At 51.0% G+C, this 208,926-nt stretch overlaps 11 protein-coding genes, 1 long non-coding RNA gene and 2 pseudogenes across 28 annotated transcripts; 9 read left to right on the plus strand and 5 right to left on the minus strand.

Annotated features, from left to right (window-relative positions):
* The first annotated feature begins 819 nt into the window (after nt 1-819).
* On the plus strand, nt 820-12,024 carry TAFAZZIN (tafazzin, phospholipid-lysophospholipid transacylase). Of its 5 annotated transcripts, none has more exons than XM_066356637.1 (10): nt 820-1,308; nt 1,374-1,520; nt 3,045-3,090; nt 3,341-3,426; nt 9,804-9,884; nt 9,983-10,024; nt 10,278-10,340; nt 10,518-10,570; nt 11,000-11,077; nt 11,655-12,024. In XM_066356637.1, the coding sequence occupies exons 1-10, from the start codon at nt 1,200-1,202 to the stop codon at nt 11,664-11,666; spliced, it is 717 nt and encodes a 238-aa protein (XP_066212734.1). In that variant the 5' UTR covers nt 820-1,199; the 3' UTR covers nt 11,667-12,024. The 5 variants fall into 5 exon arrangements, with proteins under 5 accessions (XP_066212734.1, XP_066212731.1, XP_066212732.1 ...); XM_066356634.1 differs by lacking the exon at nt 11,655-12,024 and adding an exon at nt 11,216-11,323; XM_066356635.1 differs by lacking the exon at nt 11,655-12,024 and adding an exon at nt 11,216-11,323 and having other exon boundaries at nt 1,392-1,520.
* Nucleotides 12,025-14,840: 2,816 nt separating this feature from the next.
* Nucleotides 14,841-25,054, plus strand: ATP6AP1 (ATPase H+ transporting accessory protein 1). The gene is made up of 10 exons (XM_066356903.1): nt 14,841-15,050; nt 15,291-15,417; nt 19,770-19,844; nt 20,122-20,315; nt 20,843-20,883; nt 21,687-21,772; nt 22,191-22,429; nt 23,589-23,636; nt 23,723-23,954; nt 24,192-25,054. The coding sequence occupies exons 1-10, from the start codon at nt 14,878-14,880 to the stop codon at nt 24,399-24,401; spliced, it is 1,425 nt and encodes a 474-aa protein (XP_066213000.1). The 5' UTR covers nt 14,841-14,877; the 3' UTR covers nt 24,402-25,054.
* Nucleotides 25,055-25,475: 421 nt separating this feature from the next.
* On the plus strand, nt 25,476-31,702 carry GDI1 (GDP dissociation inhibitor 1). Its single transcript, XM_066356863.1, has 11 exons — nt 25,476-25,761; nt 26,947-27,054; nt 27,198-27,297; nt 27,441-27,575; nt 28,020-28,218; nt 28,491-28,622; nt 29,308-29,407; nt 29,845-30,016; nt 30,312-30,456; nt 30,570-30,624; nt 30,714-31,702. The coding sequence occupies exons 1-11, from the start codon at nt 25,717-25,719 to the stop codon at nt 30,864-30,866; spliced, it is 1,344 nt and encodes a 447-aa protein (XP_066212960.1). The 5' UTR covers nt 25,476-25,716; the 3' UTR covers nt 30,867-31,702.
* A 706-nt stretch (nt 31,703-32,408) lies between these two features.
* FAM50A (family with sequence similarity 50 member A) lies at nt 32,409-40,557 on the plus strand. The gene is made up of 13 exons (XM_066357094.1): nt 32,409-32,649; nt 33,798-33,882; nt 33,985-34,084; nt 34,348-34,493; nt 38,322-38,398; nt 38,521-38,587; nt 38,721-38,782; nt 39,068-39,144; nt 39,521-39,575; nt 39,790-39,838; nt 39,921-39,991; nt 40,086-40,196; nt 40,370-40,557. Exons 1-13 carry the CDS (start codon nt 32,539-32,541, stop codon nt 40,376-40,378), a joined length of 1,020 nt encoding a protein of 339 aa, XP_066213191.1. The 5' UTR covers nt 32,409-32,538; the 3' UTR covers nt 40,379-40,557.
* Nucleotides 40,558-57,055: 16,498 nt separating this feature from the next.
* Nucleotides 57,056-73,192, plus strand: PLXNA3 (plexin A3). 2 transcript variants are annotated; one of them, XM_066356219.1, is made up of 33 exons: nt 57,056-57,392; nt 59,227-59,850; nt 60,200-60,739; nt 61,402-61,584; nt 62,670-62,798; nt 62,869-62,969; nt 63,280-63,403; nt 63,490-63,646; nt 63,732-63,831; nt 64,013-64,127; nt 64,292-64,492; nt 64,607-64,703; nt 64,853-65,043; nt 65,122-65,267; nt 65,337-65,457; nt 65,559-65,695; nt 65,810-65,980; nt 66,244-66,337; nt 66,421-66,660; nt 66,735-66,878; nt 66,957-67,191; nt 67,282-67,424; nt 67,507-67,763; nt 67,859-67,925; nt 68,015-68,161; nt 68,249-68,408; nt 68,549-68,652; nt 68,877-68,973; nt 69,177-69,367; nt 69,520-69,689; nt 70,548-70,760; nt 70,984-71,134; nt 72,169-73,192. In XM_066356219.1, exons 2-33 carry the CDS (start codon nt 59,254-59,256, stop codon nt 72,262-72,264), a joined length of 5,619 nt encoding a protein of 1,872 aa, XP_066212316.1. In that variant the 5' UTR covers nt 57,056-57,392; nt 59,227-59,253; the 3' UTR covers nt 72,265-73,192. The 2 variants fall into 2 exon arrangements, with proteins under 2 accessions (XP_066212316.1, XP_066212317.1); XM_066356220.1 differs by having other exon boundaries at nt 59,462-59,850.
* Nucleotides 73,193-87,644: 14,452 nt separating this feature from the next.
* On the minus strand, nt 87,645-88,996 carry LAGE3 (L antigen family member 3). Its single transcript, XM_066356481.1, has 3 exons — nt 88,585-88,996; nt 88,157-88,285; nt 87,645-87,921 (listed from the first exon to the last, which is right to left on the minus strand). The coding sequence occupies exons 1-3, from the start codon at nt 88,830-88,832 to the stop codon at nt 87,807-87,809; spliced, it is 492 nt and encodes a 163-aa protein (XP_066212578.1). The 5' UTR covers nt 88,833-88,996; the 3' UTR covers nt 87,645-87,806.
* A 9,231-nt stretch (nt 88,997-98,227) lies between these two features.
* UBL4A (ubiquitin like 4A) lies at nt 98,228-101,020 on the minus strand. 3 transcript variants are annotated; one of them, XM_066356275.1, is made up of 4 exons: nt 100,860-101,020; nt 100,573-100,678; nt 100,142-100,365; nt 98,228-99,276 (listed from the first exon to the last, which is right to left on the minus strand). In XM_066356275.1, the coding sequence occupies exons 1-4, from the start codon at nt 100,905-100,907 to the stop codon at nt 99,151-99,153; spliced, it is 504 nt and encodes a 167-aa protein (XP_066212372.1). In that variant the 5' UTR covers nt 100,908-101,020; the 3' UTR covers nt 98,228-99,150. The 3 variants fall into 3 exon arrangements, with proteins under 3 accessions (XP_066212372.1, XP_066212373.1, XP_066212374.1); XM_066356276.1 differs by having other exon boundaries at nt 100,151-100,365; nt 100,860-101,019; XM_066356277.1 differs by having other exon boundaries at nt 98,228-100,044; nt 100,151-100,365; nt 100,860-101,017.
* Nucleotides 101,021-101,121: 101 nt separating this feature from the next.
* Nucleotides 101,122-105,486, minus strand: SLC10A3 (solute carrier family 10 member 3). 2 transcript variants are annotated; one of them, XM_066356274.1, is made up of 3 exons: nt 105,411-105,473; nt 104,705-104,738; nt 101,122-103,431 (listed from the first exon to the last, which is right to left on the minus strand). In XM_066356274.1, the coding sequence occupies exon 3, from the start codon at nt 103,291-103,293 to the stop codon at nt 101,866-101,868; it is 1,428 nt and encodes a 475-aa protein (XP_066212371.1). In that variant the 5' UTR covers nt 103,294-103,431; nt 104,705-104,738; nt 105,411-105,473; the 3' UTR covers nt 101,122-101,865. The 2 variants fall into 2 exon arrangements, with proteins under 2 accessions (XP_066212371.1, XP_066212369.1); XM_066356272.1 differs by lacking the exon at nt 104,705-104,738 and having other exon boundaries at nt 101,123-103,431; nt 105,411-105,486.
* Nucleotides 105,487-110,534: 5,048 nt separating this feature from the next.
* On the minus strand, nt 110,535-121,043 carry FAM3A (FAM3 metabolism regulating signaling molecule A). 3 transcript variants are annotated; one of them, XM_066356694.1, is made up of 10 exons: nt 120,672-121,043; nt 120,502-120,574; nt 118,085-118,198; nt 117,084-117,107; nt 114,091-114,214; nt 113,917-113,975; nt 113,365-113,415; nt 112,983-113,067; nt 112,781-112,907; nt 110,535-111,377 (listed from the first exon to the last, which is right to left on the minus strand). In XM_066356694.1, the coding sequence occupies exons 2-10, from the start codon at nt 120,512-120,514 to the stop codon at nt 111,282-111,284; spliced, it is 693 nt and encodes a 230-aa protein (XP_066212791.1). In that variant the 5' UTR covers nt 120,515-120,574; nt 120,672-121,043; the 3' UTR covers nt 110,535-111,281. The 3 variants fall into 3 exon arrangements, with proteins under 3 accessions (XP_066212791.1, XP_066212787.1, XP_066212790.1); XM_066356690.1 differs by having other exon boundaries at nt 120,688-120,823; XM_066356693.1 differs by lacking the exons at nt 120,502-120,574; nt 120,672-121,043 and adding an exon at nt 115,028-115,142 and having other exon boundaries at nt 118,085-118,179.
* Nucleotides 121,044-126,289: 5,246 nt separating this feature from the next.
* Nucleotides 126,290-143,098, minus strand: G6PD (glucose-6-phosphate dehydrogenase). 2 transcript variants are annotated; one of them, XM_066356496.1, is made up of 13 exons: nt 142,906-143,098; nt 141,882-142,009; nt 130,951-130,988; nt 130,753-130,861; nt 129,787-130,004; nt 129,139-129,297; nt 128,882-129,007; nt 128,419-128,512; nt 127,935-128,121; nt 127,423-127,658; nt 127,273-127,349; nt 127,074-127,166; nt 126,290-126,984 (listed from the first exon to the last, which is right to left on the minus strand). In XM_066356496.1, exons 2-13 carry the CDS (start codon nt 141,999-142,001, stop codon nt 126,894-126,896), a joined length of 1,548 nt encoding a protein of 515 aa, XP_066212593.1. In that variant the 5' UTR covers nt 142,002-142,009; nt 142,906-143,098; the 3' UTR covers nt 126,290-126,893. The 2 variants fall into 2 exon arrangements, with proteins under 2 accessions (XP_066212593.1, XP_066212592.1); XM_066356495.1 differs by lacking the exon at nt 142,906-143,098 and adding an exon at nt 142,612-142,816.
* Nucleotides 143,099-143,415: 317 nt separating this feature from the next.
* IKBKG (inhibitor of nuclear factor kappa B kinase regulatory subunit gamma) lies at nt 143,416-161,329 on the plus strand. Of its 6 annotated transcripts, none has more exons than XM_066356503.1 (11): nt 143,416-143,596; nt 144,503-144,638; nt 148,136-148,337; nt 153,354-153,565; nt 154,767-154,885; nt 157,463-157,615; nt 158,547-158,643; nt 159,657-159,800; nt 160,069-160,211; nt 160,421-160,482; nt 160,721-161,329. In XM_066356503.1, the coding sequence occupies exons 3-11, from the start codon at nt 148,151-148,153 to the stop codon at nt 160,858-160,860; spliced, it is 1,257 nt and encodes a 418-aa protein (XP_066212600.1). In that variant the 5' UTR covers nt 143,416-143,596; nt 144,503-144,638; nt 148,136-148,150; the 3' UTR covers nt 160,861-161,329. The 6 variants fall into 6 exon arrangements, with proteins under 6 accessions (XP_066212600.1, XP_066212594.1, XP_066212599.1 ...); XM_066356500.1 differs by lacking the exon at nt 143,416-143,596 and adding an exon at nt 143,611-144,089; XM_066356499.1 differs by lacking the exon at nt 143,416-143,596 and adding an exon at nt 143,611-144,089 and having other exon boundaries at nt 144,503-144,608.
* An 11,185-nt stretch (nt 161,330-172,514) lies between these two features.
* LOC136385818 (dual specificity mitogen-activated protein kinase kinase 7-like) lies at nt 172,515-173,921 on the plus strand (annotated as a pseudogene).
* An 11,709-nt stretch (nt 173,922-185,630) lies between these two features.
* On the plus strand, nt 185,631-191,680 carry LOC136385693 (uncharacterized). The gene is made up of 3 exons (XR_010747859.1): nt 185,631-186,086; nt 187,336-187,411; nt 191,467-191,680. It is a non-coding gene; the product is annotated as an uncharacterized lncRNA (long non-coding RNA).
* A 1,749-nt stretch (nt 191,681-193,429) lies between these two features.
* Nucleotides 193,430-204,912, plus strand: LOC136386291 (urotensin-2 receptor-like; annotated as a pseudogene).
* Nucleotides 204,913-208,926: the final 4,014 nt, after the last annotated feature.

Consider the following 208,926-nt stretch of genomic DNA (forward strand, 5'->3'; position numbering starts at 1 on the left):
CTCCTGAGTACTGTGGAGACCCAAAGTCAGCGACAGATGGCGCAGGAACGGGCCACCGTGGGGGAAGGCAAGGGCGAACTGAGAAACTGCTGTCGAGAGAGATTGGAGAAGTGGCAGCTTAGTACTGCGTGGGCTCCAGCGCTGTCGCTGTTGGGACAACTGGGGTACTCGGGTGGGTCCTCACTGGATGGTTGTAGAGCGGTCATCAGGACGATGCCCCGTTGCCAGGATTGGGGGTGGTGATGAGCAGGTTTGAAAAAAATATTTAAATCAATAAAATTATGATTTAAGATAAAAAATAGACTTTGAGGGATACAGGGCTTTCTTCTAGGGGTGATGAACATGTTTTGGAACTAGAGGTGGTGGTTGGCAACATTGTAAATGTATTAAGTGATATACTATATTACTATGTATATTGTTACATATATATATTGTATCACATATTATATATACACATAGTACAATTCTGTAACATTGTACTCACATAATATTACATAATATATAGAATATAACCTGTATGTAACATACATAAAATATATTATTTAAAATGCTATAAAATACTATTCAATGGTTAATTCTATGTTACTTGAATTTTACCTGAATAAAAATAAAGGGGAAAAGAAGTCAAGTGAAAGTACTACGCCAGCCGCGATTCTGAGTGGTGTCAGGTAGTCCTACTGTGCAACCCATGTTACCTACGGAGATTTTTCTGGGGAGGAATTGAAACAAAAGAGACGTGGAACTGGCTGGCAGCCTCGAACTGAGGCTGCGCTGGGGCCAGGCGGGGTTAGGGTTAGGACTGCCCCCGCGGCCGTCAAGCGGCCGGAGCGCGTTTTGCGACAGGCGACAGAGAAGCGTGGGGCTTTTGCCGGCTCGCTTTTTCGCGGGTGGGTGCGTGGGGCAGGCGGCTGTCCCCGCTAGTTCCTCTTGTTCTTCACCGCGGTTCCCGGCTCCTGATCACAGTGGCGGCTCGTCCGTGGCGAGAGCGGGGCCGGGCCAGGCTCTGGCCTGCCCCGCGAGGTGACCTTGGTCGAGTCCCCGGTCGCATCGAGTCGCGGCGCGTGTCTGTGGCGCGAGCCTATTAAGGATCGGGCTCTGGAACGGTTGATGACACAGACTTAGAGCGGCCCCACAGACTGCCCTGTGGCAGCGGAGCGGCCGGGCCGCGGGAGCGGTGGAGAGCGGTGGAGAGCGGGGAGATGCCCCTACATGTGAAATGGCCGTTCCCCGCGGTGCCGCGGTTCACCTGGACCCTGGCCAGCAGCGTCGTGATGGGCCTGGTGGGCACCTACAGCTGCTTCTGGACCAGTGAGTGGGCTTGGCTGGGGGGGACCCCTGGGCCCCAGGGGAGAAGGAGGCCAAGACCCCCACAGTCTTTCTCTCCCTCCCAGAGTACATGAACCACCTCACCGTCTACAACAAGGAGGTGCTGTATGAGCTCATCGAGAACCGAGGCCCGGCCACTCCCCTCATCACTGTCTCCAATCACCAGTCCTGCATGGATGACCCTCATCTCTGGGGTACTGGACCAGTGTGCTGGGCACAGGGAGGCAGGGAGAGGGCGGGAAAGAGTCAAACAAAAGCAGAACAAACTTCTCACTGGGCTCTTCACATAGCCCTGATGTTACAGTTTCTTTGGCGTCCAGCCCTAGCAGCGAAAGTTTGATTTGTGACCCCTTCCTCATCCCCTCAGAGAAGGTGATTTGGAGAGACCTCAGAAACTTGGAGGGAATGAGGAAGTGAGGCAACGGCTGCAAGGCCAGGTCTGACAGTTACTCTGTCTGTTGCAACAGGCCTGTGGAACATTTCATTCTCTAAGTTTTTGAAGGTCCCACAGAGTCTTGGAGTCTTAGGAACAAATCAAAGATCTGTCAAGGAAACTGGGCTAGGGGCTGGGAGACCTATGTGCTGGCTCCAGCTTTGCCCCAGGCTGGGTGTGTACCCTTCAGCCTTATTTGGGAGCCTGGTTCTCCTTCTACAAATTCCTGCTCTACTGACTTCACAGGGAGCTGCTTGGCTCCAATAACCCAAATGGCTGGGCAGAGGGATGTCCAGAGCTTTCACTGCTGAACGCAGGATGTTAAGACTATCCTAGAGCCTGACCAGGCGGTGGCGCAGTGGATAGAGCATCGGACTGGGAGGCAGAGGACCCAGGTTCGAGACCCTGAGGTCACCAGCTTGAGCGCGGGCTCATCTGGTTTGAGCAAAGCTCACCAGCTTGGACCCAAGATCGCTGGCTCAAGTAAGGTGTTACTTGGTCTGCTGAAGGCCCACAGTCAAGGCACATATGAGAAAGCAATCAATGAATAACTAAAGTGCCACAACGAAAAACTGATCATTGATGTTTCTCATCTCTCTGCGTTCCTATCTGTCTGTCCCTATCTATCCCTCTCTCTGACTCTTTGCCTCTGTAAAAAAAAAAAAAAAAAAAGACTATCCTAGTGTTCGTGGGAAACCACCTGGTCAAATTGAAGCATTTCAGAGCTTACCCTGGCTGCTGGGCAGAGAATGGTGCCGTGGGCAGATCCCAGGAGGCCGGAAGGAGGCTTTGGAGCATTCCAGAAGCCTGGACTAGGGTGGTAGCCGTGAGACTGGAGAAAAAATTATAGAAGAATATGCAGCATCAAAATATTTTGGGGAGCCTGACCTGTGGTGGCAAAGTGGATAAAACATTGACCTGGAACTCTGAGGTCGCTGTCTCAAAACCCTGGGCTTGCCTGGTCAAGGTACATACAGGAGTTGATGCTTCCTGCTCCTTCCCTCTCTCTCTCTCTAAAAATAAGTAAATAAAGTCTTTAAAAAAATTTGGGGGGAGCTGGCAAACCAGACATGGTGACTAATAAGATATGAGGAGTGAGAGAGAGTGAGGAGCCAGCAAGAACTTGAGGGTCCAGACCAAGGGTCTGGAAGGTGCCACTTGGAGCCATAGGGAAATGGTAGTGCTGCTGCCCTTATTCTCCATTCCTTGAAATGCGGTGACAGAAAAAGGTATTCCCTAGGAGTAAGGTAATTTGGGACATGTAGCCTTTCTTCTTCTTTTCTAGGGATCCTGAAACTCCGCCACATCTGGAACCTGAAGTTGATGCGTTGGTGAGGAGGAATGGGCCCCTCCCAGTTGGCCCGGCAATCCTCACCTGTCTCTGCCCAGATTTGCCCTCCTCCTGCCCTGCCCAGGAGGTGGCGTCCAGCAGTCCAGGCAGGGCATGGGGTGGGGCCCTTGCAGGTCGTCTTGTGCCTCTGTTCCACATTGCTGGTGATGATGTCAGGCATCATAGTGGGGGGAATGGTTGGGAAACAGGTCCAGGGATGTCAGGGATGACTGTGTCTGTCCCCACTCCAGGACTCCTGCAGCTGCAGACATCTGTTTCACCAAGGAGCTACACTCTTACTTTTTCAGTTTGGGCAAATGCGTGCCTGTATGCCGAGGTGAGCTGCTCCACCTCACCTGGTGGGCCAGTGGGGGGCAGGGAGGCTCTTCTGCAGAATTCTCTGGGCTCTTGTGGGGCAGGGAGTCTGGTGGCCAGTGCCACTGGCTTGGCAACCCTGGGAGTAGAGGGACCCAGGTGGGTCAGGCAGCCTGGAGCAAGGAGAGCCAGGGAGTACTGCCCTATGAACATGAGGCTCGGTTCCATTGGGGCATGAGTGATGGTTTCTTGGCGAGTGCTCAATTCTTTGTGACTGCCCAAGAATTGGATGAACCTGGAGCTGACATTAGAATTCAAGGAGGCATTACCCACAGCTCCTTTTCTCAAGGACATTGCTAAGAGACTCACTGGTGGCAATGTGGTGTCCTGGGTCTGTGATAGCAGTGGCATGTGCTAGGAGGCTTGAGAGAACAAACATCGTGTGGAGTGAGGTGTGTGTAACATTGAATGACTACTCAGCACCTTCCAAGAGCCTCAGGAGTTAGGGGCCATTTTGGTTCTGATTCTCCATATGAAGGGACTCGGAGGGAATAAGCCGCTGGCCCAAGGTCACTGGGTGGGGGTGACAAAGCCAGGTTTCAAGTCCAGGTTGCTCTTTCCTCTGGGAAAGTAGAATTTTTCCAGGCAGAGTATGAAAGGAAAAGCTTTCTAGACATGGGAAGCATGTGCCAGGCACTGGAGAGGTAATTGATAAAGGTAGAAAATGCAGGTTGTAGGTAGAATATAAAGGCTCTAGAATAATCATGTTAAGAATTTTGGCCTGACCAGGCAATGGCACAGTGGATAGAGCATTGTACTGGAATGCAGAGGACCCAGGTTCAAAACCTGAGGTCGCCGGCTTGAGTGCAGGGTCGCTAGCTTGAATGTGGCATTATAGATATAACCCCATGGTCACTGGCTTAAGCCCAAGGTCTCTGGTTTGAGCAAGGAAGCAAGGGATCACTTGCTCTGCTGTAACCCCCGGTCAAGACACATATGAGAAAGCAATCAATGAACAACTGAGTTGCCACAATGAAGAATTGATGCTTCTCATCTCTCTCCCTGTCTACTTATTCCTGTCTCTCTCTCTGACTCTCCGTCGCTGTAAAAAAAAAAAAGAATTTTGGACTCTGGCCTTAGCAGGCGGTGGCACAGTGGATAGAGCATTGACCTGGGACACTGAGAACCCAGGTTTGAAACCCCGAGGTTGCTGGCTTGAGGGTGGGCTTATCCGGCTTGAGCACGGGTTGCCAGCTTGAGTGTGAGATCATAGACGTGACCTCAAGGTCCTGGCTTGAATCCTAAGGTCGCTGGCTTAAGCAAGGGGTCACTGGTTTGGCTGGAGCCCCCCCCCCCCCCCCCCGCCAAGCAACCAATGAACAATTAGAGTGACGCAATCATGAGTTGATACTTATCATCTTTCTCCCTTCTTGTCTGTCTTGCTCACTAAAAAAAATATTGGACTCTGTTCTCTCATCAGTGTAGTGATGTGTTTCTGTTTTTGGTTCAGAGAGATAGCACACTCACTAGTCACAGAGTTGCTGGTGGATGGGAGCAGGGCTGGGTGGAGGCAGCAAGCCTGGCTAGGGGCTGTCACTTGTAGCTGGTCCTCTGGAAGTCACTGGAGAGCCTGAGAAAGGGACTGCTTTGGGATATGCTATGGAGTTAGAGTTGACAGAACTTGTTGATAGATTGGATGTGGGAGAGGGCTAGGAAGAGAACTCAAAGATGACACTAGGTGACATCTGGTGATACTGAGCCACTTGGAGGATGGGATGAGGGGGTTGGAAGGGGAGGGGAGTCCCATTTTGCATATGTTTCATCTGAGGAGCCTGTCACTCAAGGAAGGGAGCAGTTCCAGAGGAAGGGGGTATACAGTTCTGGAACTCAGAAGAATGGTTGGGAATAAAGGTTCTGGGGACTCAACTACAACCAGGTGAGATTGCAGAGGGGAAGAGCAGGGCCCAGGACAGCACCTCAGAGCACAAAAGGACAGCTGTGTCACCAAGGAAACAGGAACCAAAGCCTCAGGAGCTTCTGGGGGCTGGAGGGGGGGAGGAGATAGGAGGCAGCAGGTGTGGCTACTCCTGCCAGAGGTTGGTCATGAGGAAGAAGTAACCAAATGGCCTGACCAGGCGGTGGCACAGTGGATAGAACGTTGGACTGGGATGCGGAGGACCCAGGTTTGAGACCCCGAGGTTGCTAGCTTGAGTGCGGGCTCACCGGCTTGGACCTAAGGTCACTGGCTTGAGCAAGGGGTTACTCGGTCTGCTAAAGGCCCATGGTCAAGGCACATATGAGAAAGCAGTCAATGAACAACTAAGGGAGGGGTCCCCAAACTACGGCCCGCGGGCCGCATGCGGCCCCCTGAGGTCGTTTATCCGGCCCCCCGCTGCACTTCCGGAAGGGGCACCTCTTTCATTGGTGGTCAGTGAGAGGTGCTCCTGGAGTACTACTGTATGTGGCGGCACCGCAAAGCGTGGCGGCACTCACATACAATACTACTTCCAGTGACCTGGGACGTATACAACGTGGCTCTGGAAGCGTGTCGGCTAGCAGTGACAAATATGGAACCGGACATTGACCATCTCATTAGCCAAAAGCAGGCCCATAGTTCCCATTGAAATACTGGTCAGTTTGTTGATTTAAATTTACTTGTTCTTTATTTTAAATATTGTATTTGTTCCCGTTTTTGTTTTTTTACTTTAAAATAAGATATGCGCAGTGTGCATAGGGATTTGTTCATAGTTTTTTTTTTTTATAGTCCAGCCCTCCAACAGTCTGAGGGACAGTGAACTGGCCCCCTGTGTAAAAATTTGGGGACCCCTGAACTAAGGTGTTGCAATGAAAAACTGATGATTGATGCTTCTCATCTCTCCGTTCCCATCTGTCTGTCCCTGTCTATCCCTCTCTCTGACTCTCTCTCTCTCTGTTAAAAAAAAAAAAGAAGTAACCAAATGGTGTTAGTGGTGTCAAGGGGGAGTTTTAAAATTTCTAGTTGGTCAAAGTAAAACATGGTAAAATCCAATAAAGTAACCTCAAATAAATCAAAAACTGCAGCACCCACGCCTCCAAATCCTCAGACTACTCCCAAGAGACAGCTGCCTAGAGAGACAGGAACGTGGAGCTGCTCCTGTATGCCCTGTGTGGGGAATCAAACCGGCAACCTCTGGCTCCAGGTGATTGCTTCAGCCAACCAAGCTATTCAGCTAGGTCTTAATTTTTTTTTTAAGAGACAGTAAGGGAGAGAGGGATAGGGGGAAGGGAAGCATTTATTTGTTCCACTCAGTCCTTTATTCACTGGTTGCTCCCCGTGTGTGCCCTGACCAGGGATGAAACCTGCAACCTTGGTCTTTCCAGACGACGCTCATAACCGACTGAGCTAACCAGCCAGGGCCACGCTTTCTCTTCTTGCTGCTTTCGGAGGCTGCTTCATTTCTCTACAGCACAAACAGAGGCTGCAGTGTCATGGCTGGTGATAGTGGAGTTGTTTATTACACCCTGTTCTGAGAGATGGGGCTCTGCTCTTGTACCCCCATCCCTGAGTCTCAGTTCCTCCCTTTTGCAACCTCAGACAGAGACATCCTGTGTCCACTTCTTGTTTCATTCTGTTTCACCTGCGTCTAAGGCAGGGGTCTCAAATTCGCGGCCCATGGGCCGCATGCGGCCCGCCGAACAATTTTGTGCGGCCCGCAGACTAATCCACGAAGTTCAAAATATTTTGGATAAAATTAAGTAAGCCTAGGGGCCTACTTGTATTTTTCATTTCTCTAGCATCCTAGCGAGATATTAGCTTAGTTAACAGCAGTTGTGATGCGAACTACAGTTTCTGGTCGTTTTGTGACACTGAGTAAACTGCATGTACGATTGTGCTTGTTGTACTGATTTTTTTTTTTGTTTTCAACTGCAGTGAGAAAAGTGTTGCGTAACAGTTGCCTTTTGTAGACCTAGTGCGGCCCGCGGAACGGCTGTGATCTTGCTCTGCGGCCCACATGCTGAGTTGAGTTTGAGACCCCTGGTCTAAGGTTTATTTCACAATAAATTGTTTGAGAAAGAGAGAAAGGTGGGGAGGAGCATGAAGCATCAATTTGCAACAGTGAGAAAGCAAAAATCTTTTTTTTTTTTTTTTTTTTTTTTTAGAGAAAGATAAGTATCAATTGTTCATTGTGGCAACTTAGTTGTTCATTGATTGCTTTCTCATATGTGCCTTGATGGGAAGGGAGGTGCCAGCCAAACCCGTGACCTTGCTCAAGCCAGCAACCTCAGGGTTTCGAACCTGGTCCTCAGTATCCCAGGTTGATGCTTTATCCACTGTGCCACTGCCTGATGAGGCTAGAAAGCAAAATCTTAATCCTAAACACCTTTGGTGAGAAAAAGTGGGCAGAGACATACATGCCTTTAATCAAATGCATTTGATGGACAGCAAAGATCTAATGTATTGAAACAAAGCAAGTCTCTGGCACACTTGGCTTCTGCTTTCCCAAAAAATTCCCTGCCCCCAAGCATAAGTTTTGCGAGGTAACATGAAATATTGGGGTGATTTTGTACAAGCTCTGCAAGTGAGTAGAAACAGCATTTGCAAAAGCTAGACGTTATGGCTCCAGAAGCATAGCGTTGTTTCAAAACTTTGACTTCAAGCTGGATGGCTTGTTTGCACCAGTGGGTTTTAGTAGAGAAGGAGCCGATACCTCTTAAGCCCACCTCTGCCAGATAACGCAATCCCAAGGAGGGAAACTGCCCTTCTCCCCATGCTCCCCAACTCTAGTCCCTGAGGAGCTGCTGGGCCAGGTGCCCATTTGAATTAGATAGAGACTCCTGGAGCCTTAACTAGCACCTTCCAAAGACCCAGCCTTGCAGAGAACAGGTTAAAAGTCCATTTTCTCAGTGCATTGGTCTGAGATAGTCCCAGTGTGGGTCTCTCCCTCTGTGATGTAGCTCTCACCTACTCCTTACTTGCTAAAATGATTGTTTACCCCACACCTCAGCTTCCCCCTTCTCTATCCTCTATCCTCTATCCACTGTATGGATAAGGCCAATGAGATTCTTACTGTGTGTGGTCATGAATTGTCTCCCCGTGGCTCCAAATTTAAAAGCTAGCATGGGCCCTGACTGGTTGGCTCAGCGGTAGAGTGTCGGCCTGGCGTGCGGGGGACCCGGGTTCGATTCCCGGCCAGGGCACATAGGAGAAGCGCCCATTTGCTTCTACACCGCCCCCCCTCTTCCTCTCTGTCTTTCTCTTCCCCTCCCACAGCCAAGGCTCCATTGGAGCAAAGATGGCCCAGGCGCTGGGGATGGCTCCTTGGCCTCTGCCCCAGGCACTAGAGTGGCTCTGGTTGCGGCAGAGGGATGCCCCGGAGGGGCAGAGCATCGCCCCCAGGTGGGCAGAGCGTAGCCCCTGGTGGGCATTCCGGGTGGATCCCGGTCGGGCGCATGCGGGAGTCTGTCTGACTGTCTCTCCCCGTTTCCAGCTTCAGAAAAATACAAAAAAAAAAAAAAAAAAAAGCTAGCATGGAGCATGGAGCGTCCATGTCTGTGTTGTTGTTGACCTCTGGGCCACCTGGGTTCAGTGTCATGGTCACAGGACATCTCCAAGGCAAGTGTTGCTAGCATTGGAGGCAGCTCAACTCCGCTGGTTTCAGTCTTGCAAGTTTGAGGTTTTCCTGACTCACAGCACCATGTTACATCAAACGGAGAGTCTAATTTTCGTGGGGAGCCCTGTAAGGAAGGAGGGAAGGATGGAGGAGGCTGAGGGTGCAGGCAGGGCTGGGAGGCCTGAGAGGAGGAGTGGGTGGCTGCAGGAACTGGCCTGGCCGACACCCCAAGCAATGGTTGCTGTCCAGAATCTGGGGCCCAAATGAGGCTGGAAGTGTTAAGTAGATTTGGTTTGCCCCGGCCAGGAGCAGCAGATGATGGCTCACCCCAGGGTGGCTTATCACAGGGAGAAAGAAGTCTCCAAGAGCCTGGCTCGGGAGGGAGGGAGGAGAAGGCCGGCATGGGTTGGGGGTTTGCCAGGAGCTGTGCTGCAGATATATGGCCTGTGGCTGAATGGCTCGGTGGATGAGGCTCTGGTGGGACCAACAGGCAAAAGGGAGGTTGGAGGTCAGTGAGGAATTGTCAAATGCAGAATTTCAGTACCGGACAGTTTGAGATGACCGTACTGGTTTGCACACGGCAGGCACTTAGAAGTTTAGAGGGTATTACTGCACAAAGGACGTCAAGGGCCACGAAGTGGTGCAGCCAGGGCTGAGCAGGCTCAGAAGAGACAGTCTTTGGAGGTTATCTGTGTGGATGGTGCAGTGAGGAAGAGGAAGGTCCTGCATTGCTGCTTCATTCTGAGGGAAAGGCGAGGAGGGGCCCCAGGAGAATGGAGAGTGATGGGAAGAGGCCTTTTCTTGGCAGGAGACGGTGTTTACCAGAAGGGAATGGACTTTATTCTGGAGAAGCTCAACCACGGGGACTGGGTGCACATCTTCCCAGAAGGTCAGTGGGGCTGGCAGGGTCATAATGCCCCCAGGAATATGGGCAAGACCTCATCCCCTCCAAAGCCTCACTCACGTCTGTCTCCCTCACCAACCCAGGAAAAGTGAACATGAGTTCCGAGTTCCTGCGTTTCAAGTGGGGTAAGGACAGCTGGCCTCTCTGGCTCTGTTGGCCCCTGGGACATGGGGAATGGAAGGGACAGGTGCCGGAACAAGTGCTGGCCCAGAGGAGCTAGGTTTTAATTTTATCGATTTTAGAGAGAGAGGGAGAAAGAAACATTGATTTGTTCCACTTAGGGGAGCGGGTTTTAACTGGGGGAGGGCAGGGTGGGTCCTGCTGGAGGCTACCACTGAAGCTTTGCTTGCCCAACATTTTTGCCTCTCCGCGGGGCAGGAATTGGGCGCCTGATCGCCGAGTGTCGTCTCAACCCCATCATCCTGCCACTGTGGCATGTTGGTGAGCCTCCCTCTCGGGGCAAGCCTGCGGTCTGGGGATGGAGGCAGGGAGAGGCGCTTCCTTAGTATTTGAGGCAGTTTCCATTGGGTGGCAGGGAGGGTGCCTGGGGTAAGGGGCCCAGGGCTGCCCTTCTCCACCCCATGCCTGCTTCTCAGCCTTCTGTTCGCTGTGCTGCAGGAATGAACGATGTCCTTCCTAACAACCCACCATACTTGCCCCGCTTTGGACAGGTATGTAGGGGCTGCTGACCTTCATCTTCCTGCCTGCCTGCCTGCCTGCCTGCCATCTGCCTTTGTCGCCCACTCAGCATTACTGAGGCCAGATTCAGGAGGATCTGTGCTTGAGGCTGTAGCAGGGGGACCGTGTGGAACAGGAGAGGGCCTTTCTGGCACCAAGCACCGTAGAAGGAGAGCAAAGGAAACCAGGCCATGGCAGGGGTGGTCCTTGGGGTTAGGACAGGACAGGACATCTAGAGCATAGACCATAGGACTGGCATGGCCCTTGGATGCCACGGAGTCTCTTTCTCAGGAGGGAGAGTGGCCAGAAGGAGCACATAGCAGGTTAGGGGCAGGACTCGAGTTCTGGCTCCCCAGGGCAGTGGGGCTGGGGCTCTGGACACTCCCTCTGTTCCTGTCACCTGGTGGCTGGTTTCCCCGCAGAAAATCACCGTGCTAATAGGGAAGCCTTTCAGTGTGCTGCCTGTGCTCGAGCGGCTCCGGGCAGAGAAAAAGTCCACTGTGAGTTTCCCCAGGCGGCCCCCTGCCCTCTTTCGGCTTTCTTCCGCCCTTCCCAGCGCCCTTGGCCTCCCAGGGCCCCTCAGGCCCCTTGGAAAAGCTCCTTGGGGGCTAGAGGTCAGCCCCAGGCCTTCCCCTCAGGTGGAGATGCGCAAAGCCCTGACTGACTTCATTCAAGAGGAATTTCAGCGCCTGAAGACCCAGGCGGAGCAGCTCCACAACCACCTGCAACCTGGGAGATAGGTCCTGCCCTGCCCAGGGAGATAGGTCCTGCCCTGCCCAGACCGTGCCCTGGCTGTCTCGGGCCTGGGAAAGAGGCAGCTGTGGGACCCAGTCTCTACCTGCCAGGCTCCCAGTGCTGCCCTTGGGTTCTCGCCCCTGCACAGAGCTGGGGCTGGGAAATGGACTGATGCTTTGAGCTCAGATAAGGTGCCCTCTCCTAGCTGGGGAGTGTTCCAGCTCCTCTGTGCTTCTCCGGTTGGAGGAAGGATCACAGCTGCTCCTCCCACTTGGCCACAAAGGAAGGAAGAAATTTAGACAGTAGCTTCCTTCCTTTTTGCCTTCATGTGTTCTCTCCAAGGCTGGTGTCTGAAGAGGGGGTAGCTGAAGCTGGGTGGGTGACTAGGCTGGGGCTGGTGAAGGGGCCCGAAAGTCCATTGGCTTGGAGCTGCTCACCACCTCACCGGAGATGGCCTTCAGTCACTGCTTCCTTCTGCACAGCTTCCCGCAGGCCTGGGAGCCTGGGCAGGGCCTGGGCCCAAGCTGCAGGCAGAAGAGCGGCCCTTTGCCAGAAGTGGGGCCCTCAGCAAGGGCCTGAGACCTGGCCACTTGTCCCATGCTGGGACCCACCAAATTCTCCATCCCTTCTGTGCCCCTAGCATCACTCGAGTCCCCCGGGGCTGGGCTTCCATGTTTTGTAAACAATAAAGCATCTGTGTTGTGCTGTTTTACCTCTGGCCTCTCTGTAAGGGGGAGATGGGAGGTAACCTGCTGGACAGGAGAGCTGGACCCTAAGAGCTCTGGGGGCCTGACCTGTGGTGGCGCAGTGGATAAAGCGTCGACCTGGAAATGCTGAGGTCGCCGGTTCGAAACCCTGGGCTTGCCTGGTCAAGGCACATATGGGAGTTGATGCTTCCAGCTCCTCCCCACCTTCTCTCTCTCTCTCCTCTCTCTCTCCCTCTCTGTCTCCCTCTCTTCCTTTCTCTCTCCTCTCTAAAATGAATAAATAAAAAAAAAAAATAAAAAAAAAAAAAAAGAGCTCTGGGTTCATCCAGAGCATTTGAACAGATGGTTATCAAGCTCTCATTGCACCAGTCATCGACTTCAGTCATTGTTGTAATGTAACCTGTGAGTTCCACAAACACACCAAGTCCAGGTGAATTTTTGAGGAGTTTATTAATTAGCCGGCTAGCTACATGGGCACAATCCCAAATCTTGTAGGCAATCATACAGTTCTGAGCCTGCTTTTATACACAATCAAGTATTGGTTGGGGTGGGTAAGGAGGGGTTTGTGATCCCTTTGTCCAGAGGTGTAAGTGACTCTCATGACTAGGATGGGAGGGTGAGTCAGAGTGTAGGGATTCTTAATTAGGGTACAGAAACATTCTTTCCTAAAGGCTTTTAAGAAAAGAGAAGAAAAGGGATTCTCAGATAAGTTCCATCTTCCTTGCTCTGTAGTTAAATTATGACTTATCTGACCCAGCTGCCCTTGCAAGCCAGGAAGCTCCTGCATTCTTCTCTTTCCTTTCTCCACAGAAAGGAGGGGGTAAGAGGCCTGACTTTTCCTCTTTAAAATGGCGTTATTAATGCTAAGTTTTACAGTTCCTTGGCACCTTATCACACTGTAATCCCCATAACAACCTTGTGAAAGGAATATCATTTTGAAAAGGAGGCAGAGCAAGGCTAATGGACTTGCTTCAAAACCCAAAGCTAGCAAAGTAGGGAGAAGGAAGTAGAAGTTAAGTCCTCCCGGGCCTGCTTCCCAGGAGGGAGAAGGTCTCTGAAGGGCCCAGCAAACCTCCACGAGCACCAGGTGTTATGAGAGGTGGGAAGGGAAACACCTAGATTGAGCTTGGGACCCTGGGTGGAAAAAGTAAAGTGGATCCAGGGCAGTGGTGCTCCTGGCAGAAGTGAAAAAGCAAATCCTTAAGAGAAAAGGAAGCTCAGTTTAGGCCTCCCAGTTCATCTAAGATGATGATTAACCAAAAAGCCCTCACAAAGATCACCAGACATAAGGAAATGGAGCCCTGTACTTATGTCAGCAGAAACAAGAAAAGGTTGAAACCCTTGAGGACTTCTGAAATGGACAGCCAGAATATAGAAAGTACTATAATAATCTGGAGAGAAAGAACCACTATAAAGATGGGATCAGTGTTGGGCCAACAAGTTTGTAGCAAGTGTTTTTTTAGGTTTGCTCACTTGTACTGGGGCAGCGCCATGTGTGTATAGTCTATGGAAGGCTGCGGGTGCTTGCCCTCAGGGTGGCAGATTGCAAACCGCAGATTGTTTGCTGAAGAAGAGGGATTTCCACCTGGCCTGTTTTGCTAGAGAGTGCTGAGGGGCGAGGGAACCCTGCTGAGGCGGGGCAGGGGGGTCTGTGAGTCGAGTGAGCCCGAAGTGTTGAGGGGCTTGGGAGACTTGAGTGAGAGGGAAACGGTCTTCCCTGCCTGTTTGCTTTTCCGCCCTTACGAGACTTTAATAAACGGAACGGCTCTCCATTTTCTGGCTCCACGGTTCCTTTACCATCTGCTCAAATCCAATGTGAACCTGCACCTGCATGGCCACAGTGGTGGCCACTGGCCTTACAGCCAGCAAGAAGAGAAGATTCAAAGATGAACAGAACTGCAACTGTCTGTAATTATTCCAAAATAAAAAGTTTTTTGGGTTTTTTTGTTTGTTTTTTTTTTTTTTTGTATTTTTCCGAAGCCAGAAACGGGGAGGCAGTCAGACAGACTCCCGCATGCGCCCGACCGGGATCCACCTGGCACGCCCACCAGGGGGCGATGCTCTGCCCATCTGGGGCATTGCTCTGCTGCAATCAGAGCCATTCATTTTACAGCTTCTTTCTCTTTGACACATCTGAATTGCCGGCATCACCCCTCTTGCACAATTCAAGAATAGCCAGATAAAAGAGATATATAAAGCAAAGTATTCGGAAAGGACATAGCGCTTCCGTGCCTTCTCCAGGCACTCCACTATACCCAGTCTCAACTACCACTCCTGTAATCTTAAAACAGAAAGATTAAAACATGGGCGAAGGCCTGACCTGTGGTGGCGCGATGGATAAAGCATTGACTTGGAATGCTGAGGTCGTGGGTTCAAAACCCCGGGCTTGCCCGGTCAAGGCACATACAACAAGCAATCAATGAACAACTAAGGTGAAGCAACTATGACTTGATACTTCTTGTTCTCTCCCCTCCTCTCTCCGTAAAATCAATAAATAAAATTAAAAACAAAACAAAAAAAACATGGGCGAAGCCATGGCTGTAGGGACCTGTGGAGCGGAGCCCACCCTGGCCCCACACACGCCCTGCTATTCCTGCCCCTCTGTTGGTGCCAGCTACCTCTGCAAGGTGTCGGTAAGAGCTGGCTGAACTCGACGGGGTTCCCCATTTCTACAAGGAGCATGCGCACCTGGAGACACGTATAGCCAATCAGTGAAAGGAGAAGTCATGAGTGGCATGCGTTTCGTTCAATCTTCTGAGGCCCTGGCTCTAGGTCTGCACTCTGGCCAATGGTGGCGCGGGACGGATCTCGGGCGGGGCAACGGTCACCTGATCTGAGGCAGCAGTGTGGACGGCGCAATGGACTGTGAAGCTGTGATGGCGGCGATGGTAGCGGGTCGAATGCAGGCGAGGATGAGGCGAGCCCCGGCGATCTGGCAAGTGCAGTGGCTGCCACTGTTGCTGATGGCATTGGCGGTGGCGGCGGCGGCGGCAGAGCAGCAGGTTCCGCTGGTGCTGTGGTCGAGTGACCGGTGAGCGAGGTGGTGGGCTGGGGCGGGCTGCGCTGTGCGCTGTGGCAGCTAGGTTGCCCTCGCTCAAGTCCTGGTCTGTCCTCAGCAAGAAGCTGCGAGGGGACTGTCCCTTGGTCAGCGCCCCGTAGCTAGTCGGCCGGGTCAGAGCTTCGGGACCCAAGCATCAACCTGGGCGCCTGTGAGCTTCGGATCTCAAACCACGCGCCCCCGCTTGACAGCACCTCTTCTGTCCACTGGCAGGGACTTGTGGGCTCCTGCGGCCGACATCCATGAGGGCCACATCACCAGCGACATGCAGCTCTCTACTTACTTAGACCCCGCCCTGGAGCTGGGCCCCCGCAATGTGCTGCTGTTCCTGCAGGACAAGGTGCGCCTGCCCCAACCCTCTTTTCCCCGGTCATCTGGAGGCAGACAGGCCCCCTTCCCCCCGTGACAGTAAGGACCATTCCCCAAGGGAAGCTTCAGTAATCTTGTCCCAACTGCAGGGAGGTGTGGCTCCTCTTTTGGAAAACCCTGTAGGAAAAGGTTCAGTGGGAATAGTGAGGGCTCAGAAATGGCACCAACTTGATCAGTGGAATCAAGTGGCCGTAGGCTGGATGCTTATAGAGAGTACCCTGAACTTATCTGACCTACTCTACATGGTGGGGATTTTTGTTTACAGATTAGAAGACAGATGCCCAAGGAGAGGAAGTGACTGGTTCAAGGTCACACAGCTAATGGGTGGCAGAGTTGTGATTCTAATTGTAATAATCATAATAGAGATTAAAAAAATGATCACTTATTGAGTGCTTCATATGTACTGTGCTAAGCTGATGTCATTATCTTAGTTTTACTGCCAAGGAAACCAAGGCTTGTAAGAGGTACAATGATTGGCTGGTTTATACACACCACAGTTGGTATCATCCCGAGTCTGTCAGACCCCCCCACCCTCAATGGCCAGTTTGTGCTCATAACCAGCACAGTTTTCCCTCCCATGCAGGTTTCTCTGCCCCCAAACCAGACATTTAGACCATAAGAAGATTCTGGGTTGGTATAGGTTTGGTGTTTGAGAAGTTATAGAGCAGCGGTTCTCAACCTGTGGGTCGCGACCCCGGCGGGGGTCAAACGACCAAAGCACAGGGGTCGCCTAAAGCCATCGGAAAATACATATTTATTATACAATACATTTTAAAATAAAATATGTATTTCCGATGGCTTTAGGCGACCCCTGTGTTTTGGTCATTCGACCCCCGCCGGGGTCGCGACCCACAGGTTGAGAACCGCTGTTATAGAGTCTCTGCTTGTCCCTTCTTTGTTTGTGGCCTATATGGCTCATTCTTCTTGTGATCTTGCTCCGTAACTCTGTGGGCTGGTTGTGGCGGTCATGCTCTCCTGTAGTGCTTCCAGGAGGTGGTAAATAATGTAGTCAGACTGGAACTCAATTCTAGTTCTACTACCTACCAGCCATTGGCTGTGTGAAATAATCTGCGGATGCCAGTTTCTATATCTGCAAAATGAAGATACCACTCATCAGAGGACTGTGAGGAGCAATTCTCTCTCTTTTTTTTTTTTTTTAGTTCAATGAGGGAGCCGGTGATAGACTCCCGCTTGCACCTGGACCAGGATCCACCTGGCAAGCTCACTGGGGGACGATACTCTGCCCATCTGGGGTGTTGCTCCGTTACTCAGCAACTGAGCTCTTCTTAGTGCCTGAAGTGGAGGCCGTGGAGCCATCTTCAGTGCCCAGGGCCAACTTGCTCCAGTTGAGCCATGGCTGCAGGAGGGGAAGAGAGAGAGAGAGAGAGAGAAGCGAGAGGGGGAGGGATGGAGAAGCAGATGAGCGTTTCTCCTATGCCCTGACCGGAAATCAAACCCCGGACATCCACATGCCAGGCCAGTGTTCTACCACAGAGCCAACTGGCCAGGGCCGGGAGGAACAATTCTTAACATCCGCATAAAACATCTAGCTGGATCCCTGTCTTACAGCATTCATCCATTTACCATTTATGAACTGCCTACTACGTACCAGTTATTAAGCGTTGGGGACATAGCAGTGAGCAGAATAACCCCAGCCCCTACCCTGAGGAAGCTGACATTCATGTGAGGATGATAAGTAAGTGTTGAGTTCTTATATGATAAAATGTTAGTAGTAGTGCTTAGAGAAGAAAGAAGCAAGGGGACAGAATGACTGGCAACCCTATTTAAGATAAAGGTGATCAGGCAAGGGCTCACTGAGGAGATATCTGAGCAGAGACCTAAATGGAGGGAGGAACAGAGCCATGTGGCTGTGGGGGGAAAGGGTTTTCCTGGCAGAGGAAACAGCAGGTGCAAAGAAAGGCCCTGGGCAAGGAGTGCTCTTAGTGAGGCCACAGAAGAGCTGGTGTTACTGGAATATAGTGAGTGAGAGAAAAGGATAGGAGATGGTTAGTCAGGTAGCTAGGAGATGAGGAGGAAAAAAGTTAGTTGCAATTCTAAATGTGGAATAAAGCCTTGGATTATTTTATTCAGAGTGCCATGAGGAGGTCGTGGTGGTTCCTGGGCTTTCAGGAGAGCCCAGGCGTCCAAACAAGGTCAGGATTCCTGTCCAGGAGAAAGAAACTGGGCAAGTGTGTATACTAAACAGAATGAGATCAGCGAAGCTAATTAAGATCACCTCTGGGGCCTGACCTGTGGTGGCGCAGTGGATAAAGTGTCGACCTGGAATTGCTGAGGTCGCCGGTTCGAAAACCTGGGCTTGCCGGTCAAGGCACATATGGGAGTTGATGCTTCCTGCTCCTCCCCCCTTCTCTCTCTCTGTCTCTCTCTCTCTTCTCTCTCTCTCTCCTTTCTAAAATGAATAAATAAAATTAAAAAAATTAAAAAAAAAAGATCACCTCTGGGCATAACTGGGGAAAAGCCAGAGGAAGCTGGGAGTTGGAGTGGAGAGGCAGGAGTTGAAGAGCATCTCTAGGTTGCAGAGGAAAGGGGGTGGGCATTGCGGTTACTGTGGTATGGAGAGCTCAGAAGACTAGTGCTTTCTCCAGCATGTTCCGAGATCTTTACTTGTTTCTCCTCTTCCACCAAAACAAGGTGGGGAAGGGGATCTCTCACCCTCTTTTTTTTTTTTTTTTTTTAGAGACAGAGAGTCGGAGAGAGGGATAGATAGGGATAGACAGACAGGAACGAGGAACGGAGAGAGATGAGAAGCATCAATCATCAATTTTCCGTTGTGACACCTTAGTTGTTCATTGACTGCTTTCTCACATGTGTCTTGACCGGGGAGGGTGTGGCTCGAGCCAGTGACCTTGGGTCCAAGCTGGTGAGCTCAGCTCAAACCAGATGAGCCTGCGCTCAAGCTGCGACCTCGGGGTCTTGAACCTGGGTCCTCAGCATCCCAGTCCGACGCTCTTTCTACTGTGCCACCACCTGGTCAGGCTCACCCTCTTTTTAAAAAGGTCCCATCAGCCCTGGCCAGATAGCTGTTGGTTAAAGCATCACCTTCCCTCTCTCCCTTCTCTCCATCTCTTCCCCTTCTGCACCCAAGGGTCCACTGGAGCAAGTTGTCCCAGGGGCTGAGGATGGCACTATGGCCTCGCCTCAGGTGCTAAAACAGCTCTGGTTGCAGCAGAGCAGTGGCCCCAGATGGGCAGATCACCACCCCATAGTGGGCTTGCCGGATGGATCCCAGTTGGGTACATGTGGAAGTCTGTCTCCCTGTCTCCCCACTTCTCACTTAAGAAAAACACACAGACAAAAAAAGTCTCATCCAGTCTGATGGGTGATGGTGCAGTAGACCTGGGACGCTGAGGTCCCAGGTTCAAAATCTTGAGGTCGCTGGTTTGAGTGTAGGGTCACTGGCTTCAGCACAGGATCATGAACATATTTCCATGGTCTCTGGCTTGAACCCAAAGGTTGCTGGCTTGAAACCCAAGGTCACTGGCTCAGCTTGAGGCCCCTGGTCAAGGCACGTATGAGAAGCAATCAGTGAAAAACTAAAAAGAGATGCAGCCTGACCTGTGGTGGCGCAGTGGATGAAGCGTTGACCTGGAACGCTGAGGTCGCCAGTTCAAAACCCTGGGCTTGCCTGGTCAAGGCGCATATGGGAGGGAGTTGATGCTTCCTGCTCCTCCCCCTCTTCTCTCTCTTTCTCTCTACTCTCTCTCTCTCTCTAAAAATGAATAAATAAAATCTAAAAAATAGATTTAAAAAAAAAAAAGGAGATGCAACCATGAGTTGATGCTTTTAGTTTCTCCTTTCCCTTCCTGTTTGTCTCTCTTTCTCTCTCAAAAAAAATAAAAGTTCCCATTCATACTGGACATAGGTGGCTCTAGCTATTGCAACTGCTATGCAGGCTCTCCTTTTTTCTGACTTCCCTTGTGGGGGGGCAGGCAGTAAACGCTTCTAACTGGCCTCCAGCCCCTCCCCCTAGCTTCCTCCTTCCCTACCCAGTTTCTGTTGTCTGTAGACAGGCAGCTGACTCTTACTCCTCAGGCTACCCTAAGTCAGCTGCCCACAGATTTCCTCCCCCATGACTGTCTTCCATGTCTTCTCAGCCTCACCCTTGCTGGGAAGGTGCTGAAGAAAACAGAACCTTCCATCCCTACCCCCACCCAAAACTTGCCCTTGGTGGTTCTTTCGATCAGACCAAGCCTGACTCGAAATGAGATTTTACTGGCCCTGCAAATGCACAGGGAAGGGGTCTACCCCCTCCCCTGGCCCTGGCCCCGCCTTCTGAGGCCATCTTCCCTGCTTTCCTACTAGCTGAGCATTGAGGACTTCACAGCATACGGTGGTGTGTTTGGAAACAAGCAGGACAGCACCTTTTCTAACCTGGAGGTAAGAGTCCTCTCAGCTGTGGGCAGTGGGGGTTGTCCTGCACCCCTTCCCTAGCACAATAAGAACTGTCCCCTTAAGGAACCAGAGGTGCTAGCTTTGGGGGTAGATAGGCCTGAGAGCCAGGGGCCAGGGGTGTGGGGCATTTTCTTTCTGGCCCTGAATGAGATTCCTGTGTGGGTTTGGCTTGCCAGAGCAGGGCTGCCTGCGAGCTTTGGGGGTCTGGCTCAGGCCCTCTGGTCCCCTGCTGACTCATCCCTCACCTCTCCTCTGCCCCCAGAATGCCCTGGAGCTGGCCCCATCCTCTCTTGTGCTTCCTGCTGTTGACTGGTATGCGGTCAGCACTCTGACCACTTACCTGCAGGAGAAGCTTGGGGCCAGCCCCTTGCACGTGGACCTGGCCACTCTTCAGGAGCTAAAGCTCAATGCTAGCCTCCCAGCGTTGCTGCTCATCCGCTTGCCTTACACAGCCAGGTATGGCCCAGCCTCCAGCTGCAAGGCTCTGGACTCTGGTGACACAACCCATTCAATGACAACAGCCCTGTTCAGAACCTTGAAGCCCTTCCAGAAGGTACCCTGTAGGGCCAGAAGAGGCCAGAAGGGCCTTCAGCCGGGCTGTCACTCAGGAGTGGGTGCCCTGCACTAAACTAGTCCTGTTAGGACTCCAGGGACGAGGCGAACATGGGCTCTGGTGGTAGGGAGCCAACTTGGCTAGCCAGGACCTGTTCACGCAGCAGGGAGCAGGAACATGAGTGGGCCTGTGAAATGGTGGGGGGAGGGGCAAGGGACTCCAGGTGGGGGGAGGGGGCAAAGATGTGAAGAGAGCATGATGAGCCTGGCCTCCAGAGGCCCTAGCTAGAGTGTGCTGGGTGAGTGGGGCTAACGGGGAAGGATGGTGGCATTGAGTGGAGGACATACTGGAGGGGCAGAGGAGATGTGGCTGGAGACAGTACAGAGCTGTTTGGATTGTGGTGGCTCTGACACTCTTGTCTTTTTCATAGCTCGGGTCTGATGGCCCCGAGGGAAGTCCTCACAGGCAATGGTGAGTCGGGTCAGGGAGAGTGTACATTTTTCATCCATATTCAGCCCTCAGCTACAGAGAGCTGGCCTATAGCTCCTCAGCTCCCCTGGAGCAACTGGAAGCTGGTCAGGGAAAAATGCTGGACCCTGGGCCTCAGCCCTCTTCAGTTAGGCCCTGCCTGGCAGAACTTTCGGGATGTGTAAGGGTCCTCCCTGCGGGAGCCTGTGGAGCCAGTTTCCACTCAGGCAACATGAATCCTATAGTTTGGGTTTAATATACATACCAGCAACATTTCAAAAAACAATTTTGAAGATATGTCTTTTTTGCTATAAAGGACAGTCAGTTATTCCCCTTGGAAAGGTCATTAGAAATCTTATATGAGTAGATTTGAAGTTTCTTATATCTTTGTCTTTTCTCATTCCCTTTAGTTAGGCCTTGGCATTAGGGAGTTGACAACTGAGGTCAGAGGTGGCCCAGGGGAGGCTGGGAATGAGCAGGATGAGAAGCAGTTGCTATTAGGGATCCTCAGTGGAAACTGAAAACACTAGTGAAGGTTAATGGGAGCCGAGTCTTAAAGGTCTCAGTGTCCGAGCACAGAGGACATGCCAGTTGCCAGGGGTGGGGAGAACTTCACAGCGAAGATATCTGGTGGTTGCCACCTCAATGAGGCGATCTCCCTGGGCTCCATCAAGAGAGGCACTGATGTGGGATGTGGAAGGGCACGGCCTTGCCTGTGCTGGCGTCTGCTGTGTGAAGGTCAGACTGGCAGTGGAAACATTGCTCTAAGCATCTACCTGTAACCTGGTTCTCCCATTACCCCCCAGATAAGGTCATTGGGCAGGTGCTGAGCACACTCAAGTCTGAAGATGTCCCGTATACAGCGGCCCTCACAGCAGTTCGCCCTTCCAGGGTATGTGCCCTGCCACAGGGGCTCTGGGAGGTGTGGGCAGAGGCCGGGTGGTGAGTTGGCCCGGAGCGGGTGTGGCTCAAGTGGCCTCAGTGGGGGGTCAGCTTCTCCCCTGGGCCAGTGTCAGAGGGTACGAATAGAAACTGTGAAGTCCTGCTTACTCCTTGTAGGTGCAGCTTTCCATCTTGCCCTATCAGTCTTACGGGCTGGCATGCTCGGCTAATAAGTCCAAGTGTTCTCAAATTGGAGGGACTGGGAATATCACAAAGGCTTAGGGGCCAGCTGGAGAGAGCTTCCTGGGGGAAGGGTCTCCGGGTATGATGGGTGGGACTACAGATGGTGGGAAAAGACAGGGCAGGCCACTTGATTTGGGGCATACCCTCGGGGCCACTGAGAAAAGGTTTGTGGGCTGTTTCTGCAGGTGGCCCGTGATGTAGCCATGGTGGCTGGGGGGCTAGGTCGCCAACTGCTGCAAAAACAGCCAGTGTCAGCTGAGATCCACCCCCCTGTGAGTTATAATGACACCACCCCCCGGATCCTGTTCTGGGCCCAGAACTTCTCAGTGGCATATAAGGGTCATTGGGAAGACCTGACCCCCATCACCTTTGGGGTCCAGGATCTCAACCTGACCGGCTCCTTCTGGAATGACTCCATTGCCAGGTAAGGGCAAAATACCTATAACTTCAAGTGGGTGTATGTGTTGGGGACATGTGTCCACCATGGGAACCCTGTGGTGTCATGGGGTAGGGCTGTTGGAGAACCCTTGGAGTGGAGGTTGCTCAGAGTTCTGCTTACCCAGGCCTGTAGTCCTTGACTACCTTGGTTTTTTGTTTGTTTGAATTTCTTTTTTTTTTTTTTTTTTTTTTTTCATTTTTCTGAAGCTGGAAACAGCGAGAGACAGTCAGACAGACTCCCACATGCGCCCGACTGGGATCCACCCGGCACGCCCACCATGGGGCGACGCTCTGCCCACCAGGGGGCGATGCTCTGCCCATCCTGGGCGTCACCATGTTGCGACCAGAGCCACTCTAGCACCTGAGGCAGAGGCCACAGAGCCATCCCCAGCGCCCGGGCCATCTTTGCTCCAATGGAGCCTTGGCTGCGGGAGGGGAAGAGAGAGACAGAGAGGAAAGCGCGGCGGAGGGTTGGAGAAGCAAATGGGTGCTTCTCCTGTGTGCCCTGGCCGGGAATCGAACCCTGAATTTCTTTTTATTTACTGATTTTTGAAAGAGAGAATCATTAATTTGTTGTTCCACTTATTTATGCATTCATTGGTTGCCTCTTGTATGTGCCCTGACCGGAGATTGAACCTGCAACCTTGACAAATCAAGACAACACTCTAACCAACTGAGCTACTAGGCCAGGGCGAGACCTTGGTTGTTGATACTTCTCAGTCACCAGGGAACCTGGTGCCTCCCCCTTGCACGTCCTCAAGGCCACTACACTATGGCTCATTCCAGGCCAGACCAAGTCCTGGGGCTCCCATACCTTCCTTATGTGGTTGGAGAGACCGACCTCACTCTGAAAAACCAACCCGGGAACCGTGATGACCCCAAGAGGGAGCTGAAAGAAGGAGGGGCACTAGGTTCAGGGGAGCCAGAGCAAGGAGCCCTCAGCTGGAGGTGGAGGACCTGGTGCTGGTTCCTGACCTAGAATGTGACAGGGTCTCAGTTTTCCATCTGTCAAGTTGGGGCATTGCCTCTTCAGGTGGCTGCAAGGACCCACACAGCTTAGGTAGGAGCAGACTTGAGCAACTTGATTTAAGATGCTCATGGCCCTTTCAGAGCTTGACAACTTGCCTCTCACTCTGGTCCTGCAGGCTGGCACTGACCTATGAACAACTCTTTGGTACCACGGTGACATTCAGGTGAGTCTGAGGGGTGGTTGAGGTGTGGGTGGACTGGTGTGGCTCTGGTTTCCTCATCTACCTGACACCCCTTTGGCTTCCTCCAGGTTCACTCTGGTGAATCGCTTCTACCCAGTGTCGGCCCGACACTGGTTTACCATGGAGCGCCTCGAAATCCACAGCAATGGCTCTATAGTCTACTTCAATGTCTCCCAGATCACGGGGCCCAGCATCTATTCCTTCCACTGCCAGTATGTCAGCAGCCTTAAAGCGGAGGGCAGTCTCCTTGTGCCTGGCACACAGCCCTCTCTCTGGCAGATGTCTCTTCAGGATTTCCAGGTAGGGAGCAGGGAGGAGCCCAGGCTAGGTGATGTAGCAGGGTCCTGGTAGAGAAGGGAGGGAGCAGAGGCCTGAAGTCTTAGTACCCTTTGGGCTTGGGCTCAGGAATGTATTCGAGATTTCCTGTCCCTGCTGTGCTCCCATCTCAAGAGATTTGGACAACCCACTAATTCAGAAACCTCAGCCCTTACTGGTCCTATCTCTTTGTGGGGCCTCATGGTCCTTTCTGTCCCCCAGATCCAGGCCTTCAACGTGACAGGTGAGCAGTTCTCCTACGCCAGCGACTGTGCGGGCTTCTTCTCCCCGGGCATCTGGATGGGGCTACTCACTTCCTTGTTCATGCTTTTCATCTTCACCTACGGCCTGCACATGATCCTGAGCCTCAAGACCATGGACCGCTTTGACTACCACAAGGGCCCTTCTATCACTTTGACCCAGATTGTGTGACCCTGTGCCCACTAGGGATTGAGGGTGTGATGATGTCCAGTTTGTCACAATTCTTATTGAGGCATGCTGGACTATCGAACTTTCCCACCATAGCATGAACCCCCAGCTCCCCGCAGCCTGTCTTGTTCCTGTTCAACCCCCTGAGAGGCTTCCCTGGGGATGCCCACCCCCCATCTCTATCAATAGGTATACATATTCTGCATAGATAGACAAATCTCCCAGGCTTGGCGATTGTGAGGGTAGGGGACATGAATTCTAGAGTCCCCTCCTCCTCCTCCTTTCTCGTTATTTATTTTCATATCTACACCTTCGACCCTCACTGTTTATAGTGCTTTTGTGTAGCCAGTGCTCGCTCGCTGCCTCGGCTTTATGGGGCTCCCTGTAGCAGCCAGGAGCTGTGGAGAGTCGCTGAGTTGGGGGTGGGTGGAAGTACTATTTAACTGTCCCGCTTGCGTGGTGGTGTTTTTGGTAATGTTCTAACAAGCAGTACACTGCGGTTTATTTCTGTGGCCTGAGAAGGAAGGGACCTCCATGCCAGGTGGTGGGTGTGCTCACTGGGTTTCTGGCAGTTCCTGCTAGGAGTACCTAGCAGGAGCCTGTGGAGCTCGGTGGGTTTACTTCCTAATAAAATAAAGACAGGTCGCCATGCTTCAGCCTCTTGTCATTCATTTCTGGTCATGAGGGATGCGCTTGGCTGATGGCTTCCAGAGAGGAACCCAGGTGTAGCTGTACCAAGTCAGGCTAAGCGGGAGGCGGGAAGGCCTGTAGGGGTCCTGCAGACTGCGTCAGGGAGGCCGCGAGAGCGGGAGGGTCTTGAGCAAGCCTAACCCCTAAGAGGCTATGTGGGGAGGGGGCTGCAATGCGCAGGCAGGAAGGACCAAGGCGGCCAGCCCCTGGGGATGTCAGCCGTCACAATGGCAGCCCTCACGTCCCTTCGGGGCCCCCCTAGGTTGCAGCAGGGGCATGCGCCTGGTCCGAAGGGCGGGGCGGGCGCGGCAGCTCCCGCGCACGGATCCCTTTCGCAGCACCGGCCACCAGCCTGCCCCGCCCTCCCCGCCCCGCCCCGCCCGCTCCCCTCGGCTCTCTGCGAGCGGGACCGCGCTGGTGCTGAGGCCGGGGCCCTGGCAGCCCTCCCGGGAGGCGAGCTGGGAAGGCGGTGGTTCCGGCCGTGCGCAGCGGGGAGGGGACGGGACTCTTTGACGCGGCGGAGGGGTCGGGCGGCGACCGATGCGCCGCCATCTTTGGTCCAGTGCGGCGACGGCGGCTGTGGTGAAGGAAGAGGAGGAGCCGACGGCGCTGGCACCGAGGCCTGACCATGGATGAGGAATACGATGTGATCGTGCTGGGCACCGGCCTCACCGTAAGTGCGGCCTCGGGCGCCCGGAATCCGCATCGCCCCCTCCTTCCCACAGTGCTGCCGCCCCCGGCCCCATCCTGTCACTGCCAGCCGCGGTGCTGCCGGCCCTGGCGCTCGGGCATCCAGGAAAAGCAGCCCCTTGCTCACCCCCTCACGATGTCGCCTCTACCCACCGCCGTGGCCCCCTCTCCAAGAGAGGGCCCCCTATTTTTCCGCCTGCCAGACTGCCCAGGCCCCGACCGCCGGCCCCTTCCGTCCTCCGCAGCCCAGCCTGCAGCCCCACTCGGCCCAATATCCCCCAGTGCCCCTATACCGCTCTCACCATCGCCTGTACCCCCGGCCCGCCCAGCATCCCCTCTCATCTTTTGCTAATCCTGATGAAGATGGAATACAAGAACCTCGGGTCAGGGACCCTCGCCGGGGTGGACCCTCATCCTGCTGCCTCGGCTTTTTATGGGGCCCGGGGACGCAGGGAATGTTCCAGAAGGAGCAGCCGTGGGGGCAGTAACCACATTCCCGCTACCCCGCCCTGGTTTCCCTTGGAGACCGCGGGCTGGCTAGTGTCTGCAGCCTTTGTCCTTGGGTTAGTGATAGTGAATGGTAACTGTCTTCCCCGCTGCCCTCGGACCCGTTGGACAGCTCCTCTGACTCTTCTCCCTCAGCCGTGGCGCAGAAGCCCCTCCCTGGGCGGGGAGACTCGGGTCAGGGACAGTTTGGAGGACCCCGCAGCTCAGGGTGGGGCCTGTGGTTCCTGGACCATGATAAGCCTTTCTTCATTTCCTCGGGCCCTTCACTGTCCAGCTGGGTCTCCTCCGTGGCTCATTGTGTCTTATGTCTTTACATGTGGCTCTACGTAGATAGATGATGTTTTCTGGCATAGTGGTAGTTGCTGTATAGACAGACTGTGTGTCTGCTGGATACTCTCCGATGTTTCCATTATTTCTTTTCTTTATTTCTTTGCTTCGCAAGGTTATAAAGGACACTGTGTCAGATGAAGCCATTGTCCCCCAATTTTACGTGAGGTAGCCAGCGGGGGCAGGGGGGGATGAAAGGAGCTGTCCACTGGCGCAGAGTCCTTCCAGCTTTGCTCTCCTCTCTGCTTTGGGGTGGGGAACAGAGAGTTCTAGTAAGGGCCGCTAGTGGGAATGTGGCCAGGTGGGAGTGCAGCAGATGTTACCCCTTCCCCAGGAATGCATCCTGTCTGGGATCATGTCCGTGAACGGGAAGAAGGTGCTGCACATGGACCGGAACCCCTACTATGGGGGTGAGAGCTCCTCCATCACACCCCTGGAGGAGGTGAGGCCACCTGAGCCCAGGTCCATCCTTGGTAAACTCTTGCTTAGGGTGCTGAAGCAGCTCCTTGGGTTCTTTGGGCAGGGGGGCAGGGGAGGGAGGGGTGGGCTTACAGGTACCTCTCTCTCTCTCCTTCCTGCTTGTAGCTGTATAAGCGTTTTCAGTTGCTGGAGGGGCCACCTGAGTCGATGGGCCGGGGCCGAGACTGGAATGTTGACCTGATCCCCAAATTCCTCATGGCCAATGGTGAGGGAGACGAAGGAGGTCTTGTAGGGGATGATTGGGACAACCAGAGAAGGGTCGGGCTCCATAACAGAGGCAGAGAGAGCAGCTAGAGCTTCTGGAGGGAGCAATGCTAATACTGTTGCCATTCGCTCACCACCGTGCAGGGCAGCTGGTAAAGATGCTCCTGTATACAGAGGTGACTCGCTACTTGGACTTCAAGGTGGTGGAGGGCAGCTTTGTCTACAAGGGGGGCAAGATCTACAAAGTGCCATCAACCGAGACTGAAGCCTTGGCTTCTAGTGAGTGCGGGTCCCCTGAGCCAGCGAATCACAGGGATGGGGGCAGCTATTCAGAGGAGGGTGCCCCTTGCCCAGGGTCACATTCTCCACGCAGGACCAGAAGCCCTTGCTCTGCCTTTCTTCTACCACCCTGGACTGTGCCTTACACTGGTTGCCTGGAGGGAAGTCCACGTGCAGAGGGGATGTGGAAGGGGGACTCCTTGAAAGACTTCAGCCTTTGACGGGCTCCACCTGACCAAAACATACCCCAGTGTCAGAGCTGGGGGGGGTGTCGGTGCCTTAGATGGGAAACTGAGGCTGAGAAGGGCAGAGAGATTAAGGTCACGTGGTGGTTAGCAAGAGAACTCAGATGGGAGCTAGGGAACCTGCTTTCTTGGCCTGCCTTATGGGAAGGAGAGGTTCACGTTCTGTGGTGCAAAAGCTTTCCTCACATCGCCTCTGCAGATCTGATGGGCATGTTTGAGAAACGGCGCTTCCGCAAGTTCCTAGTGTTTGTGGCAAACTTTGATGAGAATGACCCCAAGACCTTTGAGGGCGTCGATCCCCAGAGCACCAGCATGCGTGAAGTCTACCGGAAGTTTGACCTGGGCCAGGACGTCATTGACTTCACTGGCCACGCCCTGGCACTCTACCGCACTGATGAGTGAGGGGAAGCTGGCATGCACACCTCACACTGCACCTCACCTGGCCTGCACCCTTCCCTCCCTACTTCTGACTGCTGCTCTTTCAGCCCACCGTGCACATCTCTTGTACTTAGCCACACGCTCACCTGTCACTGTTTCCATTCCTTACCTATATTTAACCCATAGGCTTCCCCAGGCCATAGAGGGTGAGGGAATGCTGGCCTGGTGCCTGGGTGGGGGTGAGCTGGGGGTTCTGCTGTTGAAGCCTCTTCTCCTGACACTGTCCCCCCAGCTACTTGGACCAACCCTGTCTTGAGACCATCAACCGCATCAAGTTGTACAGCGAGTCCCTGGCCCGGTATGGCAAGAGCCCGTATTTATACCCACTCTATGGCCTTGGTGAGCTGCCTCAGGGCTTTGCAAGGTGAGTTCGTGGCTTCTTTCATTTGGCAGTACTGAGTAGGACCAAGGCTAAGAATGAGAATGGCCCCCTTGAGCATTTTCATAGCATTTTATACTTTGCCATTGTGGTCTTCATTTACTTTGCTTCTTCCTTGAGTAACGGGGGTGCTGCAGTAGTGTGTTGAAGTGCAGAGTTGAAGAATAAGGCCGCCCTGGCCAGATGTCTCAGTTGGTTAGAGCTTCGTCCCAAAGCACAGAGGTTGTCAGTTCAGTCCCTGGTCAGGGCACACACAGGAACAGATCAATGTTGTTGTCTCACTTTCTCTCTCCTCCTTTCTCTTTCTCTAAAATCAACTTTAAAAAAAAGAGTCAGGTCACCATAGATGGGGCTTGCTCAGCTCCTCACCTGAGCCAGGCACTGCTAGGATCGGGCCAGGGTCCTTGGAACCCTGAGTCAGGACTTCTCCAGAGCCCTTCATTTTTGTTCCCCAGACCATTCTCGTGCGAAGCTGTGCCCTCTGGCCACCCTTATACTAGTCCTTTGCCAGATATTCTGGGTGACAAATCTGGGACAAACTATTGGGTCTCCTGAGCTCTGCCTGCCTGGGGCACCCTTCTCTGTACCCCAGTGCTGTTAGGGGAAGGGTACAGTGGGACTAACCGTTTCTCCTGGGTGGGGTACTTCACCATCACTCTCTCCACCACAGATTGAGTGCCATCTATGGGGGGACATATATGCTGAACAAGCCTGTGGATGAGATCATCATGGAGAATGGCAAGGTGGTGGGTGTGAAGTCTGAGGGAGAGGTAAGCCTTCCCCACAGTGCAGTCATGATGGTTTGCGTGGAGTTTGTTCTCCTTAGAGGCTCTTTTCCCAGTGTCCCTGGCTCTGCTGGGTTTGCTACTACTCAGCTCTAAGGGCCTCGGGCTGGGAACTGGGGCTCTGAAGAAGTCTACTTAGCCATTCCTGTTGGCCAGAGGTGTCTCTCAAAGTCCATGTGCTGTGTCAGTGATCAAGGGAGTGTGCCTGATGACAGTGTCTCCGCAAAGGGGTTACCTAACCCTGTGCATTGGGGCATACCTCCCTGAGATGCAGGACGAAGCTGTATGTTACAAGAGGGGTAGTGGTGGCAGCTCAGAGGAGTACCCCTGCTTGCCAGAGCTGCCAGCCCTAGCTGTGGGCCTATCTTCATGACTATGTAGCGGAGTGTTAGATAGGGGCAAGGCCTTTTGGTACTTCACAGGTGGCCCGATGCAAGCAGCTGATCTGTGATCCCAGCTACATTCCAGACCGTGTGCGGAAGGCTGGCCAGGTTATCCGCATAATCTGTATCCTTAGCCACCCCATCAAGAATACCAACGATGCCAACTCCTGCCAAATCATCATTCCCCAGAACCAGGTCAACAGAAAGTCAGGTGGGCCAAGCTCCATGTGACTTCCTTTAGACTGTTGTCTTTTGGGTAACTTTGCCTCTCCTGATAAGCTTTGGGGCTCTCTGCCTGATCCCCCATGGGAGAATAGGGACCCGCATCACAGTCCCCATGACTTGAGGATCTAGGGGTTGGGTGACTTGGACACTTTCCCGTCATGAGGGTGGTAGCTTGGATGCTGCCTGCTGTGTGAAGCTGGGAGGGGCAGGCAGGTTCAAATTGAGCCCACTCCTGGGGTCCCTTTATGTGCCCACATTAATGGAGCGCTTCCTGCGGGCAGACATCTACGTGTGCATGATCTCCTACGCACACAATGTGGCTGCTCAGGGCAAGTACATCGCCATTGCCAGCACCACGGTGGAGACCGCAGAGCCTGAAAAAGAGGTCGAGCCGGCCCTGGAGCTACTGGAGCCCATTGACCAGAAGTGAGGGGCTTGGGGGAGAAAGGGAGTCAAGGAGCTGGGGGACTGGGGGTTGAGGACCAGGGAGGGCAAGGCTGATTGTGAGGCCTGACCCCTTGCCTCCATTTGCCCCTCAGGTTTGTGGCCATCAGTGACTTGTATGAGCCCATCGATGATGGTTCTGAGAGCCAGGTAAACAGCCTGTCCCGGCCCCGGCTCCTGACTACCTGCTCAGGGCCTCAGCCCAACTCACCATGGGCCCCGGCTCTGGCTGTTTTCAGGTGTTCTGTTCCTGCTCCTATGATGCCACCACACACTTTGAGACAACCTGCAATGACATCAAAGACATCTACAAGCGCATGGCAGGCTCCGCTTTTGACTTTGAGAACATGAAGCGCAAACAGAATGATGTCTTTGGAGAAGCTGACCAGTGATTGCTGACCAGCCCTGGATGCCCTCTCCCCTGTTCTCTAGGGCTAGGGAGAGGGGTGTGGCTGGGCACCCCTGTTTCCAGCATCCTCTGCTTCTACCACCACATTCCTGTCACCCACCTCATTGATTCACTGACCAAATCCTTAATCTTAGTGATGGTTTGGGAGGCGGTGGGGGGTGGTTAGTTGGATAGCATCCTCTTTCTTGGCCCTTCCTTATCCTGGGAAAAGAGGGTTCCTCCCCTGTGTGATTCTTCCCCCTATCCCTAATTCTTCTGCTCTGTTTGGGAAGACTGTGGAGGAAAAGCTGACTTCTGCCCCCACCGCTCTTACTCCCACTGTTGTGGCCTTTGGAGATGCCCCCTGCCTCCCCCACCTACTCGTGCGTTGAGAGAAGGGACCCTCCCAGCATCAAGTTTCATCCTTTATCCCTCCTGCCCCTCTTAATTTATTCTAATTTATTAACTTCTCCCCGCCCAGTCTGAGCAGGAGTGCTGGCCCCTCCCTTGCAGTCTTCTGGTGAGGCTGGGGCTGTGGAGCAGCTCCCCTGGCCACCTGGGCAGCCTGGGAGGGGGAAGGGCTTGGGTGTGGCCTCATTGGAGGTTTGTCTTGCAGTTTTTGTTTCTTTGTGTTTGTGTCCTTTGAAACTGGCTGAGAGAAATGTGAGCAAAGCAGAAGGAGGTGGGAAAATGGATCCAGACCCCCAGTGTGCCCTCCCCCATGCCTTTCCCTTAGTGGTGGGAAACCCTTATCTTGCAAAGTGAATGTGTGCCCTTCCCCAACCTCTAGTGTATTCCACAGAAAACAAAACCTCCCAATAAAACTGTGTGGAAACCTGAGCCCAGATCTTAAGCTTTATTAACCAAAAGCTGGGCATCGTGTGGGGCCTCGGCTTCCTAGGATGTCATGCTGTCCCTATGAGTTTGGGACTCTGGCTTAGCTGGGCTCCTGATGGCTATAAAAAAGTCACTTTCTTTATGAGGGAATTAAAGGGCCGAAAGGGCCTGTACAGAAGCAACAGGTTATATCACCCTGCCCAAGGCCACCCAGCAAGTTAGTGCTGGCACCAAGACTGCAACCCTTGAGGGTCAATGTGAAAAACTGGGAGAGGGGTCTGGCCTGGGGGTTGAAGAGGAGGGAGCAGAGTCCTTGCCTCCAGGTTAAGGAAGAGGAAGCAGAGGGCACCCACGCCCAGCCTCATGGGAAACGGGGGACTGGGGCCCAGTCTTGGGTAAAGGTCAAACTGGTGGAAGCAGGGGAAATAGGCTGTCTCAGGCAGGGCAGCAACAAGGTGGAGTCTGGCTTTGGGTCGGGTCAACATCAGGGAAATGGAGGGCTCAGGGGCTCAGCCTTGGGATCAACAGGAAGATGTAGGACTAAGGTACCCAGCCTACGGCCTGGGAAAGGGTAGGAGGGGTGTGATCGGCAGCAGGAAGCGGAGGGTACTGGAGGCCGGCCTCCGGTGGTTCGCAGGGCGGGGCGGGCGGCGGTCACGTGCCGGGGCAGTTGGCGCGGGGCGGGGCCCCCGCGCGCTCCCTGTCGGACGTCACGGCGCGCGCGCGCGGCCGGGCGGGCGTCTGCTGACTGCACTGAGGCCGGACGTCGCGGTCACCACAGCCGCTGACCGACAGGCTGCTGTCTCTGCTGCCGCTGTTCTGCCGCTGCCACTGCCACCATGGCTCAGTACAAGGGCGCCGCGAGCGAAGCGGGCCGCGCCATGCACCTGATGAAGAAGCGGGAGAAGCAGCGCGAGCAGATGGAGCAGATGAAACAGAGGATCGCCGAGGTGCGGGCTGGGCCGGGGCGCCTCAGATCATGCGCGCTGCCCACTGCCCGGGCCTCCTGGGGCCCCGCGCGACCCCGGGAGGCGGGCGTAGAGCTTGGCTCTGAGCCGGAGCGGGGCTCTTGCTGGCTGACCTCCAGCAAGGGGCAGAAGTGAGCCGGCGACTGTCTGCTCATCTGTAAAATGGGCCCAGAAGGCTGAGCCGAACTAGCTTGTGACAAGCTCCACCTGGAGGAAGCAACAGTCAGTGGTTCCATTGTTCACATCAGAGATCCCCTTGGGTGGGAGCACAGAGCATCCTGGCTCTGGTCCCTGAGACCAGAGAGTGAGGTCTCTGCCCTGAGCCAATGGATACCAGGAGGGGTAGGCCCCACAGGCCCCAGCCAGCCCACCGGTTTCTGAGACTCTTTCCAGAGCCTTTTGCGCAGCAACAAAAGTAGGCATGAGGACCAGGGGTGCTAGTGGTTCACAAAAGGCTTCAGTGAGTGGGAGGTCGGGAAGGAAGGTGCCCTCCCTTGGGCTTTGCAAGAGACTCTTCCTTTGGAAGAGCGTGGGCTCAGGACAGGAGGGGCGAACAGACACCCACCTTAGGTCCTGTGGAAGCCGGGCTCAAGGAAGTGGCCCCATGCTGAGGCCTGCTGAGGCCTCAGTTTATTGCCCACTGTCCCAGTTCTGACTCCCTGGAGGCCACTGGCTAGGGAGACCTATGTGGGATGGAGCTAAGCTGGAGTGAGGAGGCCTCATGGGAAGCTGTTGGTGACATCCAGAGCCCAGAGGGAGCAACAACATTGCTCAGTGAGGGACTAGGCCCTTGACTACTATTGACTCTCCTGTCACCTCGTCCTTGTCTTGGGTTACAAGCCAAGAGCTTTAGCTGAAAAGCTGGATATGAAAAACTCCAAAGGCAGGTAGAGACTGTGGCTCCAGGCTAAGGGAGCTCTGGTCCCCAGCGGGAGGCAGCTCAAAGGTCACAAGGAAACAACCTCATTCAGTGCCCCAGCACTGAAAGAGCCCCTCACAGCCCTGTGGGACTTTCTACCAACCTAGGAAAGGGGACGCGTCTTTCCGAAGGTCATGTAGACCAGGAGCAGATCTGGGACTAGAACGCAGGCCCAGGTCCCCACTTCCACCCTACTCTTCCTCTCCTACAGGAGAACATAATGAAATCCAACATTGACAAGAAGTTTTCTGCACACTATGATGCTGTGGAGGCGGAGCTCAAGTCCAGCACCGTAGGTAAGCAAAGCCACACATGTCACCCTCTCTTGAATCCAGAGGCCTGTTGCTTTGCTGACTCTGGGTGACCAATCCTTACCCCCATGTTTCCTGGCCTCACAGGACTTGTAACCCTGAATGACATGAAGGCCAAGCAGGAGGCATTGGTGAAGGAACGGGAGAAGCAGCTGGCCAAGAAGGAGCAGTCGAAGGAGCTTCAGCTGTGTGTCCTCTCCTCCCTACCTGTGATCCCCTTCTGAGATGTAGCTAGTGCTTGGGGTTGAGTCAAGCTGTTTCTGTATCTTGAATGGGGGACCCTTGTGCCATAATAAAAACCCTTCCCATGAGCTCAAAGTAACCCAGGACAGTAGGACTTCTCAGGGTCTGCACCACGTGGGCGCCACAGTGAGCACGTAGGGGGCTCTGGGTCAAAGAAGGGTCTTGGAGTGAGGATGTGGTGCATGACGGCTATCCATGCCTTGGCAGGAAGCTGGAGAAGCTGAGAGAGAAGGAGCGCAAGAAGGAGGCCAAGCGGAAGATCTCCAGCCTGTCCTTCACCCTGGAGGAAGAAGAGGAGGTGGGCGAGGAGGAGGAGGAAGAGGCCATGTATGAGGAGGAGTTGGAAAGGGAAGGTGAGGGCAGTCTTGGGGCACGAGGGAGGGGCCTTGCCTGCAGTGCTCTGTCCTGGGTTTCTGGTTCTAGAGTGAAGAAGCATATCCACCACCCAGCCTTGATTGCACGCAGCGTTTGTGATTCCCAACCTCACATGTCAGGGCAGGAGAGAAAGAGCCCAGTCTGCACTGTAGATAAAACTGAGTTGGGGCTGGGGCTCGCTTTCAGTGGCGGAGTGAGTCAGAGCCATTGTGCGGCCCCTGTACAGGGGCATAGGGTCTTCAGTGCAAGAGGCTGTCAGAGCAAGGTGTTGTAGGTACCACGAAGGATGGACCCAGGAGGAGAGAGGGTGGTCTAGATCAGAACTTTCCATGATGGCAGAAATATATGTGTCTATGCTGCCGGGTGGCCACTGAGCATGTGGTTCATGTGACTGGGGCACCAGATCAATCATTAAATTTTGTTTGATGAATTTCAGTGTAGAAATCACCCTGGTCATATAGCTCAGTTGGTTGGAGCATTGTCCCAAAGCACAAAGGTTGCTGATTCGATGTCCAACCAGGGCACATACAGGAGCAGATCGATGTTCCTCTCTCTCTCCCTCCCCCCCCCAAATAAATACAATAAACATTTTTTTTAAATTTCAGTGTAGCCTGACCAGGCGGTGGTGCAGTGGATAAAGCGTCGGACTGGGATGTAGAGGACCCAGGTTTGAAACCCCAAGGTCACCGGCTTGAATGTGGGCTCATCTGGTTTGAGCTGAGCTCACTAGCTTGAGCCCAAGGTCGCTGGCTTGAGCAAGGGGTTACTTGGTCTGCTGTAGCCCCACGGTCAAGGCACATATGAGAAAGCAATCAATGAACAACTAAGGTGCTGCAACGAAGAATTGATGCTTCTCATCTCTCTCCCGTCCTGTCTGTCTGCCCCTACCTCTTCCTCTCTCTGTCTCTGTCTCTGTCATACACAAAAAATTTCAGTATAAATTGACACAGCCACAGAAATTCAGTGGCTACAATTGGGCAGTGCAGGTCTCACCTGAGGGAACAAGGAGTTATAGGGACAACTTGGGAAGGGTGGGGAGTAAGGATGAAGCCGGCATGGGGCCCTATATGCCTTGCTCCTGCTCCAGGCTAGGCTGGGGCCAGGGCAGAGGGACAAAAGCAGGGCACTGTCCCTCTCACGGGAATCAGTGGGTCAGCATGCAACCTGCCAGGGCTCAGGGCCAGCCCAGGACCAACCCAGGGCTCAGGGAAAGTGTCCCATTGGGAATAGTTGAGTTGAGCCAATGAGGGGAATTTTATTAGCGGCCAGAGAAATGGGGGAAGGGAATGTGTAGAGTCGAGAAATGAGTGAGCCCAGAAGTGGAGCAGCAAGAGGGATACATTTGAGGGCTTGGGAGGGTAATGGCAGGTTTGGCCTGGTTTAGAAAATATGATGGCCAAGGAGTGGTGCAAGATGGCACTACTCAATGTGGTGACAGGCTGGGTATGGCAGGGTTTTTTGGGGGGAGGAGCATGGGTTTGTTGTTCCACTTAGTTGTGCATTCATCGTTTGCTTCTTGTATGTACCCTGACCGAGGATCGAACCCTCAACCTTGGTGCATCAGAACAATGCTCTAATCAACTGAGTACCCAGCCAGGGTGGATGTGACATCTTTAATGGAAGTGGCTGATGTGGACAGGAGTAAGCTTGTGGGCCTCCTGGCATTGCAGATGTTCCAGGAGCCACAGGAAAGCATATGAAAAGAAACAAGTGAAGTTAATTTTAGTATTAGTTGGTAATAGTAAGTACTTAGTGATATTTGGTATCTAATATATTACCATCAGCACATCATCTATGTGGTAGGGGTTACTGTTTTAGCCAGCAGTCTGGGGGAAGGCTGTCAACCTCTGTGTGTTACTGAGGTCTCATTGGGAATTCCCTCCCAGAAGTTTCGTTGCGGGGATCCAGTGATGAGCTATCAGTATGGGATTTGTTAAAAACTCTGGGGGATTCTAATGTACAGCCGGCTCTGGGAACCCTGGCTTGGAGCATCTGGCCGGGATGCAGCTTTGTCTACAGGCCTGTGGTTCTCAAGGGTGCTCCAGGACCCCTGGGGGTCTCTGAAAACTTTTTGAGGGGTCTGCAACGTCAAAAACATTTTTATAATTATGCAACGATATTCATGGCCTTTTGCACTGTGGTTCTTTCATGAGTGTGCAGTGGAGTTTTCCAGAAGCAATGCGATGTGATGACATTATTCCTCTGACAGGTGACAGTGCTTGCTCTTCTGTTCTAGAGTCTTCAGTGTTGCTCAGGCTCAGTTTCTAATCCGGTAAATATCGATGGCTGCACACCCCATAGATGAGCTCTCTGGGGTCCTCGGTAACTGTGTTCAGGAGTGCTGAGACCAGCAAGTTGAAGAACCACTATTCTAGGCCCTGGCCGGTTGGCTCAGTGGTAGAGCGTCGGCCTGGCGTGCAGGAGTCCCGGGTTCGATTCCCGGCCAGGGCACACAGGAGAAGCGCCCATCTGCTTCTCCACCCCTCCCCCTCTCCTTCCTCTCTGTCTCTCTCTTCCCCTCCTGCAGCCAAGGCTCCATTGGAGCAAAGTTGGCCCGGGTGCTGAGGATGGCTTTATGGCCTCTGCCTCAGGCACTAGAATGGCTCTGGTTGCAACAGAGCAACACCCCAGATGGGCAGAGCATCGCCCCCTGGTGGGCATGCTGGGTGGATTCCGGTCGGGTGCATGCGGGAGTCTGTCTGACTCCCTCCCCGTTTCCAGCTTCGGAAAAAATACAAAAAGAAAAAAAGAAAAAAAAAGAGAGAGAACCACTATTCTAGTTCATCCATATCCTAATTGGGGAAACTGAGTCCCAGAGTCCAGGATATTGGCAAGGCTGGCCTTTCCTTCTTCCTATTGGCTCTGGTCTTAGTAGCCATGGGACTTTGGGCTTTAGTTCCCTAAATGGGAAAATGGAGTGTCATGCCCTTTTGGGGCTCTTGTGAGGATTAAACAAGACATCAGCTATGTGACTGTGGTGAGCACAGCTCCTAGCACAGAGGGGTTTTCCCTCAAGCGCTCTCCCCTTTGCAGATGCCTTACCCATCCAATGCGAAGGGGCCTTTGCTGTCTCAGACACTGGCACTGTGCCGAGGTACTCTAGGTCACAGCTAACAGGACAAGAATGCAGTGCCTGGTCATCCAGCTGCTGGCAGTAGATATCAAGGTGAAGGCTTCTTTTTTTTTTCTTGAAGCTGGAAATGGGGAGAGACAGTCAGACAGAGTCAGACAGACTCCCGCATGCGCCCGACCGGGATCCACCCGGCACGCCCACCAGGGGGCGACGCTCTGCCCACCAGGGGGCGATGCTCTGCCCCTCCGGGGCATCGCTCTGTTGCGACCAGAGCCACTCTAGCGCCTGGGGCAGAGGCCAAGGAGCCATCCCCAGCGCCCGGGCCATCTTTGCTCCAATGGAGCCTTGGCTGCGGGAGGGGAAGAGAGAGACAGAGAGGAAGGAGAGGGGGAGGGGTGGAGAAGCAGATGGGCGCTTCTCCTGTGTGCCCTGGCTGGGAATCGAACCCAGGACTTCTGCACGCCAGGCTGATGCTCTACCACTGAGCCAACCGGCCAGGGCCAAGGTGAAGGCTTCTTTGCAAGGGTGCCTTTTAGGTCTCCATAGGTACTGTGAAGAGGACCGTGCAGGCCGTTGTGGCTGGGAGCAGAGGGCAGTGTGTCCCAGCCAGCATGGTCTAGGAAGCAAAGCCTCCAAGGAGGTGGCGTTTGAGCTGAGGCCTAAGAGACAAAGGTCCAGGGTGCCATGGAAACAGGCCCATCACACAGCTGACTCCTGTTTCCTTTGGCTCCAGAGATTCCTGTGAAGAAGAGAAAATTGGGGAAGAACCCAGATGTGGACACAAGCTTTTTGCCTGACCGTGACCGTGAGGTAAAGGCAGCCTGACTCCAGCTCTGACCCTGACCTTGGCAGAGGCTTTTGCTCAGGAGTGAGGCCCTGCCTGCCCTCGGAGCAGCCTCGGACCTCCCTCTCATATCCCTTTCCTTTCCCAGGAGGAGGAGAATCGGCTCCGGGAGGAGCTGCGGCAGGAATGGGAAGCCAAGCAGGAGAAGATCAAGAGTGAGTGCTCCCCAAATGGGACCCTCTTGGCTGGCCTACGGAGCAGTGAGACCCGGGGCTGGGTGAGCCCCAGGGAGCTGCGGCAGCTGGGCACCCGTGATTCTGAAGTCGAAATGGCAATTCTGCTTTGTAGGCGAGGAGATTGAGATCACCTTCAGTTACTGGGATGGCTCTGGGCACCGGCGGACAGTCAAGGTCGGCAGTGTGGGGCGTGCACCCCACTCCCTGTGCTCCTCAGATTCAGTGAGAAGGAGCTTTAGTCCTGACTTTAGAAGCCCGCAGGCCCCTCATGGGGGTGGGCCCTGGGGGTCTTGGGGGGAACAGGGAAGAGGACCTGGCCACCTGTGACAGTAATGAGGGGTCCAGGTCCCTGGCAGGGGCCTCCAGGCCACTGTCTTCTTGAGAACCTTCCTCCAGGCTTCCATCTTACTCTGCCAACTCTTTGGTGTCCTGGGTGCTGGCTCGGGCCCACTCATGCAGATGAAAAAAGGAAACACTATGCAGCAGTTCCTGCAGAAGGCCCTTGAGATCCTGCGCAAAGACTTCAGTGAGCTCAGGTAGGGTGTGTGCACATGTGTCTCTGTGTGAGCCTGTGTGAGCCTGTGCAGCCTGCAGTCCCAGCCCTGGTACCACAACCCCCAAGTGGTAGCTGCTGCTTGCGGCACCTGTCCCTGGGTAGGAAGGTGGCGTGCTGGCACTGTGTGCCTGAGGAGAGGGTCAGGATGTTTTCCCAGCCCTCTCACCACACGCAGTTCAGATGGAAGCATTAGTTTTAGCTCGTTAGCCCAGAAGTGGAGGACAGTGGACGCTGTCCTGGGCTCACCAAACCTAGCAGCCTGCCTCAGGGCAGGTACGGTGGCCTCCCAGCCCCAGCCCTGGCCTCCTCGGCTGGCTGCTTTCTCATCCATCCACACCCTCCTGCCTTTCTCTCAGGTCAGCTGGGGTGGAACAGCTCATGTACATCAAGGAGGACCTAATCATACCCCATGTGAGTCCCCTCTCTTCCCACAGCCCTGGGCAGGGTGGCGGTGGGAGGGCTGCTGGGCGTTGGCGTGCCTGGGGGCTTTGTGGGACAGGCTCTGCTTAGGGCCTCGGTTCGGGCTGGGGGCTCAGGTAGTGCTGCCCGCATCCAGTCTGCGGGCAGGCAGGCAGGCAGGAGAGGCAGAGATGGGTCATCAGCCACGGCTTTCCTACCTTCCTAGCACCACAGCTTCTATGATTTCATCGTCACCAAGGCGCGAGGGAAGAGTGGTGAGTGTGCCCTGCCCAGCAGCTTGTCCCCAGCCTGTCAGGGCAGCAGCCTGAGGGCGGGCGGGCTGCTTCTTTCTTGCAGGGCCACTCTTTAATTTCGATGTTCACGATGACGTGCGGCTGCTCAGTGATGCCACCGTGGAGAAGGACGAGGTACGGTGGGGCCGTGGGGCCGAGGGAAGGAGGAGGGGAGCGCTCGGGCCCCCTGCTGGCAGAGCCAGAGGCCTGGCCCTTCTCCCTTCCTCAGTCGCACGCGGGCAAAGTGGTGTTAAGGAGCTGGTATGAGAAGAACAAGCACATCTTCCCTGCCAGCCGCTGGGAGCCCTACGACCCAGAGAAGAAGTGGGACAAGTACACGGTAAGGAGACCCCTCTGCGGCCCCATCGCTGGGCTGGTCAGCTGGAGTGGGAGGGAGGGAGGAGCTGGCCGGGCTGGGGGCGGGGTTGCACTGTTCTGCTAGAGGACTGCAAGCCATGGGCCACCCCGCCCCGCCACTGGTTTCCCTTCTCTGCCCCTTTGTCCTCACACCAGATCCGGTGAATGCAGAGGACGAACAAGCTCGCTCCCCTCGTTCCCTTCAGCCTCCCCATCGCCCAGGTCTCCGGGGTTCCAGACACCCGGCTACCCCCTCTGTGACGTCACTGATCACCTGCCGCCCCTGATGTTGTCACTTACTGCTTTTTTGTTTCATGATAAAGAAATGCAACATGTCAGAGTCAGAGCACTTGTAGTGTGTGTTATTTAAAAAACATTTTTTGAGATAAAATTCACATAACATAAAGTTCACCATTTGGGCTGTTTGTAAGTGTACATTGTCAGTGTTGTGCAGCCCTCTCCTCTGTCTAGTTCCAGGGTATTCCCGGCACCCCAAATGGAGACCCTGTACCTGTTAGCAGTCTCTCTCCCAGCCCCTGGTACCCTCTAGTCTACTTCCTGTCTGTGTGGATTTGCCTATTTTGCAAGTTGCACATAAATGGAATCATACAATTCTTGTGGTCTTTGTGTCTGGTGAGAAAGTGTATGTTTGGTATGGGTGGGAATGTGAGTGTGGATGGAGAAGGGGAGTGTTTGCAACCCACAGGGGCTGGGCGGGCCCAGCTGGCCCTGCAGTGTCAGCCCGCAGGGCACCTACGTGGCATTGTGGTTCTTTACTGTGAGTGGGAGGGGAGCTCCACTCCAGGCCTCCCTCCCAGGCCCTTGGGCTCTTCTTGTGCCTCCAAGCTGCTTGTCCTCTAGGGCGCAGGGCTATCCTGTGGCTCCCAGCCACCCTGTATTGGTACCATACTGTGCAAACCCAGCCTTGCCTTCCTTGCTCTGGGCCCTTCCCAGAATCTTCCTTAGTCCCGACAGGAGAAGGCTGTTGCGAGTGCCCTTCTCAGACTGCCTTGGAGCTGGTCGCTTTCACAGCCTCAAGGGGGGAATCTGGTTTAGGGGTGGGTTCTCCCTGTTCTTGGGTATGCTGAGGCACGCAGACCTGGCTCCGGGAGGCTGAGGAAGGCAAGCTGAACACTCCTTCTCCCACCCTGAGGCCTGAGGCCAAGCCGAGGGGACAGGGGACAGCCTCTGGCTAGTAGGGAGCTCCCTAGCTCTGGGTCTGGCCTCCCCTCCCTGGCAAATGTGTGGGTTCTGGGCGCAGAGGCTCCTGTGCCCTCCTCCGCACGCAGGACCCTGTGTCCTGTTCAGTCATGGCCTGGGGGGGCCTGGCTGGCAGCAAGAGCTCTCACCTGTGCTTCGGGGCCCTGGCTCTGAGATGTGTCCATCTGGGATCACTTGGAGGAGGGAGGAGGGTAGAGTAGGCTAGACACCTCAGGCACAGCAGGGAGGGGGGTGGCCAGGCCTGACCCTAGGTCATGAACAAGTCTGGGGAAACTCAATGGGACCTTTTGTTTGGGTCCTGGAACCCTAGAGAGGGGATTGTTTGGCCTTCTGCACCAACCTTCCGCCTGTATTCTTTGAGGAGCCATCAGAAGCACGGGCTTCCCAGAGAAATGAGCCCCTCTCAGCCAGCGCACACAATGGCAGATGGTTTTCAGGGCAGCCTTCAGCCTTGCACCTGGAAAACAAGCTCCTTGAGGCCCAATTTGGGGTTCTGGCAGGGAAGTACCTGGTGTCTGGAAGGCTGCCTTAGTCCCTGGCAGGTTGCACTGGGGCAGCAGGGAGCCCTTTGAGATCGGGATCCAGGGATAAGGGCAGTGATGGGGTTCAAATATAGTAATATAACAATGATTCTCTGCCCTAATGACCGTTTAAGTATAAAAAAATGATATACCGAAAGGTGCTTTATTATTTCAAGCATTTAATACTTAAATAAGAACAATAAAAGAGGTACACAAAACTAGATTATGTTATGAGTTTTAAAATATTATTAAAAATATTAAGTAATACCTGACAAAAAACAATAAAACTTATTTAAGATATTTCCATGTTGCTTCTTGATTGGTGTCCACACTTGCAATTTTTTCACCTATGGACAGAATGAACATCACTACAGGTGTTTAGAATACGCTGTTGCACAGATGAACGTAAAAAAAAGAGCAAGGAATGTAAATTTGTGATTTCCACATTGGGCGGCTGCCCAGGCGCCCACCTTAGAGAGAACCCTGATTACAAGTGCCATTTTAACAACTGGTTCACCAAAGTCAACAAAAAATTAGGTATCGGTTCTGCAGAACCGGTGCAAACCGGCTAAATCCCACCACTGGGTAGGGAGATTGGCAGAGAAGAAGACCCACTTCCTTGTAGCCAGTGAAGAGATGGAAAAGGCTATCCCATGGTGGGGGCCCCAGGGCGGAACCCCTTGTCTTAAGAAAGGCCTGCCGCCTGACCAGGTGGTGGCGCAGTGGATAGAGCGTTGGACTGGGATGCGGAGGACCCAGGTTCGAGACCCAGAGGTCACCAGCTTGACCACAGGCTCATCTGGTTTGAGCAAAAGCTCACCAGCTTGGACCCAAGGTCGCTGGCTCCAGCAAGGGGTTACTCGGTCTGCTGAAGGCCCATGGTCAAGGCACATATGAGAAAGCAATCAATGAACAGCTAAGGTGTCGCAATGCGCAACGAAAAACTAATGATTGATGCTTCTCATCTCTCCGTTCCTGTCTGTCTGTCCCTGTCTACCCCTCTCTCTGACTCTCTTTCTGTCTCTGTAAAAAAAAAAAAAAAAAAAAAAAAGGAAAAAAAAAAAGAAAGGACTGCAGGAGGCTGAGCTGGAAGAGCATTGGCAGAGCAAACTGCTTACAGCTGTCCCCTGAGTTGTCGCAGGGGCAAGTGCTGGCTAGTCCCGGGGCTCGCGCCTTGAGACCTTGGGTTGACATGAATGTGGAGCTCAGCGGTGAGGCTGGGCGTCTGCAGAGAGAAGTTGGGGAGCTCCTATCTGATGTTCTGAAAATACATGAGGTCACTGAAGTCAGTAAGCAGTCAACAATATTTCTGGGGACCAATGTGCCAAAGCCAGAGGTGGGCTAGATCCCAAAGACACAGTGGAGACCCAGTGGAGACACAGTGGAGCCAGGTTTACCTTACTTGCCCGGGATTCATTCATTTTGTGTGTGTATGTGCGTGAGGTAGTGTGAGTGAGTGTGTGTGACTATAAGTAACAAATAGGGAAACAAAAAATGAACAAGCAAGATGAAGAGGACTTACTGGCGTAGTGACATTGAAGCTGATAAGAATGGCAAGTCAGCCATCCCAAAACTGGGAAGGGGAGATCCACATGTAGACGCGAGGTGAGCAGGAGCTAGAATAGAGGGAAGGAAGGAGGAGAAGGAGAGTGGGGAGGAATGGTCACAGAGCTTGCTGAGTGGGAAGGGAGGATGCTGATCTTTTCTTGTTTACCTTGAACTGTTCTGCAAAGCCCAGACATTCACCTGGTTCACACATCAGCACAAAAGGGCAGACATGGTGATGCCTCACCTCTGCCTAACTCTCCTCAATGCCCCCAACAAAGAAGCACTTGCGCTTGTCATTTAATATATCCCAATAGTCTGTCTATATCTGTGTTTGCAGAGCCTCCTTATTCTCTTTTGTAAAGCAGTGTAATTAATTTTGCAGATATTGGCAAATTCTTTTCCCCAGGGCCTGACCCACTTTGTAGCCCCACCGGCAGGTGAGAGAGTCTTGGCCCCCCTGACTTTCACCCACAGGGCACTGTTACTTCCCACGAGGGGACATATGCAACCTGGGATAGAACATGTGGTCTCTTAGCGTGGGTTTTTAAAAATTTTTTTCCACTAAGCAAAAATTCACATAGCAAAAATAACCATTAACTATTTTTAAAATTGCACATTTTGGTGGCCTTTCGTATATTCACAATGTTGTGCAACCATCCCATCCACCTAATTCCAGAACATTTTCATCACTTCAAAGGGAAACCTCATGCCCATTAAGCACTGTCTCCTCGTTCTCCTTCCTCCCGGCCCTGGCAACCACCAGTCTACTTTCTACTTGCATGGATTTGCCTATTCCACACATAAATGGAATCATGCAATGAAAGATCTACATAGACCGAAAGACATTCTATAATCATGAGGCAGAAGACCCAATACTGTCAGGATGACTGTATTAAGTTTCTTTGCTATAACAATATTCTATTCTATAACAAAAACTCAGTAGCTTAAAATAATACTCATTTATTACCTGAAAGTTTGTACAGGTCAGAAGTCTGGGCATGATGGAACTAGATTCTCTACTCAGGGTCTCACAGGCTGTAATCATGGAAGAAGCTCAGGGTCCTCTCCCAAACTCATGTGGTTCTGGGTAGAATTCAGTTCCTTATGACTATAGGACGGAGGTGCCTGTTCTTTCATTGGCTGTTGGTCAGGGAATGCTTTCAGCTCCCAGAGGCTACCTAAGGTTTCTTGCCACCTGGCCCCCTCCATAGCTCCTCTCATGTTTTTTTTTTTTTTTTTTTTTTTTGTATTTTTCTGAAGCTGGAAACAGGGAGAGACAGTCAGACAGACTCCCGCATGCGCCCGACCGGGATCCACCCGGCACGCCCACCAGGGGCGATGCTCTGCCCCCCCCCCCGGGGCATCGCTCTGCTGTGACCAGAGCCACTCTAGCGCCTGGGGCAGAGGCCAAGAAGCCATCCCCAGTGCCCGGGCCATCTTTGCTCCAATGGAGCCTTGGCTGCGGGAGGGGAACAGAGAGACAGAGAGGAAGGGAGGGGGGGGGTGGAGAAGCAAATGGGTGCTTCTCCTATGTGCCCTGGCTGGGAATCGAACCCGGGACCCCCGAACGCCAGGCCGACGCTCTACCGCTGAGCCAACCGGCCAGGGCCCCCTCTCATGCTTTGAATCCCTCCCTTTATGAGGTTTCCTGGTCTTGATTAAGGGCTCACCTGACTAGGTCAGACACACCCAGATCATCTCCCTTTTGATGAACTCAGTCAGCTGATTAGTACCCTAACCATGGGAGTGATGTCCCATCATGTGCGGAGGCTCTGCTCTGCCTCCACGGGAAGGGATTGTATAGGTTTGTATGCTAGGAGGCAGGAATCTTGGGGTCATCTTAGAATTCTGTGCCCAAATGACAACTCTTCCCGAAGTGATTGTTGACTTCTGGGCAAGCCTAGCGTGCTTTTCAGTAGAAATTGACACGCTGACCCTCAAATTATATAGAAATGCAAAGGACCTAGAGTATCCAAAACAATTTTTTTTTTTTTACTAATTTTTTTTTTTTTTGTATTTCTCTGAAGCTGGAAAAGGGGAGAGACAGTCAGACAGACTCCCGCATGTGCACGCCCACCAGGGGCGACGCTCTTCCCACCGGGGGCGATGCTCTGCCCCTCCGGGGCGTCACTCTGTTGCGACCAGAGCCACTCTAGCGCCTGGGGCAGAGGCCAAGGAGCCATCCCCAGCGCCCGGGCCATCTTTGCTCCAATGGAGCCTCGCTGCGGGAGGGGAAGAGAGAGACAGAGAGGAAGGAGAGGGGGAGGGGTGGAGAAGCAAATGGGTGCTTCTGCTATGTGCCCTGGCCGGGAATCGAACCTGGGTCACCTGCACGCCAGGCCGACGCTCTACCGCTGAGCCAACCGGCCAGGGCCTCCAAAACAATTTTGAAAAAGAACAGAATTGGGCCCTGGGTGGATAGCTCAGTTGGTTAGAGTATGGTCCTGATATACCAAGGTTGCAGGTTCGACTGCCGGTGAAGGCACACACAGGAATCAACTAATACATGCGTGAATGGGTGGAACAACAAACTGATCTCTTTCTCTCCCCACCCCCTTTCTCTCTCTCTCTAAAATCAATCAATCAATAAAAAAAGAACAGAGTGAAAGGGATTACATTAGCTGATTTGAAAACTTATTAGGAAACCACAGTAATCAAGCAGTGTTGTATAGGTGCAAGGATAGGCATAGAGGTGGATGGCACAGAATTAGGATTCCAGAAATAAATTTTCACATTTATGATGTTTAAGAAATGGAGCTGGAGCCCAGGCTGCTTGGCTCAGTGGTAGAGCATCAGCCAGGGTTCAATTCCCGGCCAGAACACACAGGAGAAGTGCCTATCTGCTTCTTCACCCCTCCCCCTCTCCTTTCTCTCTGTCTCTCTCTTCCTCTCCCACAGCCAAGGCTCCACTGAAGCAAAGTTGGCCCAGGCGCTGGGGATAGCTCCATGGCCTCTGCCTCAGGTGCTAGAATAGCTCCGGTTGCAACGAAGCAATGCTCCAGATGGGCAGAGCATCGCCCCCTACTGGGCATGCCGGGTAGATCCTAATCGGGTGCATATAGGTGTCTGTCTCTCTGCCTCCCCGCTTCTCACTAGCAGAAAAATACAAAAAATAAAAAGAAAGAAGGAAATGGTGCTGGAGCCCTGGCCAGTGGTGCAGTGGATAGAGCTTCCTCCTGGAGAGCCAGGGTCACTGGTTCTATCCTGGGGTTGTGGGCTCAATCCTAAGGTTGCTGGTCCAAGCCCTGGTCAGGGAACATATAGAAGCAATCAAGGGTGTACAAATAAGTGGAACAATGAGTTGATCCTTCTCTCTCTCTCTCTCTCTCTCTCTCTCTATCCCCTTTTCTCTCTCTCCCTCTCTGAGAAAGAAAGAAAGAAAGAAAGAAAGAAAGAAAGAAAGAAAGAAAGAAAGAAAGAAAGAAAGAAAGAAGAAAGAGAAAGAAAGAAAGAAATTGAAAAGAAAGAAAGAAAGAAAGAGGCCCTGGCCGGTTGGCTCAGTGGTAGAGCATCGGCCTGGCGTGCAGGAGTCCCGGGTTCGATTCCCAGCCAGGGCACACAGGAGAAGCACCCATCTGCTTCTCCACCCCTCCCCCTCTCCTTCCTCTCTGTCTCTCTCTTCCCCTCCCGCAGCCAAGGCTCCATTGGAGCAAAGATGGCCTGGGCGTTGGGGATGGCTCCTTGGCCTCTGCCCCAGGCGCTAGAGTGGCTCTGGTCGCGGCAGAGCGACGCCCTGGAGGGGCAGAGCATCGCCCCCTGGTGGGCAGAGCGTCGCCCCCTGGTGGGCGTGCCGGGTGGATCCCGGTCGGGCGCATGCGGGAGTCTGACTGTCTCTCCCCGTTTCCAGCTTCAGAAAAATACAAAAAAAAAAAAATACATATTGGTAGTTATAGAATAATCAAAGGGATATAAAGTACAGCATAGGTTAGTCACCACCACAACCAACAAAATATATTTTTTTAAAGTACAGCATAGGAAATATAGTCAATAACATTGTAATACCTATATATGGTGCCAGGTGGGTACTGAAAATATTGGGGGGAACACTTTGTAAACTATCTGATTGTCTAACCACTGTGCTGTACACCTGAAACTAATACAATATAATATTGAATGTAAGCTGTAATTGACGATAAATAATTTTTTGAGTGACAGAGTTAGAGACAGAGAGAGGGACAGATAGGGACAGACAGACAGGAAGGGAGAGAAATGAGAAGCATCACTTCTTTATTGCAGCTCCTTAGTTGTTCATTGATTGCTTTCTCATATGTGCCTTGACCGTGGGGCTACAGCAGACCAAGTGACCCCTTGCTCAAGCCAGCGACCTTGGGCTCAAGCTGGTGAGCCTTGATCAAACCAGATGAGCCGGCCCTGGCCGGTTGGCTCAGCGGTAGAGCGTCGGCCTGGCGTGCGGGGGACCCGGGTTCGATTCCCGGCCAGGGCACATAGGAGAAGCGCCCATTTGCTTCTTCACCCCCAACCCCCTCCTTCCTCTCTGTCTCTCTCTTCCCCTCCCGCAGCCGAGGCTCCATTGGAGCAAAGATGGCCCGGGGCCTCTGCCCCAGGCGCTAGAGTGGCTCTGGTCGCCACAGAGCGACGCCCCGGAGGGGCAGAGCTTCGCCCCTGGTGGGCGTGCCGGGTGGATCCCGGTCGGGCGCATGCGGGAGTCTGTCTGACGGTCTCTCCCCGTTTCCAGCTTCAGAAAAAAAAATACAAAAAAAAAACCCAAAAAAAACCAGATGAGCCCCCGCTCAAGCTGGTGACCTGAGGGGATTCGAACCTGAGTCCTCTGTGTCCCAGGCCAATCCACTGTGTCACCACCTGGTCAGGCAATAAATAAATTTTTTAAAAAGAAAGTGAATGCAAAATCTTCAAATTAAAAAAAAAGTTTTACTTAAATGATTACTCTATATATTGTGCTACATATCATAGCTCCATTAAAAACAAAGAAGATATTACTGAGATGGGTGGACAGCTCAGTTGGTTAGAGTCTCATCCCAAAGTTCGGGTTGTCGGTTCAATCCCTGGTCAGGGCACGTACCAGGAACAGATCAATTTTCCTATCTGTCTCTCTCTCCCTTTCTTTCTCATGGAAATCAATAAACTAAAATAATTTTAAAAATTTAAAAAGATGCTATAATGAAAATGCAAAGACAAGCCACTGACTTGGAGAAAAGATAAATGTTTTATGATGAAGGGTTTGTATCCAGAATGTTATACATAGAAACTCTTACAAGTTAATAAAAATGAGACAAACATTCTGATTTTAAAAAATGGGCAAAAAATTTGAATAGACATGTCGAAAGACTATATAGGAATGGCAATAGCTGTGAAAAGGTGTGCACATCATGATGATGACAGCAAGCAGACCGGCAAGCACCTGGAGCCGGTTGGAGGGGCATTGGCCGCGAGGCAACCTCAGAGCAGCATCAGAGCTGATGGGTATGGCATGTATCTTTTTTTTTTTTTTTTTGTATTTTTCTGAAGTTGGAAATGGGGAGGCAGTCAGACAGACTGCTGCATGCGCCCGACCGGGATCCACCCGGCAGGCCCACCAGGGGCGACGCTCTGCCCACCAGGGGGCGATGCTCTGTTTCAACCAGAGCCATTCCAGCACCTGAGGCAGAGGCCACAGAGCCATCCTCAGCACCCGGGCCAACTTTGCTCCAATGGAGCCTCGGCTGAGGGAGGGGAAGAGAGAGACAGAGAGGAAGGAGAGGGGGAGGGGTGGAGAAGCAGATGGGCGCTTCTCCTATGTGCCCTGGCCGGGAATCAAACGCGGGACTCCTGCACGCCAGGCTGACGATCTACCACTGAGCCAACCGGCCAGGGCCTATGGCATGTATCTTGATCAGAGGGTGGTTACAGAGAAGTATACATTTGTCAAAACTCATTGAACTGTACATTAAAAATGGGGCTATTTTATTGCCTGCAAAGTATACATCAAGAAAGTTCATTTTAAAAGGAAAAAAGGGGTCCTGGCCTTCAGAAAATACAAAAAAATAAATAAAAATTAAAAAAAATAAAAGGAAAAAAGTCCTGCCTGAACTGTGGTGGCACAGTGGATAAAGTGTGGACCTGGAATGCTAAGGTTGCCAGTTCAAATACTGGGCTTGCCCAGTCAAGGCACATATGGAAAGCAACTAAGTACAGGTTAATGCTTTCCGTTTCTCCCTCCCTCCCCCAATCTGAAAATCAATCAATCAAAAAAATTAAAAGGAAAAAAGGCCTGACCAGGCAGTGGTGCAGTGGATAGAGCATCAGCCTGGGATGCTGAGGATCCAGGTTCGAAACCACAAGGCCGCCAGCTTGAGCGCGGGATCATAGACATGATACAAAGGTCTCTGGCTTGAGCCCAAGGTTGCTGGCTTGAGCAAAGGGTCACTGGCTCGGCTGCAGCCCCTTGGTCATGGCACGTATGAGAAGCAATCAATGAACAACTAAGGTGCTGCAACTATGAGTTGACGCTCATCATTTCTCTCCCTTCCTGTCTGTCTGTCTGTCTCTTTCTATAAAAAGAAAAAAGAAAAAGAAGGGCACTAATGAACTTGCTTACCGAAAGGTGGAAGGGAACCAGGTGGTAGGGATATGGAGGGATTGATGCTCCCCTGGGAGTATCTTCTATAGTTTGTTTGTGTGTGTGTGTTTAGCGAGAGAGAAGGAGAGACAGACAGACAGGAAGGGAGAGAGATGAGAAGCATCAATTCTTCGTTGTGGCACCTTAGTTGCTCATTGATTGCTTTCTCATATGTTCCTTGATTGAGGGGCTGCAGCCAAGCCAGTGACCCCTTGCTTAAGCCAGTGACCTTGGGGCTCAAGCTAGAGACCGTGGATTCATGTCTATGATCCCACTCTTAAGCTAGTGACCCCATGCTCAAGCTGGTGAGCCTGTCTGTCCCCAAGTCAACGACCTCAGGGTTTTGAACCTGGGTCCTCAGCATCCCAGGTCAATGCTCTATCCACTGTGCCACCTCCTCATTAGGCATCTTCTTATGTAGTTTTGACTTCTGAAAATATGTTACTATTTGATATACTTTAAAAAATGTCAACAAGCCTGACCAGGCAGTGGCACAGTGGATAGAGCATTGGACTGGGATGCGGAGGACCCAGGTTCGAGACCCCGAAGTCACCAACTTGAGCACAGACTCATCTGGTTTGAGCAAAAGCTCACCAGCTTGGACCCAAGGTTGCTGGCTCGAGCAAGGGATCACTTGGTCTGCTGATGGCCTGTGGTCAAGGCACATATGAGAAAGCAATCAATGAACAACTAAGGTGTCGCAACAAAAAACTGATGATTGATGCTTCTCATCTCTCCGTTCCTGTCTGTCTGTCCCTGTCTATCCCTTTCTCTGACTCTCTCTCTGTCTCTGTAAAAAAAAAAAAATCAATACCCACAAGTCCATACTGATAATAAGTACATAGAAAAACAGAGGAGCTTCTCCTGACAGTAGAATGCCAGCACATAAATATAGGAGGGATTATGGCGGGAGAAAAATTGCTATTTTGCAGCCATCAGAGTAGTCACTGTTTCAGGCAAGAATTATCAATGGGCCTGACCTGTGGTGGCTCAGTGGATAAAGTGTCGACCTGGAATGCTGAGGTCGCCAGTTCGAAACCCTGGGCTTGCCTGGTCAAGGCACATATGGGAGTTGATGCTTCCAGCTCCTCCTCCCCTTCTCTCTCTCTGTCTCTCTCTCTGTCTCTCTCTCTCTCTCCCTCTCCTCTCTAAAAAAACTGAAAAAAAAAGAATTATCAATGATTGGGTAGTATTTTGATGAGTAATAGAATATTTACCTAGTTTTAATGTATCTTTTTTTTAAAAAAAAATTTATTTTTAGAGAGAGAGGAAGGGGGAAAGGGAAAGAGATAGAAACATTGATTTGTTGTTCCATTTATTTATGTATTCATTGGTAGATTTTTTTTTACAGGGACAGAGAGAGAGAGAGAGAGGGATAGACAGGGACAGACAGACAGGAAGGGAAAGAGATGAGAAGCATCAATGATCAGTTTTTCGTTGCCGTTGCGACATTTTAATTGTTCATTGATTGCCCTCTCATATGTGCCTTGACTGTGGGCCTTCAGCAGACCGAGTAACCCCTTGCTCTAGCCAGCGACCTTGGGTCCAAGCTGGTGAGCTTTTTACTCAAGCCAGATGAGCCCGTGCTCAAGCTGGCGACCTCGGGGTCTCGAACCTGGGTCCTCCACGTCCCAGTCCGACGCTCTATCCACTGCACCACCACCTGGTCAGGCCATTGGTAGATTCTTGCATGTGCCCGGACTGGGGATCGAACCCTCAACCTTGGCATATCGGGATGACACTCTAGCCAACTGAGCTACCGAACCAGGGTAAATGTATCTTCTTAAAAACTACATTTTAGTTACAAAGAGAAAAATAGTAATTGTGCACTTGAGAATCTGGTATTCAAGACCTTAGCCAAGTTCTCAAAGTGAACATCTCAGTGAAGGAACAAAGAGACAATGTAGACCTACTGATAAGCACTGAAAGGGCCCAGCGGCACAGCCGGAGGCTGTGGTTGTGTACCCTCTCAGTACCTCACGGCTTGAATCTCATCATGAGAAAAAAATCAAACTCAAACATTTTACCTGGCCTGGACTTTTCAAAATGGCCAAGAAAGGCAGAGCAATGTTCCAGATTAAAGGGGACCATAGAGATGTGACAACTGAGTTCCACGTGGGATCCTAGACTGGATCCTAGATTAGAAAAAACAAAGCTATGAAAGACATTATGGGAACAACTGGCGAAATTTGAATAAAACCTTAGGTTGAATAATATTGTATCAACGTTAACGTTTTGATACTATGGTTGTGTAAGAGGCTATAGTAATTATACTGTACTTATGAAATACAGAGTAAAGTATTGAGAAGTAAAGGGGTAAGGTGTATGTAATTTACTTTGAAATAGTTCAGAAAGATATAGTTTTACATATAACAAATTTAGAATATATTATATATGTATATATGCACACAGGTCTGTGTGTGTGTGTGTGTGTGTGTGTGTGTGTGTGTGTGTTTGGAGGGTGGAGAGAATGAGAAAGCAAATTGGGCAAAGTATAAAGTATAGGCAAACCTTGGAAATATTGTGAGTTTGGTTCCAAACCACTGCAATAAAGCAAGTATCCCAATAAAGTGAGTTGTAATCATTTTGCTGCTGAAAGGTCTTGCCTTCAAACGGTAAAAAAACACAACACCTGTGAGGTGCAGAAAAACGAGCTATGCCTGGATTGGTAAATCAGGGTTAAAGGTACATGGGAGCTCTCTCTACTATTCTTCCAGCTTTCCTGTAAATCTGAATAATTTCAAATTATAAAATTAAAAAGAAAGCAACCACTCCTATCCAACATTTTCTTGGAGGTTCTAGCCAGGGAAATTAAGCAATAAAATGAAATAAAAATCATCCAGATTGGAAAGGAAGAAGTAAACCTATCTCTAACTGACAAAATCTTGTACTCAAAATCCTAATAAATCCACTAAAAACTATTAGAGCTAATAACTGAGTTCAACAAGGTTCCAGGATAAAAGATCATTACTCAAAATCAGTAATCAATTGTATTTCTGTACCCTAGCAATGAAAAATCCAAAATGAAGTTAAGAAAGCAATTCCATTGACAAATAGCATCAAAAAGAATAAAATGCTTAAGAATAAATTTAACAAGTACAAGACTTATACACTGGAAACTATAAAATATCATTGAAAGAAATTAAAGAAGACCTAAATAAATAGAAAGACATCTGTTTAGTCACGGTTCTCCAGGGAAACAGAACTGTGCTTGGATGCGCACGCGCGCACACACACACAATTTATTTTGAGGAATTAGCTCATGCGATTGTGGGAGTTGGCAAGTTGGCAAGTCGAAAATTTGTAGGGCAGGCCAGCAGGCTGGAGACTCAGGCAGGATTTTCTTTGTTTTTCCTTTTTATTTAAATTCTTTTTTTTGATTTATTCATTTTAGAGATGGGAGAGAGAAACAGAGAGAGAGAAGGGGTAGGAGCAGGAAGCATCAACTGTCATATATGCCTTGGCAAGCCCGGGGTTTCGAAAAGGTGATCTCAGTGTTCCAGGTTGATGCTTTATCCACTGTGCCACCACAGGTCAGGCTTCCTTTTTTTTTTTAAGCAAGTGAGCGAGACAGAGAAAGCGAGAGAGACAGAGACAGAGAGAGGGACAGACAGGGACAGACAGACAGGAAGGGAGAGAGATGAGAAGCATCAATTCTTCGTTGTGGCACCTTAGTTCATTGCTTGTTTTCTCATATGTGCCTTGATGGGGGAGTATGGGGGGGGGGAGCTCCAGCTGAGCCAGTGACCTTGGGCTCAAGCTGGTGAGTCAATTAATTTTAAGAGAGAAAACTGTAGCCTGACCAGGTGGTGATGCAGTGGATAGAGCATCGGCCTGGGATGCAGAGGACCCAGGTTTGAAACCCCAAAGTTGCTGGCTTGAGCATGGGCTCACCCAGCTTAAGCACAGGGTTGCCAGCTTGAGTGTGGGATCATAGACATGACCCCATGGTTGCTGGCTAGAGCCCAAGGATCGCTGGGTTGAGCCCAAGGTTGCTGGCTCAACTGGGCAAGGCACATGAGAAAGCAATCAATGAACAACTAGGGTGCTGCAACGAAGTATTGATGCTTCTCATCTCTCTCCCTGTCTGTCTCTATCTGTCACTTTCTGTTTCTCTCTCTGTCTCTCTTTTAGTGAGACAGAGAGAGAGAGAGAGAGAGAGAGAGAGAGAGAGAAACCTATAAAACTCTTAGAATAAAACATAGAGGCAAATCTTTGTGATCTTGGATTTAACAATGCTTTATTAGGTATGACGACTGAAGCACAAGTAACAATAGATAGATAAATAAATAAATTAGACATCATCAAAACTTAAAGGAGAACACACAGAATGAGAGAAAATATTTGGAAATCATATATACACACACACACACACACATATTAAGGGATTTCTATACAGAAATCAACAACAAAAAGTCTGATTAAATGATGGGCAAAGAACTTGAATAGACATTTCAGATTTCTTTGAATATAAAAGAAGACATGCAAATGGCTAATAAGCTCATAAAAAGATGCTCGGCAACATTAGTCATCAGGGGAATGCAAATCAAAACTACAAGATACCGTTTGAAACGCACTAGGATGGCTAGAAACAAAAAGATAACAAGTGTTGGTAAAAATGTGGAGAAATTTGAACCCTCATACACTGTTGGTGAGAATGTGAAATGGTGCAGCTTTTTCTTTTTTTAGCAAAGGGGGCAGAGAGAGGGATAGACAGGGGCAGGAAGGGAGAGAGATGAGAAGCATCAATTCTTCGTTGCAGCACTTCAGTTATTCATTGATTGCTTTCTTTCTTTTTTTTTTTTTTTTTTTTTTTTTTTTTACAGAGACATAAAGTCAGAGAGAGGGATAGATAGGGACAGACAGACAGGAATGAAGAGAGATGAGAAACATCAATCATCAGTTTTTCATTAAGACACTTTGCTTTCTCATATGTGCCTTGACCAGGGGGCTCCAGCTGAGCCAGTGACCCCTTGCTCAAGCCAGTCACCTTGGGCTCAAGCCAGCAAGCCAGCAACCGTGGGCTTCAAGCCAGCGACCATGGGGTCATGTTAATGATCCCATGATCAAACCAGCGACCCTGCACTCAAGCTGCTGAGCCTGTGTTCAAGCCAGATGAGCCTGTGCTCAAGCCAGCGACTTTGGTGTTTTGAAACTGGATCCTCTGCATCCCAGGTCGATGCTCTGTCCACTGGGTCACCACCTGGTCAGGCAGTGCAACTACTTTTGAAAGCAGTTTGGCCCTTTCCCTCGAAAATGTGAAGAATGGAATTATCATGTTACCACTCCTAGGTGGATGGGAAATGAAAATGTGTTCACATAAAAACTTGAACACTGCCTGACCTGTGGTTCTGAGGTCTCAGGTTTGAAACCCTGGGCTTGCCGGGTCAAGGCACATATGAGTTGATGCTTCCCACTCCTCCCACCGCCCTTTCTCTCTCTCTTTCTCTCTCCTTTCTCAAAATCAACAAATAAAATCTTAAACACACACACACACATAAAACCTTGAACACTAATGTTCTACCAGCATTATTCACAGTAGCCAAAAGATGAATCCAAATGTCCACTGGTTGATGAATGGATAAATAAATGTGGTATGTCCAGCCTGACCTGTGGTGGCGCAGTGGATAAAGCGTCAACCTAGAAATGCTGAGGTCGCCGGTTCAAAACCCTGGGCTTGCCTGGTCAAGGCACATATGGGAGTTGATGCTTCCAGCTCCTCCCCCCTGTCTCTCTCTCTCTGTCTCTCTGTCTCTCCTCTCTAAAATGAATAAATTTAAAAAAAATTAAAAAAAAAGAACAAAAATTTATTAAATAAATAAATAAATAAATGTGGTATGTCCATGCAATGGAATATTATTAGGCCCTAAACAATAAATGAAGTGTTGATACATGCTAGAACATGGATGAACCTTGAAAACATTATGGTAAGAAAAAAGCCAGACACAAAAGACACATGCATATCATACGAATCAATGTATATGAGAGGTCCAGATCAGGCAGATCCGAGTCAGAAAGTAGATTAGTTGTTGCTGGGGGCTGGATGGAGTCTAGGGAGTGACTGCGAATGTCTGTGGTGGTTTCCTTTGGGGAGCGATGAAAATGTTCTAGAATTTGATTGTGGAGGTGGTTGCACAAGTTTGTGAATATACTGTTATTGATGCTACACTTTATTTATTTTGTGTGAGAGAGACAGAGAGAGAGAGAGAGAGAGAGAGAGACAGGGACAGACAGGAAGGGAGAGAGATGAGAACCATTCACTCACAGTTGGGGCACTTTAGTTGTTCATTGATTACTTTCTTATAAGTGCCTTGATGCGGGGAGGGGCTCCAGTTGAGCCAGTGACCCCTTGCTCAAGCCAGCGACCATGGGGTCATAACCCCGTGCTCAAGCCTGATGAGCCTGCGCTCAAGCCGGGGCTCCCAGGGTTTCCAACCTGGGTCCTCAGCGTCCCAGGTTGATGCTCTAAACTACTGTACCACCACCGGTCAGGCTGAATGTTACACTTTAAAAGTATGACATATGATAGGTGAATATATCTCTAATCTGTTTAAAAAAAAAAAAGCCAAGGAATGAAATCCCCCGATTCCTTCCTTGGTCTCTAGCTGGGGAACGGACCAAGTGTAAATGGTGACACCTGGGTATTTGCATATTATTCGTCGCGGGCTCTCCAGTTTATGGACCGTCAAGGGAAGCGTGTCTTAATCAAGGACCTCGAGTTCTTGGCTGGTGTGCACCTGATGGGCAAGGAAGGTCGCGCACCAGCAGCAGGTGCCCTGGTGCGCCTTGGAGCGCCCGGGCGGGGCGGGGCCGGCGCGCGCCTGAGCCAGCTCTGCGCGCGCCCCAGGACCGAGGGGTGTGTGCTGTGGGCGCGCGCGGGTCCCAGGGTTGCCCCAGGCAGTGGGTGGGGAGAAGGGGGTAGAGGCGCGCGCTACGGACGCGGCCATTGCGCGAGGGGGAGGTGGTTAGGTCGTTGGGCGGGGATCCTGGTAGCTCACGGGACCCGGGATGCGAGCTGGGCCTGCCCCCACCCCCGATCCCAGAGAGGAGCGGCATCGGCTTATGTGCGCAGCCGCCCGGGCCTCCCTGGGCGCCCCCGCCCTGCGCGGTGGTACGGTCCGGATTTAAAAGGCCCTGGCGGCCGTGGGCCTGCCCAGTGTGTGGGCGGCGGCGGTGGCGGGGTGCGGGGCGCGGGGCGCAGGGCATAGGGCGTGGGACGCGGGGCGCGGCAGCGGGGCCGGTGTGGGGCTCGGGGGGCACGTCCACGTGGCTGGGGGGCGGCCGTCGGGAGCCAGCGGCGGGTGAGGGACAGGTAGGTGGCTTCCATTCCCCGTCGCCCGTGGGGAGCCAGGCTACTTGGCGGCTCAGGGCTCTGGCAGGCCGAGAGATCTGTTGGCCTTGAGAGTCTTGGGCACTGCCTCTCCTGCTCCTTGGGCGCTGGCCTAACTAGTCGCCGTGCCCTGCGTCGGCAGGTTCGGCCACTTCGAGCCCATCCCCCCTGCCCAGTGGGGACCCTTTGTGGAGGAGGAGCGGCCTCTCCAAGGACTGCTGTGGTGTCTTCATCCACAAGGGTCTCCATGGGTCGGCCGAGGGGGCAGGGCGAACCTGGAGAGCAGCACGGTGGTGGGGGGCATTGGGGACCTGGCTGCGGCACTGCGAGGGTCTGTCCTCATCCTCGGACACTCTGCTAGGTGGTTGTAGCAGACGGGTGGGTGTGCCTGTGATGCCCCAAGCTCCCACTTACAGGTGGAGGTTGGAATGGGGGCTTGGGATGCAAATCCTGCCTCCAGGTTTCCCTCCGAACCTGTCCCAGTCCCCATTCTTAGGCGGCCCTGAGGGGGTGGAGTAGATGAGAGTGGGATGTGGTCTCTCTTCTCTATCACCTTCCTTTCTTCTCTGGCTGTTGTGCATTCGGAGTCCAGGATATGGACCTGACAAAAGATCCCTGAAGAGGTGATCAACCTGTGGTGAAACTTTGCAGTTTCAAGCTGGGCCTGCTCCTTGTTCTGGCAAATGCAATTTTTCCTTTCTCTCTTCTGTACCTTTGTGGTTTGGTTCCTGCACCTCCCACCCCAAAGCTGGGTACTTATGTCTCTCTTGGGGCTTGGGCACTGAGAAGGTAGCACTAAGCCCTGCCCTATTGGCTGCCATGACACTGCTCTGCTATCTTTGCCACCTGGGTTTGGCAGGATAGCTGGGTGTGGCCTGGGGGTGAAGACCCAGCCAATCTGGGCACTGACCTAACAGTCCCCACTTCATTTCCCCGAAGTCTCTCTGTATTTGGGGAGTATGCTCCCCTTCCATAGGGCTCCTTGGGTCCCCTGGCACCTCCCCTTCTCCACTTAACCTCTGGATCTGGAGGGAGAGCTGCACAGGACTGCCTGGGCCATCTGTCTGGCTGTGCCGGAGCAGAGCCTGACTTATGTCTGTGTGTGGTGCCTGGCTGGGGGTTGGGGGGGCAGGCGCGACTTGGCTTTGTGTTGCAGCTGGTAGGCCAGACAGCAGGCTCCTGGACAGCCAGCTGAGGGAGGCCCTCAGGGTGAGAAGGCAGCTGGGCCAGGAGTGGAAATGTGGTGGTGGTGCTGGGGCCAGTCTCAGGCCTTGATGCCCCAGACCTCTGTCCCAGGGCTCCTGGTAGCATTGCCACTCTGGGGTGGTGTTCCCCTCATCCCTGGCTTGTGATTGTTCTCTCCCAGCCTTTCCCCTTCCCCCAGCTTGGGCGTGGGGCATCTTTGTGGCTTGGGGTTTGCCTATGGTGGCTCATGTGTGGCTAGCTGCCCTCAGCTCTGGGATCTGGTGTTTGGGTCTCATTCCAGGAGGGCCTCCCGCCCTGCCTTTCCCAGCATCTGGCTCTGCTGCTCCCTTGGGTGTGGCCCAATTGAGGCAAGCCTCCTGGCTCCTATCCAGGGGGGGGAGGTTGGGGGAGGTGGGGGATGATTGATGGCCCCCAAGCCGGCCTGCGCTTATTGCTCACTCATGTGCCTTGGTGGAGGCCCTTTGGGCTCTGACTCTGGCGTGGTAGTGAGTAAATGAGTGGCTTCCACTCACTGTGGCATGGAGCTTAGCCTGCTGGGGGTCCTGGGGCAGAAGGGCGCCTGGCAGCCTGGGCCAGGGGCCTCTGACTTGCACTCGCCATCTTTCCTCAGGCTCGTCCCGGGGTACAGCCGCCAGCCATGCCCACTGCCTGCCTTTTCCAGCTATTCCTCCTTGCTATGGGAGGGGCCTTGGGTGACAACAGGCCCTTTACTGCCTTCTCAGTAACAGACACCACACTCACCCACCTGGCTGTGCACCGGGTGACTGGGGAGGTATTTGTGGGTGCAGTGAACCGAGTCTTCAAGCTGGCCCCCAACCTGACCGAGCTACGGGCCCACGTCACAGGGCCTGTTGAGGACAATGCTCGCTGCTACCCACCCCCCAGTATGCGTGTGTGCACCCACCGCCTGGCACCTGTGGACAACGTGAACAAGTTGCTTCTCATAGACTATGCTGCCCGCCGGTTGGTGGCCTGCGGCAGCATCTGGCAAGGCATCTGCCAGTTTCTGCGCTTGGATGACCTCTTCAAGCTGGGCGAGCCCCACCACCGAAAGGAGCACTACCTCTCAGGGGCCCAGGAGCCTGACTCCATGGCCGGTGTCATCGTGGAGCAGGGGCAGGGGCCCAGCAAGCTGTTTGTGGGTACCGCTGTCGATGGCAAGTCTGAGTACTTCCCCACTCTGAGCTCCCGCAAGCTCATCAGTGATGAGGACAGTGCCGACATGTTTAGTCTGGTAGGTGAGCCTGCCTGTCTCTTCACCCTCCTTCCCTTGCCCCTCTCCCCACCCCCATTAAGAGCCAGCACCTGTTTCCCTCTGCCTTCATGTTGTTCTGGCTCCACCTCTGAAAGAGCCCTAGTCGTAGAGGGGACAAGCTTCTGAAGACAGGGCGATAGGCTGAGGCACAGGAAGGGGCTGCTCATCCTGCCTTCTGGTCTGAGCTTCTGTGACTGTGTGGGGTGGGGCGGGGGAGGTCATAAAGGAAGCCCTGCGGTCCCCATGTTGTGGGGGCTGAGGGACCGGAATTTGGGAGGTTGATGACAGCCATGTCTTGTCCCATGCTCTTTCTCGACCTGCTCTCCAGGTGTACCAGGATGAGTTTGTCTCCTCGCAGATCAAGATTCCCTCAGACACCCTGTCCTTGTACCCCGCCTTTGACATCTACTATATCTATGGCTTTGTGAGTGCCTCCTTCGTGTACTTCCTGACGCTGCAGCTGGACACCCAGCAGACGCTGCTGGACACAGCGGGCGAGAAATTCTTCACGTCCAAGATCGTGCGAATGTGCGCGGGGGACTCAGAGTTCTACTCATACGTGGAGTTTCCCATCGGCTGCTCCTGGCGTGGCGTGGAGTACCGCTTGGTGCAGAGCGCCCACCTGGCCAAGCCCGGCCTGCTGCTGGCTCAGGCCCTTGGCGTGCCGGCTGATGAGGACGTCCTCTTCACCATCTTCTCTCAGGGCCAGAAGAACCGGGCCAGCCCACCCCGGCAGACGGTCCTCTGTCTCTTTACCCTTAGCACCATCAATGCCCATATCCGGCGCCGCATCCAGTCCTGCTATCGAGGGGAAGGCACACTGGCCCTGCCCTGGCTGCTCAACAAGGAGCTGCCTTGCATCAACACCGTGAGCACAGTGGGCTCTAGCCGGGGAACATCTGCTTCTCCCTCCCTCGTGCTTTCCCTGCATCTGCTGCTTCTCGTTCTCCTCTGGCCTGCCTTCTCACCGTCTCTCTTGGCAGGCACTGTTTGCTTGGGGACCACCCCTCCCTTTTCCTGCCCCTCCACCCTTCCCCAGCCTGCTGCTTCTTGCTCCATCTCATGCTTCTCCGTCGCTGAGTCAGCAGCAGTCTCCCAGCCTGTCCCATCTTGCAGGCCTAGGCATCACTCCTTTCCTGCTCCTCCTCTCCCTCTTACATCTCCTTCCTCAGCCCCCGATTTTCTGTGGGCTCCAGGGTAAATAGCTGGTTTTAGCTGGTGGGGAACAAGTTCTAGATCAGGCGTCCCCAAACTACGGCCCGCGGGCCGCATGCGGCCCCCTGAGGCCATTTATCCGGCCTCCCACCGCACTTCCAGAAGGGGCACCTCTTTCATTGGTGGTCAGTGAGAGGAGCACTGTATGTGGCGGCCCTCCAACGGTCTGAGGGACAGTGAACTGGCCCTCTGTGTAAAAAGTTTGGGGACCCCTGTAATCTAGATCCTGCTTCCTTCCTGAACGTGGGGTCTCATGGCCTCTGTCCAGCTGCTTCCCCCAAGCTTTGATTCTCACACGCAATCCTGTTTCACCAGCCCATGCAGATAAATGGAAACTTCTGTGGGCTGGTGTTGAACCAGCCACTGGGTGGCCTGCATGTGATCGAGGGGATGCCCTTGCTGGCTGACAACACCGACGGCATGGCCAGTGTGGCCGCCTATACCTACCACCAGCACTCCGTGGTCTTCATCGGCACTCGCAGTGGCAGTCTGAAGAAGGTAGGCCCCAGCCCCCTTGGTATGTGGAAATTGGGACCGAGTCTTGAGATATGGGATGAGGGGCGGGGCCAAGAATGTGCAGACAAACCCTGAGGGACCCTGGACAGTACGCAGCCCATAGGGGAAGAGGGACTTCCCAGGCTGGGCCCCAGGAGCCTGGCTGTGCTCCATGGGCAGCCCCTGCAGTCACCCACCCATGCTAGCAACACTCCTCACTTTGGCCTAAATGGCCGGCTTTCTGTGGCTATGGGGACAGAGACCAGACTTATCTTGGGGCCTCCCTGTCAGGACAACAGGTGGCCGCGGCTCAGCGGTCATTGCTGGATAATAGTTGAATGAATATGAATATAACCCCTTTTGCCTTCCTTGTCCGCTCAATGTAGCAGGGCCACAACTGCTTCTGTTCTGGGACTTTGGGTGGCATGAAATGGGGAGATGGGCCCCTGGGAGCTCTGGCGTGTTCTAAAGGGACAGAAGTCAGGACAGCCTCCATGTTCGCATCCTGCCAGCCTGGCAATTGTAGAGCTATCCCCTGGGAGATGGGGGTGGGGGTGGCTGGGGGAAAGCTTGTGAAGGGAGCCACAGAGGTCTTGGCCGGGTGTGCTTCCCTCCTGGGCCCTTTTTGCCATTTTAACAGCTTTATTGAGTTATAATTCCCATCCCGTACACTTCCCCCACTTAAAGCATACATTCTGGTGGTTTTAGTGAGTTTGCGGAGTTACGCAACCCTCACCACTGTGTCATCCCAGGACATTGACATCGCTCTGAAAACCTTTCCCTTTGGATATCACCCCACTTTCCATCCCCAGGCGGCAATAATCTGTGTCTCTATCTCCTGGGAATGTTTTCTGGGTGGCTGAGTCACCCCTGAGGGCCTCCAGGAGGTGCCATTGAGCCGTCCTTCTCCTGCCCATGAGGATTGTGGGGGCAGGGAAAGGTCGAGTGCTGAGCCCCACCGGGCCATGGCTTCAGCTCAGCTATAACCTGGAGAGTTCCTGGCTGTAGACGCGGACACCTAGGTGATTGGCGTGCTGCTGTGGCTTCGAAGTGGTTTGTCATCCCTCTTCCCTGGTCTTGTGGCCCAGGTACGAGTGGATGGCTCCCAGGATGCCCACCTGTATGAGACAGTGCCTGTGGTGGACGGCAGTCCCATACTCCGAGACCTGCTCTTTAGCCCTGACCACCGGCACATCTACCTCCTGAGTGAGAAGCAGGTGGGCCCGAGGCGGGTGGCGGTGGGGGGCTGTGTGGGGGCTGGGCGGGTGCTGACGAGGTTGTTCCCAGGTGAGCCAGCTCCCAGTGGAGACTTGCGAGCAGTACGTGAGCTGCGCGGCTTGCCTGGGCTCTAGGGACCCTCACTGTGGTTGGTGTGTACTGCAGCACAGGTGAGGGAGGCAGTGTGGGGTTGCGCGGTGATGACGGGCTCAGGCTCTATTTCTGAGAGGAGCCGCCCACGCATGTTTTTGACTGGGTAGAGTAGTACCCTGCCCTCGCCCTCGTGGCCTTCCCCCCCTCCCCTTCCACTTTCACCAGCTAATGAGCAGAACATCCACCCCAGCTGATGTCACTTGGACCCCGTTGGCTGAGGCACTGTGGGCTGGGTCGGCTGTCCCCTTCCTCCCCAGGTCCCCACTGAGCCCTGGACAGGGCCCTCCCAGGGCAGGTTTGGGATGGGCTCTGGCTGACCCCACACAGATGCTGTCGAGAAGGGGCCTGTCCAGGTGCCTCAGCCCCACATCGCTTTGCTGACGAGCTGAGCAAGTGTGTCCAGGTGCGGGTCCGGCCCAACAACGTGTCAGTGACATCGCCTGGGGTGCAGGTAAGTGGTGTGGTGAGTGGAGGTATGTAGGCCAGTGCATGCGTGTGTTGAGGGGTATACCCTGCTGAGTCCTCTGCCTTCTCCAGCTGACTGTGGCCATGCGCAATGTGCCAGACCTCAGTGCAGGCGTGAGTTGTGCCTTCGAAGAGGTGACGGAGAATGAGGCCATCCTGCTGCCCTCTGGGGAGTTGCGCTGCCCCTCACCCTCTCTCCAGGAGCTCCGGGCTCTCACCAGAGGGCATGGTCAGTGGCCGGGGCTGCTGGGGCTGCTGGGGATAGGGCCGCTCTGTCTGTGGCTGGCTCGTAACCACCCTTGGGCTTGCTGCAGGCGCCACTCGCACTGTGCTGCTGCAGCTGCTCTCCAAGGAGACCGGTGTGAGGTTTGCTGGGGCCGACTTTGTCTTTTACAACTGCAGTGTCCTCCAGTCGTGAGTACTGGCCCTTCCTGACCTCTGTCCCCATGTTACCTCATCCTTTGCTGCATTGTGCAGGCCTCGGATGGGCTCCGGCGCCTTCGTTCTTCAGTTCCCCGTGTGTCCCATAGGAGGGGTTGGTGCGGGGCAGGCCTGGTTTTCTCTTGTTTCTGAAGCTGTCCCCCCCACCCCTCAGGTGCATGTCCTGCGTTGGCAGCCCTTACCCCTGCCACTGGTGTAAGTACCGCCACATGTGTACCAGCCACCCCCATGAGTGCTCCTTCCAGGAGGGCAGGGTCCACAGCCCTGAGGTGAGGCGGGTTCCGTGCGCGTAAAGGCTGGTCTCTGTGGGCTGGCCTCTGGATTTTCTGCCTTTGATCTCATTGGTTTCCTTGAGCCTCCTCAATGTGGGGCTGGCCCAGCTGGCCCAGGATGACAGCAGTTGGTGTGTGGCTGACAAGTGTTTTCCTCCCAGGGCTGCCCTGAGATCCTGCCTAGTGGAGACCTCCTGATTCCGGTTGGAGTCATGCAGCCCCTGACCCTGCGGGCCAAGAACCTGCCACAGCCCCAGTCGGGCCAGAAGAACTATGAGTGTGTGGTCCGGGTCCAGGGGCGGCAACAGCGGGTGCCTGCCGTGCGTTTCAACAGCAGCAGCGTACAGTGCCAGAACGCCTCGGTGAGGCTCCCCTGACCCACGTCCTCCGGGCCTGTGCCCAGCTCACTGGCCTGGAAGCCTCCGGTGGCTGTGGCAGAGGACCGTCTGAGGGGTCATGTGGTCCCTCTCCCCCAGTACTCCTATGAAGGTGATGAGTATGGTGACATCGAGCTGGACTTCTCTGTGGTCTGGGATGGCGATTTTCCCATCGACAAGCCTGCCACCTTCCGAGGTGAGGGGCAAGATGGGGCCGAGGAACTTGCCTCCTGGGGCAGAGTTGGCACAAGCTGGGGTCATGTCCAACAGGGGAACCCTCTGTCAGGGCCCTCGGTGGTCCTGGCTCCCCACAGCTGCCCCCAACAGTACCCTCTGTGCCCACAGCTCTCCTGTATAAGTGCTGGGCACAGCGACCCAGCTGTGGCCTTTGCCTCAAGGCTGACCCCCGCTTCAACTGTGGCTGGTGCATCTCGGAGCATAGGTGCCAGCTGCGGGCCCACTGTCCGGCCCCCAAGACCAACTGGATGCACCCGAGCCAGAAGGGCACCCGTTGCAGCCACCCCCGCATTGCCCAGGTTAGCCTCCCATACCTTCCACCTACCAGGCACCTAGGAGTCTGGGCTCACTCTCTCACCTCTTGTCTTGCTCTGCAGATCCATCCACGCATGGGGCCCAAGGAGGGAGGCACCCGAGTCACCATCGTGGGTGAGAACTTGGGCCTCACCTACCGAGAGGTGGGCCTTCGGGTGGCTGGGGTGCGCTGCAACTCCATCCCTGCTGAGTACATCAGTGCCGAGAGGTGAGTGTGGGCTTTGTGGGCACCCAGGCTGGTGCACCAAGTCTGGCCCTGACCTTCTCTGATCCCTAGGATCGTGTGTGAGATGGAGGAGTCGCTGGTGCCCAGCCCACCGCCGGGGCCTGTGGAGCTCTGTGTAGGGGACTGTTCTGCTGATTTCCGCACGCAGTCAGAGCAGCTCTACAGCTTTGTGGTGTGTGAGCTGCCTACCCCCTCCCATGCCCACCCGCTCTGAGAGGTGCACCCCTATACTGGGCTGCCGCCTCCCTCTTCTGAGGGCTGCTTCTCCCACAGACCCCAGCGTTTGACCATGTGAGTCCCAGTCGGGGCCCAGCTTCTGGGGGCACGAGGCTCACCATCTCTGGAAGCTCTCTAGATGCTGGCAGCAGGGTCACAGTGATCATGAGAGATGGCGAGTGCCAGTTAGTGAGGTAGGTAGGGCCTAGCCAGTCTTGGGATGGGCATTTAGGTAGGGATTGCAGGGGTGGGGCTGGGCCAGTGAGGCTTTTGGGCCACCTGCTGAAAGCATCCACTTGTTGATGTAGGAGAGATGCTGAAGCGATCGTGTGTATCTCACCCGTTTCCACCCTGGGCCCAAGTCAGGCCCCCATCACCCTGGCCATTGACCGTGCCAACATCTCCAGCCCCAGAGTTCTCTACACCTACACCCAGGACCCCACTGTCACTCGCCTTGAGCCCACCTGGAGTATCATCAAGTAAGTCCCTAGGGAGAATTGGTCCCCAACCTCCTGGGACCTTACCTGGTGACTGGGCCCTGGGGCATCAAATTATACTTGCTCTAAACCTGAGCCATTATTGCCAGAGGGGACAGGGTCCTCCTGACCACAGAGCACCTGGCACCTGTCCAGGGACCTGAGGCGTGGGTGGCCCCAGGCTCCCACTGCAGCCTTGATAGCTCTCCAGGGCTGGGCTGGATATACTGGGGGACAGAGCCTGAGGTCCCTCCCACTGTCCCCAGCGGAAGCACTGCCATCACTGTAAGTGGGACCCACCTGCTGACAGTCCAAGAGCCCCGGGTACGGGCCAAGTATCGAGGCATCGAGACCACCAATGTGAGTGCCAGCCCCCCTCGCCTTGCCCCTGACCTTGCTGTGCATGATCTCATGTGCTGGGCTGCCCGCCCTTGTCCACACAGACGTGCCAGGTTATCAACGATACTGCTATGCTGTGTAAGGCTCCTGGTATCTTCCTGGGGCGGCCCCAGCCGCGGGCCCAGGGCGAGCACCCGGATGAGTTTGGCTTCCTGCTGGACCACGTTCAGACAGCCCGCTCCCTCAACCGGTCATCCTTCACCTACTACCCCGACCCGAGCTTTGAGCCGCTTGGGCCCTCTGGCGTCCTGGATGTGAAACCTGGCTCCCACGTAGTGTTGAAGGTGCCCATGGGGTGCAGGGGCTGGGAGGGGCAAGGAGGTGGGGAGCCCTGGCTGACTGTACCCTCCACACACAGGGAAAGAATCTGATCCCTGCAGCAGCTGGCAGCTCCCGCCTCAACTACACTGTGCTGATCGGGGGCCAGCCATGTGCACTCACCGTCTCGGACACGCAACTCCTGTGTGACTCTCCCAGCCAGACCGGCCGGCAGCCTGTCATGGTGGGTGGGAGTGGGGAGGCCAACGAGGGAGTGTGGGGTTGGCTGTGGGGGTCAGCTCATGGTGAGCCTATCCCGTAGGTGCTGGTGGGCGGCCTGGAGTTCTGGCTGGGAACCCTACACATCACGGCTGAGCGGGCACTGACCCTGCCAGCCATGGTGGGGCTGGCGGCAGGGGCTGGGTTCTTGCTGCTGGCCATCACCGCTGTGCTGGTCGCCTACAAGCGCAAGACTCAGGATGCAGACCGCACACTCAAGCGACTCCAGCTCCAAATGGACAATTTGGAGTCCCGCGTGGCTCTGGAATGCAAGGAAGGTGCCTGGGGTGGGGGTGCAGTGCAGGGTGAGTGGGCTGGGGTGCCTCCCTCTCCTTGTTCTGCTCACTCTTCCTCCCTGCCCCTCCCAGCCTTTGCTGAGCTGCAGACAGACATCAACGAGCTGACGAACCATATGGACGTGGTGCAGATTCCTTTCCTAGACTACCGGACCTATGCTGTGCGTGTGCTCTTCCCAGGCATCGAGGCCCACCCTGTGCTCAAGGAGCTGGATGTGAGCCCCTTGCCTTGCTTGCCTATTCCCGGTCATCCCCAGGACCACTGCCCTACCCTCTGACACTCCCTATCCCTCACAGACCCCCCCTAATGTCGAGAAGGCTCTGCGCCTCTTTGGGCAGCTGCTACATAGCCGTGCCTTCGTGCTCACCTTCATTCACACGCTCGAGGCCCAGAGCAGCTTCTCCATGCGGGACCGTGGCACCGTGGCTTCGCTCACCATGGTGGCTCTGCAGAGCCGCCTCGATTATGCCACGGGGTTACTCAAGCAACTGTTGGCAGACCTCATAGAGAAAAACCTGGAGAGCAAGAACCACCCAAAGCTGTTACTGCGCAGGTACTGTCCTAACCCCAGCTCTACCCTCTGCCAGCCTGGGCCCTGAATGGTTCTACCCTTGCCAGGCCAGGGCCCCAGTAGCCTTTTTGCCCTAGGACGGAGTCAGTGGCTGAAAAGATGCTTACCAACTGGTTCACGTTCCTGCTACATAAATTCCTGAAGGTGAGCGTGGCAGGTGGCCCTCAGGGAAGGGGATGTGGGGAAGTAGCTCTCAGGCAGGCAGCAAGCCATGTGCCCGGTTTCGGCTGCAGGAGTGTGCTGGAGAGCCGCTTTTTCTGCTCTACTGCGCCATCAAGCAGCAGATGGAGAAGGGCCCCATCGATGCCATCACGGGCGAGGCCCGCTACTCCCTGAGTGAGGATAAGCTCATTCGGCAGCAGATTGACTACAAGACACTGGTGAATGGGGGAGTCTGATGGGCAGGGATTTGGACATGGTGGGGAAGCCTAGCCTAGGACCCACCCTATGGTTCTCCTCGCTCGCAGACCCTGTACTGTGTGTGCCCGGAGAGTGAGGGCAGTGCTCAGGTCCCAGTGAAGGTTCTCAACTGTGACAGCATCACCCAGGCCAAAGACAAGCTGCTGGATGCTATGTACAAGGGCATCCCGTATTCCCAGCGTCCCAAAGCTGAGGACATGGACCTAGGTGAGGCCTCCATTCTCTCTTCCTGGCCACGTTACCTTGGCTGGCTCTCACGCTCCCCACCTGGATTCTGTCCTCTGAGTGGAATGGGCCCAGGGTCTCGGTTTCTGAGTAGGACCTCAAGGGCTGTCTGTGGCCCACAGAGTGGCGCCAGGGCCGCATGGCCCGCATCATTCTCCAGGATGAGGATGTCACCACCAAGATCGAGTGTGATTGGAAGAGGGTCAACTCACTGGCCCACTACCAGGTGAGGAGCTGGGGGGGGCTCACTCAGCCCCAGGGCCACCTGCTCTAATGACACAAGAGCAGGGGCCCCGGTCCCTTCCTTCTTTGACCCCTCTGCTCACAGGCCCTCTTCAGAGAGCCTCGGGAGCTATTCTGCATGCACACTGCAGGGTCTGGGTTGGTGGTGGCTCGGGCCTCTAGTCTTGGCCTCTGGCACTGCCCCCTCTCTGTCTCTGGGGTCTCCAGGTGACAGATGGTTCCTTGGTGGCACTGATGCCCAAACAAGTGTCCGCCTATAACATGGCCAACTCCTTCACCTTCACCCGCTCCCTCAGCCGCTACGGTAGGTGTCCTCAGTATGATGGCCTCTGCTGGCTGTGTGCCCTTTGCAGTTGTGACAGCCATCATAGGGAGCCCCTGGGGGCCAGCAAGAGCAGACAGGCCCCCCTCAGCCTGCTGGGCTCCTAGGACAGAGTGGGGCAAGAGCCCTAGCAATGGCTGGTGTGGCCCCACTGGCCTAAGGGGCAAACTGGTCCTCTGCCCCAGAGAGCTTGCTCCGCACGGCCAGCAGCCCTGATAGCCTCCGCTCTCGGGCACCCATGATCACACCCGACCAGGAGACAGGCACCAAGCTGTGGCACCTGGTGAAGAACCATGACCACGCCGACCACCGCGAGGGAGACCGTGGCAGCAAGATGGTCTCAGAGATCTACCTGACACGGCTGTTGGCCACCAAGGTGTGGGCCTGCCCCATGCCATCCTGTCTGAGGGGTGCTGGCCCTGCAGGGAAGCCCTGCTCATTGCCAGGCCTCTGTCCTCTGTCTGCCCCGCTGTGGGAATATCCTGACCTGGCTCCCTCACAGCTTATATTTTTGCTGGGCCCCCACAGGGCACGCTGCAGAAGTTTGTGGATGATCTCTTTGAGACTGTGTTCAGCACGGCGCACCGGGGCTCCGCCCTGCCCTTGGCTATCAAGTACATGTTCGACTTCCTAGACGAGCAGGCTGACCAGCACCAGATCAGTGACCCTGACGTACGCCACACCTGGAAGAGCAACTGGTACTGCCTTGTGCCTGGATGCTGCTTGTCTCTCTAGGGATGGGTGGTCAGAAGAGGCTGGTGGCTTTACCAAGATTCAGGGATCACAGAGTCAGGGCAACTGATGGGAGCTGGAGGGGTCATTCAGGCAGGAGATGACTAGCGTCCATGGTGCTGCCAAGCAAAAAGGGCACGTGAGAACAATTTGGTGTTGGGCTCTATAGGGCATTTAGCTGGTTGGTAGTGGGGCCACTGCCCAGAGGTGGCCCTTAGTCCTCAGGGTCGTGCACAGGGCAGAGATGCTGGAAGCTTGGCCCAGGTGGTAGCTCTTTCCTCTTATATTTCTGACAGAATTTTTTTTTTTTCTGAAGCTGGAAACGGGGAGAGACAGTCAGACAGACTCCTGCATGCGCCCGACCGGGATCCACCCGGCACGCCCACCAGGGGTGACGCTCTGCCCACCAGGGGCGATGCTCTGCCGCAACCAGAGCCACTCTAGCGCCTGGGGCAGAGGCCAAGGAGCCATCCCCAGCGCCCGGGCCATCTTTGCTCCAATGGAGCCTTGGCTGCGGGAGGGGAAGAGAGAGACAGAGAGGAAGGAGGGGCGGTGGAGAAGCAAATGGGCGCTTCTCCTGTGTGCCCTGGCCGGGAATCGAACCCGGGTCCCCCGCCCGCCAGACCGACGCTCTACCGCTGAGCCAACCGGCCAGGGCCTATTTCTGACAGAAATTTAAAGAAAAGGACTTGAACCCTAAATGTCTCTCTCCTGCTTTTCTGGGCAAGACGTGGGCTGGCCAGACAGGAACCATGGAGGGGAACAGTGATGGAGGGTGCTCGTGGGGAGACTAGGGAGCCGCGGGTGTGTGTCCCTCTGTCCAGCCTGCCCCTGCGCTTCTGGGTGAATGTGATCAAGAATCCGCAGTTTGTGTTCGACATCCACAAGAGCAGCATCACGGACGCCTGCTTGTCAGTGGTAGCCCAGACCTTCATGGACTCCTGCTCCACGTCTGAGCACCGCCTGGGCAAGGACTCACCCTCCAATAAGCTGCTCTATGCCAAGGACATCCCGAACTACAAGAGTTGGGTGGAGAGGTGGGCCCTACCCTCTGGCCCCATGTTGGGGGGAGGAGGGCCAGGGGAAGCTTGCCATGTGTCTAGGGCCCTCACCTGTGGGCTGAGGGAGGCAGGAGTTGCCTGGCTCTGGGCTGGATTTTCTGAGGTGGGCTAACCACAGGAAAAATAGCCAGAGGCAGCCAAGGCAGGGACTTTGGCTTTTGTGCCACCTGCCCATGTGACCTACTCAGGGTCCCAACAGGTACTACCGGGACATTGCAAAGATGGCATCCATCAGTGACCAGGACATGGATGCGTACCTGGTGGAGCAGTCCCGCCTCCATGCCAGCGACTTCAGTGTCCTAAGTGCACTCAGTGAACTCTACTTCTATGTCACCAAGTACCACCAGGAGGTGTGTGTTTCTCCCACTGTGACAAAGGCAGGGGGCTTGGTGGGAGGCAAGGAGAACCACAAGAAAGTAGAGCGGACAGAGGGGATAGGGAGCCCATCTTTTAGATTGCTCATGATCACTCCCCCAGGCAGGCTGTTAGACCTGCACAGGTGACACTCTCCTCAGTGCTGGGATTTGAGGGAGCTAGAAGAGAAGCCACTGGTTAGAATGCAAAGTTCTGGTTGGGCAAAATTTGAGGACCAGGAGCATGGAGAGGGACAGGCTGAGGGAGGTGGGGCCGGAAGGTTGGCATGGACAGCCCTTTGTAGGGCCTGTGGGATTTGTGACTAGAGGTGGCAGTAGGCAAGGGACATAGAAGTGTGAACTTTAGAATGTATTCTCAGCTGGAGATATAAATTTGTGAGCCAGGACATGGCCTGAGAGCCCTGGGACTGAGTGGGTTCAGCAAGGGCAGCGAGAGGGGCTCTCGAGAGAGAGAGAGGTGGCCCAAGCACTGAGCCCTGGGGCCCTGGACACTCAGAGGTGGCAGAGAAGAAGGGGAGCAGGCAGTGGGGACAGGCGAGGGCATATCCAGCAGGTGGGATGGACCCCCAAAGTACAGAGCTGATCCTGGAATATATCTGAGGAACCCCACCATGGGGGTCAGGAGGAGGGAGTGATCACTGTCAGGTGCTGCTGATGGTCAAGGGAGAGGGGACCCAAGAATGCTGACTAGGTTTGGTGACAAGATCATGGAGAGCTGACCAAAGGTTTTGGGGGGAGGATTTAGGAGAAGATGGGAAGGGAGAAAGTGGGACAGCAAGTCCAGACCACTCTTAGGAGGGTTGTGCTCTGGCTGAGGAGAAGTTCTGCAGATGGAGGAGGGTTTGGTGTTGAGAAGATGGAGGGTATGTTGAGAGGGGAGAGGCTGAAGCTCTTCCCAGGTGCCTAGGGCCCCAGAGGAAGAGCTTAAGGCCTCTAGGGGAGGAGGAGGCTTTGCCCAGGAGGAGTGGGCCCCTCCTTCTGAGCCCAGTTCTGGGGCCTTCTTCCCCCAGGTGCTCACTGCTCTGGATAGAGACATCTCTTGTCGGAAGCATAAACTGCGCCAGAAGCTGGAACAGATCATCAGCCTCATGTCCAGCAACAGCTAAGGGTGGCAGAACCGGTGAGGAGGGGCTTCTCAGGCCTGGGCCGTCGTCCTGTTGAGGGGTGGGGGCTCATGCATGGGTTTCAGAACTGAGCCCAGCATTGGGTGGCACAGGCGAAGTCACCGGGCCAATATGCCCCTGGCACACCTGGGCCCCTTCATTAGTGCCTTGCTTTGGGCCCTGCAGGCGGGGAGGGGGTGACAGGACCAAGCCCTCCACCCCAGCAGCAGCAATACCCCCAGTCTCCTGCCCTTATGCCCAAGTGTGATAGCCCCTGCCCTCCTTGCTATTTATACCCCCAATTACCTATTTATTTAATTTATCTCCACCTCCTCGTCTCTATTTGTAAATACCCCTGAGATGTTGTCAACCTCATTTACCTCTCCTTGCGTTGTGCTGACTCCCTTGTGACACTGTTAGCCCTGGCCTAGCTTCTGGCACCTCTCCCTCGCCATAGCTGGCCCCCCCCTATTCCAAGAAGGGGGCCTCAGCACCAGCAGCACTTGGGGTGGAGTGATGCAGCCGAAGCTGCCCTCAGACTGTGGGTGTGCCAAGGGGTCCCCTGCAGTTGGGCCACAGTGTCCCCTTCCAAACTCGGGAGTTGGACTGTACATTCTCACAGGGCCCTGTTCTCTGCAAGCGCCTGGAGAACTGTAACTAGATGTATTCCAGGGCCTGACCTGGGCCTGGGGGCTCCGGAACTCTTTCTCTTGTACCTACTGCCAAACTTCCTCAGTGTTGTCTGCACTTGCCTTGGCCCCCTCATCCTCAGCTGCCCTGCCCTGCGCTGGCCATGAGGGGCCAGGGCGGCGGTGCCTTACTCCTTTGTTCTGCCTCTTCTGAGGAATCCAGCCCCATCTCACAGTCCCAGAAACCCAATTCTCTCCTCTTTTGTTGCATGAGTTTTCCTTTGTTCATGTAATTTTTTTCCTAATTAAATGTTGGGAAAATGGAGTCAACGTGTGGCTTTTCCCTTGGGACAGGTGGGTGGTCAGTGAACACAGGAAGCAAGTAGAGAAACTCTTGGACTCCAGGTGAGCTGGGCTCCCTTTATGGGAGGAAGGGTAACACATTGCAGGGTTCCTGCGGATTTAAGGAGGTTCAGGGTCATGTCTAATTTATCAGCATGGCTCTACCTTCCAGAATCTGCTCCCTTCACCCCACCTCTGCTGCCCCCAGCCTGGTCCAAGGGCCCTTGTCTCTTGCCTGGATACCTGTCTATCCCAGCTGCCCTGCCTGCCCTCAGCCTATTTTCAGTGTGGTAGGCACTAGGATCCTATTAAGAGATAAGGTGGATCTTGTCCTGCTCAGTTCAGATCCCGCGAGTGGCTTTATTACACCCAAACTCCTCAATATCTGACAACTCATTACTGTTCCAGTTGTATCTCCTTCATGATACACCTGCCTATCTAGCTCTTAGCCACACACACACACACACACACCTGTTATAGTAATACAGGTGGGGAGAGAGGGGGATGCAACTTTAAACAGAAGGGCCAGGAATGATATTTGAATGTGCCAAGTGGATTCTTCTGGTGGGAGAGAGTTCCAAATAGGAAAAAAAAACAGTGCAAAGGCCCTGAGGCAGGAGTGGGCCTCATGTGTTTCAGAAAGGGGAGGAGGCAAACAATGTGGCTGGATCAGTGAGCAAGGTAGAGAGGGGAGTGGAGGAGATCAGAGAGGAAAGGGGCAAGAACACAGTGGGCTTTTGTAGGCCTCTGTAAGGGCTTTGGCTGCGCCTCTGAGTGAAAGGGGAGCCCAGAGTACGTTTGGAACAGAGGCATTCCGTGACCTGACCTAGGTGTTAAAGCTGCCAGCAGTTTCAGCAGTCCATCCATGGGGGCCAAGATGGTAGACTTTGGTAGTGGTTAAATGACCGTATGTTTTTTGTCAAAAGTCCTAGACCAGAACACCTAAAAATGAGGAAGTTTATAGTATGGGAATTAGACCTCACTAAACCTGATTTCAAACACAAGCAAACAGAAAGATGGTAAAAGGGTAAAGAGAAAGCTGCATGATCCAGACTCAAGCCCAGACAAAGGGAAGTTGCAGGATGAGAGCTGTGAAGGCAGGTGGCCTGGAGAGAACCAGATAGGAAGAGGAAATAACAGGAAAATGGTTATGAAAACCACCATTGTGGCCTTAGAGCCAGCCAGCATGAAGGATTAACTCCACCTACAAAAGGACCAACAGCATTCAAGACTCACGTACAACAGGTAGGTAAATATAACCCTCAAGAAACACTCCTAAGCAAGGAGCTCAGGTGGCCTGGAAGATAGTACCACTGAGCCCACTTTCCTCAAAGACATCACAACAATTCGGGAATCAGAGTACAGCTACTTAATCCGTAGACAAAACAGGCAAAGAAATATGACCCAAGTGAATCAACAAGAGAAATCCCCAGAAAAAGAATTAAATGAGCCTGACCAGGCAGTGGTGCAGTGGATAGACCATTGGACTGGTACACGGAGGACCCAGGTTCGAAACCCTGAGGTCTCTAGCTTGAGTGTGGGCTCATCTGGTTTGAGCAAGGCTCACCAGCTTGAGCCCAAGGTCGCTGGCATGAGCAAGGGGTCACTTGGTCTGCTGTAGCTCCCCGGTTAAAGCACATACGAGAAAGCAATCAATGAACAACTAAGGTACTGCAACAAAGAACTGATTCTTCTCATCTCCCATCCTGTCTGTCCCTATCTGTCCCTCTATCTCTCTGTCTCTGTCACAGACACACAAAAAGAATTAAACAAAATGGAAGCAACCAAAATAACATGCAGAATTTAAAATAATGGTTATTAGAATGCTCAAGGATCTTAGAGTAAGAATGGATGATCTCAGAACTTAAACAAAGGGATAGCACTAAAGAGGACATTGAGGCCCTGGCCAGTTGACTCAGTAGATGGAGCATTGGCCTGGCAATTGGATGTCCCAAGTTCAATTCCTGGTCAGGGCACACGAGAAGCAACTATCTGCTTTCCCCCTTCTCTCCCTCTTCCCCATCTCCTTCGTTCTCTCCTACAGCCAGTTGCTCACTTGGCTTGAGCACGGGCCCTGGGTAAGTCGGTTTGTCTGAGCATCAGCCTCAGGTGCTGAGGATAGTTCAGTTGATTTGAGCATTGGCCACAGGTGGGGTCACTGGATGGGTCCCAGTCATGGCACATGTGGCAGTCTGTCTTGACTATCTCCCCTCTTCTCACTTAAAAACAAACAAAAAATCAGGACATTGAACCTGACCAGGCGGTGGCACAGTGGATAGAGCATTGGACTTGGATGCAGATGACCCAGGTTTGAAACTCCTAGGTTGCCAGCTTGAGCACGGGCTCACCAGATTGAGTATGGGGCAGGCGTCCCCAAACTATGGCCCGCGGGCCGCATGCGTCCACCCTGAGGCCATTTATCTGGCCCCCCCCCGCACTTCTGGAAGGGGCACTTCTTTCATTGGTGGTCAGTGAGAGGAGCACTGTATGTGGCAGCCCTCCAACGGTCTGAAGGACAGTGAACTGGCCCCCTGTGTAAAAAGTTTGGGGACCCATGGTGTGGGGTCACTAGCTTAAGCATGGGATCATAGACATGACCCCATGCTCGCTGGCTTGAGCCCAAAGGTTGCTGGCTTGAAACTCAAGGTTGCTGGCTTGAGCCCAAGGTCACTGGCTTTAGCAAGGGGTCACTCACTTTGCTGTAGCCTCCTGGTCAAGGCACATGAGAAAGCAATCAATGAGCAGTGAAGGTGCCACAACAAAGAATTGATGCTTCTCATCTCCCTTCCTGTCTGTTCCTATCTGTCCCTCTCTCTGACTCTCTCTCTGTGAAAAATAGAAATAAAAAAGGATATTGAAACAAACAAAATAAACAGAAGTGAAGTCTGAAATGAAGACTACACAACGAATCAACAGCAAGTTGGATGAAGCAGAGGATCGAATCAGCAATTTAGAGGACAAGAAATATGTAAGCACAGAAGCAGAGCAGCAAAAAGAAGAGGCTCAAAAAGGCTAAGGTCTCTAAGAGACCTGGGACAACAAGTGAAACAACATCTGCACCATATAGGTTCCTGAAGGAGAAGAATAAGGGATAGAGAACTTGTTTGAATAAATCATAGCTGAAAACTTCCCTAACCTAATGAATGAAAGGGTCACGTAAGTTCAAGAAGCTCAGAGAGTCCCATTAAAGATGTACCTATAGCCTGACCAGGCGGTGGTGCAGTGGATAGACCATCGGACTGGGGCATGGAGGACCCAGGTTCAAAACCCTGAGGTCTCTAGCTTGAGTGTGGGCTCATCTGGTTTGAGCAAAGCTCACCAGCTTGGACCCAAGGTCACTGGTGTGAGCAAGGGGTTACTCAAGTCTGCTGAAGGCCAACAGTCAAGGCACATATGAGAGGTCCCACAACTAGTAGTTGATGCTTCTCATCTCTCTCCATTCCTGTTTGTCTGTCTCTGTCTGTCAGACTGTCTTCTCTATCTCACTAAAAATAAATAAATAAATAAGTAGATTCATACCCAAGTTTGAAACACACTTAAATGTTTTCTAATAAATTAATGTCTCATGTTCATTTTAAAATTTAAATAAAATTAACATTCAGGTTCTCAGTTGCACTAGTTACATTTCAAGTACTTCATAGCCATATGTATTGGTGACTCAGGTAAATTACGTATTTTTTTTGGTTTGGGAGAATGTAAGAAAAATCTGACTATCTCTGCACCTTAAGGACCTGGCTACTAACTTGATGTCACAAAATTAAAAGAAAAGTAACAACTTAAAAAAAAAGAAAGAAGAAACAGCTGCCTTAAATGACACATTAGATCAATTGGATTTAATTGGTATCTTCAGAATATTGTACCCCAAAGCAGCAGAATATACATTCGTTTCAAGTACACATGGTATGTGGTACATTTCCTAGGATAGACCACATATTAGGACATAAAACAAGTCTCAATGAATTTAAGAAGAATGAAATCATATCAAGCATCTTCTCTGACCACAATGGCATGAAACTAGAAATCAACTGTAATAGGAAAACTGAAAAATATTCAAACACTTGGAGGCTAAATAGCATGTTATTAAACAAGTGGGTTAACAATGCGATCAAGGAAGAAATAAAAAACTTCCTTGAAACAAATGAAAATGAACATACAACAACCTCAAATCTATGGTACACTGTGAAAGCAGTCGTGAGAGGGAAGTTCATGGCATTACAGGTATACCTCAAGAAGCAAGAAAAACTTAAACAATCTAACCCTGCTCCTAAAAGAACTAGAAAAAGAACAGCCTGACCAGGTGGTGGCACAGTGGATAGAGCATCAGACTGGAATGTGGAAGATCCAGGTTCAAAACCCCGAGGTCGCCAGCTTAAGTATGGGCTCATCTGATTTGAGCACAGCTCACCAGCTTGAGCCCAAGGTCGCTGGCTCAAGCAAGGGGTTATTTGGTCTGCTGAAGAAGGCCCACAGTCAAGGCACATATGAGAAAGCAATCAACGAACAATTAAGGTGTTGCAACGCGCAACAAAAAACTAATGATTGATGCTTCTCATCTCTCCGTTCCTGTCTGTCCCTGTCTATCCCTCTCTCTGACTTTCTCTCTCTGTCTCTGTGTAAAAAAAAAGAAAAAGAAAAAGAACAAACAAAGCCCAGAGGAAGTAGAAAGAAGAAAATAATAAAGATTAGAGAGGAAATAAATGACATAGAAGCCAAGAAAGAAAAAAAGATACAAAAGATCAGTGAAACCAAGAACTGGTTCTTTGAAAAGGTAAACAAGATTGATGAACCTTTAACCAGAGTCATCAAGAAAAAAAGAAGGCCTGACCAGGCAGTGGCGCAGTGGATAGAGTGTTGGACTGGGATGTGGAGGACCCAGGTTCAAGACCCCGAGCTCGCCAGCTTGAGAGTGGGCTTATCTGGCTTGAGCAAAAAGCTCACCAGCTTGGACTCAATGTCGCTGGCTCGAGCAAGGGGTTACTCGGTCTGCTGAAGGCCCGTGGTCAAGGCACATATGAGAAATCAATCAATGAACAACTAAGGTGTCGCAACAAAAAACTGATGATTGATGCTTTTCATCTCTCTCCGTTCCTGTCTGTCTGTCCCTATCTATCCCTCTCTCTGACTCTCTCTCTCTGTCCCTGTGAGAGAGAGAGGACCCAAATAAATAAAATAAGAAAGGAAAGAGGAGAAATGACAACCGACATCACAGAAATACAAAGGATTGGAAGAAATACTATAAAGAACTATGTGCCAAAAAATTGGACAACCTGGGCAAAATGGATAAATTTCTAGAAACATACAATCTTCCAAAATTGAATCTGGAAGAATCAGAAAACCTGAGTAGACTGATTACAACAAATGAAATAGAAAGTTATCAAAAAACTCACAGCAAATGAAAGTCCTGGACAGAATGACTTCACAGGTGAGTTTTACCAAATATTCAAAGAAAAACTAACACCTATCCTTCTCAAGCTATTCCAAAAAATTCAAGAGGAGGGAAAATTTCCAAGCTCATTTTACGAGGCATGCATTATCCTAACTCCAAAACCAGGTAAAGACAATACAAAAAAAGAAAACTATAGGACAATATTCCTGATGGACATAGATGCTAAAATTCTCAATAAAATATTCACAAACCACATCCAGCAATATATTAAAAAGATCATACAACAAGATCAAGTGGTATTATGAGGAGGCAAGGCTGGTACAATATTTTTAAATCAATAAATGTGATTCATCACATAAACAAAATTAAAGATAAAAATCACATGATCATATCAATAGATGCAGAAGAAGCATTTATTGATCCTTTTATTTACCAGCACCCATTTATGATAAAAACTCTCAGCAAAGTGGGAATTGAGGGAACATACCTCAACATAATAAAGGCCATATATGACAAACCAACATCATACTCAATAGGCAAAAGCTAAAAGCAATCCCCTTAAACTCAGAAACAAGATGGGGTGTCCCTTTTCACCATTCTTATTTAACATAGCCTGCAGGTCCTAGTCACAGCAATTAGACAAGAAAAAGAAATAAAAGGCATCCAGCTTGACCAGGTGATTGTGTAGTGGGTAGAGCCTCAACCTGGGACACTGAGGACCAGGATCCAGTTTCAAATCCCCAAGGTCATTGGCTTGAAAACAGGCTTGTCTGGCTTGAGCACAGGCATACCTGCTTGAGAGTGGGGTCACCAGCTTGAGTGTGGGATTATAGACATGACCCCATGTTCATTGCCATGAGCCCAAAGGTTGCTGGCTTGAGAAAGGGGTCACTGGCTTGGTTGAAGCCCCCAACTCCATCAAGGTACATATGAGAAAACAATCAATGAACAACTCAAGTGCCGCAACTACAAATTGATGCTTTTCACCTCTCTTCTTTCCTGTCTCTCTCTCTCTCTCTTAAAAATAAATAAATTATGTTTTAAAAGAAGAAAAAAGGCATCCAAATTGGGAAGGAAGAAATAAAACTGTCATTATTGCTGATGACATGATTCTGTACATAGCAAACCCTAAAATCTCAGGCAAAATCTACTAGACCTGATAAATGAATTCAGCAAAATGGGTGTACATAAAATTAATATTCAGAAATCAGTGGCATTTTTTTTATTTTATTTATTAATTTTAAGAGAGGAGAGAGAGAGGGAGAGAGAGAAAGGGGGAGGAGCTGGAAGCATCAACTCCCATATGTGCCTTGACCAGGCAAGCCCGGGGTTTCGAACCGGCGACCTCAGCATTTCCAGGTCGATGCTTTATCCACTGCGCCACCACAGGTCAGGCTCAGTGGCATTTTTATACAACAACAATGAACAGTCAGAAAGAGAAAGTAGGGAAACAATCCCATTACTATTGCAACAACAACAGAAATATAAAGTACCTTGTAATACATTTAACCAAAGAGGTAAAAGACTTGTAGTCAGAAAATTATAAGACACACTGAAAAAAGAAATTGAGAAAGATACAAACAAGTGGAAGCATATACCATGTTCATGGATAGGAATAATTAATATTATTAAAATGTCAATACTGTCCAAAGCAAGTTATAGATTCAATGCAATTCCTATTAAATTACCAATGGCATACTTCACAGATCTAGAACTAAGATTCCAAAAATTTATATGGAACCAAAATGAACCCAAATAGCCTCAGCAATCTTGAAAATGAAGAACAAAGTGAGAGGTATTACATTACCTGATATCAAGCTATCTACAAAACCATTATGACCAAAACAGCCTGGCACTGGCATAAGAACAGGCATATAGATCAATGGAACAGAACTGAGAACCCAGAAATAAACCCACACTTTTATGGTCAATTAATATTTGGCAAGGGAGGCAAGAGTATACAATGGAGTAAAGACAACAATCTCTTTAATAAATGGTGTTGGGAAAACTGGATAGGTACGCGTAAAAAAATGAAACTAGACTACCATCTTACACCATTCACAAAAATAAACTCAAAAGGGATAAGTGACTTAAATGTAAGTCATGAAACCATAAAAATGCTAGAAGACAGTTTGGGCCTCGGGAGAAAAAAAAAATACTAGAAGAAAACATAAGTAGTTTTCAGACATATCTAGGAGCAATATTTTTGCCAATATGTTTCCTTGGGCAAATGACATAAAAGACAAAATAAATAAATGGGACTAGGCCCTGGCCGGTTGGCTCAGCGGTAGAGCGTCGGCCTAGCGTGCGGAGGACCCGGGTTCGATTCCCAGCCAGGGCACACAGGAGAAGCGCCCATTTGCTTCTCCACCCCTCCACCGTGCTTTCCTCTCTGTCTCTCTTTTCCCCTCCCGCAGCCAGGGCTCCATTGGAGCAAAGTTGGCCTGGGTGCTGAGGATGGCTCCTTGGCCTCTGCCTCAGGCGCTAGAGTGGCTCTGGTCGCAACATGGCGATGCCCAGGATGGGCAGAGCGTCGCCCCATGGTGGGCATGCCGGGTGGATCCCGGTCGGGCGCATGCGGGAGTCTGTCTGACTGTCTCTCCCCGTTTCCAGCTTCAGAAAAAAAATGGAAAAAAAAAAAGAAAATAAATAAATGGGACTATATCAAACTAAAAGATTTTGCACAGCAAAAGACATCATTCACCATTACCAAAGTTAAAAGATAACCCATTCAATGGGAGAACATATTCATCAATACATCTGCTAAGGGCTTATTAACCGAAATTTATAAAAAATTTATAAAACTCATCACCAGGAAGACAAACAATCCAATTAAAAAAAATGGCTTAGTTGCCTGACCTGTGGTGGCTCAGTGGATAAAGCGTCAACCTGGAAACACTGAGGTTGCCGGTTCAAAACCCTGGGCTTGCCTGGTCAAAGCACATATGGGAGTTGATGCTTCCTGCTCCTCCCCCTTCACTCTCTCTGTCTCCTCTCTATAATGAAGAAATAAAAAAAAAAAAAATCTTAAAAAAAATGGCTTAGTTGATTGGAGTGTCATCCTGATATGCCATGGTTAGGGTTTGATCCCCAATCAGGGCACATACAAGGATTAAAGCCTGACCTGTGGTGGTGCAGGGGATAAAGCATCAACCCGGAATGCTGAGGTTGCTGGTTGGAAACCCCAGTCTTGCACAGTCAAGGGACTTACGAGAAGCAACTACTATGAGTTGATTCTTCCCGCTTACCCCCCCCCATTTCTCTTTTTTTAAAATCAATAAATAAAATCTTTGAAAATAAAAAAGGATCAACCAATGAATGCATAAAAAGTGGAACAAATCGATGTTTCTCTCTCAAATCAATAAATAAAAAAGGGTTCCTTTTTTATTTTTTAAAGACTTTATTTATTCAATTTTCGAGAGGAGAGAGAGAGAGAGAGAGAAGGAGGAGGAGCAGGAAGCATCAACTCCTATATATGCTTTGACCAGGCAAGCCCAGGGTCTTGAACTGGAGACCTCAGTGTTTGAGATCGATGCTTTATCCTACTGCGCCACCACAGGTCAGGCTCCTTTTTTATTTTTTAAATTTTTATTATTGATATTAGACCGAGAGGAAGGGGGTAGAGAGAGACAGAGACAGAAAGAGAAAGAGTGTGTGAGACAAGAACATCGATCCATTTCTGCGTGTGCTCTGACCAGGGATGGAACCAGCAACCTCTGCGCCTCCGGATAATGCTCCAACCAACCCAGCTGTCAGGGCAGTGCAGGCTTTGTTTATTCTCTTAATAACCATTGTGAAATTACAGAAACTAAGCCACTGAAAAACTTAACTGGTAATTTTTAATCTTGGGGGGAAAAAGAAACCCCCAACATTGAACAGAACCGTTTAAGGAGAAAGAGAAAGAAAGCAGAGTAGATAATGGTGTAAAATAGCTAAATTCTGTTATATCTATCAATAATAAAGGTATTAAGAATGATTTCTGCCTGACCTGGTGGTGGTGCAGTGGATAGAGCGTCGGACCGGGATGCGGAAGGACCCAGGTTCGAGACCCCGAGGTTGCCAGCTTGAGTGCGGGCTCATCTGGTTTGAGCAAAGCTCACCAGCTTGGACCCAAGGTCGCTGGCTCGAGTAAGGGGTTGCTCGGTCTGCTGAAGGCCCGCGGTCAAGGCACATATGAGAAAGCAATCAATGAACAACTAAGATGTTGCAACACACAATGAAAAACTAATGATTGATGCTTCTCATCTCTCTCCGTTCCTGTCTGTCTGTCCCTGTCTATCCCTCTCTCTGACTCACTCTCTGTCTCTGTAAAAAAAAAAAAAATAAATAAAATTAAAAAAAAAAGAATGATTTCTAAGCGTCGACCTGGAACACTGAGGTTACCGATTCAAAACCCTGGGCTTGCCCAGTCAAGGCACATATGGGAGTCGATGCTTCCTGCTCCTTCCTCCTTCTCTCTCTGTTTCTGTCTCTGTCTCTCTCTCTTCTCTAAAATGAATAAATAAAAATAATTTAAAAAATAAAAAATAAGTTAAAAAAAAAAAAAAGAATGATATCCGCCCTGGCTGGGTGGCTCAGTTAGTTAGAGCATTCTCCCAAAGCACAGAGGTTGTGGGTTTGATCCCCAATCAGGGTACATACAGGAATAGATTAGTATTCTCATCTCTCTCCATTTCTCTTTCACTAAAATCAATTTTAAAAAATCTCTTTAAGGTTGACACTGTCCATTGTGCCACCACCTGGTCAGGCAAGAATGATTTCTTAAAAATAAGTAAGTAAGTAAGTAAATAAATAAATAAGTAAATAAATAAATAATATAGAGCCCACCGGTTGTGACGCAGTGGATAGAGTGTTGACCTGGGATGCTGAAGACCCAGGTCCAAAACTCCAAGGCTGCCGACTTGAGCGCAGGCTTGACAGCTTGAGCATGGAGTTGCTGGCTTGAGCATGGGATCATTAACATGATTCCAAGGTCGCTGGCTTGAGCCCAAGGATGCTAGCTTGAGTAAGGGGTCGCTAGTTCAGCTTAAGTACCCCTGGTCAAGGCATGTTTGAGAAGCAATCAGTGAACAACTAAGGTGCAGCAAATATGAGTTGATGCTTCTCATCTCTCTCTTTTCCTGTCTCTTTCTCTCTCAAAAGAAAAGAAAAGAAAAGAAAAGAAAGAAATAGAAAAGAAGGCAGAAAGAGACCCTCCCTATAGGCACTACAGCTGCTGCATGCTGCCAGGTGAGAGTCTTCATCGTCATCATCATGACCACCACCATCTACCCCCACTGTCAGCATCTCTCTTCCTCCAGCTCACAATGTCAGACTTCACGTTCTACAAAGGCAGGCTTTGTTCACACATATGGATTAACAGAGACTGCATTAACCTGTCACTTACTAGAAAGAACCCCCCAAACCAGACGAAATATATGAAACACAGGCTGTGAAGAAAACCAGCATCAAATTAATAAAGGTCAGCGATCTCTGGGAGATGAGAAACAAGAGGTCTGCCCTGCTGACTGCCAGGAGGGCGTCTCCTGGCACAGTCCAATGAGCACCCCGAGTTTAGGAGATGGAGCTGAAATTCTCAGCACCTAGAGCTTGTGGGGTAGAGGACTGGAGGGCAGGAAGTGGCACAGGGCAAGAACCCTGTGTATCCTCAAAAGGTCCTGCTGAAGTATTCCACAGACCAGCACAGGCATGTGAAGAAAATATGTGAGGCCGCGGGAAGAACCACCTGAGGGATGAAAGGTAATGATGCGGCCCTGGCCGGTTGGCTCAGTGGTAGAGCGTCGGCCTGGCGTGGGCCTGGCGTGCAGAAGTCCTGGGTTCGATTCCTGGCCAGGGCACACAGGAGAAGCGCCCATCTGCTTCTCCACCCCTCCCCCTCTCCTTCCTCTCTGTCTCTCTCTTCCCCTCCCGCAGCGAGGCTCCATTGGAGCAAAGATGGCCCGGGCGCTGGGGATGGCTCCTTGGCCTCTGCCCCAGGCGCTAGAGTGGCTCTGGTCGCAACAGAGTGACGCCCCGGAGGGGCAGAGCATCGCCCCCTGGTGGGCAGAGCGTCGCCCCCTGGTGGGCGTGCCGGGTGGATCCCGGTCCGGCGCATGCAGAAGTCTGCCTGACTGTCTCTTCCCGTTTCCAGCTTCAGAAAAATAAATTTAAAAAAAAAAAAAGAAAGAAAGGTAATGATGCCCAGTGCTCAAGCAGGACAGGGACTAGTGACTGTCCCCATGAAATCGTGTGGTAAACCTCACAATTGGGGAGATATTGGACAAGGTGCTCAGAAGGCTCTTGCCTCAGTAAAGTGGAAAAAAAATGACTACTACACAGAAAGGGCCCACGCAGCAAATCTTCAGAGCCAGACTCTAAAGGATCCAACTGTTTCCAAGTCACTGAATAGCATCCAGAACAAAGCTCAAAATATATGTCTAGGAATAACTACAAAGAAATCCAGCACCCAAGGGGAAGTCATAATGTCTGACATCCAACCTAAAATTACCAGGCATGCAGGGAGGTAGGAGAGGGTAAAAGGGGGATAATGGGTGATGGAAGGAGGGAGACTTGGGGTGGAGAACACACAATACAAATGATGTATTACAGAACTGTACACCCGAAACCCATATAATTGTATTAATCAATGTCACTCCAATAAATTCAGTTTAAAAAACTTCAAAATAGTAAAAGTACCAAGCATGCAGAGAAGCAGGAAAATACAACTCCGTGAGAAAAGATATTAACCAAATAGAAGTAAAATCTTCTTTTTTTTTTTAGTGTGAGAGAGAGACAGAGGCAGAGAGAGGGACCAACAGGAGAGGAGAGAGATGAGAAGCATCAATTCTTTGTTGCAGCACTTTTAGTTGTTCATTGATTGCTTTCTCATATGTGCCTTGACAGGGAGACTACAGCAGAGCCAGAGACCCTTTGCTCAAGCCAATGACCTTGGGTTCAAGCCAGCAACTTTGGGCTTTAACCAGTGACCTTTGGGCTCAAGCCAGTGACCTTGGGCTTCAGGCCAGTTACCATGGGGTCATGTCTATGATTCCACACTCAAGCCAGCAATCCTGTGCTCAATTTGGTGAGCCCGTTTTCAAGACAGTGACTTTGGGGTTTTGAACCAGGTTCTCAGCAACCCAGGCCGATGCTCTATCCACTGTACCACTGCCTCGTCAGGCAAAAAACAAAACAAAAACAAAACATCCTTTTTTTTCCTTTTTAAAATATTTTATTTATTGATTTTACAGAGGTGGGAGGGATGGGACAAGGAGTAGCTGCTTCATTCTAGCTGTTCACTGGTTGCTTGTCATATGTGCCTTGACCAGGCAAGCCCAAGGTTTTGAATTGGAGACCTCAGCATTCCAGGATGACACTCTCACCACTGTGCCACCACAGACCAGGCATAAAACCTCCTTTATTCTAAGAAAACATGATCAGCTTGGACAGTCTGATGGCATCTATAAAAGAGCTGCTATAATATACAGCTGATATATATAATTTACAGGGAGTTCATGCTTTCCACTGAAAGACTTAAACCAATTGTCCCAGCACTTTTCTTCACTGACCTGAGACAAGGCCAGTCAGCCTACAAAGCTCTGATTTTAGTCTTTTCGGATTGTTTGTTCTCATGCAAACTCAATTTTTCAAAAAATTTTTTGATGCTTGACCTGTGGTGGCACAGCAGATAGAGCATTGATCTGGAACTCTGAGGTTACTGATTAAAAACACCAGGCTTTCCTGGTCAAGGCACATATGAGAAGCAACTATGCATTGATGCTTCTTACTCCTCCCTCCCGCCTTTCTCTTTCTCCTCTCTAAAATCAATAAATAAAATCTTAATTTTTAAAATTTTTTAATTTTTTGTCAAGGAGACCTAACAGTGACAAGGATATGAGAAACCAGCATTCTAGTGGAGGTTACATTTTCCGTAGTGCAGTTTTGTACTATAGAATGAGAGCTTTATAAAGTAAATCATAAATATTTAACTCAATAGGTATACCTCTTGGAACCTATCTTAAGTAAAGAGTTATTCATGCAAAAATTTATATACAAGAATTCCATTAGCCCTGGTCAGTTGGCTCAGTGGTAGAGTGTCACCCAGTATGTGGATGTCTCGGGTTCAATTCCTGGTCAGGGCACACAGAAGTGCCCATCTGCTTCTCCACCCCCTCCTCCTGTTTCTCTCTCTCTCTTCCTCCTCCTTCAGCCATGGCTTGATTGGACCGAGTTGGCCCTGTGTGCTGAGAATGGCTCCATGGCCTCTGCCTCAGGTGCTAAGAAGAGCTCGGTTGCTGAGCAATGGAGCAACACCCCAGATGTGCAGAGCATTGCCTCCTAGTGGGCTTACTGGGTGAATCCTGGTCCAGGTGCATGCGGGGATCTGTCTCACTGCCTGCCTTCCTCTCACTGAATAATAAATAAAAAAATTAAAATAATTCCATTGAATCATTACCTATAACAGGACAAAAATTGAAAATAATTTAATCAATAATTACATTGTAATATATGTTATACCTCTATTCAATAATGCTTTTGAAAAATTTTTAGAATGTTAGATGAAAAATATTAGTAAAGATGCTAACCTTGCAAAATATACATTGTATCTTTATTTTACATTAAGTATATAACTACAGCTATAAAACTAAGGAAAGCCCTGACCAGGTAGCTCAATTGGTTAGAGCATCATCCAGATACACCAAAGTTGCAGGTTTGATCCCACATACAAGAATCGACCAATGAATGTCTAAACAAGTGGAACAACAATTGATGTTTCTCTCTCTCTCTCTCTCTCTCTCTCTCTCTCTCTCTCTCTCTCCCTTCCTTCTTCTGTAAAAATAAATCAATACAAATTTAAAAAGAAACTAAGGAAAGATTCTAAAATGTTCACAGTAGTTAATACTGCATGACAGGACCCATCTTCCATTTCCTAAATTGTCTTCAGATACCTTGTAGTGCTTGAATATACAGTTCCCAGACTTCTCCTCCGACCCTGGGACAAAGGCAAGATTATTAGGAGCTGCTGTAGGTGAAAAGAAACTCAGACATGGAATAGTAACTCAGTTTTATTTGCTGCTGTGACAAACAGGTAAAAAACCAGGGCCCCAGAATAAAGTGGTAACTGCTGCAGGAATCATTGCCCTAGGAAGGATCCATTGCTGAGGACCAGATACAAGATTGGGCCTCAGCCCCCTTTTCCTAGCCCGGGTTTAGCGGGAAAGAGGTGGCCCAAAGCGCTGCATGGTCTTCATCACTAGGGAAAGGTGGTCAAGAAAGTTGATGATGGAAATTCGGAGGAGGCGAGAATCTTCAGCTCTCCAGCAGCTAAAAGTGAAGGGGAAAAAGAAAATGAAGTTAGAGGTGGTGGTTCCTTTCTTCTTTGCTGTCCCTCAGGCATTACACTGAACCCTTTGCTGTCTTCATTACAACACCCCCTCAGACAGCACCAAGTCCCTTCCCTGGATCCAACTCTTCCTTGCGTGTCTCCGCAGCTCCAGTAAAGCACCCTTCGGTGGAGACTGGCCCAGCCACCTGGGGCACACCCTCTTCTAGAGCTTACACCGCTAGGACGCTGCCGCTCACTGTGAGCGCCTTCTGAACCGCATCTCGGTGGGGTTCCGCATCTGGGGCCAGGGATCCACGCGCGATGTCCGCCTCCAAGGGGGATGGGAAAGGCACACGGAGGTCACTGGTGGAGATTCAGTTAAGGCACCATCCACACTGACTTTGTGTCGCAGGTCCTCTCTCAGGCCACCTGGTCGCACCCCCTCCAGACCACTCTAACCATAACTCTCACCAGCCTTCCCATTGCCCCCCTACTCTAATTTCTTCTTCCTGTCCAGACTGACCCTAGCCCGTACATACCCAAGCTGCGCCTGTTTCCCTCGGCACCCTTTTCAGCCCCGACCTGTCTGTCTCTCTGCACACAACGCAACCCTCCCAAAAGAGCTCGCAATGTATTCCCTGCTGTCCCCTCGGGTGGGATACAATATACGTAGTCGATTTCCTGGCCTTCTGGCCGTGAGTGCGGTGTCTCCACCCCGCCCTGAGGCATGCTGTGATCGCGCAGCACACAGAGCTCCGCTGGCTTCAATGGCCACCCGGCCCGATCCGCGCGAGGTGCCGGAACCATCCTGGCCGCCCTGGCAGTCGGCTCCGGTGAGGCCTACATCGGCTACCTGCATGGCCGCAGTGCTCCGCCTTCGACCCCACCCCCGGAGCGCGGATCCAACCATCTGCTTTCCCCGCGGGTGGCTCAGAAACTGCGGTTCCTTCCAGAAGCCCCACCCCTTCGCGCTGAATCCGCCCCGCAGGCCTGCGCTAGCAGGACCTATTGAGGGCGCCCCGTGCGTGGTCGAGTCCCACCCAGCTGGCCCTGCCACCCCATGGCAGCACTCCCTCACGAATATCCTCCCCTTAGCGCGCAGTTAAACTGGGGATTCCCAGAACTCCAGCAGAGACACACTCCGCCCCATCGCCGCCAGTTCGGTTGGGCGGGAGATTGGTTCTCTTCCAGCCAGCCCTGCCAAAGTCGGGAGACACCTCATTGGCTGCCCAGCCTATGAACGCTTTCTCATTAAACTCCGCCCCTTAGAGCGAAATGTGATGCCAGTGCTCCTGCGGAACCCGCCTCCCTTACTCCCAACCTCGTATGGGGCCACAGTACACAGGGGCTAATTTCCCGCCCTGTCCTTTCCCTGAGCCCAATGTCCCCAAGAAATGTGCCTCAATGTCCTTGCTGTGATTTGCGGAGGGAGATGGGGTCGGACGGCCCACAAGGTCTACAGCTCTGTACCCTGCCCCCATCGCCGATGTAGGTGGAGAAACTAAAGGAGGCTTTAAATGGGGCGACGAGTCAATCATATTTGCCTTTTAGAAAGGCCACTAAAGTAGACAATGTGAAGGCCAAGCCTGCCTGCAGGGAGACCCGCACAGAGGCAAGGAAGGAAAATAATAGGGACCTGAGATAAAGTAGGGACAGTGGGAATAGGGCTATGTCATATTGAAAAATAAGAATACAAAACTAAAATCAGGCCTGACCAGGCGGTGGCGCAGTGGATAGAGCTTCGGACTGGGATGCCGAGGACCCAGGTTCAAGACCCTGTGGTCGCCAGCTTGAGCGCGGGCTCATCTGGCTTGAGCAAAAAAAAAAAAAAAAGCTCACCAGCTTGGACCCAAGGTCGCTGACTCGAGCAAGGGGTTACTCGGTCTGCTGAAGGCCCGCGGTCAAGGCACATATGAGAAAGCAATCAATGAACAACTAAGATGTCTTAACGAAAAACTGATGATTGATGCTTCTCATCTCTCTCCGTTCCTGTTTACCTGTCCCTATCTATCCCTCTCTCTCTCTGTCCCTGTAAAAAATTAAAAAAAAACACCAAAAAACAAAAACTAAAATCAGTTAAAACCCAACTTAATAAATTATTATATGAATACATTGAAATCCTAAAACAATAAACTAAAAAGTAAATACACTGTACTCGTTATCTCTGTGCGATGGCATTGTCGGGGATAACTTCCTTTTCATGTCTTCCTGAAGGTTTTTAAAAAAATTTTATTTAGAATATTAAATTTAGAGGGGTGACATTGATCAATAAAAGTACATAGGTTTCAGGTAAATATTTCTGTTGATTGTTGTGTGCCCATCACCCAAAGTCAAATAATTTTCCCTCACAGTATATTTGTCCTTCTTTACTCCCTTCCCCGCTCCCCCACACCCCCTCCCCCTGGTGACCACTCTACTTTTATCTATGTCCATAAGTCTCAGTTTTGCAGGACTTTTTTTTTTTTTAATTTATTGATTTTAAAGAGAAGAGAGAGAGAGAAGTGAGGGAGGAGCAGGAAGCATCAACTCATCATTGCTCCTCGTATGTGCCTTGACCGGGCAAGCCCAGGGTTTTGAATTGGCGACCTCAGCGTTCCAGGTCAACGCTTTATTCACTGCGCCACCACAGGTCAGGCTTACAGGACGTTTTGACAGAGGCATTATATGACATTTTTAATCAAAACTAAAATTTTAAAGTGACATAAAATTTCTGACAGTGATTGTCATGTTTTCTATTTTCCTCCTTACAATCATAAGGAAGGACATAAAGCTGAACTGTATCACTAAATCCTGTTGGATATCCCCCTAAAACAGAGCCCAATCAGCCCACTTCTCTCCATCTTTTTTTTTTTAATTTTTATTTATTTATTTATTCATTTTTAGAGAGGAGAGAGATAGACAGAGAGAGAGAAGGGGGGAGGAGCTGGAAGCATCAACTCCCATATGTGCCCTGACCAGGCAAGCTCAGGGTTTTGAACCGGCGATCTCAGCATTTCCAGGTCGACGCTTTATCCACTGCGCCACCACAGGTCAGGCCCTCTCCATCTTTATTGCTAGTCTCCAGTGGTAGCTACCGTCTCTCCCTGAATTTCTTCCACAACTTCCTACCTGGTTTTTCCTAAACTTGCTTCTCTAGAGCCTGTTCTCTAGACAGCTGAATCAGGTGTTAATAAATCAGATCACATCACATCTCTGCTTCAAATCTTAATACAAATAAAGGGAAAAAACAGAAAAAATGTGAAAACTATCTCCCATTGCTTTTGAAATCAAATCCAAACTCTTTGCTGTTATTTATTTTTTTCTTTTTCCGGTGAGAGAGAAAGAGGGATAGACAGGAATGGAGAGAGATGAGAAGCATCAACTCTTTGTTGCGGCATCTTAGCTGCTCATTGACTGCTCTTCCATATGTGCCTTGACCGGGGGCTCCAGCAGAGCTAGTGACTTCTCACTCAAGCCAGCAACCTTGAACTAAAGTCAGCAACCCTGGGCCTCAAGCCAGTGACCCCATGCTCACGCTGGATGAGCCTACACTAAAGAGGGCAACCTTGGGCCTCGAACCTGGGTCCTCAGCATCCCAGGCTGATGATGCTCCATCCACTATGCCACTGCCCGGTCAGGCACTCTGCTGTATTTTATAAATGCCCTGGGTGACCTGGCTCCCAACTCCACCACCCTCTACCCACTCCTGCCTGCTCACCTTTATCTACAGCCTCTGGGGCCACTTCTCTGCTCCTGACCTGCCCCCAGCCGTTTGCAATTATTATTATTATTATTATTATTATTATTATTATTATTATTTTGGAAGACTGTCTGCAAACTTTCCTATGGCTGGATCCTTCTGGTCATCAGGATCTTGACTACAATGTCACCTCTGAGAGAGCTTCTGGATCAACAGTCTAACATACTACCCCCAGGCATGCTTCATCATATTGTCTCATTTTAATTTGCTGTATAGCATTTCTTTTTTCTTTAATTTATTTTTTACAGAGACAGAGAGTGAGTCAGAGAGAGGGTTAGACAGAGACAGACAGACAGGAATGGAGAGAGATGAGAAGCATCAATCAGCCTGACCAGGTGGTGGCGCAGTGGATAGAGCGTCGGACTAGGATGCGGAAGGACCCAAGTTCGAGACCCTGAGGTCGCCAGCTTGAGCGCGGGCTCATTTGGCTTGAGCAAAGAGCTCACCAGCTTGGACCCAAGGTCGCTGGCTCCAGCAGGGGGTTACTCGGTCTGCTGAAGGCCCACGGTCAAGGCACATGTGAGAAAGCAATCAATGAACAACTAAGAAGCTGCAACACGCAACGAGAAACTGATGATTGATGCTTCTCATCTCTCTCCGTTCCTGTCTATCTCTGCCTCTGTAAAAAAAAAAAAAAAAGAAGCATCAATCATTAGTTTTTCATTGCGCGTTGCAACACCTTAGTTGTTCATTGATTGCTTTCTCATATGTGCCTTGACCGCAGGCCTTCAGCAGACCGAGTAACCCCTTGCTGGAGCCAGCGACCTTAGGTTTAAGCTGGTGAGCTTTTGCTCAAACCAGATGAGCCCACACTCAAGCTGGCGACCTCGGGGTCTGGAACCTGGGTCCTCTGCATCCCAATCCGATGCTCTATCCACTGCGCCACCGCCTGGTCAGGCTGCTGTATAGCATTTCTAAGAATCCAAAATTATAATCTTGTTTTGCTCACTTATATATTGTTGATATATCATCTCTGGTACCCTTTTCTTGTTCAGTGCAGTTGATACAGTAGGTTGTTTGTTCCTTGTTGAATGAGTCAAAGAATTGTGTATATACAAAACTCCATCACTGTCTTGGACCCAGCGATCCTTGTGTAGGAAGTTACTTCACAAATACAGAATAACATGTACACAATTACTCACTGCACCATAAGTGGTAACAAAGTTATTGGACACAATGTGCATGTCCATCAGCAGGAAACTGGTGAAATAAACTATAGTACATTCATAGAGTAGTCTTAAGCAGCAATAAAAAAGGAAAAAATATCTAATAAAAAAAATGAAATGTTTTCCAGGATACATTGTTATGAGAAAAAAGCAGAGTGCCAAGGACGCACACACATAGATACACACACTCACTGGAAAAAGGACACAGGAAGAAGAAACTCAAAGCTAATGAGAATGGTCACCTACAGGAAGCTGACACGGGTATGGATTTCTTGGAATACGCTTTTGTGTAGTTTTGACTTTGAATCATCATAAATATATTTTTAAATTGATTTCAGTGAGAGAGAAAGGGGGAGAGAAAGAGAGACAGGAACATCGAGCTGTTCTTATATGTTCCCTGACTGGGGATCGAACCAGCAACCTCTCTGCACTTCGGGTCAATGCTCTAACCAACCAAGCTATCTAGCCAGGGCTGAACCATTGTAAATATTCTAAATGTCCAATAATATATTTGAAATAGTGAAAAAATAAAATGTTAAAATTGAATAAAAACAAAAACAAATGAGACTAACTGCATATCCAATTTATAACAAAACCACACAGAAAAAATAATTCATATGCGTTTTAAACTCAGCTGCCTGACTGTACTCCCTTCATGGAATATAGTCTTAGGATGAAAGGCACTGGTTTTACTCTTAGGAATTCTGTTGTTGGCAATGGTAGTGATGAAGTGACTGTGAAGCTATTTTGGGTGTACTTTAAGACAGACTCTATCTTGTAGAGCAAATGAGTAAATATATCGATGCTGCTGGAAATGAGAATTCTCACTTTGGAATAAGGGGAGGTGACAAAGAACTGTGATTGAAATTGGGGTTTGCAGTATAAACGTAAAAAATATCTTTCTGACCTGACCAGGCAGTGGTGCAGTGGATAGAGTGTTGGACTGGGATGCAGAAGACCCAGGTTCGAGACCCCAAGGTCGCCATCTTGAGCGCAGGATCATCTGGCTTGAGCAACAAGCTCACCAGCTTGACCCAAGGTCACTGGCTCGAGCAAAGGGTTACTCGGTCTGCTGAAGGCCCGCGGTCAAGGCACATATGAGAAAGGTGCTTCAACGAGAAACTGATGATTGATGCTTTTCATCTCTCTCCGTTCCTGTCTGTCTGTCCCTATCTATCACTCTCTCTGTCCTGTTAAAAAAAAAATCTTTCTGCCTGAATTATGGTGCCACAGTGGATGAAGTGTCAACCTGGAATGCTGACGTTGCCAGTTTGAAACCCTCGGCTTGCCTGGTCAAGGCACATAAGAGATGCTACTATGAGTTGATATTTCCTGCTCCTTCCCCTCCTTCTCTCTCTCTCTCTCTCTCTCTCTCTCTCTCTCTCCCCCCCCCTCTAAAATCAATAAATAAGATCTTTTTAAAAGTCTTTCCTAGTTTCTTCCAGTGAAAGAGTCTAGAAGCAATGACACCTCAGTAGTATGAACATACCTACATACCTTGGACTTAGACATTGGTTTCTCAGTACCATTCTCCACTAAAAAGAACCAGAGCTTTTTAGAGAAATGGCTGGTTCTAGGGCTGAAGCAGAAAAAAAAAACAACAAGATGAGCCTGGAGAACCTTGTAGTAATAGGAAAGAAGTGCTTGAAAAACAAAAAGATGGGGCATGTCAAAGGAACACAGGAATCAACAGGAAAGAACCAAAGGAAAAACAATTTGAACATCCAAAAGGATATTAAACCTTTTGGAGAGGATTAATATCTGGCTGGAAGGGGCCCAAGGGAAGGTGCTGGGTTGTTGAAAATATTCTATCCTTTGATCTGGAGGGGATAGATTCATGGGGTATTCACTTTAAAAATCCATTGAGCTGCATAGTGATGATTTATGCACATTACTGTATGCATGCCATAGTCCAATAAAAATTACCCCCCAATATGACACTCTTGGATTCTAAGTTGTTGAATAAATAAAAGCAATGTATCCACTCTTATAATTGAGAAAAGAGAGCAGAGAAAAAGGAGAAATGCTAATTAATAATTGTAGAAAAAAGAAAGCACCAGAAAACCATTTTGCGGCCACAAAAGCAATACATTCAGGCAAGAATCATCCTCGGATGGTAAAACCATTCGATAAAGGTTGTTGGGGGAACAGGAACAGGGTCTCAAGGTATTACCCCAGACCATTTGTGCATTAAGAAGAGAAAATGCAACTTTGCAACAGAGACACCAGGCAGCCATCACCTTGACTATATGGCTGAGCCTCCCCAATGATGGACAGCCTGACCTTGAGTGCCTTCTGATGTTGATGGTGGTGGGGGGGAGAACACAGCATTCCCATAGCTGTGTGCCATCAAAATATTTAAGCTGCCCTGGACGGGTAGCTCAGTTTGTTAGAGCATCATCTTGATAGGCCAAGGTTGCGGGTTTGATCCCCTTCAGGGCACATACAAGAAGCAACCAATGAATGCATAAACAAATAGAACAACAAATCAATGTTTCTCTCTCTCTCTCTCTCCTCTCTCTTTTCTCTCTCTAAAATCAATAAATTAAAAAAAAATGTTTAAGCTGAATCTAAGAAGGAAGGAATCAGATGTCGCAACATCTACAAGGCAACTGTTCTGGACTATTTCAAAAATTGTTGCCCGGGAGCCTATGGAGAAAGGAGAGCTGGGGGAAGCAAAGGGGCCTCCTGCTTCCTGTCATTAAGAGCCTGGCTGAGTAGTGTATTTGTTAATCAAGGCAGGCCCCTGTGGATGCCAAGAAAGAAGAAACTGTGTCTTCTAGTCCCAGTGTTGCCAGCATTTGGGACAGGCAGGCACCCAGTGAGTGTGTGATAAGGAATGAGTGAGGTGTCTGCAGAGAGCTAGGAGCTGTCTCAGAATCACACCCTAGAGATGTGGCCCTGGAGCTCAGGAGAGAAGGCTGGGTTGAGTCACAGAGGTGGGAGTGAAGGTGGAGAAGCTCCCCTGGGGAGTGACACAGGGAGAGAAAAGAGAAGCCTCTGGGGACAGAGTCCTAGAACCCTCCGACATCGAAAGATGGGGTGGTGTACGTGAGCGGGAAAGAACGCAGAGAAGCCAGAGAAGGAGTGAGCAGTGAAGTGGAAGGAAAAGCAGGAGAATGAGGGCAAAATGGGCAAGGAATGAGCAATGCCAGAGTCACTTGGTCAGCCCAAGAGGGGTGTATAGACAGGGTGGGGCGGGGTCCGGTCCCCAGGAGTCTAGGAAGCCGTTCCAGCTGGGCCCTGTTGGTGGTCAGGGCTGTTGTCTCTCCCAATGGCTTTTCAGGGCCTGCGGGTCTGAAGCCAGCCGCAGGTGTCACATCTGCTTCGGGAGTGCCTGGCCTGGCTAAGCAGCATCCCTGTTGGACCTATTGGAGTTGGCAAGGTCTGGTTTTGGCTAGGTCTGGATGGGAGGCCTTCAAGGAACCAGCAAATTGTGGGCACACTTAATATACCACCTGGCCACCTCCAACTCAACAAGCCCACCCTAAAGCAAATGCTGTTCTCTGAGTCTGCCCCTCCTCTGGGACCTTGGGAAATGGTGCCACAAGCATCTCAGTCCAAGTGCTAGACCATTTCTGTCTGTGAGGCCACCACTTATTGTGCCTTCTGCTAGTGTCATTATGATCACAACAGGGCCTTCAAACTGTACCATGTCCCTGGGAGGTGGGGTGTTAAGGACTGCCTGAGAACCCGCCTTGAGAAGCAGGTGATGGGTCTGAGGGGCCCACAGTGGGCAGGGGACAGGTAGCAGCAAGTAGGGTGGCACCCACCACTTGGGTGGACACTACACTGGGAGGAGCGTAGCACCTACAGTAAACATTCTGAAACCTATTAAAAGATCTTAGCATTTGGGGCCTGCATAATGTCTGTGGGATCACCCCCAGATTTTAGGGGCAAAGGCCGAGTGCAGTCTGTGGCTGCCCCATCGTCGTGTGGAGTCCCTAGTTTCTTCTCGTGACGGCATAGGGCCTGGACCAGAGTCTCCGGGCCCCTTCCCACCTGGACCTCCCATTACTCATCTCTGTAGTATTTCCTCCCTCTCTGCCTTCCCTCTCCCAACTGGCCCATCCCTGTCCTGCCACATACAAGCTTCTAAAACGAGAGGTCACTGTCACTACCTCCTCCCCTCTTAATACTGCAGTTGCTTCTTGCACCTGTAACATAGCCAATGGCCTTTTTGTTATTAATGCAGAGGCTCCATGTGCTCTCTGCTTCTTGGTGGCAATGGACAACTTCCCCTCTTTTTTTTCTTTGGCGACAGAGACAGAGAGAGGAACAGATAGGGACAGGCAAACAGGAAGGGAGAGAGATGAGAAGTATCAATCATCATTTTTTTGTTGCCACACCTTAGTTGTTCAATGATTGCTTTCTCATAGGTGCCTTGATGAGGGGGGGGGGCTCCAGCTGAGCCAGTGACCCCTCGCTCAAGCCATCGACCCTGTGCTCAAGTCAGATGAGTCTATGCTCAAGCTGGAGGCCTCGGGGTTTCGAACCTGGGTCCTCTGCGTCCCAGTCCGATGCTCTATCCACTGTGCCGCCTGGTCAGGCAACAACTTCCCCCTCTTTGGAGAGGCAGTTTTGGTGTCTAACACTGAGCTCTCCCTGTGGCCTTGCTCTGGGGATGTTCCTGGCCTTTACCACATCTCCAGTTGGTGAAGTTCTCAAGACCCAGTCCTCTCTGCTCTTTTCACGCTACACTCTCTGGCAAGTCACCTCATCTTTCTACACAGCTCTAGGATGTCTTGTCCACAGGTAATTCCTGATCATCATCATAGAAGGCTGCAGAGGGCTCTGGAATCAGACTGAGCCTGGATCCCACTCAGCTCTTCATTCAGTGAGGCTCCCATCATACACCCTGAAAACTGCACTCCTGTTGCCATACCCTGCCTGATCTTCCTTTTGAGTTCCTGAACCCCATGTCCAACTGCCAGCAGAAGTCTCCTAACCACTAGATGGCTGTCACCCACAAGCTGGGAGGCACTGGCACAAGGAACTCAACAACCACCTCTAGGGGCTGTCTGAAAAGTGCACCCGTGGCCCTAGCCAGGTGGCTTACTGGATAGAGCATTGTACTGGTGTGCCAAGGTTGCAGGTTCAATCCCTGGTCAGGGCACATAGAAGAAGCAATCAATCAGTGCAGAGCTAGATGGAACAACTGGGTGGAACAAGTTGATGCTTCTCTCCCTCTCTCTCTCTCTCAAATCAATGGAAAAAAGGAAAAGTGCATCTGTTTGTCTCTCCCCTGCATTAACAGTTGCTATTTGGGGCCACCCATCACCCTTCCCAAGGACCTGGTTTTTGTTGAGAATTTCCCTCTCCTTCCCACAGCCTATGGGTGTCCAAGGGGATGGCCTCCCACTACCCACCCTGGACAAAATAATTGGAGGCATGACCCAGTTTTGATCAATGAAAGGACATTTATTTGCTGGGGGCATCCAAGAAAGAAGCTATACTACAGGGCCAGAAGGTGCACCTTGCTGGCTATGAACAAGGGATTCAGTGGAAGCTGAAGGCAGCCATCTTTGATCCTGAGGCGGCAGCCTGGGATAAAGCAGACACTGCAGAGTGAGTGCACAGGGGAGGTAGGAAGAAACTGGGTATTTGGTGAAATTGTTCATCTGTTGCCAATACCCTGGACTTCTCAGTTTTGTAAACCAGTTAAGTTTCCTTTCTTGTTTAAACCAATTTCTTTTATGGCTAAACCAATTACTGGAAACCAACAGCAGCCTAGCTAGTATAGTTCTTTTTGGATCAAAGTCTAAGTCTCACATTCACCTTTAGTGCTATTTAAAATTGCAACATAAACTTCCTGACTGAGCGGCTGGATCACATAGACTTCTATGTGGGCCCTGCTCTTTGATATGCTCAGCTCTCAGGTGGGCCAGGGGCTTCCTTCCGCTCTTGAAATCCTTCACCCGTAAGGCCTCTTGTCTTCCCAGCCCAGGGACCCAGGTAGAAGGGCCTTGGGCAGGGATGGTGATGGGGCTGGAGCATCCTTCCTCCTGTGCACACAGCTTCCTTCCAGCCTCAACTGTCCGGGGTCGCCTCCTCCAAGGAGCAGGTGTCTAGATGACATCTAGCGCCCCTACCAGGTAGGGTGGGGGGATCAGTGCCACCAGGATGTGCTTCTGCCCCCTCCCTGGCATCCCAAAGTTTCCTCTAATGACAGTAAGGGTCGTGCAAAGTGAAAGCCCTTGTGCATACGTGGTGGGGGAAGGGTCCACTTCCATTCTAGGGTGAGCACATGATGCGGGGGCCAGGCTAAGTCCTGGCTCTGGCACTGCTTTGCTGAGTGACCTCAAGCCAGTCACCTGTCACCCCTAGGGAGCAAGACCTGCCCGTGTCCAGTGAGAGACAAGCAAAGGCGGTGTCCAGGGAAGAGCTGTGACAGGAGGGCCAGGATACCCCATCTCTGGGCCATGCTTGGTCATCATTTGGCTTCTGTCCTGTTTGTTTATGAAACACAAAAGGGAAGACTTCTATAGACAGCCCCCCACCCTGGGTCTGGGGTAAGGTGAAGGAAATTGAGTGAGATTTAAGGAGTGGCCTTCAGTGGGCAGTCAATGGCTAGGGACCAATATGGCACAGGCACTTGCCTGAGATCATACCGTAGAGCTGGGCGATGTTCACCCCTGACTCCCCAACCTGCCTTTCCTTCATTGTGTGCACTGGCTGTAGCAGCGGAGGGAATCCAGGGCTGGCTGTCACCTGACCTCTCACCAATGCCAGAGGTCTGAAAAGGAGTCACTTGAGGATTTATTCTCAGTGGGCTAAACACTAAATGCCAAAGCCCATCCTTCGGAATCTTCCAAACGTCCCCTTTCCTTCTTATCCTGAGGCACTTCTAGAAACTGGCTGGACTTGGACTCTGGCTTCCCCATTTCACTGCAAGGAGCCTCAGCTGTCTCACATTTTGTTCAAGGTGCAAGAGCAAACCCAGGTCAAGTGCTTTCAGTGGTGCCTGGAACCTAGCAAGAGCTGGGTACAGGTTCCAGGGTACCCGTCAGCTATTATTATTATAAGCCAAATTGCAACATGAGAACACATTTAATGCTACATGCAGCTTGCAGCCTGGCAGGGCTCATCCCCACACTCTGTGAATCCTATTTGGAGAACCCCTTCTCCATAGCTTCAGTGACTTCGGGGTGCAGGAAGCGGCTAGCTAAACGTTCGATGTCATCCAGGGTCAGGCGGCTTAGAGATCTCTCATAATCCTGAGGAGAGAAGGCCAGGGGGATTCAGGGGGTGCCAGTGGGGGTACAACAGACATAGGTGGGAGCAGCTGGGGCAGGACTGGAAGTCCGGGGCTACCTGTCTCACCCTCTGTAGTTGATCCAGGACTCTGCTGGCATCTGCAGCACTGAAGTGGCGTGCTAGGATTTTTGCAATGAGCTGCCAGGCTGGTGGGCGTGGGGGTGGAGCCTCAACCAGTTTCCGGGCGGCGCTTTCTTCCAGTAATACCTTTTCCAGAGGTTTGACGACTAGGTTGAGCTTGGAATTGGGCCCAATGCTATAATCAGAGAGTCTTTTGCCATCTGCCAAAAAGAGATCGATGAATTCGTTATCCACCGCGGTGGGGGTGGCCTCAGGGAGCGCTGTGGCATCTGGCTGAGGACGGTTCAGCCACTGCCCCGAGAATCAAGTGGCCGACGCCCCACCCATCATACTGCTGCCTCAGCTCGGCCTGGACACCCCGACCCCGACTTCGTGCGGGCTCCCTGGGCGTCTCCAGTCCCCGTTACCTGCAAGGGCCTTGCCCTTGAACAACAGCCGCTGCTGGCACACGGGGACGTTCAGCTTCTCAGAGACCAGATGTTTCAGCGTGGACACCAGCTCATCCTCGGACACCTGGCCAGGCCGAGGGCGGGAGCAGGGGTTGAGCCCGCGGCCCCCGCCGAGGGCAGCTCTCCCAGCCTCCCAGGCGCGGCTGGCCCGCCCGCCCTGTCCCCACCCTCAGCCCAGCCCTGCGACCTGCAGGGGGAGGGGGTCGTGCGCCAGCCGGCTCGCGGCGGGGGCCTGGTGACGCTACCTGCAGGCTGCACTCACGGCCCTGAAGAGCCTTCACTGTCAGCTGCATGGCGGCCGCGGCGGCGTCCACTCACTCAGACGCGCACCCCAATAGCCCCCCGCCGCGCGCCGCCGCCCCGGGCGCGCGCCGGAACCGCCCGCCGCCGCCGGAAGCAGCGAGAGGGGCGCGCCGGGCCCCGCCTCCAGCCCGCCCAGCCCCTGTCACCCCTGGAGGAGGAGTCCCGCTTCCTAACCGCGCGGGGACCGCCCAGGGTGACAAGTCTACTACTGCGACTGGGCTGGGGGCCCGCCAGGATGCGGAGGAGGACTGAACTGGGCCAGGTGGGCTTCATCGGAGAGCGGGGCGTTGGGGGAGGGTGGGCCGGGGGCCCGCTCGCCCCGCCCCGCCGACCGCCGGGCCCCCGTGGCGCTCTTAGCCGGCTGGTGAAGCAGGTCCATGCAGTCGCGGAGTCTTTTCCTCTGGAGTCCACAAAGGGCCCGGTCCGGACAAACTTGCCGCACTGGCCACAGGCCTTCTGTCTCCTCCTTTGAGGTCTGGCGGCAGAAAGCCAACTCAGCTTGGGGGCCGGCAGGGGAGCCAGGCCTCTGCCCTCACCCTCCCACAGCTTACTCTGGAAAGGCCCCTCTCAGGAGCCTGGGGAAGGAGGGCTGAGAAAGTCTGTGCTAAGGTCACCGTGTTCCCCAAGCCACCACTCCACCCTGGCCCACACCTACCCAGTCAACACCCTTCCTACCCCCCACCCTCAGGCCCCAAAAGGCAAAGATTGGAAGAAACCCAAGTTTGCTTCTCTCTTTTATTGAAATATATTTTCTGGGCAGAGCCCACCTACCTAACTCAGCATGGCCTCTTTGGCACTGAAAGCTGGACAATAAAAAACCAGTAACAAAAATAAGCCTGGATTTTTCTGAGTGCATAGTGCATAACTAAAGGCCTTTGGTACACAAGAACTGTGGGGACAGTGGGTGTAGGGTGGGGGCTAGGTGTGGCAAAACTGGACCCAGAGGCCTCAGGGAACTGGGCACAGGCTACTATAGATGAAGTGGCCAATAACCAAGGCCAACATCTCCGAGGTGCCGCTTAGTGCCACAATGAAGGGGGCCTGGGAGGCGTAGTCAGCCTGAAGGCGGCGGAGGGAAAGCTGCAACACCGCCAAGGCCAGCAGGCTGTTCTGCACCCCTACCTCAATGCTCACTGTCCGCCGCTGGGCCACTGGTAGCTTCAAGCACGTGGCCAGGCAGTAGCCCACCAGGAGGCCAAACAGGGGCACAGTGAGGCCCACCAGCACGATGGGCAGCCTGACGCCCACCAGGATGAAGACGCCCATGCGGTAGGCCAGGAAGAGGCCACCCAGGAGCAGCACAAAGCTGAAGGGCTTGATGACTTGCAGCAGCAGCCGAGAGAGCTTGGGGAGCTTGGACTTGATCAGCACCCCGACTACGATGGGGATGGCGATGAACAGCAGGCTCCCCAGGATCTTGGAGGTGGGCACGTGGAGGGTTTCATGGACGCTGAGCAGGCGGCTGTAGACAGCTGAAGACAGTGGCAGGAAACCACTGGCAGCCACTGTGGAGATGAAAGTCATGGAGATGGCCAGAGTGACATCCCCTCCAAGGAGGAGGCTGAAGAGGTAGCTCCCCCCGCCACCAGGTGATGAGCAGGTGATGATGAGTCCCAGAGCCAGGGCCTTAGGCAGCATGAAGACCTTGGCCATCAGGAAAGCATAGAAGGGCATGACCAGAAACTGGCCCAACAGGCCCAGCAGCATGGGCTGGGGGCTCTGCAGGAGCCCCTTCAGAACCTCGAGCTCCACTTTGCACCCGAATGAACACTTGTTGACAAAGATAAGAGGCAGGAGAAAGTAGAGTATTGGGTTCTCTGAGAAGTGGACCAGGTCAGTGCCAAGGGTGGCAGCGGTGTCTTCAGCAGGTAAGACCTTGATGCAGAAATCTCTCCGCTCCTCGATCAGCATGGGTGGGGCGTGACGGTGGTCTACAAGCTGGATGAGGAGTGGGGCTAGCCCAGGCAGGCCTGAGTGGATGCTCACCACGAAGCCACCCCCACTGCCCCAGGTTATAGCACTCACATTCTTGATGGTCAGCACCTCTGTGTCCATGGAGGTAACTCTCAGCGTGGGGTCGGGCCCCGGCCCATTGCCCTGGCCTGGGTACTGGCTTGAAATCACGATGATGCCCTTGCTATTCTCTGGGAACTCGAACTCCACCACAGAGCCATCCCCAATGCTCAAGTAACGGCCCCCTGGCAGTGGCCCAGGATGGCCCAGAGTTGTGCTGAGATTGGCACTGGCTGTTCCCTGGGCTACCCACGGCAGGCTGACAAGCAGCAGGGTAGCCTGGAGCATGCCCAGGGGGCCTGTGCAACTATTGCCTCCTGCTGGGCCAGACTTCAGCTGGGAGTTGCCCCTCCTAAAACCCATGGTCCTTCCTGGAGGATGGTGTGCCCAGGCCCTCTGTGGCTTAGGAGAGCAGTCCTACTAGTGCCTTTTGGTTGTCCTGAGAAGGGTCCATGGGTGGGGCCTGGCTCTGTGCTGCTTTCCTTGATGGCAGAGCTCTTCCTGAAGAGAGTAGGGACACAGAGAGGTAACTGGTGAGAGTGAGCACTGTTGAACCCAGAAGTATAGGGACCTGGAAGTCCCCTGCTGTGCGACTCAGCAGGGATCCTTACCCCAGACCTGGGAACAGAAAGGCATTGCCTAGTGCTGGCCCTTGAGTGCCATTGGGCTGTCGTATGCCACAACTGCCTCAAGCTTGCCATCCCTCACCCAGAGGGGCCACCTACAGATGAGAATTCTCAGCCTGCCTATTTCCCCAGGCTTGCCCCCCAGCACAGAGACCTTGCAGAGATGTCCTGATATCAAGGGACAGCCACCCCCAATCCTGTCATCACTAGCCTGATTACCACTGGCTTCAAGACACAGCTGTAATGGGGCCATAACAGTGCCACAACCAGGATGAAATCTCTGAAAAGCTGCCCAGGGGTGACAAGGAGACAAGCTGGAGGCGAGAAAAGGTACTGATGGGAAATACTGGCTCAGGCCAGATCTGAGAGGCCATCAGAGAGCAGGTTAGGGCATTTGAGTGTCATGTGTCAGGCAGAAAGCAATTGGCAAAGCGGTGTGGGCAGCCGGTGACTATCAGGCCAAAAGCCCCAAGGGCTGATGTTCACCACCGATATGCAGTTGTACACAGTGTTGCTGTGGCTAGCTGGCCTACCCTACCTGCTGACAATGATGTGGTGGGGGTTCTGAGAGGGTGCAGGTCCCATCTCCCCAGGGAAGTGGCTGGAAGGGGCAACAGAGGGGGTCATATAGGGCCACATGTTCACTGGGGGTGCTTTTTCTCCTTTCAGAGCTCACACTCCTCTGGCAGTCCTGGAATCTGAGCGCCTGGCTCTGCTCAGAGTCCAGGGGCTCTTCGTCATGCCCACATGCAATCCTACCAGTGCTTGGAACTCCCAGTGGGACTCTGAGTGTTTCTTGGTGATGAGGGGAGTAAGGAGGAGGTTTGCCTCCTTCCACTTTTCTATTTGGGCGGCCACCAGCCTACTGTCACATCATCTGCTGGAACTGGGGCAACCAGAATGGGGACACAGTGGTTTTTCATCATTACTGTTGGTTGCCTCATGCCCTGCAGTGTCCCAGTCCTGGAAGAGGCCCATGTCTCCTTAGATCCTATCAGTCTTTGGCCCCGGTTTCCATCTGAGACTGCGGGGCAGGGGAATTAGTGAGTGGAGGGCAGGTTAAACAAAAGGCTTATCCGTGGGAGAGTCTCCCCCCCATTGCCCTGGGATGCCATGGCCTCTGCTGGCTTAAAGTTTGGGTCACTTACCCTGGAGGCTTTGGTCCAGCCTCGCGTCCTACTGCTGAAGAGGGAGGCAGGAAAACCAGAGAAAGTATGTGAGGACCAAAGTAGAGGGGAGTCACACGGAAAAGATGAAGGCACCCGGGACTGAATCCACCAGGGTAGTGTGAATCAGTTCATAAGGGAGAAGAGGCTAGGGACCATTCACGCTGTCCTTTCAGTAGGGCGGGCGGCTTTGAGTCACTGCAAAAGGGGTCTGGCCCAGATCCCACGCCATTTCGGCTTGAAGGGCTGGGAAAGTTTGAGCAAATATACCCCAAAGCAGGGAAGAGAACCTCGGGCTGGCAGCTTTTTTCCAAACCCGCGAGTCTTCAGTATTAGAGCAGTTGGTAGTGCTGACCGGGGCTTCGTTGGATTGGGCACGGAGAGCTCAGGCGCGAAACCAGAAGGGAGGGAGGGAGGGAGGAAAGGACAGAAGGAGGGGCGCGCCGCTGCCGGGCTCGTGCTGCCGCCCTGGAGCTGACGGGCCAGCGACCTGCTCGGGCGGTCCCGGGGTCGCGGCACAGGGAATCCTCACGCCACTCCCAGGCCCCGCAGCCGCGCCGGACCTCAGGAACGAGGAGCGGCTACCCTTCCCTGTCCGGCCCTCTGACTGGCCTGAGCGGGCGAGCGCTGAGCCGAGCCAGGGCCAGAGATCGCCTTCCGCCCGCCCTTTCCTGCTCAAAGCTCTCACCTGCCGCCACAGCCCCGGAGCTCAGCACCGGCGCCTGCCGGGCCGGCGGACGCTAGCGAGCTCAGCTCGTGGGGGCCGGCCAGGCCCGCCCACCGAGGCCCCGCCTCCTACCCGCCGAGGCCCCGCCTCGCCTCCCCTCAGCGGCCCGCTCACCTCTCACGGCTGGGGCCTGTTCGAACCGGATGTGGCGCATACGGAAGTGACGCGTCTGGGAGCGACGAGTTGGCGCAGACGCGTGGGCCTGGCTGGAAGTCTTCTGTGACCATCGCCCAGGCGATCCGTTCGGGGTAGGGTCCGTAGTCATTCCCAAACACGCTACGACCTCTGGAGGCAGTGGGACACAGACTTAGCAGTTGGCAGAGCTGGGATGCCCGGGGTCAGGGTTTCGGCTACGTTCCCTCACCTGGCGCCCAGCATTGTAGTCTGAAGGCTGAGTCCGAGCAACCCTGGACACCGGGCCCCAGGCTTCGCTTAGTGCCACCTTCCTTCGTTCAAACATTGACCGAGCATCTATTTCTACATTGTGGAACGTCAGTAGACTTGTCCACTTTTCCACACTATTTGGCGTCACCAGCAAGGTCTAGCATTCACGGAAAAGAAATGCAAATAGATGGTATGGGCAAAAGGGACAAGTGTGGGCGTAGACAGGATATGGGAAGACAGTAAACGAGTATAGAGTCGAAGGGGACTTGCATTAAGTCTGCCAGCAGGTCAGTGGCAACCCACTGCTTGGGAAGAACCTCTTGTCACAGCTGTGATGGAGGCCACGGTCCCAAAAGTTGCAGGTATTTGCCCGGAGAGGTGCACAAGACACATCGGTGAAAATGTCTAAAAAAAAAAAAACCACACACACACACACACACACACACACACAAAACAACCGTATCTCCTTTACTTAATTTTCAAGTAAATGATTATAATTTTGATAAGTTTGTTAATTTAAACTTATTTAAATACATTTTATTTTAAACTTTTGTATTTTATAAAGTTCAGATTAGTATGCGCACATCATACGTACATAGATGTACATATGGTGGGGTTGCATGCTCAAGAGGGTTTGAATTATGTGGGTGATCAGAAACATTAAAAGATCATAGCTGCCTGACCAGGCGGTGGCGCAGTGGATAGAGCGTCAGACTGGGATGCAGAGGACCCAGGTTTGAGACCCTGAGGTCGCCAGCTTGAGCACAGGCTCATCTGGTTTGAGCAAAAAAAGCCCACCAGCTTGAACCCAAGGTCGCTGGCTCCAGCAAGGGGTTACTCGGTCTGCTGAAGGCCCGTGGTCAAAGCACATATGAGAAAGCAATCAATGAACAACACGCAATGAAAAACTAATGATTGATGCTTCTCATCTCTCTCCATTCCTGTCTGTCTATCCCTCTCTCTGACTCACTCTCTGTCTTTGTAAAAATAAATAAATAAATAAATAAATAAAAAGAGATCATAGCTGAAGGCTGTTCTTTAGCCTCAGAGGATCAGTAAGATGTAAGACATTTGTGTGAGGACTTGGTGTCCTGGAATGTTCTTTAACTGCCCCTCTCATTGGGGTTGAGTGCGTCCCGATGGAAACAGGTTGGCACATGTTGCCTTGAAGACTGCAGTTTGCAAAAGTGTGGTGGGGGGTATGGCTGTCTGAAGACTGGGTAAAGCTGGCCAGAGGGATATGGGGAATGGGTCTGGTGGGAAAGCAGAGGAAACCTAAAAGATGTAGCCTTCCTGGAGGAAACCTGCATTTTTATATTCAAACTGAATGGGAATTGGTGCCAGGGGTCAAGGAAAGCAAACGCTGCTTCCCACTATCACCAGTCACTTTACCCTTCCCTGAAAAGCCAGTGGGCTTCTGGGCTGACATGAGGGAATTTGGAGGCTTTTAATGCAGGAAAAAGGGCTGGCTAAATCAAAGGCAAGAGAGTGTTCGTAGGAGTTAATAATATATCCCAGAAGAGGAGGAAGGGCTCTACCAATCAGTCAAGTATATCTAGTTTCGAAAGAGAAGTCATCTGGACCAAGAACAGATGAACTATGATGATAAATTATAACAGCTAAATTATGAGTCAAAACAAAACAAATGTACTTCAGATGGGAGACTTGCCACAGTATTAATAGGCTCACTATGGTGACCCCGAGAGGAGTGCCTACTTTCTGCTCTCCAGACAGGGACCTCCAGGAATACTATGTGATAAATAAGCATGCAAGGGAGTCATATTATATGCAAGCACACGGATGGGATATATTTGATACTTACAGGGAAGTGTAGTGCTTACCCAGGATCAGATCACAGTACCTTAATTTCCTTCGGGAAAACCATCTCACCTCCACTCTTGGTACCCAAGGTTTGCAAGTAGATGACACCAATGTTGGCTTCTGGGGCAGGCACATGCCCAGGTATAGCCAATCAGAGCCACACAGACTGATGCAAGGATAAGCCCATAATCCAGTCTGGAACAATGAGGGTTAGTTCCCAGGAACAAGTACTGGAACTATTGAGAAGATTGGAACTCTTTTTTTTTTTGGCTGGGGTTGCTCCCTCTACCTAGGAGGAGACAGCATGTTTGAAAAGGAATCAAACAGAAAGTCAGAGCCAAGAGATGGAGAGAGCCCATGTCCTGATGACACTGTGAGAGCTAGACTCACCCATGGGCTTTGGAGTCTGTTATAGGAACAATAAGTCTCCTTTCTGTCATTACTTATTTTTCTTCTGCCAATTTGAGTTGGAATTCTGGAGGATGTCAGTAACTTTTAAAGGGTGTGTGGTGGGAAACACCCTGGAGGAGGACGACTGCAGGATAAAGCTTGACCCCACTATGGAAAGTCGGGCAGGCTGTGCTCCACACTACCGTCAGTTTCTAGGCTATGTGAGATAAACCTGGCCTGCTGTTTCCATCTGAGTGACTACGGGGACCCAAAGGGAGGGCACATCTCCCTCAGGAGGTAGGAGCTGTCACTAGGGCTCGATCCTCCATTCTTAGCATGTAACAATGCCTGGCCCAGGGCAGGCATTTGGTAAATGTTTGGGGAAGGTTGGGCAGTCACGGCAGTTGTTTGAGAGGCACAGTGGGGTCTACACGCCTCCCAGCCTTGCAGTGCGGACCTTTAGTGAGGTTCTGTTTTATTTGATCACTGTAGTAGCCCCAGTGGGTACATTGGGGTTTATTTATACTATTCTGTCTACTTTGGGGGGCCTTTGAAAATGTCCATAACAAAAGGTTTTAAATTTTTTTTTCTAATTTTAATTTTATTTTATTCATTTTAGAGAGGAGAGAGAGAGGGGGAGAGAGAGGAGAGAGAGACAGGGAGGAGGAGCTGGAAGCATCAACTCCCATATGTGCCTTGACCAGGCAAGCCCAGGGTTTCGAACCGGCGACCTCAGCATTTCCAGGTCGACGCTTTATCCACTGCGCCACCACAGGTCAGGCCCATAACAAAAGGTTTTAAAAATGAATATTTATGATACAATAACAGTAGATACACATCATTATGTATTTGGCAAACCCACAGACTGCACCACAAAAGAGGGAAGCTTAATGTCAACTTTGGGCTTTGGGTGATGTCAGTGGAGATTGGGTATGTATGCGGGAACTCTATCTGGGTACTTTCTGATCATCTGTGTTTTGAACCTAAAACTCGAAAAAATGAAGTCTAGCCCTGGCCAGATGGCTCAGTTGGTTAGAGCATTGTCCTGCTGTTGCCGGTTTGATCCCTGGTCAGGGCACGTGAGGATAAAGATCTGTCTCTACCTCTCTCTATCTCTGTCTCTTCCCCTTCCTCCTCTCTCTAAAAAGAGAAAGAGAAGAAAGAAAAAAGGGGAGGGAGGAAGGAAAAGGGGAGGGAAGGGAAAGGAAAGGAGAGAAGGAATAAAAGAAAATAAAGAAAAAAAGAGAATATACCCTGGCTGGATGGCTGGGTTAGTTAGAGCATTGTCCCAATATGTGAAGTTTGATCCCTGGTCAGGGCAAATACAAAAACAGATCAATGTTTCTGTCTCTTTCTCTCCCTCCATCTCTCTCTAAAATAAATTTAAAAATACAAATACACGTAAAGTGCTTAGCACAGGGTCAGGCTGAGTGTCAGCTTCTATGATTGCCGTTTCCTCAGCAAGCAGTGTGGGTCCTCCTCGAGTCTCCACTTCCCGGACCCTTCCCGGTCCTGGCATCACAACCAAAGCCTCTCCTTCCTGGGCTGTCTCTCTTCTGCCTGCTCCTTAACTTTGTCATTTCTTGACAGTTTGCTCACACTCTGGGAGCACTGAACTCTTAGAAGGCAGAGGCTCAGGAGCCCACCTCCAGAACAGGACTCGTGAGTCCATCGTCCTCACTACGGCCTTTTTCAGACTGCCTGGCTGGTGCCCCCATTCCTCCCATCTCGGAAGTCCAAACTGCCTTCTCTTCTTTTTCTGACCTCAGACTGCTTCTGCACGCCCTGGATGTGGTATTCCAGCAAAACTCCTAATAATTTCTTGCTAGTTCTTGCTCAGTGAAGGGAAATAGAACTAAGCTGTGAGAAATGACAAATAGTCCACATGACTCTGCTCTCACAGCCCTGATTTCAAAGGCATCCAAAGTTGAGTGCTGCAAGGGGACACGCTAGTTCTCAGGGAGTCTGGGTGGAGGGAGGAGGCACCCAGGCTGGCTTTAATCCCCATCTGTGTCCCTATGGGCCTGTGCCATGCCCGAGAGGTTCAGTGAATTTCCCGCAGCTCTAGAGGGCAGAACGGTCTCTCCCAGACAAGAATACAGGGCTGCCAGCTGGGCAGCTGCCCTGCTCACTATGTGAGCCACAGCAGGACCTGTTCATAGCAGGAGTCTTGGAAACAGGCTGTCTTCTAAGGCTGTAGTGGGTGGGTCGGCTGAGACTCCAACACATGTCCCTCCCCCCCAAGATGACACCACCCCTGACTCGGCGCTGAATGAACTTCATTCCATTGGGGCACCAATTTATTTTTTTTTAATTTTTATTTTATTTTTTTACAGAGCCAGAGAGAGGGATAGACAGGAACGGAGAGATGAGAAGCATCAATCATTAGTTTTTCATTGCGTGTTGTGACACCTTAGTTGTTCATTGATTGCTTTCTCATATGTGCCTTGACTGCGGGAGTAGCCCCTTGCTCGAGCCAGTGACCTTGGGTCCAAGCTGGTGAGCTTTTTGCTCAAACCAGATGAGGCCATGCTCAAGCTTGTGACCTTGGGGTCTTGAACCTGGGTCCTCTGCATCCCAGTCTGACGCTCTATCTACTGCGCCACCGCCTGGTCAGGTGGGGGGGCACCAATTTATTAACAGGTCTTCTAGAAGGCGGGCCCTCTGACAAGCTGCACGAGCTGCCACCCACTGCACTAGGGACCATGGTCAGGCTCACTACCTTACTGACCTGGCCAGCCAGGCTCTAAGGCAGCCCCTTCCTGCAGAGAGCGGGACAGGAGGCAGCCAGGTCCCCTGCCATGGCTGCCAGGTGGGGCTCACCAGAAGGAATCACATTGGAAACAGGACTAGCCTGCCAAGTAGTGAGCCGCTCTAGGGTGGAAAGGTTCTGAAAGATGCCCAACCAGTCGACTGTGCAGTGAGGGAGCGAGCACCCGGGGCCATGTGCCCGAGGATGCTTGGGAACTGGGTGGGGGCTGCCTAGGGAAAGCAGCTTTAGGAAAAGACGGAGATGGGTACCTGGGCTTCCCTGACAGTGCAATGTGGCTGGCTGTCACAGCCCCCGCCACCAGTCACACACTGGTCACCAGTCCTTAAAGCCCTGATGTGTTGAAGCAAGAGAGCACTCCTGGCCAGGTGTGGGTTCAGGACTCAGCCCTGCACTGGCACTCCCGCTGCCTTCTCCTGGGCCGGGCACACGCAGCCTCCTTCGGCCTGGTCCTTGTGCGTGGCTGGCTAGCTGGCCGTGGTTCTCCTAGGGATGCAGCCTTCCATCTCCAGTGCTTCGGGCCAGCCTTCATACTTATTGGTGTGCCTACTGTTCTTCACGTGCTGCAGGGTCAGGGAGTCACAGCCTCAGACCTCAGGCACGGGAGACAGACAGACCTGGCCGTCCCCTTGTGCCGGTGTCAACCAACGGGAGACAGACAGACCTGGCGGTCCGCTTGTGCCGGTGTCAACCAACGGGAGACAGACAGACCTGGCGGCCCCCTTGTGCCGGTGTCAACCAACGGGAGACAGACAGACCTGGCCGTCCCCTTGTGCCGGTGTCAACCAACGGGAGACAGACAGACCTGGCCGTCCCCTTGTGCCGGTGTCAACCAACGGGAGACAGACAGACCTGGCGGTCCCCTTGTGCCGGTGTCAACCAACGGGAGACAGACAGACCTGGCGGTCCCCTTGTGCCGGTGTCAACCAACGGGAGACAGACAGACCTGGCGGTCCCCTTGTGCCGGTGTCAACCAACGGGAGACAGACAGACCTGGCGGTCCCCTTGTGCCGGTGTCAACCAACGGGAGACAGACAGACCTGGCGGTCACCTTGTGCCGGTGTCAACCAACGGGAGACAGACAGACCTGGCGGTCCCCTTGTGCCGGTGTCAACCAACGGGAGACAGACAGACCTGGCAGGCCCCTTGTGCCGGTGTCAACCAACTGTGCGCTCTCAGGGCACTTGCCTGCTCTGTCTTTCCCAGCACCAGCACCTTGATTTTCTCATCTAAAAATGGCAATGGCTGCACTGGCCTGCCTCCCTCACAGATGGAGGAGGGGGTCAGCTGCATTTCTGTGGGCCTGGCACACTCAGAAGGTAAGGAGGGCGTCTGTCTGTCTCTGCTGTCACCAGTGCACACAGAGCTGCTGGAAGCTCCAGGGAGAGCAAGGGAAAGGGAGTTTCTTCTCTGGGAGCTAAGCTGCTCTTTGGCAGCCAGAGCATTCCAGAAATTGCCAGAACAGCCTGTTTATCTTGTCTTGCTGTGTGGAGCAGGGCTTGGGGACAGCATGGCTTTCACGGAGCTGGGGGCCTCCTAAAGATGAGGGTGGCACCTGGGGCTCACCAGCCCCTGCACAGGGCCTGACACATCCGGCCCCGGAGGAGCAGTAGGCCCCATGGCAGCCAGGGCTGGTGGGAGAAGGGCATGCAAGTTTTGGGAAGAAGGGACAGAACCAAGCATCTTGAAGATGTTTGGAAGGAAAGTTTCTTAGTTGTGAGTCTTGCCAGTGTGAAGTTTTGCCATTTAAAGACCCTTTAGGGTGAAACCCATACAGAACAGGGAAGGTCAACCTTACTGCCCCTCCCTGGGAAGACTGAGAGGGGGCTAGGGCTGCTCCAGGTGGGGGCACAGGGGCAGAATTTAGGAAAGGCTGCAGCTTGAACAGAAGAGGACCTCATGAGATGCAGGCAGAAGGGCCAGGCCAGCTGCCCTGGGCTGGGAAGTGGAGGCTCTCCGCCCGTACCTGCTCAAAGGGGCTCTTGTTCTGCACACCCTTGGCCCCCACAAACACCCAGCTGTCCCGGAAGGCCAGGTCCTTGACGTTCTTGCTGCCCAGATCACTGAAAAGCTTCCTGGTCTCTTCATTCATCCTGCCGCACAGAAGGAAAAGGCGTGAGCCAGTGCCACGGGAGGGCGGGGCTGAGGCTGGCCGGGCAATCACTCACTTGGTGGCTGGGTCATCGTAGGATGCCACGAACACCAGGGTGCCTTCGTGCAGGGGCCGAATAAACTTCAGTAGCTCGTTGACATCTGGGGGCACAGGTCCCATGGAACACAGGACATCAGGCACCCCTGAGCTCCCTCCCCTACCAACTTCTGTTCTCCAAACAAGGACACTTAAAGTAGGGATCAGGCCAGGGACGCACCAAGTGAGTGCAGGGACGAACTGGTCTAAGAAGCGAGGGCACTCTCCATGACCACATGCCTGTCCCTCCTCCTGCCTTTTCCGAACCCAAGGAAGTGCTCGAGAAGCCCCCAGTGAACGGACAGAGGGGAAGGGCACCCGGTACTTTGCTGCACTGTCAGAAAAAGTAGGAAACCACTCACCTCCTGCCCACATGTCAAAGGCCCGGGCCTCGATGAGCTCACCGCTGACCCCTGGGTAAAGACGGAGGATGAGGACCTTGCTGGGCAAGCCACTAGGGCAACTCCACCCTACCACCTTAGCTCAGTCTCCCCAGACCAGGCTCGCGACATGGCATGGCCACTGGGTGCAGCCCTTCTGGAAGCTTTCAAATCCCCCCCCAATATTCATGCTAACCGTGCCCCTTGTTCAGACAGCTGTGGCCCACTCAAGGCTATAGAGCTTCTGCCTGGCATTTGAGGCCCTCCAGGGGCTTGCCATGAAGCACGCTTCAACTTCCTGGAAACTTCTAATTCTTTACTGTTACCATGCTTTTGTTCATTGAGTCAACTCTGCGGAGCCTTCAGTAAGCACAGACTCCGTCCTCACCTTCCTGGGTATTCTGGAGGGAAAGGGAGAGGGGAGGACCAAGACAAACACCCAGATGCCTATTCCCTGTGGGGAGGGGGTGGGGAAGGTCATAGCAGAGTTCCACTTTCCTGAACCAAACTGACCCCACGTCACAGGGAGCTCACCATTTACCAGGGCAATGTTCAGTCCACGGCCCACGTTGTCCTTGACACTGCTCATGAGTCTAGAAAGGGAACAGCCCCCAAGTGGCATGTCTGCTCCGCTCTCCTGCCCTTGCACACCCAGCTTCCAATGCCCCATTCCCTCTTCCACCCACCCCTCCAACCCAAGGAGCTCACATCTTGTCCTCGAGGCAGATCTTGGGTCCGATGACATTGGCAGCCCCACTGACCATACGGAAGGCCAGGTGCTCCTCGGGACATGGCTGGGGCAGACCACACTTGTACTTCCTGGCCCGTGGCTCTGGGTGGGGAGACCAGGGGTAGGTAACTCATGGGCCTGGGGTCACCCGAAGTCTGAGGGGGGGGAGGTCAGCATCAGCCCATAGGGAGGAATGAGTGATGACAGAGCAGGGGACCAGTGGGGGAGGGACATGGCTCAGGCCAGGGACATTTCCATAGACACTCTATCTGCTGGGGCTGGCCTCAGGGCAAGGTGACAGGGACCACAGAGAGGCTTTTCTGCTACTGATCAAAGAGAAAGAAGGAGCAGCTAGAGGGCACCTGCACAGATGAGCGCACGGCCAGAACAGACTGTAATGGAGCAATAACAAAGGGAACATCTGGTTCCCAGGGGGCAGAGGTAGAAGGATGGGACAGTCTCTGTCACAGGTTGTATTATCTCCCCACAAAAGATTTGTTGAAGTTCTAACTCCCAGTACAATGTCACTCTACTTGGTTTTCCATTTCCTAAATTGTTTTTTAGCGAGAGAAACACTAATTTGTTATTCTACTTATTTACGCATTCATTGGTTGATTCCTGTATGTGTCCTGACCAGGGATCGAACCCACAACCTTGGCATGTCAGGACAACATGCTACCCAACTGAGCTACCTGGCCAGGACTATCACCCTACTTGGAAACGGTCATTGAAGGTATAATTCGTTAAGATGAGATCATCCTGGAATAGGATGGCCCTATATCCAATGACAAGTGTCCTTATAAGAAACAGGAGAGAAGCCTGATCAGGCAGTGGCACAGTAGATAGAGCATTGGCCTGGGGTGCAAAGGACCCAGGTTCGAAACTCCGAGGTCGCCAACTTGAGCGTGGGCTCACCAGCTTGAGTGCAGGGTCGCTGGCTTGAGCTTGGGATCATAGACATGACTCCATGGTCGCTGACTTGAGCCCAAAGGCGCTGGCTTGAGCAAGGGGTCACTGGCTTGGTTGGAGTCTCCCGGTCAAGGCACATATGAGAAAGCAATCAATAAACAACTAAGGTGTCACAATAAAGAATTGATGCTTCTTATCTGTCTCCATTCCTGTCTGTCTGTCCTTATCTGTCCCTCTCTGTCTCTCTGGCGACTGGCTAAAAAAAAGGAAACAGAAGAGAAGACACAGACATACAGAAGACTACATGAAGACAGAGGCAGAGACCGGAATGATGCGGCCATGAGCCAAGGGACAACTGGGGCCACCAGAAGCTGGGAGGGGCAGGAAGGATCCTCCTCTAGCGTCTTCAGAGGATATGGCAGCTCAGGAAATTGATACAGATTTTCATCCCATGAAGTGGAGTGCTATTGTAACAGATCCCTAAAAATGTGGACATGACTTTGGAACTGAGCATTGGGTAGAAGCTACGGGATTTTGAGGTGCATGTTAGAAAAGGCTTAGATTGCCTTGAAGAGACTACTAGTAGAAATGCAGACATTAAAGGTGATTGTGGCGAGGACTCACAAAGAAGAGAGAAGAGCAGTAGAGAAAGCTTCTGTCGTTGTGGAGAATACGTATATAATGATGACCAGAATGTTGCTAGACATGTGAATGTTAAAGGCTGTTCTGGTGAGATATCAGATGAAAGGTCACCCTCGTCATAAAGTGACCAAGAACTTGGCTGAGCTATGTTCTAGTGTTTGGGGGAAGGCAGAACTTATAAATAAATACTGAACTTGGCTATTTCGCTGATATTTCCAAGCAAAGTGTTCAGGGCAGGGCCTGGTTTCCCAGGAACCATCTCACGGTAATACATGAAAGGAGACAGTAAAGTGAGAAAGGAACTGTTAAGCATAAAGGAACCAGAACGTGAAGATTTAGGAAATTCTCAGCCTAATCATGTTGCAAAAAAATAAGAAAGCAGGCCCTGGACGGTTGGCTCAGCGGTAGAGTGTCGGCCTGGCGTGCGGGGGACCCGGGTTCGATTCCCGGCCAGGGCACATAGGAGAGGCACCCATTTGCTTCTCCACCCCCCCCTCCTTCCTCTCTGTCTCTCTCTTCCCCTCCCGCAGCCAAGGCTCCATTGGAGCAAAGATGGCCTGGGCGCTGGGGATGGCTCCTTGGCCTCTGCCCCAGGCGCTAGAGTGGCTCTGGTCATGGCAGAGCGACGCCCTGGTGGGCAGAGCATTGCCCCTGGTGGGCGTGCCGGGTGGATCCCGGTCCGGCTCATGCGGGAGTCTGTCTGACTGTCTCTCCCCGTTTCCAGCTTCAGAAAAATACAAAAAAAAAAATAAGAAAGCATTATCTGGAGAAAACACCAAGGGTGTGGCCAGACAGCTGTTCTCCAAGGAACTGAGGTGTGTGATTCGCAGATCCACTCAACCATGTCATCCAGAAGCTAGGAACGGAGATGGGGTAACCCAGAAAAGATCTGGAGGACCCTCCTGTCCTCTAGCTTAGACCCTCATGAATTGCACAGGAGACTAACAAGGTTTTGGGGAACTTTATAACAGCAGAAACACTGCCGGTCTGGACTGAAAGGGACAGAGAAAGGACGGAAGGAAGGATGACTCTGAGGGCAGCGGGTGGCTGCCGAGGCCAGATAACCCAGGCCCAAGAGTCAGGACCACCCCCTCCATTCTGGAGCGCTCCTCAGCCCCATAATGGACAGAGCATTGGGCCACAGAGGATTCTTCTCAGGCCTTGAAATCTAATGGCATTTGCCCTGTTGGGTTCTGGACTTGCTTGGACCTGGTGACCCCTTTATCCCTTCCAATATTTCACTTTTGGAATGGGAATGTCTAGGCTGTACCTGGAAGCAGGTAACTCGTTTTCTAGGTTCACAGCATGTAAGCAGACCCAGCAGGCTGTGTTGCTAGTTTGGGGAGAAGTAAATGGAGAATAGACACCCTGGAGAACTCGGGGCAGGCAGAGGAGGAACAAGGAGGTGACAAGAGCTTACCTGTAGTGGCTGAGTTCTCTGGGCCTGTGGGTAAAGAGAGGTGTTTCTGTTAGCTTGGAGGCCTCCTGGGGCCTGCAGCAGGGTGGCCTGGCCCTATACCATGCAGTCAAGGTGGTGGGGCAGCAGGCTCAGAGGCCAAGGGCTAAGCCAGCTGATCTGGGCATGTTCGTGATCAAGTCTTAATGATGTTCATATGCAAAGAATCCTTGCTCCAGGGAAAGGGTAAACTGGAATTAGAAAAAGTACTAGGTAGCCCTGGACGGTTGGCTCAGCGGTAGAGCGTCGGCCTGGTGTGCAGAAGTCCCAGGTTCGATTCCTGGCCAGGGCACACAGGAGAGGCGCCCATCTGCTTCTCCACCCCTCCCCCTCTCCTTCCTCTCTGTCTCTCTCTTCCCCTCCCGCAGCCGAGACTCCACTGGAGCAAAAGATGGCCCGGGCGCTGGGGATGGCTCCTTGGCTTCTGCCTCAGGCGCTGGAGTGGCTCTGGTCGCAACAGAGCAATGCCCCAGATGGGCAGAGCATTGCCCCCTGGTGGGAGTCTGTCTCACTGCCTCCCTGTTTCTGGCTTCGGAAAAATACAATAAATAAATAAATAAATAATAATAAAAAAGTTGCGCTAGCCTCTTGGATTAAAAAAAAAAAAAAGTACTAGGTAACCTGTCTGTCACCAGAGACAAGGCATCCAGTCCCCGCCCCACCTCAGAGCTCAATGGAAAGCCTGCAGGGAGCAACCCGGATGTCAGCCCCAGTGTTCAGCTGAAGTCTCCCTTCCTCTTACTTAGGCCCCACCAACTCTCACTGGGCTCAGAATTCTGATCATCAGTGGGGATTGACTTCCCAGCCACAGGCTGTGCTGGATGCCAGGAGACAGGCTGAGGGCAGCTAGAGGTGGCCTTCTAGGAAGAGAAAGAAAACCCAGGCCACCCCCACCCCCAGCCAACAGGCACAGGTGGCCACCCTGGGGACCTCCGTAGTGGGGCGAGGAAGAGTCCCACACTCACTGGTGAAGAGTTGCTGGATGCGAGGAAAGCCACTGCCAGGCCCACCCAGAAGGAGGCTGATTAAGATCCAGGTGAGGCCCACAGTCACAACCAGGGCCATGATGCGGAGGGGTCCTGGAGGCGGGACAGAGGAGGCAAGGCCATCTCAGATGCCATTGAGCTCCAAAATGACCTAGGGCCTTACAACCAGATCTCCCCTCCCCCTTGGAAAGGTGGAGACCTGTAGCCATCTGGGAGGTCAGAGAGGGGGACATGAGCTCCTGGCAGGTGGATGGAGGGAACTGAGTTCCAACTACAAGGCTCTCAGCTTGGCTCTTCCGGCCAGGTGTGGAAGGGCCTCCAGAACTCACTGACTGAGAGGGCTCCAGCGCTCCCCCAGGGGCCACCCAACTTCCTGCCTGCTGCTGCTATTTGTGTTCTACTCATCATGTCCTGTTTCTCTCAGGTTATGATGCAGAAGTTCCCTACTCCTTTTGAAGACCAGTCCCTTCACCTTCTGTGAGGTGGACTGTGAGCTCTCCTCCCTGCTCAGGTTTCTTGTAACAGCAATCATTTTACCTCAGTCTTTCTAATTTTCTTTTATAGAAGAGGGGGGGAGAGAGAAGGAGGGAGGGAGGGAGGGAGGGAAAGGGGGAGAGAGAGAGAGAGAGAGAGAGAGAAAGAGAGAGAGAGAGAGAGAGAAAGGGGAGCAGCAGGAAGTATCAACTCCCATATGTGCCTTGACGGGGCAAGACCAGGGTTTTGAACCGGCGTCCTCAGCGTTCCAGGTTGACGCTTTATCCACTGTGCCACCACAGGCCAGGCTCTCTTCCATTATTACTATCTCTCCTCATAAGAAAGCACAGGAGGGAAAGCCCTCCTTCAGAATCATCCCATACAGCCACTGAGCTCTCTCTCCTCCCTTCCTCTTCCCCATCAGCTCCTCCAAAGTCATCTCTTTCCAGTCTCACCTCCCACTCTCTCACAACCTACTCCAATCTGGCCTTGCCTCCATAACCCCACCAAAATAGCTTGTTGCCAAGGCGACCTATGACGTTGGTATCAGCTCCCCAGGTCACCTGTCACCCCTGATCTTCCTTGACCTCTCTGTTACACTGACCAGGCCCTCCTTCCAGAAACACTTCTCCACTGACTTCCAGGACAACACACTCTGACCCTCTCTGGACGCTCCTGATTCTCCTTTACCCTCCCCTGAAGAGCTAGACTTTCTCAGGCTTCTGTCCCAGGCTGCCTTCTCTGCTTATACCAGGGGTCCCCAAACTGCGGCCCCCTGAGGCCATTTATCCGGCGCCCACCGCACTTCCGGAAGGGGCACCTCTTTCATTGGTGGTCAGTGAGAGGAGCACATTGACCATCCCATTAGCCAAAAGCAGGCCCACAGTTCCCACTGAAATACTGGTCAATTTGTTGATTTAAATTTACTTGTTCTTTATTTTAAATATTGTATTTGTTCCCGTTTTGTTTTTTTACTTTAAAATAAGATATGTGCAGTGTGCATAGGAATTTTTTCATAGTTTGGCCCTCCAACGGTCTGAGGGACAGTGAACTGGCCCCCTGTGTAAAAAGTTTGGGGACCCCTGGCTTATACTCTACTCTCCTTCCTCTACCCTCCCTATAAGTGCTCTCATTTACTCCTGGCCTTGAATCAACCCTCCAGGGAGCAGTGGCTCTATTTTTTCTGCCCTTGCCTTCAGGATACATCATCCCAGCCAGTTCCTCACTGGCCAGCTCCACTGGAATACATTAATAAAGCTGCAACAGCCCTGGCTGGATAGCACAGTTGGTTAGAGCATTGTTCCAAAATGCAGAGGTTGCCAGTTCAATCCCCAGTCAGGGCACATACAGAAATAGCTCGATGTTCCTCTCTCTCTTCCTCTCTTGTTAAAAGCAATAATAAAATTTTAAGGCAAAAAAATAATGCTGCAACCTTAGCAGGTCTGAACTCCAATGCTTGAGTTCTGTTCAGCACCCTCTCAACTGTCCCTTCCCGACCCATCTTCGTCTTCCTTGTCCGACCCGAAGCAGGGCTAGCACCACGACCCAAAGCAGGGCTAGCACCAGGTTCATATTCAACTCGTCACTTCCATCAGTTTCTCCTTTACCACCAGTACCTCTCTGCCCAGCCCCCCATGCTCCCTGGATCCTCTTTCCCACATCTCATTTTCCAAACAAGGGCCAGTTCCCCGAGGTGGTAGAATTCATTATCCTAATCTTCATCTCACAGCTTGGGGAGCTGAATTCCTCGGAAGTGAAAGGATTTGTTCAAGGTCATAGAATGAGTGCTTTTGCATAGTCCTCCGATTCCAAAAGCAAACCCAGTGGTCCACCTGGGTCCCTCCAAACAGACCTCTGGACACCTGGGCCTCCAGATGGGTCCCCTTTCCAACTTCCTCCCATCCACTGTGGAAGCCACCCACCTGCCAACCTCATGTCCACTTCTCCCGCTGGGTCGGGGCCGCCGGCAGGTGAACTGTTTGAGGACCGTGCGCTCTGGAGGCAACAAAGCAGAAAGGCAGGTTTAGGTGGGGGACAGGGACGAGCTTCGGCTGGGCCCCTGCTACGGGATGGGCGAGATCGGTGCACCGACTTGTTCGTCCAACCACCTGGTCAGGCTCCTCGGGAACGCGGAGAGAGAAGCCCTGTCGGGACAGGAGGGGTCCCTGTGGCTCAAGGTCGATCGTGCCCACGGGAGCCTTTGGGATCTGGAAATGGAAGTGTTTCTCTCGGACTCGGGCCTCCTCCCATGGGAGGCCCCGAGCTCAGGCCGCTCCTCTGGGCCGGGGGGCCGGTGAAGCGGGCTAGGCCGGCCGGAGACTTGCCTAGCTGTGGGGAGGTGTGGGACCAGTCGGACGGAGTCCGGTCGGGCCGGCCTCCCAGATCTACTAAGGGAGACACAGCTGCGGGAGCGCAGCCCCACAGGCCCGGCAATGGCGGCCCGGGGCGGGGCCACAGGAACCACCCCCGCCTTCGGTTAAGGCTTTGCCTCCGCCACTAAGTGAGGATGGGGGTGGGGGGAGAAGCAGAAGAGGTCCTGCCCCAGCCCTGCGCAGCCCCGCCCCCAGGCCCGCCTCTGCTGTTTGCTCCAGCCGCGGGGTGAGAAGCGGGGCGCTGGGCTGGGCTGGGCGGGCCCTGCCCCTGACTCCAGAAGTCTTCCATCAGACTCCTCTTTTGTGAGAGATTCTAGCTTCTTAGACCAGAAGTGCTGGGACTACGCTAGTGCCCTGCGGTCAGATGGATCTGGGTTTTATTTAGAAATTGTTTCAGAATTGATATACTGTATGTGCCCTTTAGAAACATAGAAGTATGGAAGAATGTACACGAGAAAACACCAGAATGTGACCAGCCAGAGACAGCGAGGCTCAGCCTTCTGACGCCTTTTCTCGCACTGATTTCTAGACGGAAGCACGTTCACACTGCCCTCCACTTCGCTCTGATAATGGGAGGGGGGAACCCTTGACTGCTCCTCTTGCCTCTTTCAGGAAGGTGCCCCTGACACCACCCAAAGCACCCTGATCACCTACTGCCCTGGGAGAGCTGGGCCACCCGTCAGTGGGACATCCTTCTGGAGGGCAGCAGCTGGGAGGCATGGGAACCACAGAAACACCCGTGCCCTCTGACCCAATGACCGCCCTTACCAGAACCTCCCTAAGAGTCCAAAATACAGAGAAAGCTTATAGAGCTAGGCAATGGCAGACCTCTGGTTAGAATCCAGTAACTTCTATACTGGCATACAGCAGGGTTTTCAACCTATTTACACTTGGGGACCAGTGAAAATAGAATTATTTTGGGGACTGCTAAGGCAGAAATCACCCTGAGCATAAGCAAATTCGACTAAGATCATCGGGTCTATAATCTTCATACAATGTCAGGGTGGTTAACTTTTTCATGGACCTGCATGAAATTTTTGGCTGACCAATCTGCAGACCAGCAGTTGAAAAACACTAGCATAAACAATATTCTCTCATTCTCCTTTACAAGATCAAGGTAATCCGTTTCAGACCCTGCTGCTGCAGTCAGCGGTATTTGGATTTTGTCATGGTATTTGGGGTTAGAGATAATGATCACCATTTGCCAAACTCTTACATATTTGTGGATACTGAACCTTGAGCACTTTGCGCTCCTCAGTGGTCTTCCTTGCAATGTTTGTAGTTGTGATGTCCAAAGCTCTCGGTTACTCACACTCCTAGGCTTGGGGCATTTGCTAGACTGGTAGTTTCTTAGAGGACAGTGTTTACAGATTGCTCACAGCAGACACTTTGGAAAGGTTGGTTTAATGAGCCCCCTTGAGGATCCAGAGGCATATCCACCATCCCTAGGTGTACCAGTGACTGATGGGCCAGAGACCTGGGATTTAGTTCCAGGTCTGCAGGCTTCATGTGGCAGGCTTGGGCAAGTCTTATTTTCTCTGGGGCTGGTTTTTGATGGGAATATAGAGATTAGACCCTCATGTCATAGGCCCTCACGTCCCTGCCCCAATACAGACAACCATCATGAGGTGGCAGAGAATGTCTCCTCTGGGCCTTCCTGCTTGTATCCCAGTGAAACTCCCATAGCTGAGGTGCCAGTTGACTGTTTTACCTTGGGTCCTCATATCCCTGTCTCAGTGTAGGCACCCAGACCTGAGGTGACAATTAATACCATCCACTGATCCCTCTTTCCCTTCTCTCAGTGTGGACACCAACTACTGTATTGGGTTGTCAACTGATAATCGTATGTGCTTCTGCCTTAGTGCAGGTGCCTCCTGCCTATAACCCCAGAGTGGGCACCCAGAGCTGAGGGAGCTGTTAGCTGTCCTCACATGGCCCTCCTTTGTCCCAATGTAGATGTTTGCTGCCAGCTGAAAGCACTTACCTCAGCACCAATGTCGCCACCCAGAGCTGAGGTGACAGGTGTCTTTCCACACCTGAGATGTTGCATCCAGTGTAAGCACACAGATATTAGTGACAGATGTCCTTCCTTACTAGGTCATCTCTGTTCCCCAGAGATGAGGTGATAAGTGACTGTCATCACCTGGTCCCTCAGGCTTGTGCCTCATTGTAAGTACTCAGACTGAAGGTAACAGAATATTCTACCTGGACCTCATGCCTCTTACCCACTGCAGGCTCCTAGAGCTGAGATGATGGTTGACTGCCCTCATCAGGGCTTTCACCTCTTTCCCCCTCATAGACACCCAGAGGTCAGGTGACAGTTGAGTGACCTTACCAGGGCCCTCACATCTATGCCTCAGTGTAGCACCCAGACCTGAGGTGTCAGTTGACTTCCCTCACGCCTCTGTCATAGTGGACACATCCAGAGCAGGGTCAGATTGGGAGGCCGCTACAGTCCTACCCACTGCTTACCGTCATTCATGTGCTGGGGGCCCTGGAGGAGCTGGGTCCCTCCCCTACTTCAGGCCCCTACTGCTGCCCTTACCTGGACCCTCCCACACTTCTGGAAGCATCTCCCTCAGTGATGCCATGGCAGCAGATTCCTCAAGGGACCTGGGGACCTGGGAGGACTATCCCCAACACATAGCTCTGCTAGGTAGGTACTCCAGTCTGTAAACTTCTGGTGGTGGTGGGGCTCTGTGAAAGGGCTCCTAGCATGAAGACCCTCCCACGGTCAGGAAGGGCTCCTGAGCCTTTATTTGGTTTTCCCCTCAAGGGTTTGATGTCCTCCTCAGGCGGGTATTTTCAGAACTTGAGGTTTCAGGACTGTAGGCCAGGGCGAGTGGATTAACTGTTCCTATCCTGGGAACAGCCAGGAAGACGCCGCCCTCTTGTGGTGAGCAGGGGGAAGGCGTGGCTGCACCTTCAGGGAACTTGCACTGCACCATTCGGGTCACCACCTGGAAGTCCATTTGCTCGTGACATCCTGGGCTTTTTGCAAAGCGTCATTTACCCCCATCACAGCCATGTGGCTGCACCTCAGAGTCAAGGGTAAGGCCTTCTGTAGCACAGTGGAGCCAAGGGTTACAGGGGCCCGAGTCGCTAGGCTAGCCACAGGAGTGAGGGTCAAGGCCACAGCCCCCCAGCCAAAGCCTGGCCCCCAATCCTGTTTACATGGAGCCTTCTCAGGTGCTCTACGTGGACCTGGGCTAGGAGGGACCATGAGGCCCACATTCAACCTTGGAAACTCACCTTACTTAAGGGTCAATGACCTGTCCCTGTCCCATAAAGCTCATCCTTTATTTGGTGGGGTCCAGGTGAACTGGATCTTCCTCCCCCCACATCCTGGAGGTGCCATCTCCTTGTTACAGGAGACGAAGGCAGGAATGGTGCCCAGGGATGTGTATGTTTGGGGTGGGGGCGATGTGCCACCTTAGCTTATGGCATGGCAACAGGCCAACCTGCAATTTGAATTTCATTTGTTTTGCTTCCGCAGAGATCTGGGCGAGAGCCTTGGCTCATCCCTACCTGGTGCTCCACCTGTCAAACCTCAATGGGCTCCCAACTGTTGTCATCCCAGCCCAGGGAGACCAAGGAGCAAGAACAGCTGGCTTTCTCAATGGCGGGCCAAGGATGGTTGGAGGAAGAAGCCCTGGGCAACTGCCTTCGCAAACAGGGATAGGGGACAGAAGGACCATAGGCTAGGCTGGAGGGAGGAGCCCCTGTGGCTAAGCTCTTGCTAATAGCCTGAGGGCCTTCTCCATCCTGGAACACCGAGCCAGCACCAGCGCAGCGTCCTCACTTCCCCGGAAGTGCTGCTTTTCTCTCCTGGTCATTTCCTGGTTTGTTCCCTCCAGGAAACATACCACCCACCATCTGATCATTTTATGTGCTCTTTTTGTTCCTGGTTGGCTGCATCTAACAGAACCCAGGCCAATGGCTGCAGGGATCACAGTTCCAGTTCCTGCCATCTCTCCAGTGCTCAGCTGAGAGGAACCAGGGAGGGACACTCAAGGGGTGCTGCCTTTGTTGGGAGTATCCTCGGTTGAACAAGGTCCCCTCTCAAATCCATGTCTACCTGGAACTTTGGAATGTGGCCTTATTAAAAAATAGGGTGTTTGGCCTGACCAGGTGGTGGCGCAATGGATATAGTGTCGGACTGGGTTTCGGAGGACCCAGGTTCGAGACTCTGAGGTCGCCAGCTTGAGCGCGGGCTCATCTGGTTTGAGCAAAAGCTCACCAGCTTGGACCCAAGGTCGCTGACTTGAGCAAGGGGTTACTCAGTCTGCTATAGCCCCACGGTCAAGGCACATATGAGAAAGCAATCAATGAACTAAGGTGTCTCAACAAAAAACTGATGAGTGATACTTCTCATCTCTCTCTGTTCCTGTCTGTCCCTATCTGTCTCTGTTAAAAAAAGAAAAAAAGAAAAATAAAGAGGTGTTTGTAGAGGCAATCAAGTTAGGTTGAGGTCACACTGGAATATGATGGGCATGTAATCCATCCAATACAATTGGTGTCCTTCTAAGTAAACAGAGGGAGATAGATACATGCAGGGACAAGGGCAGGTACCAATTTATCTATAATCCACGGAATGCCAGCCACTACCAGAAACTAGCACGGGCAGACCCTCCCCTGGAGGCTCTGAGGGAGTGCAGCCCTGGGCCTCGATTGCAGACATCTGGCCTCCACGACTGTGACAGGATGAGTGATCTTAAGCCCCCACCCCCAGTGCATACTGTTTTGTTAAGGTGGCCCTGGGAAACAAATACAAGCAAGACTCCATGACCTTAGGACCGGCGCCGTCTGCCTCAGTGGTCATGCTGTGGTGCCTTCATGGACTATTCCCTCCTTTGGCACCTGACGTTAGTCTCAAAATCCTGTTGCTTTTTCTTCCTAATATTTCTCACTTCCATGGACTGGCAGTATGTGCAAACGGCCCTCACTGATCCTCTCAAGTGACCTGGCCAGGGCAGGAACATTGTCAGGGCGTAGGTCCATGTGGGCAGGGTGCTCAGTGAAGCCTTCAGCTGCAAGCTGAAAATAACTCCATCTATCCTGGTTTCCCATGGACTGGGACAGAACGAAGGTAGAGGTACGGGGGACTCCGGAAGTAACGGATGCAGGACTGGGTCATGATGGGACCCAGGGTCAGGCTAAAGAACATCTAGGTTTCTGGCCCAGCCAGTGGAGGAAAACGCGTGACAGGGAGGGGGTGAGGGATGGGTCCTGAGAAGTGCAGGGAGCCAGAGGCCCTCCCCAAGGTAGGCTGGCCCAGGTGCAGGTACCCTCCTTCACGGTCACAGGTGGCAGGCAGGAAACAAACGGGACGGGTGGGTCTGTTCATGGATTTAATGGCAGGGGCTGAGGTGGGGAATCCCAACTGCTGCTTCAGCTTTTCTAGTAGCAAGGAGGGCCATGGAGTGTAGAGGCGGCCTGGTGAGGCAGACGGGTATTCGGGGGCCCCAAGACACGGGGGACTGCCGGGCAGCATGGAAGTCCCCTCCAGCAGGGGTTCAGGAATGTGGAGTGGCCCCGGAGCTGGTGTGGACATGCTGCCCCTGCCCCCGGGTTCTGAGGAGCTTGCCCACAGCCAGTGGGGGTGTGGGTCGGCCACTGACCCACTGAGGCCCACACACTGATTCCCTCCCTCGTCCCTAACTCCTATCCTAGGCTGAGGAGCCTGGGACAAACGGAAGGGCCACTCTTCTCCTTCCTTCCATTGAGGCTCAGTTCCTTAGACAGAAGCTGGTTCAGGCAGGGCCAGTGGTGGCTGGGGACAGTCACAGCATGAGTGTTGAGTGTAACTGAGGAATGTAGCTAGGCCTGGGGCCAGGAATGTGAGGCTGAGGCCTATGGTCCCGAAGTCTTCCTGACATGGGGTTAGGTAGTGGGAAGGTGGGAAGGGCAGAGGCAGATGGGGGTGGGGAGGAGCCCAGAGCTTAGAGCTTATGGGGGTTCACCCACTTATAGGTGCCCTCATACTGGAAGCCCACTCTCTTCATCAGCTCATCTGCTTCTGCTGGGCCACGGCTGAGAGAGAGACAGGCAGAGGGGAGACGTGAGGAAGCTCCCAGCCCCAGTGTCCTCCTCCCATCTGTCCACCCTGCCCACCCCCTCACCTGCCATAAACGTAGGGGATAGGTTGGGGCTTCTCACGCTCAATCTCGTGCAGCAGTGGTGTGAAGATCCGCCAGGCCTCACGGAGCTCATCGCTGAGGGGACACACTGTGGCTTTGGGGGGGTGTGGGGACATGGAGGGCGAGAGGGAGGGAGCTGGCCATCCCCACTGCCGGACATGGGCACAGGGGTCCCCCTTACCTGCGCACAAAGTGCATCTGGCTTCCACAGAAGACATCCAGGATGAGGCGCTCATATGCATCGGGGAGCTTCACGTTCTGCAAGAGGGTGTCACTGAGGCTGCCCGCATAGCCAGAGCCCCTGGCCCATCCCCTCGGGCTGGGTACCCACCTTGTATCTGTTGCCATAGGTCAGGTCCAGCTCTGACTCCTCGGGATTGAAGAACATGCCGGGCTTCTTGGTCATCATCTTGGTGTACACGGCCTCGTTGGGCTGCACCCGGATCACCAGCTCATTGCGCTTGCACTGCTGCTGGAAGATGTCTCCAGCCACGTCGCGGAACTGCAAACGTACCTCAGCCTTGCGCTCATTCAGGGCTTTGCCACAGCGCAGAATGAAGGGCACCCCTGGGTGGGGAGGAAGGCTGGCCTCAGGACCGCTCCGCTAGCAGCCCAGGCCACATGCTGCGCGTGTGCGGGAGGCTGTGAGTGGCGGTGTGTGTGCCTGAAGCTGTGTGAATGCACGTGTGCGCCAAGGCGGCTGGGCCCCACCCTGCTGGCCTTCTTCCTTCAGCATATCATGCGGGCTGGCCACCGCCACCGCCGCCGAGCGGGTTGGACCCAGGGAGAAGGGCTCCGTGAGGGTTTGCCAGCCTGCCTGCCATGCTCCAAGGTATCACCTACCATCCCACCTCTCGTTCTCCACATAGAGGACAACGGCTGCGAAGGTGGCAGTGGTGGACCCACGGGGAACTGTGGGGTCGTCCAGGTACGCTTTGGTGGCCTCACCCTCTCCGCTGGGATTCCCCACGTACTGGCCCAAGACCACGTTTTTCACCTGTGCCTCCGAGATACATTTCAACACCTTGACCTGGGATAGAAGCGGGGGACAGAGAGGTCCCTTGGGTAAACACAGAGCAGCCCTGGGCATGGGGCAGAGCGGGGGAGCCTCATGTCCCAAAGCGCCCCCCCCGAAACACCCTCATTTTTTCTGAAGGAGCAGCTGAAGCTCAGACAGGCAATGGGTCTGCCCTTGGTCACACAGTAGTCACTGTTAGTCCTGAAACATAACCTCTTGGGCTTCTGACTCCCAGATCAGGGCACCCCTTCCTCAGGGCTGCTTGCTGGGGCTGGCAGCGAGGACCAAGTGGCTGCATCACCCCCCCACCTTTTCATCGCGGACGTCATCGGAGTCAGTGGAGGCTGGCTTCTCCATGGCCACCAGACACAGCATCTGCAGCAGGTGGTTCTGCATCACGTCCCTGGCAGGCAAGCAGGCGGAACTCGGTCAGGGGCTTCCAGGTTGGAAGACAGCCACGAAGACCGAGCCTGCCTCAGCCCCTCCATCGGCCAGGTTCTGGGGGCTAGGGCTCCAAGTAGGACTTTTGGGCAACAAGTTACAAGACCCGCTTCCTGATCCTCAGTGTCTGCCAGGTCCCGTCAAGACAAGGAAGGAGCCAGTGCCCTTCCCTTCGTAGCTACCACTGACTAATCAGACACTTTTGCTGCAGAATTTGAACTTTAGGGTAGAAGAGGAAGAGCCCCCTAAAACGAGGAGGGTGACCCTGCAGGGAGGCAGGATTGAGCCTCGTGCCCATGCCGGCCACCGAGGAAGGAAGACAGGCTCTTACCGAATGATCCCAAATTCATCAAAGTAGCCCCCACGGCCCTCAGTACCAAAGGGCTCCTTGAAGGTGAGGACGACACAGGCGATGTTGTCCCGGTTCCAGATGGGGCCGAAGATCCTGTTGGCAAACCTGCAGGAGGGGCGGGGCAGGGCAGAGGCTGGGGCTGCACTCGCCAGGGCAGCAGCAGGGCAGTCGAGGCCCCCAGTGCCCGCTCCGACCCTGGCGGCCCGCCCCGCCCCCAGCCGTGGCTCCAGCTGTACCTCAGCACCATGAGGTTCTGGACCATCTCCTTGCCCAGGTAGTGGTCAATGCGGTAGATCTGATCCTCCGAGAACAGGGAGGAGATGTGGTTGGACAGCCGGTCAGAGCTCTGCAGGTCCCTCCCGAAGGGCTTCTCCACAATGATGCGGTTCCAGCCTCTGCAGGGGCCCACAGCTGTCACTCCCACACCCTCCTTGGGGAGCGGGGGCCAGAAACTCACATCCCTAATAACCTCTCTTCAGGGAGTGGGGGCAGGAATGGCTCAGGCATTAGTTGGGGAGCAGGAAGAGGGGACAGCAGGGGCTACACTTATCTCTGCGGATTTTAAAGTAGGAAAAAGTTTCTTTCTTTGTTAGTCCCCACCGAGAGTTAACATGGTATTCTGTATTCAAAACCAGGACAAAGTGAAAGAGATAGTCATGGCTTTGGGAAAACAATGGCGTGCCCAAGTCCAGGCTGTGGGATTCTCCCAGAACACCATCACCTCCTCATGGGAGTGCAAGGCACTTTGGGAAACACCGAAAAGCCAGAGAAGCAAAGGGAAGTTTCATGGAGCCATACTGCCCTCTTGTGGTGCTATCAAGGACAGCAGATCAAGGCAGACCAGACCAAGGAGGCAGAAAGAAAGGGCAAAAGACAAGACTTACGTCTGGCTCATGCAGGTCTCTCGGATGTTCTTGGTGACAGCCTCATAGACAGTGGGGGGCAGGGCCAGATAGAAAAGGCGGTTGGCCTGTGACCCCTGGCAGAGGGCATTCATGTGGCTGTTGAGGCGCTCATAGGAGGCTGCTTGATCGTACTGGCCAGCCACGTAGGAGTTGCGGGCAAAGAACTCCTCCAGCTTGGGCTGTTCCTCTGGGGTGGCCTGGGAAAGACCGACACAGGGGCGTCAGCCCTTCCTCGCTAATCCCACAGCCAGGGTAGGTTCCTCTGGAAGTCCGCCATCCTAGCCGCACGCTGGGTCCACTCCCATGTCGTCGGCTTTGCACTTCCCAAGGGGGAGGCCAAGGCAGCCGGCAGCATGCATCACTGCGGGGGACGGGGCCAGAAAGTCCCAGGCCAGGCCCGGGATGGGCCCAGTCATCCCTGGGGACCTTGAGCCCTAAGACTGAAGTCAGACTTCAGGAAAGTTTGACCTGAGAGGACCACACTGGAGAAAGACCTCTCTCTCTCTCTCTCTAAAGTCATCACACCAAACTACGGTGTGTTGGGAAAACCCGAACCTGCAGAATTTCTGCGGCATGGAGGCTTTCTCAGGTCCTGGCCCTGGGAAACAGCGAGTCCACATGAAGGGGAGCTGGGAAACAGAGGTCTCAGGCTCACAGGGTTCCTACATCCCAACCTGTGCCTCTCTTGTCATCAAGGCCGTGGGAGGCGCAGGTGAGCAGTTTTCTGTGCCAGTTTGGCAGGGTGGTGTGGGTGGTTTTGAGGGCAAGGATCAGAAGTGCTTGGGCGTGAATGGCCCCAGGCGACTGTACTAACATGGCCCTGCCCCTCTGCCAGCACGGGATGGCAGGGCTGGGCCCCAGGGGGAGAGGCAGGCAGGAGTGGGAGGGGGCATAGTGCAGTGGGGTGGGGGAACGCCCCCTTCCGAGACCCCAGAAACCACTCACTTTGAAGAAGGGCTCGCTCTGCTTGCGGATGTCGGGCACTGTGAGGCGAGAGCGGGCATAGCCCACAATGAAGGTGTTTTCGGGCAGAAGGCCATCCCGGAACAGCCACCTGAGGGCAGAGCACGGCTGTAACCAGGGTGGGGAGGCAGGGAAGGCAAAGAGGGCGACGGGCAGGGGGCCGTGGAGGGCGATGCTTACCAGATGGTGGGGTAGATCTTCTTTTTGGCCAGGTCACCCTGTGGCAGAGGGAAAAGGCATGGTTAGAAGCTGGGGACATGGTCTAGATCAGTGGTGCCCAATCCCCGGACCAGTACTGGTCCGTGGGCCATTTGGTACTGGTCTGCAGATAAAGAATAAATAACTTACATTATTTCCGTTTTATTTATATTTAAGTCTGAACAATGTTTTATTTTTAAAAAATGACCAGATTCCCTCTGTTACATCCGTCTAAGACTCACTCTTGACGCTTGTCTCATAAAAGTTTGACAATTATATTTAAAAATACCACAGTTTTTATGCCGGTTGCATAATTTTATTTTGTGCATTTATCCATCCCACTCTAAAGGCCGGTCCGGGAAAATATTTTCTGACATTAAACTGGTCCGTGGCCCATAAAAAGTTGAGGACCACTGGTCTAGATCATCTCCCCACTGGGGTCACCTCTCATCCACAAGCACACCAGTTTTGCTCCTGTATGTAGTCAGGGGAGCCGATAAGAGCCTGTGCTAGCCCTTTACCCCGACCCTGAACTAACAGTGCCCACATAATTGCAGCAGCCACCTTGAGGCAGACAGACCTTATGCTTGCCAGACCAACCTGGCCACCCTATAATCACACAGACCATGATCTCTGCTTCTAGTGTAAGCAAGTGGAACCAAACACACCAAAAAGCCCAATTCTAAACAGCTCATGGGCTAAAGAAGAAAACCCAAAAACTCCATTCACTAGAATCAAATGGCAATGGAAGTAGCACATATAAGAAGATGTGGCCATAAATGTTTATGTTCGAAAAGAAAAAAAAAAGGTTCAAAACTAATAAGCTAAGCATTCAATTTAAGAAGTGAGAAAAGTCTGACCAGGCAGTGGCACAGTGGATAGAACATCGGACTAGGATGCGGAGGACCCAGGTTTGAAATCCCAAGGTCGCCAGCTTGAGCACAGACACATCTGGTTTGAGCAAGGCTCACCAGCTTGAGCCAAAGGTCGCTGGCTTGAGCAAGGGGTCACTAGCTTTGCTGTAATTCCCCGGTGAAGGCACATATGAGAAAGCAATCAATGAACAACTAAGGTGTCACAATGAAGAATTGATGCTTCTCATCTCTCTCCCTTACTGTCTGTCCTGTCTGTCCCTGTCTCTGTCACAAAAAAAAAAAAAAGAAAAAAAAGTCAGAAAAAAGACAGAATTTTTAAGGCAAACAAATTATAAGGCAGGAGAAATAAATAAAATGGAAAACAAACCAAAAGATGAACAAAGTCAAAAGCTGGTATTTGAAAAAGACTAATAAAAAATAGACAACTCTCCAGCAAGATTGCTTTTTAATAAGTACGAAGAACTAGAAATACAATGGGACAAAATTACATTCAGGCAACACAGAGGGGATTTTATGAACAATGTTATTTCACATTTGACAACTTAGATGAAAACGACACATTTCTAGCTAAGGCCAACCTACTGACACGGAGTGAGATACCTGACTAGGCAATGATCATTAAGGAAACAGGACTGTGTTCACTAAATGTTCCCACCAAGACAAACCCAACCCCGACCCGGCACAGGAATCCTCGCCAGTGGGTCCTACACTGCCAGGGAGAGAAAGCTCCGGTCTGAGGCCAACTCTCTGCAAGCTAATGGGGAGCACTTGTCAAGCCACTTTATGGGGCCTGCAGAAGCCTGGCACTGAGACCTCTCAGAAAGGCACACAAGAACTTCTCAGTCCATATCATTTACATCCACAGATGCAGATGCAAAATCCTGCAAAAAAAAAAAAAATTAGCAAACTCAATCCTGTAATGTTAAAATTGTAATGTGTCAGAACCAAGTGGGGGGGGCATCCTGGAAACAAAAGGTTGGTCTGATATTAAACAGCAAAAATCACTGAAATTCACATGAACAGATTAAAGGAGAAAGCTATAAAGAATCTCTGTCTACTATATATAGATTTAAAAAATCTAGGAACCTTGCTAAATTGACCAAATGTAGATCAACTGTTTTAGAGAACTCAACATCTACTATGATAAGAACTCATCAAATTAGAAATAAAAGGGAACTTCCTTGCTTAACTTGATAAACCCCACAAACGACTCCGGCTGGTTGGCTCAGTGAATAGAGCATTGGCCCGGCATGTGGACATCCAGGTTCGATCCCCAGTCAGGGCACACATGAGGAGTGACCATCTGCTTCTCTCCCCCTCCTTCTCCCCCTTCTCTCTCTCTCTCCCCCTCTCGCAGCCAGTGGCTCGATTGGTTCAAGCTTTGGCCTCAGACACTGAGGACAGCTCTGTTGATTTGAGAATCAGTCCCAGACGGGGGTTGCTGGGTGGATTCCAGTCAGGGTGCATGCGGGAATCTATCTCCTCTCTTCTCACTTAAAAAAACAAACAAACCAACCAACCCAGAAACATCAGACATAGTGAAAATGTTGAGATTATCTCTTTTAAACAACCAGGAGTAAAAAGAGTGCCTTCTATGGCTCTTTAGTCAACGACCAACTAGAGGCCCCAGCCTTGCAACAAGGTGGAAGAATTAAAAGGGTGTAAGAGCGCCTGACCAGGCGGTGGCGCAGTGGATAGAGCGTCAGACTGGGATGTGGAGGACCCAGGTTCGAGACCCAGGGGTCGCCAGCTTGAGCGTGGGCTCATCTGGCTTGAGCAAAGCTCACCAGCTTGGACCCAAGGTCGCTGGCTCGAGCAAGGGGTCACTCGGTCTGCTGTAGCCCCACGGTCAAGGCACATATGAGAAAGCAATCAATGAACAACTAAGGTGTCGTAATGAAAAACTGATGATTGATGTTTGTCATCTCTCTCCGTTTCTTTCTGTCTGTCCCTATCTATCCCTCTCTCTGACTCTCTGTCTCTGTAAAAAAAAAAAAAAAAAAAAAAAAAAAAATATATATATATATATAAATAAAAAGGTGTAAGAATGAGAAAGGTCCTAAATATAAGATCTGAAACAATAAATTACACAGAAGGAAACATAGGTACTAAACTCATGGACCTTGAACTCATGGACCTTGAACTCATGGACTTTGAACTCATGGACCTTGGCCGAAAAGAATACTTTATGAATTTGACCCCAAAGACAAGGGAAGCAAAGGCAAAAATAAATGAATGGGACTGTATCAAACTAAAAAGCTTCTGCACAGCAAAAGAAACTGACAACCAAATGGGAGATGATATTCACAAACAACAGCTCTGATAAGGGGTTAATATCCAAAACATATAAAGAACTCACAAAGCTCAGCAAAAAATAAGCAAACAATACAATTAAAAAATGTGGAGAGAACCTGAACAGACACTTCTCCCAAGAGAACATACAAATGGCCAACAGATATATGAAAAGATGCTCATCTTCACTAGCTATTAGAGAAATGCAAATCAAAACTACAATGAGATACCACCTCACACCTGTTAGATTAGCTATTATCAACAAGACAGGTAATAACAAGTGTTGGAGAGACTGTGGAGAAAAAGGAACCCTCATCACTGCTGGTGGGAATGTAAACTGGTACAGGCATTATGGAAGAAAGTATGGTGGTTCCTCAAAAAATTGAGAATAGAGCTACCATCTGATCCAGCAATCCCTCTACTGGGTATCTGCCCAAAAAACTCGAAAACACTGGTATGTAAAGACACATGCACCCCCATGTTCATCACAGCATTATTCACAGTGGCCAAGACATGGAAACAACCAAAGTGTCCCTTGATAGAGGATTAGATAAAGAAGATGTACATATACACAATAGAATACTACTCAGCCATAAGAAATGATGACATAGTGACATTTACAACAACATGAATGGACTTTAAGAACATTATACTAAGTGAAATAAGTAAATCAGAAAAAGCTAAGAACTGTATGATTTCACACAGGTGGGATATAAACTGAGACTCATGGACGTAGATAAAAGTGAAGTGGTTACCCGGAGGTGGGGGTGGGAGGGGAGTAAAGAGGGACGAATATAAGGTGACAGAAAATGATTTCACTTTGGGTGATGAGCATACACCACAATCAACAGCTGAAATGCTATAGAGATGTTTACCTGAAACCTATGTACTCTTTTTCTTTTCTTTCTTTTTTTGAGTGAGAGGAGGGGAAATAATGAGACAGACTTCCGCATGCGCCCAACCTGGATCCACCCGGCAACCTGTCTGAGGCCAATGCTCGAATTAATTGAGCTATTTTTAGCTCCTGAGGCTTATGCTAGGACCAACACAGCTATCCTCAGCACCCCAGGCTGATGCTCAAACCAATCTAGCAAGGGAGGAGAAGAAGAAGAAAAGGGGGAGAGAAAGGGAGAGAAAAGCAGATGGTCACTTCTCTTGTGTGCCCTGACTGGGAATTGAACCCAGGATGTCCATAAGCTGGGCTGATGCTCTAGCCACTGAGCCAACTGCTTGGGGCAAACCTATGTACTCTTATTGATCAATGTCACCCCATTAAATTTAATTTCAAAGTAAAAAATTAATTAAAGAAAAATAGAATGAGAAAGGAAGTGAAAAACTGGTATTACTTGTAGTTGACAGTCTGTCTCCTGAAAGAAAACCATCTCAAACCAACCTATAGGTAAACTATTAAAATTAAGGAGAGTTTAACAAGGTTGCTGGGTTAAATAAATCAATAGATGAAAGTAAGCAAAGGTTTCTTACATAGGATACAGAAATAACCAACCAGAATAAAATTGAGAAATTAAGGATTCATCAAAATCAAAAACTCCTGTTCATAAGGCACTATTAAGAAGAATAGTGCCTGACCTGTGGTGGCGCAGTGGATAAAAGCATCGACCTGGAATGCTGAGGTTGCCAGTTCAAAACTCTGGGCTTGCCCGGTCAAGGCACATACGAGAAGCAACTACTACAAGTTGATGCTTCCCACTCCTCTCCCTACCCCTTCTCCTCTCTGTCCTCTATCTAAAATAAATAAAATCTTTAAAAAAAAAAAAGATAGACAAGCCATAGACGGAGAAAATATTCACCAAATTTTATCTATATCCGGAATACATAAGCCACTCCTGCAATAAAATAAGAAAACAACCCAATTAAAAATGGGTAACGCCTGACCAGGCGGTTGCGCAGTGGATAGAGCACTGGACTGGGATGTGGAGGACCCAGGTTCGAGACCCCCAGGTCGCCAACTTGAGCGTAGGCTCACCTGGTTTGAGCAAAGCTCACCAGTTTGGACCCAAGGTCACTGGCTTGAGCAAGGGGTTACTCGGTCTGCTGAAGGCCCGTGGTCAAGGCACATATGAGAAAGCAATCAATGAACAACTAAGGTGTCGCAACGAAAAACTGATGATTGATGCTTCTCATCTCTCTCTGTTCCTGTCTGTCTGTACCTATCTATCCCTCTCTCTGACTCTGTCTCTGTAAAAAAAAAGAAAATGAGTAAAAGACTTGATCAGATACTTCACAAGGGAGATAAAATAATGGCTAATGAACATGTGAGCAAGTGTTCAAGATCATCAGTTCTCAGAAAAAGGCAAATTAATGAGATTACCACTTCACACCCACTAGAACTTGCTGTACTGTGAAAGACTGGCAAGTGATGGAGAAGATGTGGACCAAATGCTCAGACGTGGATGTTCATAGCAGCTTTAATTTACAGTATCTCCAAGCTGGAAACAACCCAAATGCTTAAATCAATCAACAGGTGGATGGACAAGCTGTATATTCACTCAATGGGATACTACTCAGTAACAATAAGCAATGAGCTAGTGATCCACCCACCAAACACAGGCAAATCTAAAAAAAACATTATGCCAAGCCAAATTACTGTAGGAGTTCACTTAAATCAGTGGTTTTCAACCGCTGGTCCGTGGACTGGTCCACCAGAAATCCGGTCTGCAAAAGAGTTCATCACTGGTGCTGTATGAAGATTACAGACCCAATGATCTTAGTTGAATTTGCTTAGCTCAGGATGATTTTCTTCTTAGTGGTCCCCCAAATAATTCTCTTTTCACCAGTCCCTAAGTGTAAAAAGGTTGAAAACCACTGACAAATGAAGTTCTAGAACAGGTAAAAACTAATCTAATCTACTGTGATAGAAATTATATCAGTGGTTGCCTGGAGTAGGGGGTGGCTTGACTAGGAAGGTCATCCAAGAATTTTCTGGGGAGATGGCAATGTCCTATAAAGATTTGTAACCAATTGTACAGTAAAAAAAAAAAAAAAAAAAAAGAACAAGACTGAAAAAAACAGAAATTGAGCAGAGGAAAGGAAACGGGTAAAGCAAGACCGTAGGTGCCGGACAATGGCCGTTCATAGAGCTATTTTGTTGATTTTGTGTACATGTGAAATTTTCCAGCATAAAAGCAAGGGTGTGACACATGGTAGCTGTGAGCAGCAATATGGTGAATTCCATAACTTTGACAGAAAACTCACTAGAAAGAATCACAAAGTTTCTTCTCCCCAAGCTCCAGTTGCTGTAGCCATTCCAATGTGCTTGAATTTTGTAAGCTGACAACTGAATTCTCCCTTCCAGCTAGAAGAGGAAGGGACAAGGATGGTCACAGGCTCCTGGAGAAGAACAAAGCAGGGAACCCTTTCATCTGCCTGCCCTGTAACTGGAGCATGGGATGGGCTGGGGCACAACCCACACTCCACTGAGTGCTTCCAACCAATGGGATTGGGGTAGGGGAGAACACGCTATGCTGGGATGGATCTGAATTTGCCCCAGGCAGAAAAAAGTAGGCTGTAAGACTGGAACCCAAAGTGGTTATAAACTCCCCTGGAGACAGGCAGTTAAAAAGGCACTGGGGGCCCCTACTGTAACTGCCACCTTCCAGAAGCACTGCCACAGCCTCATCAGATGGCTGCTCTCACCGGTCCTTCAAGGTCCCGTGCTCCCCAGTCTGGGCTGTGAGCTTCCCCTCCATGGCTCTCAGTGCCCAATAGCCCCCACAGTGGCACTGCTCATAGCGAATCATCAGTGCCCACCTCTGGCTTCTCTCCCATCAGCGGGGCTGGATGGGGACTCTGCTCCTCTCACCTTGGCTCAGTGTTGGCCCTGCTGGTTCCAGAAAGAGCTGGCTGGAGACTAGCCCCCCCCCCCAGGAGAAACAATCAGAAACACAGCCTGCAAACTCCTCTCAGCCCTCCTTGTGGCAGAAAATGTTTGCTCCCATCAAATTCCAGGAGGCTGTGAGGAATCAGGACAGACTACAGGCAATGGATCGACAGGGGACTAGTTTCCTGTCTGCTGAGTCACGGTGCCCCACACCCCAAGCTGTTTGTTCTTGCTGTTCCCTTTGGGATTAATCAGCGATAGAACCTGCTTGTCTTGTTCTGCTTAGCCCCTGCAACCAGCGGTCTGCTGGGTTCCGAGTCACCCAAAGAAGAGGTGACATAGGACCCAGGGCAGCGGGCAGCGTGGGGCCTGGCAGCTGCTATCTTTGGGCTGGGGTAGGCATGCCTTCCCTGCTGGCCTGGGCTGGACTCCTCTGCAAGAAGGAATGTGGGAAGACATTGACCAAATCTAAGCATGCCATGTGTGGGCGTGTAGCAATTCAGGGGCTCTTGGTGAGATGCGGCAATCTTTCCTAGACACTGAAGTCTGCTTGAGGACCACAGCGGGGAAGGAGTTGCCTGGGAACATGGTGACTTAGCGAAGGAGGCAGAACCTGATTAGGATCTCCAACTACCAGTGTCTGGTCAGGCTGGGGTAAAGGAGCTTGGGCCACCACCTGCTTGATGCTGCCTCGGTTTGACTTAAGTATCCTGTCTTATGAGCCCAAACCACTGCTGATGTCTGTCTGTGAGGGTTTTAGGACAGAAGGTGTGACAAGAGAGCTCCAGGAGTTGGCTGCCAGCTGAAGGCCCAACAGGGGTGGGCCATCCCATCCTCCTAGGGTTACACAGGTCAAGGATCTGCTGGGGCTCCCAGGGTGGAGCCCCGGCCTTGGCTGGGGTCCAGCTGGCTCCTAGCCACTGAGGCAAGAGAACTGGGCGATGCTGAGGTAGGCTTGGCTGCGAAGCCAACGAAAGGGCCTTCCTCCTCCACCCTGGGGCTCATGAATCACCAGAACTTTGGGGGGGGGGTGTGCCGATATCATCATGACACAGCAAGAATCTTATCGGTCCAAGGGGAAGGCAGTCCAGAAACATTCCAAGGAAAGGGAGATGCCGGGGCTGACAGGTCATCCCTTGCACAGGCCTGTCATTGGGAGGGGTCCTGAGTACCCACTGAACTCATGGCCCTGGTGGTCCAGCTGGGGAGAGTGAGGCCCAGAGGGACTCACTAAGGACCATACAGCAAGCCAATCCTGCCCGAGTGGACTCCCAGTCTTATCTCTTCTCTTACCCCCATTTCGCTCTACATCCCCTAGAAGTCACTCCAGCCTGGCCACGGTCATATCAGATGGGGGAGAAGTAATCTGCCAGGCCCAAGGTTCTTCCCCTCATGCTGTAAGGAGAACTGTTTTCTTTTATTCCAGAACTTTTGGCCTGGGATAGTATGTACCTCCACTCCCTTCTTGCTGGGGGGGGGGGGGATCCTGAGAAGGGGGCAAGTGGCTACGTAACAGAGGGAACAGAGAGCAGTTGTAAGCCCATTGGGTAACTCTGTGAGCCAGCATCATGGTGCCCCCAGGAAGGAAGCTGGGTGGTGTGCGGGCGAGGGTTGGGTAAGCAGGTGAGGGGGGAGGAAAGGGCAGAGGACAACCAAGCGGGCTCAGCCTGCCCTGGGGGCCCACCAGTCACTGAGGACCCCGTGTCTGCTCTTCCCTTTGTGTGCAATGCTCCATTGGCCCTGGCTCTGCAGGCCTCACTCTGCAGTCCCCCCTCGTGAGATCTGAGTGCTAAGGGATGGCGCTGGGACACAAGGGCCTGTTTGTGTCTTCTGTCACACGCGCCACTCTGAATTCTAATTGGACTGCTAATTCACCTTGGGTCCTGGTCCCCCAGCACACAGGTCCCAGGAGGAGGGTGGAGCCTGTGTCTCTGCACTTGATTGCTATTTGTTGGATGAATGAACAGAAAACTCACTGATTTCTTACAGGGCCGTCCCGCCTATCTTCTATATGGAAGGAATAGGCAAGGGAGGCCAGCCCACCTGTTCCAGCCCCTTCGAACAAGAGAATGGAGAAACAAACAAGGAGGCTCTTCTTTGGCTCCCCAACTTGACCCTTGAGCAGCACTTCCCAATTCTGCTCTGGAAGCCTCTGGCTGTCACTCCCACAGCAGAGGAAAGCAAAGGGGAACCCTACTGATTGCAAAGAAATGAGGTTGCCCAACCCCAGGCTAGCCACAAGCGAAGGCAGTGAGGAGTCAGAGAATCAGCTCACTAGAGCCTGAGGACCCCTGGCACTTGCTTCAAAGGCCCTCAGCTGCTACGTGCAAACACAGGTTCAGAGAAAAGATACTTGCTCCAGGTCACACAGCAAGCGTGAGTGCTCTCAATGAAACGTCTAAGAGTTGAGGGCCTCGAGTTGTAAGCCGTTTATTGTGGTCTGGGATGCTCTGTTGGAGCATCCTGTAACAGTCTGGTACACAGATGAGAAAAGGAGGAGAAATGAACCTGAGTTCCTTTCTTCTCCTGTTTCTTAGAAAAACGGCCTAACAGTCAGAGTCCCAGTTGTTAAGGTTGGCGGCCAACACAGGTATAGCTGCTCTAAGGGGACCATGCTGGTGTCGGGGTGGAGGCCAAGCCTTCTCCATGTGTTCCTCCTGTGTACTCCCCAGACTTGGGCTTATGGTGCGTCGAAGGACAGTGCTTAGGGTGGACCTCCCTTCCTTCTCACAGGCAGAGTCCTCCTTTCCTTGCATTCTGGCTCTCCTCTGCCAAGTTCTGATCAGAGTCTCCAAGTCTGCATGGAGTAGGCTCTGCAAACGGCAGCAGCACATCATGATACAGGCACAGAGAAACAAGGTCCTCCAGAGCCGAGGGGACTATGATGTGAAAGGCACAGCGAGACAATGCCTACTCTATTGAGAGCTAACTAGTTTTGGTAGAATTCTTGCTCAAAATTATACAATAAGTTGCCCTGGCCTGTGGTGGTGCAGTGGATAATGTGTCGACCTGGAATGCTGAGGTTGCTGGTTCGAAACCATGAGCTTGCCTGGTCAAGGCACATATAGGAGTTGATGCTTCCTGCCCCCCCATCTCTAAAATGAATAAATAAAATCGAAAAAAAATTATACAATAAGTTATGGGCAAAAATGGTCACGCGATGCTTAGCAGTTTCTTGGCCATGTGATGCTAACTAGATTCTTGGTCACGTCTAGGGTTAAGTGTGAAGAGGCTGCTTTTACATTGAGATGAAGCCCTGGCAGCTCATTTCACCAGCCCCTGTACACATCTTGCCATCCAGTAGATCTTTCTATACTTCATGCTGGGAGGGGCTTTAGTGTAGGAGTCATGGCATTTCCTATCAAAGAAAAATGGCAGTGACCCTGGCTAAGCAATGGAGTGGGTCATAGCTTCTTATCAGGCCTTGGAAGTCTTGGGTCAAAGAGACAGTGTTTAAAGAAAGGTTGCATTTTGTCCCCAATGTAGACAAATTAGACCTCAGAACCTGCCTCGGGAACTAATTGACTGTGTGACACTTGTGAGGTCACAAACAGGTTTGAAAAATATAGATACAAAATGAATAGCCTCCCCTGTTTGTATCTCAGCTCTCCCCAGGGAGGAGGAAGTCCAACCATACAGTCCCAAAGGACCTCCCAGCTCTAGCACACAGGTCTACAGCCAACTTCTGTGCATAGATTTCAGAAGGGCCTCAAAGAGAGTGTATACCAGGTGGTGCTGGGGTTATAGCGGCACACAGGCAGCAGCAAGGGGGAGAGCCTACCTAAGCAGAGCCTGAGGGGCTGCAGGACAATTAGTCGGGAAAGCTCAGGCACCCAGCAGGAAAAGACCTTCAGCAATATCACACTCTAAGTTTGGACTTTAAGATGCAGGGCCTGGGGGAGACTCACCGATGCACCCATGATGATGAAGATATGTGTTTCGGACTGATGGAAGGCATCACCCTGGTACAGCTCTTCCCGCAGGATCCCACACACCTGGGTTCGGCTCAGGGCCACCTGCTCTGCCATGATGCTCTCTGGTGAAAAAAAGACTTGTTGACAGGCAGAACAGAAGAGCATTCAAAAGTTGGCCCCTTTCTTGAGGGGATTTTTGGGCTCTAACCCAGCTGAGATCTGATTATTGAAACCACTCGCTGGGAAGTGCAGGGGCAGAGAGAGGACGGTTGGGAGTGGTGGTAGAAATTTCTGGTTCTGGGCTCTCACCATACTCCCTAGGCAGCCTTTTTTCACCGTGTTTACAAAGTTACCCAAAGCACTAGTGGATTGCAACTAGTGCCACAATTCTGGGGACTGAATAAAACCGCGCTGGAGCTCGCAGGACCTGCCTAGGTTCATCTCACCCTGGAAATCCGGTGGAAACTTTACAATGAGCTGGAGTACGTTAGACTCTGCAGCTCCAGCCCTCCTCCTGCCAAGCTGGGAGACCTGGGCAAGTCTCTGTCCCTCTTAGGATCACCTTCTCCTCAGAAGTCCAATGGGGACAATGGGATGGGTTAAGACTCTTTGATATATATTTTTTTAAGACTCTGATTTTGCCCGGCTCCCAAGCATCCCACATCGAAGGGCCTCGTGGCGCAGCACGCCCTTCCGTCAGAGTGACACCCACCCACTTCGTTACCTTTGCCTCACCGCAGCCGTCGCCAATCGCGCTCGCAGCCCTGGAGTTCCCGGCCGTTTCCGGGGACTGAGAACCGCCGGTCCATTTAACCAGAGGGGGCGGGCATCTGAGCTGAGCTGACCGCCTCAGGCGACGCGCGGGGGCGGGGCCTCCATGGACTCCTCCCTCGTGGGGGGCAGGGCGCGAGCAGGTGCGCGCGCATCCCAGGCTGATTTTTTTTTTTTTTTTCTCTCTCCCCCCCCCCTCCCCCTAGCGCAAAGTCCCCTCCCCTGGCCCGCCCCGCCCCCTGGGCACCTGCGCTGTCCGCTATGCCGCAGACAGCCTGCTGTCCCCACTGCCGCCGTGCCGCGTATCCGACGCCTAGCCGGTCCGCGTGCAGCTCTGCGCCTTTCGCTCACGTATCCATCGCAGACTTGGCCTCGCCCCTACTAATTGGCTTTCCTCTGCGCTTTGGGCACTGCGCCCTCACGAAGGGCTCCACATCCGCCGGTAGTGTGGCCACGCCCCCTGACCCCTGTTTACTGCACGGCTCCACCCCTGGTCCTGACCGGTGGGGTCAAGTCAGCCCTATTAAATTGTCCCTTTGTGGCTCCTCCCCTGGCGGGGGTGGGCGCTGCAGAACGCCCAAAGACTGTAAACTGCCACCCAAGAGACAAGGGAAAGCGTAGATTTGACACCTGGAAAAGTAGCGGGTTGTGCGTATCACTGGGGACCATCTTGCAGGCTGGCCAAAGCTGACGGGCTCAGGCTTCAACTGGGACAGCCTCCTTCACGCCTCTTGCCAAACTTCTGGGTAGAGGCGGGGATTGCGTGTTTTACTTCCGGCTCCCACAGCTACGATACCGGAAGCAGGAAGTGGGAATTTCAGCTGCGGGAGAAGGGGAGAACTACCACGGAATCGGGACTTTCTTGGAGCGACGGCCCCGTGGAGCGCTTACTGCCCGTTGCTCCCGCCCTTTTCACGTCGGACCGATTCTGCGGACAGGTGTGGTCCTCTTCCCGAAAGACGGGAAGACAGGGTACCATCAGTGGGCGTTCCGCCTCCTAGATTTCCCCGGACGTCCAGGCTTCCTATTCCTGTTGGGCCCTGGTCCGTTTCTACCACCGCTTCTAGAGCACTGGCTCAGGCGGGGCCGAGGCAGGACCCAGGTTACTTTGGCGGCGAGCGGGACTGTTTCTGCTTGTCCCTCCTCCGCAGAGTTTGACCACACCCCTAGTTCGTGGGTGACTCTTCTAGTACGGAGACATTTTCTGTTTATCAAACTTGACGGCATTTGAGATAGTTACTGTAAATTCTTTAAAAAGGCTCCAGGAGAGTTTGGCAGCTATCTTACCTATGTTCTTCAGTTTGCTCACTTGGCAAAAATGATTAATGTCTACTCGACCTCACACCGTTTCTGTGACACGAGGATGAACGGGTTATCCTGGCATGTTTGAAGAAAACAGCAAGGAGGCCACTATAGCTCGACAAGAGTGAGGTACTTGTAGAGAAACTGTGGAATGTCAGTACAGGATCTTGTAGGCCCTTGTAGGGACCTTGGCTTTTACACGGAGGGCAGTGGGGAGCCACGGTAGGGGTCTGATTAGAGGAGGGATGTGATTTGAATTAATTTTAGGCTGGTTTTTCTGGGTGACTGTAGGGAGCAAGGTTAGGAACAGGGTGATCTGTTAGGAGGTTATCACAGTAATCCAAGTGAGTGACGATGGTGCTTTGAGTATTTTGTTAGGAAAAATTTCAAAGACGCATGAAAGTAGAAAGAATAGTATAGTAAATTACATGTACCTATTTTCCAGCTTCATCTGTTATCACTCATGGCTAATTTTGTTTAATTTATACTTCTTACAGTCTTCTCTCATTATTTTCTTTTAAAAAAGATTTTATTCATTTTAGAGAGGAGAGACAGAGAGAGAAGGGGGAGGAGCAGGAAGCATCAACTCCCATCTGTGTCTTGACCAGGCAAACCCAGGCTTTCGAACCGGCAACCTCAGCATTCCAGGTCAGCACTTTATCCACTGCGCTGCTACAGGTCAGGCCCATTATTATTTTCAATGACAGCTTTATTGAGATATAATTCACATATCACAAAATTCACCCATTTATTTTTATTTACTTATTTATTTATTTACGTGAGAGGAGGGGAGATAGACTCCTGCATGTGCCCCTACTAGGATGCACTTGGCCACTCCCGTCTGGGGCTGATGCTTGAATCAACTGAACTATCCTCAGTGCCTGGGCCGATGCTCAAAGCAATCAAGCCACTGGCTGCGAGAGGAGAAGAGAAAGAGAAGGGAGAGAGGGCGGGGAAGGGAAACAGATGGTCGCTTTTTCTGTGTGCCCTTACCGGGGATTGAACCTGGGATATCCACATGGCAGGCTGATGCTGTACCCATTGAGTCAACCAGCCAGGTCAGAAATCACTCATTTAAAGTGTACAATTCACTGCTTTTTAGTATATTCACAGAACTGTACCACCATCGCCAGTAATTCCAGAACATTTTTATCGTTACAAAAAGAAACCCTGTATCCTTTAGCAATCACCCCCAACACCATCCCCCCTACCTCTAAATATCCGCAAATGTTTTCTGTCTATACATTTGCTTATTCTGTTTATTTCACTTAAATGGGATCATACAATATGTAGTCTTTTTGAGTTGCTTTTTTTTCTTAGCATACTGTTTGCAAGATTTGTCCATGTTGAAGCATGTGTGTGCTAGATTTTGTTTATTCATCAGTTGATGGACAGTGGATTGTTTTCACTTTTTGGCTGTTATGAGTCATGTTGCCATGAACATTTGTGTGTAGACATGTATTTTCATTGCTTTTGGGTATATACCTAGAAGTTCTCCATTATTTTGGAGTGAATTTCAGATATTTCTAAATATTTCAGTATGCTTCTCTAAGAAAGGAGTTTGAAAAAAAACATAACTACCATACCACTATCACACCCAAAATAGTTAACATTAATTGCTTAGTGTCATCAAATAGATTTGGGATACATTTTGATAGAATTTCCTGATGGGTTATATGTGAGCTGTGAGAGACAGAGAGGCATCAAGGACTCTAAGGAGCCCTGGCCGGTTGGCTCAGTGGTAGAGCGTCGGCCTGGCGTGCAGGAGTCCTGGGTTCGATTCCCGGCCAGGGCACACAGGAGAAGCGCCCATCTGCTTCTCCACCCCTCCCCCTCTCCTTCCTCTCTGTCTCTCTCTTCCCCTCCTGCAGCCGAGGCTCCATTGGAGCAAAGTTGGCCCGGGCGCATAGGATGGCTCTATGACCTCTGCCTCAGGTGCTAGAATGGCTCTGGTCGCAACAGAGCGACGCCCCAGATGGGCAGAGCATCGCCCCCTGGTGGGCATGCCGGGTGGATCTCAGTCAGGCGCATGCAGGAGTCTGTCTGACTGCCTCCCCGTTTCCAACTTCAGAAAAATACAAAAAAACAAAACAGGACTCTAAGGTATTGTCTTGATAACTGGAGGGTGGATTTTCCAATTGAAGATAAGGAAGGCTGTGGGGAACTGGCTTTTGGGGACTGTCAAGAGTGCAGTTTTAGAGAGGTTAAGTTTGAGAGGACTACTAGGTTCCAGATGGAGATGTTGAGTTTAATATGTAAGTCTGGAGTTCAGGAAAGAGGTCTAATTTTAGGCATCATCAACATTAAGGTAGGAATGAAAGCTTTGGCACTGGATGGAATTAATACTGGAGCGAATGGAGATAGAGATCCCAGAACATAGCCCTGGGGCACCACAGCATGAAGGGGTGGGTTGAAGAGGAAGAGTCAGTGAAAGAAGTGAAAGAGATTGAGCATGAGCAGCTACTGAGGTAGAAGGAAAACCAAGAGAGGGGGCTGTTCTAGAAGCTTAGGGAAGGACCAGTGGTTGGTCAGATACTTCTGATAGGTCAGTGGGGTGTTCGGGGTGTTCAGTGTTATTACAGATATCCAAGTTAGCTTATCTGCTGTTAAAGCCCCCCTCAGCTCAGGCCTGGAAATTTATACTGAGATTGACCTCTTATTCTAGGTTGTCAGTCTTGGGCAGGATTTAAAAGTGCTGCAGGCTGGTGCTGTCCCACATGGCCTACCTCTACTCTAGTTAACAGGGGAATGGAGACAGCTCAGCCTGGCTCTCTGCCTCGCTGCCTTAGGCTGTGAGCCCAGCCCCCACTTTCGGATTTCTCAGCACATATAAGATACCAGATGTCCCCTTTGGCACCTCACTTCCAGGGAACACTCATCAGGTCTGATTGGTCTCCTTGAAGCCCCTCTTACTAGGTATACTGATTTCCTAGGGCTGCTGTAAGAGGTGACCACAAGCTGGGTGGCTTAAAATAACACAAGTCTATCCTTTCCCAGTTCTGAAGGTCAGACATGTGAAATCAAGTACTGGCAGGGCTGTGCTCCCGCCGGGGCTCCAGGCGAGGATCTTTCCTGCCTCTTCCAGAGTTCGGTGGCTCAAGGCGTTTCGTGGCTTGTGGCCACAGCACTCCAGTCTTTGCCTCCACTTTCACATGGCTTTTCCTCTTGTGTCGGAGTCTTCTTCTGTTTTCTCTCTCTTTTTTTTTTTTTTTTTTTGCATTTTTTTTTCTGAAGCTGGAAACGGAGAGACAGTCAGACAGACTCCCGCATGCACCCGACCGGGATCCACCCGGCACGCCCACCATGGGGCGGCGACGCTCTGCCCACCAGGGGGCGATGCTCTGCCCATCTTGGGTGTCGCCATGTTGCGACCAGAGCCACTCTAGTGCCTGAGGCAGAGGCCACAGAGCCATCCCCAGCGCCCGGGCCATCTTTGCTCCAATGGAGCCTTGGCTGCGGGAGGGGAAGAGAGAGACAGAGAAGAAGGCGCGGCGGAGGGGTGGAGAAGCAAATGGGCGCTTCTCCTGTGTGCCCTGGCCGGGAATCGAACCCGGGTCCTCCGCACGCTAGGCCGACCTGTTTTCTCTCTTATAAGGCACCTGTCATTGGATTTAGGAACCACCCTAATCCAGGATGATCTCTCCGAATCCTTCACTTAATTATATCTGCAATGACCCTTTATCCAAATAAGGTCGTGCCCACAGGTTTTGGAGTCAGGACATGGACATACCTTGTTGGGGGGCACCTTTCAACTACTATACTAGGGAAGGGGCCAACACCCCCCACTCCTGCTTGGAGACGTGTGCATGGGGTAGGAGTCTGGCACACTGACACTTCCCTCCAAAAGTAATCCTCTCTAATCTCTCCCCTTTGGTGAAATTCTTAATTTCAGTTTCCAGTCCATAGACAGGTGCTAGACAAGAGTTTATCACTAGTGGACCATGGCCTTTCTAAGTGTCACGTGTGGGCTTGCACCTCCCTTTGGAATGGGAGTATGTGGCACCTCTGAGAAGAAAAGCCCATTTTAACATCTTATTATACTTGCCAATGTGCTTGGCATTTTGCTTAAAGCATGGTTCCAGACTGCTGCACAGATGACCCTCCGTGCCCTGCCCTGCAGGAGAAGAGAATTCTGCACAGTCTCCTGTGATACCTGTGCTGCCTTTCTCTTCCAGACCTTGACTTGTTGGATGAGCAGGCCCCCCTGGAAGAGTCAGCTGTGTGAGATGGTGCAGCCCAGCGGTGGCCCTGCTGGGGACCAGGACATGCTGGGTGAAGAGTCCTCTCTGGGGAAGCCGGCCATGCTCCACCTGCCTTCAGAGCAGGGTGCTCCTGAGACCTTCCAGCGCTGTCTGGAGGAGAACCAAGAGCTCCGAGGTGAGGAGGACAGTGGGTGGATGGAGTAGAAAGTCAGGAGACGCAGCCCTCCCGGGGGAAGGCTTATTCTACATACCTGCGCCTCTTTGTGGACTGGGTTGGGGCTGTGTGAGAGCCAGCTAGCGGTTCAGGCTCAGTCACCCTCCCTCTTTGTTTTGGGGGCATTCCTTGGAAGCATATCGTGAGGTGGAGATGAATGTGCAGGAAGTTTCTTTAGAGTGCTTTGAGGACCTGCGCTGGGGAAGGGAAGGGAAGGGCAGGACAGGGAAGAAGCAGGGCTGGGCAGAGGGAGAAGCTGGACTGCAGTGCAGGCCGCCCCATAGGGAGTTCTGCAGCTGGAGTGACTTTTCCGAGTTGTCCCAAGTGAGGCCTGCGTGGCCAGGCCTTTATGTTTCCATACTGACTAGTCACTAAGGGCTAGCTGTCCTGGGAAGGAGCACGGCATCGGTCTCTTGGGAAGGGGCATGGCCTTCCCTAGGAAGGGTCTGTTGGCTGCTTTGGGAAAAGGAGGAGTATTTGTCTTCTGTCCCTGGGCCAGGTCCCAGGCAGCTCTGTGAAGAGCCCTCAGCTGAAGGCTGTCTTTCGGCAGCCCCCTCCCTGTAAGTGGCTGCTGGGTCAAGTTGTTTCCTGGCCATCCCATCCCTGTCTCCATCACAGCTTGGCTCACTTACCCTCCACATCCTCACCTGTACCAGCGGCAGCTTCTCCAGGTACCGGTGGCTGTTGTGCTGTGCCCCTCAGGTGACTTGGCTGTCCTTGGGTGAGGAACATCTCCCCTACCTACATGTGACAACACCCTCCTCCACTGTGATCATGCCTTGGGGGCTCCAAATCTGGTCCCCTGCTCCTTTGGTACTAGAGTAGCCCCAGATGCACGGGTGATACCTCTAGCTTCTCATTCAATGAGACTTTTTTTTTATTTTTTATTTTAATTTTTTTATTTTTATTTATTTTTTCTTTTTTTTTATAAATTTTTATTAATGTTAATGGGGTGACATCAATAAATCAGGGTACATATATTCAAAGAAAACATATCCAGATTATCTTGTCATTCAATTATGTTGCATACCCATCACCCAAAGTCAGATTGTCCTCCGTTACCTTTTATCTAGTTTTCTTTGTGCCCCTCCCCCTCTCCTCCTTCCCTCCCGCGCCCCCCCTCCCCCCCACCCCAGGTAACCACCACACTCTTGTCCATGTCTCTTAGTCTCATTTTTATGAGACTTTTTTAAAAGTGCGCACGGGAGAGGGAGAGGGAGAAGGAGAGGGAGAGGGAGACAGATAGGCAAACAGGACGGGAGAGAGATGAGAAGCATCAGTTCTTCGTTGTGGCACCTTAGTTGTTCATTGATTGCTTTCTCTTATGTGCCTTGACCATGGGGGCTACAGCAGACTGAGTGACCCCTTGCTCAAGCCAGCGACCTTGGGCTTCAAGCCAGCAACCGTGGGATCATGTCGATGATCCCATACTCAAGTAGGGGAACCCACGCTCAAGCTGGCGAGCCTGTGCTCAAGCTGGATGAGTCTGTGCTTAAGCTGGTGACCTCAGGGTTCAAACCTGGGACGTCAGCATCCCAGGTTGACGTTCTATCCACTACGCCAGTGATTTTCAACCTTTATTTTTCATGCACTCATAAACTAATTACTAAAGAAAAAGGGGCCCTGACCTCTTCTTCCTTAGTAACTAATTTATTTGTGCCATGAGATGAAAATGGTTGTATTTAGTCAAGGGCACTGACCTTAGTAATTAGTGTGTGTTTGTGCCATGAAAAAAAAAGGTTGAAAATCACTGCACTACGCCACTGCCTGGTCAGCCAGGTCGGGCTCAGTGAGACTTGTGTTTCTGCTGTGGGGACCTTCTAGATTGCTGAGGCCAGAGCTGCAGGGAGGAGCAGCATGGACTCTGCTGTGGGTCATGGGGAGCGACTGAGAACACGGCCCCTTTGGCTCATCCCTTGGTTCACGTTGGGAACTTAGGGCTTATGAAGGTCACAGTCACAGTGTACACCATATCCTGGCGGATGGTGCCTCACCCTTGGAGTAATTGCCCGCAAGCCAGTGTCTCAGTTGTTTTCAATCAGCCATCCACTATCCTAGTGGACTGGTGGGTTGTCATGTGACACAACCAGTGGAGACCACAGTCACAGGTCTACTATCCCACCTCTTTTGGGGGATAGTGTGTCCCCTGATATGATGGTATGTTACGTGGGGCCCTGTGCTGACAAGTTGCATGATGTGTAAGCCTCAGAGTGGTCCTGGTTGAGGTCCTACAGTCAGGGACTAAACCTGTGCCTGGACTATGTCTCTTCTTCTGTTAAGATGATTCACCTTTCCTTCCAGAATGGAAGGGCTCTAGTGTAGTCAGCTTGCCCCCAAGGAGCTGTTTGGGGAGACAGCTCATTCTCCAGAGCTATGTGCGTGGCCTCTGCTCATCCCCAGGAGAACACCCTGGCAAGGGGCACTCAGGTGAGAGTGTGGCAGGCCATCAGCGCCGGGATCGTGGCACCCCCAGCTCCTCCACAGGGAGCTTCGGTGCCAGTGGCAGACGGAGGCCTCATGGCTGCATTGGCTCCACGTGTGCTACCTGACCTATGCTTGTGCAGTAGGTTGGCTCCTCATGTTTCTGCTAAACGGGTATTGTGTGTCAGGCCCTGGGCCAAACCCCTGGGGTCCTGAAGGTGTCTGCCCCCCGTAATGCTCATGCTTGTGTCTGTGGAGGAGGGGCAGGAAGGAGGACATAGACTTTGACTGGAATGTTTGGGGAGAAACTTTATAGAGGAAGTTGTATGTACCTGGCGTAGGAGTCCGTTTATGTGACATGTCCAGGAGAGGTGAGTCTGAGAGAGAAACAGAGAAGTAGTTGCCAGGGCTGGGCAGTGGGGAAGTGACTGCTAGTGGGTAGGGGGTTTCTTTTGGAGGTTGTGCAGATGCCCTGAAACTAGATAGAGGTGATGGGTGCACAGCATTGTGGATACATTAAAACCACTGAATGACTGTATGTAGTTGACTCTTAAACAGCATGGGAGTTAGGGGTACTGATCCCTGTGCAGTTGAAAATCTGCGTGTTACTTGACTCACCAAAAGCTTAGCTGTAGTTCTCCCTCTGTATCCATGGGGGATTGGGTACAGGACTTCTCCCCACTCTCATGCTAAAATCTGCAGATACGCAATTCCTCTATATAAAAAAGCAGAGAATAATGCATACAGTAGGCTCTCTGCATCCACAGATTTCCAGCCACAGATCCAAAACACCATTTTAATCTGAGATTGGTTGAATCTGTGGATGCGAAACCCAGGAGTACTGAGGGCTTACTTTATAGATAAGAAATCCACATACTGCTTGACTGGTGGTAGTGCAGTGGATAGAATGTTGATCTGGGATGCTGAGGACCCAGGTTCGAAACCCTGAGGTCACTGGCTTGAACCCAAAGGTCTCTGGCTTGAAGCCTTAGGTTGCTGATTTGAGCCCAAGGTCCTTGGCTTGAGCAAGGGGTCACTGGCTCAGCTGGAGTCCCCAGTCAAGGCATGTATGAGAAGCAATCAGTGAACAACTAAGGTGCTGCAACTATGACTTGATGCTTCTCATCTCTCTCCCTTCCTGTCTGTCTGTCTGTCTCTAAAAAATAATCCACATAGAAGTGGACTTGAGCAGTTCAAACCTATGTGGGTCAAGGATCAGCTGTACTTTACAGTGGGTTTGTTAAAACAGTGAATTTGATGTTCTGTGAATTTCACCTCAGTGAAAAAAGAAGTTGTACGTGAGCTGAGCCTCGGATGGGGGCTGGGCAGGATTGTGATAGCTGGAGACAGGTCGGGGAACAGTGTGCTTGGTGTAGGAGGGCTTTGAGCTCCTGCAGGTGACGAGTCACGCAGGGGCAGTAGGGTGCAGAATGTGACTTTGGAGCCAGGCTCAGAAGCCACTGAAGTTCCAGTGAAAGAATGTCCCATAAGCAGGAACTAGTTAGGTAGTCATGGGCTTTATTTTTTTATTTTTATTTTTTAGATTTTATTTATTCATTTTTATAGAGAGAGGGAGAGATAGAGAGAGAACAGGAAGCATCAACTCCCATATGTGCCTTGACCAGGCAAGCCCAGGGTTTTGAACCGGCAACCTCAGCATTCCAGGTCGACGCTTTATCCACTGTGCCACCACAGGTCAGGCCCTAGTCATGGGTTTTGACCAGAGGGTGACATGAAGCTACTGCTAGCCCCCATCTTAATATAGCTCTGTAGTTGCTAGAACCTTCGCACATCACTGATCAGTTTTGTCACCCCTCACGGTCTTCTGCTGCCTGGGGTATCCCCTGCACGTGTGGCTCTTTTTTCCATGACCTCTGCTGATCGTCTGGCATTTGTAAATGCTCAGCCTTCAGCTGGGTGAGAGCAGGCCCGGCTGTTTCTTCAGTTTGTGTTGTGCACTGGGTACTTGGTCTGCTTTTCTGTTTAACCCTGCTCATCCTGTGAGATGAGTCCAGTTGTCTCCGTTGAACATACAGATGAGGACAGTAAGTCTCAGAGAGGTGAGTCATTAGTCCACTTCGATCTTTCTGGCCCTCCCAGGCTGCCGTCAGCGGTGTCACTGGGAAGTGTGCCCTGGTGGCCGTCCCCTGAGTCTGCAGGTAGGTTAGGACCTCCTGATCCCCAAAACAGTGAGTGGCAGAGTATGCTAGGGCCGGCATGCCTCTGACCCCACCAGAATACAAATGAGTTCCAGAATCACAAAACAGTGAGCGGCAGAGTGTGCTAGGGCCGGCATGCCTCTGACCCCACGAGAATACAAATGAGTTCCAGAATCACAAAACAGTGACATTTTCTCTACACTTATAACTGAAGCTGATATGTTCAGTATTTTGTTGGAGAAATTTAGGGGCACATCATTAGTGTAATTGACTTTGAAAGTGTTTCATGGAATAAAAGTGTCTTGAAGCCATCTCTGTGTGGCATTATGGGGAGGGCACCATGACAGGCCCAGAAGGGGCTGGCTCACCTCCCCTCCGCTGTCCCCTCTGCCACCAGATGCTATCCGGCAGAGCAACCAGATGCTGCGGGACTGCTGTGAGGAGCTGCAGCGTTTTCAAGGCAGCCAGAGGGAGGAGAAGGAGTTCCTCGTACAGAAATTCCAGGAGGCCAGGAAACTGGTGGAGAAACTGAATCTGGAGAAGCTCGACCTGAAGAGGCAGAGGGAACAGGCGCTGAAGGAGGTGGAACACCTAAAGCGGTGCCAGCAGGTAGCCGAGAGGGCAGGGCAGGCCCTCTCCCAGGAGTGCGTGAGCTAGGGGTTCTGGCCACCTGTGCTACCAGCCGCGTGCGTTCTGAAAACCCACAGGGACATCGGTGTTTCCATATGAGTCCCCAAGAGCGCCCTCAGGAGTGGTGGTTACAGGGGTGCAGAGAGGTCAGGGATGGGGAGGACTGAGTTTCAAGCCTGGACTGGAGCAGCTTGAAGTCACAGGGGACATAGGTCAGGACAGCTTGATGAGGGAGACCAGGCTATTGGGAGTTAGCACAATATTTTTTTAAGAGAGAGGGGAGGGGAGGGACACAGAGAGAGGCAGACAGGAAGGGAGAGAGATGGGAAGTATCAACTCATAGTTGGGGCATTTTAGTTGTTCATTGATTGCTTCTCATATGTGCCTTGACTGGGGTGGGGGCTCCAGCTGAGCCAGTGACTCCTTGCTCAAGCCAGTGACCTTGGGCTCAAGCTAGTGATCTTGGGCTTCAAGCCAGTGACCTTTGAACTCAAACCAGCGACCATGGGGTCATGTCTATGATCCCATGCTCAAGCCGGCAACCCTGTGCTCAAGCTGGCAAGCCTGCACTCAAGCTGGATGAGCCCATGCTTAAGCTGGTGCCCTCAGGGTTTTAAGCCTGGGACCTCAGCATCCCAGGTCGATGCTCTATCCACTGCACCACCACTGGTCAGGCGATAGCTTTTGAATGTTGTTGCTAGTGGAAGTTTTCTGGAAGCAGTGTTTGTCCATCTTTAGTGGTCCTGGGCCTGTGGAATTGAGCATATACTTTTGTTGCTGTCTTTGTGTCTCGTTTCCCTTGGTATTGAGTCTCAGGAGAGGCTGAGAGACTCCTGGGGAGCTGAGCCCTCTCATGGCCTGGTCATCGGCCTTATGAGTCTTGAAGCCCCTCTGTATTCTGGTGTCCCTGGGTCTCATAATGCGCCATCTATAGAAAGAGGAGGGGCTTGGGAGTATGGGCTCTTGGGTCTTGATCCTTTTCCACTGCCTCTGTTATCTTGCTGGGGTCGGGAAACTTCTGGAGGTGAGAGGAGAGATGAGTAGGGGTGCTAAAGGCAGGAGAGAAGCCCTCAGAGTGACACATCTTAGCACTCACAGGCTGCCACAGGGTTTGGAGCCTCCGGGGGTGGGCAGCTGGTGAGAAAGCATTGCTGACAGGAAGTGACTTTTTTTCATGTAGCAGATGGCTGAGGACAAGGCCTCGGTGAAAGCCCAGGTGACATCCTTGCTTGGGGAGCTCCAGGAGAGCCAGAGCCGCTTGGAGGCTGCTACCAAGGACCAGCAAGCTTTGGAGGGCAGGTAAGCAGGTGGGAGAGCTCAGCCTGGAGGCTGCTGTCCGGGTGCCCAAGCAGAATGCGGCACTTAGGAGCCGTGGGGGTTTCTCTGGGAGAGGGAAGACCGGGGGACTTGGCGAGCGCGCATGGGGGGCACTGTGGCAGGTGCTGACCCGAGTTGTGAACCGGGTGTCTGGGACCCGGCTCCCAGCAGCACTTCTGTGCTCTCTGACCTTTTGTTGGAGTTTGAATTATTTCTCCAGAGGACATTTGCTGGGGGCGAGAGCACACCCCGTGATCCACAGTAAGCCTCTAGAAGCACCCTCATTGCCCTGAAGGCTGAGATTTATTACAGGGAAAGGGCACACGACATGACAGAAGACACAGCTGGAGAGCCCCAGCCCTTTGGCTCCGTCCCTCTCCTCTTTCTGTGGGAACTTGCCCCTCTTCGACAGCAAAAGTGCATCACTGCAGACCCAAGGAACCCACTTGCGACCCAGCACTCTGAGTTTATCGGGGGCTGGTTATGTGAGCCCCCTGTGCTGGGCACGGGCCAAATTTCCTGACTCCCAGAGGAAAGCAGGTGCTCCACATAAACCACGCTGTTGTGCAGACGGTCCGGGCACAGGGCCCACTGTTACCAGGAGGGAAAGTGTCCTGTCGGCCAGGGGACTTGCACCAGCCCACTGCCCAGGTGCCACCTGAGGGCCAACCTTGCCAGTGACTCTTCTGAAGCTGGCCGCCTCAGGCCTGCCTGTCACTCTTTTCTGCAAAGGGTGTTTCTCATATGGGCGGTCACTGGGTCAGAGGGCACGGGTGTTTCTGTGGTTCCCATGCCTCCCAGCTGCTGCCCTCCAGAAAGATGTCCCACTGACGGGTGGCCCAGCTCTCCCAGGGCAGTAGGTGATCAGAGTGCTTTGGGTGGTGTCAGGGGCACCTTCCTGAAAGAGGCAAGAGGAGCAGTCAAGGGTTCCCCCCTCCCATTATCAGAGCGAAGTGGAGGGCAGTGTGAACGTGCTTCCATCTAGAAATCAGTGCGAGAAAAGGCGTCGGAAGGCTGAGCCTCGCTGTCTCTGGCGGGTCACATTCTGGTGTTTTCTCCTGTATATTCTGCTATACTTCCATGTTTCTAAAATCACATGGTGTTTATAGGACAGTGTGGAGTCTTTCTTGCCTAACCGTTTTCTGTGCACATAAAAGAAGCTGCTGGATGGTTTATGCTGTCAGTGCAGTTTTGCAGCTGACTTGGGTCAGTAAAGCACCCTGCGGGGCATTTGTTCTGGAAGTTGTAGGCTCGTAGGCAGCATCTCCTCCTGTCCTTCCCCCATGTCACTGAGCATAGAATTGCTGAGCTGGAGTGCTCAGGCTGCAAAGCCTTGCTTGTATCTCAGATCATTTAGTGTGACCATTTAAATGACTTCAAACTTTATACACATGGCTGCCCTTGAGCCCCTGGCCTGTCACATTGGAATGGCCCTCCCCCTGTTTCCAGGCCCCTGGCAGGCAGTCGTTGCCTCTGGTCATGATGACAGCACCTAACTTATCCAATCACAGGTGGACATGTGTGTTTAATATATTTAGTCAGGTGTGAAAAAAGAGACCAGTGAAAACTCCCAGTTACCTCCCCCCACCTGGAAACACTCACCATTGCCGTCCCAGTGGGGACTGAGGAAGGCCTCAGGACAGTGGGTGACACACATGGCTGGGAGCAGGAACGGGAGGTTTAGGGGGGAGAGTGGAGACGGAAGATTGGGGGCTGTGCGGGCACATGGGGCCTGGATCAGAAGGCTGAGGGCTGTGGGCCGGTCCTGGGGAGAACAGATGAGCTGTTGCCGTGCGAGTGTGGAGGAAAGAGGAACACCCTGCCAAGGCTCTCGCCGTCTCACCAGCAGGTGGGGGAGGCTTTCCTCACACGTGTGGACATTTGGATCTCCAAGCGAGCCACTGAGGTGGGCCAGCCACCTCCTGCCACTTCTAGAACAGTGACTGGGAGGGAAGGAAGTGTCTGGGCACACTGACCTGCCTCCCCCTCCAGCTGCACCACCCCATTTGTCAGACTCCCCCTCACCTTCTAGAATTGGCCTATCTTTGCTGGCTGCCTCCACTTCCTCTCCTCCCAGTCTCTCTAGACCGCTTCACTGAGACTGCTCTGGCCAGGGCCCTCAGCATCCATCTGTTGAAACCTAACGGGTGTTTCCTGGGGGCTCCTCTACCCTGGCCCCAGCAGCGTTCTCTTCTGGGATCACCTCCTTCATTCACCTTTGAAGGAGCTTCTATAATGGATGTCATCAGCCTGAACCCGAGCCCCAGATCTCCGTGCCACCGGCGTTGACATAAACATGTCGCCATTACCTGGTCCCTGTGTCCAGTGACAGTGGCTCACCTTCTCTCACACTGTTTTGGCTCTGCATCGACAGGATATTTGAACTACGATTTCTCCCCATGTGCTGCTCCCAGTGCTCACCCTCTTCCTGCGGACTGCAGAGCTAGTGCTCTCTGGCTCCCATTTTCCTTCTGCTGGCAGTCCTCTGCAGAGCAGGGATCCCGCGAATACCCCTGCTCCTGCTCGGGCCCTGCTGTGACCTCCCGTTCTCCGTGCCAGGGCGCGGGCAGCCAGCGAGCAGGCCCGGCAGCTGGAGAGTGAGCGGGAGGCCCTGCAGCAGCAGCACAGCGTGCAGGTGGACCAGTTGCGCATGCAGAACCAGAGCATGGAGGCTGCCCTGCGCATGGAGCGCCAGGCCGCGTCTGAGGAGAAGTGAGTGGGAGCCTGTCACGGGAGGGATGGAGACCAGAGGGCTGTCGGTGGCTTTCTGCCCTTGGGGTCCTTCTAGGGACTGTCTGTGGCTGAGGGCCGATTCGGTCCCTTATGATTATCACACCCAAATGACTCATCTTTGAAACTACAATACTCTCCATTCTCCAGTCCACATTCAGACTCCACTGTTTGGCCCACATGTTAATAGCATTTGTTTCAGGATTCTTCATTCCTTTTTTGGTGTGCCTGTGGAGTCTCCTTTAGTCTAGATTAATCCTGCTTTTCTGTGTTTTCATGAAGTTGACTTCTTTAAAGGAATACAGGACTATTCCATTTTGTCTATCTATCTATCATCTATCTATCATCTATCTATCTATCTATCTATCTATCTATCTATCTATCTATCTATCTATCTAAGGCAGCGGTTCTCAACCCGTGGTTCGCGACCCCGGCGGGGGTTGAACGACCAAAACACAGGGGTCGCCTAAAGCCATCGGAAATACATATTTTATTTAAAAATGTATAATAAATATGTATTTTCCGATGGCTTTAGGCGACCCCTGTGTTTTGGTCGTTCAAATGTATTGTATAATAAATATGTATTTTCTGATGGCTTTAGGCGACCCCTGTGTTTTAGTCGTTCGACCCCCGCCAGGGTCGCGACCCACAGGTTGAGAACCGCTGATCTAAGGGCTGGTCCATTTTATTATAAAAAAAATTTTCATATTTCAAGAAATGTTAGTTTTAAGGAAAATGATAATAATTATTTAGCCAAGCATGCCTTGGAGCTGACGGCCTTTTTAAAGAAGCACATGCCCCCTGGGAGCACCCCTCGGGTTTAGCGAAGAAAGAGAGGGTGGAGTTGGAAGTAGGAGAAGCTGTGGTGGAGCAGGACGACGTGATTTCTCCAGCCAAAGCTCCTTTTTCTTAGGCGGAAGCTGGCCCAGCTGCAGGTAGCCTATCATCAGCTCTTCCAAGAGTACGACAACCACATCAAGAGCAGCATGATGAGCAGTGAGCGAAACCGAGTGAGTATGGCCGAGATGACCCGGGACTGCCTGGGACCAAGCTGGCCCTGGTTCCTCTCCCGTGGGGCCTGCTCTCCCAAATTGAAGGGTATTGGCTTTTGGGAGGGATACTCGACTTGTCCTAGAATTTTGTCAGAGCTGCAGTGTGATGGCTCACGGCAGGCCACAGGGAAATGGGGACACTTGGGCTGTACTGCTTGCTGCGTATGGTGGACTGGGCTGGGTCATCTTGCTAGCCATTACCAGTTTGGCTCCTGGCTCGGATTTCCCCAGGAATGTTTCCATCCCAGTGTTGAAGTTGGCTGGGAGCCCCGATTCTAGTTTGTCCTTATTAGACTTAATACTGGGATCACTTTCTAGTGATCACACTTTAAGAAGCAGTTCGTCAAACATGAAAGTACCCAAAGGATAACAGTAGAGCCTGAAACCTGTTACAAAGTGTTAATTACAAAATGGTGGTCTTTTGATCTCCAGAGGGGAAGGCTGGGAATGTGTGTGTGTGTGTGTGTGTACATCTTTACATGTGTCTGTACGTGTGTGTGCGCGCATGTATTTGTGCTGTGTCTGAGTGCACCTGTGTGTGTGTGTGTGTGAGTGTATCTGTGTATGGGGTGTCTGTGAGGGATTGGCAGACTTATCAGATGGCAAAGTGGAAGCCTCGATGGGGTTCGGCTTAGCGGGAATGTATTGGAGTTGTAGTGTGGGAGTGACAGCTTCAGGAGGGAGTGTGGCCTCTGTCTTTTGAAGGGTTGGAGGATGGCTGTGTAACCGGGGGTTCTGGGAGGGGGATGCCGGCCTGGGTGGAAGGTTGTGCTGGATGATCTCAGATGTCTTCAGCCCCCACCTTTCCTGTGCCTTGCATATACTGACGTCTTGTGGTTGGCGGGCCAGCTGGGTCCAATCTTTTGCTCCTCTTGGTTCTTCTCATCTGAAGCAGCAGCCAGCCCCTGGGTGGCATGACCCCAGCCCTGGGCTAGCTTAGGCTTCGTCAGTTCTCTCTTGCCCATTCCTAGGGAATGCAGCTGGAAGATCTCAAGCAGCAGCTCCAGCAGGCCGAGGAGGCCCTGGTAGCTAAGCAGGAAGTGATCGACAAGCTGAAAGAAGAGGCTGAGCAGCACAAGACTGTGATGGAGACCATTCCAGTGCTGAAGGCCCAGGTGAGGCTCTCCTCTGTGGCCTACGTGCAGGTGAGCAGAAGAGGCCCGCTGGTGCTGGGACCTGGCGTGTCTCTGCTGTCGTTCTGCAATGCCTTATCGGAAGCTCTTTGAGCCCCTAGCGCTGTTCCTTCTCAGTCACTTGGGATGGCTCTGTGTCATGGGCTCTGGAAAGGGGCAGCGGGCTCTGCCTCGCCTGCTGGTACCCAGCATGGAGTGTCCAGTGCGTGGCTGATGGGTGGTGGCACGTCCCCCTCTGTGGCTTTGCCAGGCGGATATCTACAAGGCGGATTTCCAGGCTGAGAGGCAGGCCCGGGAGAAGCTGGCCGAGAAGAAGGAGCTCCTGCAGGAGCAGCTGGAGCAGCTGCAGCGGGAGTATAGCAGGTTGAAGGCCAGCTGTCAGGAGTCGGCCAGGTAGGCCTTGGAGCACACGCCCCATGCATAGGGGACAGGTGCTGTGGTGGCTGCAGTAGTAAGCACAGGAGACGGTGCTCCTGGCTTGTCAGGGTAGAGCGAGCTGGCCCTCCTCCCCTCCTGCTGCCCCTGTCCTCCCATCAGCTTTGTCCACCACTCAGAGCTTAGCTTGCACATACTGATTGGATGGTGTGTGTCTCTTTTTGAAGGATTGAAGATATGAGGAAGCGGCACGTAGAGGTCTCCCAGCCCCCCTTGGCCCCTGCCCAAAGTGAGTGAGCTGCAGGCGGAGGGCAGGGTGCCGGCACTGCGTGGGGCCTGGGCGGTGGGAGCGTGCAGTGACTGCCCCTCGTCTCCGTCCCCCCCCCGGGCTGGGGGGGTTCTAAAGGGAAGGTGCTCGTGGTGGTGACCCTGGTCGTAGCATCTGATGGTCCCATCAAGTCTCAGTACTTCATGTCCGCTTCCCTCCCTGCAGTCTGTGCTATAACTGGTGCTTGTTCTCTTTGCAGCTCAGTCCTTTCACCTGGCCTTGCCCAGCCAGAGGCGAAGCCCCCCAGAGGAACCACCTGACTTCTGTTGTCCCAAGTGCCAGTATCAGGCTCCTGATATGGACACCCTACAGATACATGTCATGGAGTGCATTCAGTAGGGCAGCCTGCAGTGACCAGCACAGGACAGTGCAATCTGTGCTTTCCTCTCCTGCCTGCCTAGTCCTGAGTTACAGGCTAGGTGACAAAGAACAGGACACTTTGAGCCCCAAGAGCTGGCTGCAGGGACTTTACGCTTCAGCTCTCCGTCTGCTGGTTTGCCTCTTTTAGGGTACATAGAGTCCCAGCTAGACCCGATGCTCTGCTCTTTTTGTTCATTCTGTCTGCTTGCCTCTGGGGCTCCCTTTTCTTCCTCCTGCACTGGGGAAGTCGAGAACGAAGGCCAGGCCTGTCAGAGAGAACTGCTTCCCAGCCTGAGGCGGGAGGGCCCTTCCTTCTGGCCCAGCTCCAGCACGCTGTGGGGCTGGCACACTCGTGGGTCGTATGCTATTCCACTGGGAGGCTGTACCATGGCATTTGGGTTGTCGCCAGTCTTTTTTATTGTCATAAATAATGCTGTAGTGAAATATCCATGTGCATCAATCTTGTGTGTCTTTGGGTCAGGTTCTTAGAAACAGCTGCACTGAGCATCATCAGCAAATGGGGTAGATGGTGCTGGTGCCCCCGATGTGGTTTCCTGCTCTCTCATTCCCCATAGCCTCGCCTCAGTGACGAGTGTCAGCCTGTGGGCTTTTGCCACCCGCCGGGCATGTATTCTATTAAGAATGAGCTTGAGCCTCACTAGGCAGTGGTACAGTGGATAGAGTGTTGGACTGAGACGTGGAGGACCCAGGTTCGAAACCCTGATGTCGCTGCTTGAGCATGGGCTCATCCAGCTTGAGCGCGGGGTTGCTGGCTTGAGTGTGGGATCATAGACATGACCCCATGGTTGCTGGCTTGAGCCCAAAGGCCGCTGGCTCGTGCAAGGGGTCACTCACTCTGCTGGAGCCCCTTGGTCAAAGCACATGTGAGAAAGCAATCAATGAACAACTAAGATGCTGCAATGAAGACTTGGTGCTTCTTATCTCTTTCCCATCCAGCCTGTCTGTCTCTCTCTGTCACACACACACAAAAAGGAATGAGCTTGAACATCTTTCAGAGTTTCAGAGGTCCTTTCAATTCTGGCGTGAATGGCTTGTTTGTATTTTTTGCTCTTTTTTCTCTTGGGCTGCTAGTCTTTTGTTTCTCTGTTTGTAGGAGCTCTTTGGTCACTAGTGAGATCAGCCCTTCCGTGTGATGGAAGTTGCAACAATCTTTTCCTACTGTGACTTCATACTAGTGTGTTTTGGACTTAAAGTTTGTTATCTTTGTGAAGTCACATTTACCCACCTTCACTTCACTGCTTTGGGTTTGAAGTTGTGGCCACCTCGTGGTGACGGGGGATGCTTCCCACAAGTACACTTTCCCTTTCCCAACACCGAGGCATGCTCTTATTCTCCCCAAGAGCATTGCCACCCAGCGTGAGTGGTGGTGGTGGTGGTCATCCCATTCCAGAAGTTTGTGGTGCTGTCCTTGCACCAGCCCCAAATGCCCTGGCTTTGTGAATGGAAGCCACTTGGCAGTGACTGGCAGATTATGAACACCAGAAGACTCCTGCTTGTTGCTTAGCAAGATGTATTTCTTAGGATGTCAAAGCCATGGGTGTTAACCTGCAATGTTATAAAAAGACATTGGAAATGGAGGAAGAATGTGCATCATTTACTTCTGGCTGCCCTGGCCCTTGATCTGGCCTTCCTCCAAGCTCTCTGGGGAGGAAGGGGGTGCCGCACATCCAGCCCTGGGCTTTCAGGGTTTTCTGCTACCTGACAGTGAAAGGCTGACCAGAAGTAGGATGCAAGTCTGGTGCTGGAAGATGGCCAGCAGCCCATTCTGAAAACAAGCCTGGGCTGGGGTGTTTCTTGGCCTCCCAGGGGTGGGAGTGACTTCCATTTCCTGAAGCCTGGGTGTCTAAGTGTACTACTTAGGGAAAAAAATGAAAGGAGCAGTCAACTTCTCCACCCATGGGTGCTGCACTTAAATCCTAATCCTGCAGTTTTTCTCAAGAGCACTTTTAGTTTTGGGAGATGTATTAGCTTCTCATGGCTTCTTGAACAAATAACCACAAACTCGGTGGCTTGAACACCAGGAATTTATTCTTCCAGTTCTGGAGGCCAGAAATATGAAATCCATTCTGGGCAGGGTTGGTTCCTTCTGAAGAATCAGTTCCAGGGCTTTCTCCTAGCTTCTGGTGGCAGCCCTTAGTGTTCACGGGCTGGTAGATGTGTCCCTATATTCTCTGTCTCCATGGTTACATGGCTTCTTTGACTGACCATGTCTTCTCTTCCATCTCTTATAAGGACACAAGTCATTGGATTTAGGTCTAACCTCTACCATCCAGGGGGATCTCATCTCAAGATCCTTCATTACATTCACAAAGACCATCTGTTCCGATAAGGTCACATTCACCAGTTCTGGGAGTCAGGATGTGTACATATCTTTTGGGGCCACCATTCAACCGAGTGTGGGGGCGTCTTCTGGAGTCTGCCGATTAGGACAAGTGCAGCACAGGCAGGCATCTCCAGGACCTGCAGCTGTTAGAGGGCATGTTCCCCAGGGTGATGGTGCCACCAGGCCGCAGAGGCGCAGGGTGCTCTGTGACGGGGAAAGATGGAGTGTGCTGTGGGCAGGCTGTTGCAGGCATGGGGACTGTTCTTTAGGACTTCTTGTGTCCAGCAGGTCACCGCTGCTGGAACCAGCAGGTGTGGGTGGGGAAGGGGCTGGCTGCAGTGCGATGGAGCTGTTGGGCCACCTGTGCCCTGGGTGGGCTCCTGGCTGTCTAGGGATGCGCTTTCTGCTTCCAAGAGGGTAAACAGGTCTGTAGGAACCCTTCTCTGACCGGCTGTCTCTGTTGAAAAGGGCTTGAAAGAAAGGTGAGAGACACTCTGTTCCTGGGGAACTTTTCCCTCAGGCTCTGGCGGTGGCACCCATGTGGGCTACACAGCAGCCGCAGCAGCAGGGAACTTTATAAATGTTCCTGCCTGGACCCTGGACCACCTGAGTCAGCGTCTGGGTGTGGCACTGGGCAGTGGCTGGGGACCACTGCTCTTTGAGCCTTCTCTTCTGCCTCCTTCCTTCCTTAGGGCCAACTCTACATTCCACACCAGAGATTTTAAACCAGGCTGTTTGCTCGGTAGAGAGGGATTCTGCTTTCTTCTTTCCGGCTTTACTTAGGTTGGGCTTTCGGGACAAGGGGTGGGATTTCTCCTGTGAGAGAAGTACCTGCCTGCCTGTTAGCTATGGCCCCTGGCTTTCCGTGCCTGTGGGTTTGGGAGGTACAGATAGATAGCTAGAAGCATGAAGCATATCCTGCCAGAACCTGTTCCCCGTTGCTCACAAAGGCACCCCCTCTGTTACCGGCTGCTTGATCCTCAAGAAAAATCCAGATGGCCAGTAAAATAAGCACAATAAGAAAGCATTTCTCTTTCACTAGTAACTAAAACAACACAGACTCCAGCTAAACAAAAATAAATATTTTTTTAAGTGCGAGGGGCGGGGAGATAGACTCTCATGTATGCCCTGACAAGGATCTACCTGGCAACCCCTGTCTTGGGCTGATGCTTAAATCAATTGAACTATTTTTAGCACCTGAGGCTGACAGACTTGGACCAACGAAGCTACCCTCAGGGTCCGGGGCCAACCCTTAAGCCAGTTGAGCTACTGGCTGTGGGAGGGGAAGAGGGAGAGAAGGGCGAGAGGGTGGGGAAGAGAAGCAGATGGTTGCTTCTCTTATGTGCCCTGACTGGGAATTGAACCCAGGATGTCCATATGCCAGGCTGACACACTATCCACTGAGCCAACCGGCCAGGGCCAAAAATTAATTTCAAAGTACAAGAAATGACGACTTCAATGCCTTGCTGACAAGGTGCAGGGCACAGGTCTGTGATGCCACTCTTGTGTGGACTGGTTTGGCAGGATGGAACAAGCTCTGGGAAGCATCCTCAGCCTGTGGAAGAGACAGGTACACACAGTGACTTTGGTGTTGTAGAGGCACTCACTGCACCATCATTTGTAGCCACGGGAAGTTGTGAAAGAAGAGGCTACACTTCTGGACCACATGGGCCTGTGCAGCCATGGGGGTGAACATCTTGAAATATGGAACATACTGTAGCATGTTGGTGTGAAAAAGCCAGTAGACAAAATTATGTATAAGGGCCTGGCCAGGTGGTTGCACAGTGGATAGAGGGTCGACCTGGGACACTGAGGACCCAGGTAGAAACCTGAGGTTGCTGCCTTGAGTGTGGTCTTATTCAGCTTGAGTGCGGGATCATAGACATGACCCCATGGTTGCTGGCTTGAGCCCAAAGTCACTGGCTTGAAGCCCAAGGTCGCATGATTGAGCAAGAGGTCACTGGCTCGGCTGGAGCCCCGCGGATAAGGCACCTGTGAGAAGCAATCAATGAACAATGCAAGTGCCACAGCTATGAGTTGATGATGTTTCTCATCTCTCCCTTCCCGTCTGTCTCTTGTAAAAAAAAAAAAAAATGTATAAGATATGACCTTAGTAAAAAAGTAAAAACTGCTGATGCATACCCTGCTACCATTTGGGTGGGAAAATGATATTGTCATTGTACTTTCCAAAGAAAAACACCTTTTCTCTTAGGGTTACAAACTGCAGTATTTATGTATGAAATTGTATGATGCTTTATTAAGTGAGCTATGAGAGCATTCACAATTTTTTTTAATATAAAGGTTTGTTTAACATTAAGAGTATCTGCTCTTTGAATGCTTGGTAAAACTGCTTAGACTTAATGGATTTCATGTGGGTAAGAGTAGATTTTAAACCACTGATTCAGTTTTCCTTGAAATTCATTTTAGTTCTCAGTATTTTTATTTCTTTATTTAATTTATTATTATTATTATTATTATTTTTAGTGCATGAGAGAGAGAGACAGACAGGAAGGGAGAGATGAGAAGCATCAACTCACTGTTGTGGTACCTTACTTGTTTATTCACTGCTTTCTTATATGTGCCTTGACAGGGGGCTCCAGCTGAGCCAGTGATGCCTTACTCAAGCCAACGACCTTGGGCTCAAGCAAACTTGGGCTTCAAGCCAGCGACCTTTGGTCTCAAGCCAGTGACCAGGGGGTCATGTCTATGGTCCCACACTCAAGCTGGTGACCCTGTGCTCAAGCTGGTGATCCCACACTCAAAATAGATGAGCCCACACTCAAGGTGGCAATCTTGGATTTTGAACCTGGGTTTCAGCATCCCAGGCTGATGCTCTATCCACTGCACCAACATCTGGTCAGGAGTATTTTTATTTCTTAAGTTATACTTTCCTAGCACAATATTCAGTTAATCACTTTTTAAATTTACTGCAATAAATTTATTGTCACTTAAAGATCTCGGCTGTACTTGTATTATATATTTTTTACTCCTGGCATTTCTATTCATAATGTCTAACTTAAAAAAATTAATCTTTCCAGATGTTTGCCTAGTTTTCTTCTCTTTTCAAACATGTCTGGGGAATCCTTTTAAAAATGTTCTGTAATTTCTATATTAATTTTTTTAATTCTCACTTTTATTTCTTTTTCTCTAAATTAAATTTAGAGAGGTGTGGGGGAGGAATGGGAAGCATCAACTCATAGTAATAGTTGCTTCTTGTATGTGCCTTGACTGGGCAAGCCCAGGGTTTTGAACTGGTGACCTCAGCATTCCAGGTCAACACTTTATCCACTGCGCTACCACAGGTCAGGCAAGTCTCATTTTAAAAATACCTGTTTTATCTAATTTTTCTGGCTTTAGTCAGCTCTTTTTATAATGTATATAGACTTGGAGGCTTAGCTCATTTCTTTTTACTCATTGTTTGATTGTTTACTTATTTAAGGCTTCAAAACTTTAAATTCCCCTCTCATAACCACTTAAATCACATTCAACAAGTTTTCATAATTCTGTCTATGGGTGTAACTTAAAGAAGTGCATCTTACTGTTCATCTTGGAGGGATGTGGGTAAAAGTGTTTACTCTGGTTAATGAGGCGTGTACGATAGTTTGTCCAGGTAGTTAGAACGTGGGAGAAACAACACTGGAGGATTGCTAGAAAGGCAGTCTAAGGGAGGAGTGTATGAATGGACTTCCCAGAATGGGCCCATGGAGTGTGGAAATGAGCATCCTTATGAATGTTCATCAGCGTGTATCCACCACAGAAGACGCTTTCAGTAATCAGCTGGAAAAGATGAGCAGCTCTGTAAATGGCAGTCAGCTTATTTCCCAACCTGCGGCGGGCAGCCTGTTTTCCTCTGTGGAATAGACACTTTTCCTGTATATGTGTCTGCCCTCCTCACCACCATGGTGTTTTTTTTTGTTTTGGTATTTTTCTGAAGCTGGAAACGGGGAGAGACAGTCAGACAGACTCCCACATACGCCCGACCGGGATCCACCCGGCATGCCCACCAGGGGGCGACGCTCTGCCCACCAGGGGGTGATGCTCTGCCCCTCCGGGGCGTCGCTCTGCTGCAACCGGAGCCACTCCAGCGCCTGGGGCAGAGGCCGAGGAGCCATCCCCAGCGCCCGGGCCATCTTTGCTCCAATGGAGCCCTGCTACGGGAGGGGAAGAGAGAGACAGAGAGGAAGGAGAAGGGGAGGGGTGGAGAAGCAGATGGGCGCCTCTCCTGTGTGCCCTGGCCGGGAATCGAACCCGAGACTTCTGCATGCCAGGCCGACGCTCTACCACTGAGCCAACCGGCCAGGGCCACCACCATGGTTTTGTTAGCAATGCCATCTGTGGACGTAATGAAGCTTAATTCACCATTACAGACAGCTTCCCACACACAAGCTCTAGTGTTTGAGATGTACCTTTGCATGCTGGGATCCTTGTGCTATTGAGCCAACAAGCAAAAGGAAGAGTTATTGTGTTGGCTGGGGTGATGGATCCTGAGTATCAAGAAGAGAGAATTTCTGGTGCGGAGGACCCGGGTTCGATTCCCGGCCAGGGCACACAGGAGAAGCGCCCATTTGCTTCTCCACCCCTCCGCCGCGCTTTCCTCTCTGTCTCTCTCTTCCCCTCCCGCAGCCGAGGCTCCATTGGAGCAGAGATGGCCCGGGCGCTGGGGATGGCTCCTTGGCCTCTGCCTCAGGCGCTAGAGTGGCTCTGGTCGCAATATGGCGACGCCCAGGATGGGCAGAGCATCGCCCCCTGGTGGGCAGAGCATCACCCCTGGTGGGCGTGCCGAGTGGATCCCGGTCGGGCGCATGCGGGAGTCTGTCTGACTGTCTCTCCCCGTTTCCAGCTTCAGAAATGAAAAAAAAAAAAAAAAAAAAAAAAAAAAAAAGAGAATTTCTGCCACATAAGTGAAATCAGAGAAAAGTATTTCTGAGACTCACAATTTTAGAGGCTACCTGATGACACTGCTATACACAGTGGGAAAATTTAGAGGAATATGGCAGCCACCCCTTAGGGACAGGACCAGAAAGGCTCAAGTCCCCTAAGAATGAAGGCTTAGGTCACCTTATCTGATAAGGAATCATAATCGGCTGAAATGTGGGCTGAGGACAAACTACATGGATTGGATAATGGAGGAAAATATCCACTATGGTGTATCGCAAATTTTAAAACCTTATATTTCCTGCTGTTTCAACACCCACACAAACAACACATGGGCATCTCCCAAGGCAACCAGGTGTACCAGTAGGATGATAAGGTTGGCCCCTGCCATAAATTTCTTTTCCTACCTGCCCCTTACCTTATGTAACCTAGTAGCATTCAAACACACCAATGAAATCCCCTTGAGCTTTTTGTTGTGTACAACACCCTGACTCCCAGTCAAGTTGCTTGCCCACTGGTCCTCTATTCCTCTCTGTTCCCCACTGGCTTGGTTGAGCCCACTCACTTGGTGTTCCCTCCTATGTCACCCCTTCTTGGCATGTAATGCAGTCACTCTGTCTCTCTGGATCTGTAGTATAATCGTTTATTGGGGGGGGTTTTTTGTTTTTTGTTTTTTGCCTGTATCTGTCCTATGTCCCCTCTGATGGCTATACCTGACTAACCATCAAGGAAAAAACAAACATGCAGCTGTATGTGTAATTGCAGAAGTGAAGACTGCAGTAAGTCATGCCTATTTTACCTCATTGTTACTTGGCACATTTTTATTTGTGTTAGCCAATTCCTTTCCTACAAAGAATTTTGAGGATGCACCAAAATAATATTTGTAAGGCATTCCATAAATCTTTGTTCCTGTTTTATGAAATGCTTTTCCTTCAGAAATATGTATATCTTCCACAATTTACCTGAATGGCATTGCCTGAAATTTAGTCCTTGACCCAGTACTATGAAATCGATGGCTTTGGTGGCACTGAGCAAGGTACTGTGTGGCTCTAATGTCATTTAATATACCAGATGTTTTCCTATTTGTTTTAATGGTGAAAGTTTAGGTTTTAAGTCACCTGGTCTTTTTCTGATTCTATGCAAAATGTATAATGTTTTTATCAGGCAAGTGCTGAGCCCAGAGAATCATAAACCACAAACACATTTCATTTTGTACAGTATGTGGTATCCTCTTAAAGAGAGGCTTCACATATATTGACATATGTAAATTATAATATAAAGTTTTGATTAAAACTCATGCAGAATCTATTCTAATAAGATTAGAATAGAAATACCTTATCTGTTGTTTAATTCCAGCTTCTACTACTGACTTCTAAGGGCATGCATACGTCTCTTCAATTTCTCTATACTTGTTTTCTCAGTTACAAAATGGAGACTGTAGCCCCTACTACCAATTCATTTGCTATTCTTAGCAAAATGAATAAGCTCCTTACACACATTTAAAATATGGTCAGAGAAGGTGATGTCAGCATCATGGCAGAGTGAGAAGACCCCTTTGTATCTCCCCTTAAGTTTGTAAGTCAGATAACTATAGTTCAACAAAGATACCTCTGCTCAACACACAAACATGCCCATGAGATTCATGCAGTGCTACATCCAAAGGTGAGGGTATTGCAACCAGTAGTGGAGGTGGGATGGGGGAGAGACAGAGATGGTGTCTGCAGATGCAGTTCGCACCCGCCATGGCCCTAGCCAGTGTGGTAATTCATGGTGGAGGAGTTGGGCTGAAGCCCTCACACCATAGCCTGGATGGTAAAAGGGGCAGAAGCAGTGTCCCTGCCTCATAAACTGCCACTCCACTGCCGCAGAACCCAGTAGCAGCAGCTGAGATGTGTCAAATAGCACAGTGGTGCCCACAGCCGTTACCAACAAGGAAGCAGTGTTTGTGGACTTGAGAACAAGCCTCCCTTTCCTCGTCCATTGAGGCAGCCTCAGTAGAGGCAGTAGAGACATGGCAAACGAAACTGTGGGGCTGGTAGATATTATTAACAAGGAGGCAGTGCTGGGAGCTCACAAACCCTGTCCCCGCCTCCACCATAGTGGTGGTGCCCCAAAACCGAGGCAACCTGGACACAGAGGGGACACCAACCACCCCAGTGGGTATGCAGCGATTTCCACAACCAAAGCCAGGCCACCACACCATGATCCAAGAGGCATAAGTAAGAGAAACAAAACTTGCTCTATGTCACCATCTGCTGGGAAACAAAAGACCTCTACTTATCAATCTGCTGAATTATTATGAGCAAAACAATAAATGAGAAAAGAGTTCACTACCTCAAATGCACAGGCAGAGAGACAATTCACCAAGTACTATGAAAAACAAAGGTAACATGGTAGCACCAAGAGAAAATAAAAGTTCTTCAGAAACCAAACTCAAAGTCATGGAAGACTGATTTAAATGACGAGAATTCAAGATTGCAGTTATGAAGAAACTCAACCAGATACAAGAAAAACGTAGAAAGGCAGTTCAGTGAACTCAGCAACAAAATTAATAAAAGGAGTACTTTTACCAAAGAAAATTAAACTATAAAAGAGAACCAAACAGAAATTCTGGAGTTCAGGAACCCAATAAATGAGATGAAGCTTTGGAAATAGCATTAGAAAGCATTGAAATCGAGGAGACCACATGGAAGAGAATTAGTGAGCTTAAAGACAAATCTAGAAATGTTTCAGGTGGAAGAAGAGAACATTTTTAAAAAAATGAATGAATTCTATGAGAACTATCTGACTCCATTAGAAAGAGCAACATGAGGATAATGGGTTTCCCAGGAGAGGAGAGAAAGAAGGGAGCAGAGAGCCTATTCAAAGAAATAATTGATGAAACTTAAGAAAAAAGGAAATAATTAATGGGAACTTCTTCCCAAACCTATGGGATGAGCTAGACATTCAAATACAAGAAGTTGTAAAAACACCTAATTATCTCAACACAGAGACCTTTTCCAAGACACAGTACATTAAAACTGTCAAAAATTAATGACAAGTCTCAAGGCAGTCAGGAAAAAAAAACAAAACAGTAATCTACCAAGGAAACCCCTTCAGAATTTTCAGTAGAAGCCCTACAAGACAGGAGAGAATGGAATGATATACTAAAAATATTAAAAGAGAACCACTAGCCAAGAATAATATATCCAACAAAGTTATCCTTTAGATATGAAAAATGAAGGCTTTTGCCTGACCATGTGGTAGAGCAGTGGATAGAGCATAGAGGACCCAGGTTCAAAACTCTGAGGTCGTTGGTTTGAGCACAGGCTTATCCAGCTTAAGCGCGGGCTCACCAGCTTGAGCATGGGGTCATAGACATGACCCCATGGTCTCTGGCTTGAGCTCAGAGGTTGCTGCTTGAAGCCCAAGGTCACTGGCTCAGCTGGAGCTCCTTGGTTAAGGCACGTATGAGAAAGCATCAATGAACAACTAAAGTGCTGCAACTATGAGTTGATGCTTCTCATCTCTCTCCCTTCCTGTCTGTCTGTCCCTGTCTGTTCCTCTCTCTCTCTCACACACACACACTAAAAGGAAAAAAAAAAAAAAAAGGGCTTTCTCAGACAAAAAAGAAAAAGCTGAGGAATCTAACAACCCTGCATTATAAGAAAAATTAAAAGGAGCTCTTATTTGTTTTTTTTTAGATTATTAATTTATTTCTTTTTAAGAGAGGAGAGAGAAAGAGAGAGAGGAGAGAGAAGTAGGGGAGAAGCGGGAAGCATCAACTCATAGTTGCTTCTTGTATGTGCCTTGATCGGACAAGCCTGAAGTTTCAAACCTGTGACCTCAGTGTTCCAGGTCAGTGCTCTATCTGCTGCATCACCACAGGTCAGGCTAAAAGGAGCTCTTCTACCTAAAACAAAAGGACAAAACAATTCAAAATGGACAGAATCAAGCAGGAAATTGCAACTCTACCTCTGAATAGGGTATTAAACACTTATTACATAAAGGTTAAAAGGCATTAAAAATAACTATAAATTGGTAACAAATGCACACCCGAAGGGATCATTTGCGATTACAAGCATAAAAGAGGAGGAGGAAAGGGACCGAACTTGTATAGGTGAATGAAGATAAGATGTAATCAGAAGCAAGAGGACTATTGTATCTGTGAGACATTTTATACGAACCTAATGGTAACCAAAAATAAAAATCCAGAGCGGAGGACATGAAATATTAAAAAAAAAAAAAAGGAAATAGAGAAAAACCATGAAAACTTCTCAACTAAAATAGCAGACAGAAATACAAGGGAAAAGAAACAATGGAGACAAAGAGAAATCAGAAAACAAAGATAAAATAACTGTAGTAGGCAGTGCAGTGTTTGCTGAGTTGATGGGCGACTAGCAGGTGTGCTGTGATGGCAGCAGCAGCAGGAAAGATGGCGGCGCCCTCCTTGGAGCAGAAGCTGCCCTTGCCTAGAATTAAATCAGAAGCAGTAGAACCCTGAGGCCTGTTGGAGGAGGATCGACCTCAACCTGGATATCCAGCAGCCGAGGCCCACCTTGCAGTTCCGGCTGGGTAAAGGTGGCGGCAGATGCTCACCATCCTCACAGAGCTCCCAGCAGCAACCCATGCTCCACACTGGACCCTGCCACAGGTTGGAGTTCCCATGCAGGGGTCGTCAAACTTTTTATAAAAACCGCTCACTTTTGCAGTGCTGGTCGACCTGGTCCCTACCGCCCACTAATGGGCGGTCCAGCTTTCATGATGGGCCAATCGCGGCGCTGTTTGGTTGCATGGTAGGGACCAGGTTGGCCAGCACTGCAAAAGTGGGCGGTTTTTATAAAAAGTTTGATGACCCCTGCAAGTGTGGCGAGTATCAATATTGACCAGAAGCTGCAGGAGATCATGAAACAGACAGACTACCTGACTATTGGGAGCCAGTGCTACCAGGAGGAAATCAACGACCTGGGCAATTTGGGGGAGAGAAGCAGAGGCACATGTGGCCAGGTATGGAAGGTGGGCCACATTATCTTCTTCAAACAAATGCGACCCTCAGGAAACTAGGAAGAGAGCAAATGGATCCTCATGGACCTGGATGTGGTACTGAAGAGCCACGACTTGCCCTTCATTGCGCAGTGCTTCCGGGACCTCCATCACCAACACGGATGTCTTCGTTGCCATGGAGCTCGGGCACCTGTGCAGAGAACCTGAAGAAGCAGAAGCAGGGCCTCATCTCTGAAGGGATCCTGGGCAAGATGATGGTGGCGATTCTGAAGGCACTCTACCATCTGAAGGAGAAGCATGACCCACCAGGATGTCAAGCCCTCCAACATACTGTTGGACGAACAGGGCCAGACCAAGCTCTGCAACTTCAGTGTCAGCGGCTGCCTGGTTGTAGACTCCAAGGCCAAAATGCAGAGTGCTGGTGGCACTGCCTATGTGACATCTGAGTGCATTGACAGCCCCCCCCCCCCCCCACCTCGGCCAGACCATGACATCTGGGCTGATGTGTGGAGCCTAGGAATCTGTCTGGTGAAGATGGCAACAGGACGGTTTCCTAATAAAGAGCTGTTTAAGGTGAACTTTGAGGTCCTCACTAAGGTCCCGCAGGAAGAGCCCTGCTCCTGCTCAGTCACATGGGCTTCTCTGGGGACTTTCAGTCCTTTGTCAAAGACTGCCTTACTGAAGATCACAGAAAGAGACCCAAGTATAATAAGCTATTTGAACAAAGCTTCATCAAATGCTACAAGAAGCTGGAGGTGGATGTGGCATCCTGGCAAAGACCAAGTCACCTAGGGCTGGTGGAGTCCTAAGCCTGCATCATTTGCCCTTCTTCAGGTAGTTGTGTGGTGACAGCCAGCCCCCGGGGGGCGGGGGGCAGGAATGTAGCCACAGGCCCCCTTTTCCTTACTCAGCTACCCAGTTGCCCGCCAAGGGAACTGGATGGCCTCTGAGGGCTGAGGACAGAAAGTAGAGGATGCCAACCCAACCCCAACTCCCTACCCAGCAGCCACGGACAGATGGGCCCACCAGGCCTTAGCCCTTCCAGTCCTGGGGTCAGCTTGATGTACCAGTCCTCAACAGACACTGTTAACAGAAGACAGCAGGGCGTGAGCTGACTTGCTATTTATTCAGTTGTAACCTCTGGGCTGGGGTGGCCACCAGGGGCCAGGAGAGAATCACCAGTCCTGCATACTCCTACACCTGCCCCATGCTGTCCCTTCCGCCTTCCATGGTACATATGCTCCCTGTCTCCATTTCCCTCTGTCACCCCCCTCAATGGCTCTCTGGTCTTCCCTGTCTCCCTTCCTGCCTCTGTCTCTCCCGGCCCACGCTCAGGCTCTGCCACCCACAACAGGACCCCTTGGTCCACTTAGGTCTGTAGCAAATAATAAGTCTCTTAGACGGACCCTTGTCCCAGGAAGCTGATCTGGACTGTACTCTCTCTTCTCTCTCTTTCTGAGTTTATTGTGTTTTGTTGTACTTGGTGGGGTGTTTGAGGGATGATGGAAGAAGAGCTTGTTCTCATGGGGTTTGTCAGAACTTTCAGAAACTTTTATCAGAGTCATGTGTTTAGCTGCTTGTGGTGTAGCCCTTGACTGCCAGTGGGCACTGGCAGTGCTGGAGCCAGGGGCCGGGCAGGGGCCTGGACCACTATGCCTTGTCAGCCTGACCTGGAAAGACTAGTCCCAAAGGTCAGTGCTGGGGGCAAGGGCTCCTCCTCCCTTGGGGTTGGACACTAGCTACAGCTTAGGGTGAGTTGAAGACCTCAGGGGGTGCAGACGGAGCCATGAGCATGTGGCCACCCAGGGTGGCCCCCAAGGAAGGTGGGTACAGGACATGGCGGGAGGCAGCAAATGCTGGTGTGGCACGGAGAAGGAAATGGATGACAAGAATGGGGACCACAGGGCCCAGGGAGGCAGGGATCGAGGGTACAGGGAATGGATGTGGAGGTTCAAGGATGTGTGACAGGGACAGAGGTGGGGAAGGCTGAGGACTGGATATGTGAAGGCAGTCATGCCTTTACAGTGCACCTGAACACCCCTCACAGCCCCCAGAGCTGGCCAGCCTTCAGCCCACCTTGAGGCTGGGTCATGGGACCCCCTCCACCCAGCCCTCTGCAGCAGTCAGAGAAGGAGGGTGTTTTTCCTTTTTTGGTGGTGATGCATGCAAATCAGTTGACAAAGCACACACACACATGCACACACGCACACACCAACCAACACCGAAGGTAAGAAACCTCCCTGGATGTAGCCGGAGCAATCTAGACTCAGCATAGTCATCACCAGGGTTCCCCAAACTTTTTACACAGGGGGCCAGTTCACTGTCCCTCAGACCGTTGGAGGGCCGGACTATAAAAAAAAAACTATGAACAAATCCCTATGCACACTGCACATATCTTATTTTAAAGTAAAAAACAAAATGGGAACAAGTACAATATTTAAAATAAAGAACAAGTAAATTTAAATCAACAAACTGATCAGTATTTCAATGGGAACTATGGGCCTGCTTTTGGCTAATGAGATGGTCAATGTCCAGTTCCATATTTGTCATTGCTAGCCGTAACAAGTGATATGATGTGCTTCCAGAGCTGTGACACGTGCGTCCCACGTTACCGGAAGTAGTACTGTACATGACATCGCGCTTTGCGGCGCTGCCACATACAGTACTCCAGGAGCATAGGATGCGGATGCTGACCTCCTCTGAAAGAGGTGCCTCCTCTCACTGACCACCAATGAAAGAGGTGCCCCTTCTGGAAGTGCAGCAGGGGCCGGATAAACGGCCTCAGGGGGCCACATGCGGCCCGCGGGCCATAGTTTGGGGACCCCTGGTCATCACTGTAACCTCTCTCTATCTTACTGACTCTTGTTACTCTTAACATAGTCACAAAAGGCCGCATGTTTAAAGTCCTTGTTTTCTCTCTACCCAGAGGCTGACTGCTCAGGTTTATTTTCATTTAACTTTATTTAGTTTCGTGAGTGTGTATCTGCATGCCTCTCCCCTTCAGTGTTAATTGAGAACCCTGGGGGAGCCTCTCCTCCCCTCTGTCTCTCCCCTGTTTCTACCTCTGTCTCCAGTCACCAGCCATGCTTCTCAACCAGGCAGAGGATTGAGCAGGTGGGCTGTCAGGGGCCGGGGGAACTAGGTCCAGCCCACCAGCCCACGACCCTTTCTCAGGCCACTACTATTGCCCCTTCCCTTTTTAAAATTTAATTTAATTAGTTTTACAGAGACAGAGTGAGAGTCAGAGAGAGGGACAGATAAGGACAGACAGACAGGAACGGAGAGAGATGAGAAGCATCAATCATCAGTTTTTCGTTGTGACACCTTAGTTGTTCACTGATTGCTTTCTCATATGTGCCTTGACCGTGGGGCTACAGCAGAGCGAGTGACCCCTTGCTCAAGCCAGTGACCTTGGGTCCAAGCTGGTGAGCTTTGCTCAGACCAGATGAACCTGCGCTCAAACTGGCGACCTCGGGGTCTCGAACCTGAGTCCTCCACATCCCAGTCTGACACTCTATCCACTGCCTGGTCAGGCGCCCCTTCCCTTTTTAAAATCAAACACTCTTGTTTATAAATCCTTAGAAACTTGAGACTAAAACCCCTCCCTTTTCTTCCAAAAAAAAAAAAAAGCTGTAGTAAGTTCTCTTATATCAATAATCACTCTAAATGTAAATAGACTGAACTCACCAATCAAAAGGCACAGAATATCAGGAAGGATTAAAAAACAAGACCCAACTGCCTGACCAGGCGGTAGTGCAGTGGATAGAGCATCGGACTGGGATGTGGAGGACCCAGGTTTGAAACCCCAAGGTCACTGGCCTGAGCATGGGCTCATCCAGCTTGAGTGCCAAGTCGCTGGCTTGAGTGTCAGGTTGCTGGCTTGAGCATGGGATCATAGACATGGCCACAACAGCCTGCTTGCTGGGTTGTGGTAGACTGCAAGTGGCAAAAAGCCTTTGTAAATTTGAGGCTTAGCAAAAGGCTAAGTTCTCTCCCCCACCTCCATATTGGCTATGAAGCTGAGTATTTGCACTTATCCCATAGCCCCACTTCACTTGCTTGCTTAAGTTGCTGGAAGCAATTTACATGCCCTTCCTCTCACCTTTTGTTTGTTCAGATGTTGGTTGATTTCACTTATGCATGGTAGGGGGATTCCTGTTTACGCCTTAAATGGATTCCTGTTTATGCCTTAAGAGAGTTCCTGTTTTTGCCTCAGATGTGTGATTTTGTATCAAAGACTTCCTTATTTGCATATGGCTATATAATAAAGCAAACTGGGGGCTATGGTGCTCAGATATTGCCATCAGCATTGAAGAGGCCTCCCGTCCCATCTTCTATTCTCGGTGAGTCTATTTTCTTAATTCTGCACTGTTCTCCTTCAGGACCCAGAATTACTAGCCGTGCTGGTCCGCGGCACTGGATCACTGGCTTGAGTGTGGGATCATAGACAAGACCCCATGGTAGTTAGTTTAGCCCAAAGGTCACTGGCTTGAAGCCCATGGTTGCTGGCTTGAGCAAGGGGTCACTCGGTCTGCTGCAGCCCCCCACTCAAGGTATATATGAGAAAGAAATCACTGAACAACTAAGGTGCTGCAACAAAGAAGTGATGCTTCTCATCTCTCTCCCTGCCTGTCTGTCCCTCTCTCTGATTCTTTGTCAAAAAATTAAATAAAAATTAAATAATAAAAAAAGTAGACCCAACTATATGCTGCCTTCAGGAGACTCATCTGAGCTCTCAAGACAAACATGGGCTCAAAGGAAGGGGTGGAAGACAATTCTCCAAGAAAATGTCATCCAGAGAAAATTGGGTGTAGCTGAACTTACATCATACAAAACTGATTTAAATTTTTTTTTTTTTTTTTTTTTTTTTTTTTTTTTTTTTTTTTTTTTAGTGAGAGGAGAGGAGGCAGAGACAGAATTCCACATGTGCCCGGACTGGGATCCACCTGGCAAGCCCACTAGAGGGCGATGCTCTGCCCACCAGGAGCTGCTGCTCTATTGCAACCAGAGCCATTTTTTTAGCACCTGAGGTGGAGGCCATGTAGTCATCCTCAGCACCTGGGGCCAACTCGCTGTAATTGAGTCATGGCTGCAGGAGGGGAGGAGAGAGAGTGTGTGAGAGAGAGAGAAGCAAGCGGGAGTGGTGGAGAAGCAGATGGGCGCTTCTCCTGTGTGCCCTGATCGGGAATCGAACTTGGGACTTCCACACACCAGGCTGACGCTCTACCACTGAGCCAACTGGCCAGAGCCCATACAAAATTGATTTAAAAATAAAAAAATGATAATGAGGCCCTGGCTGGTTGGCTCAGCGGTAGAGCGTCGGCCTGGTGTGCGGGAGACCCAGGTTCGATTCCCGGCCAGGGCACATAGGAGAAGCGCCCATTTGCTTCTCCACCCCCCTCCCTCCTTCCTCTCTGTCTCTCTCTTCCCCTCCCGCAGCCAAGGCTCCATTGGAGCAAAGGTGGCCCGGGCGCTGGGGATGGCTCCTTGGCCTCTGCCCCAGGCGCTAGAGTGGCTCTGGTCGCGGCAGAGCGACCCCCCGGAGGGGCAGAGCATCGCCCCCTGGTGGGCAGAGCCTCGCCCCTGGTGGGCGTGCCGGGTGGATCCTGGTCGGGCGCATGCGGGAGTCTGTCTGGCTGTCTCACCCCTTTCCAGCTTCAGAAAAATACAAAAAAAAAAATGATAATGAGATAAAGATGGACGTTTTATAATGAAAAATGGGACAATCCATCTAAAGTGTCCTATAATGTTACAAACTCACTAATTAGTTCTAATCACTTGCTAAGATTCCATTGGATTTTCTCCATAGATGATCATGTTATATATGTATAAAGGATGTTTTACTTCTTCCTTTTCTACCTGGATGCCTTTTAAAAAAATTTATTTATGATTTTAATTTGTGTTTACATAGATTCAAGTATCCCACCGAATATATCTTCTCCCACTCCCTTATTCCCCCTCAGCCCCCCATGCCCCCTCCCCCCAGTGCCTTCCCCACTTCCTTCCAGGATTTGCTGTCCTGTTCTCTATAATGCTGTGTTATGTATATATAATTTCATTAATCTCTTTCCCTTCTCTGATCCCATCTTCTCTTCTACAGTGTGTCTGTAAAGTATGGTGCACTTTTGACCAGTCACAGGAAAGCAACAAAAGACAATAGAAATGTGAAATCTGCACCAAATAAAAGGAAAACTCTCCCAGTTTCATACCTATTCAGTGCAGTTCGAAGTGGGCTCACACACAGATTTTTTAGGGCTCCTTAGGTAGCTATCCCATATAGCCTCTACAGACTCGTCACTGACTGATGGCCTACCAGAACGGGGTTTCTCCACCAAACTGCCGGTTTCCTTCAACTGCTTATCCCACCAAGTAATGTTATTCCTATGTGGTGGCCCTTCATTATAAGCACGCTGATATTCACGTTGCACTTTGGTTACGGATTTGAATTTAACGAGCCACAGAACACACTGAACTTTCCTCTGTACCGTCCACATCTCGACTGGCATGGCCGTGGGCTGCTCCGCTGTACACACGGTGTTACATCATCATCTGCGCATACGCACATGCTGCCACATCATCCTACAGAAACTGGGAGGGTTTGTTTTATTTGGTGCAGATTTCACATTTCCATTGTCTTTTGTTGCTTTTCTGTGACGGGTCAAAAGTGCACCACGACTTGACAGACACACTGTACTTTCCCTCCGACCGCTTTCACTCTGGTCCCTTTGATCCCGCCTCTGCCTCTGTTCCATTGCTCAGTTCACATTGCTCAGTTCACATTGTTCATTGGATTCCTCAAATGAGTGAGGTCATATGGTATTTTTATTTCTTTGCCTAGCTTATTTGACTTAGCATAATAGTTTTCAGGTCCCTGGATGCCTTTTATTGATGGATTTATCCCGTTATAATGAATTGGATTTTACTGACTGTTTGCATGCCAAGTGATTTTTGATTGGATAACTGACATTGGATATTTTGCCTTGCATGCTATATGTTTTTGCATTACTAAACACATTCCTGAACTTGGCCCTCAACTTCTGTAGTTATTTGGAAACAGCTTGATTCTTTAGAGTCTTGCTTTTAAGATTTGCTATGTAAGACCAGAGCAGCTTTTAGTGAAGGATTATTATTTTCCACACTACTGAGGCAAGATCCTTTTGAGTAACTCAGTCCCTCCCTAACATCTCCTGAATTAAGAGGCTTCTATTCTGGCGAGTAGGGGAAGATGCTCATCCAGGTTCAGCTTGAGCAATGAGCAGAGTTACCTATAATCCTTTCTGGAAGCCGTTTCTCAGACATAGGGTAGTTTCTTCACGTGCCTGTGTTGATCAGTGTTCTCCTGAGTACTCGAGGAGAACCTTGTGCAGAGCTCCTGGGTCCTCTCTGCCTTCAGCTCTTGATCTTCAGTACACTGGGCTTTAGAGCCCTGACTTCAGACTGGTCTCCCTTCCTCACGTGGCAAAGGCCAGAATCAGTCCAGTCCTTTGACCTGACAATTGAACTGCTGAAGCTGCTAGGTTGCTTTAAAACAGGGGTCCCCAAACTACGGCCTGCTGGCCGCATGCGGCCCCCTGAGGCCATTTATCCGGCCCCCACCGCACTTCCGGAAGGGGTACCTCTTCCATTGGTGGTCAGTGAGAAGAGCATAGTTCCCATTGAAATACTGGTCAGTTTGTTGATTTAAATTTACTTGTTCTTTATTTTAAATATTGTATTTGTTCCTGTTTTGCTTTTTTACTTTAAAATAAGATATGTGCAGTGTGCATAGGGATTTGTTCATAGTTTTTTTTATAGTCCGGCCCTCGAACGGTCTGAGCGACAGTGAACTGGCCCCCTGTGTAAAAAGTTTGGGGATCCCTGCTTTAAAACATAGGTCAGATCATTTAATTCTTCTGTTAAAAAAAATAAATCTCCAGGCCCTGGCTGGTTGTCTCAGTGGTAGAGCGTCGGCCTGGCGTGCAGGGGACCCGGGTTCGATTCCCGGCCAGGACACATAGGAGAAGCGCCCATTTGCTTCTCCACCCCCCCTCCTTCCTCTCTGTCTCTCTCTTCCCCTCCCGCAGCCGTGGCTCCATTGGAGCAAGGATGGCCCGGGCGCTGGGGATGGCTCCTTGGCCTCTGCCCCAGGCACTAGAGTGGCTCTGGTCGTGGCAGAGCGACGCCCGGAGGGGCAGAGCATCGCCCCCTGGTGGGCAGAGCGTCGCCCCTGGTGGGCGTGCCGGGTGGATCCCGGTCGGGCGCATGCGGGAGTCTGTCTGACTGTCTCTCTTCGTTTCCAGCTTCAGAAAAAAAAAATCTCCAAAGGGGACTCTTACTCAGAGATAAAGCCAAAGACATAAAAAGCCCAGCGTGATCGGGCTTGCTTTCCTCTCCGGTTCTATCCACTCCTACTCTTCCACTTGCTCATTCTGGATTCAGCCACACTGGCCTTCTCACCCTTTCTAGAATGCCAGGCTCTTTCCTGCCTCAGGGTCTTTGCACTGACTCTTACCTGTCTGGACCTCTCTTGTGCTGGGGTTCCACCTGACTCACTTCCCGACTTCCTTCAGGTCCTCAAATGCTCTCAGACACGATTTCCTGGCCACAATATTTAAAGTTTCACCCTGCCTCTCCTACCCCCTGCATTACTTACTACTCCTGCATTATTCCCAGCTCTTGGAATCATGCCTACCTGGCACAGAATAGTCACAAATACTCGCTGTCTAATTAGACCATGACCTTTCACCCTGGTCTTGTCTAATGTCATTCTTTTGGTCCAGAACACTCTTGGCCTGCCCATGTCTCTCCTTCCCTCTTCTTTAACCAATGGGGAACAAGTGGTAGGTAGGTGTACAATGACTGTGATACAACTAGGGCAGCAAGGAGTTGTCAGATATGAGGGAGTTTGGGTGCAATGAAGCCACTGGAGGGTTCTGAACAGAGCAGAACAAGATCCACCTTATATCCTTTTTTTTTTAAAATTTTTCCGAAGCTGGAAACGGGGAGGCAGTCAGACAGACTCCCGCATGCGCCCGACTGGGATCCACCCGGCACGCCCACCAGGGGGCGATGCTCTGCCCCTCCGAGGCGTCGCTCTGCCGCGACCAGAGCCATTCCAGCGCCTGAGGCAGAGGCCACAGAGCCATCCTCAGCGCCCGGGCCAACTTTGCTCCAATGGAGCCCTGGCTGCGGGAGGGGAAGAGAGAGACAGAGAGGAAGGAGAGGGGGAGGGGTGGAGAAGCAGATGGGCGCTTCTCCTGTGTGCCCTGGCTGGGAATCGAACCCAGGACTCCTGCATGCCAGGCCGATGCTCTACCAGTGAGCCAACCGGCCAGGGCCTCCACCTTATATCTTTTTTTTTTTTTTGTATTTTTCTGAAGCTGGAAATGGGGAGAGACAGTCAGACAGACTCCCGCATGCGCCCGACCGGGATCCACCTGGCATGCCCACCAGGGGGCGCTGCTCTGCCCCTCCGGGGCGTTGCTCTGCCGAGACCAGAGCCACTCCAGTGCCTGGGGCAGAGGCCAAGGAGCCATCCCCAGCGCCCGGGCCATCTTTGCTCCAATGGAGCCTTGGCTGCGGGAGGGAAAGAGAGAGAGACAGAGGAAGGAGGGGGGGTGGAGAAGCAAATGGGCACTTCTCCTATGTGCCCTGGCCGGGAATCGAACCTGGGTCCCCCGCACGCCAGGCAGACGCTCTACCGCTGAGCCAACCGGCCAGGGCCTCCACCTTATATCTTAATAGAATCCCAGTGCCTCCCACGTTGAGAATGATCTGAGATTGTGCAAGGCAGAAATGAAGAAACGGGTATCCAGGCAAGAGACAAGGGTGGCTTGGACCCCGGCCTTTGTTGCATGCTAGCAGCTTCCAGGTGAGTTTTCAAGCATACAGCGAACTGTGTGTGAGAACAGTAGATGAGTGATCTGGCTAAGAGTGGGTGGATTGCTTTCCACCCCAGTGGTTGATGAGAATTAAAAGGGATTTATTTGAGGCCCTGGCCGGTTGGCTCAGTGGTAGAGCGTCGGCCTGGCGTGCAGGAGTCCCAGGTTCGATTCCCGGCCAGGGCACACAGGAGAAGCGCCCATCTGCTTCTCCACCCCTCCCCCTCTCCTTCCTCTCTGTCTCTCTCTTCCCCTCCCGCAGCTGAGGCTCCATTGGAGCAAAGTTGGCCCGGGCGCTGGGGATGGCTCTGTGGCCTCTGGCTCAGGCGCCAGGATGGCTCTGGATGCAACAGAGCGATGCCCCAGATGGGCAGAGCATCGCCCCCTGGTGGGTGTGCCGGGTGGATCCCAGTCGGGCACATGCGGGAATCTGTCTGACTGCCTCCCCATTTCGAGCTTCGAAAAAATGAAGAAAAAAAAAAAAGGGATTTATTTGAGTAGGACAGTAGCCCCTTCCTGGGTTACTGTAGGAGAGAGACTTACAGGTTGGGTGGGGGCTGCAAGAACAGGAGACTCTAGGCAGAAGCATGAGAAGCTTGGGAAGGAAGCTAAAGAAAGCTTCTGTGCAGCTGCTTTAACTTGCACTGAAAATGCCAGTCAGTGTTTCCTCAGGGACTGGGGGCTGAGCAAAACCAATTCCCTGACAGAGGAGCAGGGTAGGGTTGGCACTGAAGACAGAAGCCCATGAGTAAGCCATGGGCTACTGAACTAGCCCTTGTCTTCTGTGGCGTGTTGGGGTCTCTGGAGTCTGTCCTGGATGCCAGGGCTTGTGCCCTGTGCAGAGCTGGCTGAGCTGGCCTTGCAGGTGACCTTGGAGGAGGAGCCTGGATAGGGTATGCGAAGGGTGAGCCTCCAGGTCTGCATCTCAGCGATTAGGCCCTGCCAGCAGCTGTGTGGAAAGCACAGGGTGGAATGGACGGAGGCTGGGTGTGGGGCAGCTGTGTTAGGCTTGCTCGCTGGTTTACCGGCTGCAAGCCCTTTGCCTGATGAGTGCGTGAGCACGTGGTAGCACCCCGTGCATATGGCCTGTATAAGGCTATGGGTGCCCGTGCTCAGGGGGATTGCGGATGTGCGGATTGTCTGCCCGCCACTCTGAGGGGCCATTTTTCTGTTTCTTTGCCTGAGAGGCCGTTTCCCCTGCCTGTGTGATTGTCTGCTGTCGTGACACTTTATTAAACGAAATGGTCCAACGCTTTGCGGCTCCGCAGTTTTTTGTTTTTTTTTTTGTTTTTTTTTCCTGAAGCTGGAAACGGGGAGAGACAGTCAGACAGACTCCCGCATGTGCCCGACCGGGATCCACCCGGCACGCCCACCAGGGGCGATGCTCTGCCCACCAGGGGGGATGCTCTGCCCCTCCGGGGCGTCGCTCTGCCGCGACCAGAGCCACTCTAGCGCCTGGGGCAGAGGCCAAGGAGCCATCCCCAGCGCCCAGGCCATCTTTGCTCCAATGGAGCCTTGGCTGCGGGAGGGGAAGAGAGAGACAGAGAGGAAGGAGGGGGAGGGGGTGGAGAAGCAAATGGGCGCTTCTCCTATGTGCCCTGGCCGGGAATCGAACCCGGGTTCCCCGCGCGCCAGGCCGACGCTCTACAGCTGAGCCTACCGGACAGGGCCGGCTCCGCAGTTTTGCTACTGTCTACCCAAATCCAGTGTGAACCTGTCTGGCCTCGGCCACCGGTATTACACTGGGGCAAAGCTTGCCACAAGTCTGGGAGGAGCCCTGACAGGGCATCTGGGGAGGGAATACACGGTGAAGTCACTGGGACCCATGGCCTGGTGTTACTTTGTGCCAGGTCCTGAGTCAGGTTGTGTCTGAGGCACTCAGGTAAGGTTAGTCTGGCTCTGAGCAACTGACTCTTGTGACTAAGTTCACAGACCTCAATATACTAAGCCCGGGTGACACAAGAAGATGTGTGATTGGGTGAATTTGGCACTGGGGACTCAATGAATGGGTGCCCAGGTGGACACCCCTGGTTGGGGAGGGGCTGGTTCTGGCAAGCCTGTCATCTTTAAAGTTCTGTGTTTGCTCGAACCTACTGTGCAGGTGACACAGACTGTACACCAGATCTTGGGCCCCAGGGGTCCACCAGCTCAGCTGACTTTCACCTTCATGAACTGTGGGGCAGCAGTGTTAGGCTTGCTTCCTGGTGTATCAGCTGCAAGCACTTTGCTTGATTAGTGCATAAGCACGTGGCAGAGGCACGTGTGCATAGCCTATATAAGGCTATGGGTGCTTGTGCTTAGGGGGATGGCGAGTGCCAGGTGGTGGGGTGCAGGTTGTCTGACTGCCACTGTGAAGGGCCATTTTTGCTGCTTGTGTGCCAGCGAAGAGGTTTTTCTCCTCCTGTGTCCTTTTCTGCCATTGTGAGACTTTATTAAACAGAATGGCCAACGCTTTCTGGCTCCGTAGTTTCTCTACCATCTGCCTGAATCCAGTGTGGGCCTGCCTGGCCTTCGCCACAGGCATTACGTCTTGCGTAGTAGGCGGGATTTGGAGCAGATCGGTATGGAGCCGCTGACACCCCTGAGGGGTGGAATAGAGGAGTGGCTGTTCCCGGTGGTTCTCCTGTTGGGGACCACGGGCTGGGTGTTTTCTTTACAATCCTGCAGGAAGAAACCAAGAGCTCTGTGCAAGAAGCTGAGTGAGGTCAAAAGCTTCAGAATGAGCTGCACACTGAGCAGCAGTGACTGCGTGAACGGAGCGAGTGCTGGAGAGGGAGGCTGACCGGGTCTGAGAGCTGCGGTGTGAGATGCAGGCTGAGTGCCAGTGGCGCCTGGAACTGGAGTGGTCCCTGGAGAAGAAATTGCGGGTTCACGAGTTGCAGTTTGCCTTGGAAGCTGAACGTTTGCAGTGACAGCTGTTGGAGAAACAACTGCAGGTTCAGGGGCTTGAGAGTCAGCTTCAGGTCGAGAGCCAGCAGCTGCAGGAGCTGAAGCGGTCATGGAAGACAGAGCTGCGTTCCTGCATGTGGAGTGGCTCTGATTTGGTGGGAGCAGGCATTTCCAACTCCTCTGCCTCTGAAGGGGAGGCTCAGGTTGCAACTGCGGTCTGCAGACTCAGAGCCGGACCGGTGGTTGCCAAGAAGGTAAAATCCTAGCAGCAAAGAGTCCCTCGGGGCAACCACAGCCTGTGAGACAAGCAACCCTAAAGGGGTGAAATGTAGGGAAAACAGCTGCGATAGGCTTGCTTGCGTGCACTTTGCATGATTAGTGCATGAGCACTTGGCTGACCCATGTGTGTATAGCGTATGTGCTTGCTCTCAGGGCGGTGTTTGCCTGATCACTTGCCTGCCACTGTGAGGAGCCATTTTACTGTTTGTTTGACTGCTGCCATGAGAAGCAGTTTTCCCCTGCCTGTTTGCTTGTCTGCCATTCTGAGAATCTATTAAATGAGAATGGCCCACCGCTTTCTGGCTCTGTATTTCCTCTGCCATCTGCCCAAATCCAACGTGAACCTGCCTGGCCTTGGCCACCGGCATTACACTGGTACAGTGGTATTACCCCCACCCCAGAACCTATCAGTCTTTCCTGATTCCCTCCCTGACACCACTCAAAGGCTCCTTTATTTATTTTCCCATTGATTAGAGAGAGAGAGAGAGAGAGAGAGAGAGAGAGAAGGAGAGAAGAAGGAAGAGATGGGAGGAAGAGAAAGAAAGAGAAAAAGAAGCATCAACTCGTTGTTCCACTTAGTCATTCCATTTAGTTGTGCACTCATTGGTTGCTTCTCATCTGTGCCCTGACCAAGGGTTGAACCTGCGACCTTGGTGTGCTGGGATGACACTCTATCTACTGAGCTGCCCAGCCAGGGCTGGTTCTTCATTTTAAAACTGACAAATGCTCTAAGTAAAAAATTCCATGATACAAAAACATAAAAGGTGAAAATTGTAATTCACAGACATCACCTTTCTCCAATCCTTTCCTGTGGTGGGTATAATTTAAAGATACCCACACAGATTCAAATCCTTGCAGTGTACACCCTGTATAATCTCCTCCCCTCCAGGGCAGAAGGGAGTTGTTGTGATGGCTCTAGGAACCTGTGCCAGGTGTGCTGGCTGCTGATCTGGATACTGAGAAAGGTTAGGTAGGCCATTTCAAATACCACAGCACTCTCCTTCCACAAACCAGCACCTTCTTTTTTTCCCCACCACGCTTTTCCCTAGTGGCACAGAGTTCTGTAAAGGTTGATTCTGACAGTGTTTGCCCTTCATTGGCGATATCACCCAGAACATCCATGTATTATACAGTAGGGACAAAAGTAGGTTCACAGTTGTGAGTACTCGAAACACCGTTTTCTTTAAAAATGTTTTAAAAAATTTTTATTTGTTGATTTTACAGAGAGAGGAGGAGAGAGAACAAAACGTTGCTTCACTTCAGTTGTTCACTGATTGCTTGTTGTATGTGCCTTGACCGGGTAAGCCCAGGGTTTTGAACCAGCGACCTCAGCACTCCAAGTCAATGCCTTATCCACCACGCCACCACAGGTCAGGCAATTCTTGTATTATTATTTATTAATTCTTATATTATTTCCATACAAACAACTGTAAACTGACTTTTACCCCACCCTATATTTTAATAAATAAGTATCCACATTTTCAGAAATGAACAAAATGTAATAGAATCATAGTGGAAGGGTGAGGAGCAGAAGCAGAGTGGATAGTGTTGTAAAAGAGCTGAATTCTCTTCTATTCATTGATAATTAATCTCTAAAAAATAAGAGTCAAGAAAGGAAAAAGGAGAAAGAAGCAAGAAAGGGAAGAAGAGAAAGGGAGAGGTGTGGGGTAAAGGAGGAAGACAGGAAGGAAGAAGGAAAGGGGAAGGAAAGAGAAACAAAAAGGAAGGAAAGACAGGCAGGAAGGCAGTGAGGAAGAAAGGAAGGGAGACTCTCCCTATAGGCACTACAGCTGCTGCATGCTGCCAGGTGAGAGTCTTCATCGTCATCATCATGACCACCACCATCTACCCCCACTGTCAGCATCTCTCTTCCTCCAGCTCACAATGTCAGACTTCACGTTCTACAAAGGCAGGCTTTGTTCACACATATGGAGTAACAGACTGGATTAGCCTGTCACTTACTAGAAAGAACCCCCCAAACCAGACGAAATATATGAAACACAGGCTGTGAAGAAAACCAGCATCAAATTAATAAAGGTCAGCGATCTCTGGGAGATGAGAAACGAGGTCTGCCCTGCCCTTGCCCTGCTGACTGCCAGGCGGGCGTTTCCTGGCACAGTCCAATGAACACTGTAATGCTGGTGGTTGAGGCCAGGCAGGGTCACATTGGATTTGGGCAGATGGTGAAGCTTTGGGCCATTCCTATTTAATAGATTCTCGCAACAGCGGATGAGCAAATAGGCAGGGGAAAACTGCCTCTCAACAGTAGCAGGTGAACAAACAGCAAAATGGTCCCTTGAGGTGGTGGGCAAGCAATCTGCAATCTACCCCGAGGGCATGCACCCGCAGCCTTACATAGGCTACACACACACACACACACACACGGGTCTGCCACATGTTCATGCATTAGTCATGCAAAGTGCAAACAAGCAAGCCTAACACAGCTGTTATCCCTACATTACACTCCTTTAGGGTTGCTCGCCTGTACAGTTCAGGACCATGTTCACTGCAGAGAGTGTCCTTGGTGTGTCTCTGCAACTGCATGGGAGCAGCTGCACAGTGCAGAAGGGCCTCCACAAGTGCCACCTCCTGCCCCCCCACCGTCAGGGTCTCTCATACTGTCCACAAGCAGTGTTTCCATCCAGCAAGGGAGCCAGTGCACTCCCCCTGTTGTTGCAGTCTCTGCTTCAAGAGTCCATTACACCTCTTAATGATCAATCCACAATAGATAGCCCAGCTGTCTGTGCAAATCACTCAAGGTGAAGGTCCATTACAGGTAGCTAGCCAACAGCTCTTTGATAACGGACATCAGTGCCCTTCCATAAGCACTGTTCCTCAACACAAGCACGATCCAAACCCCCCAGATATCCCAGCTCACAGGGCCTGGCAGGGTCAAGGCCTATGCTGCCTTGACAGTTCTCTTAGCTGCTGCAAAAAGAACACCTATTATCTTCTAAGCTCAACACCTGGTGTACAGTAGAAGGGGACCAGTGGATTGCCAGTTTCACATGGGGCTTCTGGCCCCCTCCTGTCCTTGTTAGATGGATCCCTTGGCCTTCCACCTATTCAAACTGGAACAACAGGTCTTGGGGATCCTCCTCTCCCATAGCTGTCTCCATCATATAATCCTGCAACTGTGCAACTCAAACGCCAGCCATTTTCTTGGCAGCTTCTGGGGCCACCCACTTCCCCCACTTTTTCAGTGGCTGGAACCTCTGTTCCAGCTTAAGCTGCTGCCAAAGCTCTAATAGGACTCTATTAGACCTGCCATCTAGTTTCTCCCTATTAGTCCTGGCCACAATCAAATCTACCAATTTCTGTGTTGGTAGATAACCTTTACAGATCCATTTCTCTTTGTTAGTCAGGGGGCAGCACAGGCAGCAGCCCACACAGTGTTACAGTCTTGTGCTGCCTCCACCTCCCCCAAATCTGCCACTGTCTGTGTAACAGTATTCATCAGGTGCCACACATAGGGGCTCAAGATAGCCACCCCTGGCCTGAAAAGGGCTGAAGGGATGTTACAGAGAATAAGGTCCCTCAGCTCTGCCATAAATACTTCGTCATCTGGCCCACGGGACCTCAAGTTGAAAGCAGCATTTCTAATACCTAGTTCCCAGAGGACCTGCTGCAGCTCAGTATATGACTGCCACTGACTCACTGCCCATGGCAAAGTTCCAGGATTCTGCCAAACCATACAAATGACAGCCATCACCCATTCTTTTTTTTTTCCTTCTTTTTCAAGTGAGAGGAGGGAAGATAAATAGACAAACTTTTGCTTGTGCCCCAACCAGGATCTAGCTGGCAACCCTCATCTGGTCCAAAGCTCAGCCCATTTGGGGCCATGCTCACAACCAAGCTTTTTGAGCACCCAAGGTGGAGGCTCCAGGGAGCCATCCTCAGTGCCTGGGGCCAACGTGCTCGAACCAATTGAGACATGGCTGCAGGAAGGGAAAAGAGAGGGGTGGAGAGAGAGAGAGGAGAGGGGGAGAGGTGGCAAAGCAGTTTGTCATTTCTCCTGTGTTCCCTGACTGGGACTCAAACACAGGACATCCACACACTAGGCCAATGCTTACGATTGAGCTAACTGGCCAGGGCTCATCACTCATTCTAATAGGGTATGGTTTCCTGGGTTGTCATGGCAGTCCTGAAGACATTGCCTCAAGTAGGAGTGTGTGGTAATGGCAGCTTATCTCTCCATCTTTGTTCTGGAGAGCATGATGCCATCCACCCCTATGTCCTACAGTCATAGCAACCAAGCTTCCAGGGGACACGGTAGGTTTCTGCCTGAATTTCTCCCCTAACTGCATCAACTCTGTCTGTGTGTAGGGCTGGACCACAGAGTGCTCCATTACTTGCAGAATGGGTTGTGCCTGTCCCTGAGGCACTTTTGGCTGCTGAGTTTTTACATTCTGGGTGAACACCGGTGGGCTCTGAGTCTGCTGACAGATGTTTCAGCCTGAACCTCCTTCTCCTCAGAGGAGTCTAAAGTGCTTGCCACCACTGACTCGGAGCCACTCCGCTGGCACAAATGCAGCTCTTTCTGTGACTGCTTCGGCTCTTGTGGCTGCCAACCATTGGCCTAAAGCTGAAACTTGAGCTCTTGAACCTGCAGTTGTTTCTCTAACAGCTGCGGGTGCCAGTGTTCAGCTTCTAGGGAAACTAGAGTTCTTGAACCTGCAATTCCTTCTTCATCTGTGGTTCTAGTTCAAGCCATCATTGGTTCTCAGCCTGTAGCTCACACTGGAGTTCTTGAACTCGGTGAGTCTCCTTCTCCAGCAACTGTTGTGGTTCAAGCCACTGTCTGCACTCAGCAGCTCATCCTGGAGCTTTTGACCTCATGCAGTGTCTTGCACAGAGCTTTTGGTTTCTTCTTGCAGGGCTGCAAAAAACACCCAGGCCATGGCCCCCAACAAGATAGCCACACAGACCACGTGCTGGAGAACAATAGCCACTCCTCTATTCCATCCTTCAAGGGTGTTGGTGGCTCCATACCAATCTATTCAAAATCCTACTCACAGCGCTGTATGTAATGCTGATGGTCGAGGCCAGGCAGGTTCATGGATTCGGGCAGATGGTAAATGAACTGTGGAGACGAAAAGTTTGGGCCAATCCCGTTTAATAGATTCCCGCAATGGCGGATGAACAAACAGGCAGGGAAAAAACACCTCTCACAGCAGCAGTTGAACAAACAGCGAAATGGCCCCTTGCAGTGGCTGGCAAGACATTTGCAATCTGCCCTGAGGGCAAGCACCCGTAGCCTTACTTAGGCGTCACCCACCTGGGTCTGCCACGTGCTCACACACTAATCATGCACAGTGCAAGTGAGCAAGCCTAACACAACTGTTTTCCCTACAGATACCCTGAGTTAGGACATGGAGCTGAAATTCTCGGCACCCAGATTGTGGGGTAAAGAGCTGGGGGAAAGAAAGGGGCACAGGGAGAGGACCGTGCATATCCTCAAAGGATCCCGCTGGAATATTCCACAGACCTCTGATCAGCACAAGCATGTGAGGAAACTACGTGAGGTCGGGGGAAGAACCACCTGAAGAGATGAAAGGTGACAATGCCCAGTGCTCAAGCAGGGCAGGGACTGCTGACTGTCCCCACTGGCCAGAATGATAGACCTCACAAATTTCGGAGGCATCAGGTCGGGTCCTCAAAAGGGTCCTGCCTCAGTAGTGTGGGAAAAAAGGACTCCTACACAGAAAGGGCCCATGCAGCAAATCTTCAAAACCAGACTCTAAAGGATCCAACTGTTTCCAAGTCACTGGGCAGCATCCAGAACAAAGCTCAAAAAATTACAGGGTGAGGCAAAAGTAGGTTTACAGTTGTTTGTATGGCAAATAATACAATAATTAATAAATGATAATACAAAAAACTGTGTTCCACATACAACAGTAAACCTACTTTTGCCCCACACTGTATGTCTAAGATTGTAAAGATATCCAGCACTTGGGAAAATTATATTATTTGGCATCCAATAAAAAACTACCAGAAGCAGAAAAATCCATCCAACAATAAGGAGAGAAATCAAGTAATAGAGGCATCAAGGGTGAAAAGAAAGAAAAACTGCCTTCTTTGCATATATGATCACCTACAGAGAAAAGCTGATGGTCTACAAAAGAACTACTAGACTAATTAAAGGTGTAGCAAATTTGCAGGATGTGCATATTTTTAGAGCTACTATAAGTACATGTAAAAATTAAAAGTAAGAGGCTTAATTCTCCCTATTGAAGACACACTCCCCTTCTTCCCCTTTCTTAAAGCATTTACTTTAGAAAACTTGTAAATTCTTTCTCTGTCTCTTTGAAAGCATGTAAATATTTTTTTGTTAGTGAGGGAGAAAGAGAGGCAGACAGACAGACAGGAAGGGAGAGAGATGAGAAGCATCAACTAGTGGTGATGGAATTATAGTTGTTTGTTGATTGCTTCTCATACATGCCAATCCAGTGACCCCTTCCGCAAGCCAACGACCTTGGGCTCAAGCCAGCAATCATGGGCTTCAAGCCAGGGACCTTTGGACTTAAGCCAGCAACCATGAGATCATCTCTATGATCCCATGCTCAAGGTCGTGAGCCTGCACTCAAGCAGGATGAGCTTATGCTCAAGCTGGTGACTGGGATTTCGAACCTGGATCCTCAGCGTCCCAGGTTGACACTCTATCCATAGCGCCACCACCAGTCAGGCAAAAGCATGTAAATATTGTTAAAAAATTAAAGCTTCTTGCCAGCTTTATGACCCAGAAATATCTTTTCAACGACCTGGGAAACATCTCTCTAAAATGTGTCCCTATCACTCAGTTTCTGTGGGAGGGTAGAAGCCTAACTTCAGTGGGCACCTGGCTCCAAGCTGCAAAACTAGATCCTGTCATAAAGATACGAGACATTTATTTTTCCCATGCAGAAAGCCAGTTGAATTAGTCTACTCAGGCTGCTCTAACAAAATACCACACACTGGGTGCTTAAACCACAGAAATGTATTTTCTTATAGTTCTGGAGGCTAGAACCACAATCAAGGTGCCAGGAAATTCAGTTTCTGGTGAGGACTCTCTTCCTGGTTTGTATACAGCCACCGTCTCCTACGTCCTCACATGGCCTTTCCTCAGTGCGTGCGGAGGGAGAGTGGGAGGGGAGAGCGCAGGTAAGCTCTGATGTCTTCTTATAAGGACACTGGTGTTTAGTACCTCATTTAACCATAGTTACCTCTCAAAAGGCCACATCTCCAAAGACAGCCACTTTGGGGTTTTGAGCTTCGATATATGAATTGGAGGTGTGGGGAGCCACAAACATTCAGTCCAAACACTGGTGTACTGATACATATGGTACTGCAGTTGCCAGGTAAATTTCAGATGAAGTATGTGGGAGACCTGGTGGTGTCAAGGCCTCTTATTTGAGGACTAATACGTATATCTTGGGACTATATATGTAATCAGTTATATCTGCTTGCTATATATAGGGGTTAGATTTGTGTTTGCCTTTGGAATCTCTTGGCAGATTGCCTGTGATGTACATCACATTCTGGTGCAATGTTCACTCAGTAATAAACTTCTCCTTCGACCTCTGTGGAGACTTTTTCTAGGTTGGCAGAAGCTGCTGTTCTATTTTTGATTTCATAGCTCCTGAAAGTACCTGAAAAGAGCCCTCTTCATAGTTGAGGAGACAGGGAAGGGTGGGCAGGGAAAAAGGTATCACCATTGTCCATCCATTTCAAAGATGTCACATAAGGTTTCAAGGTGTAAGAGGACCTGGGAGAATAAGGAAGCACTGGGAAGCCTGGATTGGGCTTCTTGGCACCCTGCGTTTCTCTTCTACTTTTCCTGAATTTGTCCATTCCTCCATTTTTCCTCAGTCACATGGAGGTTCCCCAGAGCCATCAAAAGGAAACTCACTCTCTCAGCTTCCTGGCGGCTTCACGTGGCAGTGCTCAGGTTGGTATGACACTGTGGCCAAGGGAGTGGGTGCTTGAATCAAACAGGTCAAGATTCAAGTTCTGCCTCTGCCACTTCTTAGCTGAGTGACCTTGAGAAAGTCACTTAACTTCTCTGAACTTCAATTCTTAGCCTATAAAATATGTAACAGTACCTAGCTGAAGGGGTTATTGTGAGAATTATGTATAATAATGTAGGTAAAGTACATCGCATAGTGCCTCCACAAAGATAATTTTGTTTTAAATTATATTTTCCTAAGACTACACTATACTGCCTCCATTCTCTCCCCCAAACAATTAACCAGTTGTTCTGGCACTTTTCTTCTCTGATCTGAAACAAGGGCAGTAAAGCACAAAATTCTTAGTCTAGTATTTCTGGATTCTCTGCTATGCTCATGCAAACTGGGTTATTTATTTATTATTTACGGCAGGAAACAAATGCAGCAGTGACAGGGATGTGGGAAAACCAGCATTCTGGTGGGGGTGGCACAGTCTCTGGAGAGCTAGTTTGTATTGTAGCTTTACCTTCTTGAGTCTATCTTAAGAAAGCAAGCATTCATGCAGAGGCCTATGAACACTAATCCCATTAAAACATTATGTACAATAGGGATAAATGAGTACGATTTAAGCGTTGAACAATTACATTATAATACATCTTCTATGCATCCATTCAAGAAGATGTTTTTGAATAATTTTTAGACAGAGTGAAGGCTCAGATGTTGGATGAGAAAATTTCAGGAAAATAATTAGTGCTAACTTTGCAAAACTTAACTTGTTCAATGACTGTTATATATATTTAATGTAGACCTAGAACTTTAAAAGTATAAATGTATTTTAAAATGCTGACAGTAAGCCCTGGCAGGTTGACTCAGTGGTAGAGCGTCGGCCTGGCATGCAGGAGTCCCGGGTTCGATTCCTGGCCAGGGCACACAGGAGAAGCACCCATCTGCTTCTCCACTCCTCCGCCTCTCCTTCCTCTCTGTCTCTCTCTTCCCTTCCCGCAGCCAAGGCTCCATTGGAGCAAAGTTGGCCCGGGCTCTGAGGATGGCTCTGTGGCCTCTGCCTCAGGTGCTGGAATGGCTCTGGTTGTGGCAGAGCAATGTCCCAGGTGGGTGGAGCGTCAACCCCTGGTGGGCCTGCCGGGTGGATCCCCTTCTGGCACATGCGGGAGTCTGTCTGTCTCCCCATTTCCAACTTCAGAAAAATACAAAAAATGCTGACAGTAGTTAATGCTGGACGAGAAGACTCAGTAATTTTCATTTTCTTCATTTCCTAAACTGTTTCAACTGCTTGTACTACTTGAATATTTGAACCCCAGAACCTTCCCTCCAACCCAAGACAAAGGCAATAAAATCTAGATGTTGGAAAGAAACTCGGGCACAACGTATCTGCTCAGTTTTATTATCTGCCAAAGGCAATATTTAAGCATCAATCAAAACAAGAGGGCAGAGTGCCAAAGGGCCAGTACATGCAAACAATTGGGCCCCCCACAAGTAAAGTGGCAACTACTGCAAAAATAATGGTCCAAGGTAACGATGCATTACCCAGGACAGGATAACCTTGTGGCCTCAGACCCCTTTTGAGCGCTGAAATGTGGTAAAAGGCCGGGGTTCAAAGAGCTGTATGTTCCGAAACACCATGGCTAGCCGGTTGACCAAGGAGGCAGCGGCATTTTGCAAGAGGTCAGAATCTTGAGCAGTTAACTGGCTAAAGGGGAAAGGAAAATCACTTTAGAGGCCATAATTCCTGGCCTTCCTCAGGTCCGCCCTTCCCCCCAGATGGCAATTAGACTTACCCCTTGATTAGAGAGGTCCACAGGCTGTGACAGACCTGGACCCCAGGGCCCTCCCTCCACCAACCCTTGGCTGTCTGCACATCTCCAATCGAGTGCCCGACTAGCAGAGATTGACCCCACCTCCTCCTGCTGCTACTCCCACCGAGTCCCTTCTAGAACTTACACACTCAGCAGACTGCCAGTCACTGTGAACTCCCAATGCACCGTCCCGCGGTAGGGCTCAGCACCTTGACTCAGGACACTGCGGGCTACCTCCGCATGCAGGTAGGATTGGAAAGGCACTGTGAGGGCGCTTATGGAGTTAAGGAAAGTGCACCATCCACACAGACTTCATGGTTCAGGCCCCCATGCTGTCAAGAGGTCGGCCGTCCCCCAGGCTGCCTCTCAGCCCACCCTCCAGGATGACCCTTCAAGGACCTCTGCGTCACAGCCCCTCTCAGACCACCCGTATGCCTCCAGGCCACCGCAGCTGCTCCCCTGGCCACCCTGGGTCCCCATTTTCCCCTAGGTACCCACAGAAGTCTACCCCGCTCCTACCAGCCCGCAAAGCCTGTCCTGCCCATCCTCCTGTGTCCCCCTACCTCCTGTCCATCCCCTCACCCTTTACTTCCATGGGGAAAAGGAGACTACTTGAAAAAGATACAACACCAGCCCTCGGCTTTCCATGGGTCTGTCCGAGGCAGCGGCCTGTGCAGCCTGCCCCGAGTCCACGGATACCTCCTCGCCCTGGGGAGCGCCCTCAGCTGCTGCGCGCTCCCCTGCCACACTGCCTGTGTCTCCAGGGCCCACGGGGTTCCCCCCTGGGCTACTGGGTGGTTCAGCACCACGCACCACACTGTCTGAGCCTTCCTTGTCCTCGTCCTCGGGGGCCTCCATGGCAGCTCGCGGGCCTCAAACGCCAACACACAGGGCGCTCACCACTAAGAGACCGGCCCTCCGCAAAGCCCCGCCCCTCCGCACGCAGCGCCTGCGCACACAGACCTTGGGGAGGCTCCTGCCATGGGATTGGTTCCCACAAATCCAGCCCTGCCACCTACTCTGCCCTTTCTCTAAGACCCCGTTGCTAGGGAGACACTGGCCCCCTCACGAAGCTCCTCCTCTGTGTGTACCTCTCTGTGCCTGAGGCCCACTCTGCAGACCCTCTCCATCTTGGAGGAGAGAGTGAGCGTGAAAACCCCTGGTGCTATGGCCCCCGAATGGGCTAAGTTCAGGGTGGCAGAACGAGTGTAGACAGAGGGGAGCAGAAAGATGGGGCAAATGTGGCAGAGAAATAGGGTCAAGATGTGACCAACTTAGCCTTGCAGGGACACCACGGTTAGGATTGGGAGAGCTGTGCCCTGAGGGGAAGAACTGGTCCAGGTCCTTGTGGGACTTCTGTGTCCATTGGTAAATGGTGAGTGTCGGAGGGCACGCAGAGAAACTGAGTCGTATTAAAATATCTCCATCCACTTCAGACATTTAGGATTCTGAGAATAAGTAGTATTTCTGAAAAAAAAAATGTACTAATGAGCTCCTGTCCCAACCAGTTCCCTCGGGCGAACCCAGAAACTTTTACCAAGGACGTGCTGTGAAAGTGCCCAAGTGCCCACAGAGCCCCCCTCCCCATGACAGGAGATTAACTAGAGTTTTCCACTCCCACAGCCTTGACAGCAGTTCCCAAACCGTGCTGCGCCAGGCATGCAATAAGGGCTACTGCCTCACCCTAACAACCCCTCCCACCACCCCCACATAAAACCAAAGATGAAGCAAAACATCAGATGGGGAAGCATGTGACTTCCAAGAAAAGGGGTCTCCCCCAAATTCGGAGATTAATGCTGAGAAGTGTGTTCATGGCTGGTCACTCATCACGGCAGGCCCCGCCTTCACGACCTCATCTCAGCTCTATTGCATCCCCAAAGCCCCGCTTCCAAATACCATCTTGGTGGGGGTCAGGGCTTCAATATATATGAATTTTGCTGGGAGAGGACTCGAACATTCAGTCCATAGCAGAGTGCTACTCACTGAATTTATCTTTCTCTATGTGATTATTTTTAACAGGGATCCGAGGTTTTATGTGACCAAACATAGAAACAATGTTTTCACTGATCAATAATCCATACTAGCTGTTGTGAGAGGTATGACAGGAGGAGGACCCAAGGTCTCACAGGTAATCTTAGCTGAGGGCAAGAACAGAGACAGTAAACTCAGATTTTGTGATAAATACTTTTTAAACAATTCAAATCCAAGTGCCCTCCTTGAGCTCCTGGACTTCGAGGAGCTATGGGGGTCAAGATCTGTGATGACGGCTATTTTACTTTCTTTCACCTTCACGCTTCCCCTCCTTGCCTGGGGACAGTGCTTTCCCAGCTGTCCTTATCAGTGCTGCTGACTGCTCACCCTCTTGTGCCAGGCCCACCCCTCACACCTCAGGCCCAGGAAGTGACAGCGGCCATGTCTAGGTTCCTGTCTGTTATTTCTGGGCCTCCCTTCTTCCTGCTGTTCTGGTTACTGACCTTCCCCAGCTCTGCTGTGCCCTGTCGGCTGCCCAGGTGGATGTCGCTACTCGGGAAGCTCCCTTTACAGGCTGCCAATTGGGCTCAGCCAATGGAGGGCACGGGCAAGAGACCAGAAGGTGTGAGGACTGAGAACCAGGGCGATTTGTCCCCCACACACATTTTCTGAGACTCCCTGCAGTTCTGGGAGTGGCTGCATTCCTCAGCTCTTCCCAGGATGCAGTAGCACTGACCCCTATTCCTGTCCCTGTAGGCCCAGGCTTGCCGTGGTACCTGACCATCCCTTGGTAGCTGTGACATGCTGGTAAATGTTTAACAACTGGTTCTCTGGAGTGTGGGCAGATTGGGGGGAGTGGAAGTATGCATATACACATGTATATAAATTTAGTATAATTTAATTTTGTTATAATTCTGACCCACATAAAGAATGTGTAGCACACAATTCACAAATAATAGTAAAATATGAAATAGTCTTTACTGTAAATTTCATAGACCTCATGGATTCTCACAGATTGCTTTAGTTGACTTTTTTTTTGGTTTTTCTAAATTTTATTTTATTTTTTTAATTCATTTTAGAGAGGAGAGAGAGACAGGGGGGAGGAGCTGGAAGCATCAACTCCCATATGTGCCTTGACCAGGCAAGCCCAGGGTTTCGAACCGGCGACCTCAGCATTTCCAGGTCGACGCTTTTTCCACTGCGCCACCACAGGCCAGGCCTGCTTTGGTTGACTTTTGCCAAACTGTTGTGTCTGTAGCCAACTTGTGCTTGCAAGTGATGAACAGTGTGGCTCTGACACAAATGTCTCTTGATATTTTCATTCATGTGAATGAGTAAGGCAAAACTGAGACAACATATATACACATCCATCAGTCACGTGAACAACTTCTTTCCTGAGTCAAATAATAGTGTTGAAATATGGCAAAAGCATTTCCTCAAATTTTTATGCTATTCACAATGGAACAGCTACAGACAACACATAAACTGAGCCAAATTTGGGAGCACTATTGAGAAGGGGATGGTCCTTCTCCTTGTCCCTTTCCTGCAGCTGCCCCTGGCAGTCCCTCCCCTGCTCCGTGGGAGTTTTACTACAAAAGAGATTTGTCCCATCTTCTGCCATAACAAGGCTTGATCAGCAGGGAGACAATCCCTTAGCAAGAAAATAGGCTCATTTCTTCTTTTACATAAAGGACATCCAAGTTTCGGGATCACAAAAATTGGTTAAATGATAAATAAAACTGTGGTTCCTCAATTCAGTAGTAGTCAAGACTTTTCTATTGCAAGTGAAAAAAAAAAGACAAAACAATCAAAATTTCCACTCTGACTTGAGCCAAAGGGAGAGTTTCTGGGTCTATGTAACTGAAAGCGTAAGGGGTAGTACCTGGCTTTAGGCATGGCTCTATCCAAGATTTAGTTGTCTGAGATTTGCCTTTCTTGCCCCGACTTCCCTTCTGTCCAATGCCTGCCTGCACACCATCTACCCCTGCAGGTGTCAGTGGGTGGATGGGATCACCATGGCTGAAGGAAAGCTGTGTTCTGATTGGTCAGGGAAGGGTACTGCGCATGCCTAGGAGGAATTAAGGATACTGGTACCAAGGGGATAAGAGTGCATGTTTGGTGACAAAGCCAACAGATGTGGTAGAGATATTTCATCAAATTTAAAGTCTATTTCTGATGTTTTAAAAGAGCAAGGCTAGGAAAGATTATTTCCTAATCTAATAGAGCCAAACTGTTTCCAAGTAACTTAACAGAATCCCAGAACGAAGCTCAAGGGTAGGTTTGGGGACACAAATGTCACCCAAGGTAAAATTTGACAAAGTCTTCCACCTGATCTTAAATTGCCAGTATGCAAAGAAGCAAGAAAATTCGATCTTATTATGAGGAGATAAGTCAATCACAAATAATCATCCAGATTGGAAAGGAAAAAAATAAAACTGCCTTATCTGCAGACAATCTGATCACCTATGTAGAAAATCTGATTGGATCCTCAGGAGGGCTGCTAAAAGTATAGGCAAATTTGGCAAGGTTGTAGGAAACAAGGCACTGTATATTAGAGAGAGTTAACTCCTCCCCCAGACGCTTAAATAATCCTCTCAACACTCTTCTCCACTGATCTGAAATGTTAGTAAGCCCCAGAATTCCAATTCTAGTGTTTCTGAGATGATTAATCTTCGCGTGCAAACTAAGTTTTGTTCTTTCTTCTTCCTTTCTTTACTTTTGGCCAAATCAGATCTACTGGTATAAGGACGTGAGCAAACTAGAATTCTGGTGGGAGACACACTTTCTGGATAACAGCTGTGTAGTGTAGACCAACAGCCTTCAACAATAAACAGAAACATACATTTCTAACTCAGTAATACTACCTTCTGGAATGAGTCTTGAGGAAATAATCATTCAGGCAAAACCATATAGAATTCCATCGAATCATTATTTACAGTAAGGAAAAATGGCAACATTAAATGTCTAACAATTCCATTACTGTAATTTTTATGGGTCTAATGGCATGTATTTATTTTTTTTTAGAAAAAGGAAAAAGCTCATATGTTAAATGAATCTAGTTCAGAAAAAACCTTAATCCTGAATGTGCGAAAACTACACTTTATATGTCACTATTGTGCATTTAATATATAAATGCAAGTATAAAACTAAGAACATAATCCATAATACTGACAATTAGTAATGCTGAATGACATGACGCAATGCATTTTCATTTTCTTCTGTTGGAATCCATGGGAGTTCGATAAGACCAGAGTAACAGGCTTTATTGAAAAGAAGAAAGGAACCCTGCCGGGCACTTCTCCCAGGGAGAAGAGTGTTGGTTACAGACTAGGGGCGAATTATATAGTGTTTGGGAGAGCCTGAGAGGATACGGAGTCAAAGGTTCTGGTATGTTCCCTTTTACGGTTTTAGGATTTCAGCTTTCTGGAATGCTCCTTCTTGGGGCAGGTTGAGCAGATTCCTGGAATTCCTTTGTCCCAGGGGTGATTGTCTGGTAATTAAGGGTGGGGTCAGGCAGCCAAGGGGAACAGCAAAAGGGCAGTTGTAATTCATGTATCTATCATCTTCCATTTCCTAAATTGTCTTCAATTTCCAACAAAAACTGAATCCCACATCCTCCCCTCCAAACTAGGGACAAAGGCAAGAACATGCGGAGGCCCAGTAACTGAAAACAAACTCAGACGAGAGTAGAAAGCAGTTCAGTTTTATTTTCTGCTGTAACAAACAATTAAGAACCCGCTCTTCCAGCAACAGGAAAACAATAGGATTGAGAGTGCCATAGGGCCGATGTGAACAAACACGTAGGTCCCTGTAATCCAGTGGCAACTCCTGTAGGAACAATGGCCCAGGGAAGGGTGCACCACCTAGCGAGGGACTTCAATTTTAGCCCTGTTTTTCCTGTCTAGGCTTAAGCTAAAAATATCGAGGTACTATGATAAGGTGACAAATATTACTATTGATTGGATTAACAGTAGAATTCTCAACATAATAGGTGGAAAGGAGAAAACAGAAAATAGATGACTAATTGTGGTAGTAGGAAACATTTAAGTTTTAAGCCCAGATTAAAAAGGCTAAAGGATGTGAACAGAAATCTGCTTCTCTTTAGCTTTTTAGACATTATGTTAGGGTGCATAAAGTTACAACATAAATAAGGTATGTTATCTTGGAATGTAAAAGGGAATCTGTGATTAAGTAGAGTATAAGATTTATTTAATGAAATATTGGTCATTTCAATTGGTGCTTTTAACTAGATCTTTAGAATTTGAGGCATAGATGTAATAGAAAATAGTTTAAATACTTTTTTGCCAAGGGACCTATAGAATTAGAAAGCTCAGAATCCCCTTTCTCGGGGAAGCCTCGAACCTTAACAGGAGTGTTAGAATCTGTATGATACATATGCTGCCCCACCTAAGCAACCAAAACCACTCTGAGAAAGTGTTTCTGGTTGCCTGGCCTAAGCAGGACTCAAGCACCCAAGCAAGTGAGGAAATCTTGAGCACTTTCCACCAGTTTCTTTTAGCCAGGATCAGAGAAAATACTAAGAAAAAGAACCATAAATTTATCTAATGTGTCAGAAGTTGTACAGCATCCTCAGAAGACCCCTACAGCTTTCTTAAACTATGGAAAACTTACAGAGTCTATGCCCCTCTAGAACTAGAGTGCCAGAAGATACTAAGATAGTCAACTTAGCGTTTACATAACATTCAGCTCTAGAAATTAGAAAGGAAATGTACAATATTATAAATTTTTTTAAAGATAGCATCATCAGCTGCTATAAAATTAATAAAACTAAGCATTTTGCAAGGGATATTGCTCCTCCCTCAATCACATAACTCTGTTTGGCCCCTAGGATGGCTAGTTAGCCAAAGACGGGTAAGATTCTGGAAGGCAGCAACAACCTAAGACAGGCACATTCGAAGAGGGGCCATCAGGAGAAGGCTTAAGAACTAACAAAGGTGAGGCTCAAATCCTCACCCCAACAATGCAGGAGCCTGCTCCCCTGAAATAGTGGCCTTCATCCACTATCCAGGGCACCAAAAGAGGGGGATTCCCTAGAAACTCAAGAAAAACCAAGCAGCTGATGATACTACCAATAAGGTAGCCCTAAAACCAGTGGGGTTTTAGGAAATTTTAGAGACTTTACTAGAACCCTTTTTGCCAAAGTTTTATTCAAAACCAATTAGAAAAAGATTTTGCCAGGAGGAAAGGGATGATTAAGCATAAGAAATAATTAGAAAAGCCAGACTTAGACTCTATTTCAGAAGGCATAATGTCCAATGGTTTAGTCTGTGCCCAAATAAATACTAAGCAAAGTAAAAGAAATTATTAAGAGAACGAGAGAGAGAAGAACTTTCCCAGCAGAACATTTAGAAATAGATTTTACTAAAGTAATTGACAAATAGGTAGAAGCTTTTCCTACTAGAAATGAGACTGCAATAACAGTTGTTAAGAAATTGCTATATGAAATTCTTTCCAGGTTTAGCTTGCCCATTGTAATAATGGGCCTGCATTTATATCCAAGATCTCACACCTAGTGGGAAAGGCACTCAATATTAATTGGAAATTACATTGTGCCTACAGGCCCCAAAGTTCAGGGTGGGTAGAATGCATGAATCGAATCGTAAAGGAAACTTTAACCAAATTTGTTTTTAAAAACTGGTGAAAAGTGGCCCTCCTTTTGGCGAGGTGCACCCCCTCTCGCCCCTCCAGTGCCAACAGCACTGTCTTCCCTTCAATCCTATCTTATGTTCAATCCAGCGCAGGCTCCTCCTGGTGCGCCCCTCAGCGACCCCTTTCCTGGCACCTGCTCTCCAGTTAATTAATATCCACGTGGGCCTTTGGTGCAATCCTAACCGGCAGCTGGGCAGGCGGTGGCGACGACCAGGACCCGGTCATACAGAGCTTGGCCCTCTTTTGTTTGCTCAGTACAGAGCAAGGCGAAAGTTTTGCAGAAGTGTGGTTGCAGGAGCTCGACCTGCTGCACGGTGACTAAGGACAGGCTTGTCACCCACAGATGTCCCTGTCACAGCAACACCCCAGCCTTAAGTCCAACTTGAGGCAGCAGAGATGGCTCTGAGCCCAGAGCCTGCAAGCAGGTTCCCTATGCTAGCTATGACAGGCAGCTCTGTGCTCAAACCATGCAGCCGCACCAACGCATCCCTCAATAGCTCGTGGGCCAGCCTGATGGAACCCAGCTCCCTGGAGGACCCGGTGGCCACGGGTGCCATTGGAGCAGTGCTCTTGGTCATGGGCGTGGTGAGTGTGGCGGGCAACGTGTGCTGCTTCCTGTGAACCTCAGCCTCTATGTACATCTATGTTGTCAACCTGGTGCTGGATGACCTGCTCTACCTGCTCAGCATCCTTTTCATTGTGACCACCTACACATCACCAAGAAATGGCACTTTGGAGACATGGGTTGCCGTGTCCTCTTTAGCCTGGACTTCCTGACCATACATGCTACCATCTTCACCCTGACTGTCATGAGCAGTGAATGCTATGCTGCAGTGCTGAGGACGCTAGACACCATACAGCACTCTAATGGCTATCGCAAGGTCCTGGCTCTTGGTACTTGGCTGCTGGTGCTGCTGCTGGTGCTGCCCATGATGCTGGGTATTCGGCTGGTCCACAGGGAACACAAGAGCCTCTGCCTGCTGGCCTGGGGCCAGAGCACCTACCGTGTTTACCTGACACTGCTCTTTCGGACCAGCATTGTGGGGCCTGCCATGGTCATCGGGCTACTCTACATGCAGCTGGCCTGGGCCTACTGGCTGTCACAGAAGGTCTCCTTCCCATAGACGCAGCGGCAGCCCAACCCCAAAGTGCTGCACCTCATCCTGGGCATTGTGCTGCATTTCTGGGCATGCTTCATGCCCTTCGGGATATAGCAGCTACTGGCCCAGTACCTTGGTGCCTAGCCGCTCACACCCCACAGATCACGCATCATCAACTACCTGATCACTTGCCTCACCTATGGCAACATCTGCATCGACCCCTTTCTCTACACACTGCTAATGAAGAACTACTGTGACTTCCGCTGGCGCTCACCCGGCAGCAGGAGTGCCAGTGGGCCCATGGGCACCCAAGACTTCTGACAGTGCCCCTACCACTCCCAGTATGCCTTTGTCAGTTTGCTGTCCTCCAGCTGTCAGCAGGTCACTGAGTGCATCAGCCTGTCCCAGGAGGACCCTGGGGGGGGGTCTGTCCCTGAGTGTCCCAGCCTCCAGTGCTTACAGGGTCTCCTAATTACTCAGCAGGCTGTTCAAAATACTGTCTGAGAGGCACTTTCAACACTGCCAGGAGATTTGGTACATCCTTTCTAGCCTGGTGACTCAGTCTGGGTAAAGAAGTTCACCACCCAAGGACTGACTCCCCCGTGGATGGGTCCACACACCGGGTTCCTGACCACTCCCACTGAGTCAAGGTAGAAAGCATGCCCACCTGGGTCCATCATAGCCAGTTGAAGCCTGCAGTCCCAGCAGACACACCCTCATGGACAGCAGAGACTAACCCCACCAACCCTTGTAAGTTGACCTGGAGAACTACGGCATGCCCTACTCCAGCAAGAAACCGGAAGCTGGCTCGTCTATACATGGTTAATGCCTAAAGAGACTCACTAAGGACCTCCTTTTACTTACACTTTGGCAAAAAAGAAAAACTAAGGTAAAAAGAAAGCCAGAACAAGCTGTCTTAAGGTTTAATGCATGTACTGCTATAAGTCATACAGAAGGGAAATATAAGTCCCTTTTCTAGAAGGAAAGCTACAAGGTAAATGAAAAATATATGTGCTTATACTTAACCTATGAATACTAGTTACTGAGAGGAAGGAAACCCCAAAAGGAAATATACTTTAAACAAAAATTACTTATTGCCAGTTTAGTTGTCACTAAAGGTTAAAATTTTTAAAATGAAAAGTTCTAACTAAAAAGGAATTTTAAAAGTATAAAATATAAAAATACTTTTAAAAAGAGAAAAAAATTGTTATAAAAACCAGTTATTTCTGAATAGTTAAGAAAGTTTATTAAAATTAAGGGTTTATATATATAAGTTGCAAAAGATTTGTACAGGTTGTAAGAAATTAATCAATAGCATTTGTTTCTTTAGTAGACTGTATTACTATTAATGAAAACTTCAAGTCTACCTGTTAAATATCTGTTGCATGTTATAGGTTGATATTCCTACTTACAGGATCTGCAGATCACTGATCCTAGCCTCAACTTCAAGCTCCGGCCTACTCAACAGCCTCATGCACCTTGTTAAAATGAGTCAAGGATTTGACTCAGGATATAAAACCAGTGGGGAATGTGATAAGGTGCTGAAGAATTGCAAAAATTAATATTAATATTTTAGAAGGAAGAGTCAGGTTTCTTGCCCCCTCCTTTCTGTGGAGAATGGAGGGAGAAGAACCTGGGAGCTTCTTGGTTTACAAGGACATACTATGTGAGGAGCCACTGTGCCACCTCACCTGCAGGTGTCCTAAATTACCAAAAGCTACAGAATCAATATTAATATTTTAAGAGGCTTAAAGAACATTTTATTAATTTGGGTTAAGGTGTGCAGAGAAATTTTGAGAATAATCTCTGTACTGTGTGATTGGCATAAAACCAGGATGGCCCTTTGCATTGTATTGTGAATGCAAAGGGAAGGAAAACATGGATTCCCAGACATTCCAATACACATATGGGGAAAGGGGTGAATGGCTAGCCAGGTGCAGGAAGAGAAAAGCCAAAATAAACCTTTTCTTATACTAATGAGCCATTTGTGGGCATTTGTCCCCAGGAAACTACCTCTCCTATGTAAATGCATATGGTTAATACGTGTGACTCTGGACCGAGAGATGGCAGATGAACACTAGAAAATATAGGAATGCCTTTTAATATGTAAAGAGACATCTTTCTACCATTGTGTTGACTTGTAAATTTTGTTTTCTCCAAAATGATGTATGGCTTGCAAATTGAACATGGTCCTATCATGTTAAAGGACATATGACTATAACCAATAGTGGTAAAGGGCACCTAATTGCAATTTTTACTTCTGTACTTCCCACTTACAAAACTATAACAACTAGGTAGAACAAAGGGCCGGCGCGCTCTCCCTCAGATTTCTGTCGGAGTTGCCACCGCTTGGCGAAGCTAGACAATAAAGCTTTGATGTGTAATCAACAGATTTTGTTCATGACTTCAACGTTTCGAGTCCTTCTGGATTAGGCTTAACACTATGTACTGAGATAAGAAACCCCTTTTTGCCCTGGCCGGTTGGCTCAGTGGTAGAGCGTCAGCCTGGCGTGCAGAAGTCCCGGGTTCGATTCCCGGACAGGGCACACAGGAGAAGCGCCCATCTGCTTCTCCACCCCTCCCCCTCTCTTTCCTCTCTGTCTCTCTCTTCCCCTCCTGCAGCGAGGTTCCATTGGAGCAAGGATTGCCCGAGCACTGGGGATGGCTCCTTGGCCTCAGCCCCAGGTGCTAGAGTGGCTCTGGTCACGACAGAGCGACCCCCCGGAGGGGCAGATCATTGCCACCTGGTGGGCATAGCGTCGCCCCCTGGTGGGCGTGCTGGGTGGAACCCGGTCGGGCGCATGCGGGAATCTGTCTGACTGTCTCTCCCCGTTTCCAGCTTCAGAAAAATGCAAAAAAAAAAAAAAAAAAAAGAAAAAAGAAACCCCTTTTTACTAAGAAGCTTAAAAGGCATTTTATGATTTAGGCCAAGCATTCAGAGAGAGTTTGTAAATATGATTTTTATACTTGTGTGTGATTTACACCAGTTCAAGATGGCCGACCGCATTCCTGATTAGGAAGGGCTGTTATGTTGTAAATGGGGAGGTTTTCCTACTAGAACGTTTTGAATGGAAGTAAGAAGGAGACTTGGACCCCGTCCCTTCCCCACACCTGTGAGGAAGAAGGTAAACAGCCAACCAGGAATGAGGGAGAGGGAAGAAAGATTTAAGTAGCCCTTTCCTCTCACCTTTCTTTCTCCTTAATGGGCGATTTACAAAGGCTTATCCTCTGACATTATGTAAGCCCCCTCTCATTCTGAAATCGTGTGATTGATGTATCTACCTCTAGACAAAGGAGCCACAAGACCACTCCCCCTTGCTTGAAAAACCTACATTCTGTAACATTTTATATGCTTTCTAATAATCATCCCTCTTGAAATCCTTTATATGTATAAAAACTTGTAAACTAAACAAGTGGGGACTAGCTTGTTAGGTTTCCAAGGGTATTTTCATTTGGCCTTATCCTAAGCTAACTACTTTGCTGTGGCAGCAGGGATGGGGGTTGACACTAGAATATTTGGGGATGTCTTTTGATATGTAAAATGACATTTTCCACTATTGTGTTGCCTTGTAAGTTTTAATATGTAGGAATGTTTTTTCCTTTTAATAGATCCTATAGATGAATGTTGCAAACTTGTAAGGAAATTAACTATTGTGTCATGCACCCCCAACCTGTATGTGATCATGTCTTAGTAACTCACCTCAGAACTATATTCGTGACTGCAAGATTTGGGTTGGCTATACCCCATGTATGTCATATGTAGGCGGCTTATTAATAAATCTCCTCCTATAATTTCTTCTGTATCCTGCCTCGGTGTCTCTATGTAACCCGTGGAATTAACGTAAAATATGTACTTTACAACAGTACAAGGCCCTGTGTGGTCCGAAGCAGCAGCCTAAGCTGATGGGCACAGGAGGTGGTAGAAATTCTGAGCTGACGAGGATATTTAGCAGTCAGTCGGCTAAATGAGGGACAAAGGAAATCGAGTTAAATGTGATAACTCTGTCCCTAGTTCTGTCTGCCCCCTCAGGTGTTGCCGTGTCTGGGTCATAGTGACATGAGTCCATGGAGGGAACAAACAGCCCGGGCAGACAAATGAAGAGCTCTGCTTTGCCGCTACTGAGCTCCTTCCCGTGTTTTCTGAGTCTCTCTGGAATCTCTTCCTGCTCTCCTTCCTGTGCAGGCTGCTGTTCCTGCTAAGACTCTGGGCCCTCACACCCTACTCTCCATGCCCTCTGACCTCACGCTGCTGGCGAGGACAGCTCTGTATCCAGTGCAGATGGGGTCGTGGCCTAAGCATGATGGGGTAAGTAAGAGGATCCACAAATGCAGGGG

This window comes from Saccopteryx leptura, chromosome X (assembly GCF_036850995.1).
Source record: "Saccopteryx leptura isolate mSacLep1 chromosome X, mSacLep1_pri_phased_curated, whole genome shotgun sequence".
In the NCBI taxonomy this organism is placed as follows: Eukaryota; Metazoa; Chordata; class Mammalia; order Chiroptera; family Emballonuridae; genus Saccopteryx; species Saccopteryx leptura.

Excerpts from the sequence above, each read along its gene's own strand:
- TAFAZZIN (XM_066356632.1), top strand. The coding sequence starts at position 1,200 with ATGCCCCTACATGTGAAATGGCCGTTCCCCGCGGTGCCGCGGTTCACC. Across the intron at positions 10,025-10,277 it reads GTTCCTGCGTTTCAAGTGGG|GAATTGGGCGCCTGATCGCC; the intron begins GTAAGGACAGCT and ends TCCGCGGGGCAG. Across the intron at positions 10,341-10,517 it reads CCTGCCACTGTGGCATGTTG|GAATGAACGATGTCCTTCCT; the intron begins GTGAGCCTCCCT and ends GCTGTGCTGCAG.
- ATP6AP1 (XM_066356903.1), top strand. The coding sequence starts at position 14,878 with ATGGACTGTGAAGCTGTGATGGCGGCGATGGTAGCGGGTCGAATGCAG. Across the intron at positions 19,845-20,121 it reads GCACCTTTTCTAACCTGGAG|AATGCCCTGGAGCTGGCCCC; the intron begins GTAAGAGTCCTC and ends CTCTGCCCCCAG. Across the intron at positions 20,884-21,686 it reads GGAAGTCCTCACAGGCAATG|ATAAGGTCATTGGGCAGGTG; the intron begins GTGAGTCGGGTC and ends ATTACCCCCCAG.
- GDI1 (XM_066356863.1), top strand. The coding sequence starts at position 25,717 with ATGGATGAGGAATACGATGTGATCGTGCTGGGCACCGGCCTCACC. Across the intron at positions 29,408-29,844 it reads GTGTGAAGTCTGAGGGAGAG|GTGGCCCGATGCAAGCAGCT; the intron begins GTAAGCCTTCCC and ends GGTACTTCACAG. Across the intron at positions 30,625-30,713 it reads ATGATGGTTCTGAGAGCCAG|GTGTTCTGTTCCTGCTCCTA; the intron begins GTAAACAGCCTG and ends GGCTGTTTTCAG.
- FAM50A (XM_066357094.1), top strand. The coding sequence starts at position 32,539 with ATGGCTCAGTACAAGGGCGCCGCGAGCGAAGCGGGCCGCGCCATGCAC. Across the intron at positions 34,494-38,321 it reads GGAGGAGTTGGAAAGGGAAG|AGATTCCTGTGAAGAAGAGA; the intron begins GTGAGGGCAGTC and ends CTTTGGCTCCAG. Across the intron at positions 39,145-39,520 it reads AAAGACTTCAGTGAGCTCAG|GTCAGCTGGGGTGGAACAGC; the intron begins GTAGGGTGTGTG and ends CCTTTCTCTCAG.
- PLXNA3 (XM_066356219.1), top strand. The coding sequence starts at position 59,254 with ATGCCCACTGCCTGCCTTTTCCAGCTATTCCTCCTTGCTATGGGAGGG. Across the intron at positions 63,647-63,731 it reads GGCTCTCACCAGAGGGCATG|GCGCCACTCGCACTGTGCTG; the intron begins GTCAGTGGCCGG and ends GGCTTGCTGCAG. Across the intron at positions 64,128-64,291 it reads GCAGGGTCCACAGCCCTGAG|GGCTGCCCTGAGATCCTGCC; the intron begins GTGAGGCGGGTT and ends TTTTCCTCCCAG.
- LAGE3 (XM_066356481.1), bottom strand. The coding sequence starts at position 88,832 with ATGGTTGGATCCGCGCTCCGGGGGTGGGGTCGAAGGCGGAGCACTGCG. Across the intron at positions 88,286-88,584 it reads GGAAATCGACTACGTATATT|TGACCTCCGTGTGCCTTTCC; the intron begins GTATCCCACCCG and ends AATCTCCACCAG. Across the intron at positions 87,922-88,156 it reads AGCGGCAGCGTCCTAGCGGT|CTGCTGGAGAGCTGAAGATT; the intron begins GTAAGCTCTAGA and ends CTTCACTTTTAG.
- UBL4A (XM_066356275.1), bottom strand. The coding sequence starts at position 100,907 with ATGCAGCTGACAGTGAAGGCTCTTCAGGGCCGTGAGTGCAGCCTGCAG. Across the intron at positions 100,366-100,572 it reads CAAGGGCAAGGCCCTTGCAG|ATGGCAAAAGACTCTCTGAT; the intron begins GTAACGGGGACT and ends TCTTTTTGGCAG. Across the intron at positions 99,277-100,141 it reads AACTACAGAGGGTGAGACAG|GACAGAAGCCAAATGATGAC; the intron begins GTAGCCCCGGAC and ends ATAAACAAACAG.
- SLC10A3 (XM_066356274.1), bottom strand. The coding sequence starts at position 103,293 with ATGGGTTTTAGGAGGGGCAACTCCCAGCTGAAGTCTGGCCCAGCAGGA.
- FAM3A (XM_066356694.1), bottom strand. Across the intron at positions 113,976-114,090 it reads ATCTGCCTCGAGGACAAGAT|ACTCATGAGCAGTGTCAAGG; the intron begins GTGAGCTCCTTG and ends TTCCCTTTCTAG. Across the intron at positions 111,378-112,780 it reads ACAAGAGCCCCTTTGAGCAG|CACGTGAAGAACAGTAGGCA; the intron begins GTACGGGCGGAG and ends CTGACCCTGCAG.
- G6PD (XM_066356496.1), bottom strand. The coding sequence starts at position 142,001 with ATGGCAGAGCAGGTGGCCCTGAGCCGAACCCAGGTGTGTGGGATCCTG. Across the intron at positions 130,862-130,950 it reads AAGATCTACCCCACCATCTG|GTGGCTGTTCCGGGATGGCC; the intron begins GTAAGCATCGCC and ends CTCTGCCCTCAG. Across the intron at positions 128,513-128,881 it reads GATGAATTTGGGATCATTCG|GGACGTGATGCAGAACCACC; the intron begins GTAAGAGCCTGT and ends CTTGCCTGCCAG.
- IKBKG (XM_066356503.1), top strand. The coding sequence starts at position 148,151 with ATGAGCAGGCCCCCCTGGAAGAGTCAGCTGTGTGAGATGGTGCAGCCC. Across the intron at positions 148,338-153,353 it reads GGAGAACCAAGAGCTCCGAG|ATGCTATCCGGCAGAGCAAC; the intron begins GTGAGGAGGACA and ends CTCTGCCACCAG. Across the intron at positions 154,886-157,462 it reads CAGCAAGCTTTGGAGGGCAG|GGCGCGGGCAGCCAGCGAGC; the intron begins GTAAGCAGGTGG and ends TCTCCGTGCCAG.